The sequence below is a fragment of the Agelaius phoeniceus genome, chromosome 9 (genome assembly GCF_051311805.1).
Source record: "Agelaius phoeniceus isolate bAgePho1 chromosome 9, bAgePho1.hap1, whole genome shotgun sequence".
In the NCBI taxonomy this organism is placed as follows: domain Eukaryota; kingdom Metazoa; phylum Chordata; class Aves; order Passeriformes; family Icteridae; genus Agelaius; species Agelaius phoeniceus.
Window position 1 is genome coordinate 14,170,294 of NC_135273.1, and position 216,502 is coordinate 14,386,795.

General features: G+C 53.2%; 9 protein-coding genes and 1 long non-coding RNA gene across 14 annotated transcripts; 4 read left to right on the forward strand and 6 right to left on the reverse strand.

Annotated features, from left to right (window-relative positions):
- The first annotated feature begins 6,957 nt into the window (after nt 1–6,957).
- On the forward strand, nt 6,958–20,082 carry R3HCC1L (R3H domain and coiled-coil containing 1 like). Its single transcript, XM_077183566.1, has 9 exons — nt 6,958–6,970; nt 7,561–7,903; nt 8,017–8,568; nt 13,575–15,012; nt 18,656–18,831; nt 18,943–19,013; nt 19,127–19,222; nt 19,372–19,512; nt 19,671–20,082. The coding sequence occupies exons 1-9, from the start codon at nt 6,958–6,960 to the stop codon at nt 19,724–19,726; spliced, it is 2,886 nt and encodes a 961-aa protein (XP_077039681.1). The 3' UTR covers nt 19,727–20,082.
- Nucleotides 20,083–21,206: 1,124 nt separating this feature from the next.
- LOXL4 (lysyl oxidase like 4) lies at nt 21,207–27,070 on the reverse strand. The gene is given in 17 exon segments (XM_077183575.1): nt 21,207–22,073; nt 22,198–22,309; nt 22,500–22,636; nt 22,722–22,837; nt 23,094–23,337; nt 23,458–23,620; nt 23,814–23,981; nt 24,299–24,453; nt 24,719–24,902; nt 25,030–25,246; nt 25,369–25,407; nt 25,933–26,144; nt 26,292–26,470; nt 26,614–26,922; nt 26,925–26,982; nt 26,985–27,028; nt 27,031–27,070. Coding segments are annotated over 17 exon segments (2,448 nt in total). The 3' UTR covers nt 21,207–22,002.
- Nucleotides 27,071–29,791: 2,721 nt separating this feature from the next.
- On the reverse strand, nt 29,792–35,655 carry PYROXD2 (pyridine nucleotide-disulphide oxidoreductase domain 2). Of its 2 annotated transcripts, XM_054637551.2 has the most exons (16): nt 34,182–35,387; nt 33,749–33,768; nt 33,429–33,522; nt 33,282–33,355; nt 33,016–33,162; nt 32,719–32,872; nt 32,442–32,503; nt 32,234–32,331; nt 31,676–31,817; nt 31,449–31,583; nt 31,276–31,348; nt 31,018–31,174; nt 30,733–30,887; nt 30,506–30,612; nt 30,280–30,400; nt 29,792–30,176 (listed from the first exon to the last, which is right to left on the reverse strand). In XM_054637551.2, exons 1-16 carry the CDS (start codon nt 34,342–34,344, stop codon nt 30,106–30,108), a joined length of 1,773 nt encoding a protein of 590 aa, XP_054493526.2. In that variant the 5' UTR covers nt 34,345–35,387; the 3' UTR covers nt 29,792–30,105. The 2 variants fall into 2 exon arrangements, with proteins under 2 accessions (XP_054493526.2, XP_077039117.1); XM_077183002.1 differs by lacking the exon at nt 34,182–35,387 and adding an exon at nt 35,544–35,655 and having other exon boundaries at nt 33,429–33,768.
- Nucleotides 35,521–38,344, reverse strand: HPS1 (HPS1 biogenesis of lysosomal organelles complex 3 subunit 1). Its single transcript, XM_054637346.2, has 10 exons — nt 38,280–38,344; nt 37,563–37,730; nt 37,312–37,488; nt 37,176–37,243; nt 36,923–37,045; nt 36,757–36,822; nt 36,425–36,569; nt 36,215–36,328; nt 35,976–36,058; nt 35,521–35,739 (listed from the first exon to the last, which is right to left on the reverse strand). The coding sequence occupies exons 1-10, from the start codon at nt 38,316–38,318 to the stop codon at nt 35,577–35,579; spliced, it is 1,146 nt and encodes a 381-aa protein (XP_054493321.2). The 5' UTR covers nt 38,319–38,344; the 3' UTR covers nt 35,521–35,576.
- Nucleotides 38,280–40,374, reverse strand: LOC143694767 (BLOC-3 complex member HPS1-like). Its single transcript, XM_077183003.1, has 9 exons — nt 40,171–40,374; nt 39,944–40,081; nt 39,720–39,862; nt 39,351–39,459; nt 39,000–39,160; nt 38,821–38,923; nt 38,614–38,711; nt 38,452–38,521; nt 38,280–38,347 (listed from the first exon to the last, which is right to left on the reverse strand). The coding sequence occupies exons 1-7, from the start codon at nt 40,267–40,269 to the stop codon at nt 38,661–38,663; spliced, it is 804 nt and encodes a 267-aa protein (XP_077039118.1). The 5' UTR covers nt 40,270–40,374; the 3' UTR covers nt 38,280–38,347; nt 38,452–38,521; nt 38,614–38,660.
- A 425-nt stretch (nt 40,375–40,799) lies between these two features.
- Nucleotides 40,800–145,529, reverse strand: HPSE2 (heparanase 2 (inactive)). 3 transcript variants are annotated; one of them, XM_054637525.2, is made up of 12 exons: nt 145,270–145,529; nt 144,110–144,267; nt 132,521–132,682; nt 74,513–74,686; nt 73,781–73,952; nt 63,191–63,238; nt 55,108–55,201; nt 52,609–52,715; nt 51,699–51,813; nt 42,846–42,991; nt 41,783–41,929; nt 40,800–41,700 (listed from the first exon to the last, which is right to left on the reverse strand). In XM_054637525.2, the coding sequence occupies exons 1-12, from the start codon at nt 145,527–145,529 to the stop codon at nt 41,535–41,537; spliced, it is 1,749 nt and encodes a 582-aa protein (XP_054493500.1). In that variant the 3' UTR covers nt 40,800–41,534. The 3 variants fall into 3 exon arrangements, with proteins under 3 accessions (XP_054493500.1, XP_077039123.1, XP_077039122.1); XM_077183008.1 differs by lacking the exon at nt 132,521–132,682; XM_077183007.1 differs by lacking the exon at nt 132,521–132,682 and having other exon boundaries at nt 74,513–74,682; nt 144,747–145,299.
- A 341-nt stretch (nt 145,530–145,870) lies between these two features.
- LOC143694768 (uncharacterized) lies at nt 145,871–150,590 on the forward strand. The gene is made up of 2 exons (XR_013183452.1): nt 145,871–145,998; nt 149,187–150,590. It is a non-coding gene; the product is annotated as an uncharacterized LOC143694768 (long non-coding RNA).
- Nucleotides 150,591–156,281: 5,691 nt separating this feature from the next.
- Nucleotides 156,282–176,213, forward strand: CNNM1 (cyclin and CBS domain divalent metal cation transport mediator 1). Of its 2 annotated transcripts, XM_077183005.1 has the most exons (13): nt 156,286–157,992; nt 167,842–167,985; nt 168,531–168,671; nt 168,970–169,139; nt 169,328–169,427; nt 169,595–169,642; nt 172,495–172,557; nt 173,513–173,670; nt 173,880–174,057; nt 174,372–174,485; nt 174,577–174,693; nt 174,973–175,100; nt 175,448–176,213. In XM_077183005.1, exons 1-12 carry the CDS (start codon nt 156,483–156,485, stop codon nt 175,050–175,052), a joined length of 2,823 nt encoding a protein of 940 aa, XP_077039120.1. In that variant the 5' UTR covers nt 156,286–156,482; the 3' UTR covers nt 175,053–175,100; nt 175,448–176,213. The 2 variants fall into 2 exon arrangements, with proteins under 2 accessions (XP_077039121.1, XP_077039120.1); XM_077183006.1 differs by lacking the exon at nt 175,448–176,213 and having other exon boundaries at nt 156,282–157,992; nt 174,581–174,693; nt 174,973–175,102.
- Nucleotides 176,214–177,872: 1,659 nt separating this feature from the next.
- GOT1 (glutamic-oxaloacetic transaminase 1) lies at nt 177,873–182,141 on the reverse strand. The gene is made up of 9 exons (XM_054637253.2): nt 181,917–182,141; nt 181,435–181,616; nt 180,752–180,875; nt 180,455–180,567; nt 180,145–180,249; nt 179,427–179,577; nt 179,126–179,291; nt 178,855–178,997; nt 177,873–178,573 (listed from the first exon to the last, which is right to left on the reverse strand). The coding sequence occupies exons 1-9, from the start codon at nt 182,029–182,031 to the stop codon at nt 178,434–178,436; spliced, it is 1,239 nt and encodes a 412-aa protein (XP_054493228.1). The 5' UTR covers nt 182,032–182,141; the 3' UTR covers nt 177,873–178,433.
- A 24,080-nt stretch (nt 182,142–206,221) lies between these two features.
- On the forward strand, nt 206,222–208,034 carry NKX2-3 (NK2 homeobox 3). The gene is made up of 2 exons (XM_054637620.2): nt 206,222–206,741; nt 207,398–208,034. The coding sequence occupies exons 1-2, from the start codon at nt 206,389–206,391 to the stop codon at nt 208,032–208,034; spliced, it is 990 nt and encodes a 329-aa protein (XP_054493595.1). The 5' UTR covers nt 206,222–206,388.
- Nucleotides 208,035–216,502: the final 8,468 nt, after the last annotated feature.

Here is a 216,502-nt window from a genome sequence, read left to right on the forward strand (position 1 = left end):
AGCAGAGACATGTTGGAAGACAGCAGGAACTCATGCCACTCTGGCTGCTTCAAGTGGCTAATCACCTCCTCTGGTAAAGCTCTTATTTCTCATTGAACATGTCTGGCTACAGCTTCTGCCTGTTGCTCCTCGTTCTTCTCTCCCTGCTAGATTTGAGAGCTCTCCAGTCACAGTGATTGTTTCCCACAAAGGTGCTTCCATACAGCCATCAAATATCCCTTTATTTCATTGCTGACGACTCCCTCTTGCAGGGTGCCTGGCTGAGCACCAGGCTTGCTGCGTGGCTGCCTGCTGCAGGGTCCTCACAGACAGAATGTTGGCAACCAGGCACAGGGAGCCTGCTACAGGGCACTGCCATGGGGCAGGAACCACACCAGCTCTCTGCATTTGCCATGCTGAGCCATAATGCCAAGCAAACCCACCAGACTGGGATGTCAGTGTGAGCACCATACATGTGCAATGCCGTGCTTGTGTGCCCCCGTGCACCCCAGTGCTGTGGGTGTGCTCTGCCCGCCAGTGTCCACAGCCCCACGCCCGGCTGCAACCTTGCATGAGTGCGTGTGCGCTCAGGGTGAGCACTCCTGCTGCCGAGCTGCTCGCTCATCCCAGCTTTGGTAACACCCGGGTAATTATTTGTACAAACTGCAAAGCTGGCTCCCACTGCCCTCCCCGTGACTGGCAGGTACAGCAAACACACATGCCAGCAGGCAGCCAGCTCGAGCATGCCAGGACCGTGAATGGCACCGGGCACAGCAGCTCCCTGGGGTTCTAAACCCAGCATGGCAGCACAGTGGGGCTTGGCGCTGGCCACGAGCACATGCACACACAGGCAGGGCTGCCGGTGTGCCAGCGCAGCGCACATGCAGCCATGCAGCTGTGCAGCCGTGCAGCCGTGTGTGTGCATCGGTGTGTGCATGGCACAGGGCATGGCTGGGCACGTGGTGCCATGCACGCACATGTGCGGCCCCGCAGGTGCACACGCCGTGTCCCTGGGGTGTGCTCACCCCACAGCTCCCCGTAGCACACGCGTGCTGAGTGCCAGCAGGACACATGAGCCGAGAGCACCTTGCATGCTGCAGCCCCCAGGCACTGCTGCTGGCACCCAGTGGGGTGGTTTTCCACTCCTGGGGCTGCAGGGTGTTCCTCAATAGCTGCTTTTGGAGCAGTGCCCTTCCCATGGATGCTGCCACCTTGCCAGGATATTTCTTTGCAGCCAGCAGATGCCTTGGTGCAAACAACAGCCACGGCCATAAGAAACATCCTTGCACCAGTCCCTGGGCCCTGTGCTGGCCTAGATGTCTCCATCCCACCCCTCTGGATGCAACCACACTGGGGACATAATGGGGCAGGCACCTTGGGGTGTGACAGAGCTCTCTGCAAGAGGCTGCAGAGGGAAGCACAGAGCATCAGTGGAAGGAGCTGGGATGCATGAGAACAGTGGCAGGGACGTTTGCAGAGCAGTGAGGTAGGGCGCAGGCGTTGGGGCACAGGGAGCCTGGCAGTGTGGTGCACAGAGGGGGTGGGATGTGCAGGGAATGGTGGCACGGTGATGGGGACAATGCACAGGAAATTAGAGTGAGCAGCAGCCAGACACGCTGCGGGGGGAAGGGAGATGCTGCGCTCCACTGAGGGCTGTGTGAAGGAGGGGGAAGGCTCTTCTGCTGAGCTGGGGCCAGCATGAGTACCAGCCACCTCTTTGTACATCTGGGGCCTCCCTTTCCCATCCCCAGGACTAATATGTCCCCGTTTCCCCTGGCCCTTGCTCCTGGGGCCCCATCCATGCCAACCCAGCTCCCAGGGAATGGGAACTGTCTTAAAACCAGCAGCCCTGATGCTTGGTGACCCTCTGCCTGGTTGCTCATCTGCCACCCCAGGCTCTCCCTGGGGAGAAGGCAGCAGGAAGGTGGGAAGCAGTCTGCCCCGTGCTTGCATTGCAGTGGGCAGAGGGGTGGCACAGGGCACTGCCAAGCAGAGTAAGCCTGTGTGGTGGCAGTGCCAGATGACCCCTGTGGCTCTTGCAGGGATAGTACTGCTCTGGGAGCAGGATAGGAATCCACCTAAGATCAGAGACAGGAATCCACCCAGGATCAGCTGGATTCATAGAGCACTCATCCAGCAAATGTCCTCCAGCAAATTTCAGAGGTTCAATACAAACAGGGTGCAGGTGAGCACAGGAATGCTGACTGAAGGCACAAACCTCCAGGATACTTCACTGGAGCCATCATTCCCCTTTCTAGAGCATTATGAGGGCCAGACACCTGCACACAGCCTGGTGGGTGCACAGCACACACACACACACACACACACACACACACACACACTGCCAGCACACTCGCAAGCACTTACATGCACACACACAACAGTCTGTGAGCAGCCATCCCCTCTGCCTGTGTGAGCACTCAGTGTGCCACCCAAATGTGCGTGCAGACCATGCACACACACACCTGCACTCACACGTGCATGCAGTGATGTGCAAACATCCCATCATATACCCCTGCTGCTTTTTGACACAAGGAGAGGGCTCACACTGCCACCACAACACGCTGCGGATTCCTCGGCTGCCCAGCCAATCTGGCTCTCGCCTGGCACTGCTTTTTTCTCTGGAGGGGCTGTGCTGGGACATCCCTGCTCCGAGGGTCTAATTTCCACTGTAAATGTATTCATGGATAATTTATCCCCAGTTGTTCCTGTGCTAATGTTGTCTTTTAGCTGAAATAGCTCTCCTCCTCCCTGGCGTTTACCCTGCTGATGTATTTATAGTGAGCACTCCGTTTCCCCACAGCCTGCGCTGTGCTGGGCACGAGTCGCTGTCCTCCCTTCACAGGTCTCCTGGGCTCTGCCTCCCTGGCAGCCCCACAATACCTCTGCTCCTCTTCCAGGCTGATTCCAGCACAGGCAGGTCCCTTGGGGCCCAGGCAGGCATGAAAGCAAGTGCCCAGTCCTGCCAGAAATGCCTTCCTGGTTCCTCCTAGGATTGCTTTACCTCTCCCATGTCTGCGTGCCCATTGTGTGGTGGCTCACAGTGATGGACTCCCATGTTCAGATGGCTCCTTACTTGATCCCTCTTCTCCATGCTGTCCCCTCCCTGCCATTGTCCCACAGTGTCTGATCTCCTGTCTTGCCCACAGACCTCCTCTCTCTCTGCACCCCAGATCACACTGCTCCCGTGTCTGCTGGACACCTTTCAGCATGGGGTCTCTTTGTGCTGCGGCTGGCAGTGACCTGGCGCCTGTCACCCATCCCAGCGGCTCCCTGTGAGCTTTTTCCCCCAGCACCCTTCCCCAGTCCCCTCCTGCTGCCAGCAGGAGTCCCTCTCAGGTGCTCGCTGGGCACGGCAAACCCTGGGAAGGAATTACCATCACCAAAGTCAGGTTAACCCCCAAATTTGTTTAATCTAGTCTCCTTCCAGTTTAATCCAGTCCTCTTCCTCCCAGGTTTCCCACATCCTTGGCAGCAGCAGGGTGTGAATGCTGGATCCCAGGCACTGCTCACCCAGGGGTGCCCAGCCCCTGCCCTGGGACCCCCAGCCCTGCAGCTCTCTCACAGCCCAGCCCCTGTCTCTGCACAGCCTCCCTGGACCCCGCACGGTCCCCAGCCTCTCCTGTCACCGTGCACAGTGCCCCCGGGTCCCCGCTTGGACTCTTCCTGTCGCCGGGACATCATTAGAAATGTTAATTATTTATTATCACTAAAAGCCCTTTTTGCTGCATTGCTGTTCTCTGCCTATCTCTCTGCCCCGTGCTGCCTGTAACCGGATCCGCCTGTGCTTGCCTCCTGCCTCGCAGTCCCTGTCCCTGCTTTCCCTCCTACCTGCTGGGACACAGGGTGGGGGAGCGAGAGCCTTCCACCACCCCCTGCAGGACGTGGCCCTATGGGATGAGCTGGACTTGTCCCACTGGGATCCCAGAGCCATGTCTGGTGTGGAGATGCACCAGTAGCAGTGCCCAACCTGGGGACTGCCCTGTCCCATGCCAGGAGAGGGGACAGGAAGACAGAGGAAGGACCTGGCTGGTGCTGTGATGGAGCAAGGAACCATTAGCTCTTCTCAGCCAAGGACAATTTTGTCCCTCCCCAGAAGCAGTGGGCTGGGGCTCCCTGGCCAAGGGATATCAGCAGGGTGGGGGCATCAGGCTGTGCTGCAGCCCTCTCAGACAGCATCCCTGACTGGGAAAGGGCAAACAGGCTGAGGGGGAACCTGTGGTGGTGCTTGCAGCCAGCTGGGGCTGGCAGGACATGCTTGGGGCAGCCAGCTGCTTCAGAGAAGCCATGCAGCTGCAAGGAGGCAGGGGAATGCCCAGCCTGCACAGCTCAGCCTCCTCTGCCAGGGCTCCTGAAAGATTTATCAGCTCCAAGTGGATCCCATTGATGAATCAATTAAAGCTTATCAAAAGCAGTGGAGTTCCTTCCCATGGGGTAGGGCTGGCAGTGGATGCAGCAGCTCTGCCACAGCCAGCGCTGGGTGAGATTGGGAACTGCTTCAGGTTGCAACATCCCTGAACACTGCTGGGCAGAAATCACCTCCTGGCAGCCTCTGTGCCTACTAGAGCCAGCCAGAGCACCCTGGTACCTTCTAGGCACTGTGGCAGAGCGGGCTGTGACAGCGCCGATGGGACCTAACTGGAGTCGACATAAAACCTGGATCCCTCCCAAGAGGCCTCTCCTTCGTATTCCCCCATCTCCAAAAGGAGCCAGGCTATGCAGGTTAGCAAGCTCCCCAGCCCTGGTGCTGTCACCCCTGTGCTGCAGGGTCCTGCTCAGTGCTGGAGAGCCAGGCAGCAGCGGGAAGGAGGCTGCAGCGACAGCTGTGGGAGAGACGCTGGGGATGGCTCCCACGGGAGCGCAGGGAGGAGCACCCAGGCCGCTCCTGGAGCAGTATTGATTCCTGCAGCACAAGCACTGCCTCCTGTGCCTATTCATTGTCGATGTGCAGGAGAACAAGGAGCAGGAGAGCCCGGCTCCCCCCTGCACAGCAGCCCACACTGCTCGGGGCCGCGCCACTTCCCTGCCCGCCGGCCGCCGGCAGCAGCGGCGTCTGCCCGCACCGCCGCCCGCTGCCCTGCATTGCACAGCGCCGTCACGAACCGCCGGGTCCCCAGGTGCTTTGTGCAATAATGCAAAGCAGATCTAATCCAACCCAGCCCCGAGCTCTCTGCAGTCCCCTCCCCACAGGCTGAGCGTGTTCCCTGGCCAGGCACGGGAGAGGGACCCAGGGCTGCGGGTGCTCTGCCTGCCCCTGGAGCTGACAGCCGATTCCCCTGCTGTTCCTGCACACCCCTTGCGGTTCCCCAGAGCTTTTTCTCTGCACTCTGTAAGCATTTGCTCTGCAGCAATAAATCAGAGGGATGCTCACACAAGCACGGGCCAGCCCTGTGCTCCCTGGGACCAGGGTGCAGCAAGGTGCTTGAGGCAATGCTCAGCCCCAGAAGGTGGTTCATTCATTTCCTGTCTGCCCACAGCTTGGTGGGGCTCCAGATGGCAGTTCTCTGAACTCCTTGGGTTGTCTGGGTCCTTTAGGACTAGAGCAGAGCAACCAGGGACCCCTCTGCACCCATGTGTGGTCCCAGAGGGTCCCCAGGACTGGCTGGGGTCTGACATGGATGCAACAGCCTTGGTTATGGACAAGGTGGTTCCCTGTCCCTGTACCATGCCTGGTTGTCCATGTTCCTCCCACTCAAACTCTGGCAAGGAGCCAGGGAGGAGCAGCCCTGCCCTGCCCTCTCTGACACCCCCATGAGCATGTTGAGCCTGCAAGTTCTCAGCTCCCTGAGAGCTCCGGGAGTCACAGGAATTGGCAGGCTCTCTGCGGGCTGGGAAGAGACTCCAGGGCTCACAGAGAAAAGGCTGGTCAGGGAGAGCTGAGGTTGCCCCATGCTGTCCTTTCCATTTCAAGGGCCAGGGCTCAAGCCAGTGGATGCTGGGCAAGCAGGAGCTGTATGCACAGCCCACTTGAGATCAGTCCCAGATCTGGGGCTGCCAACAGCTCCTTTCTCTCCTGCACTGCTCCTTTCAGCCTGTGCCTCCCCATGGCCCCAGCTGATGCAGCTGCAGATAAATAGACAAGGAGAGGCAGGCAGCAGCTCCCGGCTTGCTGTGCTGTCCCCTGGGAGGCACAGACATGGCAGCTTTAGATCAAGACTCTTCAGAAGCAAGAACAATCCCAGCTATCAGCAGAGAGCGGCTGCTGGCTCCCGGCATTCACTCCGCTGGGTACGCGACATGGGCAGTGGGTTTTGGACCAAGGTACTGGGACCACTGATGGGATACTGGAGCTCCCACCAGCATGGCCAGGCTGGGGGCAGAGCAGCCAGCAACAGGTGATCCCCTGTCCCAAAACTGGGAGCAGTGGGAGCCCAGTGCCACCCTGCTCTATGCAGAACTAGAGTTAGCCTTTAGGGAGTGGGACCTCCATGCCTGGGAAGACTCCCAGGACCTCTCAGACCACTCTAGTCCAGGAGAAGCTGAGCCATGGTCAAGCCAAACCCTACAATACTATTCTGGGGTACCTCAGGGACCAGTTCAGGTGGGATGCCCTGACCCATTTGCCCTTTCCTGGGGAGCATAGGGGTGTTAGTGCACAGTGGGTCTCTGTCCCCATGGGTGGCAATCTGGGGGGTACCACCGTGTCCTTTGAGGGAAGCAGGAGCACAGACACAGTGGCTGAGGCTGGAGAGGACACGAGATTATGTTTCTAGTGGACAAAAAGAAGGGGGTCCTTCTGCAGCCTACACCTTGCAGTGCTTGGACTGTTTTACTGCTGCCATGGAAACTGCTGTGGAGCATCATTCTGTTGCACTGGCCAGGGTGACCGGGCCATGGCAGTTCCCAACCTTCCTCGTGCTCTTACACCTGGATTTACAGAGTGGGAGAGGCTGGATGCTGCCTGCCAGTCACCATCCTTGGGTCACCCTGTGACAGGATGGGGGCATCCCTGGGTAGAGCACCCAAAGAGCAGAAGGGATGGAGAAACCAGGTAAGTGCTGGCAGGGGCTGTCTGGTGCCATTCCCAGACAAACTCAGCTCCCACGCGGCCAGGGGCTCCACGCTGCTTGGCCTCCCACAAACATAAATCATTTTCTAATTTATAACATGAATAATTGATTTTGCCTCCATAGCTGGCGATAAATCTCCTGTGCGCACATGCATAAGAAAATAATAATAATGAAAGCGATCAGGATCTGCTGCCATCGATTACCTGTGAGAGGGAACATGGTCCCCTGTGTGCCACATGAGGCTGGGAGAGGGGCTGCTCCCAGGGGATGCTGTGTGGCCCTGCCTGATGTGAGCTTTCCTTGTCCTGAGCAGGGGCACCTGTCTGAGGTGGGATGACTGGACCTATCCTAGTCTGAGCCCCCGGGGCTGTACTGGGACCCACACTGGGCACTCAGGAAGGTCGGAGTATTTCAGGGTATCCCAGACCTCAGGCATGTGCGGTCCCAGCCTCATAACTGCACCTAAGGAGGGATAAGGTGCTTGGCACAGCCCCATTCAGGGATGCCGCGTGCGATGCCTCAGTGGCACCTTGCCAGGGTGGCCCGTGACCAGTCCCCTGTCCCTCGGCAGCTTCAGTCCAGGCGGAGCTGCAGAAGCCGTTCTGGCTCCCGGCTGCCCGGTCCCGGCACGGGCAGGCAGCGTGCACGCCATGGGACATTGCCCGGGTCACCTCCGGTACCCACCCCATGAAGCTGGCTGGGATACAGCCGGACGGTAATCGCATCGGAGAGCTTCGGCTCGGTAGGGAGGAGGTCCTGGAGCGGGGAGTGGGCAGAGACCCGCTGCCCATCGGCCAAACTAACCAGGGCGGCCGCACCGGCTGGCCCGAAGCCTTCCTAGTGCGGTGTCCCCACGTCTGCCCGCCCGGTCACAGCGAGCACCACGGCTCCCGCCCGCTGTGTGACACTGAACGGTGACGGGACACCGACGGCTCCCGCGGGCGGGAGCGGGGGTCGCTCTCCCTGTGTCCACCACCATCCCAGCCACGGAGCCTCCTTCCGGTGGCTGCCGGTCGCTGCCGGGCAGGACGGCCCGCCGCGGCACCGTGGCCGCCCGTGGTGCCGGGCAGAGCACGGTGCGCCCCGGCGGCGGCAGCGGTACCGACCCGTGTGCCCAGGGCCGCGGGGAGGAGGGCGGCGGTACTGGCCCGTGTGCCCAGGGCCGCGGGGAGGAGGGCGGTGGCACCGGCCCGTGTGCCCAGGGCCGCGGGGAGGAGGGCGGTGGCACCGGCCCGTGTGCCCAGGGCCGCGGGGGGGAGCGGCGGTACCGGCCCGTGTGCCCAGGGGCGCGGGGAGGAGGGCGGCGGCACCGGCCCGTGTGCCCAGGGCCGCGGGGTGGAGCAGCGGTGGCACCGGCCCGTGTGCCCAGGGCCGCGGGGTGGAGCAGCGGTGGCACCGGCCCGTGTGCCCAGGGCCGCGGGGTGGAGCAGCGGCCGGGGCGGGCGCGGGGCGGGGCGGGCGCGGGGCCGCGCTGCCGGTCCCGCACTACAGGTCCCGGCGCTCCCCACGGCGGGGCGGGCTCGGCGCGGCGGAAGCGGCGGCGCGGCGCGGAGCGACGGGGGACCCGGCGCGGCCACGGGTAACGGCGGCGGCCTGGCGGGCCGCACGGCCCGGCCCGGCCCGGCCCGGCACGGCACGGAGGGGCGCTCGGTACCGGGGCACAGCGGGCCGGGGTGCGCCCCCTGCCCGCTCTCGGCGCTGTCCCGCTCTCCCTCACCCTGGTGTCCCAGCCCTGATCCTTATCCCCTGTCCCTTTCCTGTCCCCAGCCGTGCTCCCCTCGCCCCGTCCAAGCGCTGATCCCCACGTGAAGCCCGCCGTCCCCAATGGGCTGGCAGGCAGCCCCCGGGATGCCCGGATAAGGGCACGCTGCAGACCCCATAGCTCTCCCAGTACAGAGTCACGGGGCCGTGTGTCAGCCCTTGAGTGCAGGGGAGCTGTACGGCTTCCTGGGTGCTCGGTGCGCCACTCTGCCATGCCTTGTAAAACAGGTGTCTGCTGCTCACAAGTGCTGGACACTGCTTTTCATGGCTGCCTGCAGGCCCCTGCATCCTCGTGTATCCTTCACACCACCTGCGAGGTTCTGTGTGCTGCCTGCTGTGGCCCATGGCACGATGCTGGTGACCAGATACGCCTCTTGCACATTTTAGGGTGGTCATCCCAGTCACTTGCTTCCTGGTGTAAATGCACTGTAGGGCTCTGGCCCTTGCTTTTTAGGCTGCTCTTGCTCCCAGGGTAACTACTTTGGGTTATTTTAACTTCATTTTCCCAGTCTAGGTCTTGCTTTGTTTCCTGCTTTCATTCCTTGGATCCTTTCAACAGTGTCTTCTCTGGATAGTGTTTACAACAGCTCACTGCTCAGTATCATCTAATGACAATTCATTATTCAAGTAGAAGTTTGAGAGATGCTGTAAAACAAGACCCTGAAGTTCAGCTAAGTTGGCTCTTGCTTGCTTCATCAAAAAACTTTGCCCAGTGATTCTTCTGAAATAACTCTGGGCAAGCCAGTGTCCATCATTCATTGTGCAGGTATGCTGGCTCCTTTAACTGCCAGTTTTGTTCTGCACTGGGGATAGGAACAGGGTTTGTCCTGTTCTCAGCTCTGGTTGTGTTGTCCTTTCTTGCAGAGAAAATCAATGCCTTGTTTGCTGTACCCGTCGCTCGGGCCCTGGTTTCTCCTTGGCACTATGTGTCAGCAGGTTAATAGGTTCATCTCTGCACTGGCCAGGCTGGCCAGGTGACTGTGTCTGTGTGGACATGCTGTTTTTGCTTTTGCTGCAGCTGTTTTTGCAAGGCCTCTGCCTCATTTGCATTTTTCTGTTTAAAAACAGTGAGTTTTCCCTTTTGAGTCATCTTTATTTTTGAGACATCATTAATTTTCTCTCCCTCCTTGTTTATTAATAGACCTTTTCACTTTTGTGCTGATTCTGCCTGGTTATATTTGTAAAGTCCTTTGTATTCCCCTTAGCATTCTGGCTGTTAACTCCTTCTGCTGGTTTGTTGTCCCTTCCCTCTTCTGTGCCCCCCTGCAGCTGCGAGGGGACACTATTGACTTTCAAATCATCTTCCTGTCTGGAATGTTCCCGTTCTCTTGTTCCAGGTATCTTCTAAGAGCATCTATTCCAGGTGTCTCCTAAGAGTATTGCAAGTGAAAGGCACGATTGAAATCTCAGTGCCTTTGACGTTTTTGCCACCTCCTCACACAGCCAGTGTTGTGTGGCTGCTGGAGAGCTCTTTCTGCTAGCAGCAGGGGACAGGACGCCTTAAAGAGCCGTAGATGCAGCTCTTTGCTCCCTGAATGCTTTGCTTTGCCCTGTACCAGTGGCTGTGTTCATGCCTTTGCTCTGTCTCCACCAGGTATCCAGGTCCTTTCCTGGCCCCGTTGCCTGCTGTTGAGCCAGGTGGCCTGGGCTGGAGCTCTGCTGAGAGCAGGAGAGGTGCAGGGTAGCCAAAACCTCTGACAGTCCTTGCCCGGGCTGCCAGCGGCTGCTGTTGTGCAGTTGGTAAGTGTGCCATGGCACGTGCCTGGCATGGGATGAGTCCTGCAAGTGGCAGGTTCCCCAGTGGAGCTGTTTAGAATCTCCTTGTACCTGCCTTTTTATTAATCTTGTTATTGTAGTTATTTTTTTCCCCTTCAAAGAGCCCAATCTGCTGCAGGCTGTAAAGAGTGACATTGTGGTGTGCGAGCTGCATGCCAAGGCTGCGTGAGGTCCCCCAAGGCTCCTGGTACCCCAGTATTGCCATCCCTGTTCACTGCCAAGGCTTTAAGGTTATCTGCTCTATTGATGGGAATATGGATTGAGTGGAATTAGAAACCTCGAAGGCTAAAAATACAGCTGCCTGCCAGGAAATGCAGCAGCCTGCTGAGAGGGTGCTGTGTGGCACTGGGACTTCTCCAGGAGCTGCCATGTTCCACATGAGCACCACAGCCCAGCATCCCTGCCTGTTCCCAGGTTCTCTGAGCAGGACTGTGGCTGGCTTGCTCTTGTTTGTGGGGTCCTTCACTTGACAGGACAGGGAGAGAAGACAGGGAGAGAATGCTGCCCATGTGTGCTGCGGATGGTTGCTAGAGGAGAAGCACAGGCTGGCACCTGAGCGGGCAGCTCCCTGAGACCTCACCAATGCATACCATGAGCACAAGCTCCCTGTGAGCAGGGTGTTCCTGGGAATGGTGTGAGAGAAGCCTGTGCCTTCAGGGAGCTCTGGCTGCCTCCTGGCTGATGATCCAGCACCCTCCTGGCCATGGTGGGCTATGTTGTGCTGGGCTGGTGGGCTTTATGTGGCAGACAGCTGGGCAGCACTCCCATCACCACTTTTGCCATGGTGTCATGGCCTTTCCTGTTTTGTGTCAGAGCACTGAATTGTTTTGCTAGGCAGGTCCATGAAACAAGACAGCATCTGGGGCCGCATAGGCTTTTTTGGGGATGCACTGCTCATTGCTGCCTGTCTTTGTGGGGCAAGCTTGGTCCCAGACTCTGGAAGTGGTAGGGTTGCCCTGCCTAGTGTAGTGTGAATGAGACCCAAAGCCAGGGCCATTGCTCTGGCTCCCAGAGCATGAAATTAGTTGGTGCTGACCCGTGGCTGTGGCATCGATGAAGTGTTTGATAGGCTGGGGGCAGGGGCTGTGCTGCCCTGTGGGGAAAAAACAAAGCGCTGCAGCATCCCTGCCAGTGTGGGTCACCTACCACCCTGCCATGCTTCTTCCCAGGCTGCAGGAAGCAGCTCTTCCCCAGCAGTGTGTGGCAGGCAGAGGCAAAGCTGTGTAGGGAGAGGATGCTCCCAGCACCAGCCGTCTGGCTAATGCTGCACCATCTGCTTTGGAGGGTGAGGCAAGGTGAATGGCAGGTTTTTGAGGAGCCCATAAATCCTATGTGCAAAGGCTCTTGGAGGTGACATGGGATCTGCATGGAGAAATGCTGCTTCTGGTTGCTCCTCGTGCTGGGAACTGTCCGGAAGGAGAGCCTGGGGAGATCACTGACCCTCACAAGACATTCAGCAATGAGCCATGGCCTGGGACTCTTGGGTTTGGCTAGGAAGAGTCCTTCAGCAGAACACGCTTCTGTGCAGTTGGAAGCTATCTGTGGTTGGAAATGGTGGTGCCAGGGGGGCTTGCAGTGCCCCCTCCCCTCTGGCACTCGGGCTGCCACTCGCTGAGAAAATGTATAATGCCTCAGTGTTGAAAAATGACTAATCCAGTCCTTGGAAGGTTTGTAGGATACATTCCTTTCTTGCGGTCGATAAAGATAAAGGGGATCGTTCTGCCAGCAAAATTAGTGTATCAAAGAGGGGGGGAAAAATGACAAGAGCTACGGAGACAGAAAAATGGTTGGGGCAGCCCTGGGATGATGCTCAGCATCACCACAGCACCCGTGCCTGCACCTCCTGTTCCTGCCCACCTTCGCAGCATGAGGTGCAGGCACAGGCACCGCGGTCACGCTAGGGGTACTGCCCTGCTGGGCTTTTCCAGTGGTTTCCAGAGAGCCATGAGAGACTCATCTGTCATGCCAAGGCAAGGGTCTGTCCATCCATCACAGAGGGGATGATGCTGTGTGGCATGGGCAGCCCCAGCCACTTTCCAGCCAGCGGTTGGCCTCCCCTCGCCTTGCTGGCACCACTGCTGCTGTTGGTGAGGGGCCACGGGGAGCGTTCGCGCCTCGGTCAGGGGCTGTGTGCAGGGGAGCCTAATGTACCGGAGGTGCCTCGGAAATGAGAGCCTTGGATGGGTTCCTGGCCCTATTGATCTGCCGGCAGTTTATGCATCCTGACATTCATAATCTCGGTCGGCGCTGATGGTCCAGATTAATGGGCCCAGGGGCTGTCCATCCGTCACTTCACATTAATTACTGAAGAGGTGTTTTTCCAGTGATTTACCTGACAGCGGCCTGTGATGAATCCCCCTAAACGGAGTGGGCAGTGATTAATCATGGGGCCCCAGCCCAGCCCCACTCTGCCTTCCCCTCAACCACAGTGCAGCCCCCCGCACCATCCGTCTCCATAAACCCTGTCTGATGCATATTTATAGGGGCAGGGGGGCCTGGCCGCTTGTGGTGTGCCTGCTTCTGCCAAAGATGATGAAAAATAAATCTCTGTTGGGATGGGGCAGCAGGTGAGCAGGGCTGCATCATGCCATGGTCCTGCGCCAGGGTATCCCTGTGCCGGGGTTTGCTTTCTGTTGTTCTGTGGCTGCCTCAGGCTTCTCTGTGGTTTTTGATGGCTGAGTAGTGCATGGTCTCGGTGTTCTGCTTCACCTGCAGACACTGGGCTCGAGGGTCCCAGGTAGCAGCTGCCGGAGTGGGGCAGGTGCCCCAGTGGTTCTGTCAGGATTTCCCTGCTTCCCCCAAGTTGGATGTGCCCCACCAAAGGCTGTAGGGCTTTGGGGTGCTCTGGGCCCCAAACCCTGTCTGCAGATACGCTGCTGTGGGGCCGTGTTGGGGCTGCACAATCCATCACCGTGTGCCAGTTGCTGAGGGAGCAGGGTGAGCACTGGGACCCCGAGCCAGTGACCTGGGCAGGGGCTGCTCCCTGTGCTCTCGGCCGTGGGTATGTTGGGCTGTGGGCAGGGCAGTGACGCTGTTCTCTCTTGGCAGGCAGGGTGGCACCATGCAGCAGGAGGCGGAGGGCGGCCGGGCGCGCCGCAGGAAGCCCGACATGGCCCTCTACGTGCCCAAAGCGCGGCGGGAGAGAGAGGCACGAGCGGCAGGGGACACCCGGGGGGCCGGGCACTGCCGGGAGCCTGAGAACCACCGGCTGCTGCAGGACCCAGCCTGGGCCAGGGGCGAGGGACAGAGGCCAAGCCCCCGAGCCAGAACACAGGCAGGCAGAGCGGCAAGGAGGGAGGACAAGGTGGATGCCGGCCCAAAGGAGCTGCGGACAGCCTCTGCCAGGCACAGCCATAGGACAAGAGGGAGCTGCCCTATTGCACTGGAAAGCCTAGAGGCATCACCCAGTGTGTGTGAGCCATGCCCAGATCCAGCTGTTGCTCAGCACTGGGACAGGCAGGACAAAGCGTCTCACAAAGAACCCGGAGAGCTCAGCCACAACCACAGGGTGATAAGGACTGAGCCTGACCCTCCATCCCCACAGAATGCCCAGGCTGGGGCTGTGAAGGCTACCCCTGAGTCTGGGGATGATCCCACTAGCCCAACACCCGCTGCTAGCCCAACACTGGTTTGTCAGACAGGCCTGAGTGGCATGTTGGAGCACTTGGGGGACAGCACCCTAGATCCAGCTGAGGACCTCTCCCAAAGCCTGGGAGAGGCTGTCCTGCAGTCAGCAGGGGTGGGCAACCGTGGCAGGGTGCCCCAGTTGGTGGAGGAGACAGTGGGTCTGAAAGCCTGGGAGGAGGAGAGGGAGGAGGAGAGGGAGGAGGAGAGGTCTCTCCTGGCAGAGCAGAGTGAGGGTTGTGCCAGTGGGGTGCCAGAGGAAGAGGAGACGGGAGGCAGAGCTGAGGTTCCTGGGGAGAGCACCTTGTATGCACCAGGAGCCAGCTGTGAACCTGTGTTCCTGGGGGGCAGCATGGGCGATGTTCCAGGGCTCCCAGGGGGGAGCACTCCACAGCAGGGCACGGGCAGCCCATCCCAGCTCCCGCCTGCCATGGAGGAGAGCACTGCTGGTGCTGGGGATCCCAGAGGGGAGGGTGACCTGGTGCCTGCTGTAGTGGAAGCAGGCAGCACTTCTGCCTGCACAGATAGCAGTGCTGGATCTGAGAGCAGCCCGTGGGAGGGAGCACCTCTGGAAAGCTGTGAGCCCCCAGTGCTCCTAGAGCAGCTGTGCCATGGCATAGAGGGGATCTCGCCTGCATCCTGGGACAAGGAGCTGGCAAAGCCAGATGAGGATGTGGGCTCACTGCAGAAGCACCAGGAGGCTGAGAAAGAAGAGAGAGGTCTCCACAGCAGCTCCCCTACGGAAGGACAGACCAGTGCCAGTGCTGAAACCCTGAGCCAGACCAGCCCAGGTGCTGAGGAGAGCTGGGATGTGCTGTTCAACGATGATGGGGACTGCTTGGACCCACGCCTGCTGGAGGAGGTACTTCTGCAAGCCAGTGTTTGTGGGGATTGGCAGGGCTGGTGGCTGGTGCCTGCTGGGATGTGGGGGATGTGTTCCTGTGTTCTCTGGGGTGAGTGCACGGGGTGGGTAGGCTGCATCCAGGGCATGACCAGCCTAGCTGCCTGTGCTGCCTGCTCTTAGAGCCAGCCTTCCCCTGGGATCTCCATCTTCCCCCTCTGTCCCATCCCATCTGGTGTTGCTGGGGAAGGCTGGGGTGATTGCCCCTATGTAGTACATAAAGTGTGCCCAGTAAAACCTGCTGAAGTGCTGTAAACTGCAACTGCACCCTCATGAAACCAGGGCTGGTGATAAAGAAACGGGCTGAGATGTATGGGATCCCATTGAAACAGCAACGGGATATTTCCTCGAAACTATGGCTTCTTAATCAGCTGTGGCTCATTGCCATTCCCTCCTGCACACATGCTGCTGAATTTACTACACTTGGCTGCTTAGTGCCAGGATCCACACCATTTTGCTGCCATTCACGAGGAAAGCTCAGTTCCTGCAGCAAGGCTGGATATCCCTTATTGCATTTTAAATCAGTAGCGTCAAACTGGTAATTTTCCTGAAGAAACAAACAACATTAATATTGTTACATCCAGTGTCTGCCTACCCCTGACTGGAAGCAGGGTGTGAAGTGATGGGTGGTGCCTTGATAACAGCATCTATTAGATTAACTCAAGAGCACCTTACTGAGGGGCACAGATCCCACCTTGTCTGCAAGGCCTTGCTTGGGCTGATGTGTCCTCTTGGAGCCTGGCACAGTGCTGAGACAGTGGGACACAGAGGGCTCACATTTGGGGGATGTGGAAGGGTGTTGGGTATTCCCATCATTGCATGGCTGTGCTCTCCTGAGCCACTGTCCCTCACCCTCTAGACTGGAGATTGTGGTGAGTGTTGGTGTGAGGAGGACAGCACTGCTGCTCTGAGACAGCTGGTGCAGGTGGCACTGGCTTTCTGTGGGCTGATGCCACGGGCATGGCTTTGTCCTCAGGGGAGGAAGGTCAGGGAAGGTGCAGCCACAGGATGCTGTGAGCAAGGCTGTGCTGTGCAGTGCAGGTTCTCACTCCAAGGAGTATCTGTATTGGCTCCCCTATGCACAAGCTCTGAGACAAGTTTGAGCTTTCCAGGGAGCTTCCCAAAATGGGTGAAAAAGAACCTGAAATAGGGATTTATCAAAAGTTGCCTTCTTTGTCCCCTGCAGATTCCTACATGGCGCCTCGTGCTTCCTGAGCCCTCTGAGCTCCCTGCAGGTGGATGTAGCTGCTTGGGGAGGGCACAGGCTCTTGGGAAGAGGGAGCCTGTTGTTAATTAACATGAAGAACAAGAAAATTAGTAGCATCTTCCTCGAAACCGAATCCTTATGCAATGCAGATAGCTGGCAGAGAGCAAGATTTATGACGTTCTGTGCGGAGGAGAGATTTCTGATAGCGGATGGCTCTTTAATCTAGCAGGAAAAAAACACCGTAGTGAGCACCATTGGCTGGCAGCTGAAACCAGACAAATTCAGAGTAGAAATCAGTTTGAACACAGAGTAATTAAGCACTGTGCCTGTTTCCTTGTGGGCTCTGTGGACTCTCCATCAGGCGGTGCGGCATGGCAGGGGCCGCGATGTGTGCGTGCCCAGGGCTGTGGTGTCAGCCAGCAGCCACATACCCCTCTGACCTGCTGTGGCAGGACTGTGTCTTCAGAGACCAGCGAGATGTGATGGACAGGCTTCATTTTTGCTGTTGTCTGTCTGTCCATCCATCAGTGAACCCTCCCCAGGATGCCTGGCAGGGCTGGGGACCGCACTGTGGCTCCCACTGGCTGCTGTGCCCCACAGCTGGGGAGATGCTGGCACGCTGTGTGCTGGGCTGGGCTGGGCTGGGCTGTGCTGGGCTGGCAGTGCTGGGCTGGGCAGGGCTGTGCTGTGCTGGGCTGTTCTGGGCTGGGCAGTGCTGGGCAGTGCTGGGCAGGGCTGTGCTGGGCTGGGCTTGCAGTGCTGGGCTGGCAGTGCTGGGGGACCTGTTGAGCCATGCCTGCCGCGTGGCTGAGCCCTGCTCCCAGACGGCTCCTGTCCTTCCTGCCCCGCCACACTTGGTGATTTGTGAAGGTCAAGGGCTGCTCCGGCACTCTGTGCTCCTGCTCTCTAATCATCCTCCCGCTGCCTGGCACTACCTGAGTGCTCTGCTCCCTCAAGCAGCACTGCAGGGCTTTATCCTGCCTGGGAATGGCTCCCTTGCTTCCCCGAGCAGGCGCAGGGTGCCTGATGAGTGTGCTGCCCTGCACGGGGGTGATGGCAGGGCAGGAGGCTCTGCTGGCAGCTCTGCTCATTCCATGAGCTCCATAACTCAGCTCTACCCTCCACCGGCATCCAGCCGCTATGGCAGCACCCCCTTACCTGCCGTGAATCCATCTTCCCCATAAAATTGTCGGAATGAGCACTTTTTATCGACTGAGCTGGCTGGGATTTATGGACTCTAACCTTGCAGTCGTGGTGTGCTCTGCTATGATCGCTTAGGGGATCGGGGTGGGAACCTGCCTGAGTTATGTACCCATTTCTTGGCATCACACCAGCCCCACGCTCCAGGGGAACAGGAGCTGTCAGTGCCTTTGGACTGCACCTGGCCTGGGGTCTCAGCTGAAGGAGGGCAGTGAATCCCCTTGGCCAGTGGCACAGTGTGGTTTGGAAAGCAAGGATTCAACAAGGGATGCCAGGAGGCCCACTGGGCAGAACAGGGTGCAGGGTGACCAGCTGGCACTGGCAGTGCTGTGGGACACAGGGAAACAGGGGCTGGATGCACCCTTGTGCTGTGGCAGCAGGAGGCTGCTGCCTGTTTTTTAAATAAAGGCTGTAAAGTGTGCATGGTAGAAAAGCTCTACAGCCATCATCTTTTAGGGCTGGAGAAAGTGCCCCACTGTGAGGTACTAAAGCTGCACAACCCATTTTATCAATAGGAAGATTGAGAAGGGACTTGATTAACATTAGTAAGTGCTGTGATGGGGAGGAGACCAGGGACTGAGGGTTCTTTAATCTGGCGGAGAGGCAGAACAAGAACTGCCAGCTGGAAAGTGAAGTCAGACAAATTCAAATGAGAAATAAAACATTAATTTCTAGGTGCACAGGTGATTAACCAGCAGAACTTGCTCCTCAGTGGAGCACTGTCTTTTTCATCTTGGCTTCTGGGGTGCTGATTGGCTGCTCCAGTGCATGTGCTGCAGCCGGGGCGTGCTGAGCCTGGTGTTTCCATGTAGCAGAGAGACATCAATCTTTCCTCTTGGCCTTACTATCCTGCTCCTTGTTCTTCCCCTAAGGTATTTCAGGTCACCACATCACTGTGGAAGGGGGGGTGTGCTTGGAGATGCATGTTCTGTTTCATCCCTGCCATTCCTACCATGTCCCTGACTTGGCCACCGAGCATGGCAAGTGAAGGGATGCTGGTAATGGGAAAAGCAGGTGCCTGGTGTAAGAACCCTGGCTGGTAACTCCTAATTCTCAAAGCCATGAATCCATTTGCAGTGCTGGGGTGGGGTGCAGGGGCCTGGACAACTTTCTGGGGAGCAGTTGCCACGGGTTGGGAACTGCTGTGAGGCAGGTGGGCATGGGTTGCTCAGTGCTGTGCCTCTCCTACTGCTGCAGCTCTCAGGGGGTGAGAAGCACCAGGAGAGCCAGCAGTCACCCCGCTTCAACTACTATCGGGCCGAACCTGCTGCTCCAGACATCAGCGACGATGAGCTGCCGCACGTCATCGAGATCTACGACTTCCCCGCGGATTTCCGCACCGAGGATCTGATGCGTGTCTTCTGCAGCTATCAGTGAGTCTGCCAGCACGCTGTCCCTGGTGCTGGGGTTCCCTGCCTGGGCTCTGCTCCACATGCCTGCCCATCAGGTGCCTGTGCCTCGCTGACCTTCCCTCTCTTTGGCAGGAAAAAAGGCTTTGATATTAAATGGGTGGATGATACGCACGCCCTGGGCATCTTCTCCAGCCCCATAACAGGTACTGCTCCTGGTTCAGCTGGGGATGGGCAGAGAGGAGGCATCCCTCTCCCACAGCCAGATGCTGGGCGTGGGGCTGTCCCTGCACGTGGACATGCTGCTCTCTTCCTGCAGCACGCGATGCCCTCAGCACCAAGCACCTGATGGTGAAGACGCGCCCACTGTCCCAAGGCACCCGCGCCTCTAAAGCCAAAGCCAGGGCATTTGCTGGTGAGTGGTGCTGCCCTGTGCCAGCTTGTGCCATCCTGCTTGTGCTGCAACATCATCCTGATAACTGGGGAGGGCTGGGGCAGCCAGCATGGCTCCACAGCTGCCCTGTCCCTCACAGAATGCCCCAGTAATGTCCCCCATCTTCACAGAGTACCTGCAGCCAGCCAAGGAGCGCCCTGAAACATCAGCTGTCCTGGCCAGGCGGCTGGTGATCGGTGCCCTGGGGGTACGGAGCAAGCAGACACCAGCCCAGCGAGATGCAGAGAGGAGGAAGCTGCAAGAGGCTCAAGGTGAGTTTGGAGGGGCTGCAGTTTAGGGGGCCCTTCCTCCTGTATGCTCTGTCTCTCAGGGTGCTGGGTGAGAGGGGGCTGCAGCAGGGTGGGCTCCAGCCACTTCCACAGGGAGGTGGGGTGGTAGGGATGTGGCATTGACCCCCTTGTCTCTGCAGAGAGGAAGCGCCTGGAGAACAAGCAGCGGGAGGATGCCTGGGAGGGCCGGGACTGAGCCAGGAGGCTGCACTTTCAGCCCATGTCCCTCTCTGCAGGCGGGCAGAGCACTCAGCATCTCAGAGCTGGGACAGATTCTGCACTGTGTCCAAAAGCACTGGGCTGCTTCACCGAGAGGCTGAGCAGCATGCAGGCTGGTTGGTGCTGTGGGGATGCTGTTGCTGTCAGGCAGCACTGCCCACCCTGCCCAGGGCAGAACCCCCAAGGCTGCCAGCCACAGCAGGAGCAGCACCAGGATGCAGGGAGCTCAGCAGAGAGCATGGGGGGCTGTGTGAGGTGGCCCTGGCCACCTGGAAGGGCCTTGTGAGTGAGAGTTTCTGTCCTTTATTTTGCTAATAAATGCCATTTATTTTATTTGCTTGCCTGGGTGGTGGCTCCCCGTTCCCTTCATACCGGGGCAGGGTGTGCGTGCCGGGGGCAGCTGCGCATGGTCCGCGGGCTGTGGGGATGTCCACCCCTCCCAGGTGCTGCTGGTTGTCCCCTGCGGCTGTGGGGGATGTGCAGGCAGGAGGGGTCGGGCAGGACGGCAGGCAGGAATGTGCTGGCAGCAGCCCTGTTTACTTCCGCGGAGCAGCTGCAGCCCTGAACAGCGGGGCCCTTGTCGGAGCATGGGCAGGGCCGTGTTCCCGGCCCCACATGGGGCTCTGATGTGGCCATGCTGCCAGCCATGGCAGGCTGGGGGCTTCCTGCCCTGCCCCCGGGTGGAGGCTGGCACCTGGGACCTGCCTTTGGCTCTGCTTTGCATAATCTCTCAGCACCTGAAAAACTGCTCTGTGTGTCCCAGCACTCCCACCCTGTAGCTCTGCAGATTCTGAGGTTTTGGGGCCTTTCACAGGAGGTGAGGATGGGGATGATGCTTTTCTGCCACCACTACCAGCAGTTTGCATGCTTTTGGTCGCTGAAGTGCTCATGTGGCTGCCCCGTGTCCCCTGGCTGTCCCCCAGCTTGGCAGCAGCAGAGCTGGTCATGACCCCGTGGTGGTGGCTGCCTGCCCCTGCGCCATCCGGCAGCGCTGCCAGCTGGGAGCCATCTCGGCTGCCGTTCCCGGATGCTCGTGGCTTGGCCGGTGGAAATTCCAGGGAGCAAAGCTGCTCTCATGTGGAAAACATCTTCCCGGCCATCCGGCATCCCTCAAAGCCCCAGCCTGGCCGGGTGAGCCTCCACCAGCACGTGCCTTGCCACGGTCTCTGGCCTCGGGCCCCTCCAGTGCATCCCCGTGTTCCCAGCAGCAACTCCACGTGCAGGGACCATCACGTGTGGGTGCAGCCTGACTTGTCCTGGGCCGAGGTGGGTGCTGGCAGCCCCCCACCCTGGGCTGGTGCCTGCCAGTGAGGCAGGAATGGACACAGGTATGCAAGGAGAGGGGTGGCACTGCCCCGTGGCTGGTGATCTGGGGAACAGACAGTACAGAGTGTGTTGGTGACATTCCCTTTTATTTCCTGTTATAAGAAAAAAGATAGAGACCACGGGAGGTAAGAACCAGAGAGCAAGAGCACAGTGTTCCTTTGAGGGACAGAGTGGCCCTACCACAGCTCCCATGTCTGGGAAGCTGCCAGGACAGCCTGGGAAAGCCCAGCATGTCAGCTGCATACACTGTGGCTGCTGGGCTGGCTGCCAGCCCATGCTGCCACAGAGCTGGTTGGGTCTTTTTGCATGCACGGGATTAGCCAGTTCAGGGCCATGGGGACCACTGATGGCAAGGCAGAGCTGCTTGATGCCAGCCACGTGCAGACAGCCAGGGAGTTGGTGGCCCTGGGTGTCACAGAGGGAACACTGCCTAGCTGGGGACACATTGCCTAGACCAAATTGTTCCCAGCTGGGGACTGGCTTCATGATCCTAAGAGGAATGAGTGCAGGGAAAAGAGGAGGTGATGGTGGGATTGATAAAGGAGTAGCTCCTCTTCTACAGTACAGTACCCTGCTCCCAACTCACAGAACCTTTATTGAAGACAGGGCTGGTGCATGGGTGGCTGGGTACTGTCCTGAGTCTGCTGGAGCAGGGGGGCTGGGCAGGCTGAGGTAGTTGTCCTGGGGGCCCTGGGGCTGTGGGGGTGAGGCCTGCTGCAGTACTTGGGCCACTCTTTCCAATCCCGCTGGCAGCACGGGCACCCCCAGGCACTCCCCGCCACCCCTGGCGCTCATCTCCCTCCTCTGCAGCAGCATCAATAAATACACAAGTCTGCAAGTCCCTGAGCTCAGTCGGGTGCTGCCAGGGCACAGGGGCCAGGGTGCAGGAGTCGGGCTCTCCCGTGGGACCACGCCAATGGCAGGGGTTCACACGAGGTTGTTGGCCAGGCGCTCCCGTCTCTCCATGTCGCTCACCACGTCGGCACCGTAGGCATCACCTGGGGAGAGCGATGTTGTGGGGGTAGGTGTGCGTGTGGGGGCACAAGAAACCTCTGGCACCCCCAACCTCATCACTTCCCTCAACCTGCCTGCCATAGCCCCTAGGCTCCCATCCCTCCTTACTTGTGTGGCAGCCATGCATCCAGACACGCTGCCCATCATACTTGCACTGGCACCTCATCACGTTGTTGGAGAAGTCCGACTCAGCCACCTCGTGCTTGGGGTTCACGACCACCTGGGGAGGGCAAGGGGCAGGGCTGGAAGCACCTCTGCTGTGCCCTGGCCAGGCAGGGCTGTGGCACGCACAGCAGGGTACAGAGCAGCACCCTGATGTGCAGGGCGAGGGATGCTGTTGTGCTCATGGAGGGGACTCCCCAGCCCTGAGATCTGGTAGGCTGGTGTCCCCCACCCCTCCATCCCCATACCTGGAAGGTGTAGCTGCCTGGTGGCACATCGGTGATGTCGATCCACTGGCAGTCGATGTCATGGCGGTAGGTGTCCCAGCACCCCACACTCACCCCCTGCTCACCAAAGTTGGCACAGGCGAAGCGTCGCTGAAGACCTGCAGCAAGGAGGGAGGTGAGGGAGGCACAGGCTCCCTTGGGGAGCAGAACTGGGCCACTGTCAGCTCTGCAGCTGGCACCTACCTTCGGGGCAGTTGGTGTCTTCCAGGCAAAAGCTGGCCTTGTGCCCCTCGGCCACCTTGGAGCCATTGAGCGTCAGCAGATCATAGTGGGTAAAGACCTCGATGCTGTGGAAGTGTCTGTGGGGACAGGGGCTCAGCACAGGACCAGTGCCCGGCCAGGGAGCACGTGGCTGTCCCAGGCAACCCCGGCAGAACTTCCGGCAGGGCAGCACCCAGGGACTCAGCAAATTACAGCCCTGAAGCCAAATAAAGCCGTAATGACAGTGCTGGCTCAGACGCTGTTAATTACCCCGGGTGGGACGGGTGCCACCATGCCCTGCCTGGCCCAAGGAGAGGACAGCTCCCTGCCAGCCCCTGCCTATGGGACACTCACCGGTGGCACTGGTGCCAAGTCCAGGCATGACGCCCCATCCTCGGTCGGAAATCGGCTCTTCCCAGGTTGTGGATCTGGGAGGAGAAGCGAAGAAGGCGGCGGTGGCCGTAGGGCCACTGCATGTTGTCAGCAGAGCGGGAGAGGCAGCGCTCCTCATGGGCACAGTACAGCAGCCCCAGGGGCCGGTCCTCCAGGTAGGCTGTCTCCTGCACCAGCTGGGCGTTCATCACCAGGTCTGGGGCATCTGGAGGGCATCAGCAGGGATGGAGAAGGTGATCCCCACCCTGCATAGCACCCCCTACTCTCCTCCAGGAGAAGGGGGGTGCCCCCTCCCAGCAGTACCCCACGGGCTCCTGCTACTCACGGGCAGTGCAGGTGACCCCTGCTGAGAAGCGTCCCCCGCCGCTGGGGCAGTGGACAGGGCCATGGCGCTGGCACTGCTGGAGGGCCAGCTCGGTGCCGGCACAGCGCACGCCGCTCATCACAACCTGGCTGGCACCGGGGCTGCCTGCCCAGTACCACGTCTCCTGAACAGAGGAGGAGCACAGTGCTTGGGCCAGTCCTTGCAGCCCTTGCCAGTACCCACCTGCCTCCTCTCCTGCCCTAACACTGCCACCACTGCCCCCACTGTCCCATCCCAGAGTCCCTGGCCACGCCACGCCCACGCTGTCCATCCTGCAGGACCCCTGCAGTCTGGCCCCAGGCTGGTACCCCACTCACCTGGAGGGCATGGCTGGCAAAGCCCAGCCCCAGCTGCCTGCAGACCACCATGGCCTCGTTCAGGCCCCACTGTGCACCACACACTGCACCCCACTGCAGCTGCCCCTGCACTGGCACCAGCACCTCCACCACGCCTTCCTCGGGGTTGCGGCCCCCAGCCAGTTGCACCTGTTGGCAGAGAGGGGCAGAACTGGAATGTGGCACAGACCAGCAGCTCTCCCACCCCATGCTGCAATGGGACAAGCAGCCCTGCACATCCAGCTGAACATCTCCCTCATCTTTCTCTTCCTCCTTTCCTCCCTACAAGACCAATTTTGCCACCAGATCACCCTGCAGGGCCCCATCAGGATGCTTCTCTGTGTCCCCATCCCCTGGGTCACCCCAGGGCTGCTCTGAGCACCCACACTGGGCATAGAGCCTGGGGAGCAGGGATTGTGCAATGGGGCTGGGGTTCAACAGGTCCTGGGAAGGAGGCAGGGACTCACCTGGCTCTTGAAGTCCATGTGGGGCATGTGGCAGCGGACAGCAGCGTCAGCCTCGTGCCGACACCCATTCTGCTCAGCGTCCTGGAAGCGACACTCGCCCAGGGAGCGCTCATGGCCAGTGCACTGCACATTGCTCATATGGATGGGCCCCAGACCTAAAGCACAGGAAGGGTCAGTGCTCCCTGCTCCATGACCATCCTGGAACAGGACCTTCATCCTCCTTCCCCTGGGGTGGGCATTCTTTATGGGAATGGGGCTGCCCATGGCAGGAGCAGACAGGGTAGCCTCATCCCAGGGCAGGCTGGAGCTGCGTGAGCATCCCAGGATTCTCCAGCAGGGCACATTACACCAGTTGATTTCCCCATCATACCCCTCCAAGCCCAGAGGTTTCCCAAGCCCATGCTGTAACACCTGCCTCACCTTGTCCCATCCGGGCTCCCACCAGGGCCTGCTTTGCTGTCCCATAGCCCAGCTGCCGGCACACCACACTGGCTGCAGCCAGGTCCCACTGCTTGTCACACACGGTGCCCCACTGCCCGTGGCGCAGCACCTCCACCCGGCCCTCACCAGCGTGGGTGCCCGCTCGCAGCCGCACCGGGAGCACCTGGGCACGGAGAGCAGCCGGTCAGCAACCCCAGGGCACAGCCAGCCCCCCCCTCAAGTGCAAATGGGGTGGCTGAGTGCTGCTCAGCCCTGGGACTCTGAGGCTGTGGAACTCTGCAAGGGCTCACCTTTCCTGGGGCGGTCTTGTTCTTGCCCTTGCCCGTGCCCTTCTGGAAGGCAGGGCCAGGGAGGCAGCTGACGATGGCGTGCATGCCGTGGGGGCAGGCGTGCTGGCGGGGGGCTGGTGGGGCCATCTGCACAGGGCAGCGGGCCAGGTGGGGCTCTGAGCCCTGACACCGCACCCTGTGCACCCAGAAGCTGTTCTTCTGGCTGAGGCTCTTCAGGCTGCCAAGGGAGAGGAGCAGGGCCAGGGTCAGCTCAGGTGCCAGAGACTCTCTCCCACCCAGTGCTCATGCTGGGTGCCCATTCAAGGTGCCCTGCCCACCATGCACAGTGCTGAGTCCTACCTGGAGTTAGGGTCCTTCAGCTTCTTGTTCCAGAGCTTTCTGTGGGTGTACAGAGCCAGGAGATGAGGGAGCATGCTGACACTGCCCAACTCTGAACCCCCTGCCCCATCATTTCTGCCCTCCCCAGCAGGAGATGGAGACCCCAGGGTACGTCATGTACGTCATATTCTCTCCCCACTGGCAATTACTGTGCCAAGCCCGTCTGTACCATGTGTCCCAGCGGGACTGTGCGACTCCTGGCACCCGTAGGGGCTCATTATAGGTTGTATTTATAGTTCCAGGCTGAGACGGGGTGGGAGGGACCAAGGGACACTTGTCTTTCCTCTCTTTTGTCCCACACTTTGCCAGCCATGATGGTGACCATCCCCAAAGACCTCTCTCTGAATGCTGTGAGCCCAACTCTGACCCTTGTCAAAGGCCCAAGAAGGGGATCCAGGCTGCCATACCGGCACCTCGCACACCCACCCACATGTGCAGCCCTCCTCTGACCACTCCTGCAGTCCCCACAGTGTGCCCAGCCTGCCCCCCATGCCCAGGAGCAGCTCGTGTCTCCCTCATCCCTACCGGTAGAAGCTGGTGTTGACGTGCTTCTCCCGGGGGAAGCCCAGCATCCCGCACACCACGCGGCTGTTGTTCCTGGTCCAGTTGGCATCACACACCTGCCTCCAGCGCCCGTTGTGCTTCACCTCCACAGCACCCTCTATCACTGGCATGCTCAGCTTGGCCCGTGCCAGGATGGGCTTGAGCCGCACCTCCTCCAGGGTTAGTCCCAACACCTGCCACAGTGGGCATGGCGTGGGCCTGGGGCTCCCGCATCGAGGGCAGAGCATTCAGAAAAGGGCAGGGGAAGGGTTAGTGGGACGTGCTCCAGTCGCCCTGGTGTACCTGCTGGCCACAGGCACACACCACGGGCCCCCACTCACCTCTCCCAGGTTACCAGCAGTGGTGGCCTGGGGGGAGTTGCCAGGCAGGCGCTGTCCTGAGCACACCACACCAGCATCCTCGCCATGGTGGCAGTCACTGATGCCCCAGCCATTGTGGGCACAGTCTGCCAGGGAGCCTTCACTGCCCCCGCATCGCACGTTGTCCAGCCAGATGGGGCCTAGGGACACAGCACCACAGCCCCATGCAGTGTGTCCTGCAAGCTGTCTGCACCCACGGCCCTGTGGGGAGGCTCCCACAGCCAGTGGGAAGCACGCTGCCCCCGTGGGGACCCCCTGCCCCCATTCCCCACCTGCCCCGTACCTTCCCCTTGGCCGTAGGTGGCACTGTGGGTCCAGGTGATGGCTGCGCTGTAACCCAGCTGTCGGCAGGCCACCGTGGCCGCATGGAAGTCGAAGCCGTCATCGCACACGGTGCCCCAGCGCCCCTGGTACAGCACCTCCAGCCGGCCCTCTCCAGCTGGGCCCCGGGGTCCCCCCAGCCGCAGCTGCACCGGGGCCAGCTCCTGCCTGCTGGGGGCCACCCAGCACAGCACCAGCACCAGCACCAGCAGGACGTGACTTGTGCCAGTTGGCATCACCATCATCGTTCTGTGAGTGGGATGCCTGGGGACAGACCAACAGTGAGTCCTTGGGGACCGTGGCAGAGTAGGGGTGCAGCTGCAGCCCCCCTGTGCCCCAGGAGCTGGGCAATGGTGGAGGGATGTCATGCCCTCTTGCATGGTGGTGACATCTCTGTCCCTGTGCTGTGGGGGATGCATGGGCTGGTCCCTGCCACACACACAGCATACCCCAGCCCTACCCCCTTCACCAGGTAACCCAGCTCTGACACAGCCCTCCCAGGCACTGACAGCCACGGGCAGCCCCACCAACATTGCCCTGTGCTCTTGTTGCTTCCTGTCTGCCCCATGTTTTGGGACATGGGTGAGGGCCCCCTTTCATCCTCCACCTGGATTCTCTACTGAACAGCAGGATTCTCTACTGAACACCAGGATTCCTCCCCATCTTGCACACAGCCCGGTCCCTGTCAACTCACCTCTTCCCCTACATCCTCATTCAGAGCATTGGTGGGATTGCTGACCCCCCTCCAGGTACCCAGACCTCCCCTCCCGGGGCCACCTCTGGCACTCACCCTGGCAAGGGATGGTGGTGCCGGACCGGCAGCGGTGCGGGGCAGGCGGTGGCGAGGGACACGGTGGTGGCGAGGGACACGGCGGTGGCGCTGGCAGCAGTGGATCCCGCAGCTCCTGCCTCCCGCTGGGCACCGCCTGCAGCCGCTTTTATGGTGCGGCGGGGTGGGCCGACCCGAGGGGGCCCCCCGCCCCCCCGCCTCTGGTCTGGAGCCCAGCCCTGCTCCCTGCCCACCCCCGGCCCTACTCTGCCTCACCGCACACGGGGGCAAACCTGTTCCTGTCCCAAACCCCGTCCTTTCCCCAGCCAGGAGGATCTGAGCTGTCCTGGACAGTCCCTGCGTGCCGTGAGGCTGCACCTCCCCCGAGTCCAGATTCCCTCGGTCAGGGATGCTCCCCTCGCTGGGCTGAACCGCAGCCAGGCACAGCACGGGCTTTCCTGAGATGACGAACTGCTGTGCCGGGGACATTCCTTGCAGCTTCCCACCCACGCACTGGTTCGAGTGGGTGCATGGGCACAGGACGCCTGGAGGTGCTGCAGTGGGGCCGAGACTCGGGGGGCACAGGGACCACGGCAGGATATGGGATGGTACCGTGAGCGGGAGCACAGCTCTCCCAGGGCTTGGGGCATCACCTGTGGCATCCATAAAGCAGGCTGGCTGTGAGGGTCCTCAGGCTCAGCCCCCCTCCGTGGGACGTGGGGACCGGTGATGCGCCCCCACCTCCCGCCCGACCTGCCCCGGGAGCAACCTCGGGCTTGGGGTGCCGCCAGTCCCCGGGGCACCCCGCTGCCCACACGCCCGCCGTGCCCCGCCGTGGGATGGGGATAAACAGGAAACCCAGTGCCCCGGCCGTGCCCAGGGACCGGCCAGGAATGTGCCGGTGGCCACCGGACTGTTTGTTTGGAGTCAAAGCAGCCGGATCCTGCCGGGAGGAGCCAGGATCAACACGGCCGGGAATAGCCCGTGAGCTCATCGCCACGTCTCGCAAGGAGCCCCAGCACCTCTGGGTGTGCAGGGATGCACGACTCGGGGTCCCCCTCGCAGGGCGCTCTCATCCCAGCCCTCTGCCTCGGCCGGGATCGGGGCAATGTCCTGAAGCTGCGATGTGAATCGCTGGCCAGCCCCAGAATGGAGGCCACGGAAAGCCCTGGGGAAGGGCAGGGTTGGGGCCAGCAGTGGAGCCCGTGACTCATTCGTCTCGACGTTTTGGAGATCAATTGCTTAAGTGTGAATCCAGGAGCCTCCCCCGAGCTCCTCCCCCGGCAGATGCTGGCAGGGGCGCGGGCAGGCGGGCGCTGGGTCCCGCTCCCAGCTCTGCCTCCGCTCCGGGCACAGCAAGAACAGAGAGGTGCGGGGGCTGGCGGGCTCTGCCCCTCTGGGACCTGCCAGCTCTTCTCGCAGCGGTACGGACACTGTGTCCTGCCGCTCGTGCGACCGCGGCGGGCCGGAGGTGTCCCACTCTGCCCTGAGGTGTCAGCCAATGCCCCTCGTCTCCCTGGGGGCTCACAGGGTGCCAGCACCTGCAGTCCCGGGCAGCCAGCAATGGCAGCAGCTAAAAATACACGGCCGGCAGCAGGGCAGCCCCGTGCGCGGGAAGCTGTGGGCGGCGGGCGGGCGTGCGGGGCTATTCTCAGAGGGCTGCGGGACTATTCCTGGCCGGTCAATATTGATTCAGCCAGCTCAGGTGCAGCAGCTCACCCTGGCAGCACCGTATTTAGGGCCCGGCAGGAGGCGAGGCGGGCGGCTGAATCGGGAGCATTGTCTGGTGGAGGAAGAGGGCAGGGAGAGGATGTGAGCTCTGTAATCTGCAGCCAGCGGCTCCCGGCAGCAGCCCGGGTGAGGGGCACACCCCGGGCCTGCTGCGGCTGAGGAGCGGCCAGCACGGAACATCTGCCCTGGGGACGCGGGGACGGGCCAGGACACGTGCAGGCAGCTTCCGTCGGGAATAGGAGCATGTGTGAGGCACGAGGGGCAGCTGCAGCCCTGGCTCCTGCGGTTTCTGAGCTGCTGGGCACGTGTCTGCTGTACACACAGCCACCAAGAGCCGGGGACTGAGGACAGCTGGGGACTTCAGGCACCAAAGCAGCATCCAGGCAGCTCCCTGCTTGTTCTAAGTACTTAGGATGGTCCGGACCTGCCCGGAGTTGGGGAACTCCATACAAACAGTCCTGCATGCATCTGAGTCTGCATCAATGAGCAGAGGAGAGGGTGAGGGGCTGTTTGTCCCTGTTCACTACTCTGAAATGTGCCTGTGCTCTCTGGCAACTCCCCTAAGGCTGCCTTACTAGCAAGTGTGGATAGTGCACTAGGAGCTGCATGAGTTGCTCAAAAAACACAGTGAGAGTGCTCATGACAGAGCCTGGGCCAGGGTTTATTTCCATGGGCACAGGCAGGGGCTGAGTAAGGCTTGCCATGGTCATGCAGGGTCCAGGAGCCACTGGGGCAAGGCTGGGTAGTGGCAGGCTGGGAGCAGCCATCTGTTCAAGGTGACGGTAGCAGCTGGGAGCACAGGGGACCCTGCCAGCCTACACCCAGCTCTTAGGAGATGCTGCTGCCCTGAGGTGCTGGGGAATCAAGTTGGGGATGGGCAGGGCTCTGCATGGCATCAGTAGGGCATGCTGCTGTCACAACCCTGCGTTGGTGAAGTCAGTTTCACCAATCTCATCAGAGGTGCCTGAAATCCTTGATAGCCACCTGGGCGGCATTGCGTCCTGCTGCTCCCATCACTCCTCCTCCTGCAAGAAAGGAGAAATGGGGAATGCTGCTTCATCTCTTCCACATGCCCCTTTCTTCCTTCTGCAGGTCTCCATGAGGGTCCTGGCTCCCAGCTCTGCTCACCAGGGTGGGCTCCACTTCCACACAGGTACAGGCCAGGAATTGGGGACCGGTAGCCAGAGTAGGATGGTACTGGCCGGGCGAAGTACAGCTGGTCCAGAGACATCCCTCCATGGAAGATGTTCTGCCAACAGAGCTCTGTGTGAGCTAGCTGTGCCTGGCCCAGGCCCGTGTGCCCCCTAGCACTGGCACCAGAGCGATGCTCAGAGCTGACACGCATGGTACCCACTCCACCAGGCAGCCCAAAGATCCTCTCCAGGTCTGGTGGCGTCAGGATGTCCCTGCCAATGACAGATGCCTTGAAGCCTGGGGCATAGTCTTCAATGCAGTCAAACACTAGAGAAAGATGAAGGGACTCCTGCTGGGCAGCCCAGGGGGGACATGGTAGCAAACTCCTGTGCAGCCCAGGGCAGCTCTGCCCATGGGTGTCACTGGGTCTGTGTGTGCATCACGTACCCGTGTCTGCATACGCGTTTCTGGCCTGCTCATCCCAGGAGCGCCCGCCTGCCAGCACGGACGGGGTGTACTGCGTGAACAGGGACACGACATGGCAGCCTGGAGGGGCCAGCCCTGGGTCCAGCACTGAGGGAATGCAGAGCTCGATCATGGGCCTGGGGGAGCAGTACACCAGCTGGGCAGGCAGAGGGGCACCCAGCCACTCCACACCTCCTTCCCCAGCATCCACAGCCTTGGCTGTCCTGTCCCTTCCCCAGTGCAAGGTGTGCCAGTACAGGCTCCTACCTGCTGGAGGGGTGCCCATGGGCGGCCTCAGTGAATGCCTGGTGCAAGAGCTGGGTGCCCTCACAGTTGAGGTGTATGGAGCACTGGTGGTGGGGCAGGGGCTGGCCGTCACGGGCATTGGGGGCAGCCAGGAAGCTGGGAAGCCGATCCACTGCCACTGGGCATGGGGAGATGAAGTGGGGTGCAGCCTCTTGCTGAGCCTGGCACCAGTGTTCCTCCAGCAGGGATGGCAGCTGAAGTGTCCCTGCTGGTACCTACCATTGATCTTGGTGACAGGGGAGCGTGTGTCAAGCTGCCGGATCCGCTGGACAAAATCCTTGGGCAGCTGCTCCTAGGGTGGGATACACCGGTGCAGAGGCTGGCTGTGAGAGGCAGTGAGAATGGGGCTATTCCAACAGGCCAAGCCCCCACCAGCCCCATGCACTCCATACCTGAGGAATGAGGTCCAGAAAGGTGATTTGGGGGGAGGCATTGGACAGCACCAGTTTGCTCCTCACCTCTGTCCCATCCTGCAGCACGACACCCTGCGCCTCTCCGGCCCTGCCCAGCAGCACGTGGCACACTGCCTGGGCACAGGTAGGGGACAGGACTTTACCAAGAGCATCCCTGCTGCCTGTGGGGATGGCCAAGCAGCTCCCCTCTCCCAGACACCCCCTACCTTCTCAGCAAAGATGTGGGCTCCCTGGGCAGTGGCTGCCTGGGCGATGGCGTGGGACAGGGCTCCCATCCCGCCTGCCACGTAGCCCCAGGCCCCCCGCCGTCCCTCCAGCTCACCCATGACATGGTGCAACAGCACATACCTGTGGTAGTAGGACCTTGAGTTAGCTGCTGGCTGAGGGGATGGATCTGTCTCCTGCATGGGTAGTGAGGATGGTGCCAGAGCCCCCACAGTCCCCCCCCCGGGACCATGCCACCTCATGGGATGTAAATTCAGTCACTGGGAGCACGCACCAGCCAGGACTCAGCCCAGCCCAGGGACAGAGGTGCCCAAACAGTGAAGGGATAATTGGGGGCCACTCAGGAGAGCCATATGGCAGGGTTGGGGGCAGCCCCTTGCCCAGCACCAACCCCTGAGGCACTGTGGCAAAGTGGAGCAGGCAGTGGGAGGGAGGGGCAGGGGGGCAGTGCATGGGGTACTGGTGTGCAGCAGAGCCAAGCACAGAGCATGGCAAGGGGGGACAGTGCAGGCATGAGCCCAGGGGGAAGGATCCCTCACCCACTGCCAGGGGTGTGTGGGCTGGCCATGGCTCCAATCACAGCATCAGTAGCCAGAGTTGCCTTCAGGGGTTCTGACTCAAACCAGTGATCCAGGATCTGGCCCAGGAGAAAGACAGCATGCCAGGCTTGGGGTGGGGAGCTGCTGCAGCATCCTGGCAGGCAGGAGAGGCACTGGGTGTTTTCACACCAGCACTGCCAGCACGCACCTTGGAGATGGGAGCTGTGAGCACCTCGTAATAGTGGGGCAGCTGTTGCCCCAGTGCCAGCCCTGGGGGTGGAGAGGTGGTGTGAGACCTGCATGGCTGTGCCAGGGCTGGCTGCTGGTGCCCAGCTGGCTTTGGAGGTCACTCAGCAGGACCAAGGTGAGCAAGCCTACCGGAGCCTGCCAGCCCAGACTGGGCTCCTGAGGAGGCTCTGCATTGCCCATCCCAGGTACTGGCAAACACCCCTTGCTGTCAGGGCTCCCTGGCATCCCAGATGTACCTGCCTGCAGCAAGGGCTTCAGGGTTTGCAGGTTCCTGAGCTGCTGGAGCAGGGAACCCTTCCCGAGGGCAGCTGTATCCACTGGAGGGGCATCCAGCAGTGGGTCAAGGGCCAACACCATGCGCCCCATGAACGCCTCATACTCTGGGTAGGCCTGGAAGGGGACAGAGGGTGGACAGCAAGGGCTGCACCATGGTGGGTGCAATGGATACCTCACCCAGGAGCATCCCTGCCACTCCAGGGGCAGGGCAGCCCCTCGTGGGTTTTGCTGTGCCAGGTGCATGCCCCTGCTGGTACCTGGGCATCCTTCTGGGAGAACTGAGCAATCTGCTGCTGAGTCTGGGCCATGTCATGTCCCAGCAGAAGGGAGCGAGGAGAGCTCCTGTCCTCCAGCAGTGGGGTGAAGGAGTAGGGGTCCCGTGGGAGCACCCTCAGACCGTGCCGCTGCAAGACAGGGATGTCCCCACTGCAGAACCCACCCTGCAGGGACAGCCTGGCAGCAGGGTCCCCTTGCTTGCACACTGGGAGTTGCCAGCAGCCCAGCAAAGGGCAGGTGCCAGTACCTTCAGCTCCAGATCAGCATAGATTTGTGGTCGCAGCAGGCTGAGCAGATATGATGCCCGGGAGAACTTGAACCCTGGAACATGTGGGATGGTGGGGAATGTCCACCACCAGGGCTGGCCAGGGGGACAAGGGGCACGCAGGGGTACCTGGCACGATCTCCTCGGTGACGGCGGCGCCGCCCAGCACGTGGCGCTTCTCCAGCACAGCCGTGCGCAGCCCTGCCCGCTGCAGGTAGGCAGCCTGTGGGGAGCACGGGGCACACTGCATCCCTCCAGCCGGGATTGCCTCTGCCAGCATCAGCACCCTCCTGCACACAGTGCCCCCCTCACTAGGGAGGGCCTGTGGGAGCCCCAGCCCCATGGACACCGCCATCAAAGCGCTCCCTTGCTCTCAGCGCAGACCCTTCCCAGTGCCTTGCTGTCCCCTGGGGATGGAGGAGAGGCAGCACGCCACTCTAGGTACTCACTGCCACCAGCCCGTTGTGCCCTGCAAGAAGAGAGGGAGATGAGCAGAGCCCAGTGCTGGTGATGGGCGCACAGCACAGGGCACCCTGCCGTGCCTGGGGCATGGGGCTGTCACAGCCACCCCAATAACAGGCTCTAGACACAGGGATACAGGTGACAAGGAGAATCGTCCCCCAGCCCTACAGCCCTGGCCCTAATGGTGCAGCAAAGGACAGAAGTGCTCAAGGCAGATGCTCCTACAGTGCTCTGATGCTGGGGGGCTGCAATTTGTGCCAGACCCCTGTGTCGTCCGAGGCATGGGAAGCAGTTTGGGGGTTTGCAATGTGTCCAGCACTACTGCGGTCCCCACCTAGCTGCTCCTCTGCGACCTGCCCTGGGGGTCTGCAGATGTGGGTCCCCGCTCGCAGCTCGACTCTCGCTCCCTGGCTCTGTTACCTGCTCCGATCACCACCGCGTCGTATTCCTGCTGCAGCCGGGCTGCAGCCCCGGCATGGGCCAAACGCGCTCCTGGCGGCCGCAGGGACGGATGCCAGCCCTGCGGCCAGCGGGACGAGCAGAGCGGACCCAGCGCTCCCCGGAGCCCGCAGCGCCCGGCCATGGCTGCTCTGTCCGGCCGCCTGGACTTTGCTTCCACGGCGGAACTTTTCCCAGGGCTTCCGGGCACGGGGAGGGACGGGGGGCCAGGGCGGGGAACGCCTTGAGGAGGCGGGGAGGCTGCTCAGGACAGGGGCAGCGGCCGCTGCTGTCCCAGCGAGGCGCGGACCCGGCGCAGTTCAGCTGCGGGGCCGGAGACGAGCCCCAGGGCAGAGAAAGGGCCACATCCTGCCTGGGGCTCAGCAGGGCGCCAGGAGCTCCCCAGGCTGTACCCCAGGACGGTGCTGAGCAGGCAGGCGGGGGCCTGAGAGCACCCTGCCCCAGCTCCTGTTGTGCTCCAGGGATGATCCAGAGGCACATGGCTGGGATGAGGGGCCAAGCACGGCAGGACAGACGGAGTTTGGCACCCCCACAGCCCCAAGCACAGCCCTGAAAGCAGCAGGAGAAGGGGCATGGCTTTGGGAATGAGCATGGCTTTGAATCCAGAACTGTTGCTCAGCAGGGCAAATTCCAGCTCAGCAGGATGGGGCAAAGGCCTTGTCATGGTCCAGTGCTCCTTGAATTGCTGTCCCCAGCTCCAGCGAGTGGCATGGGAGCAACAAGGGGCAGTGGCTACGTGAGTCCCTTGGGGCTGGCCCCATTCCCAGCTGTACTTGAGGTCTGGAGTGCACTGAGCCCAGACGTGCCTGGGAAACACATAAGCTGCATCAGGATTTACTCACTGTTCCCTGCTAAGCTCAGAGCTGTGGCTAACTGGTGCCTGGGTGTGGAGAAGGCAGTGCAGGATGGGCTGCACTTCCCCAGAGCCTGCCAAACCTCTGAGGGCCCTGCACCCCATATTTGGGGTGAGGGGGAAGGGGGATGCACCTTAGACCATTGCTCCACTCAGGTTTGGCTACATTATCTTGATCTCTGGCCAAAGCCTGGCAGCACTGCCAAGCTAACATTATAAATCCTGCTCTGGAAATGCACTTTTCGGCAAGACAGTGATTTGCCAGCAACCTCTTGGCCCCACTCTCTGTCTGTCCCCAGAGGCTGCTGGATGGCAGTGAAAAGCATGGGGAGCAGGAAAAGGGACAGTGCCAGCCCTGGCCAGGCTGAAGGATGAGAAGCTTGCCTGTCCCTGCCTATAGGCACAATCCATGGCATGGCACACACACACTGAGAAAGCAACCCAGGCTCTGGGAGCACCCACACACCCACTTTAATCCCAGCCCCAAGGCGGCTCGAGGCAGCTCAGAGCAGAGGGATGCGGGATGGCTCCCAGAGGCGCCGGGCCAAGTCGTAGGCCTGCTGCACCACCAGCTCGGAGGGGATGATGCCCAGGTGCAAGGTCAGCAGCTCATAGCACTTCACTACCTCTGCCTGGTGGTTCTTGCTGTAATAACGCAGCAACTTCCTGTGGAAGAGAAGACAGGGGCTTGGCAGGTACAGTGCACACAGGCAACCCCTCTCCAACGACCTTCTCTCTGTAAAGCACTTTGCAAAGACACAGCAAAACCATGGCACCAGGCTGGGACATGGGCTGGTGCAAGTCCAGTGACACCACTGGTATCCTGGCATCACCCACAGGGATCCATGTGCCATCACATCTTTGAGCCCTGGTGCCAAACCACAGGGCTGGCAACTGCTCACCTGTAGTAGTCCCCTGCAAGCATCCCAATGGGAGCAGAATCATCAGACAGGACTGGTATCTCCATCACCTCCAGCTTGTAGCCCTGGGAGAAATGACAGCAGAGGGCAGGAGCTGGGATGGGACCACCGAGCAGTCAGAGCTGGCTAGGCCCAAGCTGGCTAGGCCCAAGCTGGCTAGGCCCAAGCCCTGCTCCCTGGCCCAGGGAAAGAGGGCTCAGCCCCTTCCTGGGCCCACATACCATCTCATTCTCAAACCAGAGGAAGTAGGAGCAGCAGTAGTCGCCATCCTGCAGCATCAGTGTTGTATAGCCCTTCTGCAGGTATCGACGGGCCAGTGTGATCAGGGACCAGACCTGGGGGACAAGGGACACCTGAAGCCTGAGCAGAAACCCCTCCAATTTCTACCCTCTTCTGTGGTTCCTGTCCCACACCTACCCCACGAGCAGTACCTTTTTCTTGATGAAGGCGGCCAGGGGTCCCTTGCCCAGCTCTGAGCTGGACTTCTCTGTCACACTGAGTGATGGTGCCATCATTTGTCCGGCCGTGCGGTCCACATAGATGAAGTGCACCAATCCAGGGAAGTCCTCCAGGTACGTGGGATGGGTTAAGGGTGTCCAACAACTTTGGTGCCCTTCCAGGACAGCCCCTGAGCCTCGGGAAACCACCTTTGTCCACTACATTCCTCCCCTTGATCCCGGTGCCAGGGTCCCACTCCCACGTCTGCTCCCCCCTTAGGGACACCCCGTTGGCAGGTTGGGTCCCCAGCTGCAGGGATGGGTATGACACCATGGTGATATTGCGCCTGCTCTTCACCAGCAGGAAGTCCCGCCAGTCCAGCAGCTTCTCCCTGCCGAGAAGAGGCACGGTGAGAGGCCAGGACCCACAAGCCCCAGCAGAGCTGCGTGTGGGGCAGGCCCTGGCGATGCTGACCATCCCCCTGCACTCACCGCATCAGTTTCTGAGCACGGTCCCGCAGCCCTTGGGACAGGCTGTGGCCAGCAGAGGTCAGGAAGAGCTGGCGGTACACGGAGCAGAGCTGCCGCTTCACATTGGCCACTGACTGCAGCAGCCTGAGCCAGGGGACACAGACAGCTGAGTTTGGACACGGACCCCAGCACTGCAGGGACAGCTGTGCTGGTCCCCAGGCTGGGAAAGGTCCCTGCCTGTCCTGGAGATTTTGCCTGGGTTCCCCTTACTCACTCTAGGGAGCTCCCAGGCTCACTCCGAGAAAATATCTTGTTCTTAAAGTCCAACCAGGTGTTCTGCAACTAGAAAGAGACAGGACTGTGTCAGGCTGTGGAGAAAACAGGACAGGGTCCTCATGTCCCATGCCCACCTGGATGTCCTGTCCACTCAGCTTCTTCACAAATTTGTCCATGCGCTGCCGCAGCTCAGCGAGGAATGGGTAGGAGCGTGCGACTCCCACCTCTGGTCCCTCTTCCAGCTTCTTCTCCAGCACCAAGAAACCATCCAGCAGTTGGTACAAGGTGATGGCCACCTGGGTCATGGGGCCCTGCCAGGGAAAGGAGAGGTGGGTCAGGCAGGACCCAGTCCCACACAGCTTCCCTCATCTCAGAGGCAGCTCACCTTGGTCAGCAGCACAAGGGAGATGCCTGGCCAGAGCGGGAGGCAGTGCATGGTGTGTGGCAGCAAGGGGCAGTAACCTTCCCGCAGGCTGGCATCCAGAAAGATCCTTCTGGGGTTTGAAGCTTCAGGGACCAGAGGCCCCAAGGTCTGGAGCAAGTCCTCTGCCATCTGGGAAGACAGGGGAGATACTCAGTCCCCTGTGGGGATGAGAGAGCTCGCACAAAGAGTGCTCTGTAAGGATGCAGCATTGCCTTGAAAGCTTCAACCAGGCAAGACAGAACCAAAAGAGCTGGAGGGGCCATGAAGCAAAAGATCAGCAGTGAGGAAAGTGCCCAGGGACCCCAATGGAGCGGCAGAGAAGAAGACTGTTGCAAAGACAAAGGTTGCAAATGCCTTAAACGAAGGGCAGTGTTTGCTTGCAGTGTGTGAGGTGTTGCAGCATCCATCAGGGAAGCAGCCCAGAAAGCCCAATGGCAGCAGAGGGAGACACTGGACTGCTCTGAAGCAGCCCCGCTCCCTCTCTGCAGACAGCTCGTTGTAAGCAATGCCTCAGAGAAGGAGATCAGAGCTGTCACAAATATGCACAACATGGGGGACACGGGGTACCCACAGCTGCAGCACAGCAAGAGAGGGTGATGAGGACCAGAATCTGCGAAAGGCACTGGGGCAGGCTGGTGAGGTGTGGAGCTGGGAGGTGTTGCAGGACTCTGCGCTCACCTGGACGTCTGCAGCATCCACCTCCCCGATGCTCAGCATCTCAGCGCCCTCTGACCAGCTCTCACTGCCTGCAGAGAACATGGCAGGGCATCCTTCCAGCCCCCACCAGAGCCCTGGGGCCTCTGCAGGGCTGGGGGTGTGGGGCACGGCTGCTGCCCAGCTGGGCACTCACCTGTACTGTGCCCGCCTGGCGAGGGCTCGGGTGTGTAGTACACCTCAGGCGCAGAGAGATCATCTGTGTCCTGCCAGCAGAAACGAATGGGTCAGCGATAGCAGCGATACAGGCAGCCCTCCCAGCAATCCCACCCTGCAACTCCTGATCTCAAGGACTCACTTGGTCATCTGAGTCCTTCTCTGCAGCTCCATGGGAGCCAGGGCCACTCACAGGGATGCTCTCACTTCTCTTGGGTCCCTGAGGGAGAACATTCCCTGCTGTGGGCTTTCAAAAAGAGAGAAAAACCCCTAAGCCCCAGCTGTCAAGGCATCACCCCATGATGGGAGCACCCTGCCTTGCTGCACCCCCAGTCCTGCTCTGAAGCACCTGTGGGCCAAGCTCCTCCTCAGCACTCTGGCTGGGGTACAGGTCCTGAACCAGGAGGATGAGGACGAGCAGGTCGGCAGGGCGGATGGAGCTGGCGTTGCGGCTGCAGGCCAGAGAAGGACAAGGTCAGCTGGGAGGACAAATGGCTGCCCTGGGGAGGGTGGTGGGACTGGGCACACCTGGAGTAGAAGGCCAGCAGCTTGGTGTGTACCAGGAGGAAGGCATGGCCCACTTCATCCCCGCCACGCTCAGGGCTGGCGTTGATGTGCTGCACCACTTGTCGCTGCAGGAACTCGATGCACTGCTCACACAGCTGAGGATGGATCAGCCGCTCCACGGCCTGGGGTGCAGGAGGAGGGGAGGCTGCTGAGCTTCCTCAGCCCCAGCCTTGTAGTCCTAGGGGCAGGTCTGAGCTTCCATTGCTCAGGGATCTGCCCTAAAGTCCCCAGCCTACTGCCTTTTCCCACATCCTGGGACTCCATGCAGCCTCCCTCCCTGGAACAGTGAGGGACAGCCCAGATCACTGGTACCTCCACTGCAAAGCTCTGGTCCTCCTCCCGCAGGTGGCTGTAGGTCTCCAGCAGGCCCCGCAGCAGGCTCCACACGCGCTCCCGCTGCTCTGAATCAGCTGGCCGCAACCTGCAGCATCACAAAGGGTAAACAGACAGCTGCCTGTCCCCTCCCTGCGTGACACTGACACACCAAAACCCAGCTCCCTGCATGGGATGTGGACACACCAAAATCCAGCTGCAGCCCAGCAGGCAGGAGGTCCTGCTGCAAAGGGGGGGGTCCTACCCCCCGGGGGGGGTCCCACCCCCCGGTGCTGCATGAAGGCAGCTCAGGGCAGCCCCCCCAGCAACCCGACATGCCACCCTGCGCCGGTGGCTGTGCCTGCTCACTCCTTGCGGATGAGGTGCGAGTCGAGCGTGACGAGGCCACAGTGAGCCTCCACCAAGCGCCGCAGCACGAAGAGCGTCCGGCGCAGGTCGTCCTCGCTCTGCGTCCCGTCGCCGTTCACTGCGATGTACAGGCAGTCCCCAAACTGCAAACGCCAGCGGGGTCAAGCGGGGTCAAGAGGTCCCCGGTCCCCGGTGCCGCTCAGGGGTCCCGGTGCCGATCCTACCATGTGCAGGACGTGGAGTTGCCGCCCGCCCTCGGTGGCGAAGCAGGTATAGGTGTCGGAGAGCTTCTCCAGCAGCGCGGCGCAGGAAATGATCAGGGGGGCGAAGAGAGTGTTGAGGCTGTCCTCCAGCGCCGGGCCCTGTGCCACACTCTCCCGGTCAGCGCCCACGCGCGACCGCGCACCCCGCGCTCCCTTCCCCGCACCCGCGCCGCCCCGTCCCGCCCCACCTGCCCGGCGTGGGACGACCGCAGCCGGCGGAGGAAGGCGGCATCGGCCCAGTAGAAGAGCAGCTCGGCCGCGGTGCTGGCGATCAGGACGCAGCGCATGGCCCGCGGCCGGGGGGAACACCGGCACCGGAGCACCGGGACAGGGCGGCTCCACCGGCACCGGCACCGGCACCGGGCGGCTCCACCCGCGCCGCGCCGCTTCCTGCTCCGCCGCGCGTGACCGCCGCGCCCACGCGCGCAGCGCCCCCGGCGGCCCGGAGCGGCACCGCACCGTGTGACCCTGGCACCGTGTGACAGCGGCACCGTGTGACCCTGGCACCGTGTCACCCCGGCACCGTGTGACCCCGGCACCGCACCGTGTGAAGCCGGCACCGTGTGAAGCCGGCACCGTGTGACAGCGGCACCGCACCGTGTGACTCCGGCACCGTGTGGCCCCGGCACCGCACCGTGTGACCCTGGCACCGTGTGACCCCGGCACCGCACCGTGTGACAGCGGCACCGTGTGACCGCCGCACCGCACCGTGTGATAGCGGCGCCTCACCGTGCGACCGCGGCGCTGCACCGTGTGACAGCGGCACCGCTCCCACCCGCCCGGCCCGGCCCGGTCCGCGGCGGACAGAAGACGCCGGCGAGGTTGAGAGCCCAACTTTATTACACCTCCGGTAGCGCCTGGGCGCGTCGCAGCTGCTCCTGCCTGCGACACCGCCACTCTCCCGGGCAGGACACGCTCTCGGCCCGCTGCTCTGAGATGTATAATTTAATTATCAGCATTTCCGGCCGTGGAGCCCCAGCTCGCCCGCCCGGGGCGGCCCCCGGCGCTCCCTCCCCTGCCCTGCCCCGCCCCGCCCCGCCCGGTGCATCCCGCGGCGGGCCAGGCCGGCTGGCGGCATCCCGGCGGCAGCAGAGGGAGCTGCTTCCATGCTCTTGCTGCACGGGAGCACTGCCCGCCTCCGGGGAGGGGGTCCGGCTGCTGCAGGGGTCGTCCCGAGGGGCAGCAGGACCCGCGGGTCGGGGAGGGTGTTCGTCCCGGGATATACCGGGGCTCAGCACCCCAACCTTCTCTGCAGCCAGTGGGCACCAGGGCCCGGGTGCTTCTCGCAGCTCACAGGACGGAGGATGGCAGGCCCTGCAAATTGGCTGTCGCACTGCTCTGGCGGGATGGTGGCCAGGGCACGTGGAGCTCTGCGGTCACAGGGCAGGATGGTCCCAAGGGGGAGGACATCCTGGGGGTGAGGATGAGGGCACGGCGTGGAGCTGCCAACACGGCCCCACGGCGAGGCTGCGTGGGCTGCCGAGGAGGCAGCGTGGCCTGGGCAGTGCACAGGGGCAGGAGCGGGGCTGGCGAGTCCCTGCTGGGCCGCAGGCTATCGGTACCGACAGGCCAGCGCGTTCACATTCTTCACCACGTAGAAGCTCATAGTCAGCGGGGGGATGACCAGGGTGCGGCCGGCCCGCAGGGGGCGAGGCTTCAGCTCGGGGAGGGTCCCGTCATCCACCATGGCCAGCGGCTGCCCGTTGAGCTGGACCGACCTGTGGGAGCAGGAGAGGGTCAGCGCAGTGGCACTGAGGCCGCGACAGTGGTGGCAGTCCCAGCCACCAGCATCAAACTTACTTGGAGTGGAGCCCGTCCTTGCCATAGGGCTGCAGCAGGTACTGGTGGACAATCTTATCCCGCAGCGTCCCTGCCAGCTTGATTTTCTTCCGGGAGCGGTGCAGGTTGATGATGTAAAGGGTGATGGATCCCCGGACATAGTTGTGACTGCAAGGGGGAGAGTAGGAGATGAGGGCTGCACTGCCATGTCCTCAGGGAGCATCGCCTCCAAGAAGGGGCTTGGGGGTCTCTGTAAGAACTGGCCTCATGCAGGCATCCAAATTCACTATCCTGCTGCCCCTTCATGAAGCCTAGTTCTGAGGTGACACCTTTCTTCAGCCAGCAGTGACACGGCACAAGAGGCCGCTGCCACGGTGTCCAGAGGGGGGGTGGCCAAGGACAGAGTGTTAGTCCCAGGACGGCCCCCGCCCGCCCCCTCCCCAAAAACCTTGCAAGGAGGAGGCTGAGAACGGAGGGGAGCTCTATGCGTCTGCCCCCGCCACCCCAGGCACCTGACAGACAGGTCCAGACACTGATCCTCTGTCCCTGCCTAATCGGGCAGCCCCAAACAAAGGCTATAAAGCACTTTGCACCTGTCAGTTACTAGACAAGGTTTCCTACCGAGCTGGAGGCATGTTGAAAGCATCTGGACTGTGTAAAGAAACAGTCTCTCCTCCTCTACAATAGCAACTTGTGTCCGCGGAGGAGGTGGCCGCCCCCCCGGCTCGCTGAGGTGCTTTCAAAGACCTTATCAGAGAAACAATAACCAGGCCAGGCTCCCCGGCAGCGCGGCCCGGGTAACCCGAGCGAGCGAGCGGGGCCCCTCGTGTGAAATCCACTCCCTTGATCTCCGCTGCCCGGCCCCACCGGCCCCACCGGCCCCGTTCCCAGGCCCGGGCTCGCCCCGACTTTCATCGGAGGCATCGCCATTCCCGCACTCCCCTTCACTGTGACAGCGGCCAGAGCAGGACCCGAGTGAGCATCCTGGGAAGCCGACCTGCACCAGCGTGTCCTTGTTGCCCCCACCTCCTGTGGGTGCCACTGATCCCACCCTGTGACCCTGAGCCTTCCTCGCTCCGCTCACTTGTGGTAGCTGGTGCAGTGGGCGTAGATCCGGAGCTTGTCGCGGATGACTCTGCCGGGCCGGGGTTTCCTCTGCAGACCGGCCACGTGGATCGCCAGCACCTTGGGACCAATGAGGCGCTTGTAAAGCAGGGACAGCCAGTAGTCCTGGGGGGCAGAGGGGACAGTCAGCAGCACAACAGCCCCCCCTACTCACAGAGGGCCTGAGCAGGAAAGGCTGGCTCCCCTGCTTGCAGCCTGGCAAAATTTTGGCGGTTGGGGGTGAAAATGTTGTGTGCCAGATGTCTGCATTGGGATGAGCTCTTTTTGTGCACTCCAAGCCATAATGGCATGGATGTTTCCAGGAAAGAGATTCAGGGAGGAATTCATTGTCCATGCTGAGAGACACGGGTACCCTCTAAAGGAGCTCAGATCATGGCTGGGTTGCAGAGCATGGGGAGCAGCATGAGCACCCTCGCACGTACCCATGGACCAACACACAGCCGTGCTGTGGACCTGCACACCAGCTCCAGCTGATGCTCACAGGCTGGTGATGTCTCTGGAGCAGGCTCTTCCCCCATTCTCTACACAGAGCTGGAGCACATCAGAACTCTCCCCTGCTCTTTGTCTCTATTTGTGGCACACTGCCTTTTGGGACTGCTGAGGGTGCTCAGCTTCCCAGAGGTATTTCTCCCATTTTAAAGCCTCCTGTGGAGCATGGGGAAGCTCAAGAGAGAGGAAATGCTTAGACCCTACACACATGCATAAGTGATGCAGCCTTAATTACGTCACCACACACTGCTTTTTCCCGCAGGGCACGGCCTCGCACGGCACACAGGATGGGCCCCAGGCCCCGGGGAGGGAGCTGAGGCTGTGTGGGCCCCCCTCTCATCCGCTGCAGGAGCTGGGAGGTGTGTGGTAAATGAAGCAGGGTTGTGGGAAGGGAAAGGGCAGGCCCAGACCCTCGCCTGCTGTTCTGCAGGATGGGGCTCTGGCCCCGCTGCTGCTCCAGGCACGGCAGGTGATGCTGGGAAGATGGAGCCTCTGGCTCAGCTAAGGATACACAGCAGGTGCCATGGGATGGGTAAGACAGTCAGCATGATTTAGGGTGAGTGTGCAGTATTTCAGCACAGTCAGTGCCTCCAAGGCAGTGCAGGAACCACTGTGTCCCTCCAACATCTGCAGGAGGTGAGGGGAGAGCAGTGCTTTTAGCTCGCCTTGCTGGCAAAGCTAGCTCTAAAGTCTCAGTTTCAAGAAGGATGTGAAAGTACCAGAGAGAGTTCAAAGGAGGGCCAGAAAAATGACCCAGAGTTGAAAAAGGAGTCGTCAGCACTGGCCTCAAGGCACTTGAGCTCTTCAGCTCACTGCAGGGAAGCACTGAGGACAGCTGCAGCTTTTCGCATCATCACAAATCCGCTTGTGTGAGGGGCCCAAATCGTGGTATTTGCAATGAATTACCAGGGCCTGGTGACACCAAGCACTTGGATGATGAATTACACACACACACCTAGCATGACTGAAACAAACCTGCTGAGGGCAGACACTCCCTAGCTGGGCTGGTGCTCCAGGGCTGCTCCTTCCACTGGCATGAGTGAAGCCCAGCCAAAACCACGCCAGGGCTGCTGGGCTCCTGCAGCTACCAGCTCCTGTTCAAGTGGGACCAGCTTGGGAAATAGTTGCTCATGAAACCCAGCTGCAACCAGGGTGGCTTTTCCACTGACCAGTGACCTCTTCCTCAGCCCTGACAGCTGCTGGCACCCACTGCCATGTGGCACACCCTGTGCAAGCAAGTTCCCCGGGCTGGCAGTGCCCACATACCCCTTGCAAAGACGTGCAGTGTGGTGCTGGACATCCTGTCAGGGGCAGCCTCAGCCAGGCCCAGGGAGACAGGTTGCTCCAACCAGTGCAACTGCAGAAAGGATTTGTCTTTTAGAGTCACAGAAGACTCTAGTTGTGAGGGCTGAGCAATACAGCTGTAGCAGTAGAGGAGGGATAGCAGGGAGGAATCTGGTTTGTTATTAGTCCCATGAGAATCGAGGGATCTTTCTTGGTTTAAATACTTTGCAGAGCCATCAAGCAGTAGTGCAGGTGAGGAGCACCTGAAGGCAGAGCCTTCCTGTGCCTCAGGTGGTCTCCTGTCCGGGACCCCTGATTTGTGGGCAGGAGGGGAGCTTGTGTTGAGTGAGCTGATGTGCAGAGCTCAGGGAGCCTCACCTTCTGAGCCCCATGGGGCCAGTGAAGACATACAAGCTTTCCACTAGAGAGGGAAAGCCCAGAGGGTCCTACTTGATCTCTTGGCACAGTTTACTTCATTACAGAAGTTTTAGAGACTTCAGCTTTTGGAAACAAGGTTGATTAGGCAGGCCCTGGGGCAAAACTGTTTGCCAGACCCTCCTGTCTGCAGAGCCATCAGGAGAAGGGCAGGAGTTATCCCCAGGCTCTCTCCTAGAGGCAGCAAAGCAGCTCTGCTGCCCACCTGAATTTGTTCAGCTCTGTGCTCCCCACATGTGAGATGTTTCCATAACCAGAAAATCAGAGTAAAAGAGCCATAGCCCTTCAGTGTCCTGGGAACTGTAACCAACAAAGGCAGCTGAATTTCAAAGAAGTAGGCTGTGAGCCTGTGGTGCACAACCTCCTCTGGCTGGGGCTGCCAGGGCATGGCTTTCTGTTCCCAAGTCACCAGCAGCATCAGCTGGCTGCTGCTCACCCTATTCCACTTTTCATTGCTTCTTCCTGCTTCTGAAGCTGCCCAAGTTCTTCCCCTGTGCTTTATGTGCACTCGAGTTTCAGCAGCCAGTTACAGAGAGCTCCAGTGCTGCACCTTTGTCTGCATTTTTCCACGTCCAAGCAACCTGTGTGGAGATAAGGGCTGGCTGGTCTGAACACCACAGGACAGAGGGCTTTGCTCTTTTATCCCTTTGATGAACCTGATGGCTTCTTTTTGACAAAAGCATACTACAGAAAAGTAGTGATTGTGGTTGTGAAGATCTGGAGGGATGGAGAAGCTGCCACTTCCCAGGGAGCCTGTTCCAGCAGTTACATATCCATACTGTTAACAGTCCCACTCCTTATTTTTGTCCTGAATTTGTCTGGCTTCAGCTTCCAACCAGTGGTTCTTGTTCTTGCTTTTTCCACAAGATTAAAGAGATTCTCAGCATCCAAAGCTTTCTCCCCATGGAGGTCCTTACATCCTGTTCAAGCCATAGCTGCTTGTTCTTCCAGCAAGGCTGGATAATGCTGCTTTTAACATTATCCCTGAGTTTTATGTGCTTCTTAAGTGGGAGTTCAAGGTTTTCTCAGCCAAACCCTTTGCAAGGTCCTGTGACAAGCAGAGTGGGGCAGGGCCTCATCCCGAAGGGAACAACATTTTCTGAAGTCAAAATCGCCAGCTTCAGACACTAATGCTGCCTTCATGAGCTCTCATGCCCCCACCCTCAGGGACATTATCTGTTTGCTGTTTTGTGTGTGCCCCTCTTTGTGTGGAGGTTGTGAAGAACTGAGCAGTCCCTGTAACATTTGCTGCTGTATTGGGGAGTCTGTGAGTGAGCACCACAGGGGACAGTCTATGAATGGGGAACAAGGCTCCTTCTAGCCCCAAACAAGGGAGCTTCAAGTGGACTGACCTGCCAGAGGCACCAGCAGGGGAGGAGGAGGCAGCACACAGAGATGCTGCAGCCAAGGGGCCCCTTGCCTCTTCCCTCTGCTCTGCCCTGCTGGGCAGGACAGACCTTTGATCCAGACACCACCGCCCATGAACGGTCAGCTGATGCTGACCAATCCCTCTTTTGCTGAGGCCACATCCCAGCAGTGCCTCACCACCAGTCCTCTGAAGCTGCTGACGTCTCTGCCTGGGCATCTGTTGCTTTCTCTGTGCTGATCCTCTTCCTTCCTGCTCTAACGGCTGCAAACACTTCATCTCACACCATTCTTTCCTGCATTGCCTTATGCCCTTATGTCTTCCTGCAGCTTCCTCCTCAGGCAAGTGGTCTGCAGCAAAATTCCAACAGTGGGAGTGGCAGCCACAGGAATTGCTGCCAGGCATCAGTGGCACTGAGGGGACAGCCTGCCCAGGAAACAGGAGAGTGCTGGGTAGGACGTGACCCCTGCCTACTGCCCAGCACAGCCTGCCTCCAGCCAGTGGCCTCCCCACCTTCTTGGGATCTGAGCAGATGGAGGAACAGCCAAATCTCTCTTTTGTCATCACCTCTCCCTAACAGGGTCCAGGCGATGCAGGCTACCGGAAGGGAGCAGAGTTGCCAGATCAGAGGGCTTGGAAACCAAATGCAATTCTTCTGTTTCCTGTTCTTCCAGAGCACCAATCCACTCTGGGAATGGTCTTTCTGTCCCATCTCATCCACAGCCCTGGGTTGGCTCTGTGACCAAGCTGGGCAGGTTTAGCACTAGCATGGTGCCTCTGGAGATGTGAGCCATGGCTGTGTCCATCCTTCCAAGACCAAGCTGCTGCTGCCAGTCCCAGATGCATTTTGTTTCTGCCCCAGACTCCTGTGCAGGAGGAACAGTCCAGCTCCAGCTCTGCACATGTCTTGCAGCTCCAGTGGGTGGGTGCCAGAGCTGCTAGCAGGGCCTTGATCCATTTAAGAGTCCATGCATATGCACTTCAGAGTGCACCAAGAGGGAAAGGCCCCTTAACCCACCGTGACAACAAGCAGAGTTTAGCTGCTTTAAATCTGTCTCCTCATTCACGGATACAACGATCCTCAGAGACAGCCTGGAACTCCTGGAAGGAGAAAGGGTGCAGAAAGCAGACAATGCCTCAGTCCCTGAGACATGATAGAAAGGACAGGCAGTGGATTGGATGCTCTGCTCAAACCTGCTCCAGGCAGTTGTGCCAAGGCTCTCTGGAAGACTTCCACAGGGCATCATTTCCACTCTGCCCTTCAGCAGACCATGCTTTAGCTTGACATCTCATGGGAGAGCTTTTCCCCTGTGCACACCTGAACTGCACGGGACTTCACCCCTCCCATCAGTGGCCAGAGCAAACATCCTCTAACAACAGTTCCTGCCAACCCTTGCCCCTCTCACCTCTTCCCTGTCTGCAGGCATCACTCCCACCAGAGTCAGTGCTCTAGCATGCAGGGCAGATGGGGGTGCCAGACGCCCGCGCACAGATTTACAGTCCTCAGGAACAGCTTCCATGTGTGTGTGCAAGCTCCATTGAACCTGCTCCCTCTCCCCACCCTTTGTCACTCCCAGACTTGGGCCCGTGCCTCTGCCTGCATGGCACACGGTCCCAGACAGTGACCCGGAGCCGAGGGTCCCTGCGGGGAGCAGCGGCCGTGCTCCTGCCCCGGTGCTCGGCTCCGCGTGTGTGCAGCGCGGTGACACTGAGAGATGTGCAGAGGAGCGGGTGCAGCAGCAGGGCTGAACCCCGCTGGTGCCGGGATGGGCATGGGCACAGCTGGGCGAGGACCCGGCCCCCGCAGCCCTGGCCAGGGGAGCGCAGGGGCGGGAGAGGGACAGACCGGGGGACGGCTGGGACCTTCCGCTGCAATTAGCGGCGCCTCCTGCCAAAGCAGCTCCGCTAATGAGCGCACCGGGGAGCGAGTACGTGCAGCAGGCGGAGCACGGCCGGGGACCCGCTCCTGCTCCTGGCACCTCACCGAGGGCCCCTTGCCTCCTTGGGCCCGGAAACTGGGGGGGCCCAACCCATCCCCTAATGCGGAGGTGCTCGGGACAGGTCAGACAGACCTGATATGAGCCCAGGGTCCTTCCTCCTCCAGGACAGAGTCATGTTCTTTCCCATTGAGTTCTCCTCAGTGCCTTTGGGCAAAGCCAAGGAGGTGAAAAATCACCAGCAGCATCCAAGCATCTGATCACAGCACCATTGGGCACAGCCCTTCGCACTGCTGTGATGCTTTCTCAAGGACACCATCAATTCACAGGCAATATCATATTGTCTTCTACCACCACAGCTGAGCAGGCAGCCCCTGCTGTCCATTCACCCTTGATCCCTCTGGGACTTTCTCATCCTGCATATGAATCTTATATGCAGAAAAGAACTTAAAGTATCTACTGAACTCAGTATCTCCCTGCCCAGAGTCATTAGAGGAAGGTCCATGAGGAGCCACAGGAAATGGAAGTCTGGTTTCCAGCTTTGGCTTTTCCATGGGGTTTGTGTTCCTCAAGTCCTGCCTAGAAATATGCCCAAGTTTTTTCTCTGCATAGATATAACCTTACAGCATTGTACATTAAAGGAGCAGAAATCAATACCAAGGATGGATAAAAAAGAGGTGAGTACCACGTGGAAGAGCACTGAAAAACGTCTTTAACATTCTGTAAGAATCTGAAGAGAAATCTCATGTCTGCCTGGGGTGAAATAAATGTATTGCTTCCCTCTGGACTGTTTCAGAGAGATATTAAGGAAAGAGAGATAGAGTATGTACGTTGCATGCCTGAAATGATCCTAGAGGTACTGTATGCTGGATCAGCATTTCAAAGGCACTGCCCTGTGACGAGCAAATATTAGTGCTGCTCCTGCCCTCCTTCCCTGCACTCCTCACTCCCACACATGTACAGGTTTAAGTGCAGGCAGGCAGACTGATGTACCTGCATAAGGCTTTATTTGGAGGGCTTCTCTGACTATTATACAGCTGACTGCTCCAATCACTCAGCAAGAAAAAGCACTCCAACCATACATGAAAATGTTATCTCAAAAATAACAAGGCAGTAAAACACTTGAGCTCAGAGGGAGAGTGGACAGGCAATTCTGGCAACCAGAATGGGCACTCAGGCTGCCCTTCCATGGGTGAAGGACCTGGAGGGGCACACAAGGACCACGTCTCTTGCAAAATGTCCCAAAAGGCACAAGATGTCGCTTAGCTCATGAGTCAGCTGAGTATGGGAAGCCCAGCAGAGATATGAGCATCTTCCTAATTTCACTGCAAAGCTTCGGTGCCTGTTGCCACTGAGACCATTCTCTTATTGGACAAGCAGCAGGGGCAGGGAGGAGAAGGAGGTGCAAAGGCGGCTCTGGGGAGCCCGGGCCTGGCTCCCATCTCCCTGAGGAGCTGCCAGCCGGAGCTGTGATTGATGCCGTGGCGGTGCAGCCCTTCTCTCAGCAGGCAGCTGAGAGCTGCCTCACGCCCAGCCGGCGTGCGGAAACCTCTTTGTCATGGCAGCTAATGAGCAGATTGTATTTCACAGCGCCGGCCCCGCACAGGTACAGCCAGCGGCTTTTATCTCCTGACAGCTCCCACGGGAAAAGAGCAGCAGCCGTCCCGCAGAGCGGGTCACCGCCTGGTCTTGCCGGGCTTTACGGCAGCTTTTTAAAACCCTTTGTCGGTTTTCACCTGTCCGTGGCTCTTTTATAGCGCAGGAGTGGAGGGAAAGAGGTTGTGGAAGCACCTGCCTGAGTTTGTGCAGGAGCACAGTGGTGGGATGTGGGATCGGCGCTGAAGAACGTGGGAGAGTGAGGAAACAATCATGACAGCAATTGGCACCTCACTTACTGGGAGACTTATCTTTAAAACAACAGCAAAATCCAAGTTAAAGACTTCCATTGTGTTTATCAGCCTGGGGTTTATTCCTCTAACTCCTTCCCTGGCTCCAATCCCGTTCTGAACTGCATTCCTTCTCCAGCTGATATCTGGGGCTGCTGCCCTGCTGTGCCAGCAGAGCTGGCCGTGGGCACCCTCTGCCCCCTGTGCCAGCAGAGCTGGCCGTGGGCACCCTCTGCCCCCACTGTGCCAGCAGAGCTGGCCGTGGGCACCCTCTGCCCCCGCTGTGCCAGGAGAGCTGGCCACACCCTTGTGCACTCAGCAGGCAGGAGCTGGCCCGCACCCATCCAGCCAGGAGCAATCTGGGGTCCTGAAGCCCTGGGAAAGGGGGTGATGTGGCTTGGTCAGGGAAATCCAGGCTCTTCAGGAGAAATCCATTGAGCTGTAAGCTCAGGTTCATCTCAGACAAAGCTCAAAGCCCCCTAGGCTGGGCCCCCAGAGCTGGCAGGTGAGCTTGCTGGAAGGCTGCATGTGGGAACACACCAAGGTGCCCCAGGAGATACCCAGAGCAGCACGGGCAGGAGGCCATGCTCTCCTGCTCACTGGTTTGTTCTCTGGAGCCAGCCTGATGCTCAGGGATGCTGTTTTCATTGCCTGAGCAGGCAGAGCTGGCTGAGATGCAGCTCCCTCAGACTTTGCTCCCCTGCAGCCACCCCTGAGAGCCCAGCACAGCATCAAGGGCAGGCTCACAGTGTCAGGGTTGTGCACATCTCCAACAGGGATCCCCAGCCTGCTGGCAGTGTCTGCTGGGTCATGGACCAATAAATCCCTTCTAGCAGAGATGCAGAGCACTCAGCTGCTCTGCCAGGCTCTCTGCTTGCAAGGCAGTATATTTACTAACCCCCAGAGGAAAAGGAAACCTGCTACTTTTAACAGGTTCTTTCATATGGTTTCCTTATCAGCACCATGTGTTCTGGGAGTTCCCTCTGCCCAGGTGTTGCTGAGGAGTGAGGGATGTTGTGGGGCACTGATGAGATCACTACTCACTGTGGAGCTTTCGCCTTTGTTTCTAGAAATCTGAAATCAGGTGCTGAAGCTCCAGCCTGGCTTCCCTTGGGCCAGCACCCCATCCACCCCTCCAACTCTCCAGCCTGCCCTGGTACCTCTCAGTGGTACCAGCCTCTCTCCTGTGCCACAACCCTGGGGCATCAGACAAAATTTCAGCTACAGAGGTGTCGCTCTCCCATCTGCCTCCAACATGTCACACTCGACATGAACCAACATCTCCTATTAACACTGTCAGGAACAGATCTGGAAAATTCATTTCCCAGCAGAGTTCAGAGAGGCCACAAGGAGAGAATCCCCCCAAACGTGCAGGGAGAAGCCAGCAGCAGCATGACATCCCTAGGCAGACCTACCGGCAAGGGGTTGAAGTTCTGGTCCACCAGGTGGTTGTGGCCGTGGTCGAGGAAGGAATGGCGCACCACCACGTCGATGCCCTGGCTGGCCAGCAGGCCCAGCGTGTTCAGCCACCTGGGGACAGAGGGAACAGAGCCAGGGCACCATGGAGGGGCAGGGGCACCACGGGGGAACACTGGGGGGGACTGCCTGGTCCCAGTGGCACAGCTGCTCTCATGCATACGACCTGGTCCCTGCTCCAGCACCTGAGCTGAAGCCTCCTGATGGTTTTATGAACTGGCTCCCACTATTCCTGTCCCAGCAAGTCTGCATGTCTCTCCCCTTGCCCCAGCTGTGCACAGCTTGCACGTCCCAAACCTGTGCCTGAGCCCCTGTGTGCACCCCAATATCTCAGCCCTCTGCCCAGAGGTGCTCCCCCAGCCTGCCAGCACTCTGCTCCCTCTGTCTGAGCAGGGCAGAGCAGACCTTTGCACTGGCCCATCTTCTCACATTCCATGGGCAAGATCTTCAATTCTCACAGCCTGCTACAGCCCTGATAGCCCAGGCATGTCCCTGTGCTTCCCTGCAAAGCTCAGTTAATCTTCCTCCATCTTTCATGATCACAGCCAGCTATGAAGGTCTGGACTGGGGCTTTGCAGCAGATGTCCAGGCCATGGGGCTGTGCCAGTGGACAAGCCCCAGGAGCCAGGAATGGTTGTAGCTTCAAAGGAGAGAAAATGGAAAGCAGAGCTGAGGAGGGGTACTAGGTACGAAATGGAGAAATTAACAACACTCAGGCTGCCAGGGAGTACTGAAGGGGTCTCTGGGCCTGGAGTTTGCCCTCTTCCAGCTGCAGTGCCTTTGCAGCACCTCAGCCTGCAGAGCCCACGGGGGGCAGTGCCCTGGGGGTGCCAAGCCAGTGTCACTCACAGGAACCCGGCTGCGTATGAGTCGGAGAGGTTGTTCATGCCTCCAGCTGAGGTCATGCCAACACCTTCCAGCCAGATCTTCTTCCCTGGCGTGTACGTGTTCACTACCTGCAAGAGAGACAAAAGCAACCAAAATTACTCTGGTGCACCTGTGATTTAAAGCCAAGGCAGACATCTCCTGTCTCATGGAAGACTTGTGCAGACCTTTGGTGATGGTGCTGGTAGACAGTCAGTGCCTGCCTGCCCATGGCGTGTCCCTCTGTGTCCTTACCTTGGCTGGGTGGGGGGGACACTATTCCTCACTCTTTCCTTCCATTGCCAACATGTCCACTTGCATCTTCTGGAGCTGCTCCCAAACATACTCTCATGTTTCCAGTCCCAGATCCTGCTCTTCCCCTGTGGTGTTCCCATGCACTCTGTCCCACACACTGCCCTCTCATGTCACCTTAGCTCGCCATACCCCAGTCAAGGTGGCTGCCAGCCGTGGGTAGCCCCCGAGCCCCAATGGGACAGTCAGTCCCACAGCTGAGCAGGGGCTGCTTTGGCCACCTGAGGGGTCCATGGCACAGGTGGGACATGCAGGTCTGAGCATGCTGGCCCACCCCTCAGCAGGCTTCAGCCAGTAGTGCAGACACCTGTGGGATCTCAGTTGGCCAGAGCTGCCCTCTCCCAGCCCGAGCAACCTTCGGCACCACACCCTGTCCCTTCTCCTGCAGTCCCACTTCTCCAGGCTGGGTGACAAGCTCCCAAGACCAGATGTCTGCAAACCCAGGAATGCTCTGAGCAGCCTGATGGATCCTGCCCCATTAGTGAGGAGCGCTGGAATGTGCTGGATGGACTGGGATCCCTCAAAGATGTTAAATAGGCCAGCTCTGGGCTGCCTCCCACTCACAGCCTGTGAGAGCCGACAGCCCTGCCTGAAGCCCCAGAGGTGTTGGCATCCTGCCTGTAATTATCTAAGCCCGCCACCTTCCCGGCCGGAGAGGAAGCAATAAAACAGGCAAGTGGACAAGTCCAGCTGCTCTAATCAGCCCCGGCAGGATGCAGGGACTCAGAGCCAAGCTGGAGGCCATTAGCACCCAGTGCTGTGCTTTTGCTCAGCCACACTGGCATTCCCAGGAGAGCCTTCCCCAGCCCTACCCCGTGCACATCAAATTCTGGCCCATGGGTGTGAGGGTTCCCCTAAACTGCACCAAGGGCAGCTCCTGGCCGCTTCTGGTCTGGGAGTGGATGGAGTCCAACTCCATTCCCAGCAGGTTCCAACCTGCAGCAGAGGTGGGATACATGTCACCACTTTTGGCAGGGCATTGTACCTGAGGGCTGGGTCAGCTGGTGCCTCTCGCTTGCCCCACTGTGATTCCATTGTGGCATGCCTCCCCACAGCAGGAGTATCATCCACACACAGGGATGACTCCCAGCTTGTGCCAGAGGGTTCAGCAAGGAGCTTCTCTCCTCCAGCTTTGCTGCACTGACCCTCTCATCCCCTTTCCCAGGGCCTCTTTGAGTTGTTTACTCATTCTATGGTTTCTCCCTGCAGGAATTGCAAGTGAGACATTGTGGTGAGTGGTAAGATTTGAAAACCTAGACAAGACAGATGGACGGACATCTCCTCTGGTCCCTAAGGCCTTTTTCACTCACTAGGTGTTCCTTATTTCTTCCAGGACTGACAGCTGAGTGTGTCAGTCTCAGCCCTGGCCCCTCTATCAGCCAAGCAGGGGAACCCTGCTGAGCCCCTGCCATGTATCCCATTGGTAGAGATGTGAGCTGGGTCCCCTGGACAGGGAGGGAAGGAGCACTCACGAGCCAGCCATGGACTCTGACACCACAGGCCAGCAACAGCTGGGTTTTTTGTCGCAGTCAAAGCATGATTATCAGGGAAAAAGGACACTAGTTCATAATGGTCACAATTCTCCACCAGTGAGAATCACTCTGGGAATGCAACTGCCACTACTTTGCAAGCAACATTTCCAGCCACACTGTGAGCAAGTGGGGCAAGATGTGGTGGTAGGAGCCCCTCCTGAGCACACATAGCACTGGCTATGGGAGGTTTGGTACCACCTGGCTGCTCTCTCCTCTCCTTCTTCTGGGGAGCAGGCTCAGTTTCACCCTCATTACATGCTGCTGCCTTCAAGGACAGACAGATGGGAGCCTCAGGCCAGTAGCTGCCTTAGCAGGGCCTTGCATTGCATGGTGTTTTCTGCTGCCCCGTGTCCTAGCACACCTGCACAACCCATGCTGTGCTGCAGCCTGTGGCCATTTCCCTCACAACCCAGCACACACCCCACCCTGGGGCCAGGCTTTGTGCTGCCTGGTGTCTCAGCCCTGCCCTGAACAGGCCTGGCTGCACTTTCCCCGAGAGCACAGGGCCCACTCTCCCTCCCTGCCCAGCCCAGCTGCCTTGGGAGCTGTGGGTGCTGTGCCCTGGCCATGAGCTGTGCCCCAGCCAGGCACTGCAGCCGCGGTGTCCCCTCAGCCCTGCAGACCCTCTGCACCTGCTCACCTTCTGGATTTTCCTGATCTGGTCTGACAGTGTGTCTAACAGCCGTGTTTTCAGGAAGTCTGTCACCTTGGCCACTCGACCATCAATGTAGTAACTGGAAGGGAAATAAGAAGACAAGCTCAGAAGCTGGAAGTGTCTCTGTCCCCAGACCACATCCTCTTGTCCTGCTGCTGCCCCATACCAAGATGTTCCTTTGCTCTGGGGAATCCCTGCTTGCACCCTGTCCTGTCCTGGCCCTCTGGCCATGCCTGTCTGGCAGATGCTCAGTCTGGCAGATTTCAGTCTCCAAAACAGGATGTAAGGTGGACACACCCTAAACACTGAGCATCCTGCACTTCAGGAGCAATGGGAAGTTTTGCAATTTCTTAACTTTTGCGGGTGAAACTCTGGGGGTAGTATTCTAAAGGCTGGGAGCAAAATGCCACCTGCAAAGGCTTTGCAGCCCTCTTGCACAACCTACACCTTCCTTGCTTGCTCTTCCAGAAAAATCCTCAGCTGAATCCCCCTGACAAGAGAGTTGTGGCTGTTACCAGCAGAGGAAGTCCTGCTCTCACAGAAATACCTTCTGGCCTAGGAATGCCAGGGAGTGTTTCCCATACAGGGGGCTGATTCCTGCTCTCCATGTGCTTGATTTTATGAAGTACAGCTACAGTGCTGCCCATAACATTGTGAATCATCTGTCTCTAAGTGTGAGAGGAAAGCTCTGAAATGTCTCACTGCTGTTTGCTGGCTCCAGGACATAAGGTGAAGCATTCTGTCCTGACTGCACATACCCTGTGTCAAGAGGGAATCCCAGCCTGCTCCTCCTGAGGGAGAGCCTTGGGCTGTCACCTCTCCTCCATGCAAAGAGAAATGGCAGCCCTTGTACATCTCCCAGAGGCTCCTGCCAGTCTTGCAGGGAACAGGATACCTGCTGCAGCATGCACTGGCATACCCCTGGGCCAGCCCTTTTTCTGATAAATAGGTTTCGAAGAGAAACTTTATGAACCTTCTCCTCCCAAATCTGCATTGTGTATCAGCCACTCACCCCAGCAAGCCCCAGAGAATGTCAGAGCCACGTTGGGGGGATGGAGGTTCCCAGGAACAGCAGCAGCTCTGGCTGGGGCTGGTGAGGCTGAGTCATTGCCTCTGATCCCTCACTGGATCTACATGCACTCGGATTTCACCAGAGTTGCACAGAGCCCTCTCCCTCCCTGCAGACCTCGGTGCAGCTGTGGGTGCTGGGATGCACAATGAGCTAAAGACCTGGGCTCTGAGGAAAGGTGGATTCACCTTTCCAGGGCTGCTTTCTCCCTGACATGCATCTCATCTGCAGCAGTGAGCACCTACAGCAGTTGTAGTGGCTGATTCACTTGGGTGCTGGAATGCAGGAGCATCCCCAAAGGATGCCGTGGGCTAACTCAGCCTCAGACAGAGCACCTGGCACATGTGCAACATGCATGAGTGCTTGGAGAGGATTTTGTGTCTCACTGCTCCAAGTCCCTAACTGTCCCAGAGCAGAATTCTATTACTTGCAAATGCATTCAACGAGAAGAACCTCCTGTGTCAGCCCCCCTGAGGCGTGCAGCCCCAGCTGTGTCCCCAGCCAAGCACGGGAACGTGCCAGGCACCCCAACATTGTGTGACTGGGTAAGGAGGCACGAGGCATTTCTGCACACCCATGGTGACTGGAAGGTGCTAAGGGCAGAGATAATCTCCAGGGAGAGTTTAGGAGGTGTTCAAAATCACTCAGATCACTTACACACTATGCAACCACTGGCTGCTGGGAGGAGAGCAGATCTGTGAGCAGCAGGCAGTGGTGGGGTTTACACAGATTACTTTTTAAGACAAAATTACAAAGCAGTGTTCTCTGGGGATGGCAGATGTTTGGAGTTTAGCACTGCACTTAAAAACTGAGCAGAAATGACTTTTTCAGACTGCTGTGGACTAAAAACCCCATCACCTAGGCTGAAAACCGGCTGAAAGACATAAAAAAGGTTGTATTCACAGGGAAAAGATGGAGTTAGATGGACCTCAGTCTGTGTATGACCCCTCCAATGCATCAGGCTTTCTGCAGGGTCTGGCTCCTTGGCCAGTATGGTCCCAGAGCCAGGATGAATCCCTTGGAGAGCAAAGACAAGCTTGCACCTCCGCATCACCTCATCCAAGCAGAGGTGTGCTCTGACATGCAGCTCCCCTGCCAGAGCAGCAGCAGAGCCAGAGGAGGCTCCGTCCCCCAGAAATCACCTGGGGAGGTGCTGATGCACCCAGCACAGCCCAGACCCTACAGGGAAGAGAAATACTCTGGAATATGTGCCATGGTGACTTTTTTTTTTTTGACACCTTCATTACCAGCCCAAAGAAACAGACACTGGTAGAGGCACAAAGGACAGAAATAAAGTATCAGTATTCCTGCCTCGGTATCAAGAAATCTTGGTAGCATATTTCCTGGCAGCATGAGGAGGGGAACACTTCAGCTTTGGGTGTGTAAACAGAGCATGATGACAATTACAGGCTTCAATAAAACGGGCAAGGACCTCTAGCAAATCTGCCTGGGAAGTCCTCAGTTGCCAACACGTAGTTTCATCCTCCTCAGACTAGGAAAAAGGGAAAATGGCTCCAGTGTCACAAGGCTTGTGAGGAAGAGAGAGGAACTGAGGTCTGTGCTGATACCTGGCTACTCAGGAATGGGTTGCCAGCTGTAGTGTTCATCTCATTGAGTTAAGGCACTTCCTTTTGGTAACTTTAACTGTCAGTATAGGCAGTATAGAAATCCACAAAATGCAAACAACTGTCAGGCCTTTAAAGCAAGAGAAGAGCTCATTAGGCGTGGATTATTCCTTGGAGTAAAGGCTGCAGCTTTGCTGATATTTACAATGACTCAGTGCACTTGACTTTAAAAAAAACAAACAAAACCAACAACCAAAAACAGTCACAACTCTTCAACCTCCAAAAAAGCCAGCAGCAGCTGCAGAGAAATCCAGCACTGACAAATACCTCCCCAGGCCAGCCCTGGGGTCCATGGCACTCTCATCCTGCTCTCCTAAGTCCAGCAAGGAGATGAATGGACAGCCCCTCCCCAGCACGGGCAGGGGTCTCTGTCAGCCACGACTCTGCAGAGGCAGAGCACACCCAGCTCTTGGACAAGCTGTTTGTGTCCAGCACAGGCTGACAGGTCCTTCAGTGGGCTCTGGGGAACACCACAGCAACAGCAGTGGCCCTGAAGCCTGGGAGACATCAGCATGCACACCATGAGCACTGACCATGCTGCTTCTCATAATTCAGGAGAGAATAGATATGGCCAATTACATACAGAGCTGGGCCATCGTGTCCCCCTGTTTGATGCCACTATCACTATGAACAGGCAGTCTGCAAGAAGATGAGAAGAGTCAGCCAAGAAAAAGATGGATCTAGCTACTAAATCCCAGATGAGACATACATCTTGAAGGAAAGGCCATGTACCTGTACTTTTGGGTGTCCTATTATACTCTGGATGCCTATTATACAAAGCTGAGACAAATTCTCCCCCCTCTGCTTACATTGCCCCATTTCTAAAACTGTCATTTGACTGTGCCATGGAAAGCCAGGATGAGATCACACACTTTGCAAAGGGAGGTATGACTGGGCCACTCTGGGATGGCCAGACCAGAGCGTGGTGCAGGGGAAGGACTCAGCCAAGGGCTGGGCAAGAATTTACGCCAGTGCTAGGAAATGAACCACCCCAATTCCTGGCCTCCATCCTTTGATGGATCTGTAGCATGGCACAAAGATGAGCTGAGAGCAGTAGTGAGGCAGGGCTGAACACAGCTGCCAGTGAGAAATGCCCTTGTTCTTGAGCAGGCTGCCAGGCCAGGCTGCACACAGCTCCCCACTGCCTCCCAGAGAGGGACAGTGCCAGGCACCAGAGCACTTGGGCAATTCAGGGGCTGGCTACATGTCTCTGTCCTCTCACCTCCAGCTCTGGCGTTGCATTTAAAACTGTTTTCTGGCAAGATCCATGATCGGCTGCACGGGACCATAAGCATTATACCATGTTTAATGAAGGCAGTGCACTGACTCCTGGGCAGCTGGTTTCATTTACATCTTCCTTCATTTTAAAGAGAAACCTTTGCCCCTATTATCTGACCTCTTCTTCTGTTGCAGTTAATTACATTAAAGCCCACTTCCCAAAGCTCAGGAATTTCCGGATCTACTTTGTTGCCTGCGCTGCAGGGAGAGTCTGCTTGGAATTAGGGACCTGCCTGCCAGGACACCGAGCAGGGCAGATCCTCACAGCCAGCATGACACCCTGCTGCCACTGCAGCTGTGAGACTGACACACCTCTGCTGACAGGTGCCCCTGAGCATCATCCCCAGGTGAGGGTGTCTGCAGTGCAAGATGTGGGCAGCCACCCTGCCCTGCTTCTCATGGAGGAGAGGCAGGATGAGACCTGCTCCTTCCAAACCCCTGCAGGCACGTGAGAGGTTCTGCCCACCTCCAGTCAGCTAATGAAGGCTTGGATGAAGAGTGCCTGGGGGCTGTTCTGTGGCCCCAAAGGCACAGCTCACACCCATGCCTTTCTCTACCCCACACCAGATGGGTTTGCCCATCTCACCACCGGTGCCATCCCTGGCCTGTGCCATCTCCCCAGCCTTGCCCTGGCACTGCCTGGAAATGTGCAGGTGGCCAGGCCATGGTGCTGCCAGGAACTGTTCCCTCCATCAGACAGTGAAGAGGATTGCAAGCCAGTGGGCAAAGCTGTGCCCTGACCAGGTTTATTTATTTACAGGTTGTAGTGGGTTTGATTTAAAGCCATCACACAGGTGCAAATTGGTCAGAGACTCTTTTCTGCAGCCCCTTCCTCCAGGCACAGCCTGTGAAGACACAGCACTCTGAGCGCTCTGAGGCTGATGTGAGCCCAAATATACACCCTGGGTACATACACTGGTGGGTCTGCTCATGCTGGGCAACTGTCTCCTGGCACCTTTGGCAAATCTGCCCTGTGCTACTGCCTGTGAGCATTTCCCCCTGCACACTCACCATGACTAGGCCAGAAGAGATGTCACCCAAACCAAGCCAGGCAAAAGCATTCTAAGCAACATCTCACACATGCCTGTGTGTCTGGCACCTCTGTCTGGCACCCTGATTTGCCACATAGGACAAGTGTCTTTGTATCTTGGAAGAGGAGCTGGCATTCTCCAAGAAGCCACAGGGACAGATGTCCACTGGTTTTGAAGATGTAAATGTTTACTTTCCCCATAAGTAATAGGGATTTGTGTTTCAGAGGCAGCATTGCATGAGGATTTGCACATTAAACATGACAAACTTGGAGCTGTGTGAGAGACTTCGAATGGAAAAGCAGTTGTGCAGACTGAGCTGGGGGATGGAACTGGGCACAGCTGCAGGCTTAAGCAGACAATGAATCTTCCCTATGTGTGAGGACACCAGCACAGAGCAAAGAGATGGCTGTGGGGAGGATTCTGAGCAGTGAGAACCCACATCCAAAGGCTGATGGGGTCTGCGTTCACTCATACCCAAACAGTCTAAATCATCACGGAAATGCCAAATCTCTTGGAGCCACTGTCACACCCTCCTTTGGAGGAAACTGCCTGAGCACTTTGAAGCCATTCACACATCTCTCTCCAGCAACCCTTTACTTCTGAAGAGGGAGGCACAGTGATGTGTGCTGAGTGATATTAAGTATGTAACTGAAACCATACTCAGTTGAGTGAGTGAGGCTCACTGGTGAGCTGCTCATTTCTACCCTGTGTCATTTTTCTATCAATTATATTTCAGATATATTCTGTTTTCACACAGAGAACAGGGCTCCTTGCACTATATTCCCTTCTCAATTCCCCTTCTGGATTGAGCACAGACTTTTCAAAGGAATAACAGATTTGACAAATTTATAACCAATATCCCAGGAGAACTTTAGGGTTTGGAACCAAAATACTCATACTTGAAATTAGACAGCAGTTTAGTTTCCTGCTAATAATTTTCTTCTTGGATACAAAGGAACTTGTTTTGTTTTGTTTTGCTGTTTGGAGCAGAGGGATGAGACACTGTTTTGACATTTATTCATAAACAGTACAGAAGCCCAGCTCAGAGCTGCGGCCATTGCCAGTCCTCACAATCACATACGAGTGCTATCTCCAGAGCTGCAAACCCTGGCTGGGGGAGAAGCAGGAGCACTGCAGTGGAAATGGGTCAGCAGGCAGCAGCTCAGCTCTGCTGACCCTTCTGGGGAGCTGCACCAGCCCTCCCAGCCACAAGCTGCTGCTTCAGCACCAGAGCTGACAGGCACTTCAGACTGACCCTATAAGAACCGGTTTCAAAGCAGCCATGCAGGCAGATTCCCTGCACACCAGATGAAACTCCACATCTGAAGCCTGGAAGATTGTTCCTTCAACTCATCCAAGGGCTTGGCCCAGCCATCAAGCCCTGTTGCAGAAAGCAAATTCCTGGACTAAGTAAATGCGATCAGCACATCGTGTAATCATGAAAAGCAAATTCCCAGATGAGACATAGATCATCATTGCACAGCATGAGCCTGTAAGTAACACAAATCCTGCTCCAATTGCTCTGCTACCCCACTGTCCCCCTTGCAGCAAGCTGCTGCTGCCTGGCAGGGAAACCCAAGGAGCTGAACACCCAGGCAAGCACACTGAGACCAGCCAAGCTCCAGGAATGGGACCTACAGGTTGCTGCTCATGTCTGGTGCTACAAACCCCTCTAGGATGCCAACAGTTGCTTCTGCAGAAGCCTTCACGGTCAACACTGACACATGGCTGTGCTTGCAGGAAAACCTGGTGTGTTAAACCCCACTGAGCTCTGCCTCAGAGCAGGGCTCCAAAGGGCCTTTACAGGTGATGGATTTACAAACCCCACAACTGCACCTCAGCAAAGCAGCTCCAGCACCCCATGAATGGTCATGGTGAAGAATCACCTTGGGAACAAGACCTGTGGGCACTACACTCAAGCACACTTTGGAGCTGAGACCCTGGCTCCATGCTCAGGCCAGTGTCCTGCATGGGAAGTACAACCCAGCATGACAGCAAATCCAGTTTTTCTGAGAGCAGAATGGTCTCACCATAGTTTGTTTTTTTTTTCTCCAGTGAATACTCGTCTCTGAAATGTGTCCTTTCTGTGGCAGGAGAGAGTCCTGCCTGCCCCACAAACCCTCTTGCTGTCAATTTTGGTGGTCACTGCTGTGCTTGTACGGTGCCTCACCTTGGCACTGGTGTTTGCACTCCCACTGCAGAGAGCCTGCTGGGGAGCCTACCTCTGGCCACAGCATGCAAACTGGGGCAGGTGGAAATAAGAGGAAAAAAGATGTTTTTGGATTTTCCCTCAAATAAGAAAACCTCTCCCTCCATAGGGTGTTTGTAACACTCAGTGCTACAGCTCAGAGCTTCCTTTGCTCTTCTGAGATGCAGCATTTTTAGGACCAGGGGGAAAAACAGGCAACAGCACCTCTCTCAGCCTCAGCTGGGCCAGGATCTTGGATGTTCGTCCCCCTTTAACTGATATCTGCTCCTGGGGCTCCACCTGCATGCAGGACACAGTGGTGTGTCTGTGGACACCCTTACAAAGCAGAGTGGGGTCTGGGGCATTTTGTGTTTACCATTGGACTAAGATGCTTCTCCCTTGTCTGGATGAACCAGTTTAGATTCAGGCCAGTGGGCATGAGGAGACAGTGATTGGGGTGAAAGGAAAAGGGCTTTCAGATACTCCCATACATCTGTCACACGTGGGTTTTGGCTCCTTGCTGTCCCTACCCAAGCCACCCCTGGAGCTGCCTGTCCTCCCAGCTGCCTCTGGAGACTCAGCAGTCCAGTTCAGGGCTCTGTTTCCAGCAATCTGTCAGGCCAGGCACGCAGGCAGTGGTATTTTTGTCCTGTGTCTCAGCTGCAGAGGTAAAGGTTATTACATCCACTCCTGTAATTGTTTGAGAGGCTCAAGAAAGAAGGGCAGAGCCTCCTTCACTTGTTTAAATTCAGCAGGGCAGAGGAGGTGGCTGTAGCACATCTGCCCCTTGACACCCAGAGAGCACATCAGCTCTGTTCCCAGCATCTGTGATCACTGCACTGAGTGTTGGAAAGTAGCAGGAATGGTGAATACCTACTGTTGCCAGGTAACAGCATCCACTGTGCCACCAGCCACTTTCATGAACCTGTGGGAAACAGAGGAAGAAAGCAGGTAAGACCAGTGTGGTCACAGGGAAATCCTAAACAACCAGTGCTCATCCTACACCACGAGATAACAAAGGTGGCCACTGTACTCACAAATACTTTCCAATGAAGCCTCTGTGTCCTTCAATAGAAGGAATAAATTCTGCTCAATCCAAGTGCTTGTAGCAAGCACAGCTCAGAACAATGAAGTGAGACCCAACTGGCAGCAGAGCTCTGGCATAATTTCAGAGCAGGTAAGGAGAGCTTTTGAAACACAACAGATTTCAGGAACAAGATCTTGAGGTATGTATTAAGTTCTGTGACTTTAACAACCCTCAATAGCAATTAAAGAACATGTTTTAAATGTCCATCTTAAAAGGAGATCCTTCTTAGCCCCCAATATGTATTTAATCTGAGGAACTCTTTGCCTGGATTCAAGCAAGGACTGGGAAATGGAAGAAAACGGAAATAAAACCCAGCAAAGCTATTAGGTGCAAAAATGCCACCTCCTGCTCAGGAAGCTCGTGAGGAAGGGAGGAAAAGCTGGACTAACACTGCTAAGTGCTTTCCTTTTTTTGCCTCTTTCTTTGGCATTGGCTATTAGCAAACTGTGGGATTCTGACCTGGGTGCACTTCTGGTTTATTCCATTCCCACACCCAACCACAGCACTTCCATGGACAAGGTTAAAGTCAGTGATATATGGGTATTATTCTCCTGATGGCTTCTGCCCTGACTAAGAATATATCTGCTCCAGACAGCTCCTGTTTGAGTCGGACTTGAGGCTACACAGGTCCACCTGCTCACACTGCCAGCCCCCAAACCAAAGCAATTCCCAATCCTGGGCACCATGTGCAACCACCACAGGAGGAGATGGTAACTGCAGGGGTCTCTCCCTGCTTCCCCAGCCCAGCAATCCAAACAGCACCTTGGAAAACTGCAGCTCCCACGAGGAAGTTCTTATATTCTTATGTTTAGGAGCATGGATATGGAACCACAGCAAGGCACAGTCTGCCTGCACAGGCACGTTGTCTGTGCGGGAGCGCAACGTGCACTGCGTGGCTGATGCATTTGGGAAGTGATAATGCACACACATGACAGGAGACATGTGCATGAGCTCATGAATATGCTGAGAAAGGAAACGATGCTGTATTTTCTTGGGCTGCTTTAGATGCACAAGGATTCCAGGAACACAGCAGCAATGTCACAGCTGTCCCAGCTCCACACAGGGGTGAGCGGTGCTGGGTCCAGTGACCCCAAGGAGAGCCCCATGACCGAGGGCAGGGAAGGGGAAGGTTTGAGAGGAGAGACCATCAGACTGTTTGTCATGGCAGGGATGAGCAGCAGCTTTCTGGCACACGAGCCTCTAATCAGGTCTGAAACAAGAGCAGCAAGCTTCAGGCTAAATATAGCTCGGAAATGATCATTCTGACTTTAAATTAATGACCATGGTCAATTATAGACTGGGACAAAAGGGCAGCTGGACCCTGTGGAGCATAAGAGGATGCTGGCAAAGGCAGCAATAATAAATCCCTGCAGACAGAGAGGGAAGAGATACAATTAGAAATGGAAAAACAATAACATGCTGTAAACTCCTATAGCACTGATGCATCCCCAATTCTGCTGCCCAGCAGTGCTGAGAGCTCAGCTCCCAGGCTCTGTAAAAGAAGCAAATGCCTTTCTGAAATGCTTTTACATCTCTCTTGAGGGTCAGGCCTGGAAGACAGGTGGCAATGGAATGGCTGGGGACAGTTCCTCCCCAGCTGAGCTGGGCCAGACCTAGTGCAGCCTTAGGGAGAGGTGTGAGCTCCCCACAACTCACACTGGTCATCTGGAAAAAAGAAAATTATGCAAACATTGCTGAGGAGGCATTGCTGTTGTATAAAACTAAGTGTGCAGAAATGTGCCAAAAGTGTCAAAATCCCCAGCTGCCAGGTTTTAAATTCTCTGTACAGGGGCTGATGCATAAAATGTAATGCACAAAGTCTATAAGAGTAAACTAATGAGCTCTAAACTGAAAGTATGAGTACAATCTGTATTGGATTTGAAGATCAATATGTTGCAATTGGATTTGAAGATTAGCCCAACTTGTTTTCTAACCTCAAATGCTTTACATTCTGGCTGAAAGTAAACCAGCCTGGACTTTACTGAATCACCTCTTCAGGCTCAGTTTGGCACTCTCCCCTCACAGACCAAAACCGTGAGCAGACCAAGCTTAAAGGAAGAAACTCTCTGGTTTTTCCTGCCATTTTCATAGGGCCTATAGCCCTGTTGAAGACACACCTTGTACAGTGGTCTTTGAGCAGGGACTGAAAAGCAAAGCAAATCCTCATTATAACCTCCTGGAGCAGCAAAAACAGGCCATCCTTATGCCCCATCTCCCACATCTCTAGGAAGCTACTTGGCCTCCTGATAAAAAGTTCCCAAGAAACTGTTATAGGGCACAGGCGTCACTCAGGCAGCACAGTGCAGACCAAAAACAGGACAGAAAGGTCCTGGCTTGCTTAGGGCTCCTCTTCTGCCTCTGTAATACCAAGATAAATCAGTTACTTCTGTTAATATCAAAATCTTATGATAAAACATACATATCTAGCTCGAATTTTCTTTTGCATGTTTGTTTTCCTTTCTTTCCGTTTTCTTCCTTTTTCCTTTTGTTGAGATTTTTTGCAAGATGAAGTTCCTGGTAATTGTTCAAGTCCCGCCTTTAGAGCTGGAGTTGTTCCTGGAACACCCCAGATATCTTGGGCAGTGGTCTCTACTCTCCAGAGGGAACCTAGAGCAGCCCAGCAGCCAGCAAGGGGTACTGCAGGAGCAAGAGATGAAAGCCTAGGGGACGTGGAGATGCAGTAATGCACAGGTATCCAAATCTCTTCATTTTAGGAATAGGGATTTAACTAATCCCTTTATTCATTCCTTTAGCACCTGTGCTGTTCCATCCACAGGTTTTGAGGCCAGGGAAGATCCATACAGTGAGAATGCCCAGCGGTGACACAATTCCTGTTGGGATTTCCTGGCTGTGTGATTTCCACAGTGCAGGCACGGTGAGCCAGACATTTCCGCAGAGCTCAGACCCTGCACATGTGCTGCACAGATGGGCTGGGCTGGCACAGTAAATCTGCCATTCTCCTGCACACCAGGCTCTCTCTGGGAACACCAACTGACCCTGCAGCACATGTGCACTAAATCCCTCCCTAAGAGGAGCAGTGGGACAAGCTCAGCCCCAAATGCTGCAGCACTGCCCCATAGTTCAGAAGGGTGGCACCCCAGTGCCTGCCCCTGTAATACCCTTGGCTGGATTTCCATGTATCAGAAACCTGGGCCCATGTTAAAATCCTCAAGAAAAGTCTTTGAAATCTTCTGGGACAGCATTTCTAGGTGGGAAAGCAGAACACATCAGAGACATGTAGAGGAATTGGAATCTTGGGTAGGGAGTTCCTGATTGTGAGAATGAAACTAAGTCACTGAGCTTGATGTGGACACCCCTACGTGACAGGGGGTAGGTCTGGATCAGGTATTAGAAGAAGAAGTTCTTCACTGTGAGGGTGATAAGGCACAGGAGCAGGCTGACCAAAGAAGCTGTGGATGCCCCATCTGTGGAAGTGTTCAAGGCCAGGCTGGATGGGGTCCTGGGTAACCTGGCCTGCTGAAAGGTGTCCCTGCCCATGGCAAGGCAGATGGAACTAGATGATCCCCAAGTTCCTTTTCAGTTCAACCCACCCCATTACTCTGTGATATATTCATTTTCTTACCCTTGCAGCTGGCTCTGTGCCAGCATCCCATGCCACCACTGCTATTGGTGGGGCCCTGCATTGAGCTAGAGCTGAGAATAATGTAATTCAGCATTGCTCAGTGGCTCAAACAGTTCACAGCTCTGTCCCACAAATGGTGGGGCTCACCTCACAGGACATGTGAGCTGTGGGGGCAAGGAGCAGGAGGGCTGCAACACCTCAAGATGGTACTGACACCCAAAGTCTGTACTGGCACACCATGGGTCAAATCTGACTTCTTCCAGAGTATCTCCCATAACCACATCTCCCAGGACCACAACTTTCACTTTAGTGTTGGCAGATACCTGCAACACATCTCCTGCTTTGATTCAATACTTGTCAGTCATGGAGCACCTACTGCAACCTCAAGTAAATTGCTCCCATGGTTAATTAGCCTCCAGGTGTGTTATTTCTCATGTGAATGTGTTTGCATTCAGCTGCCAGCCTTTGGAACTTCACAGGCTTATTCCTGATACATTAAAGAGACATCCACATTTGGAAATCTCTTTCCCATGCAGGTAATTGCATATTTTCATCCTTTAAATTATTAAAAGAAGAAGAAAAAAAAAAAAGCAATGCTGTAACAAAGAATGCAGCTGCACAAGGAGAAAAGTTGTTATTGCTAAAGTGGTTTAGCATCTGAATGACCCCTGAGTGCTGGACTCTACAAACATGGGTTATTTCATCTGCAACTCCCTGAAGAACTACAAAACAGAGTCCCTACCCTGCACAAGCCCCAAATGTAGGAGCAGGACTGGCCTGCCTGTGGTTGTGGTGGTGCCCTGGTGGACCCCTAGAGCAGGGTGGCAGATCTCTGCCCTTTGAGCCAACAGTAATGGGTAAAAACCCTTCACCTTATGTCTCAGCTGGCTGTGAGGGTCACTAAGGCCCAGGCTTCACTTAGTGACCTCTTCAGGTTCCAGCAGAACAGCTGAATACCTGCAGCAGAAAGAGGTACTAGACCCCACTAAAGCTACATGCTGCAAAGCCTTTGTCCTGCAGTGGATATTCATGAATTTCATTCTGGGGAGCAGAGGTTGGTGTGAACTAGGTATAAATCTGGTGATATGTTGTATTGTCTGTCTGCTCAGCATCACCTTCCTTCAGCCAGCCTGATCTGTGGTAGGGCTGCACAAGCCTCCCAGCTAAGAGGGCTCTTTGTCCTTGGAGGGAGCTCAAGGAGTTAGGAGACAGGGACTCAGCTCCCTCTAGCCTCCACAGCACCCTGTGACAATTCCTTACTCAATGCCACTGTGTACCATGTGAATAACCTTCCTCCTTCTATACAAAGCTTCCTTCCAAGCTACTTTCTGCACCATGAACAAACCACCCCATTCACAGGCTCTTGGGCCTCAGTAACACTCCCTCTGAGCTGTCTCTCTTCTGAGCTGGAGGCATGGCCTGTGTAATCTCTTCTCATGTGAAGAAATAACACACTATGCACATCCTCAGCTTCTCTCTGTAACCTCCTGGTTCTATTACATCTTTTCTGAGATGAAATGACTAAGATTGTAGATAGTAATCAGAATGAAGGTACAATGTGTACTTGCACAGTGCTGTAATCTCATCTGTGTTTTCTTATCCATTTTGTTCTTCCTATACAGGTGACAGTGAATCTGGCATTCCAGAAATCAAATTAAGTTTCAGAAGAAACAACTGTATTAACTCTTTCCTCCTACAAGAGCGGTAGCTAAATCTTTTGCTTATATCTCAGCTTCTTGACCCTGCTATATAACCAACTGCAAAATGAGTCATCACATCCTTCACACCTCATTTCAACGTATTTATGAATTGAGTCACTCATAAGTTCAATGCTACCAGAGCTTGAGTTCGCACTGCAGTGACCTCCTCCTCCCTTTGTACCATTAATTTAAAGTTCCTTGTCTTGTGGCTTTAATTTTTGCACAAAATTCTTGCTCTGGATCCCTTGAGTGTCCTTGTACAGTCTGTGCCACCAGCCTTGTGGTAGCTTTTGTAATACAATACAGCAAGGATATACTTTTTTTTAAAAGAAAGTCAAACAGCCAAAGCAACTTCTAAAAATCCAGTGTTTACAAGTCCCTTGTGTCAAATATGGCAGAAGTCCTTCTCAGCAAGAGGATGGGAAAAATGCCTACATTCATTCCTAAAATTCATCCAGAGTCCTTCCATTTGCCAGATACCACCTACTCCAGTTCCTTATTTCTCGCTCTTACTTGAATTTAAACAAACAAGCTCTGTCCATACACTGTCTTTGGCTGCTATTGGGATAAAAACTGATGTCTGAGCTGACTGAGGCGTGCTGTCCTGCACACACAGGCACAGCCCTCTTCATCCTCATGATGGCAGAGACATAAGGCAAGGGCAGTTATCATCAAAACACTACCAAGTCTCTCCCATTTTTAGCACTTTGATTTTGCTTTGGTGGAACCCCATTGTACCATTTCATGAACTGTAAGCTAACAGTTCTCTCTACCAGGTAAATGTTAGAAACCTTGGCTTGGGGTTGATTTGTGGGTGAAAGGGGCAGGGCTGAAGACTGAGTCAGGTATTAACCTGACCCCAACTTGGCTGCCCACAAATAACTGAGACATGCCCCCTCCCAGTCCTGGCATATCCACAGCTTAACCACCACTGACAAAAGTGCTTCCTCAGCTTTGTGGGCTCCTGTCAGACCACTGTGGAATGACATTACCAACAGGAGACACAAGGAACCAGATGGGTGGTTAAGTCTCCACAGGCATTACAAACCAGGAGCAGGAGTCAGTAAAAGGATGAAGGATGAGGAATTTTTGTGCCTTACGAGGGAAGACTGAAAACTGGGAGCCTTGTCACCTACTTCTGTCACCTGGCTGGAGGTGCTGTGTCCCTGTGACCAGAGGGTGGATGCACAATGGTGACTGCAGCAGGAAAAGGGGCTAAGGAGGCTGGAAAGAGGGCAGAGAAAAGCCAAGGAGCCACAACATCTGGTGACTTTGAGATCTGTGAGATGAGGAATAGGGAAAGAGTGTAGCTCCAGACAAGAAAGATTTTCACTTCTCTGGTGACACAGCTGTCTCAGAACCTAAACTGGCCACAGAGCATCAAGAGCCAGTCTAGGATGGGCAAAAGTGCCTGCCAGCCCTTACCCTGCTGACATTGCTGCACCTCCTGCCATGGTGGAGGTAACACACTGAAACTTGTGAGTTACCAGTGGCAAAAACTGGGCTACACCAGCTGAGGAGCAATAGGTCATGAGAGCCCAGAGTCGAATCCACCCAGACATGCCAGTCCAAGTTTTGTACCACGTTCTGAGCTTTAATGCATTTTAACATCTCTCCTTCCTGATCGCTTTTCCTCATGTTTCTTCTCTTCCAGCACCAAATGGGCTATCCAGCCATGCATTAACCTTTGTGTCTGATTCCTGATCTGCTGTTAAAATCTATGCTAATTCCTTAGAATCCCATATTTTTTTCCGCAAGCCAATTCTGAGCAGTTCTGGGATTCCTGTACCCGCAGACGCAGTAGGTAGCTAACATGCCGTGCTCTGCAACAGCTCAGGCTGCATGAATGGTCTAATTAACACCTCATCAAACTCAACTGTTGGTTGTGTCTGGAGAAATTCCCTCTTGCACCTGTGCATCCACAAGACACCATTTCTAGCCTCCTGCATAGTAGGCCCAGCCACTGCAGTGCCTGTCCTTACAGCATCAGCTCCAGGCTCCAGGACCTGCCAGCCCAGGGTGACACGGATGGCTGTGGCTGCTCTGAGCCATTGCTCCCTGCAGGCTGCTGCAGGAGCTCAGGGACAATACCTCAGCACTGAAGGGTGTGCAAAGCCCAAGCTTTTGTGCCTCAAGCTCTCCTCCCCTCACTATATCCCACCTCCACCATTGGGAAGTGCACAGCGGTCACCCAGCACAGCTCAGTGTCACCTGCCTAAGGACAGCCTCTGCAGTGGGCAGCATGCACACCCTCCTATATGCTGCAAATTTTGGGTGCCCAAACCGTCAATTATTGTAGCAGACCCCAGAGAAAGGTGGCACCTCAGGAGGGGTTCAGTCCCAGCCTGTTCTGGAGGACAGGCATAAGAATTTAGTCAGAAGAGCCCTGGAGGTGTTCAGCAGATGCAGATGCCCAACTCATGTTGACACTGCCATTATTTCAGGACAAAATTTAAGCACAAAAATAAGTTTAGTTCGATTGCTTGAGATAACAGCTAAAAAAGGACTAAAACCTTTGGAACACAGAGCATGGAACAGGAAAATGTTATTCTAGTTAATACTTTACAGTGACACTTTTCTCTGAGTGTTTTGGGACATCAGGTATCTCCAGAGGCTTTCCCTGGAGAACATCTAATGCCAGCTTCTACTGCTGGAGAAGACTCCCCTACTGCTTGTCTGAGGTCTCCTGTCCCATTTCAGCTCAGTTCCATTACTTCCCCTCACTTTGTGTAACACGGCAATGCTTGCCTGGCAGACAAATCCACCCATCCCATCTTCACATCGAGGGGGTCATCTCACCCCTCCAGCCTTAGTTAACTCTTGATGCATCATCCTCCACTTGACATATCTCCTCCTACATGGTTGACTACTGCTGTTCGTTACAATTTTTTTAAAAGAAGAGAAAAACTACAAATTTCACATCATCAGGACTCTGAGCTGCACACACTTCACTCAGGAGCCTTCAACCTACCATGAGAACTACACAGATCACTCATGGTGGTCTAGCAGGGCAGGTGGCAGATTTGCCTTCGAGAGAACCTTCCTAAATTCCCTCTCCTCTCTCCTGCTTGCTGAGTGTGTGTGGCTCGTTCAGGACCCTGAGAGGCATGTCCTGGCTGTGACAGCACCAGGCACATGCTGAGCCACATCCTGCAGACCAGTTCTGGATGCTGCTGCAGAAGACAGAGCTCTCGGTAGCACTAACCCACATATTGAAGAGACCTTGGGGAGCTACTGGGAGTAAAGCTCACGCTGTCAAAGAGCTTAGGCACTGGGGTTTGTATGTTTATCCTTTTGCAACTCCATGTCCAAATACTGCAACTGAGTGTTTAGCCCTTTGTGTAATCAGACTTGTCCCTTCTCTTTATGCCCTGCCTGGTAATAATGGGCTCTTTATGTGGAAAGACCAGCAGCTCTTTTTCCAGAGGACCCTGCAGGCTGTAACACCATGCAGGCGTGTGCCGCTTGCTGTGAGCTGCCGACACCAGGATTTGGAGTGCAGGACACAAGGTTTCTCCAAGGGAGACACAAAACTCTTTGAGCACCCATGGAACAGAGTCATCCTGGAAGGCAGGGATGGGCAGCAGAGAAAAGAACATATAGCTTGGAGAGCAGGCATGTCATCAGAGCCTTTCCACACCAGCTGGGGCGTTTATGAAGAGCCCCACTATCCCATCACCAGGGCTGCAGCTCTTACATATCTTCCCTTTCATTTGAGATGGGGTATCTGCCATTATCTCCACCAGACTGAGGAGATAATGTATCTCCACTACAGCCCTGCTCCCAGGGCTGCCGTCAGTCAAAGCACAGCAACATTCAGCTGCTGGACCACCCTGGCCGTGCGACTTGGCTCTTCCGACCCCTCTTCCCTGGGACCCGGCTGCGGCGCACGAAGGGCAAACACAGCAGTAGGACTTCCCTTTCTCTAATAGCTTCTTGGCTCTCATCCCCATTGTTTTCCTTACTCAGCCTGCTCCTCCTGGCGCTAATAGATTTCCTGCTGATCAAGGCTACTACAGCATTTTGTAGCTCCCCGTGTGCCGCTCGGGCGCGGTACCAGGCGCGGGGCTCCGTGGGCGTCGCTCTGGCGTGGCACGGCCGAGGTGGGGCACAGGGGCTGTTCCCCCTCTCTCAGCGGGAGGGATGCTGGCGTCGCAGCTGGTTCAACCAGCTTTATGGTCTCTTTGTGATGCTGCAGCAGAGCTGAGAATCTGGCCCTGGCTCCCTCCCCGCCTCGCTGGGGACTGCATCAGTGTGCTGTTTATTGTTTCTGCCAGATCATTCCTGCAGATGTTAATGAATGCTAGACCCAGCTTTGCTCCCAGAAGAGTCCCTTCCACACCTCCCCCTGCCCAGCCTTCTGCACTGGAGTTTCTGTTTACAGTCCTGCAGGGAATTTCCCTTCTGCTGCATGGTCTTTGAGCCACGCAGACCCAACTCCTGCTGCCAGCAGTCTCCCACACCTCCCTGATTCCTGTAGCTGTCTAGTGTCACCTCCAGATGTCTGCGTCCCTCTCTGTCACCGTTCCTTCTCCACCTCTGGCTTTCCCAAACTAGAGACGTGCCAATCCCCCTAGGAGGGAGAAGAGAGCTTGGCCAGTGAAGAAAGTTGCAACAGGTTCTTCCTCTGCACAGATGGAGAAAGCACAGGGAGAAGAAATCATCAAATGGGAAGAGCAAAGCAATTTGTCCAGGAGGACTCAGAAATAATGTGCACATTGGTAAGTGGTGCCAGGACACACATCCTCACCCTGCAGCTCTTGGGCTTGCAACAGCCAGCATCCACACCCCTGCACTACCTTAACATCCCAACAAGGTGGGCACCTCAGTCTGCCTATAACGGGAAACACTGGAAATGCTTGGGAGAGTGTAAATCAGTCCATCCCAAGATCCCACCAGGCACCTCTGCAGAACTTTAGCCATACACACGACTGTGTTCCAAAGCCTCTGGTACTGTGATGGCTCAGCCACACAGAGCCTCACTATCCTGGAGGCTGTTGGACATTGGGAAGCCAAGGAGCAAGCCTTCCTGCTGCCAAGGACATTGGTCTCAGGAGGGGTTTCTGAGCCCTTTTTGATCAACCCAACACCACTTACCCTTCCAGGAAAGCAACAACATTCTTTCTGGGCCTTCCAATGTTGGGTCCATAGAGGTGTGCTCTGGAATAGGTGCGGATGAGCTGCAGCAGGCTTCTCAGCTGGGTGTAGTCCTTGCCCAGCTGGCTGCCATTCACCGAGCGGCCCATCAGGGTCCGATAGTTATTGGGCTCTGAGAAAATAAAAATTGACAAGCAAAACTTGTCAGCTCTGCCTCCTCCTCTGTGTTTCCAGAGAGACACACAGCTCACCCTGTCACAGAGATTGAGCTCCACAGAGGATGCAGGCAGCTCTGCAGAGCAGCAGGAGGAGCCTTTGAGGAGTGGACAACAGCCACTGCCTGCTCTCCTGTGCCCCTTTTGCTGTGCTCTGGGTGGAGGAGCTGTACCTTGGTGTCATGCTCCTGTCCCCATAGGGTTGCCCATTTCCCCTGGCACTGCAGCCACCATACAAGTCCCTGCAGTAGATGGCCTGGCCCCCCAGCACCAGCTGGGCCAAGCAGCCAGGACAGAAACATTTCATGTGCTTAATACCAGCTGAGAGAAAGTCCAGCTAAGAGACTGTCTCACACCAAGTCTTAGAGGTGGTGCTGCCTTATAGCAGAGGCCTTTAAATCCCTCTGAAAGTACACTGGTAAAGCATCCTATGAGCTACAAGTATCCTCTTCCAAAACTGAGCACCTTTCAGCTACAGCAAGCTCCATTCCTGTGGCTCTCCTGTTCCCACACTCACCGTTGCCCAGCTCCCAGGAGATGTTGTACTTCTTGCTGGCACTGTACTTCAGCAGGCTGAGGGCATTGGAGCTGTTCCAGGAGTTGTTGGGATTTCGGCGCAAAGCATTCAGTGCAAAGATCAGGTGAAGGCCAGAGCAGTCAGCAAAGTTATAGAGTTTGTCTAGAGACCTGGCTGGGAAGAAACAAAAAACAGTTTGTAATTCAAAGGAAAGCTAGTTCCAGGAGGGTTCAAATGATCCTGCTGTCCATCATACCTTGCCTTCTATGTAGGATGAGCCAGGGTCAAATGCCATCCCCACGACATCTGTAACCACAGAAAGGCACCTGACCTTTGAAACCCAGATAGGATTCCAGGTGTGGGTTCATCTCCTTCCAGCAGGAAACTTGGATGCCCTCCACCTCTGTGTCAGAGCTGGGGCCATGTTACCAGAGACAAGTGACTTTATAACATCGCTTTTCATCTGCTGTTGGCAAGGAAAGTTTGTCCTTTCCTGTGCTTATTCTGCCTTGCATCTCTTTCAGAGCAGATCCCTGCAGTGTCTGGGGAGAGGACAAGGAAGTCACCACCCTAAAGCTGCCATCTCTCCTGCACCCCACAGCAGCCTGGTCTTTGCTCCCTAGGCTCCCTGCCTAGTGACAGCCTGGCCAAACCCTGCTGCCAGCAGGCCCTCCCAGGGTGCTGGGGGCTTTGTGGAATCTGTGTCCTATCTGCTGGCCCCAAAACTGCCTGGTTGGCATCTCCCTGTACTGCGGCCTCAATGAGCAATGGAGACACCAGCCAGCAGCAACAGAGAGACAAAAGAAAGAGCTGACCCACTCTTTAGGGAGCTGCAACATTAGCACAGGGCAGAGAGACAAAACACTTAATGCCCTTTTTTTAATGAAAACTTCCCTAAAAACTCAACAGCAATCAAATTGCTGATGAAGCTAATGCCAGTGTTAGCAGGACACAAACTCACGTGACAGCGAGGTTTGGTTAGAGAGCAATTAGATAACTGTGGTGTTTTCAATCATCCCTGCCTGTTGAACTGCATCCCAGGACACTCAACAAGCTTCCTGAAGCAGCCTTGGAGATGCAACCACTTAACTGTGAAGAGCCACCAGGGATAGGGAGGTTCCAGGGGGCCAGGGAGGGCAGACCATAGGCTCCCCTTTCAGAAGAGGGGAAGGAGGCGCTCGGGAATTATGGAGTAGGCAGGCTGGCTTCAGGTCCCAGAAAAACACTTGGACAAATAACCAAGTTGCTTGTCAGCACTTTAAAAATATAAGGAGATGATCAACAGCCACAGGAGAGTGCCAAGAACAAATCACACTGAAGCAATCTACTGACAGGAGAGCAGGACTGGCGGGCAGCAAAGCAGCCATTTAGGCCTTACACCTTGATGGGTCTGAGGCTTTGTACACAAAGAATTGCACATGGAATTCTCTCCAGAAACTGAGGTAACCCTTATCTAGGCTGGACTGCTGTGAGAAATACTCACAGCTAGGTCAGCTTCCAGTAATTTGTTGTTACAGTGAAGGGTCGAGGCAGCCTGCTCTGGGTCTATTTGCACATTTCCAAAAAAAGTGGGGCATAAAGGAGCAGAGGATACATCAGGCTTGCCACGGCACCAGGGTGATTGCATGCACCACCTTTGCCAAGGGAAATGAAGGGGATATAGGGAAGGCCACCACATACTCAAGGAATTGCTCTAAGCCCAGCAGTGATGCTCCAAGATTTCCTGTAGCCATGCTGCCCACCTGAGGTGCAAGTGGAAGAGTAATAAGAGGGAGCTGCTTGCTCCAGGTGGGATAAGCTGTTCACCGCATGTCTGTGTTTATTCTGTTGCCTTTCCTGGCCACTGAAAGTCTCAGTGAATACAGACTCAGTCCTGAGATGAATAAACTTATCTTTTAAAGTAAAGTTTTAAGGAGGGTCCAGGAAATAAGCTAACTGAATAGCTAACATTTAATGCAACACAGGAAAGTTATGGAAAGAAGAAGAAGAATGCAAAAATGTGGAAGAGAAATTCTCACTCCCTTCCACAACCTTTTTCAAAACGCTACTGGTTGTCTGACTGAAAAGTAGCTGAATTAGATTAATCTAATGTATTCATCCCAGAGGTTCAGGCACATTAGCTGTTTTTCTGGATGTTTAGTGAATTAGAGACAGATACAGTTACTTATTACTGATTTACTTCAGACCCCCAGGCAAAAAGCTGCAGTTGAAATGAGATTCCTATAAAGAGGAGAAGATAGACACCCAAATGACAAAACAGAATAGCAAAAAGAGGTGTTACCTGCAGTTCCCTTGCTGGAAATGAAACCTTTTCACTGGCACAAAACAACTGTACTACAAAAGCGAATTTGATTCACGTTTAGGAGACACTGCAGAAGACTGGGAATTGATTTTCCATGCATCCATGAGAGGAAACAAGACGTCTGTTTATCCCAACACAGGGCCTGCCACTGTGAAATTATATTTTCCCCATGACACTTATTTTGTTTCCGTGCGCCTGGATGCAGAGATGCCACGTGTATTTCATGTTCTGCCACGGCTTTCCAAGCTGGAAACCTCAGCAATCAGGGGAGTGAGCTAGGAGAAACACACAGATGTCTGGGGTTCGGTCCTGCACGTTTCCAGTGGTCCCCCAGGACAGATGGACCTATAACCTGCACTGAAGCTACAAAGAACAGAAAAGTACTAAAAAACCCATCTCTGCATCACACCAGATTGTTAAAATGGCCACTCTTGATATCAAGACTAGCAGGTACTGAATCCACCTCCCTCCTTCATTCTTGCCAACTGTCTTGGGATAGTGCAAACCTGGAAGCACCAGTGCAGTGATCCTGGCAGAGTTTTGATGATCAGTTTGCACAAGCTAGCTAACCATTAGTGGTTAAAGGGATGTCTCTCACCTCTGAGATGATTGCCTCAAAAGCCCTCATTGCAGACAGCTGCAGTTAGATGACAAGAATACTGTTGTGCAGTGTATGACAGCAGCGTGCTGAAGTGGCCAAGGAGCCCAGGGGCATCCTGGCTTGTATCAGCAGCAGTGTGGCCAGCAGGACAAGGGCAGTGACTGACCCCCTGTACTCAGCACTGGTGATGCTGAACCTTGAGTGCTGTGCTCAGTTTCGGGCCCCTCACTACAAGAAAGGTGTTGAGGTGCTGGAGCATTTCCAGAGAGAGAAAAAAAAAAAGAAAAAAAAAAGTTGGTGAAAGGTCTGGGCACAAGTCTTGTAAGGAGCATATGAAGGAGCTGGGGATATCCAGCCTGCAGAAGAGGAGGCTCAGGGGAGACCTCATCACTCCATGACCTACCTGAGAGGAGCTTGTAGCAGGTGGGGGTTGGCTTCCTCTCCCAAGCAACAAAGGATAGGACAAGAGGAAAGAGCCTCAAGTTGTGCCAGGGGACATTTGGATTGGATACAAGAAAAAATTTCTTCACTGAAAGCATTATCAAGCATTGGAACAGCCTGTCCAGGGAAGTGGTTGAATCACTACCCCTGGAGATATTAAAAGATGTGTAGGTATGGCACTTAGGGATATAGCTTAGTGATGGAGTTGGCAACATTAGGATAATGGTTGGACTGAATGATCTTAGAAGTGTTTTTCAAACCAAATTATTCTATGGATGGCTAAAGCACAAAAAGAAGCCTATTTAGAAGACTCTGAGTAATGTCCAGTCCTCCATATGTACAAATAAGGCCATAAGAAAATGCTATAAATATTTTACTGCCATGACTAGGGATGGCAACATTACTTTTGAGTAATGAGAACATGAGGAATCACAGTATTATTAACAGCTGGCTAAAACTCACTTTGAATTCTGGATAATTGCACTGTTTTTTCTTCATCAAACAAAGAAAATCATACAGGAATTTAACCTTTCCCCAGCTAACAGATCATTAAGCAAGGCTTTCACAAAGCACTTCAATAGAAAAAGCCATTGTCATACCAGAATGAATCTTAATAGAGCAGAACTAGATTTATAAGATGTTCTCCTTGCTCCTTCTTCCCCTCTGCCCAGTGCAGAGATGCACATGCTCAGCACTCATGTGCCACTTCAGCTCAGCAAGAACGAATAACAAAAAAAAAAAAAAAAAAAAAAAAAAAAAAAAAAAAAAAAAAAAAAAAAAAAAAAAAGAAAAAGAAATGTGTTGGGCGGGTCTCACTGGGGTGGTGCCTTGGTGGGTTTGGGACAAACAGACAAACAGCAGCCAGTAGTCAGAGACAGAGACCACTTAGGCCTGGCACAAAAATTAAATCAGAAGATATTTGTGATTTCTCAGACTTTTACATCATTGGTTGCAGAGGCTTCAACTCATCTAGGGAGTGAATACAGCCTGACAATGCATGGCTGGGTGGCCACCAGTGGAGATCTGCTCCCAGTCCTGCCCTCAGATGAAGCTCTGCACAGAAATTAAAGCTTTTAACTGCTTGCATTGATCTCAAACCCTGCACAGAGAGAGACAAACAATTTCAAAATGCAGAAGGTGTCTGTGAAACCACAAGTGATGGTGGGGTTCAAGGGACAAGTACGTCCTTTGGGACTCTTTCCCATTATTCTTCTTTTTATACAAGGCTAAATTTTAATGTTCTCTGAAAGATGGATGGCACTTAACTCTGTAGCATGCCAACACAAAATCTGAGGCACATTAAAATATCTCTGGCAGTTTAAAATAATTGGAAAGACTTTCCAATTGTAGTTACTGAATTAAACATTATACTAGAGCCTTTATAAAAAGACCACAGTATTGACCACTGTTTGGTAAATTCAAGCATCTCTGGGTTTGAAAGCCTTCCACATTTTTTATTCTGCTTCAGGAATTTTGCTTTGGCAGAGTTTAGCATGAAGAGTGGAAATTCATGTGCATGCTGAGACGGAAGCTGGGATCAGTCAGTGGGCTGAGGGGTGGCAGGACATGGCACCCATGGTGTGCCAGGGGCTTTTGTAACTCTGGGAAGGCAACCAGAAGGATGGGGAAGAAGAGCCTGTTCCCCCTCTATCCCCACCATTCACCACATCCATGTCTTGCACAGAGTATGCAAGCACTGAGGAGGGTGAGATGAGAGCTGAGCATGGGGTGAGCAGCTCACAGCACAATTCCCAAACCCACAGCTTAGCTGAGAGACCAATCCAGTGAACAAGAGATGAACCCTTCTGTGGATAGAGCAAAAAAAAAGTAGCTCTAGAAATAATGATTTCAACTAGTCACACATATTGCTCAACTCTGCCTTTTCCATAAATTCTGGGCAAGCCTGGAGCATCCCTGCACACAGCTCCTGTGCCAGCATGAAGCCAGCAGCATCCCCTGCCCCTGAGCACCCCGGAGGAGACAGCAGAGTGATGGCACTGGGAAAGACCTGGCAAAGAGAAGCCCAAAGAGAACTTTACAGGGAGGGGACAGAAAGGGCAGTACAGGCTGTTCAGACTAGAGATGAGTAAGATGGCTGGTCAGAGCAATGAATGGAAAAATAAAGATATTCCCACTTACAGAAAAACAAGTGGGTACATGGAAAATTTATTTACAAACAAATTTGCACCACAGTCATCTGAATCCCATTTGCTCTGTCTCTCTTGCATTAAAAATCCTCATAAAACCACTTGTGTGTGGCAAGGACTTGATGTTTTCTTAGCAAATAAATATGAATCAGAAGATAGGCAACAGACAATTAGAGTAACTCCAGACCCATGGGACAGGTCTGCAACACTGGCTTGAAATCTTTCAAAGGATTGCATCCCCAGTCACAACAGGGTGTCAGACAAGGTGACCAGAACCACCCCCCATCCACAATCTGCACAGTTAGAGCTCCAAAGATCAGCCTTCACCATCGCTGCAAGTTCAGAGGCAAAGCAACAGCCCACACTGTCCATGTGCACTGTAACATCCCACCAGATCATGGGAAGATTTTCCTGTTGTAGCTGCATGCTAAGCCATTCCTTCAAAGTTGTTGCTTAATGAGAATTTTAGAGATTTCAAGGCTACCCAGAAACCCACACAGTTGCTGGAAACTGCATTTTAATGATGACCATCCCAGCTGGGAAATTGTTTGGTTTTGATTTGGTTTTCTGAAGCATTTTGCCATGCAGTAAAACCACACTGTATAAAGATGCTGAAGAATTCCTGAGCAAAATTGCTGGCTGGAGGGAAAAATTTACTTGCCTCAGATACACATTTCACCTGAAATGATCTCTCAGCCTGGTCAGGCTCCTAATGCCTTCCAAAGAGGACTGAGGTTTTCAGAACTGTCCCTTGCTCTCCTTGACCTGCCAGGCTCTCCTGCTGCTCCAAGGCAAGGTGCAACGTTGGAGGTCTGTTCTGAGTGACAAGAAGTGCTTTGGCAGAGCCTAATGGTGCTATAGAAAAGGGATCTAGTTTAATCCCATCTGAAGAATACCTGAAAGCTGGAGGAACTGGCTTTAATACTGCCAGCCAGCAAAGAAATGCTGCACACTGTGTTAATGAGAACCTGGATTTTATATCCAGCTGGAGGACAGATGGGGGATCTGGGGCTATTCCCTTTGGAGTATCAAGGGGGCCTTTTTCCAAGGGAATTGTCATCATCCCTGGTCTTTAAGCAGCTGAACATTGACCCTCAATATTCATTCAAGTCTTTAACTAGATTTTTCATTTCACTGCCAGCGCAGAGGTGATTATGCTGACCACGTGAGCAAGGTTTAGTCCTTAACACCGCCGCACAGAAATAGCAGTCTGGGGGCTTGGTGTCAATCTCTCGCCAATAAGGAGCTTGGCCAGCAGCCATGGATTGTGGGCTGAGTTCCCAGCTGGCATATAACTTGGAAGACAACCACGAGGTCTGGGTTCAATATCCAATTGCTAAGGAGTCTGGCTGACAGCCTCATTTTGTGGAATGAATCCCAAATTAATATAATTCTTTTGATACCAGACAAGGGGCATGGCCTGTTTCCAAATGCTCTAAGGGCTCAGATAAAAGCCATAGGCATTGGGTTCAGTGTGTAAATGGTATCGAGGTTGGATAACAGTCAGGATTGGGCTTAATCCTCAGATGGTGAGAAAAAGGAATGAGTCCTGAGCTCTGCCTTCGTGCAAAAAAAGAGAGCTCAAATGAGCAGAATAGCTCTGTTTTCAATCCTCGTGTGGTAAAGAGCTCACAGGACAGTAATGGTTTCTAGGAACAAGTGTAAATTGACATGGAGCTTCAGAAGAGATGTGGGATCTGGGTTCAATCTCCAAGGGCTGTAAAGCTCAGATAATGGCCAGAGGGGCAATTTCCAAACCCTCTGTTCCAGTCTGATGTCTGGGAAGAAACCAGGATCATGTTACAGCTAAGAAAGCTGTTTTCTCCTGCTGCATAACTAAAGGTATTTTCGCTTTTGGATCGGGATGAATCCAGCATCTTCTAAAGTTTCAGAGGGAAATGGAGGTGAGCAGGGAGAGTGCTACATGTTTGAGTGGAGCAGAAGAACAGAGCAAGGGAAAATAAGACTGTGAGCACCACCTGCTCTTCCACATCTTCTTGGCCACCCCAGACCACTGGATTTGAGCCATGGAAATTACTCCAGGGAAAACGTGGGTACAGCTCATCATCATCCTCAGTGCTCAGCAGTGTCTGCATTGGGTGTCTTTGGGCCCTCTCTGGGAGGCAGCTTGTCCTGTCAAGAGACAGTGACAGCCTGCCTGGCAATTCCATCTCCCTGACACTGCTTGCACAGGGGGCTGGTGGGAAACCGTGTGTGCAGCAGTGAGTCAGGTCAGCAGCTTGCTTGAGTCATGCCATTTTGGATAAAGGAATGCAAATAAAATGAGCAGAAAGTATTCAAATATTATTTTGTCCAGGCATTTAAAGCTGGTCTTTTACATAGGAAAAGGAGCAAAGGGTGAGGTTTTATCAAAAGCTATATATTGATCCTGTGAAAAGCTTCAAATTTGATAGCACTATCTTCCTGCTCTTGAGGAAATTTAAAAAATCTAATTCCAGTCTCTGTGACTCTCAGCTTTAGCTCCAAAGTCCAAATAGCATGGACCACAGCAGACAGGTTCTGATCTGTGAATGCTGCTAGAACAGCTTTGGATTGTGAACCTGACCTGCAGTTAGCCAGACTCCAGAACAGCAACAGCAGGCTTGGGGTAAAACCCTCCAAAACCCATTTCAGTGTGAGAACTACCCATTCCTAATGACCAGGGGTGCTGGAGACAAGCCCTGTCAGCACCATCCCCTGCACAGGTGGCGGGCACAGCCCAGTGTTCTGCTCTTTATCCCGTGCAAAGCTGTGACTCTGGGGACAGGTTACCCCATTGCCACAGAGGTACCTCCCTCCAGGCTTTACCTGTGCATGTGGAGGGAGCAAACCTGCCAGGCTCAGGAGCACGGCTGCAGACATAACCCAGCCCCACTGCCAGACCTTTGCTGACAGAATGACTGTTTTATATGGCTATAAGAACAGCTATAAGCGCAGCTGTCTGAAAAGCAACAAAATCTATGATGTGTGTTTCTAAAGCCAATGACAGCTGGCAGTGCTGCGCTGCAGCTCATTCCTTCTTTTACATGGTTTAGTTAAAACACTTCTCTGCAACCACCGTGATTTATCAACAAAGTGCACTTTCTGGAACAATTTAAAAGCATTCCCAAATAGGTCAGAAGTGGTCAGCTCCTCAAGCTCCCAGCAAGCTCCCAAATGTCAGGCAGCTAGAGATGGACAGGGACAGCTGATTCACAGCCCTGTCCTCCCTGTGAGTGGCCAGGGAGGACCAAACGCCCTCCCTGGCCACTCACAGGGAGGACAGGGCTGTGAATCCCATTGGGATGGGGAGTGTTGAGGCAGGGGTACCTGGGCAGCTGCAGAGCATTACCCACGGATGGGAGAATGGTGATTTATTGAGCTTAAAGCTGGCTTCAGGTGCAAACATGAGCCATTTCTGTGCTGCCAGGGGAGGTGACGTGGTCCTTAGCCACATGGAGGGGGACCTCCAGTGACCCCCTGTGACAGAGTCTGACCTCTCAGACATGGGAAATCCTGCGCAGCCCAAACCACAGAGGTACATAGAGGATAATGCCATAGCTCCCTGGCTATGGCTCTCTGGTTCAGCTGGAAGTGGTGACATAAGGCAGAGTGAGAAGGCAAGTACTGCACCATCCCTGTCCCCACACTCACCTCCTCCTGCCAGCTGTAGGGCAGATGACAACAGCCATGAGGGGAACCCTGTGCATCACTTGCTGCTCAGGTAAAATGCATCCATGCTTTTCTTTCAATCTGCCACAGTTGCAAAGCAGAGGTTTTTCTTTAGAAATACTTTTTCTAGCAGCACCTGAAGCACTAACTGCAGCAAGAGGGTAGATGTTTTCAGCACTTCCCTGCAAAAACCAAGCTGGGCAGCACAGGCTGAGCAACACCTTGTGCAGATGCTGCATGGCTAAACAGGGATGAAAGATGCACAGGTACAAAGCATGCTTTTAACATGTTCCTTTAATCTCAGTAAAATGCTTGGCCCAGGTAGGCTGTGCATCTAGCTCACCAATCCCCTTCAGCAGCTCCCATACTCCATTTTTTGCTGCCTAAGCTGCTGTCATGTGGCAGACACACAGCTTGATTCAGAAGAGCCTCATGCAAGCCAGACCCAACCCAAAACATCCCTGGAACCACAGAAGGAGCAGAGCCTTGTACCAGGCCCTCTGCCTCCCACCCCCCAGATCTGGCTGCTCCAGAGCAGAGTGACATTGATCAGTCATGAGAGGAGCCTGAACTACCACATCGGGAACAAATTCAAACTGAGGACTTCAGTGTTGCCAAACCCCAACATTCAAAAATCATGAGTCAAACTCACAAAAATCATGGGACTGGCTCAAGAAACCTGGTTTTAACATAACTTTCATTGCCTGATGTTTTAAAAAATTTAGGGTGCCTTTATAAGATGTTTTTGAACTCTTCTACTACCAGGAGAGTTAAAATCTGGCTTGTTTTTATTATTCCTTTTAGGCAGTTGATGTGCCGCAGAACAATCAGTTTACTTTACAAGTTGTTTGACTGCCTTTCCCATGGGTGGGGACTGCAGCTGGTGGCTGCAGGGGATGGCAGGGGCATGCCTGCAGTCCCTCAGTGTTGGGTGCTGCAGCAGGAACGCTCTGCTGCTAAACAGGGATCTGGCCAGCTCCTCTTGCTATTGGGAAGCAAACCCAGAACCCACAAGAATCAGGTGCTGTGTTTTGTGGGTCTGAGTCAGTGTTTCCTATGGTGCAAGGGGCTGCAGGCATGGTGTGGTGCTAGAATCCCCTGCCCCAGTGCCAGAGCATCCTCCCCTGCCCGCTGACCCCGCTCTCGCCATCGCCCAACCCTGGCTACTCCCACTCAGCCAGGGAGCAGCTGACTTCCCTTGGAGCAAGAGGGAGTGACTACGGCTCTTCACACACTTTGTGAGCTGGGCATCTGGTATTTTTCAAAACTCTGAAACATTTTAACTGAAAACTGTCTTTAAAAAAAAAAAAAAAAAAAAAAGAACACCCAAAACCCCAACCAAAAAAACAACACATAAAACCGGAAATGTTTCAATCTGAAATCCTTAATTAAAACCACACTCTTTAGTACATAAAGAAGGAAGTTAAAACAGAAATGTACTTTTGCACATTACAGACAGCATTATAATAAACACAGAGCTCTGCCAAGAAAGAGGCATTTTCAAGGCCAAAATAGATGCCTCCAGCTGCACTCGGATAATGTCAGAGGGCTCGTCTGCAGTGCGAGTGTGGCTGCGTTTGAACGCAGCAGCGAGCGGGCGAGCCTGGCGGGTGAGGAGCGCGGCAATCACCGGGGCAGACTGCGAGCGCTGCACAAGGACCGCAGCCCACCGGGCCAGAGCTCCACCGGTTCCCACAGACCCCAGAGCCGGGCCCTAATCTGTAAAATATTTGAAGGAACTGGCCCTGGCTCTCTCTGCTCCTCTGGGCCCTCAGATATGGCTCAGCTGGAGGGACCCGGCTTGGCAGGAGCTCTCCCCGGCTGATCTTTGGGGGAATCTTGTACCAAAGCACACAGGGTGGAGTCTGAACCTGATTTTGGAGGCACAGATGAATGGCTGGAAAAGACCAGCATCATTAGCATGATGTCCTGCACCAGGCAGCCTGGGACACACATGTGGAGTGTACAAGTCAAACCCAGTCCCTTAGCAGGACACTTCAGCTATTTTATAAAGGTACCCACTGAGAGCTTAAAATCTGCTGCAATTATGAAAATCAGTCTACCCCATGGGAGATTTTGGAGTTATTTAGCATCCGTGGTCAAAATAGGCACCTGGCTTTGAGTCCAAACTTACCTGTTTTGGTTTTCTAGTGATTGGATCTTGCTATACTCTTGCCCTGCTAGATTTTTGTTTCTTGTGGATAGCTCAAGATTAAGGTCAAGCCTCCTCTAACATTAAGCTGTATTTGTTGAAGGTCTTCAGCATCTTCACAATAATGCAAGATGTTCCAAGCTTCCAATCAATTCTTTGGCTCTTTGCTGTCCTACAAGCCTTACCAAGCTCTGTGAACAAACCACTGCTATGTGGGGCATTTAGGATCTCATGAACCAACTGATTTGTTCTGAGAGCACAGGTCTGCCCAGATTCCTTCTTCTCCTCACCAGCTGCAGAGTCAAAGCAGCCTGGTCTGCACTTAAGTGCCAGGAGAACAAACAAGACACATTTAAACAACTACAGCAATTAGCCTCACACATGCTTCATGGAAAGGTTGTTGGAAGGGAATGCTGATGTGGAAGGATGTCACCTGCTTAGGAAACAGAAGAAGGAAATAGAAGGGTTGATTGGGTTTTTTTGTATGAAGAATATATTGGGGTTCAAAAAGAGGTGAGAAACAGACTCTGTGCGTGTCTCCAGGCACCAAGAAAAATAAAAGGAGCACAGAAAATATCCCACAGAACTTCATTAATAACAAACAGAACACAGAGGACATCTATTTGAGTGTCTGACTAAAGCAGCTAAAATAACTGGAGTTGGTAGGAACTAGTAATTTTAATTACCATGTTATCTGCTAAAGACAGAGCAGAGCAGGTCCCAGACACAAGTTGTTGGACTGTGTGAGGAAAAGTTGCTCTGGAGAAGGGAAAGTAACAGGGGAGGGGATGTTTATTACTTGAACATTATTGATATAGAAAGTTGACTAATAGTCCAAAAATGGAAGTAAATTTGAGTGCAAGTGGTTACAAAACCAGAAAGCCCAGCAATTTAAGGCAGTGGAAGGAATAAGAAAAACGGATTAAAGATAATGTATTTCAAAAAAAGCAAATTTGAACAAATTCAGGGCACAGGTCAAGAGGATCTCTGGGGAAGGGAGTTTAAGACAGCATTTCCCAACCAGTGAGACATGGAGAGGCAACAGCTGTGCTGTGGGTCAGGGGAGAGAGCAGCAGAAAGAACAGCAGGAAAATACCCTGCAAATATGTACAAATTAGAGGAAGAAAGAGGAAAATATCAATTGGTAACTGGTGCAAAAGAGTAAGCAACATATTGACATGGAAACAGCTCTTTTCTTTAGTTTTCATTGAGACAATTAACTGTGACGTGTCTGTTAGTTACATTAATCTGAACTGTGAAAGAGCAGCAGACCTGAAGAAGGACAGAACAAATGAAAGACCACTTAGGAAACCTAAACCACAGAAGTGCTTAAAAATCACTATGAAGTCTGTGTCAAATTGTTTTGCCAAATACAGAAGATTCATATGTATTCAATAAATACCTTTTCTGCATTTTTCACCCAGAATTTTGCCACTATCAGCCCGCCCTCTTACAATAATTCTGTATTTTACTGAAGTGGTTTTACTCCTGGTAAATATACTGGAAGTATATTTATTGCTTTAACCCCCTAGCCCCCAATACTCTCAGCCTGTGCAATGGAGGCATCACCTGAGCAGGTTCATTCTTTGAAGGTGAGCAGGGAGGGACAGGCATGACCCATAGTGATATAAACATCCAAAGAGCCTTGGGTGAACTCCCTTTAAGTTCCATGCCTCTTTATACTCCTGGAAAATAACCCAAAGCCAGCCCAGTCCTGTGGATCAACGCTGCAGGTATATGGACTTGGATGGGATGGATGTTAAATTTCACAGCAGCCACCTTGCAGGCACTGCTGCCACACAGCTCCTCTGCACTGGCTGGCACATCCTTGGTCTCTGCAGTGATGGGGAGGGTGCTACACAGCCTGCCAGGACAGCAGCTCCAAATATCACCATTAGTGGTGTCATGCCTAGACGTGTCAAAACCAGAGGGAGCCACGTAGGCAGAAGAGGCAGAGGAGAGCACGACTCACTCGTGGTATGTGGGACTCAGCTAAACACACAGCAAAAGGCTGTGCTGTGAGTTACTCCACTCTTGGAAGGGATTTACATGTCAGATGTTGGCTCTTTTCATGAGCAGATCCTCTGCTTGGCTTTTAATATGTATGTGTACCCAACTGCTGAGCGACCTACAGCACTGCCCTCCCTCCTGCTCCCCTCTCACTACTGAAACACAAATCCTTCAACTGAAAATACATCAAACTCTGGAGCTAAAGAGTCATATTAAAATCGAGCATATGAGGTGCTGGTTTAAGCTAATGGTGTCATTGGCTTGCCTTCTGGGACAGGGATCTGAGGTTTTTGCAATATACTTGTCAGACTTTTCAACTTATTCAGCTAAACAAATAACCACTGTTAAACCTCTGAAAGGGATCCTGCCCAAGCCAGAGGAGACAGCCTTCTGAGACAACTCTTGGGGATAAAGGTTGATCTAAAAAAAGCATAATTTCTCAGGGTTTAACTGACTATCTCACTAGTTAAGTAAATGGTTTTATTTCTGGATATAGCATAATCTCTGATGAAAAATAAATTAATGGAAAATATTAAAATCAACTTATTAAAATAAATCCCCCCATACTTCTTGGCAGTCTCTAATTAAATAATTCTACCTGAAAATCCCATGACTCAGATTACTTATGGGATATGCCCAGTGGCTCCCACCTTTGGTAAATTGGAACCATGTGGGCAGCATTAGGAGAGGGAAGTGCAAGAAAAGGCGAGCCCAGTGAAAGGCAGATGGACACACCATGGCATTCTGTGGGAGATTAAAGGGAGACACCAAAGGAGGGATGAAAGCTTCTAACAGTGGAGAACAGGAAATTTTCTGTGTCTGAGGAAGGTTATGCTTGCTCTGAGCAGGAAGGAAGGTGTTAGCAGCTGGAAGAAAAGACTAAGTCTTGTCCTGAGAGGAAATGCTTCAAAAGCATTTACTTTCCAGATTAGCAATGACCTTGCTCCATATACTGCTGAGACTGTGCATGTTGGAAGCCTCATTCTGCAAAATGTGGCTTGTTGTGCATTACTGCACAGCTGACAAATGCTCCACGTTCTGAACTGAGAAATATGCTCATAGCACTCAGAAATGACTCAACAGATTCTCACTCAGATTTCAAGTCATCTCTTCAAACCCTCAGTCTGAAAATTTAGCATAAGGAATTCCTATTTAAAGAGAGGCAATAGCATAAAATTATAAAAGCTCAAACCACAGACCAAGGGTTCCACATGATCTTGTGCTATGTCAGCACCAGTGGGACAAACAGGGCAAGCATCTGGACACCAGGAGGACAAGTCAGCCACCAGGATCACCTCCTGGAGAGAAAACAGAGAGACAGAGGGTGCCCAGGATGAAAGCAGCAAACTCGGGCAGCCTCGGTCTCTTCCCAGCAGCACTGACCAGATCTGGGGGTGATGTGCTGCTGTGCAACACAACAGCTTTGATCACAAAGACTGATGGCAATGAAGAAGCAGATATCTCTAGTGATTAAGGAAGGAATGTGAAGTATTTTATGCACATGTGTGTAGAAACAGGCTCTATCTTTCTAGAGCACTTTTGGCCATTCAATCAAGAAAGGCACAAAGGCAGCGCTTGTGTTAGAAGAGGTGGCAGCATCAGGGAGAAATATATTGAGCTGGTCTGTCAGGTCCTAGTTAATAGTAATTTCTTTCAGGTGAATTTTTTTGGTCCTCCAGTGCTGACAAGTCCTGGGGATGCAAAGACAACAAGAGCCCACAACTATCAGAGAATCAGGAAAACCTAATTAGCTTTCTGATGGCTCTTCACTGAAATACAATCTAAGCACCACAAAGAGAGAGCAGAAGGGCAACCTGGCCTCCACAGTGCCCTGGAGGAGTTTTGGAAATGGTGTTGATGACCATGCTCCAGGAAGGCAGTGCCTGGGACATTGCATGGGTGCTGGGCTTTAACCACTGTGTTTCCTGTGTATTCCATTCCCTGACACAAGAGATGCTGCAAGTCCTATCAGTGGTGATTTCCCACTTCTCAAAGGATGGAGATCTGCAGAGTTTCCTTAGCCTCTAATGGCTCCTTCCCAAGGACAGACTCACTAGGAGGTGCAAGCTGTTGGCAGCTCAAGGGCCCAGAGGAGCTGTTGACCGTGTTTAGGCCGCGATCCAGAAGACTTGATTTCATCCAGCATAAGTGGAGCTGTTTTATTTATTCTAATGGTCTGATGGTGAGGGAGGAGTGCTCCCTGGCTGCCCAGGCCAGCCCTGTTCCAGGCAAGAGGTCCAACACACAGCCCTTCTCCAGAAAACACTGCTCACAGGGACAAGGCACCCATCCCCATGTGCTCCCTGGAAGCAAAGTTTCAGCAGACTCATGCTGTCTCCCAAGAGACATTTAATCTTAGACCTGTTGTCTGACACTCTATGTCTTTGCCAGCCAGGTGAGTCTGGGTGATTGCTCCACGTCATGCTGGAGGACTGTTTGAGCATCCCTTCTCCAGCAATGGCCAAAAGGAGATAGCTGGAGAAGAGCACAGGATGGACAACCACACCATGGTTGGCCTCCAAGAATTAGTGGCACAGGGCAGCCAGGATAGAAGGCATCAGGAGCCTTACTTCCCAAATAAAAGCAATAGTAGGAGCCAGGATACAATGACAGCCCCAGGACATCACATGCACCATGAATATGATGAAGCTCAGCTCAGAGTAACCTGTTGTGTCACCCAAAGATCTGAAAGCAAGATGTCCTAGCTCACATAAAACAGTGAGAGTCTGCTGAACCCTCAGAACAGACTCACGCCAAATTATAAATAAAGATCCAAGAAGACTTGACACAATACTGAGGCAATGACTAGAGAAATGACTTATGAAGTGCACAGTGAAAGCCTGCAGGGCTGACCAAATGGAGGAGAAGCTTTTAAGAGCTGCAGAAGCTTTCCAAAGGAACAGAATCTGAGGAGTGCCAATTTGTGTCAAAGATTTTCCATCTGCACACAAATAAATAAATAAGGAAGATGGAAGCAGACAGGGAGAAATCTTTGTTGTCCATCTCAGAGCCCTGTGTGGGTGTAGCTCCTCCAGTGCAGTCTGAGCTGAACTCCAGCGAGACTGAAGTGTTGCAGATGGCCAGCAGTAGTCATCTGCATGGGGCTGAGTTACACTTCATAGGTCCAATTCTGCCTCTGAAATGAATACTGTGTCCTCTACACAGCCAAGGTGCTCTCCAGACCTGCACAGCATTGATCTGCCAGAGAGGGAACATCCATGTCCCTCAGGCAGAGAGTGGTTTGGGAGTCCAGCAAGAAAAAAGGAGCAAGGCAGGAAGATGTGAGACAATAAGCAGAAGGGGAAAATAAATAAATTTCCATGGCCAAGCCATGATATCCCAGCTCCCATTAACACACACTCCTGTCTCCTCAGCACCTCAGCATGAGGACACCAGCCTTGCCACCCACCAACAAATCCATGGAGGGAGCAGGGAGGGAGGCATGGCAGGCAAAGAGGGGACAAAGGCAAGCCAAAGAGTGCAGGAGGGAAAAAATATTTTGGGGTTTATTTTTCACACAGGATTCACAACATTCCTCAGAAAATTTAATTTTGCTGTCCTGTTCTTGTTTGCTAACCAGAACCAATTTAATTTTAAAACAACACACAGAGCCAACAGGGGAAAAAACATTTTGCAATGGCTCTTCGCTCCCACTTGGAACGGCGAGCACAGCTTAACTCGTTCGGCTCTCGCAGTTGCAGCACCAGCTCGTGGGGAGCTGGCCCAAGAAGTCTCTGCTCAGGAGGAAGAGGGAACTCACTGGTGCCCATAAATAATAGAATAAAAATGGTTTTTTTGAGCAACTTGACAGGTCCCACTCCTCACATCTGTGGGGGCTGGAGGTGGTGGGAGCAGGGAGCAATTTGTCGCATGGAACATCTTCCTGTAGCCCTGTCTCTCCACTCGACAGCTCACTCCAAGGTTTGTAGAAGAAAAATGAATTGTTGTTGCATTTAACAGAGAGCAGAAAGCTCCTATTCCTCTTCCACTACCAAGAACTTGCACATTTCTCATATCAGCATGTTAGTCTTCTGTGGTTTTATGCCTTGTTGTGACAGTTTGGTAAACAAGCAGATAAAAATCAAGAGCTTTTCAAAGGCAAGGTTAACACACTCATGTGCGACCTGGCTTGTCAGAGTACTCCAGAAACTCCAAACACGTTGCTTCTGCTTACCATCTGCATGAGCTTATTCAGACTAAAATAACAAAGTGTGTTTCCTGATCTCCATCAACGTAAATAGAGCCATTAAACTGCAAGGCTGTTTACATTCTGGGGAATAGTCATTGCATTCATCCTGATTGCTCCTCATCGTGCAGCCCCAGCATCCCCACACTGTGCTAGCCGTGGCTCTGCTGCAGCCCACAACCCCACTGACCACCAGCTAACACCAGGCATCGTCTGTGCCACAAAACCAACAGAAACCCCTTTGCAAATATTGTATGCTGGTGTCCAAATTTGGTTTTATAACTAGAAACAAGGACACACTTGAAGGATCCAGCTCTCCCAGTTGTAATATCTGGCAGGCGTAGAAGTGGGAACATTCACATTTTATAAAAGGAGATCTTTTGCTAGGTAAAATTATAAACATTAGAGCAGAAAAAAACCCTGGAGCTTGCCAGTGGTGTGCTTACAATAGCTCTGTCTTCTGCGTCATGCGAGGACCAACACTCCAACACAAGCACGTAGAGATAGCCCGGCCTCCCTCCCAGAGGATTTGTGTCCTGGAGGAGAGGGGATGGTGCCATCTGTAAGCTGTTGCATCCCAGAACATCAGAGCCAGACACTGCACTCTTTTGGCCCAGGCACCCCATCTGCTCATAGGGGAGGGCTGAGAGCAAACACTGCCAGCCCTGTGGGGTCCGACCACGCCAGTCAGCACCTCTGCACCCATATGGGCATGGGGCTCCTGGGTGCTGACAGGGACATTTGCACAGCTCCTGGGAACATGGGACATTCTGGATGCTGGCCTGCACTGCTGCACTCCTTACAGCCCTCATAGGTGCTCCCTGTAATTGTGGGAGACCGTTGTTTTTTGTTGGCCTAGCTTCACCTGCAGCATTGTCAGGAATGAGAATTCCACATTTGGAAATAATAACAAAAGGATAAAACTGGGCAAATAATGATGCAGGCCAGGTCACACATTCCCATTTTATTAGACTCAAACCCTCCTGAAAGAATTTCCTTGTATCTGCGTGTAATAGCTAAGTGCAAATATTTTCTAGAGGACATTCTGTTTCACAAAATGGAGTGGCTCTGTTTCTATGCGGGTTACATCATAAATTATCCATTATAAGTGTGGCAGATTTTGCCTTTATGCTCTCTGCATAACAGCTCTGGACCTGCCCTTGTGGCTCTGCTTGGTGAGCCAGCTCGGCAGCTCCACAGATCCATCACAAGCACTCTCCTCTGCAGGGCCAGAGTCTCTGTACTACCACTCTTCACAGCTCCTGTCCTTGTCTCAGTCCCAGATGAAAATATCCTCTCCTCTTTTGCACATGGCTCTTCCCTACCCACTTCCTCTGCTAGCAATTAACCCACTGGAGCATTTGTGAACCCGAATGGAAGACAACATGGAAGATAAAAGGTTAGTCCCATTCCCCACTGTTCTGGTGGGGACAATGCCACTCTGCCCAACCTTGTGCCAACTGGCAGTGTGCAGCAGGAAGCCCACGGAGTATGGACAAGGCTAAGGAAGAAAAGGAGTGCAGCACATTTGCTTTGGCTGCTGCTGTTCTGCCAGTCGTGTCACGTGTAACCATTTAACAACGGGGCTCGTGAAACCCAGCCCATTAGCATCTGCTTTTACCTTGGCTTTCAAGGCATCTGTGCCATGCAGGCACTGTTCTTAAAGGAGTGAAGCAAGTATGGATTTGCACTTGCATTCGAGCACCAGTGGGGTGGGATACGCTGTGGGAATGGCATCGCCCCAGGCAGAGCCAGTGCGTCCAAGGGAGCAATCCTGCCTTGGTTCAGAGCTGTTAATCACATCCCAGGAACCACTGCAGGTTCTAGAGTTACACACCCACTGGGAGACAGGCTTTCATCACAGACCTGTAATTAAAGGGAGATGTCAATGTAGCATGTTAACAACTTGGAACATCAGTTATCCTTGGAACATTAGTTATCCTGGGAGTCCAGCGAATTTAAAAGACAAGTATTTAGATAGAGCTCATCAGTTAACATACCAACTTTAACTCCAAATAAATCAAGAAGGTTTGATGATTTTATGCCAAGGTATTTCTGCAGAAATAGAAAGTAACTCAGTGTAAGCATAGAAAGTCTCAGCCACAACCCAGGCAGGCACAGCATGTCAGCACGGAGCACCTTACATCTGTCTCTCTGCATCTAAAACAGTTAAAGAATTACTCGGTACTTTGCATTATAAACTCTAAATATCATTACAACCCCTCAGGTTTGCTTCGTGGAGAAGACAGAGTGAAAAAAAGATGCCTGTGGCTGGATGGCGTGTTTTAATCATGTGCAGCCCTTTCCATCTGAGGTGTAGGTATCAAGTGTCTGTCCAAACAGGAAGGGCGCACACAGGATAGTCAGAACAGCTCGAACTCACGCACTTAAGAAGGAAAACATCTCCCAGTTGTGCGTGGGTTGGCTCTGAGGATCAGGAAATACACAGAAGACAATGCCCAGGGACAGGGCGGTCTCAGCCCCGGGACGTGCTTGGGCGCGCTGCAGGGGTGTCACTGAGGAGCAGGCCACTGTGGGTCAGGCATGGAGAGAACCATCCTGTGCACGGGCTCAGACCTGCTCTGAGGACACCTAACCCACATGGGAGAGGTGAAAGCAGCAGCCATGTGCTGCTCTCAAGTGCGTGGCAATGTTTTATTGTCAAAAAGGCTGCGCTGGCCAGAAATGTTACTACATTATTCAGCATTAAAAAACATTTTCCACTTAAGAACAGACACAAGTTTGAAGCCAGTGTAAAAGCACCCTCTCAATCAGTACTAACAATGGCATCATTCAGTTCTGCTGATGCTTCAGGAGAGATCAGTACTTCTGCCTGTATGGTTTTAATAAAAGCAGGCAAACAATCTCAGTATGGGCTCTCTAGAAAGCCCTGTGGAGGGTTTGTGCACTTGAAAAAGGAGTGTGGGATCCATGGCAGTTGAGGTGGTACTTGTGTGAAGGCAGCTGCCCTGGGATAAAGATGTTCCCTGCATAAACTGAAGCAGAACAGAGCTGTAGACAGACAAGCCCCTGGGGAGACAGAAGAGAATTATGGAGTGTTGAGCTAATTAGGTTCACAGCCTTAATTATTGGAGCACTACAGCTGATAATGCAAAACCAGCCTTGTAAACAAGCTTCTATTTTCAGCCACTCATGCCAACAACTTTCTTCTGAAAGCATCTGCTGCACAACTCAGACTTGTCACATCCCAAGGGCAAATTCTGGAGAGCACAAAGAGCTGCTCTGAAGCCCTATAATATCAGGTAATTAGAGCAAAAGAGATCTTGACAATTGCCATTTTTAAACAAATAATGAAAACATGATGGAACATTTCAAACTCATATGTGTGCTGGAACATCATGGCTTTAGTGCTGGCTGAAAAAACCCAAAAACATGGGAATTCAGTTTTATAGATGGCTTGCAAACCTTCAGCTTCTCTTCAGAGCATCCTCCCCAAGATCAGAGGAACAGGAGACAGGGTTGCACACAGATGTCTGCTAATCCCAGGACAATGTGGATGGAGTCACAGCACCACACCTTAACTGGTCTCACCCTTCTGCCCACAGTAAAACTTTGTAGAGGCTCTGCAGGAGGAGGAACCATCAGATCACCTTGTCTGACCTCCTGTGCATCACACACTATAGTATTTCACCACTTATACATGTGCTGAGCCAAATAACTCAAATTTGGCTGAACCGTAGTTTCTATAAAGGCAGCCAGACTTAATATAAAGCATTACAAGACGAAGAGAAAACACCTTTTTTTTTTCCTTAGGTAGTTTATGTAGCTGGCTAAATATTTGTGTCCCAGTTCTAATTGGAATTCTTTGGGTTTGGCTTCCAGACCCTGACTCTTGTTCTACCTCAAGTCATTAGATCAAGAAACCTTGCAGTAGATTATGTGTTTTTTTTTTTTTTCATGAGACCACACAAATGAATCCACATTTTAGTTGTTTTTTTGATACACTGAACTGCCCAAGTTTGTGAAGGCTCCTTCACAAAAAGGACCCAACACCTCTTGGTACCCAGTGGAGTTTCTTCCTCTCCACCACCTTCACTCATCCAGGTGAAACAGCAAGTTGAATCAGTTCAATATCAGACTCAAAGATGCATGGAGAGCCCAGGGAAGAAGAAGTAAAGAGTAAAGACAACTCTCAGTGATGAGGGAAAAGCAGAGGAGCTTGGAGATTGCACCAAACTCTGTCCTGTAGAGGGTCTAAACTTCCAGTTAGAGCAACACCCAAAGAGCCATTCCTGTTCTCACGAGAGTCACACATCAGTGCAGAGAAAATGGTCCTTGGAAAAAACCTCAATCCATATAAAGCTCAGAAAAGGTCATCACATCATCAAGGCTGTTGTCCCACAAAGCCAAATGTACCTCCTAGAGCCACCTTCACTGAACTCAGTAATTTGAATTTACTCAATAGCAAAAAACATTAGATTTTAAATGTTTTTTCTTAAATGGAAAACAAATGATCCACTTTTATATTGCTGTCCACTCAGTGAAGCATTAAATGTTTCCTGGGATAGGGTGAAAGCAATGATGTAAGGTTTTGGGAGCCTCAGACATGGGGCAGCTGGAATAACTGGATTATCACGAGCTGTCAACATGTGAACAAAGATATCAACTATGAGATGAGATTCTTGGGCATTTAAATACACACTTCACAATTCCCAGAGCAGACAGTGATTTATGACTCACCCAATTATCTCTGTCTCATGATGGTGTAGAGCAGAAACATTAATGAGGGAACCAGAGCTAAGAGGAGACAAAAATGGACAGATTTCCACATGGACAGCCATGATATGATATGGCACTCATGATATTCCAGTGCCCACCCAGGGCAACGTGGGCTGGGTAAATGGGGCACAAAAGGTAGAAGAGGCCCAGGTCATGTATTTCTGCTGTGAGTAGCAGTTTGAAGAACAGGAGAAGCCAAGAAGCTGCACTTCAGTCCTGGGAGAGTGTCAGTGACTGACAAATCAAGCTCAGATCCCCAAGATACTGCAAACTTCAGGACAAACCTGATTTTTAAATGATGATGCATTTTGTAATTTCATACCATCACCCTACCATTGTAAACACATAAGGTTAGGCAGGTTAATGAAATAACTTGTCACTTAAGCCCTGCTTAGTGCTAAACCTGAGCTCAAGGCTCTTCACCACTAACCTCACTCACCCTACATCCCAGAGAAGTCCTGTCAGATGAGCTGCAACCACACTGCTCTGTCCATCCTGCTCAGAAACTGGGGGGGCTGTCCCTGCCAAGGGACCCCAGGTAATGATATCTGTGTCATTATCATTTCTGTGCATCTTTTATCTGACAGCACTTTCCAACTTAACTCTGGCCAACCCCCCCCACTTAATTGCAAGGACTTAGTCATTAAGAAAGTAACACGAATTGGCAGATTATGAGAAACATCTTTCCTGGAAAAGATTAGCCTGAGTTGCTTAATAAATAGCATGATAGCAGAGAGGGTATTTCAGATTCAGAGGTTGCCAGGCACTCATTACCATCACCAAAGGTTTTATAGGTTCTTTTGGACCTCCTAAAGAAGCCACTTAAGAAACAGGTATGAAATCAGTAAGTCACAAAATAGCAGAGCTGTGTCTTCCTCATTTTGAAACAGAGGCACTAATGTTACCATGAAATAAAAAGAGACTCAGGGCTGGTTTTATGTGCATTTCTTATGCAGAGTGGATGTGAGGATCATGGATGGAGCAGACCCTGGGGTCCCTGGCACAGTTCTTCCTCAGCAGCACAGGGAGGCACTTGAGACACAAAAAAAGTGATTTCAAGATCATCAGTGTCAGCAGGGAAAGAACAGCGATTTTAATTTCAATCATGACTTTTAATTAAAGGAACACTAATATTACAATGAAAACATAGAGCCAAAGCACGGAAGGTGTCTGCCTCCACGCTGCTTGAACAGAAACTTCCTTCAGACACCAGGAGGCACCAGCATCCTGATAGGGATGAACTTCTGTGGGTGATGCTTGCAGTGCACTAACAGTACCTAGAAATTAGCTTTCTCCAGCTGAGCAAGCACAGCTTTTTCCTAAGCATGAGGTTTCTATTTGCATCTAGCCTCCCATATCCCTTCATTTTCTCCCAGGCTTTCTGGTGTATGAATAGCTCCACTAGCTGTCATCTTTTTGCCCTCTATAATGCTGCCAAAGACTTGTACCTGTCTGTCACTCATTAAGTTACTTGAAGTAAAACCTTGCTTTTTTTCCTCAGAATATGATACCCACCCACCCCACCCCCGAGTCCCACACCATGTGTGTATCATAATCCAGGGGAACTGGAGCAGCTCCCATGTGCCCAAGCAGCCTCCAGCCACCACTGCAACCACCAGCCCCAAGACTCCTCTTCCTATCAGTATTATCCCAAATACCCGAACTGCCCTGGCAGGAACACTCTTTTGCATACAATGCCCAGCTTATTTCTGAGCATACAAAATTTCCTGCCTGTCTCTAGTTAGCTGCACACTGAGACACTTGGACGCTGAGCAAGCTGAAGCCTGCACATCTGCTGGGATGAGAGATGCACTGTGGCAGCTAAATCCCCGGGGTGCACACAGTCCATTTGTCTTTTCTTGCAGCAAGCTGAAGTGAGGACATGCCATAACACCTAGTGCTATTCTCCTCCTCATCTCTTCCACCACCCTGTTCATCCAGTGAGAGAAACCCCTCCCAAGGACAGAAACCCATGGGAGCTCAGGTACCAGCCCTAGCACAGGCTGAGTTTCACATTCTGTTCATGGATAGAGTAGAACTCCCTCAGTGCCTGAGGAGGGGCTACCAGAGAACTGTGCTCCCATGTCAAGAGTCCATAATCCAAACAGCATGAAAACAAACGGTACTGGAGTGGCTGGCACTGAATTACGGTGTTGGAGGCTCTCTTCCCTCAGAAGTCACTTCAGGGAACATGTGCCATGGAGGGGTCCCCATCCCCAGGCACTTCCAAGCTCCACAGCCATGCAGACAGGCAGGAGGCAGCACTAATGCCACTGTGTGCCAAAGCACATGGCGCTGCTCCAAGCCTGCAACAGCCACCAGCATGGATCTGCTCTCCAAGGTCTCAGTAAGCATTTCTGCAAAGCATACACTCCTTAAACCTCATGTTTCTGGAACTTAAATCTGCCATTTTAAAGCAGCTTAAATGTGATGCAAGCACTAATAAAAAGGCCATCCACCAGCTCTGCTGCTGCAAAACAGCTGGCTTTGAAGCTGGCTAATTCACTTAGCAGAAGCTCAGCCTTGCTGTGCTCTTGAACAAGGACAGAGGGACTGCAGGAGCACCACTAACAGCAAAACCTGTCTAGGTTGTTTCTGTAAACTGCTCAGAGCACTAACAAACTCAACAAGGAGAAAAGCACGTGTACTTTCCTGCTACAAAGGCAATGTGAGCAGCCCAAATGCATGAGGTAACTCACACATGAGCTTTTTAAAGCAGTGGCTGTGACCATTTCTGGGGTTTGGGACGTGATTGCCCCAAGGGAACATATGGCTGCGTGACACACAGCCCTTTGCTGGGCTTCACACTCTCTAGAATTCACTGAAGCTACAGCTTTCATTGTATTTTCACTGTGTTTCAGGGTGGGTAATTTTATGAATGCTAATAACACTTAGAGTTAAGTAAGATACGCCTATGAAAAGGTAATCAAATGTCATGCATGAATCAAGAAACCACCAGTGGCTCATTCAAAGAAGGCTGAGAAAATGGCAAAATAATTATCTTTGGAAGAAAAGAGGATGTGAACTTAAATATTAGCAATTACCAATATGTAATTACACATCAAGATACCTTACATCAGCAAATTAAACAAGGGCTGGTGCCTGGGGAGGTGGGCACAGCTAGCTCAGAGGTGGGCTTCTGCTGGGACTAAGATAAACTGTGTCCAGATCAGAGGCCAGAAATGCAAGAGGGGATGGATATGACCTAAATTAGGCATCACCACCTTGGTGATGGAGGCATTCCTGTGTTGATACAGCACAGGATTAAATTCTGCAGCTACACAGTCCTGGGCTGAGGAGAGAAAATCACATCAAGGAGGAGATTGGAGGCCAGGAGTGAGGAGGAGACACCCTGCTGAAGGCTGGCTGGGCTGTGCTCACTGGAAGTTCCTGCTGATCTTCTGCCACAGCACCGGGTGGCTGTGGTGGGTGTGGGGGTGACAGCAGCACTGCTTGCTCTCAGCCAGGAGCCTGTCTGCCCCTGCCCTGCTGTAGGGTCAGCAGGATGCTGTGGGACACAGCCACCAAACACCCTCTGGCTGCACGGGATTGGTGTGCACAACGCCCACCACGTGGGGTGTACTGAAGAGTTTTCCTGCAAGGTTAGTGAGCCTCCAGCACCACCAGAGGAACACACCACTGCTCTGCCCAGCCCAAAGAAACAATGACTGAGGGTTTGCCTGTGGAGTAACCTCCACACCCTGGTGCTGCACTAAATCACCCTCCTTGTGAGGGAGAAAGCAGGCTGAGGATGTGGCTGTGGCAGGGTGTGTTACTGCAGCCAGGATGCATTTCTGCACCCCATGTGGTGACACTGGGGTCCTCTTGTAATTGCACATTTTTCTGCACTGCACTGGCCCCTTGGGATCCTGGGCTGGGAGTGGAAGAGATGCTACAGCACTTGTCAGAAAAGATTTCCGGATACAGACTTTGATCACAGGGAAGAAAGGGCAGGTTGGGACATTTATGCATGAAACAAATCCCCAAGAGCCACTTCAATGCAGTGTAAGGAACAGTCTTTTTTCCCCTCTGTACTCCACACAGATTGCCAGGGAAAAAGACCCAAAAAGTAACCCCCAGAAAAAGCACAAACTCTGGCAAATTAAATGTAAGAGCATAATAAAGCAAATCAAAAAGATTTTAAGAAACAACTTACTAAAGCCTTTAAAACTAATAAAAGCTTTTTCAAACACATCAAAAGGAGGAAGGCTGCCAGAGAGTCTGCAGAGCCAGAAGATGGCTGAGGCAAAAAGATAAGACGACAGCAGAAAAGTTAAATTAATTCTTGGCATGTGTAGGAAACAGCCTGAGAAGGTTCCCACAGCAGAGCCTTGCTTTATGTGGGATGAGCCAGAGGAATATCTCCAGCAGCAGCACCAGCCACAGAGGTGCAGAGACAGGGCCTTTGGAGCTGAGCAGGACAGGGGAGCTTTGGTCCTCGCAGCAAAGGGAACACCAGGGCCAGGAAATCACAAGGTGGAAATATCAACTCATGCAGCCAGGGCAGCTTCCCTCCCACCATCTGTAATTAAGTAGAAGAGCTCATTACCAAAAGGGCTCTGAGGGTGGTACCAGGCTGGATGGATTCCCTGGACTCTGAGATGAATGAGGAGGAAGAAATGCACTGTCAGCTTTAGGTGATACTCTGGCAATGCCACAATTCTGCCCAGGCTCTCTGTTTAAGGCAAGAGATGTGGGACATCCATCTGAGGGACAGAGAAGCAGTCTCTAGAAGGAGAGAAGGCTGAAAGTGGACACCCAAATGAAACTTGCCATCCCTTATTATTGCTTTAAGGCTGTTTTTTTGGAAAATGTCCCAGTAATTAGGATTTAGAGTGCAACTTCTAAGTAAAGGTCAGCGGTGGAGAGAGAGTGGTGCTGCAAAATAGGCCAGTCTTTTGGGAGTTCATAAAAATTTTGCTTGTGGATGCTAGAGAGGTCAAGGTCTGTGCCTAAACTACACTGGAAATGCTTGGTCATAATCAACCCTGAACCAGCAGGAGCTGGACAATGCATTGATTCCAGCTCCTGGCTGCTTCCAGCACAAATTCATGTGATTTGGTACCAAGCATACTCTGTCATCATCACTCACATGGCTGTGAAGGCAAATCACAGTACCCCAGATAATGAAATTAGGACCAGGGTGCTTATCCTGAGCAACACTTTCTTGGCCTCCCAGGAGAGCCTGCTGCAATGCTGTCTGTGACAGGGCTGTATTATTGAGGTCAATATTGCTTTCATGGAGAGAAAAAGAACACAAATACAAGAGTATTGTGTTGGGGTCAGTTGGGAAAATTAGAGGTCAGAGGTGGAAATGTATAGGCTAAGGAAAGGTGTAATTTTATAACTGGATTTATTTTTTTTTTAATATGTAGACTGCTCTGAGCACTGCACAAGCCCCTTCCTCTCAGCACCTCCTTGCCCCGCTGCATTTTCCAATATCAGTTTTTTCACCCCTGAACCTTCCTGATGCGTCAGAGGCAAGTCCTGATCCATTTCTCAAACTTACAAAAATGGATTTAGCCTACCATGGCATTGGAGCCTCCTGGATGAGAGGGTTCTGCACAGCCACCATGGTCCCCTGACACCTGCAAGACACCTGGCACCTAGGGAAACTCTGTAGGCAAAAACCCAGGCAAAAACCCTGGAGGTTGATATCTTCTATATTTGAGCCTAATTGCCACACACAGTGCACTGGAAAATGTCACCAAAATAAAGAGGTTACAGATTATATGTTCACATATTTAGTTTGAAAAAATAATTAAGTCTCACTTTCTTATTCACTTTGATTTCCTTGGGACAGGAAATGCAGGCTTTCAATCTGGCTATAGCAAGGGGAAATTTGCAGATGAATGGAAGATGGCTTTGCTCCTAGAAATGCTGGCATAATGACTCTGCAGAAAGATACCAAAGAACTTCAATTTATTCAATTTATTCTAGTGACAGATAGCATGCCAATCAACTCTTAAGCACCGGAATACGTTAAAAAGACTTTTTTTTTTTAATTATACATTGCATTTTAATTTATCAAAGCCAGAGCAGTTTTTAGAGACAGAATGAAGCAAGACAAATGTATGCACTAGAAATAAGCCTCCCTTTTATACATACATATACTGAAGGCAGTTAATCATTGGAACAATTTATCTGCATTGTGGATGATTCTCCATCACATGTTATCTTTTTAAGGCAAGAATAGAAAATTTTATTAAAATCTGCTCTGGTTCAACCAGAAGCTGTGAGTTTAAAGTAGAAATTTCTAAATAAGATTTTTTGTCCAATGTTACTATGCAAAACAGACAAGATTATTGTATTAGTGCATACTGACTTTAACAGTCAAGATTGATTGTAATGAGAGAGGTTTCCCATTAAAATAAATTATATTAAGGGCATTAAATTGTATTTCTTTGAACCGCTCTGAAAATTTTTGCTTTGATATAGATATTCTTATTCAGTCAGTGTTTATTTAGATATCAAAAGGTACTAAAACTAATCATGGAACTTTCCGTTAACATATATTTAATATAGCACAATAGACTTACTGAAGCACGTAAAATATCTGAAGTATATTAGAAGTTGAAAACCTTGTAAAACTATGGATTACTAACCCAGTGCTATGAATGCATTTGGGGATTTAATGGGATGTTGCAGGATATTAATTTCCACCCCCTCTCCATCCCAGCAGCAGGGTGAAGGGAAAGCTCCTCCAGTCCCTCTAGCAACAGAGACAACATACTAGAGCACAATAATGAATTTCTGCTGGACTTGCTGAGGTCTGGATGCATGAAGGTCCTTCTTCTCTGCTTCACACATGTCCTCCACTAACACAAACAACCGCTGACAAGAAGGAACACTGAACTTTGAGTCAGAACTAAAATAGGTAGAATAGTCAAATATTAAATTAAACAGAACTCCAGATCAAACTTTTCCACATTAGATTGAGCTCCAGCCTGCGCACACCACTCAACCTCTTTTAGACAACACAGACACAATCAGATCTGATTCATATTCCAGCGAGGATCAGCTCTTAATTCCTTTAAACGAAATCCAGACACGAGGTGCCACATGTTCCTAGGCTTTGTGGATTCTTAAATATTTTCCTTCTCCATGTACACGCTCGGGACACCTGAGCATGCACCACCCCAGAGCAGGCAGACACAGAGGGGGCTTTGGGCCAGGTGTGCTCCTCTGCAGCACAACGCTGCAAGGCTCTGCCTAGCTCTTGCTCAGCTGAAAGGTGCTGCTGTTAGAACTGGCCATGACCAGCCCAAAAGGACAGTGGAAGATCAGGCATTTCTCACAGAAGCCAAACTCATAGTGGACTCTCATGCCCCCAGGTGTGCCTCTACCCCAGCCGTGCTGTAACACCTTACATCTATGCATGGCCACTGCTTTGGTAACATAAAACTGCCCATCCAAGGGAAATACATATTTTTTTCAACCAATCAATCTACAGTTAAATTTTCCAGTGTTTCAGTCCAGCTGTGTTATATTCAAAGCTTTTTGTCTTTGAATATGTAAAGCAATAGAGCTGGCTGGTGAAGAGCTATCAGCTTATGCTGGTTTTTTAATTTCCAAGCTCTTTCAGTAGTTTGTTTCTGTGTTGGGCAAGGAAGGAGGAGTAAAACCTGGACTAGTCCAGATCAGTAACTTCAGTTTTTCACATCACACTCACCCTAATGGTGGGGAGGGCAGCACAGCCTCACCCACTGATTTCTCTTCTTCTCAGCTGTCTTCATTAACAAACACTTACATGCCACAGGGAATCAACAATGGATATGTGCTTGTTTGCAAACCCTCTAAATTAAATCAGAATGAAAGGAATGAAATAAGTTAATGAAACTATTGAACAACACTGGACTTGGCCCTTGAGGCTTTCTGCATGATTTCTCTTCCCAGTTTGACAGAGAACTAGATGTACTTATTTCTTTCAATATAATTTTTTCACCTATTTTGTAATTATTTTATCCAAACCAATCAAACCAATGTCCTTGGTTTGCTTTAGAGACAAGTACTACCTCACAGTCAAAATATATCAGAGCTACTATTACCTTCCCAAATCAATGGCTGTCAAAAAAGGAAAACAAATTTGTCCTTGACTGGTCTAGGTTAAACCAATGTTTCTTGTCATCTTATCATCCTGGAAGTGTTTTTAAATTGGTTCATAATTTGTTCTAGTATGTTCCTCATTATCAAAGTGAAAATGACTGGTTTATAGTCACCCATGTCTCCCATCTTAGAGAAGAAGGATTATGCTTGTGGTGCTCTTTTTGCCAGGGCACAACCTGTCCTCTGTGGCTTAATTGTCTACATACTCTTCAAAACTGACCCTTTGATATCAAGGGCACAGGAGACCTGTGGAAGCAGTTTCTGGATAAGCAATTTCACTGTCACCATCGGGTGCCACCATGAGCAGAGCCAGATCAGTGCCAGCAATGACAGTGTGGCTTCAGGCTAAGGGTCTGCAAGTGTGGGCTCACCAGCAGTTGTTTACATGTGTTTGTCTGAAGTTAGGAAAAAAAATAAAATAAGGAAAAAGGAAAGAACAAGAGAAAATGAGCATTTTAATTTCCCAATAAAATCTATGCCACAGTATGAGTCATTGTTTGCTTTTTTATGCTAGTTGGGAAAGTCCTTCTGGTTTTAATAACTAATACTGCTGAGTTCAATAAAAAGCACTTAATTTAATTTAATCCAAATCCTGATTAATGCCAGCATCCCCTGGAATTTTATCTTTGTTTTAATTTGAGTCACTATGTTAAGGAGAAAAAAAGACAGAAGGGGTAGGAGTCAATTAGTTTCTGCGCCTGTTTCTGGGCAAAACACTGGAAAATAGAAGATTGACAGGTATGGTCTGAAAGTCTATTTTCCTCCATTCCTTGGGCTGACTTTCCCCTAAGAATGTAATGTTTGCTTAGTCTTAAAAAAGGAAGCTTAACAGCTCACAGTTCAGTTTGGAAAATAAAATATTCCAGGGCCAATTAGGATCAGATTTCTTTGCTGGAAGTATATTGCTTTTAATGTGTTAATATTCAAGAGATATGCTACTGTTTAATTGGACACAGAGAGCCCTTAAAGCTTGAGAGCTCTAACATGAAAACAGCCAGCCTCAGTCATGGGCCCTGGAGTGGCTACAGAAGGAAATAATCTAGGATAAAACCTCTGATAAGAGGTTTTCATCCTTTCCCTACAATTGTCTGCACGTATGTTTATTCAGATTCATATCTTATACAAATAACCAGTGCTAACAGATTTTTTTAGGCTGGAAAGTTGAACATTCAAAAACCCAGGGTAGCCGAGCTGCTGATACTGGAGTTCAACACCCTCTGTGGCTGAGGGGGATTGGCTCTGCCCAGCATCACACAGGAATCCTGTGACAGCGCCAGGGTTAGGATCCAGTTCTCCCACATCCCTCACCCGTGCCTTAACTACAAGTAAACATTCCCTCTCTTTTGCAGTTCTCTATCTTATTCTGCACAAGGAGTAAGCCAAGGTCCTGCCAAGCCAATAGTTTTTAATTACATGATCACATACTCTTGTAATGTATATATACAAGGGAGCTGAATTAAGGGTGCATGGGCCTGGGTATTTTCTAACTTTTGTATGACTAATTTCTGCAGCTTTACAGGGGAGGTTCTGGGTATGCTGTCTGTGATTACCTTTCATTACAGTAACAAGAGAAACAGAAATGAAATTATGCAAACATACTTGCAAAAGTCTGCAGCAGAACTGTAACTCAGAATCTTAAAGGAGCAACATTGGCCTCCATCTCTTTAGCAAACAGAGCAAATTCTGGGAGCAGATGGCTGGAGCATTAATTACATAACAGGCCCTTCACTACATATGGGCTTTAGGTGCTTTTTCCCCTTCCAGTAGCCAGGGATGCTGGAAATTAGCAAGTCTGAGCTCTTTGTTGTGCTGGAAGCATTGGGCAGCGGTCTGGCACTGGCAGGCACTGCACGCTCATTCTCACATGCTGCTTGAACAGGAACTAATTCTTTGTGTGTGAGAGACCAGCAAAAGTATGAGCAAATGTTGCACAGAGAGAGGGGAAACACTTCTGGATTTACTTGCTCCCATCTTATCCCATCTTCCCAAGTTGCCAAGACAAAGAAAGGGGCACAGACATCATCCCCTTCTCCCTTTGGAGTCCCAGTTCCAGCCCTCATCCTCCTCCTGCTAAGGTGAACACAAAGGAAAACAGACAAGATACACCAGCAAAGAAAAGGGTCAAAAAATGGATGAAGGAATTAAAGTCTCAATAATTATCTTTTAAAGAAAAAAAAATTTCAAAGGAAAAATGAAAACTATGTCAGTAGAGAAGTATATACAGGGCTTTGAGCCCTAAGCTGAGCACAGAGTATTTCACCAAGCTCATTACCCAAAGGGGGGACTCATGGGATGGGGGCTACCACCACCATCAGCCTGGCTACACAAAACCCAGAAGGAACCATCTGCACCCTGCAGATCCCTAGAGTGACTTGGGCTTTCCTGCTCACACCAGCAACAATGGGAAAGGGATTCCAGGCACTGCCCCTGTACCTTCTAGGAAATTCCTTCTCTGTGGTCGTTGGGTAACTCTTCTCTAATAAAAATTAAACAAACAAATGTAATAAAGAGTTTTATTCAGAATAGAGGCCAATTTACTAGTAATGGCAGCATTAAGGTCCTAAAAGGGTATTGAATTACAGTGCAGTAAAGCCACAGAAAACAGCCTCTAGTTCTAAAATAGCTACAGGTGCCAAAATTAAAGAGGACCAAATTACCAGCCTGTTTCCAGTGTTGGCCTGCAAATACTCAACACAACATGAAAAATGAATAGCAAATGATTGGCTTTATATTAAGAAAAAGTTGTTTGAATATATTAAATGTGTTTCACTGCGCAATTTCTATATTTGCTCTGTTCCCCAAACCAGAATTATTCACCTAATGGATAGATTAATGAGATGACACTAAGCAGAGGGAGAAGGTCGTCTATAATCAGAACAGTTGCAGACAGTGTTTATAAAAGCTATTTAACAACACCAAGGGTGAGTACACTGCACTTACAGCTAAAATGCTTCTAGGAGGGGCTGAACACCTGCACTGCTCAGCACACACAAGGGCTTTAAACCAAACCAAATCTGCCTTCGTGTGAAAGATGGCAATTCTGGATGACAGAGAATGAGATTTCCTGTCAACTGACCTCCCACCTCCCAGGCGAAGGGAAGTCAAGCCAGCCATTGGTAGCATCATTGTTCAATTTGAAAGAGCACATGTTCCTTGCCTGGAAATGTAAAATTTGGATTCAATGTGCTAGCTGCCTGTGCAGCCATGTGAGGCAGTATAATGGCACATGAAAGAAAAGGTCAAATTTACTAAGTGTTGAGGAGGTGTCATCAAGAGTCACATATTACTTCAAGATGTGTTTTCAGCAGCAGAGCCTGCATGAGCCCCTCTAACACAGAAATCTCTTCTGCCCACTGGGAGTTGGAGAATTCCTCCCAGCTTGGGTGGAAGTTGTTGATCTCCACAGGCTTGCAGAAGATCTGTCTTTTTCCTGCTCCATTTTTTCCATTTTTCTCCACTGCTACAAAATGCAACCAAACTGATGGGAACGGGCTTCTGGCAAACCCCTGTGCTTCTTTCTTTCCCATTTGCAGAACTGTGCATGTTACCTACAGCAATTAAGCTTTTTCAGAGCAGTGATTGTACCCCACATGATCCAAGGAGCTCCTTTCACCTCTTGCAACTTTCCTTTTCTTCAACTTGAGTTATCAGTTTCCTTTCACCAGTGGTAGCAGCCAGGGATGGGGGAGGCAGATTTTTACCTCTCTCCAGCCCCTGCAGAAATGCTCCAAACATTTTTCAACCTGTTTGGTTCCTGACCCATGGACACGCCTCTCTGTCTCTGCATTTCCCATCGAGGAGCACAGCGCCGGTGGGAATTCCCTGCGAGTTTAGGAAGCCTGGCCAGCAGCACCGGCTCCACACAGCACCACAGCTCTTCCTCAGGGCTGTCTTCCTCACTGCCATCCCCCCTTCATTCCAGATAAAACCTCCACCAGCACAACTGTCAGCAGCAAGAGCAATGTACTAAGGCAAGCAGCAAGGCAAACAGAGAAGCCATAAGGCTCTCTGCAGGGTAAACATGAGCTGAAATCCAGAGTCACATAAATCACGTGGATACATGCAGTTCTGAGGAGAGAGGAGAAAAAGGAGGGACTAATTTTTCTTGCACCAGTCCTGGAGGCCCCTTCCTGAGATCAGAGCAACTCAGCCAGAGGCACCAGTGAGGCACTGCCTGGTTTGACCAAGGGCAAGGAGCTGGTTAGGAGGATGACTGAGAGATATTTGTGCAGGTATCTGCTCCTGGGCTCCTTCCCAGAGTTTTCATCCTCATAACCAGTTAAATCTACTCCTCTGCAGTGGGAGAGCTGAAGCCAAAATGCAAAGCCTCTCTGTTTGACCCACCTCTTACAGAAGGTGGCTTTTGCTTCTCATCCAGATTGGACATCACAGGCCACTTCTCAGACCACAGTGCTGAGATTCAGGAGAGATGAGGGGGTCACCTGAAGAGGTCTGGCTGACTCTTCACAGGACATGAGTGCCCTAAAGATTTCATGACAGGGCAGTTGGAGCTAGATGCTCTTTAAGGTCCCTTCCTACCACAACCACTCTGTGATTCTATGATACATGGGCTAAATATCACAACATACAAACTAACTTAATGGTAACAGCTCTTTTCATAAATGGAAGGACAGGGAAACAGGAGCTAGACACAGGGTAGTACATCTGTACACAGGACAGCTTGTGGGAGTCCCACATGAGCATGGCAAGGATGTGAAAAAAACTGGGGTAAAGTATTGGTATTGAATTCTAAAAGCACAAGCATTTTCACGCACAGAAGTGAAACCAGCATTTTCAGAAGACTAAATTCATTAGTCATATCAGATGAAGCATCCAACTCAGAATATTCTGTGATTCTGTGAAATGTTCACTGGGAGCTGTGGAAACGGGTTGGCAGGGCACATAAAAGAACAGCTCCTGTGCCCAAGTTTCCAGTAAGTTAATGTGCTTTGCATTACGTATTCTCAAGTTCAGCTTGAGAATTTTGCATTATTTGGGTGTTGAAGGAACTTTGAGTTTTGCACAAACAGTAGCACAGATATTTCAGTATTAAACTCACTTTCAATTTTCTGATAATCTCTGCCTGGCAAAAAATAGCTGATAAAATAAAAATATAATTGCAGCAAGATGCAGAAACAGTGAACAGCAGTTATTTCTTAATTCAGTAGCCTCACATTTTATGTGCATATCTGAACTTAACATCCATGAGTACTGTGTGTTAGTTTAACCTATTTTGCAAAGCTCAGGAGAAAAGATTAATTTGGCTCTTTTACAAGTCTCTCCAGTGGTTGAATATGCTTCGTTTCAACAAAGACATAGCAGGAAATCCAGGAAATTGCAAGAAGAAAGGACATTAAGGCAGTGCCATGTGTGATGTTTCTGATACCTACAGAGATAAGGTGACTTACCTCTGATGGATAAACTTTCCCATCATGAAACAAATATAGAAAGAAAAGATTTTTTTTGTTATCTAGGAAGCAAAGAACTGAAAGTATTGTTCCTAAATGCTCTGAAACAGTAAAGGTGGAATATTTATTTTAAATTAGCAGTATACTTGCACTTACTTTTTTTACTTCATTTACATTGTTAGTACAAGACCAGGGAAGTTTTGAAAATCTTCCTAAATAGCATTTGAGAGTGGGTTTGTTCAAACCCAGTAATGTATTTGAATCCCAATATAAAAATCTGTGTTACCTCTCTGCAAGGACTTATTGGACCACCAGTCAAACCAGCCCTGGTATTCAGCTGTGCTGAAGGTATAGGACATTTGCTTCCAGAGACTTTTCAGAGCTCTCCTGGCTCTTCTGGGTTTTCTTATGTCCACCTGTAAGCTTGGAAAATTAGTTTTCCCCTCTCTTTATTTGAAACCAAACTGTGCATATTTACACCCATGATCGCTTTGCTAGGACACTGTGCAAGTGGAAGTGGCACCCATCTTGGGACTCGAGGATGGGGTTATCCAGGTGCCTGAGGACAGACACAAGGCTCCCAGTCCAGCCTCCCCCTGCTTCTCCCCAAGCTGCACCCGGGCAACACAGGCTGGGCAGCAACACAACTGCCAGTGGCAAGGGCTGGAAGAACAAGAGCCACCCTCCCATCAAAACTGGGAATGCTGATGCACCCAGTGCACTTTGAGGAGTACTGTCTGTCTGTACACACAGGATGGCATAAATCCCCCAAGCTGCTCCAGACAGATGACCAGGTGCACAAGAAACCATATCATCCCACCATGTCATCCTAGATAGCCAGACACGGTTGAAAAGGGAGTATCCCACATCCCTCATTTCTTCCCAAGAAGTCAAGAGACTTTGAATTAGAGGACAGGCATAGAAGATGCTCAAAGTACATATGGATAGCACATTTTGTAGAATTTGGTGCTGGTACATAACCTAATTTTTTTCTCTTGCTTTATGTAGATACACATTGATGGAGTAGTGAAACTTCAGACCTCCCTTCCAGGGACTGCCACACCCCAGAGAATAACTCTGGAGACTTTGCAAGGGCAAAGCCCAGAGGGCTGCTGTGCCAAGTGCTGTATCATGCCTGGAAAAATGATACAACAGACCAGCTCTTGGCAAAGACATGAAAGGCCCTCTAGGCTACTCAGCAGAACACAGAGACAAATGTTTCTCAGAGACACCACTGGATACCTGAGCACTGGACATCACATGGAATGACAACCACCCATTGAGGCTTGGAGTCCTCACAATGAGTCCTGACACAGCTCTTCCTTCCATGCAGCACCCCTGCTGCTCACACTGAGGGACCTGGGAAGCCTTGCCATGGAGGCAAAGAAGGGAAGGTGTTTCCCAAATGTTATTTTATGTAAATATGATAAAGGTTTCCCCAGAGAGTACAGGAGGGGTAGAAAGTGGCTCATTGCACACACAATACAGCGATGCTGCAAACAAACAGCAACTCTGATGCACCAGATGTGCTCTGTGCATATCCAGATGTGCTCCTGTTAATTCTCTAGTATTCCCCAGCTGCATTTATAACTCATCAGCTCACATGCCAGAGCAGCTCCCAAGCTGTGAGATCCCCATGGCACACTTGGGTGACACATGCTGAGGGATTTCTCAGGCACCTATGGAGTGATTCTGTCCTCCCAGGGAGCAGAGCACCCTTCCTGCTGATGCACAAAGGCACCACATTTCTCATGGGGCAGCATTTGAGGGCAAGAATTGCTCTGCTTTATCCTATCAAGCTCAAAGCGAAAAGCAGTGTATCACAGTATGGAGAGTTACATGGAAGTAGCATAAGGGATGCACAGATAAAAACTGCCTGAAACTGAGATCCATGATTTGCTGTTAGGTGATTTCTTCCCCATGGTATCACCCAGTCATTCAGGTTGAGAATGGGTTGTGGCCAAAAATCCTTTGCCAGAACATGCTCTGAAGAAATAACCTCAGTTTGGCATACAGCCTGTGAATATCTGCTTGCTCAGTTCCAGCAAAACACTGAAGGGAAGTGAATCTTCAAATAATTTCTGGTCCCTCCTACTCTTTTTCCAGTTGCTCAGTTTGGAGATGGTAACACACAAATTCCACTATTTCTCTCCTCCTCTGTCATCTGCTCAGGAGCCTACTCTCTGCTTGCTCACAGCAACACTGATGCTCACACTTCTGTCCATAAAGCCTGGTGTTCACATCTCCATGTGCAAGAGGAAAGATTGCTTGTTTCAGTCCAAAAGTTTTTGCTGTGTGTTTCTGTTTTTCCTGATTTACCTTTCCAGATCAGACAACTCCACTGATGTATTAAGCTTCCCATCAATTTCCATAGGATTCAAGACACAGTTACCCTCTAGCAACCCATACATCTTCAACTGTGTGCTGAGGTCAGGCACCAGGCCAGCAGAACAAACACATTAGGGAGGGGGAGCAGAACCATGCCCACATCCAGAAGGCACCCCAGCAGGGTTTTGGGATGGGTTTTGGGTTTCCATTCTATGCTTGGGCCAGCCATGGAAGGTCAACTGGGAGGTGATGCCCCTCAACAAGCTAGGGAGTGAAGAAAAAAAGCCAGGTGCCCACTGTCATCCAGCAAGCAGGGTGACATGAGGCACCTATGCCTTTCTTTCATTATGCCAGTACTCAGCTCCTGGCAGGACCTTGGAGGGATTTTACCATTTGGCCAAGCACAAAGCCAGGAGGACAGGAGCAAGCAGGAGGATGTGTGAGTGAGGAACACCCCTGCTTGTCCCACAGTCTGCAGTGAGTCATCAGTCATGACTTGTGCCAGATTTCCTAGTGACAATTCTGCTGGTGAAATGCTCCTGGCTCTGGAAGCCTTAGCACAGGTCTCATGGCACGTTAATCCATGACCACATAGATCTGAGTAGCATATAAACACCATCATCTTCACCACTGCTTGGCACATCATAAATACAACTGCTTGAAGCTGGCTGTTGGACACTCACCCAAGCAATGGTGCTGTAAATTCAGAGGGCAGGAGAGTCTGCACAGGAACAGCTCAGGAGAGAGCAGGAGACAGCTGTTTCATTTCTACTTCTTACGGAAAAATATTTCCATGAAGTGTAATGTTTGGAAAATGTCTAACAACCCAGTTCATGCTTTCTACAGATTATGTGGACTTAGCATTTCTGTTGTCTATACTGGGATAGATGAATAGAGAGATAAAAGGAGGCATGAAAATATAAGACAGTTGGAATGCAGGAGAATCCACAGAATGTGCAAAAAATGTAGGAAAAACTAAATAAAAGAGGAAAAGACAAATGAGATATTGTCAAGGCAGCCAGTGAAGCAGCAGGGTCCCAGTTCAGAGGTGGAATCATTAAACGACAAGTGAGGCAGCTCTTACGAAAAGCCCACGTGATTTTTTAACCCTGGAATTCACTAGGGGGAGTGTGTGGTCAAGGGTGAATGCCAGAATAAATCTGTTTTCCAGAAGAAAAAGGGAATGTATTGGGAGTTCAGTCACCCCAGAACAGGGGCTCAGGGAATGGGGTGGCTTCTGCACCAGCCACACCCAGGACATGTGCCCCAGCATCTGGGAAGGAAAGGTGGGAGGCATCCACCCTGCTTTGCACCCAGCAGCAGCTCTGGGAGAGCTCACTCACTTCCAGAGTCAGGACCAAACACCATGGCCCTGTAAGTGAGAAGCAGTAAAAATGCCACAGACTAAAATCTGGTTAATTTGCTTGTGTTTTACCTGGGGAAAACTATTAAACCTTCCTCCCTTTCTTTCTCCATCTTGTCACAAAATTCTGGGATCCTGATCCAGAAAAGCCACTGTGCCAACGCAGCAGCTTCCACACCAGTTCAGTCCTTCCACATCCCAAGTGCAAGTGAGCAGCAAACAGACAAATGTCAGAGCAACCCTGTCCCACCCTCCGCTCTTCTCTGCTGCAAAGAGGGATGGGAGGATACAGATCCCCATGGAGACTTGTGCTGAAAGGGGATGGAGGAGCCCAGCAAGGAAGCACAAAGATCAAGCAGAAAAAGGAATTGCCTGTGAGCAAGATCACAACACAAAGGGCCTTCCTACTGATCCTGATGGAAAATAGTCCCACGTAGGAAGGCAATGTAAAGGACTGGGACAGTCTGACAGGGATTTCCAAAGTATGCATGCTTATACAGAGCAACCTGTGCATGTGCAACAATCCTAATCCTAAACCTCTGTGGACATACCAGGACACACACACCAACTCCTCCTTGACATCCTGCATTTCCTTCAAGTGCACTAAAAGCAATTGCAGCAGACATGCACAGTTGTCCATCCAAAATTCGCAGAGTGTCCAATCCCTTGCACATAAAGTATCAGTGATTTCCAGGCAAGGAACAACTCAAGGCTCCTATGCATGGGGGCATATCCTACATTTCCAGACATTTGGCAGCCCCTCAGGATTCCTGCATCTGTGGACACATCTGGGCTTCCCAGACACGGGGCAGTAGAGAGTTTCTGTGCACGCACAGCAGCATGCAAGGCCAGGAGACACATGAATTCCCCCAAGTCTGGCTAGACAGTGACAGACAAGAGAACACATGTGGGGAAACCTGGGCAGTTGGTCATGTGAAGAGCAGACTCGCCCAGAGCAGCCAGCAGAGGAAGCTGGTGGCATCAGGGGTGAAAGACAGGCATGGCAGCTTGGGTTCTTTTCCTCACGCCTTCTACCTGAGGGCAAGCTGGCACTTGTATCTCTTGGGGACAGGAATGCAAAACTTGTGCTGCTTCTGGACTGTCCTGTCCTCAGAAAGAGAAACGCGAGGCATGGAGCTACTCCCAGTCCCCGTGGGGCTGCCAGAAATAACACAAACCTAACGTCTCGCACCAGCTGGCGAAGAGGACTAATCTGGCTTCAGGAACTGCTTGAAAGAGAGCCAAGCCTCCCATCCAGTTCTCATGGCCCCCTCCACCTCCCTCCAGACCCAGTTCCTTTTCTGGCATGCTGGTATCCTCAGTGCTCAGCTGACAGCAAGCTGCTCCTCGCCTGCTGCTCTGCTGCCCCGCCCTGCCGCGTATTCCTTGGTGGGGCTCCTCCACTTCTCCCATCCCACACACAGAACAACAGCCTTGCTGCCATGGGGCTTCCAAGATGGGGCTTCCTGCCATGTCCCCTACCCCAGCAGGCTCTGGTGTGGTGGCCACACCAGAGCCTGCTGGGGTAGGGGACATGGCAGGAAGCCCCATCTGTCCCTCCATGCTGGTCCCTGTCATTGCTGCTGCACGCCTTCCCTTGAATTAGGCATCTCAAGAGATTCCCTGCCGTGAACCTGCATTTCTCTCCCTTCTATCAACAACCTGTGTCTCTTTTGAGCCTCCAGCTGGAAGGTCTGCACTCCTCTGTAGAAGAGGAGCTTGGTCATATTTTTAAGTATTTTTTAAAATTTCTTTTTAAAATGCAATATAATGACCAGAGCAGATACATCAACAACATAATAACTAGATTTGTCTGCATTTACAATGAGGGTGCTGAGACAATGGCACAGTTTGCCCAGAGAAATTGTGGATGCCGCATCCCTAAAAGTAATCATGATTAGGTTGGGTGGGGCTCTGAGCAACCTGGTTTAGTGGAAAGTATCCCTGCCCATAACAGGTAGATTGGACAAGATGACCTTTAAAAGGTCCCTTCCAGCCTAAAGCATTCCATGATTCCATGATTCTTGATTAATTTCAACCAGCAGCTTGAAAGATAAAGAGTGGTTTTGACCGTCACATAACTAATTGCAACTAACCCAACCCTTTTTCAGTGACATTGCATAGCCCAAACCAACAGCTGTGAAGCACAGTTTAAATTAGATGCTGGCTCAAACATAAGGGTTTATTTTCGTGAATGCCATACACCTTGACTCCGTTCCTGCCACCACATCCCTCCCTGCAGCACTGCCTCACTGCGGTTTCTGCATTAGAAAAGCTGTGTTAAAAATATGTGAGAAAGCAATTTTTTTCGTGACTCAAGACAAAAGAAGGAGGCTGGCACACTCAAGAGGCTGCACGTAAATGAGTCCAAAGGCTATGTGTTTCAGAAAGGGGAAGTCCAAAAATTTAATTTTAGAAGGGCAAGACACTGATGGAAAGATACCCTGTGTTACAAGTGGACAGAGCTGGGCAGAGCTAAACTCAAAGCATTCCAAGCCTGATTTGGTCTGCAAGGTTCCTATCTCCTGTCACACATTATTAAACATAGATCAAAAACAGGATCTAGGATTACAGAACACACTGGACTCGGGACATCAGAAGACACCTGTCCTATAAATAGGAATCATTTACCAATTCAGAGCAACACACACATGTTTTGGCAACCTCTCAGCCAATAAACGCAGAAGCCACAACTTCAGAATTATCCAAGTGCTATTATTTAAATGAGAAACAATGGTTTACATCATCATGGCTTAACTTCTTATTTCCCAAATTCTCATTATGCATGTCTGTGCTGAATCACACCAAAAATTAACCCTTCCCAACATTAGTCCATTATCAGTTTGGAAAATTACCTTTTTTTTTTTTAGAATAGAGCAGAAACAACAACAAAAAGCAGAACTTTAGGTTTGAAACTGTTGATTTGGTGCTTTTGATTTCTTCAATAGATTTTTGCCTGCATCACAACACCCGAGGATTTCAACTTCAAATCTTCAAAGTCGATTCAGTCACTTAGATCACACCTACTTTGCACGGCAAAATGCTCAGAAACACCACTTTGGGATTTTGAACAGAGTTACAATGCTGGCCTCCAATTTGTTGACACTTGGGTTTCTAGGAAAAATTAGCAGGAACACGTGCAAGGGTGTGTGTAAGGGAACAACGTGGAGCGCTGCTTCCAAACAGGTGCAGCCGATTATCTCAGGCAACGCTGGGCAGGAAAAGAAACGCTGTTTTCTTCACAAATTTTAAGAGCACTAAAAACTTCCAGATAATGGGAAGTCCCTGAAGCTTTTAGAAAGTGTTTTCTCATACTCCATACCTGGTATGACAGCTGCTTCTTTGCAGCTATGGGGAGTTGTGGTTTTCCATTTGTGAAAATTCAAGTGAAATCTATCATTTTTTGGAAAGAGCCTAAGTCCTGGTGTTCTCAAATATCTTTACAGGTTGAACATTTGGAAAGGATCCAAGACTCCAATCAGAGCCTGAATATGTGGAAATATTTAACTCTCTAAGAAACAGTATATAAAATAAGCTGTTTCTCTGCTTGATGACTATTTCAGGATTGACTAATTACTTGTCATGATGCCAAACACCACAGAGATGGCTCAAGAGGATAATTTCTGAAACTTGAATTTGTTACATTCTATCAAAGGAAGACTATTTCTGCGTCAAAACCCTATATCTGGAAATTTATATACAGCAAGATCATAAATGAACTTTTGGACACCCAAGGTCAAGTTATTCAATGAAATACCAGCTAAATCTTTTTTTGGGAGGTGGAATGAACAAGCTTTAAAATAAAGAAGGAAACCAAAGACTACTGTATCAAACACAGGTTTCTACTGGGGAAGCACTCACATTTCAGATAATTGGTCTCTGGATCTTGTTTCAGGGAAGGATTTGGTGGCAGGGAGCAAAGACTCCCTGCTGTCCTGGTCAGCACATCAGCTCCTCCCGGGGGTGGTTGTAGCAAGGAGATGTAGCTGAGGTTTCCTAAATTCAGTCACCTCTGTCCAAAAAACCCTGACCTAAACTTGATCTTTCTTCTTATACCAAAGCACATCACATCAAGGCCAGACAGGTTCTGGCACAGGCAGGGGCTAAATTCACCCCCTGTTTTAATGGGAAGAGAACCAGAGCCCATAGTCCAAGATCAGCTTTGCTTCCAGCTGGGTGACATTTATCAGCAAAGGCTAACAAATTCAGTTTGGTTTCAGGAATATTTAATTCCTGCCATCACCTATTCTCTAGGAGGCACAACACTCATGTTGCACATTTATACAAGTTATAAGGATAGAAAGGACCATTCTCAGCATTATAAATCTGCACATTATTTCTCCAAGGTTGCCCTGCACTAGGTTCTAGATCATAGTTTCCTTTTTTGCCTTTCTTTTCTAATGTTTCAAAATATTTCCCTTTAACTTTTTCTTCCTCTTGTTGATACTTGCACATTATGATTAAGTTTCTTTTTCATTTTTCTTAAGTAGATGAGTATTAGTGAAATCTTATCTATAACACCCTATTTCCAGGATTTGGTCATGTTTACTGCTCTTTTATCAATCTTTCCCAACCATATAGCATTTTGGCTAAAATGGGCATGAGAATTGGACATGGTGCCCAGCACTGCTTCCCAATACCATTTCCAATGTCAGAGCATCCCTTTGGCCCTTAGAGGGCTCTGGGTGTACCTGTCCTCCCAGCTGCTGCTCTGCCCATGTGGCTTATGCTCACCAAGCTATTTGCAACACCCCAAACTCCTTTTTATTTATCTGCTTCCACCTCAAATTTAACATTTTCTTTTTAGTCCTGTGAAGTCCAAATCTATACTGAGTATCAAAGTGCATGAACTTTAGTTCACCTGTAAAACAATCAGGTGCCAGTCCCAAGCTCAGAGCTGTACAGAGCTCTCTGTCACAGGACTTGCCAAAGGCAAGCAGCAGATTTTAGACCAGTGCCCTGACACACCATGTGGGATAACCAAAGGCTTTGGCACAAAGAGGACAAAGATGCAGCAGCTGCTAGAGAGAGCAGCTTTATCTGTTTAATATCTTACCATTGAAAAATGGAATTTTATTTGTCACTAGTGTTACAAGGGATCTGCACCAGGTGGAGGTGGGTTTGGGGAGCTTTCACCAGTGCCTGTGATGGCTGGAGCAGAGCTCAGTAACAGCTGGGCAGTGAACTGAGCAGAGGAAAGAAAAGGGGGCTCAAGGCCCTGTTAGCACCATGGGAGGGAGAATGAGAAGGATTTTGGAAGAGGAAGGAGCCAAGCAGAAGGGCACAAGGCTGCGATGAGGGTGGATAACCATCGGAACAGGCTGAGCTCCAGCGTGGCGGGAGGGGACAGCAGCACAGCCAGTGTGTGGGAGAGGGAGAGCAGGAGCAGCATGAGCGTGTTATGAGGCCACAGGGAAGACACAGCTGTCAACCACAGCCCTGCAGAAAGGCATGAGAGGGATCAGCAGGGGAGACACACATGGAGTTTGGTTTTGGCCAGCCTGAGAAAAGCAGGCAGCCATCCACCATGGAGCTTATGTGGGATGAGCAAGGCTGGCTGGCAGAGGGAGGAAAGAGGTCCCTTCTGGGGCATTCTCACCTCAGGTGGGTGAGCTGGGTCCAGACCAACACAGCAATCCATGACTCTGAGGAAGGGAGACTGGAGAGGAGGGTCTCACATTTGGGCAGCAAAGGGGCAGGGGAAGTCAGCAAATCCAGGAAAGAGGGAGACCTGAATGACAGGGCTTTGAGTGACCTGGTCTAGAGGAAGATGTCCCTGCCCACAGCAAGGGGGTTGGAACTAGGTCATCTTTAAGGCCCCTTCCAACCCAAACCATCCTACAACTGTATGTGGAACACCATCAATCATTAGCAGCTCTAGAACTTCATTCCTGTATGCCAGCCTTGCAAGGCACAGAAAGCAGCTGTGGCAATTCCTGACACCACCTGCAAACAACAAAGTCTCCTCCTCCTTCTTCCATATTCACGTGCTGAGGGGCTCAGAGGCTGGCAGTGTGCCTGCCTGGCAGGCAAGGTACACAGCACCACAGGAAGCCTTCTGGAGGTGCAACTCCTTCCCACCCAGCTCACCCAAAGCAGCATCCTCCTTTCTGTGCTCCCAAACGCCTTCCCTGCAGACTTGCTCCTTGTTCCTGTCAGCTCAGCACAGCTGGCAGAGCATCTTACTCCACAGCCCACCCCAGCCACATGAACTAAGAGTCCCAAGCCTGCCTGGCTGCTTGTACAGCCTTCCCATACCACTGCAAGGCCCCACATTCACCCAAACTCTCCTGTCACGCCCCATGGCAGGCACAACGGAGCCCCAGCATCCTGCTCTTGCACCCCTGTCACCTTGGGGTGACAGAGCCAGTTCCCCCCACACATGCACTCACAGATAGCAATGCCCTCGTCCAGCAAGGAGACAGAGACATAGGTTGAGTGCTGTATGTGTGAGGAAAAGCAGACAGCTCAGCAAGGCACTAGCACTGAGTGGGTTGGAAGAGATGCTGTTCATGCCAGCAGGCTCAGACAGCAAGCCCTGGTGGCATAATCACCTACATTAGGTGCATAAATTTAGGGGCATAGCCACCTAAATGCAAGGGCTCCAGAGCTACACACTTTTTCTTCTCTGTGTGTACACCCCTATGGTTACAGTCTGCTACTAATCCAAGGACTGTCACTGTTCCCATGTTTCTGTTCTGTGTATTATCTGTAGTAGATAATACATAATGGTTTAGAACCACAGTTTTCCTGTGCAAGTACGTGTTGGGAAGCACCTAGAAACTGTTATACAACGTCAAAATATTTCCAGAAGGACCCTCTGCACTTGGTATGACTGCTACTTTGTCAGACATCTAAGCAATTTCTTGGCCTGTGCCCCCCAACCTCCCCAAAAAGCCTCCAAACAAATCCCAGAGCTGAATCAGTTTCCTCTCCTTAGAGGCTCCACTAAGTTTTTTCCTAGGATTCCCATTTTCTCTCCTTCTTTTTCTTTAAAAATATATAAATAGTCACATCGTCATATGAGACAAGTAGAGACTGACTCTTATGGGTAAAAAACAGATGTTTCCCAATCTTCCCTAACAAAGTAATATTTTATATATGGCTCTTCAATGGATTTATAGCCAATGAAGGGATGTTACAACATTAGCTCATGGAGGGGGTGGGTGATAAAAACTGGAAAGGAAGAGCCAGACAAGGAAAAAAGAAGCTATCCAGAGCGCTGCAATTGGAGAAGCATGACAAATGGGCAGCACAGTTTTAGAGGGCTTCGACAGCAAGGCAGATTGCCTGGCTGGGAGTGATTGTCCACAGCTGGAGCATCGCAGAGACCATCTGGTATTTCTTAAACATGCTTTCCCCAGGTGATCCAATTCTTGGAGTGCCCCAGCAAAGAGAGGAAAAAAAGGCCTGCGAGTCTCAGTCCCATTTCCAGAGTTCCCCTAATTAGTTAATAGAATTATATTTGAATGGTTTCAGTTTCTCCTACAAAACCTTTGTTTTTGCCACCTTTTCATCAGAGGAAAAAAAAGAAAATTTAAACTCATGGAGGTTTTCATTTGTTTAAGAAAGTCAATGATTGTGTCTCTTGGCACAGCAATCCAATATAAAACTTAATGAAGTAAAGAGAGATCCAAAATTTCTTTTGAACACCTTGTAACCTCACTTTTCCCCCACCACTTTTAGCTGCACAAAGCATGCATATCCAGAGCTTCTCACGTTACTCTCCAACCCCCGTGTATCCATCCCCAGTATGAGCCTCTGAAAAAGCAGTTCATGGACTGCATGGGGGACTCCAGGACTCAAGGGGCTCTTACTTACAGGATTTTGACCCTTTTCTTAACTTGGAAAAAGTGTTAAAGAGTTTAATTAACTGTGCGTGCCGCACAGTCCCATCCATGGAACAAGGAGGGCTGGCAGAGAAGCAGTGCAACAATATTTGCTGCTGTCCTTGTGTTCCCCATAAGAGAGCCCTTTCCAGATCCAGGAGCACTGGGAACCAGCTAACGAAGAAAAGAGCAAGGAGTAAATAATAAATGAAGGGACAGATGGAAAAAGGGTTAGAGCGAGCAACCGGAGAAGCAGCGCTGGGAAGCAAACTGCGTTCCCAGCAGCAGGCAGTGCCCCCTCGGAGCAGCCTGGGGCAGCAGCCAGGGGCCAGCCACGGAGATCATCCTGCTGCTCCCCGCCAAGCCAGGCTCACCAGACACGCCTTTCCCCTCTCCTCCTGCTCTCCCCAGCAGCTAGCTCAGCCACAAAGCTTTGGTCCGTCAGATGGATCCTGCACACCACTGTCCCACATCCCGATCCCGGGCCGCAAGCTCCTCAGCAGCTTGCAAATACCACCCCTGCAAACACACAGGAATGGGGGCTGGAGGGATGAAACCAGCGATACTCCTACAAACGATACTCCTGCAGCAAAATGTCACCATTTGTCAGAGAAGTTTTTAAAATGCTGAGAACTCACCAAGCACAGATTTTCCTGCTCTGTCCACACAGGCATCTACTTTCCCCGAGTCTGTACTTGAGCCAAGCTAGTGGGATCGTAACCCCAGTCAAAAATACATACACAAGATGCTTCAACATCTCCAGGCTGAAAAATAATCTAATTAAGTTATTGGGAAGAAAATACTGGACAAAAGAAACCAAAGGAATATTTGAAGGGGATTTTGGTTGGGGTTATTTTGTTTTGCTTTTAGGTGATGGCTAAAGTCAGCATATTCCACCACCATGCTGGAAGGGGATTTTGGCAGGAAACCCATCCTTATGCAGTGGTATAGATAGCAATAACAGAAGATAATATAACTCATGATTGTAATGCAAAAGAAATAGCAACCAACTGCAAATTACAAAGTATAGAAAATTAATACAGTATTTAAAAATCATGATGAAAAAATTCATGCCTTGCTGAGTTATGAGTGGAAATTTAAATATAGAGAAAAGAAGGGAAATGAGAGACATAGCTGTGCTATTTTGTGCACATGGTAAAATTATCAGTGTAACTATGAAAATATACATATAGGCACTCTGTATTTATGAAAAAATATGATGATGAATTAATCATAAGAGGATTATATAGATCACCATTTACTGATGACCAAGACATGAATTAGATAACATCTGCTTTAGATAAACACTATTAAATCACCCACCCTGGATAATTTGCACCTCCAAGTGCACTAAGGAGATCTCTGACCCGTTGATGCTAATTTTTAATAAATCTTGGAATGCCAAGTAATTCTAGAAGGGTAGGTGAGCCCTAACCCCATGCTGGTGCTTTGGCAGGACTTGCTGAGCTAAGGACCAACAACCAGTCAGGCTGACAGCAGAACTTGACAGAGTAATTAAAAGATAATATGAGAATCTACCAATAATTCATTATATTCATGTCTCAGCTAATTACCAGCCAGCATATGTTGTACAGAATCAAGTCCTTTCTAACTGATGTTACAACTTGATTTAAGAACTCGCATTAATAGAAGTAATTTGCCATAAGTAGATGGACAGAAGTAGCTAATGAGACAAAAACCTACCCATTGTTTGCTTCCCATCCCACAGGACGCAGATTTTACTAATCATTCAGATAAATACAAGATCCTTAGAGGCAGCTTGCAGATAGCACAAATGAAGGTTAGTAAATAATGAACAAAACAGCCTTCATTTATCCTGTGATCCAATTTGTATGGCTAAATGGCCACCATCCAACCAAGCGTGCTTTAATTCAGCCAAGCACAAGATAATACACGAACAGAAAAACAATATAGGGCTTGTATCTCCAGGATGGAAAAGTCTGTCCTGCATGGCCACAGGACCAAGGAGGAGGTATGACAGGACTTGCAAAATGAAGCTTGAGGAGCCAAATCTATTCAGCTTTTGAAAGAAAAATCCACAAGGTCTGACTCTGCATGTAGGCATTACATTAGTGTGGGAGGCGAAGGGGTTTCTAACCTGGTGGTCAGAGGCAAAGCAAGCTCCAAAGTTGCTTTGGAGTTTAAAAGTCAGAGTTAAGCGTGGTGCTGGCAAAGAGAAAAGGTAATATTAGCCCAGCTGAGGATGAGAAACATCACACAAGAAGGTCTAGATGATCTTGAGGCCCAGCATAAAAGCAGGGGGTGAAAGTCAGTAGTACAAAAGGCAGGTATAGAGACCGCCGTGTAATGTAAGACTGGAAGGAGCCCAGACACTGGCACACCGGGGGTCTGCTTCAGGCTACAAAATCAGGGAGATCGGAAGCACGGGCTTATTGGGAGCATCTGAAACACAGAACCTGCTGGCAATTAGGGACCTTTAACTGCCCATACATTTGCTGGGAAAGGAAGACATCAGACACTGCCTTTCTTCAAGTTCCTGGAATGCACAGACAAAAAAAAATTGAGAAAGAAGCGACAGGAACAAAACTAGCAAGGAGTCTCCTTGAGGTTTGATTCTCACCACCAGAGAAAAACTGGGGAAAGCCATGAAGGTGGAGAACACCACAGGCAGGGAAGCCCAAAATGAGTGTTTGTACTTGTTTGAAAAAGAACGGAAAATAGTGGCAGAATAAAAATAGTGCTTTGTAAGGACAGAGGCTTCAGTAATCTGAGAGGGCTGGCAAGTGAGATTTTGCTCCAAATGAAAAGGGAGTTTGGGAAAGACAGTGTTTTGTAAACACACAGCAAGATAAGGGAACAGATGTAAATTATCTTAAGGCAGGGGTACAATTAGGGTAATTCACAGACTCCTCCATGGCTTGAAGCTTGCAAAGGAGAAACGGCAACTCCATCAGGCTGATGTGGATGAGCACAAAGGAACAGCACCAGCAGAGAGGGACAGAGCGAGGGAGCCGAGTGCTCCACGGAAACTGCTCCCAGCAGTGACTGCCAGTGCTCACCAGGAGACATTTGATAACTACATCGGTGGGAAGAGACAGACCAAAGAGTTCAGCACCTCCTGAGGAGGGAGAAAAGGTTAATAGATTGCTTTATGACACTGAACAAGCCACAAGCCCTTCCAAAGCTATTAGTGCGTGTCAGCCCTCCCCCTCTTCCACCAAAATCTGTTTTCTGTTAGGTTTATGTGTTTTCTTTATTCTCTACACAGCACCCAGAACTGGCTGGTTCTGGTAATGACATTACATATTATAATGCATGTATAACTGCTAATTTTAAGATTCGCAATTTATAAAATATCTTCTCTTGTGCAGCTAGTTAAATTGGACAGCAAATTGAATTTAATAAATCCTGAACACGTCACAAGAAGCCATATTTCCCACAGTTACAAAAACAATAACCAAATCAGATAATGAGAAAGCCAAAGTGTGGCTTAACAGACTAGAGGGTGTCACCTGAAAAAGAGATTCACCTTCATGACCTCTCTCACACACACACATGCTGTCAGCACAAAACGAGTTGTGAAACTACTAATTAGGGTAAGAGAAGGCAGGGGATCCCAGGGGTTTGGCTCACAGCTGTCTCAGGAAGCAAAGAGGATAAATTGGACAGAATTTCACAATAGCCAACAACTCACAGAGTTAAAGCAGGAACGCTTAATGCTTTTTTTGGTTCAGACTTCATGAAAAGAAGGATAACATGAGGACCACAAAGTTAATGCAATTAAAAGAATCAGAGTAGAAGGGTAATGTATAGCAGCACCTTAGCAGAACAAAAACTACAGAAGTCTGATCTTTTAAAATAGGTGGAGGTCCGTCAGCAACTATCTGCAGGAATTCCTGGAAGATGAATGAGGTTCTAAAAGATCAGAAAAGGGCAAACATAGTGGCTATGTTCAACAGGCTGAAAAACCAAGGAAATTGCAGGCCAGCCAACATAACTTCAATTCCTGGAAAAATTTTGAAAGAAATCATCAAACAATCCATCTGCAAGGAAGGGCTGGAAGTAATAGCCCTGCCATGTGAAGGCAACCTGGCTTCTCTTTGATGGAGCAACAAGGTCTCGTGAGTGAGATAGAGGCAACAGATGTTCTGTACCTTTACTTTCTCAAGGCTTTACCTTCAGTTCTGTGCAACATTTTAATTAGAAAATTAGGAAAATAGAGTCAAGATTAAATTCCATGTGGGAAATGCACAGCTGGTTGGGAAATGGTACACAAAATTGCAGGCATGAACAAACAATATTGTAGAAAAAAAGTCCATGATTATACAGACAGAAGTGTCACGCACCAGGTACATGAAATAACCCTGCGGCTTTTCTCAGTCAAGAAAGGCCTCAGCTACAATATTGGTCTCTTTTCAAGGCAATGCACTTAAAAAACATCCCAGACCCAGTGGAGAGAGCCCAAGGGACCCCAACAAAACCCAGAGCCACAAAAAAATTGTAGACAGTTGAAAAGGATCTCAAGATGCAGAATCAGCTATGCATGTGTCATTCAACTTGAAAATAAAATGGACATGAGAAAAGAGCAAATGAAAGGCAGTTGTTCAGTGCAGAGAGCAAAAGTCTTCAGGGAAACATGATAACAAGCCTCAAATATGTAAAAGATTTCTGCAGAGAGAAAAGGAGTGCTGTTAAGCTGTTCTCCATGTCCATGGGGAGAGGACATGCCATCATGGGCTTAAACTGAAGCAAGAGATTTTAAAAATACCATCTCCATGATGACACAGCTAATTACACCCCAGAACAAACTGCTGAGGGAGGTACATCCCTGCCATCACAGAAGGTTTGAAAATAAGGATAAAGCCACCTCATTTGAATCAGTCAACAGTGATGTCCCCACAGCCTGGGCAACGCTGGAGCCTGGCAGCTGAGCCCCAAGAGGCTGCAGGCTTTACATGGACATGCCCAGGAACACAATATATTTCAGCTACAGCAAACACCCTCAGAAGGCTGTGTAGTAAAAACAAACAGCCACTTTGTTTCAGAATGAGCTCATATAAACAACTGATAATGGCACAAAAACACTCAGTTACCCGAGATTGTTTTCCAAGATTTATTTTTCCCAGCACTATTCCATTGGATCTGATCCCAAGATCTCAGAAGACACCTGCAAACTATCCTCAAAAGGTTGGCACCTCTGCTGTCATTCACTGTGGGCTTGGTGCAGACAGTGATTTAATGACATGACAGTTTTCCTGGCCCCTTCCTCGCAGGAAAGCCTCCAGTGTTTCACAGCAGCTCTGTCCCCCTCTTTCCCTCAGGAGCTGATGACATTATTGTGTTCCCTTTGCTGACGGGAGTTCCCCACCAGTACCCAGTTCTGCTATTCAAGGTGACAAGTGCTGGGTAACTATTTTCACTGTGGTTTTAGCTTTGAATGACACTTTTTTTTCTTTGAAGGGTTCAAGCCCCCCAGAGTTTGACTGACTTTCCAAGTGTACCAGCTGGTCACACAAAAGATATTGCCTCTTCCCAGACACCTTTCCCCAAGCAGAGACCAGGTACAGCTTTGCCATGGAAAAGGCTACAAGATGCCCTCTTGAGGTCCTTTCTAGATCTATTTTGTACAATGCTCTGGATAATGTGTGCGATGTAAGGGTCTGTGATGCACAGAAGGGCAGAAAGCTTGATCCCAAAGACACTCCCAGGCCTGCTAGACAGCCCCAGGGCACACTCTCCTTGAAGGAAAGCTGGAGAGCCAGTGCAGTCCAGACCACCCCTGTGCAGCACTCAGTAAAACAGCTATGATACATATCACTGCTGTGCAGACCACAGAACACTGAGGTTTCTGATCTCAAACAAGATGCCAAAAAGGCAAAGAAGCTGTACTTACCTTTGCCACACCCCTGTCAGGTACCATCTCACAAGGTGGGCCACCCTCCAGTCCCATGCAGGTAGGTGTAGCTGGGGGATAAAACCCATCTGAGGAAAATTCCAGCAAAAATAACCACAGGCACCAAAAGCACACCCCACCCCATGCCCTGCTTCCTACACACACCCTCTTGCAAGGGGCAGCCTCTGAGCCACGGTTCTCTCTGACCCGGCACTCCATGGGATGAGCCTCAGGCCCTACAAACATGTCCTGCTCAAGGACCACTGTCTCCCAGAGCCACAGCATTCAGCAGGAATCACAAAACCACCAGGGGAGGCTCACAAGTGCAGGAAACCCACATGCCACTGGTGCTCAACCTGAGCCCTGTGATTCCCTGCCAAAGGACAAGTCCAACTGGGTTCTCACTGCCTTTGGGGAGAAGCAAAAAAACCTATTTCTGTGGGATAGTATCTCAGTAGCAAGCTCTTCACACAGACACTCTGCCCCTGTCTCTGCTCTGTGCCTCCCACACAAGTGTATTCTGCAGTAGCCTCACATAAACTCTGCTGCCCTACCCTGCTTTGTTCCACTCATCCCACAATACACATCCTGCTTGTGAAAAGTGGGAGTGCACTCTGTCACCACCAGCACACACCCCAAACCACTTACCTTGGGCAAAGAGGGTCTCTGTATGGCTGATAACCTCTCCAAAAGTAAACTTTTTCAAGGAGAAGCCTCCCAGAGAGATCACAACTGCTGTTATGGCAGTTTCAGCTATCCAATTAGTGATGGGGCAGTGGGATGCCAGTGTAAAACACCTGATTGCAGTGTTGGACATAGACAGTGAAATGCACTCTCCAGCAGCTCTCAGCTCTGTTCCTCCCAGTTCCATCTGAGTTTAGTCCCTTCAAGTCTCTCTCAGTGCAGTGGGGAGTGACACTGATAAGACCCTCAGCAGGGTGTGACCACAGAGGGTCACCTGGGAGCATTACAAGCTGTGTGAGGAGGGTCTGCCCCCTTAATCACCACTTTTAGAGGCTGTGCTCTATGATGTTACAGGATGGAGAGCTCCCAGCACACACCTTCCAGTATCTTCACTGGCTTCTCAGTGCAGATGTGGTATGGCAGGACAGGCCAGAGAGCTCTCATCATCAGTCTCTTGATGCAGTGAGGCAACCTGTGTCACAGTTTCAGGCAGGAGGCACAGCAGAAGGCTGTTTCTCCATGCTTTCAAGTGAGTAGTGGGGCACTATTTTGTTTCCTCTGGATGGGGAATCCTAAAGGGAAATTTATAGTCCATGCTTGTTTCTTGGGAAGCCACAGTTACAAAGGGGCCCGTTTTTCACATGCATCTATGGACCTGAACAGTTCCCTCTTCCACAGACTTAACAGGCTTCACCTGGGAACAGTGCAGAAACCTGTGGATGTCCAGTCCCTTAAACTACAAAGACAGCACACTGCCCCTGCCCAAACTGGCACCACAGGTCGAAGAATGTGGATTTAGTCTATTGGAGCCTGATGCTGCCCCACTCCCCACCAGCTCACTCTAAATCTGCATGCACACTGTGTCTCACTGCCCAGGGCAGCTCCTCAGACCTCACCTGCTGCCAGACCAAGTTTGTGCTTTCCAGCCCTCCTCCACCTCCACCCGGTTCCAGGGCTCCAAAATGACCCTCCTGTCACCTGAACATTTCTTCTGAGGGCTGCAAAGGATGGGAGCCTGCTGTGACAATTGCAGCTTCTAGCCCAGCTGATACAAAACATAACAAGAATCGCTGCTTTCTCTGTGAACAGTGAAGGAGCTAAGGAGTGTTTCTAGGGAAAGAATCCTTCTCCTGCCTTGTCCCAGGGCAGGCTGAGCTCAGGATTCCCAGAGCAGAGCAGGCAGTGCTGTGCACTCCCCTCACTGTACCACAGACTGACCCGGGAGCACGAGAGATGCTGATCTGTGAAACGAGATACCCATCCCTGAGCATGGTGGGGAAACAGCAAAGATTAATAAACCTCAAAATATTTTACAGCATTTAAATAGCATGGTCACAGATCAAAGGCAATTGCTCATGTCAGGGAGGCAGGCTCAGTAAGCCTGGAAAGATCACATACAGAAAGCAGAGGCAAGATGCAAGAGAAAGCCTGCAGACAGGAGCCGAGGAAGGCTCGACAAGAGAAACCAAAGTGGTCTAAGCCAGAGTCTCACATGTGTTCCTGGAGGAGTGGGAGCCAGAAAGACTGCCTGGTTTCACTCAGTCTCAGTTGTGTCTTAGCACAAAAACACACATTTCATTTTAAGACACCCTCTTACCTTGGAAGTACCTGCTGCTGTGAGCAGCTTAAATCCCAGTATAACACAGCCCTGCCTGATGCCTGAAATAAGGAGCACACTGGGAATTATGTGCAACTGATAAATAGATTTGGAAAAGCCCTCAACTTACATTGATGCCACAGAGACTGCATGCCCTGCACTCTAAGAGCTTTCATTCCTAAACCCATGAGGGTACTGCTTGAAAGTTTGTTGGCAGAATCCATTGCCCACACTTGCAGGCAGAGTGGGAGGCCTGAAAGTCTTTCAAATTGTTCATGTAACTATATTACCTGTGAGGAGGAGGAGGAGGAAGGGAATGGGACTTTTTATCCAGATCACTACAGTGGTAGTGGTAGTGATATGGGCATAAAAATGCCACACAGTAGTATTTCTACTCTCAAGCTCTCCTAGAGGAGCTATCCCATCATAAAGCACCTTTATTCTCATATGACTTTGGGCAAGATAGTCCATTTACATTTTTTGGGTACAGTTGAAGAACTAGCAGTAGTAGGAGCCCTCTCACCCAGAGGTGTGGGGTTCAATATTGCTCCAGTCTGGCTTGGACACTGGAGGTCATCCACAGCATGTGCAGTGCATGAGGCCAAGTGACTCCTCAGTACAGACCCCTGGGGGAAACCCTGTTCTCAAGGATCCCATGGATACTCCATGGATATTCCATGGATACTCCATGGGAGAAACCCTGTTCTCATGGGTACTCCATCCCTGCACACTCAGTCCTTCACTAGGGACTCCCTAAGCCACACCTGCATTCTTGCTCCTGCACCTTGCCTCATGACCTGGACACTCCCTATAGCACTGTACAAACCCACTGTGCAGAACAAAAAGTCCTCAAGCAAACTCTGTCTGATTGAATTTTGAAGGTAAGAAATGTCCTTCTGCAACAGATGTACAACCCCCTCTACCCACCCCAAACACCAGATCCATCACAGAGAAGGGAAATATTTACACAAGTTAGTAGAGTTCCAGTTAAATATTATGCTTAGCTGTCTAGAGACCATGTTCTCAGACTATGTCTATGAAATAAAAGATTAAACTTCATAACAATTATGAAGTTGTTCTGCTCACATTCAAAGGGAGTTAAAGAACATTAAAATAGTTCTTTGGGTAATATTCTGGTGAAATTGCTCTCTCCACCCTGGAGAGTTAGAGCTAAAACCTTCTGAACTATCCTGTAAACACACTTGGAAAGGCTAAGAGCTAAGCTGATAACCAGGTAGCACCTCTGCTCTGCAGGTTCTGTAAAAAATGTGAGCAATGCCAGAGAGCTTTTGAAGCAGCAAGGGAAGGAGGATAGGGGAGAGCAGCTTCACTTCTCGAGGGAAGTTTGTTTAGTGGAAAGTAAGCAAGTTGTCAGGGGAAAAGCTGACAATGTTGATTCCAGCAGTTGTACTGGGAATAAACAGCCAAGTGGATTACGTTACAGAGAATGAGAAACGGCTCTGAGGATCCCATTTAAATGCTGGGCCTTCAGGAATGATGCGACTCAGCTACACTCAGGGCCCCGATATCCAGTGACCCCCTGGCTGAGCCTTTCCACAGTGCTGGTGTCACCATCCCACCTCCGTGGGGTCCCCGAGAGCTCCGGCACAGCCAATGTCCCCAGGAGAGGCAGAGCTCACTGCTGAGGATGCAGACCCATGCTGGCTTCAAGGCAGGGGCTGGGCACTGAAACAGGGGTGGCAGCAGAGTGGGGGAGGTTGTGCAGGACTGGTTTGCCTCTCCCAGTCCAGCAGCAGGGGAGGACCACCATGGGTTTTGCCATCTCCTCCCCAGACAGAGCACAGGGCCCTCTCTCCTGTAAAAATAAGATGCCTGCCTGCCTTTCACAGGAAAGGGACCTGTCAAGAGGAGAAGGGGGTCTAGTTTGATTTATTAGTCTCTTCCTCCTTCCCATCGTCTGTGGCTCATCCAGCTGTAGTGATAACGAGAAGAGATATGAGAGGACCCTCTTGGCTGCTGGGATACCATCCTTCTGCCCACTCACTGCCTGAAGACATCAGTCCTTTACAAGCACCATTAAATGTGTATCCAAAATGTGGCAGTCTCCTCCATCGAGATTCTATTCCCTGGATAATACAAACAGTTGCCAGAAAAAGAGTATCCTCTCATCTCTGTCTAGGCCATTATCCCTTTATATTTGCTCTTTAATATTTACTGGGTTCACACAAAGTGCATGCTCTGGAAAGAAAAAAAATCAGCTGCAGCTTAAAGGACTCCAAATTTAGTAATTGCTGCAGCCCCATCGACGTGAACAGTTAGCAGGGAGATTTCTCCAGCACTTCACATGCCGTGGTATTCTGCTTAGGTCAGACTGTAGAAAATGTTCTGTTCAGGGGCACCAAATCTGGAGTGTTTGCATAGGTGCCAGCTGCAGAGGCCTTATGAGTCCACCTCCAGTTCCTGCTGGTCCTTTCCCTCCCAATACCCAGTAACCCTGGTAGGAAACAGAGGCAGCCAGAGAGATGCTGATTCATATAGAGGCGAGGAACCCGAGGGTTTTAACACACCTGTGAGTTAGCAAGAACCAGACCCAGCTCCTGGCTCCAGAGCTGGTCTTGCAGCCTTACCTGTTAGTGTGAGGTTGCTGTATGTGTTTGAAAACTGCTCCTTTAACAAAACCAAGTGCATCTGAGCTGCCTTTTCCCTCTGTAGCTCCAACATTATGTCAGGATGCTGGGCGATCTTACAGCCTTTCTGCTTATCCAGGGCAATGTCGCTGCGAACAATGTCTACAGCAAAAGGGAAAGAAAAGAGGGAGATGGCCAAACCTCAGCTTTCATTTTCGCCAGATGCTTGGATCAGCTCCAGCCCATATGACAGTCACACAATCATCACTCAGCAAGAGCAACCCAACAAAGGGATCCAAACCCCCTGGATCCACCTATCAAATGACCCTCCCCAGCCCAAGTCTCCTTTTCTCCCACACAAAGCTCAAGTTATATGCTCACAGAACCTACAGACCCTTCCATCCTTCACCTGCCTTGCTGCTGGTCTCTTACAATGCTGACCCCTCCCTTGCAGGAGAGTGCAAAAGTCTCCCAACATTTATATTGCAACCCTGTTACATGTGTATTTGACACTAAATAATGAGAAAATACTAAATCCCATTCCAGTAACCCCTGGCTTCCACTTAACCTTGCCTGTCAAAGAGGTGATGAAGAAGGCTTGTTCTCACCTTGTTTATCCTCACTGCAGCTATCACAGGTCAGCATGGCTTATGACTCTGAACAAGTGTCTGTATCCTTCTAATGCCTGACATTCAGGAGGCAGAAGGATTATTCAACAATTGTTTTCTCTTCATACAAGCATTTTCTAAGCCATATTGCGAGACAAGAATATTATAGTCCCTACCCTAGAACTACTCACCTGCTGGGGAAAGGGAATGATGGAGTAGCAAGGCAGAACAAAAATCAAGTAAGATCTGGAAGTCTAAGCAGAAGGTGAGTGGTGCAAACTAGTCCTTGCTAGGTCCCTTATGAGTTTAATAAACTCTGTAACATGTTCAGATCCACAGGCACCAGATGCTGTCTATTTCTTACAAAACCTCAGGTGGCCAGCTCTGATAAGCAATGACTGAAGCTGGAATTCTTCCACCACATTGCATAAGGACACTTTGCCTCACAAGGCTGATCTTTGCTTGGTTCAATTCCCATCTAGCTAGAAGCTGCTGAAGAAGCTTGTTGTCAGAAGAGAGTCACATCTTACTCCACACACACTGTCCAGCTCCTTTTTTTGTTACACACATTGAGAAACACCAAAGTTGCTTCCAAAAGTCATGGTCTTGTTTCTCAGGTTCAGCAAACTTAGGTTCAAAGCTCTGCTATATCTTGGGCTGGCAGGGAACTGCCTCCAAACGTGTGGTGGAGGATTGGAAGCCACATTATCTTCCTGTCTCTGAGCCTCATCCTGGAGTCACAACACGTTTTTGTCCAGGTTGTGTTCCACCCCTTTTCTGTGTAGTTTGGGATGAGTAGAGCTTCTCTAAAGGCTGTCTGAAACAGACTGCTCAGAATGTCAATGTCCTTAAAGTACCCATGGTCTGTAGTTAGCCATGTGAGTTCTCTCCTCCATCCACAGCTAGCATACTCAGGAGTGGATACTGGGCAGCATCCAGATACCATGAAAATATGGTTCAATATTTCCACACCCAGCACAAGGGCATCAGTGAGATGGAGCAAGAGGAAGGACTAATGCTCCTCTGCAGCTAATGAGCATGGACCCTCAACTGTGTGCTTTAGTGCATGTTCTCTTGGGTAGGCACTGAGTGAAACTTGGGCCTACCCAACCTTTGCCCAGCTAATGAATGATAAAATCCTGAACTCCTGTTGCGTGAAATATTTGGAAACTGAAGACTGAGAAACAACCCAACATCTGTCCCACACGAGAAAGACTATTGCTACCATTGCTGGAGCAACCTAGAGCCCATGACCTCCCTGGGTGATAGATTTCCCTTCCTACAGAACTGAAGAGTTGTACATCCCCCATCCCCAAGGGAAAATGAAGATAAGCACATCAACAAGGCCCTGAAGGAGGAGAAGACTGAGAGGCAGACAGGCTTTAGATGGTCAACATACTGTCCACAATTCTCTTTAAACTGCTGTAAGGGTGTCCGGGCTGGGTCAAAACAAGTTTGTTTTCTAAAAGGAATGGATGACTTCTAAAACCCAAACCAGGGCAAATGTGGACCCATGTGGAGGATCCACTGGCCCAGGACCAGGGTCAGGGGCCAGCACGTTGGAGGGAGCAGGGGACCATGGCAGTGGGTCCTATGTGACATCCATCTTTGGGGACCACAGGGGTGGCTCTGCATGCACTGTCAGCAGGGCCTGGGGACAGAGGGCAGGCCCAGGAATGAAGAGCAGGAGCAGTGTTTTGATAAAGCTGCTGTGACAGAGATTACCACCAGGATGTCAAGTCACATGCAGACAGATCTCTGGAAGAGTGTGGGGAAGGCATGCAGGGCACAGAAGTTAGAGCAGTCTGATAGTTATCTTCATGGGGTTCTGAGAGCCGCCACTGCAGACTCAGGAAGCAGAGGCAAGACATGCAAGGTCCTGTCTTCTCAGACTGGTGAGGGACCCAAGAAACTTGCCCAAGACCTAAAGATGAAGGTGGACCCCACAGTCATTATAACTCCAGCTTAAACTGTGGGCAGATGTCTGGGATATGGAGCTCACCAAGGAACTCAGTGCCTGGTCCTTCCTACTCCACCGGGCTGTGCTCAGTGCAGGGGAGGAGGCAAAGGCACCTCTGCAGCACTCTGCTGAACCAGCAGCACTGAGGGAACAGGGGTGGCAGACCACAGCTCCGGAAGGCCTAGGGGAATTCTCAGCAAGAACAACCCAAGGGACAAGGACAGTAAGGAGCTCACAGCTTTCAAATCTTAAAAGGAAAAACAGAAAAAAGACAGATGTGTGGAAGCCAAGAAGGAGGACGGTACCCCGGAGGCTCTGGCCAGGGCAGCTCCGAGTGGGCAGAAGAAGGGCACTCACTGCCTTCCTGAGACTCGAGTAAAAAAAGAAAAAAAGAAAAAAAAGAAAAGCGATAAACTGCTCAGCAGAGCACGGGACCGAGCAGCTCCTGCCAGGAGTGCGAAAGAAGAACTCCAGATGTGAGAGCCCCAGAGGATGCCAAATGTTTCCCGAGGCCGGCCGGCCGGAGCCGTGCCCGGCCGGGCCGGGTCAGTACCCTGGCCAGCTCAGGCTGCCCCGCGGCCGCACGGCCGGGCCCCGGCGGGCGCGGCGCTCGGGGCGGCGGGCGCGGGCCCCGCGGTGGCGGCGGCGGCAGCAGCGCGGAGCCGGGCCCGGCCGCGCCGAGCGGAAGGAATGGCGGGAGCACACCCGTGTGGCGGCCAGGTGAGCTGCGGCTGCCGGGCCGCACCGACCGCCATCCCGGCCCCGGAGCGCCCGCCTCGGGCCGGCCCCGGGCCCCGCGCCGCTCACAGCCCGCCGGAGCGAGGCTCTCCCCGCGGCAGGCTGCGGGGCCGGGCCGCTGCTTTGCGGAGGCTGCTCTGTCCCGAGTGCCCGCACACATCCCCGGCCCGCCTCGGGATATCTCCTGCGATTTCGTGCGCACTGCCCGCGGAGGTCACCGAAACTGCGATGGAAATGTTGAAGAACAAGTTAGAAAACACCCTTCGGGAGTGGCACAATCGCGGCGGGCATCCCAGGACTAGTTCAGCTGTACCAGTCCCTTTCTGTGAGTCACCGGCACCAGGGGGTTCAGTAACCATTTCCCACAGGGCAGGGAAGTTCCAAGCTGAGAGACCTCGAGGATGGCACACAGCACGCAGAGACAGCTCCCAGCCAAAGCCGGGTTTCCCTTGCACAGAGTGAAGGAGCTTCTCTAGCCGAGAATTTACACATTGTCAGTGTGGCCTGTGCAGGTGACATTCCCATGGCTCATGCCACCATGTGCCCACAGGCAATTCCATTCCAGGAGCTGCTAGAGTCATGGAGCAGACACAGACTGCAGCAGCTGAGCTCCTGGAAGATGGGAGGAGGAAGGACAGGGCAGAGGGATGTGGTTATTGCCAGAGGAAGGTGTGACAGAAGGGTAAAGAGAAGTAACTCATCTTTCCGTGTCTGTGTGTGAAAGTGAGCACTGCCCACAGCGACCACCACTCCAGCAAAAGCACGAGTCACCACTGCCATGGCACCAGAACAAGCTGAGCTTAGCCATCCTACTCAGGAGACTTCCAGTCTTGAAAAGTGAATTCAAAAGGGGAAAAAAACCCCTCGATTTCATTCTAACTAAACCTGAACACTTTTTCTAGAAAATGGAATATTAGAAAATAATGTTAGTAGCAAAATTAAATAGATGTTTAATGAGTGACCAGGCAAAAGTCTTACGATTTTCACATTGCTAAACTTGTAAAGTACCTACTTTTTAAATTAACAAATTTTAAAAGCTTTTAAAAACAGGTTTGTCTGCTGGAATTATTATAAAATGCCCAGTGATTGCGAAATTGGGAACACAACTTTTTTTTAGAAAGACAGAAGATTTCTCAAGCCACAAACTGCATCCTCCTCATGTCTGTCTTTAATGGGCAAATTTTTGACACATTAGTATCATTCCTTTATTTTAGCTGGGAAAAATTCCCTGTCAATGAGTTCCAGAAGTTATTTCCCACCATATTAAAAAAAAAAGTCATATTTGTTCATTTTATATGTAATAATTCCACTGGATGCTCCCTATTTCTTGTGTCATGAAAACAAGGAAATAATCATTCCCAAATTGTCTTCTCTGTGTGACACCGAGCTCGTGGCATTTGTCACAATCTCTGTCATTTTTTCCAAGATGAAAAATCTCTATGACTGAAAGATATGACTTTGATCACTTCCATCTTCCTACCCCTCACATATATATCCTTTACACTGATTAGTGTGTCAGCTCCTAGTTTATTTATAGCATAAGAATGCTCCCAGTGATTGTTTCCAATTATTTTCTAATATCCCTATCATTAGATCCACTTTTTATTCACCTAAATGTATTCAGAGACCAATCCATAATAAATTCAGAACATTTTCCCTGAATGCCAACTGCTAATTTAGAATGGATAGTTGTACAAAAAGTCACATCTTTCCCTGTGCATGTAATTTTGCATGAATCACTTTTAATTCATACAAAGTAGATGTAGCATGGAAAGAACTGTGAAACTAACAAAAATATGCAATTTAAAAATAGAATTTAGGATACTTATTATAAACAATTAAATACATAACTACAGAAATCTTTTTATCTCACCAATACACAAGCAAATAGCTAACAAATCAGAAGTTAACTGTTTGATTGCACCATTTCCTGCAGTTATTAAAGCTCTTTTCATGCATGATTATAGCAGAACAGTTTTTATTTTAAAAAGAAAAAGTGGAGATAAACAGGCAAGTTGGAAGTATCTCCTGCTCAGGCTCCCTTATCTTGTGTAATGTGCTTTCTACAGCCTGGGGTTTTTTATTTTTAATTTCTAAGGAAACAGCTAAGCCCTGTGACTCTTTATAGAGGCAGAGCAGGTTGTAGCTCCTTCCCTGCAGTTGTGGTGCCTGGGAACTTGGGAGCAGGAGGCTGAGGCACAGAGCAGCCCCAGGTCTGGCAAATCCCAGAAGTCCAAAGGACACCAGAGGATCTTCCCATCTTGGGGACTGAACTCTTGCTATGCCTGAAATGCTACAGCCCTCTCTAAAGGGCTGTGTTTGAAACACTTGGAGGGTGAAAAAAACAACTATTTCCTCTTCAAGCTCTGAAAGGACAGATGTCTAAACTGTTGAGGGACACAAAGCAGACAGAAAAGGGGCCCTGGGTAACCAGAAACAGAAGATGATTCCCTGAATAAAGGAGAATTCGTTTGTTTGTTTTTACCAGGACAACAGGATGGTTCTCCATTCAGAAACATCTAGTGCAGTTTTATGAGCTGGCAGAGCCAAAGGCACACTCCCAGACACATGGCAACAACATTCCCTTTCTCTGGCTCAGGTATCCTCATACCCCATGATCATCCTCATAATCCTAAATCACTAAATTCACAGTAAATCTGTTGCCTTTATTTTTTTTGTAACTTGAAATAATTTTCTGCTGGCTCGGCAGAGGGTCAGAAACGTGCCAGAGCCAGCACAAGGGAAGCAGCAGAACAGTGCACAGATCATAAAGCAAGCATGGGGACCAGCCCTTCTGATGGCAAAGAAACACGAGGTGAGATTTCCTGCCTTCGGGACATAGATTTGAAGGATTTAATCTGACCAAGACTGAGACTGCTGCAGTCCCACCTGCCTTCAATGCAGGCTTTCCTTTGCCAGCACTGTCCTCTACACCTCTGCCTGGTCACAGAGCATTGATCAATTTGGCAGCTGAGCAAGCTGAAGTGCAATCACATCTTTACCATCAAGTTTTGGTCAGCTGAGATCCCTGAACTAATTTACCACACCACACAAACTCAGGCTCCAGGCAGGGAGGAGGAGAGGAACATGCCAGACAGGGCAGGAGGGTGGGAACAGCAGCCCTAGCTGGGGTCAGCTCCAACCCCTGTGTAACCACATAAACAAAATCTCAGGTCATTTAACATATCCTCAGGTCATTATTATCTTCCTTTCCACTCACACATGTTCTAACAGCATGGCATCCTAAAAGACACTTGTGCAGTATGGATTGAGCAAGGGTGAAAATAAGTTCCCACAGCCAGACGAATTTTGAGGCTTAGATGCAGTGTTGGGTACCTGAGGATGCCTGAAGGAATGGATGCAACGCTGAAAGAATACACAGAATGCCAGCATTACAGAGAATGATGTGAAATTTCCCACACTATACTGCCAAATCCCCTGACTAGTATGGAAGGCTTAAGAAACATGAATTTATAATTTTCTTTGTTGTAATTGGACATTTTTCAAATGGTATCCCCTTTAAAAAAGTGATAAAACAGAAGGAAGCAACTTACCAGCAATTAAAAGAGTATTTTTGAAATGTGTTGTCCATACACACTTCAGCTCAGAAACTTCTTTGATGCACTACCTATAGCATGCAAATGTTGTCCCCTTCCCCTCTCCCTCCCATGGCCACACAGGGACACACAAAGTGTCCTTTGGTCTCTTCTCAGCCATGAGAAGGCTACAGAAGTCTACACAAGGCTGAGGTGCCAGAGTGAGAAGCTGTGCACTTGAGTCAGCCCATCTTTGAGAACTCCAGCTGTGAGTAACTCCTCCTTTTCTGCTTTCCCTTCCCTGACAGCACGTTTGCCCAGGGGAAGCTATCCCAGTGTCTGTGCCACCCAGGCTGTCCAAAGCTGGCTCTGTGGCTTTAGGTGAGAGGCAGTTTGGGATCACCCTGAAGATGAGGAGGCTCCACATTAGCCCACTAAACTCATACTGGAGCACCAGCAAGGAGCTTCCAAAATGGGAAGCATTGAGGGTTCAGGCACTGAGACAGCACCTGCAGCACCTCTTGCTGAAACAAGACCAGGACTCCACACACATGTAACACTCCAACACCAGGCTCCAGGACAGCAGGCAAGCCAGGTTTTAACAAACTCAGCTTCAGGAGAGGTTTTGTACCAACAAAAACCCATGCCTTTGCTCCAAAGAGGAGCTGCTCAAGCCTGTTTTCCTGGAAACCAGTGTTTCCTGTTGTCCCATTCCTCAGACCCAGCTGGTCCCTGGCACATGTGAGGCAGTTGAAAGGACAGGCTGAATAGATTGCTTGTTAGGAAACCCAGCAGCAAAAGGAGAAGCAGGTCTACTACATAGACTGAGCATGAAACCTTACATCTTGGTACCTGCCCTGGAATCAGACATGTGCAGAGAAACACATCTCCAGATAACAAAACACAACGCTGAGCACAGCTGGGGAAGAAAAACGAACTCAGCAGGGCACATGCAGAGAAACACCATTTAAGGGAGGGAAAAGTCTCTCAGGCTAAAAATGTTACACCTCTTGATCATAAAATGTCAAAAAGTCTCTGGCACAGCCCCACCTCCTGGTGCCACAGAGCCTGACATACATCAAACTGGGTTTCTGTTTCCAGCAAACCTCAGGCTGGCCAATGCCTTACCCAAATAGGGTGGGCTCCAGGACTGACCATCCAAAGTTGGGGCTGCATGAGATGGAAGCCACCAGGTGTGCAACATAGGTGGGGTGTTAATGTAGCACATTGGATTACCTATTGTTTAGCAAAGTCCAGGAGGTACCTGCAGCCATGCTACCATAGCAGAGACTGCACACCCTGTGGCTCACCAAGAGCATCTACCATAGGCATCCACTTTTAGGAGTTGCCCTGTCAGGTACTGACAAATCTGCCAGCAAGTGATGAAATTGCTGTGCCAGTTTCATACACTGTGCTGCAGTAAATTGCCACATGCACCCTCTTCGTGGGCATCCCAGGCAGTAACAGAGCATGCATCACTTTGTTACCCTTGCTGCCCAAACATGACCAGTTTAGACTGAGGTGAGGCTGTTCACACATACAAAGGAAAGCTATCATACACCCCTGATAACACACAATACTTCCAGGTCTGTGTTTCCAGGAATAATCTGAATAAGAAATGAGTTACCCTGGAACCTAAAGGAGACACCTTATTTCAGGAAAACAAAGTACATTTTAGATACAAGATGAAAGCAACTACTACTACCCTCAAAGAGTACCCACACTCTCTGTGAAAGAAGTGAGAAAAAATGGGTTGGTGAACCCAAAGGCTGTGAAAGGTAAAAGCGATTTCCAGAAGGTGGAGGTGTGCATAGTTGGGACCATTTGAAAGGGAATCAAATACAATTTTAAGTGCAGGGGAAGAGCAAGGCAAATCCTGAGGAGGTCTGATGGTCAGGAAAGCAGAGCACCACAGAGACAGAAAAAACATGGAAGGGAACAGCGAGGAATACCCTGGTCTGAAGAGCACCAGCGGGGCAGAGGGGGTTTACAGGATGAAGATCCCTGTCCAGAGATTCATTCCAACTCCAACCAGCATGGTCACAGGGTCCATGAAGGATGACACAAAGCAGTCCTGGTGCTGCCTCCCATCTGAATGCCTGAGAGAGCCACACGGGTGTGGGCTGTGAGCACACAGTGGGGTGCAGCTGCCTGGGATGTGAACACCACTCACAGTCACTCACTTGTAACTGCAGTTCTCTGAGCAATCGTGCACACGTGCACTTCACCTCTCAGTCCTGCACTCTGGGAGCTGCTGCAGCCTAGAGGAACATAACAAGTGCCCTTCCCTCCCCCTCTGAACACAAGGCATGGGAGCAGCTGTGGGGGCTGCAAAGAGAGCCCAGACTCTGTGGGCACAGGCCTGGAGTCTGTCTGCACCCACAGGCAGAAGTGGCAAAAAGACAAACACTCAAAGCAGAAAACAACCAAACAGTCACTTATCCCTAAAAATCTCTAGGGTGCTGCATAAGACTTTAAAATTCACTGATTTCTCTGTTAAATGTTTTCTGACTTTTTTAACTAATCAAGCCCCCCAGCATCTTCCCCGCTCCCATGCCATTATAAGAAATTTCAGAAAATAAGTACTGGACATATAAAAGCCCATGGACATGGAAAACAACTCCAACCACCCCAGACAGCTTGGGGAGAAGGAAGGGTACCTAGCAAGATGCTTGTTGGCTTCCCCCATGTTCAGGTGCTGATTGCCATCAGTTTTCTGTGCTGTCTGTTGAAGCTGTAAGTCCTCAGCAGCAAGAGCAAACTGCATGTCCTGATTCCAAGCAGGTCCTGGGTGAGCCACAGATGAGGGAACAAAAATGGAGCCAGGGCTCCAAATGGAGACGGTGGCTGCTCATACCCGGACAGCAGGGCAAAGAGCTGTGGTGGCATCAGGATTTCATTTTGGAGAACTGGATCCCTCTAGTGAAGTACTTAGTGCAGCCTCAGCACAAAAGGATGTGAGCTACTAGCAACTCCAGCCCTTATCCAAATAGGGTGAAACTCCCTGACCCTGGAGTTTGCACACAGATCTTAAGAACAAATACGAGAGCTTTGCTTCCAGGCAGGAAATCCCTTTTACCACACCTTTCTGATTTACACCAATGCTTGATACACACCACATGTGTCTTCCCCTTCCTTCACCCACATTCACAATGGTTCTGTTCCATATTTAAGTGATGAAAAGTTAAGACCTGTGGTTACAACTTCTATGAAAAGCTTCATTTTGAAGGCTGCTACATTTCAATTTTATTGCCATGAGGAAAACTGAAAAAAAAAAAAGCCAAAATATTTCACTCCTTCCTTAACATGAAAGCTGTTGTGAAGACATTTAATAAGTAAGTTCTCTCCTGCAAGTTGTTGAAATATGGAAGGTGGGAAAATTTATTCTTACAAATGTTTTGTATGAGTCCCATCCACAATTTTATGCATGACACTTAATTTCTACTGTACAAGGTGTCTGTGGCAAGTTTGGTCAGCTTTTTTTCCTGAAGTGCATCTCAGCCGGCAAAGCTTACAACAAACCCTTCCACTGAGATTTGTTACAAGGAGAAAAACAAGGAATAACATCGGGGCTGCCCCAGCGAGGAGAGCGAGTGAAAGATGGAGCACAAAAACTTACCCACCTGCCTGCGTGTGGGAATAGAAGGACATTCATCTCAGAGATGTTATGTAGGGAAACAGCAGGAGTGAGAGCCATCAGAAAACTGGCAAATGCATCTGCTTTTTCCATTCAGGACTGCTGCTGACTAGATCTCTGCAAAATTTCCTCTGTTCCACAGACCTGCCCAGTGGGATCTGTCTGGCATTAATTGGCCTTCAAAATTACTTATGGAAAAATCTTAAGCTAATTTTTGTAAGTCGTTGAGTAAAGGGGGGGGAAAAAAAAGCTTGTTTCTTTAAAAAAAGAAACAAACTAAGCAAGAGAGAAAAATCAATAAATTCTTGCATGTGGACATCGTATTCTTCTTCTTAATAGAAATGCCTCAGGACGGAGATATGGCCCTAAATTTCCTACTCAGTTTCTTTGTGTGAATTATGGGCCGCGAAAGGTGAAAGCCTTTTGTGTACTGAGGTCCGACGGGGAGAAGGGCAGAGGGGGAAGAGGGGAACAGCGGGAAGGCGGGGGTCAGGCGGTGACTTTGGAAAGAGCTCGGATGGCCGAGGGGTTCGGAGGGGGAGCAGCCCCGACCGGGCACCAGCAGGCGGGGACCGACGGTCACCGAGCCCGGAGGGACCGCGGGGAGCCCAGGGGGCTGCGGCGGGCACAGAGAGGCGCACAACGGCGAGGTCCGTGAGGAAAGGCAGGGCTCCGAGAGCCGCGGCAAAGAGAAGCGCGGGACGGGGCATCCCGGGCTCCGATGCCCGGCCCCGCCCGGAGCCGCGGCAAAGCCTCCCCTGCCCGCCGGGGCTGCCCGCCGAGGCTCGGGGGCAAAGGGAGGCAAAGGACGCAGCGGGGCGGGGGAATGTGAAAAGTCCCGCTCCCCAGTGCTGGTCTTTTGTTCCCGGGGGCCGACACCCGCCGAATCCCCCGGCAATGGGGGGAGCGAGCTCCGCCGAGCTGCTCGGCTCCCCTCTCTCGGGAAAGAAAGGGAACGGGAATCTTCCCCTGCCCGGTGCCCGGCGACAGCGTGCCCGGGAGCGACACGGCCCCGCCGGGCGCGGGGAGAGTGGGGCAGGCGGAGCGGGACCGCCCGGCTCCCGCAGCCCCCGCTGCAGCGCCCGCCCCCGCCCCGGCCCCGGGGCTCACCGTCCTCGTAGTTCTTGAGGTAGTAGTCGGGGCCGGGCCCGCCGCGGCTCTTGGCCGGGTTCTTCACATTGTGGAACTGCAAAAAGTCCGTCCTCTTGCCCGCGAAGCGCAGGAAGGCGGGGGCCAGGCCCCGCGCCAGGGTCACCAGCCGCCGGGAGCTGGGGAGAGGAGAGAGAGGGCTGAGGAAGCCGCGGGCTGGGCCCTCGCTTCCCCAATACCGCCAGCGACCGGGGAGCACGGGGCTCGAGGACCCGCCGTTGTCCCGCCCGGGGCAGTGCGAGCGGTACCAGCGGCTGCGGGCTCTGCGCGGGCCGAGCGGCGCGGCCCTGGAGCGGGAGCCGCCCCGCCCGCCGGTGGCGGCCCGGAGGCCGGCGGGCCCGGCTCCCCCCGTCCTGCCGGCGCCCTCCGGACAAGTGCAGCGGCGTCCAGGAGGCAGAGGCGCTCAGCACCACGCGGGACCGTGCCGCGGGCCGAGCCGCTGGGAGGGGAGAGGAGCGGGGAGGGGAGAAGAGCGGGAGCCGTCCCGGCTCCGCTTCTCTCGCGCCTTCCCGCATCCTCGCCCTGCTCCTTCCCCGGCTGCCGAAAAGACCCTCGCAGCGGGCGTGCGGAGGAGACCCGCTCTCCCTCCCCGACTTACCCAGCAGGGAGAAGGCTCTCTGGCCGTCCCAGCGCCTCCAGGCCGCGGCCGCTCCGCACCGCCGGTGGAACCCAGCGCAGCTGCAGCCCGGCTCTGCCCCCCGCGCAGGGCTGGAAGTCCGGGGAGCGGAGGGCTCGGAAGACCTGGCCGACACCCGCTCTCTACCCGTCGGGACCCGGGGAAGGCTCGGCTCGGCTCGGCAGGCGGCCCCGTTCCTGCTGCTGTTTTTTGTTCCATTTTGATTTTTTTTTTCCCCTGTGCTGCCTCGGCCCCGTGTTGTGCTTTTTTGCAGAGGAGCGGTTGCTGGAGCGAGGGGAGCACGACATTTTTGCAGTCATAACTGATAAGTCTCCGAAATGCTTTCTCCATTGCAAACATGTGCATCTTAATGGAAACCATGGCCTCGCTCCCTCCGTCACAACAAGCGCCGCCAGCAGCGCGGAGCCCGGCAGGGCTGGGCGGCGGGGCCGCCGGGGCGCCCCGCGGGCGGCGTGGGGAGGGCGCCGGGGGGCTCCTGCCTTACCTTAAGAAATCGAGCCAGCCATCATGAATGATGGAGGGGTCCAGCTGCAGGGAGAGGAAATTCTCACTGATTATCCTGACAGGGCTCTTGGTGTTGACATCAAGGAGAATGAGAGTTCTTCCCTTCACACCTGGAGGTTTCTCCACCGGCAGTGCTCTCCTGTCCCCAGCCTGGGAAGGCAGCGAGAAGGTGGCCATGAGGGCCAGCCCAGGTGCCATCAGGGCTAAGAGCCCTGGGGGGCAGGAGCTGGGACAGGGCATGCCGGAGAGCAGGAAACCCCTAATTAACTCGCTGTCTGCAGGGGCTCGCTGGTGGCTAATTGTCCTTATCTAAAGTGTGGGGCGCTCTGCCTTTTTTTGCAATGTTTTGGTGTTGGTGGAGGGGAACTCACGCCCCTGACCAGCCTTTCTCGCAGCCGGTGCCAAGACTCCTTGCAGCCAGCACCGCCCCTTTAAGAGATGCAGGCTCCAGACATTTTTAACTTTTTGAAGGTAAGGGGAGGCTCCTGGTTTAACCCCCTCGGCTCGGGGCCCGCCGCCCTGCCGCAGCCCCGCCAGCCCCGAGCTTTCGCTTTGCGCCGGCTCCGGCGGACGTTTTCGCTCCCGCACCACGCGAAACAGGGACGGAGTCGGGACACCGAGACACCGGAGAGCTCGGGACGGGGACCGGCGCGCGGGGGCCGGCCAGCACGGTCCGAGATGGTCGTCGGCTGCAGGAACGACAGAGCCGGTAAGGCAGCGAGGACGGCCCTGGATGGGGAGGGGGGTAGGGGGGATGGTAATCACCCCGGAAAAAGCCCCAAGCGCCACCTGAGGGAAGAATTACCTCCACACTGCGCCGGGACCCGCTACGCTGGGCGAGGCCCTCGGGGCTGAGCGCTGGAGGCTCGGACGGGCGCAGGGGGGCTGGGGGCCGGCAGCGCCCCGGAGCCCGGGCGCGGCCGCTCGGTGCGCCCTGCCCGAAGCACAGGGCCGGTCTTCGCACGAGGGCCATCGGCACTGCGGGGAACCGGGGCACGGGGAATCGAGCCGCCGGTCGCCTTTTCCCGCCTGCCTCCGAGCCCATCGGTGTCCGACCAGCGGCAGGGAAAGGAGAGGGGCGGCAGCAGCAGTGCCTGCTGTGGAAACGTCCGCGTCGGGGGCGGAAAGGACAGCACGGTTTGATGGCACCGACGAGGAGCCCTGTGCTGGGGCCGTCGCTGCCTCCAGGACGGACCGGGCTCGGCGCACTGCAGAAGTGCCCGCGGCTGCGGTTGCCAGCTCTGGGCGCAAGGTCATGGCACCGGGCCGGGGATCGGTGGCGGCTGCTGACGATGCCGGGAGCCTCAAGGAATGCCCATCCGACTTGGACATTGTGTCCGTCAGCAGCCGCTCCCCGGGAAAGCCCCGAACTCCCACAAGCAGTCTGCTGCCTCCGGGACACGTAACGCGCCCGCACCTGGGCTCTCGGCCGCCGTGGCCCGCCCCGGTTCCCGCGTCGCCCAAGCCATGCGGGACGGAGGGCGGGCGGCGGGAGGGCTGAGGCGGGCCAGGTGCGGTCCGTCGGGGCCCCGCAGCCCCGGGGATGGGGCGGCCGCAGCACCATCTGCTGGTGAGGGGCCCGGCGCGGCGGGGGAGCCGGCACCCACCTGCGGACACCCTCCGCGCCGCGGCCGGGAGGTGCCGGGGCTGCGGGCAGCAGCGCGGCTTCGGCATGGAGCCATAAATCTCACCGCAAGCGTGGCCGAGCCCCGGGGACCCGCCAGCCGCCCTCGGGGAAGCCGCAGGGGCGGATTCGAGCGGCCCGGGCAGCCGGATCAGGGGCACCCCGAGTGCACGGGCAGCTCCCTGTCCCGGCAGGGCTGCCCGCCCCTGGGAACCCTCTCTAGCTTCTCCCGGTGTCCGTGCGGAGCTACCTGCGGCCCCCGACCGCCCCAGTCAGGGCCCGAGGGGCGGCGGGAGCGGCCCCGGTGAGCCGGCGGCAAATCCCGGAGCCCGGTGCGCTCGGCGGAGCCCCGCAGAGAGGAGAAGCGCTCGGCCTGGCCCCGGTGAAGCCCGGCGGAAATCTCCACTCGCCCCGTCTCTCTGCCCTTGAAACGCCCCAAGAGAAGAGGGGCAGCCACCCCTGCCAGCCCCGGCTCACTCGGGCAGCGGCTTCGGGGTACGGAGCCGCGGCGGTGACGCGTGGGGAAGGATGAAACGTACCTGTGGCTCTGCTGGGGCTGAGCAGGGAACACTCGAACTGGGATCTGCCGTGAAACATCCCGGCAAAGCGGAGACGGGAGCAGGCTCCAGCCGCGCCTGGGGAGAGGCTGCCGAGCGCAGGCTGACCCAGAGCAGCAAAAGGGTGCCCGGGGCAGCGGGCTCTGAGCGCTGGAAAAAGTAAGAGGATCCGGGAAAAAGAGCTGTGCAATTTCAGCTGTGCAAAGCCCTGGCATCCCGGCACAGGAAGAAGGCAATTTAAGCCTGGAAATTTGTGTTCGGCTGCAAACATTTCTGCCGAGGTTTGCAATAGCACTCAAAACTGACCCAGGACCTAAAGCCTCTGCTTCAGAAGCTGCACAGTTTTTTGGGTCATCTCCAAATGAGGAACGCGAGTTTCAAAATTATCTCGTTATTTTTTAATAATTTTTTCTATGCTTACAGAGGATGAGAAAAACGCTTCAGGGGTATTTGTTGTGATTGCAGGCCGAAATTTTGTACCGTGCCTCCCTCCAAGGATGGTTCTATTTTCAAACGAAATTCCAGAGTGTTCTGTAGTAAAAGGGGGGGGAAAAGCCACAAACAAAAACTAAACAAATTATCCCGTTTAACCTCCTTTTTATATATTTTTTTTCCTTACAAACACATTACTTCGAAAGAGAAATGTGTTTATTCTGAAAAGTTCCCCACAATTTGTCTCTGCTTTGAACGCAAACTCCGGATGCTTATCTGCAGAGATATCACCAACAACATTAAACAGCGGGGAAAGAGGCAAAAAAAAACCCCAAATGCCGGAGTCACCTTCCAGATTCTGGGAAGACGACGTTGAAGGAAATACTCATTTACCTCTCTGAGCTTTCCAGACCAACACCGGGAGCTTGCCCCAATCCTGTGCCCTCGGAAATGCAGTTGCACCCCACTTTGCATCTGACCCCAGCAGCTGCAAGTTAAATCTAAAAATACAGTGCTTTGGGCTTTTTTGTTTGTTGGCCTGTTTTTCAATAAATTGTAGGCTTTCTATAGAAAACATTTAAACGCTAAAAATTCCCCGGTTATCCGCGAGCGCCGGGGCAGCAGCGGAGGTGCGGGAGCCCCCAGCGCCGCCAGTCCCGGGAGCCGCCGCCGCCGCTCCGGGACGGCCCCGGCATCCAAAAAGAGGGGCCAGGGCCACCTCCTCCCCAGGCAGGCACGCCAGATAGGAGCTATCTCAATTTACACCAGCTGCGACCCTGGCTGGCCGTCCGCAGGGGCGGCGAAGCGATGATCCTTTCTTATATTACGATAATTACTTTCGAAAGCCTAACTCACATAAAAAGTATCTATAAAGATTTACTCGCGGTTTTGTCAATTTCGAAATAGGTTTCTCCGTTTTCCATCTACTCTAAACTTGCTGGTTTCAATCTCCAAAACAGTCATTGGAAAAGAAAACTGGGGGTGGAGAAGCATTTCTATAAAGAGCTTAACCAAAGCACATTAAATATTTTCCCAACATCACCAAATAAACAACAATTCTCCAGCTCCCTATAAACTATTTAAAGCATGTCATATCATCTCTTCTGCTCTTGCCAATGTACTTTTCTTTTAATTTACAAGCTGATTAGAGCAGGGGCCTGTCTTTTTGTATATATTTGCAAAATATTTGGCACCCTTTCAGTCAGTTGCAGTTCACAAACACTTAAAACTGCATTTAACTTCATTATTATAGGTAGTCACTTCGATTTTTCCTCTCTTTTGTAGAGCTACTGCCTGTGAAAGTGCTTCTTGTAAATGGTCTGAGCAGTTGTTGAAGGTTTTCAGCAGAGGAAACCTCTTCAGATGGGAAAAAAAAAATAAAAAAAAGAAAAAAAAAGAGAAGAAAAAGCACAACGGGAATCTAAACTCAGATCTCAGGCTATACAAATTGGCCCAAAAGAAAATGGGGGAAATCTCCTTCGGAGGAACATTTTTAGTACTCTAAAGAATAAACTTTGCTCATAAATGATGAAAGTTATTATCATCAGAGGATGTCCTGTACCAAACAAACCTCCATTAGGCTGGGAAGGATAAAACAGGCTAGACAGCCCTTAAAAAAAAAAAATCATCATGTCTTTGATTCCCAAGATATCAACCATGTCTGTTTCTTTAGTGCTGTCAAGTAAATCTGAGTTATGGATGCTCTAAAAGAAGCCAGCAAGGAGAAAATTCAGCAAGTGAAAATTAAGAGTTATCCATACTTCACAAAAATACACTTTCTTTTCAAGCTCTTAAGCTTCTGCCCTGTAGAATGGTATGGCAATTTCTTAGAAGAGCAAGACCAGTGAATGTGGTAAAGCTGTGATCATCAGAGCATACAATTGCATGACCGATTCTTTTTACTGAGCTTTTTGCTCTTTCTGCAATGCAGTGTCCATCATTTTCACCACAAGAGCTTTAACGTCTGGAATGCAACCTCCTAAAACTGCCAGTGCCTCAAGGTGGGTGTCACAGCCTGAGCTCCACTGCTGAAACCATTTTGTAGCCTGTTTATGTATCATGTCTAACCTGATCAAACAGACAGAGGACAGTTGCTTGATTTAGTACAGCATCCACATATTGCTCTTTAATGTAGGTGATCTGGGAAGTTGTGTAAAAAGCAAATCCCTCTGTCTGAGCGAGAAGGACTGGCTGGTTAGGGAGCTCAGGCACAGCAGGAGGAAAGCAAGCCTACTGAGAGAGCTTCCTCCCTCCATACATGCCAAAGGCAAGGCATCCATCAAAGCCAGCAGCCTGGTCAGGAAAAGCACAGTTGGTTGGCAGTGTTGTCTTTGCATTTTTGCCAGCGTGAAAGGAGCACAAACTGGTATTTCCAAATCTAGCCATAGGAAAATAGAGCACATTTCTTTGAGAGTCATTCTGTACTCACTAGCTGTGTAATGAAGAAACCTGTAAAAAAAAAAAAAAAGGTGGGGGGGACAGGGGCAAAAAGCACTGGTGCCATAAAGGTTGTGAGGTTGTGAGTGTGGGCTCTCCCTGGGTGGAACACCACAGAATGAAACTGGGAGGATGAAACGGAGTTTTAGGCAGCTATCAATCAATGATTATTTTTTTTTCTTTATTCCAGTTCTGTGAGAAGTTAGATTCCATGTACTCTGTGGGAATAAACAGCATTTATTGTTTCCCTTACCTGCCTTATTGTCTTACTTTATCTGATTTCTGATGCATAGTCTCAGAACTTCTCTTACAATCCCAGGGTACTCTGGTCCTGCAGATTTGTCCATAGGGAGAACTTATGAAATCCCAAAGTGCTGAAGTCCCAACAGGACTTCGAAGTCCTAGAAAGACAGAGATGCACAATTTCCATAAAGCTGTAGGAATTGCTCTGGGGTTCAAACCAGGTGCCATCTCAGCACACAGAAATTCCCTTTCCCCAGTGCCTCTTCTGCAAGCAGAAAAAAATCCACATAATGACTGAGAACATTTCAGTGTACAACAATGCCCTTGGACAGAGAATGCTCTTTGGCTCCATTAACTTCTCTGTACTCATCAATGGCCAGGTCTGATTTCACTTTTGTCTTTCATATCTTGAGAAGCAGCAAATACAGCAGCAATTTGTCACAGTCAAAGAGATACAGAGTGAGAACACAACAGTGAGACTGGAGCTCTGCAGTGCCCTGAAGACCACAATAGCCTTGGAAAACTTTTTCTTCAGACTGAGCCCAGCCCTGAGCAGCAGAGAAATGTGTAGAATTATTCCTGTTTCACATCATCACATGAAAAAGAAAGAGAAGTAAATATGCCAATTTTACAAGCCTGAGAATGAATGCAAGTGAGTATTTGTCCCACCATCTGGGGGAGATGATAGAGGTGAAGGAAGAGGGAATATGAGGGGGATGGTAAAAGTTGACAGAGACCTTCTATTTTTCTGGAGGGATGCTTTACATTCCAGCAGCAAAAATGGAGGAAGCGGACATGAGAATTAGATCAGAGAGGGGAAGTAAGAAGATGGATGAAGTGCAAGACTGGAGGAGCAAACGAGTCAATTATGAAAAAGAGGAAGGAACTGTGTGCCGAAATCAACGAGGAGATGGAGCTCAGGGGAAGGAACAGCAGCCAAAATGCTCTCAAATCTGAGAAGCTGCTGGGGTGAGAGAGACAGAAAAAAATTGGAATATTTCAGGTAATGATAAAATTGTAAGTCCCTGTCTGCTGTATTTATTTGCATAGGGCAAGTAAGCTCTCTGTCACCAGCTCTATCCAGACATCTGAGCATGGCCCTGCTACAGACAAAGACAGACAAATCAGCCATGTCAAAGCTGCAAACTGTTGGTGTGCATTAGAGAAATCAGAAGCAACACATGAAACTCAAGGCTAGAGAGTAAGAGGAGAAAACTATGGGTCATGCCTGAAAAACAGACAAATGGATGAAGCAGAAATAAAGTTAAATGCCCATAAGGAACCACGGAATTTGGAAGCTCAGAAGAGAGCACCACTGAATGAGGGGGAAAGGCCAGCAGTACATCAGTGACCTGTACTCATGGAGGGAGGAGTCTCGGGCTGATGCCAGATGGACTTTAAACCAAATATTCTGCTTCCATTGCCCAGAAAAAGCAATGTTCTTTCTGCATAAATTCCAGAGCCCTTACAGGAACTTATCCTCACCTCAGCATTGCTTAAGGGCTGGCATGTCAGCAGAAGTGAGGGGTGAGGTGCAGAGTCCCTAACCCAGGCACAGAACCTTATTGACCTGTTGTAGGAAAGGTGCATTTATTCATAGCACAGACATTTTTGCCCTTTCTACCACGGGCAACTGGGTATTGCCTTGTATCTTCTCCCTCCACAGTTCCCCTTCTGTTGGTCCTTTAGAACAGCAACAGTTGAGAAAGCTAAAAATAAAGCTATATAAGCAATATAATAGGCATGCAATTGCATGTCTATTTTCTTTGAAAAAATGATGCTTTATTTCCTGTTCAATGGAAAATACAGTTTGATGTTACAACTATTAGGTTTTGACTGAATGCAGAAATTTGACTGAAACAATGACATTTCCCCCTGTATTTACTATTACCATATGTCACTGATTATATATTTAAGTTGCAAAGATGAATTAAATTTCATGGCTTCCTCAAGCTAGATTCTCTTGGAATGGACTGTCTTTTGTTACTAATCAAAATGCTTGGAAAACAGTTTAAATCAAAACAGCAGACTTTTGGTATCATTTCAGGAGAAAACTGGTTATCACAAACCAAGTGCTTAACACATCATCATCGAGAAGGCTGGGTGAAGCCTTGCAAAGCTGCAGCCATCATGGCCAGGATAGGGAAAGAGGGTTAATTGAACACCACAGACTTTGAGATGGAAAAAGGAGAGGAAAAAAAAAAGACACTGTTTGAAGCTCTCTTGCCTGGGGTGTTATTCCTTCTGCTTCTGAAGTTATCATATATCCCACATCACAGTGCTTATTTCACTTACTTAGGCAAAGCATCTTCTCTAAGCTGGCTACAGAGCATTAGTGACAATCAGATTGCACGTATGTTCCAGGAGAAGCCAGCCTTGTCCTTCCTAGATTTCCTCCTGCTTTCTGGGGAGAAAAAAAAAATTCTGGTTTTTCTTTTTTTTTTTTTTTTACTCCTTCTGTTTCCCATCATGATTTGGATTGCTAACATTTCTATCCCCACTAGGAGTCCCTGGTGGCTCCTGGCCCTTTTCTAAAGGACCAGCGGACAGCAGAGCCCCTGGGCTCCCATCAACCAGGAAGGAAGTGAATTGCAACCCACAGCCTCCCAGACTCCGATTTCAGACCTTAAGGTGATGTAAAACGACTTTAGGAAACTCCCCATGTCCAACTTCCCACTTCCTCCAGGTCCTGTCTGGACCTGAACAGCCAGAGCTGGAAGAGGACAGTGGTGACTAGAGAAGTCACCACGGGAAGGTTTGTGGATATTGCAGGCTGTGACACAAGAGGGATCTCAGTGGTGACAGACACAGTGTAAAGCAGAACCTGAACAGAGCTGGTGAGTGGGAATCGGGTTGTCATTCCTAACTGAAGACTTTGGGAAGAATAGGTAAAAGAAGTAGGATTCAGCATAAGAAGGACAGCTATGCTGTGCCTGCTGAAGGACTCAGCAGGCAGGATACAGCCAGGACAGGCCTCAGTGAGAACATTGCATATTCATGTCATACTTTGCCAAAGACTCAATCAATTGAGCATGTGCTAAAGCTGAGTTTGTTTTGTCTTATTTGGAGCTTTGGAAGATATTTCCTATCTTGACTCATTGAACACACTCCAACCACACACCTGCAACTTCTGGAGTGCATCCTCTCAGCAAGAGGCTGGCTAGCACGTCGTCACTTATGCAGGGCAAATCCTACTGAAAGCACATCTGACCACAGCTTTCACACCAGTTTACTTTTACATGTAGCACATGTAAGCTAACATCTGGCAAGAACACAACTATGTCCTGATCGAGATGGAGCTCATAGCAACAGATGGTGTTTGATACTGCAGGGCCAGAGGGGCTCTACCTTAAACTGAGCATTATTTTCTTTCTGAGTTTTTCCCCCCTCTGGCCACATCTTTTCTGGATGTAGCCACTGCCACTATGGCTTTGCAGTCCCCTCAAGACCAAACACACTCTCAGCCTGCAGGTCACTGCCTAGTCCTAACATCCAGGTGATTTTGCTCCCATTGAGGCATGTCAGTGCAACCATTATATTGCACATCAGTACAACACGAGGTTAGCAATGCCCTGAACCAGACAGTGCCTCCAGTGCAGGAGGAAACTTTCTCTCCAAGCACACAGTAGCTCTGCCTGCAGGCACGCAAGCAGCACCGGTAGTTAGCAATCTAACAAGCAACATCTGCTCTCTATTTGGGGGCAAAGGATGAAAAGCCAGCAAAGAGTAGCCTACAGATCCAGCTCCTCGAGACTGAGATTTTCATACTAAAGGGAAAAGCGTTCAGAAGAGAAAATCCAGCATCAAAACCAACGTTGCTGTGACTCTGGAAGATACAAGATGTGACTAACCGCCTCTGCAGCTTTACACAGTTACTGTCCACGGTTTTTGGTTTTTTTTTTTTTTTGGCCAGATCTTTATTTTGCCAGTTAAAGTGCGGCGAGAGATTGCCACCTTGTGGTTCCTTCTCCTGCAATGCCATGTTTTTCTTCCCACATGTTCCAGGCTAGACCAGTGGTTTCCAAACTGCTGTCCGGGGATTTCTAGTGACAAGGGTACTGTGGACAAGAATACCCTCCAAATACTTAATTAACTAGAAAAGCACATCTGTAATTCACAGTCTTCAGTTCCTATACTGAGAAACTTATCACTAGAAAACCTTTCAGGAATCTAACTTGCAAGTTAATAAACACGAGTAACTACTGGCATAGGTACACAGCTCCCAAACAGCAATACAAAGCACAATGGCAGTGATGCACAAAACTCTTTACAATATTCTCAGCACCAAGAAGTCTGTGAGAAATTCAGGGCTGATGACAGCCTGCCATTGCTAAAACATGGGATGGTCTCAGACAGTAGCTCCCACAAGGTCCTAATAAAGAAGGAGCAGCCATGTGCTCATGCCCCCACCTTGCAGACAGGATGGCAGAACAGGAGCAGGCTGTGCTGGTCCTGAGTCACTCTGGGTACTGCTTAGGGCAGCTTGTGAGATCTGTCCCCCAGGCAGCATAACTTGGGGCGAGGTCTGCACAAGTAGGTTACCAGGTGGCTCCTTCATCAATCATGGCCAGGTAGAGCACCAGGTAATATTTCCCCAGTGGTAATAAAGGGGAGTTACAAAGTGGACGATCAGCAAGACCTTGCGAAGCAGCACACAGCCCCTGTGAACACCCAGTGAATTCATCACATTTGAAAAAAAAAAAAAAATAGCTGCCTCCCCCCAGAGAGAGTGAGAGAAGAGTCTCTCATAACATAGAAAGGAGCACAGATCCCCCTGGTAGCTTTTCATGCCTGTCTGCCTGCTGACATACTGACACAGAAAGTGACCTATTTTCATGGGAGCAATAATGAGTGAATAATCAGAATTTTTCGGGCACTTCCTTTGCCTCCATGACATTTTCTAGCTTATTGCTTTGCCACTACTGAGCCTGTTGCAGTTGTAAGCAACTGCTTTCCAGTTCTCCAGCCTCCTTTCAAGTTTGTCGTCAATATTGGTCCAGGGAAGACACAAAAGTTTAAGGAGTCCCTAAGTGCATTCTTGAGCACATACTTCTGAAGCTGATAAACCCTAGCAACATTCCCCATCAGGTCTAGACACGAGAATAAATGTAGCTACAGTGTGGTACATTTGTTTCCTAGAAATACTGCAAATCTAACGACTACCCCCATTAAAAAAACAAAACCAAAACCAACCAACCAAACAAAAACAAAACAAAACAAACCCCAAACAAACAAAAAAATCAAACCACTCCCACGGGAAGAAGGGAAATTAATCTGAACTGAAAAGCTGAAAAGTAGGGCCTCGACAGATAACAGAGGGAGGCTGAATGCAAATTCCAGCTCCAGAGAGTGCCGGCAGAAGCCTCTCAGCAAACTCCGACCGCGCAGCACAGGGGAGGCGCAGACCCCGCTGTGCGGCCCCAGGCAGTGTACCTGGGATGGCAGCGGGAGCCAGCGCGGCCGCGGGTGCTGGGGCAGAGCTCGCTGCTCGGGCCCGCAGCCCACTCTGGCTGCCAGGGCGGGGGGCTGTCCGTGTCACCGCCGGTGTGCTCCGCCGCGGATCCGCCAGCATCTCACCGGGTGCGGAGAGAGCGCGCGGTGCCGCCCGCCGCGGGGATGCTCCCGCTCGGCGCGGGGGGGCGAACTCCTCGGTCCCCTGCGTAGCGTCCCGGTTGGGCGGTCCCCGTTGTCGGTCCTGGTTGGCGGCCCCGCTCCGCCGGCCCCTCCCGCCGGGGCGCCGCAGGCCGGCTCCCGGTCGCACGTGGCGCGGCGGCCGCCCGCCCCCCCGGCCCACGTGTGCCGCCGCGCCGTGCAGTGCCGTGCCGTGCCGTGCCGTGCCGTGCCGGCTCCCCGCTGCAGTCCCGGGGCGGCGGGCGGGCGCTGCGGTGCCGGCACAGCGGCATGGCGGCGGCGGGCCCGGGCCGCGGCGGCAGCGGCGGCGGCTGGGGCCGGAGCCGGGGCGCCGTGCTGCTGCTCTTCTTCTCGCTGTCGCCGCGGCCGCCGGCCGGGGCCGCCTGGCTGCTGGGGCTGCGGCCCGAGGACACGACGCCGGGCCGGGTGTCTCTGGAGGGCGGCGCGGTGCAGGCGGCGGAGGGCAGCCGCTTCCTCCTGCGCCTCTACTTCCAGCCGCCGCCCGAGGGCAACGGCAGCCGCGGGCCGGCGGGGGAGCGGGAGCCGCGGCTGGTCTTCATCGAGGAGGCGGCGGCGGGGAGCACGGCGGCGCGGGGCCCGGCGGAGCGGTGCCGGGAGCGCAGCGCCTGGGCCTCGGACGTGGAGGTGGTGGGGCCGCTGCGCTCGGGCGGCGCGGCGGGCTCGGCGCTGGCCGAGGTGCGGGTGCGGGAGCCGCGCAAGGGCGAGGCGGCGGCGGCGCCGGGCGGGCGGCTCTTCTCGCTGTGCGCCTGGGACGGGCGGGCCTGGGCGCACCACGGCGCGGCCGGCGGCTTCTTGCTGCGGGTGCGGCCGGCCGCCCCGCCGCTGGGCACCTGGCTGCTGCCGCTTCCCGAGGCGGGCTGGCTGCGGGCGCTGGGCGCCCTGCTGCTGCTGGGGCTGTCGGCGCTGTTCAGCGGGCTGCGCCTCTCGCTGCTCTCGCTGGACCCGCTGGAGCTCCGCGTCCTGCGCAACAGCGGCTCGGCCGCCGAGCGGGAGCAGGCGCGGCGGGTGCAGGCGGTGCGCGGCGGTGGCGGCACCTACCTGCTGTGCACGCTGCTGCTCGGGCAGGCGGGGGCCAACGCGGCCCTGGCCGGCTGGCTCTGCGCCTCCCTGCCCGGCAGCGGGACGGCGGCGGCGGCCGGCGGGCCGCGGGGAGCGCCCTGGCTGCCGGTGCTGCTGTGCACCGCCGCCGTCTTCCTGGGCGGCGAGGTGCTGCCCTATTCGGTGTGCTCGCGGCACGGGCTGGCCATCGCCTCCCGCACGCTCTGCCTCACCCGGCTGCTGATGCTGGCCGCCTTCCCCCTCTGCTACCCGCTCAGCCGGTTGCTGGACTGGGCGCTGCGGCAGGAGCTCAGCGTCTTCTCTACGCGGGAGCGGCTGCTGGAGACGCTGCGCGCCGCTGGCCCCCACGGCGACCTGGTGCGGGAGGAGCTGGCCATGGTGCAGGGCGCGCTGGAGCTACGCACCAAGGTGGTGGAGGATGTGCTGACACCGCTGGCCGACTGCTTCATGCTCCGGGCCGATGCTGTGCTGGACTTCGCCACCGTCTCTGAGATCCTCCGATCTGGCTACACCCGCATTCCAGTCTATGAGGGTGACCGGCGCGACAACATTGTCGACCTGCTCTTTGTCAAAGACCTGGCCTTTGTCGACCCTGATGACTGCACTCCCCTGCAGACTGTCACCCGCTTCTACCGCCGCCCGCTCCACTGCGTCTTCAATGACACGCGCCTCGACACGCTGCTTGAGGAGTTCAAGAAGGGTGAGGTCGCCGGGCCACCCTCCGCACCCCCCCGGGCTTCCCCTGCACCCCTCTGCACCCCCAATGATTTCCAGGTCAGCAGCCTCCACGGGCATGGCCTCCTGGCAGGATGTGGCAGGTACCAGGGATGCTGGGGGGAATCGGTCCCTGCATGTGCTGGTGTGTCGATGACCCTGGTGTCGCCTGGTGGAACATCCCCGGGTGCATTGAGGGCCAGCAGACCTTGAGGTACCTGTGATCTTATGAAGACTGTAAGAGCCTTTGGCCTCACAGGTTGCTGGCTCAGCAGGTGAGCCTGTCCCCCAGGGGCTGATGGCAGCAGTGGCCTGGCAGCACGGGCATGGCACCTGCCTTGCACCATTGCCCAGGAAGCATTCACTGCTCTGTTCTGTGCAAAGGAGTTTATGACAGGAAATCGCTTCTCATGACTTAGCTTTCACATTTTCAGCTTGGCAGTGAGAAGGAGGTCTATAAAGTGTTTCTATGCAAATGGTTTAAAGAAAGAAGAAAAGATGAAGCCCTTAGAAAGAGCTGTGCTTCTTTTGCAGCTGTGACAGCATTCATAATGCAGCAGCTGCCAGCAGCCCGAGAGATGCTGAGAGCTGTATTTCATTAAGCATACCTTAAGAATACGCACAGCATGTGTTTTTCTCCCCCCCTGGGAGCTGTGTTTTGCCGCGTGCTACTCACTACGTCATGCTGTGGTGAGCGAGCCCAAGGAATGGCTGCAGCAGTGGCAGCTGCATTATGTAATGCGGGAGGGCAGCGCTGGGCTCCGGGGCTGCCTGGTGCCGCTCTGCCGCAGGCTCAGCTGGTCAGATGAGAAAGGCCAACCTGGCCCACTCCAGATACAGAGAAAGCCTCCCTGTGAGTCATCTCCTGCTCGTTTGTGGAGGTGGGAGGAGGAGAGGGTAGGACATTTCTCAGTGTGCCAGGAATGTGCTCATGCAGGTCAGCATCTTCTCCAGAGATGTTCGGCTGTGTTCCCGCACCACCCAGGATCACAGGCAGAGGAGTTCTGTGTGCCACCACCTGCCCTCTCTGCCCCTCAGCAGGACTGGAGACTCCCAGGGGAGAAAATCAGAAAATTCCTGGGTTTTATACAAGACTGTTAGCAAAAGCATTGAGATTGTTCTCTGGGTTCAGCCTTGGTGAGCTGCAGTAGTCCATGCCCACCCCCTTCCCCCCATGCCAGCTGTCTCTTGTCTTCCTAATGCCTTACGTGCTTCACAGTTCCTTCCTAACTGTGTCTTCCTGCATTAGCACTGAAGTTCACCTGAGGTCTCTTCTACCTCTTCCTTGTCTAGATATGTCAGATGATTTTGGCACCCTCTCCCTTGGTGAGGCTCCCCTGCAATTTATCTGATTTACTTTGATACACTTCCCCTTCCAAATTTCTTCTCCAGCATGGTACCCTATGGGTCAATAGACCTATAAAAATGGGCTTGTGGTTGCTTGGTTCCCTGTCCTTTGCTTGCTGTCCTCTGTGCCCTCCTTAAACAGAGCTGTTTGTGTGTGCTGCTCTATGAGCTCATGACTATGGCAACAAACTTTGCTACCTGCCCTGCACTCTCATATGCTGGTCTTCATCTCAGATGAAGATTATCCATCCTTCTTTAATATTGCTCCTTTAAACTCTTGGCATATCACTTCAGGTTCTTCCTCCTTTGTATCTGTCTGCCACTGTGGCCTTCTGGGGTCCTTTGTTACAGCTCCTAGTTAGAGCTCTCTAAACTCTTTATCTGTTCCTACCTCACCTCTCCTTGTCTTTTCTAAACTACTTTTTCAAGGCTGAAAAGCCTTGCTTTTGGTCTTCATATCTAACTCTGCATGGGGTTTAGCAATTCCAGCTCTTCCCCCAAATGTTCTTCTTCCCAAGAATTGATGTTTTCTTCTGATTCATCTTTCCTCTATTTGTAGGCATTTGGTCACCCCCAGCACCCTGAATTTGCAAACAGTTACCCCCCCCAGCCCAGCCCTGAACCCTCCTAACCTGTATTCTTCCAGTTCCAAATACAGGTTCCAAATGCTGGCTCCCACACTGTGACAGATGTTAGCTCCCAGCTGCCTTCAGCCCCATCCACTGCTGCGTCAGCCTGTTCACTTGACTAGTTAATTTCTAAAATAAAGATTTCCCGTTTGTAATTAAGAATCTTTATCACTGTCTCCTTTTCTGTGTCCATTTGAATTATGTTGAAGTATCTCCAAGTTTGATCCAATCAAGGTTGCTTTCCATGGCCAGGTCTTCTGAGACACCTTCACTAATTAGAAAGTAGGCTGATTGCTTGTTGGCTCAGCGAGTGTTTAATGAAGGAATTCATCACTTCACACATCCAAGGTGCCTGCAGGACAGCAAAGGCTCTCACTGATAAACCCCAGCCTCTTTCTAGGAAATTAAAGTCTCTGGTAAGGATGGGCATTAATAACCACCTCCAGGTCCTTATGTCCCTCACAAGCCTTTAGAAAAGCCAGCTTTGCTTTCATTTTCTCACTTTTTTATTAACTCCAACAATTTTTGTATCTTTTATTTCTTTTTGTTATTATAATGTTTACACAAAATTCCTATAACAATTTTTATCCTTCTTCCTTGGATAGCAATGTGTACTTCTGATCTGTTTCACTAATGATTAATGTTCTGCCACATCCACTATACCCATACTGTCATTTTTTTGCATAATGTATAAGGAACACAATTTCACTGCCAGAGCTCCTTGCCACAGTACACAAACATTTGTTCTTTCTTTCTGAAAATGTCAAGGGATCATTAAATACAGTGCTTTGTGATTCTTGCTCACACCTCTGACAGCACTTTCATTTTCTGTCTCCTACTCACCAATATCTCACTATTATCCTTGTTTACCTGAGGCATTTCTTTTCTCTTGCTGTTCTGTCCCAGCTATGAAGATAATCAGCCTTTTTTCCCCTTTGGTCTTCTGTAGCAGGGTTTGAGGGGAAGCTTTCCTTCATTTGTTTCTAGGTATGCTCACACTAACCTCGTTTGAGTGCAGTTCCATTAAGATGCACTGGTGTTTACCTTGATTTTAATCCACAATTAGATGTGCCACAAACTGCCTGTCCCCCAGCAGGACCTTGTGTGGAAGGGGTTACTCTCCACAGACCTGCAGCATTGGCTTTCCATTTAATTTAACATTTAAATTGTATGAAATAGTAGCACACGCTCAGTGGCACCCAGGGAGCCGCTGGCCCAGTGTGGTTATGGTGCCCAAGAGCTGTGAGCTCCTGGTTAGCAAATCCTGGCCCCTGCTCCATCACAGCAGAACCCTTCAAACTCTTCACCTCTGCCTTTTCACAACCCTGCTGCTGCAGCCATTGCTTGGTTTCTCTTTCAGTGCTGATTCCTGCAGAGAGGTGGTTAAATTGGAGGTCCCAATGGGAACTGGGAAAAACCCAGAGAAGACTCCAAACAGCACCAGAGGGGCAGTCTGGCTTGCAAGAGAATAGTGTAGGCTTCAAACCACAGCCCAAATGAGGAGGGCAGCTGCAAAAACCATGCAGAAAAACAACATTACAGCAGCGTGAGACAGGTTCAGCAGAAGGAGGGAAATACTTGTGCTGCAATATGGTTTTGACTTCATCTTCTCAGCAAAAAGAACACAGAAATAATGAAAGCTGGACATCAAATTTGCCATCTTTTCAGGGAAACTAGACACGGTCTTTTATAGAAGGCATACATTGTTGTGCAGCATTAACTGAGAAGTGCTAAGTGAAGGACCCTAGACAAAATGTGTCCCCTCTTCACTAGAAATAAGAAAATACATACCAGTACAGTAATTTTACCACCTGCAGCCTGGTGAAAGAAGATGAAAATACTGAAGGAGTGAAAAAATTGGGAGACAATCTCTTGGCAATTTGTATTGGTACACCTTGGACTACCTGGCTTTATTCTGGGCTCCCAGGAAAAAATATCTAATACACCAAAAAAATAATTACACCATATTTAGCAAGCTACAGCTATGTCGGGAGGCAGATGAGCTTTCTGTAGGATAAACTTTACCTAGGGAATGTGGAGCTATGAGGAAGGCTTTATGCATTTATTCAGTGTGAAATGTTGTGGGTGATACAATCTGTCTCTCCTCCTTTCTTGAAGATAACCAAGCAATGCATGTTGCAGCTCCAGTCCAGTGATGTAACTCCTCCTGGAAACCTCTTCTGTGAGGTCCACCTCCTTGTTTTGTAGTGCCTCTGGGAAGTCACAGTCTTGTCCCTTCCTCAAGTTGTTTATGGGTTTTGTTGACTGATTTCCTGGAGGGGTCCATATACAGCACTGGCACTTTTCAGCAAGTAACTTTCCTCTGTGAGAGGAACAGCAGAAATTTGCTCTTAATGTTCATTTTCCTGTAGCAGGGCAGAGGCTGAGCTGCAACTCAAATTAGCCTTCTGTGGCTTGGCATCTTTCAAGAGTTACTAAAAATAAATTCTCCAAACCCCAAATTTCAGGCTTAGCAGGGAAAACAGCCTGTCCTGTGGAGGACAGCTCTGCCCTAGGGTCTGTCTTTACATTTCAAAATGCTCCACAGCCTCTATTAGACTTCTGCAAATTGAATGTAGCTGGAGAAGGTGCTTACATCTGCCAGGAATTGGGGTCAGTACCATTTCAGATGCATTTTGTACCGTTCCTCTGATCCTGCAGGCACTGTAAGCACACAGTGTTGCTTCAAATTTAACTCAGCCTTCAAGAGATTTCTGCAAGTGTTCTAGTCACTCTGCTGGGCACCTTGATGAGCTGAAGCAATGCCCTCCCAAGGCAGTTGTATGGGTTAAGGAGCCAGTTTTTCCTGGGAACTATCACCTACATGTGCCCAGGAATGTGATTGCCAGGCTGAGAGCAAGGGAGCTGCTGATAGACAAGAAATGGTCTCAGTGTCTCCTGCTGCAATTCTGCCTGAAACATTACTGTGCTTTTCCCACTAAACTGTGCTAAATCTTGCTGTGTAAACCCTGGACTGCTCTACCCCACCCCAATAATCCCAGGATCAGGCCTGCTCTGGGCAGGCATTCAGCACAGCAAGAAGGGAGCCAAGTCCTTGGGAGAGAGGGCACCCTGCCCCCCATTTCCCTCTTCATAGCTGTCAAAGGTACCTTCATGAGGAGCTGTTGGGTACCCAGGAGGTCAGGATCCTGCTGCACTACAAATAGAAGATGAGGTTCTGTGTCCCCTCTTATCTTCTCCTTACCTTTCTGATCTGCAATAGTAATAGATCAGCTATTCCAAATATTCCATCTTTTTTACAGTTCTCCTTAGGATTAGGAAAAGCACAAAAAAGAGACTATGAGAAAGGCTACAAACAGATGGAAGCAGGTGAAGTTTTTGTCTCTGAGAAAGGTCTGGGTTAGGTTAGGATTTACAGTTTTTCCTTCACATAGCTCTTATTCCTGTAGAGCTGTGGGACCCTGCAGCCCCCTTGGTTAATTCTCCCCTGCTTAGATGTGCATTTTCCCTGTACACAATGTGTGCTTTCACCCATGGTGCAGAGGGATCACACTCACACACAGGATCACACTCACACACATTGGCAGTTCAAGGTGCTCAAATCAGGATCCCCACTTTATTCAGATGCAGGTCAGCAAGAGGGCATGGAGATACTGGCAGCCCCTGTGAAGAGCTGTGAAGAAAAGCACACAGAAAATGGATTTCAGTTACATCATGGCATCATGGTTGTTTCACAAATCAACCTTATTTAAAAATTACTCTTCTTTTTTTTTCTTTTTTTTTTTTCCTTCCATTTTGTAGCAGGTCTGTGCCTGTACCTTTGATCTCCTAAGAACAGCTTCATATCTTACTGTAAAATTTATGAAAATTAATTCCATGCTCAGGATGTTCATCCTGTGGAACAAGAGACAAGGCTAAAACATCTTTAACACTCCTCTGGCAGGGTAGCTATATAAAAAAATGATAAAGAAGTTGTCTGGGCTATAATTGAACCCAACAGCACTTTCTTTCCCAGAAGTCAAGGCATTTCCATGTGTTCACACCCCATTCCCTCATTGGGGAAGATACTTGGAGGTGGATCTATGAGCCCAAGGTCATTTAGGTGCCTATGAAAATCAAGGCTCCTAAAAATGGGCATAAAAGCTTTGGATAGCTGTTCAGATGCTTGTTCCATCTGGAAGCTCTCAGCTGTTTATATTAGCTCTGTAATTTAGCATTTTGAGGCATTAACTTTCCACTGAAGCTGTTGTTTGAAAAGAGCAGATTTCATGTAGCTCATAAAGAATTTAGTGCAGTTGTATCCCATGCTGAGCTGACACTTAATCACCTATAGACTTCCTGTGCCAGAGCAGTCCTGCGGAGGCCGGCAGAGCTGCTCGCACAAGGAAAGTTAATTGCCCATTTGTTCTAGCATTTGCCAAACCAAGGCTTTGATGCTCAAGTGTTCCACTGTGCTTTCCTGCATCAGCCATAGCCCTGTAAAGTTTACATGTGACAGCTTGCTAGTGGGGAAGCAGCTCACCCTTATAATTCATCTCATTTGAGCTATCAAGCGGTGGTTACAATAGCATGGGGTTTGGAATCAGTTTTACAGATCTTAAGCTGTTTTAGGTCAAGTTTGGGGGTTTGTTTAAATTATTTACCTCCCTCTGTTGTGCTCCCACTGAGGCTGACCTGCTGGGTAATGGCAGCAGAGGCAAATGTGACCCCCCTGGTGTCCCCAGGTCTGTCCCTATGCCACCCTCCCTTAGACATTGCTTCCACCTCATTGCCCAGATTCTGCCCTAGTACATGCTCTAAAGGCCACTGCTTTTCCTCCCCTGCAAGCGTAGCAGCTGCCAGGGCTGGGCAGGGGGATCTAGCTGAGCTTGGCAGCACTGCCCAGGAGGGAACAAGCCATGGCCATACAGCCAAGGCACCTGCAAACCCCACACCGAAATTTATGGGGTCTGTTAAAAAGCTGATGGGAGGAGATACAGGACCCAGTCAGGCCAGGAGGGTGGGGCACAACTCCGGGAATGATCTCATGTCCCTCGGGTGGGAAATGGGAGCGTGTCAGCCCTCTCCCAGAGGGGAGCAGCTGTGAGCAGCACTCACTTAAAGGACGGGGACTGGCTGGCATTCAGGGCTTTTTGTGACATGGACACCACTGGCCAGGCATGGACTGGGATCAGCTTTCCTGGAATGGGCAGCAGCAACCGCACTGAACTGCAACAATTTTCCATTGTTGGGTACCTGCTCCATTTCTAGCGTGGTATTAGCCTGGAAACATGAACCTGGGGGCTTGGAGTGTGAATACAAGTGTTTATTTTCTGTGAAAATAAAGAACTCTGGAGTGCTCTAACAGCCCTATTGGCTCTGCCCCCAGTGCAGTGAAGCCATGGGTCTCCTTCCAGGCTAATGGTGCTGGGCTATTTCTAAATAATCTCATTTGCAGCTACGTGAACATGGAGCTTGAATCACATTTCTAGTGTAAATTGCAGTGTCGATGTAGGTGTTTGGCCAAAAAAAGAATTGCCTCCATCACTCTCTGACTGCCTTTAAGTAGCACCTAAGCTTTTTGTAAGGGCTTGGTGGTTTTGGGTTGCATGTAAATGTCATTAACAACAAGCTCTCAGCCAAAAGAAATAACTTTTTCCCCCTCCTCGCTCACCCAAGGACTTGTAGGAGACCAGATGGCCCCAGTGTTTGGGAGCAGAGTTTGGCAAAGGAGACCTTTTCAAAAGCTGGACTTTGCTAAGATGAAATGTAGCTGTCGCTGCTGTCTTGCAGCCAACTCCTCTGCTTTTTTCTTCTTAAGTGCTGTGTTGCTTTATGAACAGAAAAGATGCACAAACCTATGTATGAAAGGAGTGAAATAGCCTGGTCTAAAGAACATGCTGAATTTTCAGTGCCCCAGGGCTATTGATTTGGGCTTTTTTAAAGTAAATCTCAGTGCTACTTGCTGCAATGTTATGTTCTCATTTCTAAATCTGTAGGCGTGGGAGGCAGCGAGCTGCTCTCTGAAATCTTGCAATAAAAGCTTGGTATGAGGAGGAGGGAATTTATACTGTGGAAAGTGCCCAAGATTTGCTGTGAGAAATGTATAGTGCTGATCTTCAGCTGAGAAACGTCGTCTGCTCGTCCCAGATCCAGGGCAGGGTTATTTGAAGGTCACATGATGCCCAGCAAGCCGTGTCTGTGGGGCTGCCAGGCTGCTCTGGGTGTGCTTGTCCCTGCACCTCTGCAGGGGTGAGAGCTGGCAGGGCAAGGAAGGAGCTGTGCACCCGGCAGGAGCCCACCCTGTCACATCTTTATGCATGGATGCTGTTCACATCCCCTGTCAGGAGCAGCAGGAGAGCTTGTTGGGATGGGTTTATGGGACAAGTGGATGCAGAGGCAGCTGCATAGCAGAGAGGACCTTTCCCTGTTTTGGGTGACCATTGCTGCTGAAGGAGCTCAGCTCCGAGCCCAGGGGGAAATAAGGTGTTAGCAGCTTCCCAGAGGTCACTGTAGCTTGGAATTTAGGTGTTAGCAGCTTCCCAGAGGTCACTGCAGCTTGGAATTTAGGTGTTAGCAGCTTCCCAGAGGTCACTGCAGCTTGGAATTTAGGTGTTAGCAGCTTCCCAGAGGTTGCTGCAGGACTGCTGGGCTTGTGCAGGTACTGCAACAGGAGACCCCAGGGATGCAGAGCAGAGGGAGCAGAAGTTTTCGGCTGTGGTGCCAGTGAGGGTGCTTTTAAGTAAAACTAGAGGTTCAGAATCTGTGTGCACTGGTGGGCAGTGTGGGAGCCACACAGGCAGTAAGAAACCCAGTGCTGTTCATTGGCAGGTCCAAGAGCATGTTGGAGCTGGAAACCCAGAAGTTGTTTGGGGCTTGGAAGTTGGGTTCTGGTCAAGATGCTGAGCAGGACCATAAATCAGAGCAGCCACTAAAAGAAGGGAGAGGTTGAAAAAGTCAAAACAGCTTACAGAGAGCTGGACATGCAAAAACAAATAGAAATGTTTCTAGTATGCCAAAACCAAGAAACTTGAGAATGTGTCAGCAGAGCTGCCAGCTTACAAGGGACAAGTGAGGAAGCTGAAACTGTGATCCAGGAGCACTGGAACTTCCAAGCAGGAGTCAACATCATTGCAGCAGAAGGTCCTGGACTCACTCTGTTTGTTTAAGGTAACACAGAGAAGATGCTGCTAAGGGCAGGACTTGGAGAGGTGCAAGTTGATGGGTTGAAAAGTGTTCAGTGTCTGCATCCAGATGGTTCACCCAAGAGTTCTGCAGGAGCTGGGCTGAAAGCTGCAAACAAACATTCATGTTTCTGCATAAAAAGCAGCTGCTGTTTCAAGTAGATGGAGGCTTTGCCCGTATTTTATGAAAAACCTCAGTATTGGTCTACACAGTGATGGATAGAAAGATGAGGGGGAGCTGTTCCTGGCAATTTAATAGGAAAGATAATTAGCAACAGAATAAGAAACACCAGGAGGATATGGGAAATGAGTAGAGCCAAGGACACATTCACATTTCTGTGTTGGAGAACATTGTCTCATTTCTCTGTTAAGAGTTGTTTCATGTCAATGAAGCTGAGGGTAAGGAAGAGATGGTGTAATGTAGACTTCATTCCTGCACAGGAGGCTTTCAAAGAGCTGAACAGAGTGACACACAGCCTGGGTAAAGAGGGAAGGTGGCCCCCAAAAAGAGCCAACATCTACAAACCAGTCTGGACAGCAGCTGTCCTGTTAGGCTGGGCTGCATGTCCAGCCCTTCTCCTTGGGTTAGCACATGTGGGTGGGTTTGGGTGACAGTGTCTGCTGTGATCTGTTCCTCCCACCAAGCCCTGCCCACCTGCCTGCCCATCATGCTGGGCATCCCTCTCAGGATCACCAGGCCAGGTGTCTCAGTGCCACTCTGCTTTTCCCCTGCAGGAAAGTCCCACCTGGCCATTGTGCAGCGGGTGAACAATGAAGGGGAAGGAGACCCATTCTATGAGGTGATGGGCATTGTCACCCTGGAGGATGTCATCGAGGAGATCATCAAGTCCGAGATCCTGGATGAGACAGATCTGTACAGTGAGTGTCCCAGAGCAGCTACTGCGGTTGCAGGAGCCAGGGAGGGAGTCTGCACAGACAGACAGATGTGGGTAGGAAACAGGCCAGAGCAAATTGTGGTTCTTCCCCAGAGTAATTTGCTGTCATGATGGGAAAGACAAGACTGATGGAGAGATGCTGATGAAGTGTCTCTATCTTGGATGCTCAAGATAGAGAAGTACCAGCATCAGCAGCGGGTGGCTGGGCAGGGCCTCACCTAGGAACATCTGTGTTGGGCATGAAATGGGTGGTTCCCAAGCTCATTTGCAACTCTGGGTGATGCATCCAGCCTGGAGAGCCCAGGTTTACAGTCCTGTGTGGTTTACAATCCTGCTCCGTGCCCCAGGAGCTGCTCCAGGGCTGCATGCACAGCAGGTTGTATGTGCCCCACTGCTCCATCTGCTGCTCCGCAGCAGCCCTGCCATAGGGCACAGCCAGACATGCCTGTCCATGTGTGTGCATGTGACATGGGGCCCTGCAGCTGCAGCAGCTTTGTCAGTGCCTGCTCTGCTCTGCTCTGCCTGCAGCTGACAACCGGAAGAAGGAGCGGGTTCCCCACCGGGGACGCAAGCCCCAGGATTTCTCCATCTTCAGGCTGTCAGAGAGTGAGATGAAGGTGAAGATCTCCCCACAGCTCCTCCTGGCCACCCATCGGTTCATGGCAACAGGTACACTTGCCCTTGTGCAGGCCCTGCAGCACCAGCCCCACAGGGCATCCCTAAGCCATTCCTGGGTCGGGCTTAGGGATGGGCATCCCTGGGTCGGGCTCCCCCTCACTGAGCAATTTCCACCCTCTGGACCTACAGCCTGGACATTCCACTGCCCCACCCATGGGTCTGCATTTGGCTCCCCTCTTGGCAGTGGGTGCTTAGGCTGCAGGAGCAGGGCTGTGCAGCTCAGAGATGAGGGGTTCCCGGCAGTCCTGGGCCTGCTGAGCACAACATGTGTGTGTTGCCTCCCCTCTAGAAGTGGAGCCTTTCAAGTCCCCCTACCTCTCTGAGAAGATCCTGCTGAGGCTCCTGAAACACCCCAATGTCATCCAGGAGCTCAAGTACGACCGGAAGAACAAGAAGGCAGCAGAGCATTACCTCTACCAGCGCAACCGCCCTGTCGACTACTTCGTGCTCATCCTGCAGGTGCTGGGGCAGCAGCGAGCAGAGCGTGGCAGGCCTGGCCCTGTTTCCTCCTTGCCACCTTGTTCTGGGCTGCTTCTAATAGCAAAGATGCCCATCCTCTTGTGTGGGACAGCAGGGGTCCCTGCACCTTGCAGGGTGGGTCAGGAGCACGGGGTGCTTGTCTGAGAGGGTTTTCCTCCTCCTTCCAGGGGAAGGTGCAGGTGGAGGTCGGCAAGGAAGGACTGCGCTTTGAGAATGGGGCCTTCACCTACTATGGTGTCCCTGCCATCATGGCTGTTGTCTCCTCAGGTGAGGCCTCTCTGGGCTCCATCTGGCCCTGCCTTTGCTTCAGCAGCATCCATGGAGGCTAAACCAGCTGGTGCCAGGAGAAGGGGCTGGGGTGGGGTGGCCCTGCTTTGAGGCATGGGGCAGGAGCCCTTCCTCTGCATTTCCCACACCTCCAACTGTCGTTTCAGAAAACGATGTGCGAAAAATGGGAAGCCTGGCAGGATCCTCCTTCCTACGTAAGTATTTTGGGACAGGCTGAGGCCCTAAAACCTCTCTGCAGCACTGGCTGGCTGGAGGGGCTATGGCTTTTCTCCCCATGCAAAACAGCTCAGACTGTGCTGAGGTAGACAGAGAAACAACATGCTGAGGGGCTGATGCAGCAAAGACCCCACAGAGTGACTTGGAGGTCCCTTTGAGGTCCCTTTGATGTCTTTTTGAAGTTTCTACCATATGCTGGCTCTCTGCTGGTGAGTCCCAGCACGGCTGGTGCTGCAAGGGGCAGTCCCACAGGTGGGTGTTATACTCATTCTAGGTGTCAGTATAACACCTTTAGACCCATTTGCCTTCCTGAGGCTCAGGGCACAACCTGAACACGGGCCCCACATTGGGCTGCTTGGGAATTGCAGAGATGGCTGATTTACCTGTGAGCTATTTGCATGTGGTGATGGTGGGAAATTAGCCAAGTGCCAATAAATTCCCTGCCTGCAGAGCTGATGGGTTGAGAAGCAGATCCCCTGCTTGCAGGAGGTAAGAGGGAGCTCTGACTGGGGGAGACTGAGAGGAACCCCCTTCTTTGCTATAACCCCTACAAAGGTTTGGTCCTGTGAGGCTCAGGAACAGGTTGAGGTGCTGCCCAGTCCCAGTCCATCACATCCCTCATCAAACCCCAGCTGTTGCAGTCAGATCTGCAGTGCTGATGGTAAGCTGAGATGCTCTACCTGCCTAATCAAAACAGGGGCCTGCTAAATGCAATCTTTAGGGAGATGTAAAGAGGAATGTCATCAAGAGAACAGGGCCAGTCTCTTGGGGCAGGTGGTTCACTCCAGTGGGTCCCAGTCTTTCTGCAGCTCTAGAGTTCACCTATTTCCTGCTGCTTGCTTTGCCTCCTGCAAAAGGCTGGCTCTGGACTGATGGATTAACCCCTCAGTGCACATTCCTGCTTTGCCCTGTGTCCACGGTGCAGTCAGTTGGGACAGAGGAAACCAATGAAACGGCCAGTTCCTGCCAGAGTGCTGCTGGCTGTCCCAGTGTCCTGTGCCCTCGGTGACAGTGCTCCCGGGCCCCCCGGGGCTCAGGCAGTGAGTGCTGCCTTGGGCCCGGCAGGGCAGCAGCCGCAGTGGGAGCGGTGCCAGAGCAGCCGTGCACGTCTGCAGTGCCGCCTGCTGGGACGCTGCTGCTCAGGGCTCCTTGGCTCCCAGCGCTCCCCATGACGCTGCCATGAGGGGTTTTCTGCCGTGCAGCCATTCCTGCCTGCGGGGGGACAGAGCTGTGTCACAGCCCTGGCCAGCAAGGAAGCAGGCTGGGAGGCAGAGGTGACAGGGCATCTCCCTTGTGGGGGAGGCTGGCATCCTCTTTCCTCCTTGAAGGAAAGGACTGTGAGTAGAGTATCACAGCTGAGGATTCAGACAGCAACCTAGAGCATTTAATAAGTTGTTATTAATTAACTGTTATTATGCAATTGTTTTATCTGCAGCTGATCTTTGGCATTAGTGCTATGTGGGAGGGTCAGGCAGTGGGAGCACAGAGTCAATGCTAGTGGTTATCAACTCATCCTTTGCTCCCATCAGGACAAGGTCATTCCAGCAGTGCTTCATGCTGATGTCTTTTTTATTTGCAGAACGTTTTGATTCAGGGGAGGTCATGGAACAGGAATTCCTGGGAGAGCAGCAGGGAGATTAGAAAAGGGGACTGCAGGGCAAATTTCCTGGGGGTTTTACATTTGAAGCAATTTTAAAACATTAATCACATAGGCAGCAGATATTCCTAGAGTGCTGCGGCTGTGCTGTGGAGGCAGGGCAGGAGGGCTGCCAGCTGGGGGAATCATGGCAATGGCTGGAGTAGGGGCTGGCAGCCAGCAGGCTCACATCTCCCACTGCTTCCGAGGTGGGCAATGGCAGTGGTGAAAGCAGAGACTGGCAAGTGTTGAGGAGTGCATCACTGACCCTGTGTGTTGGTGTCTCTGTGCTCCCCCATCCCCTGTGGCATGGCCCAGGAACGCTGTCCAGGGCAGCAGTCGCCGGCAGGGGGAATGGCCTGCCCTAGAAATTGTCATTGCTGCTGTAACCCATGGCAATAAAACATGGAAAGTGAGTGTCTATGATTCACCTTCTCTGTGGCAATGGGTCAGGCAGCCCCAGATGCAGAGTCCTGGCTTCTTGCAGCTCCTGCAAGGATCAGCCCCAGTGGGTAGCTCTTCTCAGCATCACCAAAAGGCTGCTGAGACCCAGGACCTTGCAAGGAACTGCAGGCAGCCTGACATGAATCCCTTTGCTTTGCATCACCGTGAAGAGCTTCTGTCAGCCCCTGCCTGCAGCTGTGGGGCTGGGGCAGCAACTTTTGCAGATCATATTCCTTCTCTGCCACGTGCCTGCACACACAGAAGCATCCCAGATACCAAGTGCAGTGGTTTGGCTTCCACCCATCTCCCAGGTGGCATACACTGACCACAAAGTCCCCTGTCCTGGGGAAGGGCTAGAGCCAAGTGCCAGCACTTAACTCATGGGGGAAAGATGCTTTCTACCCATGCCAGGGCTCCAGGAAGTTGTGTGGCTCTGCAGACAGGCCTGGCAGGAGCAGATCCCCTCTGCCAGCCTCACCTCCCCTTACCTTGTCCCAGAGCAACCTGCTGATAAACAACTTACAAATCTGTGTTCCTGCCTGTGGCCCTGTCCCCCCACTCCAGAGCAGAAGCAGGAGGCTGTAAAAGGGGTGGGAAGGGATGCTGGAGACAGCAATGGGAGCTCAGCCCAGGACTGCTGGCACATGATTTTTATTCTTCTTCTTCCTCTTGGTCTGTATCCCACCCTCACCTCCATCCCTCACCCTTCCCCTGGGTCCCCTCCTTCCCTCTCCCTCCGTGTCTCTGCAGTGCCTGTCTCAGTGTCCCGTACTTTCGCCTTCAGCAGAGGGGACTCCCTGGCTGGCTCTCCAGGTAACAGGGCATGGCTTTGGCCAGGGGCCTCTGCATGTGACAGGCTCTTTCAAGCACCTGTCCACAGTGCCCAAGCCCGCTCCTCCCTGCATGCTGGGCAGTACCCACGGCACCCCTGGGCAACCCCTCACAAGCTGGAGCATTGGTGGCACACTGGGGCCAGCAGTCCTGCCACAGCCTCCCCAGTGTGATGCAAATCCCTGGAAGAATGGGATGGGGACAAGGGGAAGCCATGGGCTTGGGCTCTCTTTGGTGTGCACTTCCTGTAATTTCCTGCACTTAGCTCTTGGGGTTTTGGCTTGCTGCTCTTGGTGACAGTGACCTGCAGCCCTGCATGCCTGCTGCCCTGCCCCCTTGCTTTCTGCTGATCCAGGTAATAAAAAGGCATTCTAGCACCAGAGCAAAGTCAGCACGACGTCACCTATGCACGGAACAAGCTGCCTTTGTTCCCTAATAAATCACTGAATAGACAAAATCCATCATGCTGTGTGTCAGAGGCCACGCTGTGTGTCAGAGGCCATCAGTCAATGTGAGTGACAGACCAGCTTGCCATGGCAGCCTCTCCTCCTGATCTGTCATAGTTGGGGTGAGCAGGAGCATGCCCTTGAGACAGGTTAAGCAAATACTCACAGCCTGCCAGCTGCAACCAGGAGAAGTTGTGCCAAATGTGGTGCAGAAGGCTGGCATTAACAGGAGAGCTGTCAGCGACAGGCAGGGAGCAGCCCTAACCTCTGCTGCTGCTGGCCCCGGGTCAGAGTCCTGCCCAGTGCCTCTGGTTTGTGTGGGGCTGGCATGGCACAGTCTCACACCAGCCTGCAGTGAGGAGGACAGGCTGCAGGGCCCCTGCCAGCCCCGTGTCTGGAGGCCCACCTTGGCTCTACACCGGCACAGGGAAGCCAAGCAGCAGCACGAGTGAGAGTGAGTGTGTGCCTGTCCCTGCTGTCCCCTCCTGCAGTGAACAGGTCACCGTCGCGCTGCAGCGGCCTCAACCGCTCCGAGTCCCCCAACCGGGAGGACTATGGAGGCAGCAGCACGCAGCTCCACAGCAGCAGCAACAACATCTACACGCCCGACTACTCCGTGCACATCCTCTGCGACGTGCAGTTCGTCAAGGTATGGCCAGGGCTGGCAGGGACTGTCCCACCCTGGCCACCCCTGTCCAGGCGCCCTCTTGCCCCACTGTGCCCCAGGAGCCTGGTGGGTGCCCGGTGGGTGCTGAGGAGTCTTGCACTTACTCCTGCTGGAGGTTTGGAGCCACCAAGTCTCCGAGAGGTGCCGGTGGGCCCGGTGCCCACTGAGCTGGGTGCACGTGTGTGTGCCAGGTGACCCGGCAGCAGTACCACAACGCGCTGGTGGCCAGCCGCATGGACAGCTCGCCGCAGTCCCCGGACATGGAGGCCTTCGACAGGGATTCAACCAAGGCCTCGACTGCACGGGGAACCCCACAGACACCCAAGGAGGACCCTGCCATCCTCCTGAATGAGAGGAACAGCATCATGTGTGAGTCACCCAACAGCATTCCTCCCCTGCCACAGGCCAGCGCTGCATGTCCCCTGGTGGGGTCTGTGCTGGGGCCCTCTGGCATGATGCACACACCACCCCTGGGATGCAGTTGCACATGGAGTGGGGCTCGCATACAGTGCAGGCATTTGGATGCCTGTATGTCCACACAGCTGCCAATGTGCAGCGTGTAATTCCCCATTGCCTTGTGCTCATGTCCCCCGGGGTCCCTGGCGGTTGGACCTGCTGCCATGGCTGGCATCCTGCCCCATCCTGCCCCAGGGCACAGCAGCTCTGTGCCCGTGTCCCTGCAGGCAGCCGCTCGGAGGGGCTGCGCAGTCCCAGCGAGTCGGTGTTCCTGCGCATGGAGGGCATCCCCTTCATCCAGGAGGAGCTGGCTGACAACGAGGAGAACAGCAAGCGGCAGAGTGAGTCTGGCCGGGGGGCATACACACCTGAGCCTGGGGTTGGTGAGGCCACGGTGCCCTGAGGTGCTGCAGCCGTGCTGGGCTTTTGCAGACAGTGAGTGCTGCGGGACCGTCCTGGAAGCAGAGTCCCCAGGTCGAGAGGCCAGGACCAGCTCATCACCGAGCAGCTCTGAGGAGGCGCTGGGCAAGAGGCTGCTGAGATCCCTCAGTGAGTGACTGACCCAGGCACAGCACACCCAGGGGACAGCTCTGCCTCGGCACCCCGCTGCCTGTGTCAGCTCTTCCTGTCCTGGGGACACCCTGCATGGGGCTGGTGTGGAACAGGGGACAACCTAGTTCCCTGTCAGTACCTCAGCAGAAGGCAAAACGGCACCTAGGGCTAGCTCAGGCAGAGCCAGCCACTAGGTCCTGGCCCGGCCCTATGCACCCCTGCCCCGAGCACCCTTGGCTCCCGGCACCCCAGCCCTAAGCACCCTTGCTGCTGCAGGTGGGCGCAAGCAGCGGACATCGTCAGAAGGTGAGAAGTCGCCAGAGGAAAGCTCCAATCTTGCCCCATTGATCACCTGAGCAGTAGCGTGGCCAGAGCACAGTGCTGGAGGCCCGTGCAGACTGGAGGTAGGATCCTGCCTCTTGGTGCGACATTCCTTTCCCAGCAAGTGGGAGGTCACTCAGTTTAAATAGTGTAAAATAAGTTTCAGGCAGCAAAGCCAAATGGGGTGGTTTTGAGCCCATGGAGGTGTGCGTGTTGATGGGGGCTGGAGTAGGATCAAGGGATATGGAGCAGGATCTGCTCTTAGCAGCAGACTGAATGTCAGAGATGAGTGAGAGCTTGGCTCATGTTTTCACTGTCGGCACCAGCATACACCTGAGCTTGGCTAGGAAAGGGGCTGCAGGCTGGAGCAGCAGCAGTCAGAGAGGGCAGGCTCTGGCCACCTGCACCAGGCTGTGCTTGTGTCTTGCAGGTCTGCAGCATGGGGGTCTCCTGCCGTGAGGCTCACGTCCAACAGCAGGAGGTCTGCACTCGCTCGCTGCCTGCCCGCCCGCTCGTGCCGCCCCTCCCTGCAGGATCTGTGCAGAGCCCCATCCCCAGGCGAGAAAGGATGAACCCCGGCAGGGCTGAACCATGCAGGCAGCCTGGACCAGCTAGCTGGAGTCCGAGGGCCCTTGCCCTTGCGAGCCGCTCCCTGGTAGCATCTGGTCTCAAGGAAGAGGTGGAAAAAGGAAAGGTGAAAAAGTGTCTGTCACGGCATCCCTGCAAGCAGTGCAGGGAGGGGCAGCCCAACCCAGAACTGCCCTTTAACATAATTTACCATCCCCATCCCAGCGAGGCCTGGAGCCCCGCAGTGCCGGTGCTGCAAGATGTGGTCTCCAGCAGGAGGAGAATGTGCTATTTGGGGGTGCCACAGCAGCTCAGGGCCCCAGCACACGTTTGTGCCGTGCCTGGTGACATGCCCGCTTGCAGCGCCTCGCTCACGCTGACCATGGACACGGCCCAGCCCTCCCAACGCCCTGCCAGGCTCAGGGCAAGGAGCCCCGCTCACCCCCAGTGCAGCCCCCTCGCTGGGGAGGGGGCTCTCCATGCTACATTGGACCATCCTCCTCTCCACACACGCCTGCCGCTGTGAGGGAGGCTCGCACCAAGACTTGGGGGTGGGACAGACCAGTCAGTAGTTTTTGTAGAGGCTCAACGCAACGGGGATATCAACATTAAAAGTGATTTTTCCCTGAGTGATGCCCTCTCTGTGTCCATGGGTGAGGGAAAGATGCTCACCCCTCCCAGCAGGCCAGGCTGCCCTCATACCCAGGGCCACGGGTGCCTGGAGTAACAGCACTCAGCCTCACTGAAGGGACCAAGAGAACGGGTCAGCACGTGCTGCCCCATTTCTTGGTCTGAAGCTGGGCTCTCTGTCACTCCTGCTGCCAGGACAGCACTTGGCAAGCCCAGCAGTGCAGACAAGGACTGGGGAAAACCAGGAGTTAATATCAGGCCATTGCAAACACAATAGTGGGATACACGTGCTGGAGTACGGCCTGACAGATAACGACAGAAATCTCATAGTCCACCCATGCTGATAAAACTTCAGCTGGAATAACTGCAGCCCTGTCTGGGCACTGCCCTTCTGAGGAAACACACAGCAATTGAAAAGTGGACAGAGGAAAGCAAGGGCTGGAAAACAACCTACCCCATAGGCTGAAGGAAATAGAGTCACTTAATCTTTACTGGTGAAGGATGTGAAGGGGAGAGAGGAAGTTTTCAAATACAAAAAAAGCTGTTGTACAGAGGAAAGGAATAATCTGTTCTCTGTTGCCATGGTAAATGGGATAATTGGTAATGAGCTTACACCACAGAAAAGGAAAAATTTAGGTCACTTGCTAGGAAAAACAAGGTTGGTAAGACTAGCAAAACACCAATATAGATCACATGGGGTGGGCCAGCCTTCATACCAGGAGGTCTGTAAGGGCAGAAGTGTAAGCAAATATCATAAATAAAACAATCAACTCCTCCTGAGATGACCCCTAGAAGTCATCTTTTAACCACTTCCTCACCATCCCTGTTGTGAATGGACACCAAGAGGAAAAAAAGATCCTCACCTGCAGAGAGGAGGAAAAGCTGCCTCTGTCTCACTCTTATATGATATGAATACTGATTAAGAACAAACAAGTGACCCCATGCACTCTGTGCAAACACAACAAGGCAATAAGGCACTATTTTTGCCTTTTCTGTCTAAGCTGCAGCACAAGCAAATCCATCAGGATAACAGCAGCTACTGCTACCTGACACAAAGAAAGGAGCTGATCCCTTTCTTCACACGATCCTGTCAGGAGGCCGCTCTCTCAGCTCACAAATAGATCTGCAGTGACTGCAGAGAGCAGAAGCAGATGGTCCCAGCTCTTTTTCAGTGCCAGAAGCACAGGCTGTTGCTGGCAGACCCCGCTGAAGTTGAGTAGATGGGGTTTCACTAGGAGCCTGCTGAAAAGGATGAACAGAAGAGATCTGCTTTTTGACACCTGAGGGGCAGGCCAGGAGCCCTGGGCCAGGGAGGGATGGCCAAATGGAAACAATCATCCAGAAAGCAACCACAGACAGACAGACAGACAGGCAGGATGAGCTGGGCATCACGGGGCAGTAGGGCAGAAAGAAAACAAGATGAGCACAGGAGGAACTGGTTGGCTTCATGTAGTCACAGGGAGCTCTCAACAACACCCTCCCAGTAAGACTCCCCCTTTAGTAGAGGCTGTGATCATCAGAGATGAACATACCCTGAGAGAGAAAGGGACAGCCTTAAAACAAACTGAGTAAGTGGACAAACAAGGGTGTTGAGGCTTTAACCTCAGCCTGGGAGAGGTTTGTGTGGTTTGAAGGCATGACACCACACAAGGCAGAGGTAGCATTCAGAGACAAAGGTTTAATTTCATGTCAGCAACACAAAGAAGCAATTATCACAATTACAAATATTTGCTCGTATAAGGCTCAGAAATTAGGAAGGGGTGGGACGGGTGGAGAGAAGAAGCTAACAACAGCTTTACCCCTCCCCAAAATACTACTGAGTGACATTAGTTCACAAGCCATGTGAGATCCCAACCTCTGTGCTGTTATCACACAGTGCATTGCACTGGCACCGGACTTTGCCATGATCAAAATGATCAGTTATGTGGAGTTGATTTGGATGTGCTAAAGATGCAGCTCTAAGGGCCTGGAGACCAGGCTGTTGTTGTGAAACAAGAGCCAAAGTGGCTCATGCTGCACCCACCTCCTGGGGCACTGGCTTACCATATTGCAAGGATCACTTAAAAAATGTCAGAAGACGATTATCCCTGATTGAGCTACTGCTCCCATCTTTATTAAACCCCAAGAGGTGTGGGAAAAGGCAAGCCATGAGCAGAGAAAGACATGGACTACACACTATAGCTTTGGTGACTTCATGTAAGTTTGGTTGTTCATGTGCTTCATTGGATTTTTGTGACAGCTTCATGGATGGACTTGGCCACATAGTCCAGGTTCTTGGTAGTTAGACCACACATGTTGATGCGCCCACTAGCCATCAGGTAGATGTGTTTTTCCTTGACCATGTACTCCACCTGCTTAGCTGGGGAAACAATTGGACATCAGGTCAGAGCAGTGACCCACAGCTCAGAAAAGCCCAAAGAACTAGTCAGAGATGCTTGAATGTTTCACAACGAGCAGAAAAGTTCAAGCACTGGCCACTAAAATACTGTATGATGCTTCATCCCTTCCCAGCCACAGATGCAGGGATGCCAAAACTCCAGTGAGACCAAGAGATTCCTGCTTGGACTGCTTCAGCCCAGTCCACCCATAGCAAAACTGCCCCCACCCAATTCTCCCTTCAACAGCCCACTGGATACTCACGGTTCAGGCCTGTGAAGCTGAACATGCCAATCTGCTCTGTGATGTGGTTCCAGGTGCCTGGGGTCCCGAGGGCCTCCAGTCGAGAGCGGAGCTCTGAGCGCATCAGCAAGACCCGATCTGCCATTGTCTTCACGTTCCCCTTCCTGCAGCAGGCACGAAGCACAGCATGACGGTGGGCACCCATCTGGTTTGAAGCCATCTGGCCAAGCCTGACATTCAGGGAGACAGCTTCCCTCCCATGCCCTCTCCCACCAGCCCTGGCATCACGTACCACTCATCAAAGAGCTGCGGGGAAGCAAGTGTAGTGGCCACAATGCGCGCTCCCTGGGAGGGAGGGTTGGACCAAGTGGTGCGCACAATCTTCTCTATCTGGGACAGCACACGCTGCACGTTGTCTGCATCCTTCCCCACCACGGTCAAGTTCCCCACCCGTTCATCTGTGGACAAGCCAAGAGATGTGAGCCATTGGTTCCAGACGTCGTGGCAAAGCAGAGAATTCCCCACCCCTCAGCATGCCATCCCCATCTGTCTGGGTATGATGCTACTGGGCCAGCTTACTGCCAGACACTCACTGTAGAGCCCAAAGTTCTTGGAAAACGACTGTGCACAGAAGAGCTCAAAGCCCTCGGAGACAAAGTATCGCACAGCCCAGGCATCCTTGTCCAGGCTGCCAGAGGCAAACCCTTGGTACGCTGAGTCGAAGAATGGAAACAGGCTCCGGCGCTGCAAGGAGGAACAGTGTTAGAGGGAAATCCCCTCCCCACAAGCTCTCTTTTACCCCCCACAGTACCCGTAGGAGGGAAAAACGACCACTGAGTTCCTGTGGGAATTCAAAGGAAACATGGTCCAGCAACACCAGACTGAAATATTCTCTTTCTACTGGGGTGAAAGAATAGAAAGACTTAAGTGCTCAATAAAAGTCAATGCAGGAGAAAACTGCATTTGAGGACATAAGAAGTGCACCACTTTATGTGCTACTATCCAGCACCTTCCTGCAGATAATCCTTCCAGCAGGAGAAATCTCACTATAGCCCATTCCATAGAGTGTGAAAACAAGAACTTGGAGGCACAACAAGAACTGCAGTGCATCTCTCCTCTGAGCACAGACAACCAGCATTCCTTTGTCCACCTCTCCCTTCAACACCTGCCTTGGGGGACTCTTTCAGCTTCTGCTACATCTCATGCATCTCATGCCATTCCCTCAAAGCCCATTTCAGATGCAAATGCTCTGGCTGGCTTGAGAGCTATTTGTCCCCTCAGCATCGCTTTCGCCCCAGCAGCAGCCCATACCTTCATGACAGCAGCAATCTGCTTCCACTGCTCAGGAGTAGGGTCTGTGCCTGTTGGGTTGTGCGCACAGGCATGGAGGATGAAAATGGAGAACTCTGGGGCTTGCTGAGGAGAGAACACATCTTGGTCACACACTCACATGGACAGAACTGGGCACCCACAGCACAGGGAGAGGCCTGGAGCTGCTCTGGGCAACAACAGCCTCTTTTGCAGTGATCCACTTCCCAGCACAGCACACCAGAGCCTAGCCAGCTGCAGATGCTGACAGTACAGCATCAAGCTCAGCCCATCCCATGCCAGCTTTACTCACTTCCATGTCGTTCAGCAGCCCCTGGAGATCCAGACCCCTCTTGGCAGCATCCCAGTAGTGGTAAGTTCTAATATCTTTGAAGCCAGCATCCATAAACACAGAATTGTGGTTCTCTGAGGAAAGAAATATCTTCTCAGAAAAGCACACCCTATCTCCAGCAAGCTTCCTTCTCCAGCCCCAGCACCTCCCCTTACACACACGAGAAGGCTGCTCACTCACTGCCCCGGCGCCTGCAAGGAGCAGGGCTGTGCCTCCCTCACTCACTGACCCACAGGGCTCCCTGGGAGCAGCACTCACCCCAGGTTGGAGTGGAGACGTAGACGGGGGTGGCCGTGTTGTTGTTGCCATTGTACCAGCGCCTCAGGAAGTCTGCACCGATCCGCAGAGCGCCCGTCCCACCGAGACACTGAACGCTCCCCACCTGCAACAGAGACACTTGCCAGCACTGCCCACCCAGCCCAGCACCGGGAGCAGTGCATGGAAAGAGAGCAGAGCATTGCAAGAGTGAGACAGGATCCCAAACGTGTCCCCTGGGGTCAGCTCAGTCAGAATGCCATCCCCTTCCCATGGTCTTCAACCTCCTTCAGTGCTCAGGCCCATCCTGACAACTTCTACCATTATAAATAGACTCCAGCCATTCCTGTTACATTTTGGCACAGAGCAGATTCTCAGCTAGTAGTTTATTTCAGGAAACGTGGTGTATTATCTGACTTGGGTTTCCTGTGGGTAAGCTATTAAAAGATGAAGGAAAACACAGATTCCAATCACAGGCCACGTTCGGCTTTTCCCCAAAACCACAACTACCTGCACAAACAGTTTCAACTGCATGAGTTCATCAAGTAAGCTACAGTCAAGAAAGACCATGTCTGAGAAACCCCCAAATCCTGCCAAAATGCAGGACCTCTACACATTTGTGCTCCTCTACTCAGTCTGCTGTAGAGACACCCCAGGGATCCCAGTGCTCTGTGTCTGCCACATACCCGCTTCTCCTTGATGGCAGGGCTGTCATCACCCAGGGCGATCCGGGAGGCGTTGGCCCGGAACTCGGGCAGGCCCAGGATGGGCAGATACTCGTGATTCAAGCTGTTGTCGTTGGCGATCATCTGCTCCACCTTCTTTACCACCGGCAGGACCCATGGCTGCCCCTCGTCCGTGCGGTAGGCTGCGGGAAAGGGAGAGCCGTCCTTACTGCACCGGGGGGACGCTGCGCCGCCCGGCGCCCCGAGCGCCCTGCCGGGGACACCGAGGACGGCGGCCCGGCCGGCCCCGCGACCTTGACGCCCGCTGGACCTCGCTGCCCGCCCACCCCCCCGCGTCCGGCCGGGGCCCGGTGACCTTTGGGGCTCGGGGCCCGCCGCCGCCGCCCGGTCGCTGCAGCAGGTGCGGAAGCCGCCGCAAGGGCACCGACCGGCCCGAGCCGCGGGGAACGGCCCCGCCGAGCGGGACGGGGCCACGGACTCACCGCCCACGCCGAGGTTGACCTTCCGCGAGTCGCTGTCCTCCCGGAAATCCGCCGTGAGCTTGAAGACGGCGACAGGCGGGGAGTGGGGGACGGCGGCGAAGATGGAGGCGGCCATGGCGGCGCAGTCACTGCGTACCGGTCCGCTCCGGTTCGGTACGAGCGGCGCGCGGCGCTGGAGGAGACGCTCACCTTCACCGGCGGGGCGGGGCCGCCGCTGGCCGCGACCAATCCGCGCGCCGCGCCCGACCCCGCCCCCGCCGCCCGCCAACGGGTGCCCCGGCGTGCCACGGGCGCCGCCCGGGCGGCCAATGGCGGCGGGTAGCGCGCCCGGTGACGCGGGGACGCAGGCACCGCCCATGGCCGGCCGTGCCCCCAGGCCGCCGCTCCGCTCTGCCTGGGGCCGGGCGGGCGTGCAGAGCCGCCACCGGCATGTGGCGCCCGTCGCTGGGGGACTCCTGCAGCTGCAGAGATGGGGGGAGTGTCCCGGAGGGCGATGCCCCGTGCAGTACGGGGCGCGGCGGGGGATGCCGTGCCCGAGGCGGCGCTGCGCTGCGGCAGCGCTCGGGGTCACGGCACAGTCCCCATTGGCACCCGGAGCTGCAGATCAACCCTGGAGCGCAAAGGCGGGGTGAAGGCAGCCCCGCGGTACTGTGCCCTGTCCAGGATGGTGCCGGGGTGCAAGGCTCGGGGAGCACGGGAAGGTGTCGGGGCGCCGTGCCCAAGTGTGACGGGTCCGGGCGGGCGGGGGGACCCCAGGGCTGCAGTGACTCGGGTGCGGGACGGGGACCGCTGTGAGGACGGTGGGTGTTTCCAAAGGCGCTTCCCTAATTCACAGCAGGTCAGGCACTATGGGGTTACCCCCGAGAACCTCCCAGCCCCGAGGAAATCCCAGGGTTACCGGTGCGGGTCTCCGCTACCACTGCTTAGCTCGGGACGTGGCACTGATCCGTGGGGTCTTCCTCGCAGCGCCTCTCTGCCAAACTCTCCGCCCTTCGCGCAGCGCTTCCCACGCTGCCCCCGGCCCTCCGCGGCTCTTGCGGGCCGCCCTCCAGCCCGCGGGACCCCCGGGGCTCCTGGGCACGGCCGCCGTCGGGGGCGCGGCGGTGCCGGGCAGTACCGACAGAGGGCAGAGCCGGTCCGCGCATCCCGCCGCTGATCCCGCTGCTGATGCCGCCGCCCATCCCGCTGCCCATCCCGCCCATCCCGCCGCTGATCCCGCCGCCCATCCCTCTGCCCATCCCTCTGCCCATCTCGGCGCCCATCCCTCTGCCCATCCCGCCCATCCCGCTGCTGATCCCGGCGCCCATCCCGCAACCCCCGCGGGGAGCGGCACCCACGGCTCCGGCCCGGTCTGGGACTGCTGGAACCTCCCACCCGAGGCTGGCCCCAAGCCTTCCCGGGGAGAGGGGTCGGTGCCTCCCGGTGCGTGGCCGCCTCCGTTAGGAACCTGCCGCCTATCTCAAGCAGCTTTTGAAGTTTGTGAGAATCTGCCCGCAACCCTGCTACATCTCGGAAAGGTTTTGAGGGAGACGGGAAGGACGTCTCGAATAACAGCTCCGACAGCGTGACACACACCTCACACACCTCCCTTCGTGACATAAAACACGGGGGTACAGGACGGGAAAGGCCATGCTGTCCCTAAATGCTTTTGCAGACAACCGGTGTTGTACACTCCCTTTGTTAAGTCAGCCAAAATCCCTCTGAAAATCAGTTTGGATCCTTGCCCCCTTCAATGCCCAAGGTGGCTCCACAGCCCGGCTGCCCAGGACAGAGCCCAGGGGCACAGCCCGCGCCTCCCCTGGCTCCGGGCAGCACCTGGAAGAACTGCCCAGTGCACTTTCTGCTTAGCGTGAGAGTGGGGAAGAGGCAGAGCTGTCTGTCGGCACAGTAGCGTGCCAGCACTTCTGCCTTCAGAGAAAACAGAATAATGAGAAAGGCAGAGGAGCAAAACAGCAGTGATAGACCAAAGCTTTGGCCCTGGTGATGATTTTAGTCCAACTTGGATAAAATTTCATTCACACCTGGAGAAAAAGCTACATGGAAACCCCAAAAGAGCTTGAGGTCTGCTCTCTGCAATAGCTGTGAACCTCTGTAAACACCTGACCTGGCCAAGCTGCTGTCAGGGCATCCAGACCCTAACCCTAACCCTACCCTTAAATCTAACCCTACCCTTAATTCTAGCCCTAATCTTAGCTCTAATCTCAACTGGATGAAGAATTTTTGGGTTTCTCAAGATCAGTGGATTCTGCTAAATGAGAGATGCTGGGCAAGGAAGCAACTGCTGAAAACAAGGGCATCAGAGGGATCTGAGGGTAGCCCACTGCAGGGTGAGTCATGTTTTCTGCTCAAAGAGTAAAGCACTGCACAAGTGGAATGCTGCAATGGGAAAAACAGACAGATCCTATTTCTGGAGCAGACAGAAGTGCTAGGGAGTCCCCAGACTATCAGGCTCTCACTGCACTTACTGGTTTCTAATCCTACCACTTTCCAAAGAGCACTGGGATACTTGGGGACATGGCCAAGTGCTTTCCCAGTGCAGAACAGGGAAGTCACAAAGACACAGGGGTGCTGCCTGCCAAGCTGGCTGCACCAAGCTGCTGCCTGGGACTGCCAGAGCAGGCTGAGCAGTGCTCGTTGCAGGAAAAAATGCAGTTTCCCCAAATCAGCACCGTTCTGTTTCCCTTCCTCAGGAGCTCCTGGGCAGTGTGAGCTCAGTGCTGCCAGTCTGGTGCGAACCGTCTGTGCCGCTGCCTGTGCCTGCGAGGCCGGGGTCGCTGACCCAGCAGGAGTTACCTGCCAGAGCGCTTGGTGCCTCTGGCTCAGCCGGCGTCCCGTGCCCTTGACGGCACGGAGTGGGACTCCGCTGGGAAGAGATGCAAGAATGAGACAATAAGAGACAAAGCAGCAGGCTGTCGGGCCCCCGAGCTGGGTGGCTTTGCGTTAGCAAGATCCCTCTGGCCCTGAGCTTTCATCTCCTCAGCCTACACAAAGGGTGCCACCAACACGTATGTAAAAGCAGGAGGAACATGGGAGCCAGCCCTGAGGCATCCCTCCCTTCATCTCCTGCCTTGGACTGACAGCCAGCAATGACCTGCCACTCAGTGGGAAAGCTTGCACACCTTACAGAGAGCGAAGAAGCCCCCGGGCACGCACGGCCATGCAGACAGGGCCCCCCGCACTCAGCTCCTCTGGGAGCCAGAGGCAGGGGGGCTCACAGCCAGCCTGGCTCCTGCAGAGCTCAGCCTGCTGTGGGGATACAGCCACCACTGGGGACCAGGTGATGGCCTCTCGACACCAGTAAGCCTCATGTGGTCTTGGAAAAAAGTGCTTTTTATGAGGGTGAGCTCCACTGACCCCATCTCATTCACTCCCTCCCACAAGATTCACCCTCACACCCCTTTGGCCTCTGCCTCATCCTCTCCAGAGTGCCCTGCCCAGTGCTGGGACACTGTCGATCTTGGCATCACAGCGAGGGTTTAGCAGCCTGCCCGTCCCAGTCCGAGGCTGGGTGCAAGCAGTGTGTGGCACGGAGCAGAGCTGAGGCTGTCCCCAGTGGGTGCCGTGCGGGGGCTGTTTTCCCAGCATCCTCCAAATACAGATGTTTTCTCAGTGCAGGATCCAGACAGAGGAGGGTAAAATGTTTTCATTCCAAGCTCTGGAGGTCAGGTCATGGTTTGTCTAAATGGCTTTTGTTGCTGTAATTATCAGATTAGCTGATCTCTGGCGGTGCATTTAGGGGCAGCTACATTAACTGTGGATCCTGACCCTTCCACTGCCACCCTGCCCAGCTGGGACGGTGAGTTTGCAATGGAGCAGTAAGGATTGGGGATGTCATGAGAGCCAAGTGAAATGCTCAGGATTAGTTTTGAGCTGGTACCCAACTGGACCCAGGCTCAGGCAGTATATTTGAGGAAGACAGCAGCAAGGCTCCTTGACCTCACAGCACACTGAGCTGGGCCTGATCCTTCCCTCCCACTCCAACCTGCAGTGCACTCCAGCCATGGAGCCCTGTCCCAGGCACCTGCTTGCCACTGTGGCTGATGCTCAGCATGCAGACACGGGATGGGGGCATCTGTGGTGCCTTCCCTCGCTCAGAGCTGGTGGTGCTTGCAGGCACCAAGCCCAGCAGGTTCTAGGGGAGGGTGGTCCAGAACCTCACCCGGTGCCTGGCCTGCGGGAGCCTGGGGCTGTGCCTGGCCGCAGGGCGCTGTGAGGCTGGGCAGCCCCAGCAGGAGCGTGAGATACCAGGCGAGACACAGAGCATGACGAGGAGAGGAGAGAGCAGGCTGAGGGACAGATAAAAAGGGATCAGGAGTTTCCCGCCCCCGCCAGCCCCTTGCCGGGTCCGTGGGTCCATCTGTCAGCGCCTGCGAGTGCTGATGGCATCGGGCCCTGGTGGCAGCCGCGGCTGTAGGTCCTGCCGAGGGGCACCGTCAGGGGCGAGACGGGCCCTGCCGCGGCTCCAGGGCCGGACAGCAGCTGGAATGGGCCCTGCCCGCGGCTCCAGGGCCGGACAGCAGCCGGGACGGGCCCTGCCCGCGGCTCCAGGGCCGGACAGCAGCTGGAATGGGCCCTGCCGCGGCTCCAGGGCCGGACAGCAGCTGGAATGGGCCCTGCCCGCGGCTCCAGGGCCGGACAGCAGCCGGGACGGGCCCTGCTCCCGCCTTCCCGCGGCTCCAGGGCCGGACAGCAGCTGGAATGGGCCCTGCCCGCGGCTCCAGGGCCGGACAGCAGCTGGAACGGGCCCTGCTCCCGCCTTCCCGCGGCTCCAGGGCCGGACAGCAGCCGGGAAGAGTCTGGCACTGCCCTGCAGGTGCCCCCCAGCCTGGGCTCCCGGCCACGCTGCAGCACCCACCTCCTGCCCTCCTGCCCCGCCAGCCCCACTGCACACACAGACAGGGAGTGCCAGGGCCTGCACACCCTGGCACAAAAATAATCGGATCCCACTCTGCTGAGCTGCAGATCCACACCTGGGTGCTCAGAGCCTGTCTGCTTGGGCACCGTGCCTGTGGCAGCCCCCTGACACATCATCACACCTCCCCTCTCACCTGTGGGTGGGAGAAACAGGAGATTCCCTTGAGCAAAGCAGGAGCTCTATAATGAAAGAAATCAAAATCAGAAAAGATGTTATTGTTTCTCCATAAAACAACTTATTTAAAATGTGGGTTCGCTGCATTTCAGTTTCTGAAATTTTATAATGCCAGAGCATAACATCTCACTGAATGAATGCTTCTGGAGCAGAATATCTACATCTTGTCTTTCAAAGAATATTTCAATCCCTTCAAATGCTGCAGGAACTTTCAACAGGAAAATTTTTCCTTTAAATATCATGTTCCTACAGGAAGTTTTGGCTTCAGCAAAACACATATTAAAAAAAATAGTGAAAGCTATGTTCCTGGTATTTTGTTAGTTTTCCTAATTGCCACCATGACAGAACTTGGTTAGCTCGAAGTCCATCTTTGCTTCCAGCTCAAAGCCAGAGAACAATACAGGGCAGCAAGGACAAAGTCTGTGCACCCCAAAAAGGAGTTTATCCACCCATCTAATCAGGCTCAAACCTTTCCTGCCACTGCAGTTTCTTGGGCACAGCCAGAGGTTTGCTATTTCTCTAAAACCATTTTGCACATTAGTTCTGGGGTCCCAGGAATCCTAGCTTGGCTTATGGACCACTCATGGCCATGCTTACCTAGTCTGTGTCTACTCATTCCCATGGGCACTCAGGAGTTTCCCCTAATTTTTCCTTTTGCATCAGCACCTGCTGGCAGATGTCAGGGGACTGACCCATGCACTGTGACCTGCTCAGGCACTGACACCTGGTACCCTGGTGCATTGAAGGTGGTTTCCTAAGGGTGTGGAAGACCAGAGGGGGAAAGGACAGGCACTTCTATGTTAAGGCATGGACTTCTGCACAGCCAAGGAAATGAGTTTTGGGACATCTGACATGAGGAGATAGCTGCCATTCCCAAAGGCAGCAAACCTCCTGGCCAAGCCTCTGCCCCCTCCCCAGTGAGCCTGGCTCAAGTGTTGGGATGGAGACACTGGATGAGTCGCAGGGAGCTGCTCTGCCATGGTGTACCCAGGCTGCCAGGCAGCTCTGGGAGCTGTGCCCATGGGGCTGAGGCAACTGCAGCACAGCTGGTCCCAGCTGGACCCCTCTGGACAGGGTGTGTCCCCCAGCACAGGCAGGACAAGGCCAAGGAAAGGGAGTCCAGCTCTCTTGCAGGGAGCCCAGTGCTGCGGGTAGCTTCTGGACCTTGGTGCAGGAGCAGATTTACTGAAAACAATTTATTTAATATCAAAAATAATTTCTTGCAGCGTTTCAGCTGGCGTCAGCCAAGCGCTTACTCACCCGGGAATTCAAACAAAGGCAGGGCTGGCGCCCAGCCAGGGGGTCGGGCGCTGGGTGGTCGTGTCCATCCCGGCCTTGGACACGCCTCTGGGTCACTTGCAGGCTTGTGGCATGATGTCTCCATTTATTTATTGGAAATGTTTGAACAGGAAATGCTAATGGTTTGGGTTTGTGGAGACAGCTGGAGGGGTCCGGACGGAGCTGCTGAGAAAGGGAGGGTGCACTGGGACAGGGCAGGCCAGCAGAGAAGGGGGAATCAGTGCTGCCACTGGGGATTTGTCCCTTGTGTTTGTGGTGAAGAGCCCAGCGGGAGGTGAGGCCAGGGAGGGTCCTGCCAGCTCTGCTGCCTCCTCCTTCGCTGCTGCCTGCATCCCACAGGACAGGGGTGCACGGCAATGGCACTGGCAAGGTGGTGAAGGAGGAACAGCAACCACAGGGCATGGCACATCTGATCCCACTGCTGGCCAGCTGGGTGTCCATTATCGTGGGAGAGATGTGAAAGTGCTGCCTCCCCCCACAAGGGGGTCGAGAGGTTCCTATGCAGCCCAGCTCTGGAGCGGGCAGTTCCGGCATTTGCTGATAACAGCGGAGGTAAAGCCTGACCCAGGAAAGCAGGCAAGATCCGCAGAGATAAACTCCCCGCAGCAAGACAAAGGCACTGACCTCCCCACTGCACCAGCTGCCGCATTCCCACAAGCACAGCAACAATTGCCCAGGAGCAGCCCTGAGACCTGCACCCAGCCCCACTGGCCAGCCACCAGGAAAGGCCCCCGTGGCAGCCAGGAATGCCTCTTGTTAGGATCACAGCACAGAAACCACAGCTTGGGGTTTTTAACCAAATCTGCTGTCCATAGCATTCTTCTGAGCAGTGAGAGTGAAGAGCTTGCTGCCATTGCTTGCTCCTCATTCAGCATCTTGGCCCTGCTGCATTGCACAGCCGGAGGGATGCTGTTCAAGCACTCCTTTGTATTTCCCACCTCACTTCTATCTGCACATTTGCAGTACAAACAGGCTTTAAGTTTCATTCCCAAACACAGCCAGAGCTGTGCTATGCACTCACTGATGCAATTCAGGTGTGAGTGCCTGGAGCCCCACACACCCAGAGCACACCCAGGGTACTGAACGGCAGGCAGCTCAGCTTTGTCTCCCCCTGCCCTGCCTGGGACCCACCCATGGACCAGGAGGCTGGAGCCTGCGTGGCATTTCCCCATGTCGGGTCTGCCCCAAGAGAGCATCAGCTGAAAAAGGCAGAGGCACTTAATGGGATTTGCAGAACACAGCTCAGTTACACACCATACGGCTGTTGTCTCAGGCATGTTTTTAAAATCTTTATCTCTGCATCATTACACACTGATCTACATTTGAAAAGAATCCCTTCGGTTCCCTACCTCTGAAATGAGGATAACTATCCTTCACCTCATAGCAGGGTTATGAGGATAAACAGATTAAAGACTGTCATATTGTTGCAAAGAAGGTTAAACAAGCCCCTGTGACAGACAGCCCAGGGGCAGGGACCAGCATCAGAGCCATGCACGCCGACCCACGTCTGCACCATGCTAATGACCCCAAAATCCCAGCGACAGGTTTGCACTGTCTGCCTTCCCAGGACACAGCTGCATGCCTGCAGAGGGGCAGTGCCCCAGCCTGGGATGTGCACCTGTACCCTGAGAAAGGAGAGAGCAGGGGTGCAGGGGGAGCAGGGGCTGGGAGGTGCTCACTGGTAGCACAAAGTTTCAAGAGGACATCAGAGGTCCAGGCGCAGCACTGTGGGCAGTGGGATGCAGCAGGGCAGCTGTTCCCTCTGCACATCCCTCCCCACAAACTCAGAACAGGGCAACCCTCTTCCACTGCCCTCAGTCCTGCTCATCCCTGTCCCTCTGGGTGCCCTGGGCTGCCAGGGACAGTGGGGAGATGTGCATTTCTGCAGAAAGAGCTGGTGGGGGAGAGGATGAGCCGGACAATTACTGTCTGGAAAGTCTCACCCGGATCCCTAGTAAAATAATGGCACAAATATTAAGAAAAGGAGCTCTGTAAACATCTAGAGGATAATGAAACCATGAGCTATAAGCAGGATGGGATTTGTAAATAAAGGGCTGTGCCAAAAACAACAAGCCCTCCATAATTGTTTTGGATAGAAGGACAAGATTAGTGCGGGAAGGGGACTTGGCAGATGTCATGAGAGGAGACCTGGAAGCACCGGGTTTGTCCTCCTGCCTGGCCATTAGAGTCTCTGGCATGTTTGGGCAGATTTAAGGAGGCTGACATGTACAAAAGGTGCCACTGATGGCATGGCTGGCACCTGGGAACATACCTGGCCTCTGCAGCTGGACACCTGCACTCCCCCAGCCTGTCACATCAGCACACTGCAGCAGCTGCTCACACTTTGGCCACCTCAGAGCTGCCAGGAGAGAGCAAGGCTAAACCTGAGACCCCATCCTAAATGAGACACAACTCACCACCACATCTCACAGGGCTGGGACCTGTGCAGTGCAGGAATAAGCCAGTTGGACAGTCATGGAGTGGAAGAATGAGAAACAAAACCAAGCAAATCCAGAAGCAGGAAAATAGTGCTGGTACCTTCCATGATGTTTCCCAGGTTTGGACAAAACTCTGTCTTTTGTGAACATCAAAATAGCATGTTCTGCAGGACTGCAGGGTTCCCTGGTGCTCTCAAGTATCAGCTTTTTGGCCAGACATACAGGAAATGTGCATGCACCTCCTTGCAACCAGCTCTTTGAAATGCTACTGTAAAAGCACACGTAAGCACCACCAGTCATCAGCACTGCACAGGACAAACTTGTCCAGTGCAGACATTGCAGGAAGGAAAAGCAGAAGCCTGGCCAAAAGGTACCTGATTTGTGCTGCAGCCCTGGGTCTCTGCAGCAGCCAGTGGTGCTGGGCTGGATAACGCGCGCCTGTGGCATGCAGGGCAACGCTCGCTCGCAAAGCCAAGATGAAATGCACCATATATGGTGAAGGTATTATTAGTCCATGGCTTCTTCCTAGGATCTTCTGAGGATATCCTGCTTGAAAATGGGGAACAAAGAGGTTTGACTATGTCTCAAGCAGGGACTTGAACTGCCCACAGGACCAAAAGCAATGGCTTCAAAGAAACAGGGAGCAGTGAGGTGTCAGAGCCTTGGGTATCTGTGAGGTGCTTAACAATATTCTGGTTTAGTATTTGTCTTAATTAGTACTGACTGCCCACCCATTGCCTACACCCTGACTGGCATCAGGAAGTTGCTCTCAGCAGGGAGATGTTGCTGCAATGGTATCAGCACTGGTCTCCAGGTACCCAGTGCAGGCACAGGCCAGCTCAGAGTTGGCTCCAGTCTGCTGCTGCCAACCCTGGCTGCAGCCCTACAAGTCACAGAAAAGGCGGAGTACCTGGTTGTGGAATGCCAAGCTGGACGTGTTGGCTATCCCTCTGGGTGGCAGGGGCTGACAGATGACTCTGGCTCTGGCAGGGGTTGGTCTGGGGTGCTGAGGGTGAGCAACTGGATGTGAGCTCAGTGCTGGGACCACATGATAAATGCAGTCCTGGGCACCAGAGTTGGGAGTGCAACAAATGGGAGTTGTGAGGCACTGCTCTGTGCAGCAGAGCATGGGATGCTAACCCTGAGATACTGTGAATAGCCTGATGCCCCACTTTAAAAAGATACAGATGAAGTAAGAGATGTGAGTGTGATTCCCACCCCCCCATATTTCCCACAGCATCCTGCAGACAGAGTGGGGAGATATGGGCTGGAAGGGGGAAGACACAAGGTGGCTTGAAAATTGAATGAAGGGATGGAATCTGTGTCTTCAGACATTTCCAAAATTCAGTGGATCAAGGCCCAACCAGTGGGCTGTACTGCCAGAGTCCCTGAGGCCAAAATTATTCTGTGAAATGAGAGAGAGTGCAGAAAACAGGCACAGAAAAGACACAGTTGCAGGAGAATGCACCCCACAGTGACAGAATCAAGCTCAACCTGTTTTCTTTTTAAAAAAGCTCAAGAAATTTGACTGCTATGCACAAGTACTCTCATAGTAAGAAAATACCATGTGCTAACATCTTTTTATTCTAGCCAAAAAAGGCAGAACAAGAATCAATGGTTGGAAATTAAAAGCCAGACAACCCTGCATAAGAAATAAGACATACATTTACTGAGCAATGCTGATTAGCTGGTGGATTAACCGTCAGGGATTAAATAAGACCAAACCATGAACTCCCTTGCTCCTCCAGACCAGATGCTTTTGTGCATTAGTGAAACCCCAGGTTATTTGGATCCAAAAAGGGTAACAAGACAAGGCAGTCGGGTAGATCAGCATAGGTGATCTAATGACTAACTCTGATCTTAAACATCGAGAGTAAAAACACATCGTGTTACTAATACACATAGAAAAACTCCCATTGCACAAGCTCCGTGTAAACACTGGACAGTTGAAATCTGCAAACCCACAGATGGAGGGGGACAACAGTTGTTGCTCCTGTTTTGGAAACACAAAAACACCCAGCCCACAGACGACCTGCAGGGGCCTTGAGACAGGGCTGAGAGCAGGAGTGAGGCACGAGCTTGGAACACCACCAGTCTGTCAGCAGTGAATTCATGAGAGGCTGCCCCAGGATGCTCCTGGATACTGTGTATTACACATGTGGCACATTGGGGTTGGGAAGAAATGGCCTTCCTGTGCAGAGCTTCGGGGAATCACACAAGGCATATTCCAGGAAAAGTAGGGTCAGAGTGATGTACAGAAACAGGGGAAAATTTGGATAGGGAAAAAAATGGTTAGGAGTAAATACCAAAAAAACCCAAACTAATAATACCAAATAAAATAACAAAAAATAAAGTAAAATATCAAAAACCCCAAAACTCAAAAAAAACCCAACCAACCAAAAAAAAAAAAACCCAAACCAAACCAAACCAAACCAAACAAAAAACAAAACAAAACAACAACAACAACAAAACCACAAAAAACCAAGCCACAAAAAAACCCCCACAAACAAACAAAAAAAACCAACCCACACACAAAAAAAACCCCAAAAAAACTCAACAACAACCTAATGGAAACCTTTACAGCTGAAGCAAAACACACCTGGCAAGGACCAGTCCTGAATAGACTGGCCACAGGCAAAATTATCTTCCCTTTTTTTAGTATCTGTATTCACAGAATTATAAAAAATAAGCCTGGAAGGCCCTTGAAAGGTCACCCAGCCTGTCTGCCTGCCCCCAAACAAATCAAACCCTTCCTGGTGGAGCTTTTGTCTAAACTCTTCCTAAAAGAAGCCTCTAGTGGTGATGACGGCTCCCAGGAAAAACAAGTTTTAATCCCTTTTACCGCAATCATTGCCGGGTGAGTCTCTGGCTTCTTCTACCCACCTGAAAACAAGCAATAGCCCATTATCTCATACTTTGTAGCAGGGCTTTATGCATTTGAAGACTTTTATCTTATTTCCCTGTAGTCTTTGTGTTGTGATACTAAGCTACCCTTCAGCCTTCTCCAGTATGTCATGTTTTCTGAATTTCTGATCTTGTTCTTCCCTGGGCTTTCTCCAAGAACAGCAACTTGAAACGCTGAGCCCCAAGTGGGATTCAGTGCTGAGTCTGACACTCTTTAAATGCAGCAGGATCAGATCAGGCATCTTACAAACACCTTGTTCATATGTCCTGGTCTGATTTTGCTCTTCTCACTTGGGCTGCTGCTGTCTCACGCTCCCTGCAGGACCCACTGTCACCTCCAGCTACTTTCCCACAGAGCAACCTCACTCATTCCCCAGCCAGTGCCTGCAATGTTGATTTTTCTCAAATCACAGAAGAGCCTTATATTTGTTCTTATCAGCAGGTTTATTTCAGGTTCTTCACCTTCTCAAGAAAATCATTCTTGCAGACTTGTGCTGCAGGTGAAAATCACTGATGAAAGCACTGACTACCCCTAAACCAAGACCAGGCCCTGTCTGAGGGTTGAGCATGGGAAACTTTCAGTACCTTTTCCCAGCCAGCTGTGTCCTCATGTAGCCACACACTCACCTAGACCACATTTCTCCACTACTCACAAGAATTCAAGAATTTCATGTGGAAATGGGACTAAACTCCTGTGAAAGTCAAGATTTAGCACATCTTGTCTTTCCTATGTCAGGCAGCACGGAAATCCTCAGGTAGAAAATTTGGTTGATTCAGCTCTTAGCTGATGGCCGAAGCTGTCACTTACTGGCTCATTATCCCTGCTCTTGTGTTGTGTCACTTAATGATGTATTTGCCTGTCTTCAGTCTGTTTATGATCTGTTTATGTCAAAGGTCCCTTTTTCCTTTACTTCTGCACCCCTAGTCTTGAGTAAAACTCAGGAACTTGGAAAGCCACAAAGATTCATTTGGGAAAAAAAAAAAAAAAAAGGGAGGGAAAAGAAATACTCAACAACTACATCCTCAGAACTCGCATGTTTATCCAAATTCATCTGAACCTTCTGGGGACAGTGACTTTTTAGGGTAAAATGAAAACAAGTTCAAGTGACTTTTCCATCCCTGCAACAGTACAGTAATTCCAGCCAATCTGAGACAATTTTCCAAGAAGATTTCCTGCAACCTCACAGTGATTAAAGGAAATAACATTGTGAATAAAGGGACATTCTTCAAAGTCAATGAAGGAGCCACAAACTGTACATTCTCACAGAGGGCCGGAAAGCGCCGGCGCGAGGTGGATTTTGCGGAGCGTGGCCCCCCAGAAGGAAGAGGGTGGGCTGCCACTCCATCCCTCTTCCCCAGGCAGGGGTTGTGACCGGGCTTCTCCCGGAGCAGAGATGAGGGAAGAGGGTCCCCAGGCCCTCCATGCTTGAGGCCAAAAGGCTTGGCCCCACAAGCTCTGGCTTCCCACCCCCAGGTGAGAATTCAACAGGTTTGGGGTCAGGTGGCAAGGGACAAGAGGCCACGGACCCTCTCAAACCCCAGGGTGACTACGCAAAGAGAGTGTGCCACCACGGCTGTTTCATGCCACAACCCTCCTCCTAGGACCCTCCCCATGCCTCGCTTTGCCTCCATCAGTCCCTCAGTGCCTTTGCCTGGGGAAGGTGAACGGGCCCAAAGAGCCGCTTGGGCCGAGGCGAGAGCGGTTGGCTGCCATGGGGAGTGGGGTCCTGCCCGGAGCCACCCCTGTCCCTGCAGGTGCCCCGACACTGGCACCAGCCAGGCAGGGAGGAGCCTGCGCTCCAAACAGCGCAGCAAGGGCACTCTTAAAAGCCCACCTTGTTAGCTGAAACAAAGGGAAGGGGGTAACGAGGAAGGGAGAGGAGAAAGGTGAGAGGGGCTCCCGGCAGCCTAAACACACAGGCTTCAGTTGATGCTGCGTAATAAGGGAATTAGCTAATGAGCTTACTGCGGCACAGGGACAAGTCCTTTAGAAATATCATGGCCACCTGGGGAGGCTTGCAGAGGAGCCAGGCGGCCTTAATCTGCAGTGCTGGAAAGACAAGCCCCCTCTGCCCCTCCCCAGCACCGCTCCCTCCCTGGACAGAGCGTGTCCCGGGGTGCCACAGAGGCTGACACAAATCCAACAAGAACTGGGCATGAAAAGGATAGTAAAGAGTGGTTTAAAAAAAAAACAACAGCCTGTGCTCACGGCGGATCTTAGATGTCCGTGCAGTGGGGATGGGGCTGCTCAGGGACCAGTGGGATCCAACTGCCCCTGGACAGACAGCACTGCCGCAGAGAGACAGCAGAAGGGATTCCAGAAGCATGGATTGCCTTTCCCTGCACTGGCAGCTGTGACGGATATGTCAGACAAAACCAAAATACGGATTGGGTGGTTTTTTGCAAATCGTCCAAACACAGCATTATAAATCTGAGGCAAACGCAAATTCATATAAAAGTGCCTGTAAATGTGCTAATTTGAAGGGAAAGTGGGTGAGAGAATCTGATGTTGAAAGTCACTTAGAACAATGCAAACACTAAATATACAAATACTCATCAAATACTTATTTAGAAAGTCGCTTTAGACAGTGAACAGGCTGGGTTGAAAAAAAAATTATTTACTGATAAATATTGAACTCATTGAGGAATTTGGGCATGTGGCAGTATTTGCATGAATTAGAGTGGGGGAAGTATGAAAGCATCAAAGACAGAACACTTCTCCAGTCAAAAAGGGACAAGTAAAAACTTCAGCCGAAAATAAGACTCCACTTAAAAATTACTTTCACACTAGTGAAGACATGACCAAACCCATGTATTCACTGGAAAAATGTAAATTGATTATTTTTATTATCATATTGAGGCAGAATTATTATTAATGATGTAGAAAATAAATTATAAAACTTACACTTATTCTGTAAAAAAATTGTTTAAAGTTTTCTAGCTCAAAAATAATTAGATTGACAACTACTCTATGGAAACCAATTTAATTTAACTTTTCAATGGGATATTTTTAACTGATTTTTTAATTTCAGTTTTCTAAAGCAGAAATCTGTTTGAAATTTTAAGGCATTGTGTTTCCAGGTTTTCCTTGTCCTCTTTTTGTCCGCTGCCCTGAAGCTGCTTTATGATGGTTGACGATCGTGCTGGATTTCCTCCTCTTTTCTGATCCTTTATTCCCTACTCCAAGCTTTACAAAATTTTAGCATTCTTGTAAAAGAAAAAAAGAAAAACCTTAAATGCAATTATCTCTTCCTCAGCCACTGAAGAGTTGTAACAATAAAAGTAAAAGAAGAAAGAAAAAAGATTTGTCAACATCTAAATAGTTTTTCAGCTGTAGCAGAAACAATTATGCCTACTCAGAAAATGGTGGGACCTATAGCAAAATTATCCTCTTTTTTTTTCTGTTTTCTTTTGTGGGAAGATTTTTTTCTGAAATACTTTAGTTGGGTTTTTTTGGTTTTGTTTTTGTGTTTTTGATTTTTTTTTTTTGTTTTGTTTGTTTGTTGCTTTGGTTTGGTTTGGTTTTCAGTGTTTTGGAGTGTTTTTTGTGGTAAGGAAAAATCAGGGTCTGTTTTCAGGGCTGCTGCTTTCTGATTAGTCTTGACGATTAAGGCCCCGGGGTCCCAACCACCTTGGGGATTCAGCTCCCACACTGCTGGCTGGGGAGGGAAATCTCTTGTCTGCTGCACCAGGAGCAGCAGCTTCTCCTGCAGCCAGACCATCCAGCAGAAGGGGTGACATTAGGGGGGCATGGCTGCTGGGTTCAGAGGTGACACGAGCCACGGGGATGACCCCTCCACTGTGGCAGCAGCAGCAGGTGTGTGGGGCTGCAGACACCCTGGCTCCACACTGGGGGAGATGCCAGTGTGGGCACAAGAGCCTCACACACCTGCAGTGTGGCTAAAGGGAGCACAAGTGCCACAGCTGGCATTTGGGAAGGAGGGTGGGACATTCCCTTGCCTTTCCAGTTTGTCACTCAGAGCTGCCCCAGCTCCGAGTGCAGCACAATGAGCACAGTGAGTGATGCCCCAGGTGCCCGCCCATGCAGGGACCATGCCCCAGGAATCGCCCCTTCCTGGGCATGGCGAGGTGGGGGCTGATGGAAGCAGTGACCTCAGCCCCTCTCTCTGAACAACAGGGTCCTTCCACAGCTCCTCGAGTGTCCACTGTGGGGTAGGGCACAGCCCCACACTGAGGGCGGGGGACTGTCACTCCACAGACACAAAACAATAGTCAGTGTCAATTATTTATTTTCCAAATAAATCAGCGGGTCCTGCAGGAGAAGGGCTGGAAATCAGCGAGTTTAGATTAGACCCTCCCCAAACCCCGGCCGGGCCTTGAGCCGCTGTCAGGGCTGCAGAGAAACAGCAGCGAACTCTCACGCAAATGGCCTATAAAAAAGGCCCCTGTCAAAGGCACCTTGACCTGGAGGCTCTCTGTGGTGCTGAGCTCCCCGTGGCCCTCCCCTCCCCGGGCCGCGCTCCCCTCGCATGATGTATTTCCCCTGCCTTTTTTAGAGCTGCATTATGTTAGCTCCAGGAAACAGCCTCTTCCTTCTTATAAACACAGCCCTGGGTTACTGACCAGCGGCCCTGCCACTCCACAGCCACTCTCTGTCCATCCATCACACCTCGCTGTCACCCTGGCAACATATCTCTTGGACCGGTCCGGCTCCAGGGATGGGAGAGGCAGGAGGGGGGGATAAGGGGGGGTCACATACACAGAGCACAATTCCAGCCTGCTGACTAATTCCCTGGAAACCCTGGGGCTGCACAATGAGAAAACCTTTCCGAGGGTTTCTCGAGCGTTACTGGAAGGTCAGATGAAGGTCAGCGCAAGGACACGGCTCCTACTTTCCCCACCGTCAGCAAGGGCGGGTGCGTGGGGCGGACGTGGGTGAGCCGCGGGGGTACCACGGGTGCACGGTGGGAGGGATGTTTGGAGAAGGGAGCCTGGGCTCAGGCGGCCCTGGGATGCGGCACAGAGCCCGCTCGCCACTGCTGGGCGCAGGAAATGTGCCTGGGACAGAGCTGGCGGGGTGTCCTGGCAGCCAGACAGGCGTCAGTGCTTCCAGCGGGACAGGGCATGGCCAGTGGTGTGGCCTTTTGCCACCCAGCAAGGGAAGGGAAGAATTACTTTGGCCCCATGTGAACTCCCCACCACCTTTGCTATGGCCCCAGTGCCTTCAAACTGCTGGCCTGACACAGCATCCCTGCATAGGTCATGCACAGTGCAGGATGGATCCTGGGGGAGAGCACCAGGATGGGTCTTGGGGAGAGTATCCCAGACATGCTTGGATACCCATGGTCTCCAGTGTGCTGGGATATCAACAGCACAGGGACAAGACAGGAACCATATACAGAGATCCAGGTTGTCCTGTCAGTGCTGGCACAGGGACATATTTTGGCTGAGCCTTTGAGCCATCCAGCCTCTTGTATGCATGGCTGAAGCACAGCAAGCACAGCACAAGGGGTCCAGCCGCGTCCTGCTCCTGGAACACCACCCTTGTCCATCCCCACCTGCTTGTCCTTCATGTTAAGCCATTGTCTCCAAGAGGAAATGCCATTTAAAGGCAGGTATTTCAAAAGAAATGGGAGATCTCTGCTCTCTGAACAACACAGCACTTCACTTTTGCCTGTTCCCTGCGTAAAGCTGGGAGTCAGGTTTACACAGGGATAGAACAAAAAAGGCAATGCTTTTAAGGACAGATCTTCACAAACCCAAACTAAAGCCCCATGAGGGCAAATCCTTTCTAATCCATGCTCTTCCTCAGAGGTGTAAGTGGAGTGGAAGGCTAGAGGGGAGGGATTTAAAGCTGGAAAACAGTTCCCCATCTCGTTGGTCTGGCAAAGGGCCCACTGATAGACTAAAAACAAGTTTGCAAAGAAGCCTGTGTGGGATAATCCAGCTATGGCCCCGGAGGGGATGAGAACAATTAGGAGTCTTCTCTCAAGTCTCCACTCCAAGATAGAAAAACAGTTTATAGTTTGGTCCAGAGTTGTTGTTAGAAAGTTCTGAATCATCAGGATACACTAACAATTTCTGCACAGTAATTGCCAGGATAATTCATTAGGCGGACTCAGAGATAAACTATTAACAGAAGCTTTCAAATCTTCTACCTGCCTTCCCGTGTGCAGGACACAGGGGCTGCCCTATTTATACAGCGGTTGTCAGTGAGGATCTGGGCTCAGGAGGGAACCACATAAGCAGCCATGGCTAAATACGAAAAGTATTTCAAAGGAAAACAAAAGAATGGGTATTTATTAGACATGTGCAGGCCAAGCACATGCTCTGCCTTTAACCTTTCCAGGCATGGTAATCAGACAGCGAGCAGTTGGCCTTCACTGCCACTGAACATGCCGCAGTCTCCAGCCACAGCAACCTTTCTACTTCCAGAGAGAACCCACCACAGCATTGGAAGCTGGCCTGCTGTGGCCTCTGGAAGGATAGTGCAAAATGTCTTTGGGCTGAGTCTGTCAGGGTTTTGACTCATATTTACCCAGAAGAGACAGAAATTACAAGCTTTCCCAGCCTCATCTTCCCCCCCAGCCCCCAAGTGCAGGTTGTTGCATGACAGAGGATATTTGTGTCCAATCCTCCCAAGCTAGTCAGCCTCAAATCACATTTGGGAAGATGAAACAGTGCAACAGCCACTGGCTGTGGGTGCCCCTCAGAGCAAATGTCAGCCTCACAGACAAATGCCAGCAGAGTTGAGGAATGCCACATACAGAGGCCAGTGCACCTCCCTATGTATGCACTCAGCCAAGGTTGCAGCATAATTTCTACCAAAGCTGATTCCTGTGTCCTTTTTCAGCTCAATTTCCCTGAAACCACTCTGGCAAAGCCAGAGCTGTGTACCATTTCTTTCACAGCTTTGCAAGCTCTGGGGTAGCCATGGCCAGGATGGCTTCATCTGCATGGGAACAGCCGGAGGAATCTTGATTAAGCAGGGAGAGAAGTGGGGACTGGCTGCCAGGCAGATGCCCTAAACAAGAGTAACTTATCAGCTCCGTTTCCAAGATGAGACATCTGTCACCACCTTGCACAGAGCCAGCCCAGCCACTTGCTCCTCACCAGCACGTCTGTACAGAAGCATGAGGGCTTCCCTCTCCTTGAAGGAAGCCACAGAAATAGCCACCATATAATTTGCAAAATTTCTTCTAGAAAATGCTTTGCTTGGGCTCAGAAAAGCATTACACCCAGAATGCTTTGGGGGACAGTGCTGGACAGGAGCAGGAAGCAGCATGCAGCTGCATTCCCAGCCCCTGTGTTTGCCAGCGAGCCAGCAGCAGTGCAGGGAGGTCTCCAGCCCGGAGGAACACCAAGTGCTGCGGACAGCAAGGAACCTCTCCACCAGCACACACACAGCAAAGCCCGACACGGTTAATCCCTCCAGTTTATTATGTAATAAAACGCTTTCCAGACCTGTTAAAATTTAATTGGTTTAATCTTAATTGTTCCATTTTCTGTGGCACACGCAAACACAGAGCCTGACCCTGCCAGTCTCGTGTGAACTGTCCCGCGGGCTGTGGTGGGAGCAGGATGAAACCCGCTGACCTCAGCGGGATTACATGCATGAATCAGAGCAGCAGGCCTGGGCTTGGAGCTGAAATCCAGCACTGGGCAGGTCGCCAGCACAAGGCCCAGGGTCCACTTAGGTTCCACTTAAGCGCTATGGGATGCAAGTGGTACGCAGGCCTGTGGATGCGAGCGGTGAGCAAGCCTCGTGCTGGGCCTCTGCTGAAGGATGAATTTCAGCTCAGCTACTCAACCTCACGGACACAAACACACAGCAATGGCTTCTGAGACACGGAGCAAAGGTACTCCCAGAAAGGCTGTGGGGTGTGCTCCACCAACAGGGTGGTGTACGTGTGCCTGCAGCGGTGTCCTCCTTCAGCTGCACGGGGGACCCTCTCATCGCACGGTCAGTAACTGTGATTTATGACAGCTTCTAATCCAGAGGAAGAGGTGCTTTGCTACCCTCTGCACGTCCACAGTCATGGGGCTGTGTTGTGCAGCAGGGTACCTTTGTGAAGCCTGGATATCCTTTGTGCACAAGAGATGCCAAATAAAAGCAGGCAGGAGGGGGTCCTTAGCACTGGCATTTCCTATCCTGCATTGCCTTAGATGAAGGATGACCTTTACCTGCTCCTGCAAGGTGGCTCTCACCAAGCTTAGCATGTCAGCCTCAGTTTCAGAGGCCCATCTGGCACTGAAACCAAGTGCAACCTCCCCTTTGGTGTCCAAGCGTACCAAGCTCCCCTTGCTGCAATGGGCAGCACCCTTGCATTTGCTGTTCCTATCCCTCAAAGTGCTGAACACTGAATGTTTCACACAGCTACTGGTATCCCTCAAACCAACGTCCCACCTTAAAACTGTATGTGTAGGACGCTAGAGTCTGGTTCTGACCTTTAGAAAACAAATTTATTTTCTACTGAGGCTTTGTTTCAGGATGTATTTCCAAGCCATGCATCCCCGCAAGAACTGTGAAGCAAAAGTAAATCAGCCAATGTCAATGGAGGAAAAAAATACTGAAGAAAAGCAGATATTTGCAATGATGTATTTCTTAATAAAATGGGCATTAGTTGGGTGGTTCTTGGCCAAACCAAGCCAGCTGTTCTGAGGATTCAGAGAGATGCAGGCTGGTGTCAAGTGGCAGACCTGAGTGAACAGGATGGTGCAGGCACTGCCCGGGCACAGATGGGACACAGCAGTGGGACATGGAGCCAGCCTGTTGCTGGGTGAGCATGCTGCACTCCCTTGTCTGGACCTGGCTCCGCTGCCTGCAGAAGCCCTCTCCTGAGGAATACAGAAAATGTTTATTTTCAAAGTTGTGGAAAAGAGCCATCCCTGTGCAAGTGGCAGGGCAGGGATAAACGCCATCCTTTTCCCCGGGTGCCGTGACCAGGTGGGCGCACTCAGGGAGTGAGGCCGGGCTGGGAGCTGCGGCGGAGCCGCCCCGTGTGCGCTCCTCATGGAGCCCCTCAGGGCGCGCCCGCTGGGCACCGAGAGGGGCGCCGAGGCTGCGTGCGGAGAGAGCCGGACCCCGGAGACAGCGGAGCGCCGTGCCGGACAGGACCGGACCGCGGGGCCCGCTGCCGGCAGGTGACCGAGCCGTGAGGAGCCGGTGCGGGCTGCACGGGACGCGGCCCCAGCGGCAGCCCCGGCGGCGGGTCGTTGTCCCGGGACCCGCCGCCTCTGCGCGTCGCGTCGCCGGCCCCGCCGTGCGGGGGCGTCCCCGGCGCGCTGCGGTTCTCACATAAATCAGGACCGAACTCCTGGGAAAGGGCCATCCTTCACCGGGCGCTGCTGACAGAGAACGAGAACCAGACGGGCCCTGAGATAAACCACGGCGCGCAGCGTTTACACAAGGGCAGGCTCTGTGTAAATAGAGCCGGGCGCGGGGGGCAGCTCCCGGCGGCGCGGGTCCGCTCCGGCTACGGCCCCAGCCCGCGGGCCGCCGGGCTCCCGGGGCGGCGGGCAGGTGGGTGCCGCCCGCCCAGCGCCTCCCGCCGCCGTGCCCCGCTGGCTCCCCGAGCACGGGGGCTGGAGACAGGGCCGGATTAGCGTGTTTGTTTGTTTACGGCCATTAGCGCGGGGCCGGCTCCAGCACTCCGCACCCGCAAGACTAATGGAGCAATTAGCAGCCCCGGTGCTGATAGCATCGCCCCGAGCGAGACCCCCGGCCGCGGCCGCTGCTACCGGGCTGCCTGCGGCCGGGGCCCTCGGGCGGGAGCGGGCTGCTCGCTCCCGCGCCCGCCCGCCGCGGTGTGCGCGGCCGCAGCGGGGCTGCTGTTCGCTCCCCGGGCCTGGGGGGGAGGCTCTTGGCTCTCTTGGCTCCGCTGCAGCATCCGCACGGCGAGCTCCATCCATTACAATAATCCCCTGTCTAAACAGAGCGCAGGAGCGGCCGGGACAACAAGGCCCTGCTGTAAACAGAGCTCAGGCGACGCCGCTAATGATATAAATAAAATAACCATTAATAGCCCGGTGACCCCAGCCCAGACAGCTTGGGAAAGCCCTGCAGCCGCAACCTGGGCTGAGACCCGCCGGCAGGTACCGGGCTGCCCTGCTCCTTCCTCCCCCTGGATTCTGTAACTCCGCACCGCTCGCCCCGGTCCGGCCGTGCTCCTCGGCGCCAGCTGCTTCGGTACGGGCACGGTCGGGCCCGACCATCTCCCAGCTTGCCCGGCTTTTCCAGCCGGGAACTCACCACCGATCCGCCTACACTAAAGGGGGCATGGGGGGAAAGCGTGGGCCCAGTTACCGCACTGGGAGACTGGCGGAGGGTGAGGCGACCCAGAGAAGGCCGGGCCGCGGCTTGCTCCCTCCGTCGGGCGTGGGCTCCCCGAACATTACGCGTGGCCGGCAGCAGCACAAATAAGTGGGTCCCAGCGGGAGAACCACTCGTACCACCGGGGAGAAATCCCGATGTGCCCTTTTCGGTCCGACCCAGGTTCCCAGAGCCCGCAGGCCGCGCCCGGCGATCGGCCCGTCCGGGATCCCTGAGCGCGATGGCGCCATACGAGTCAGACGGTGCCGGGGTGCGGCCCCGGCCCTCGGCACGGCGGCTGCTGCTCCCGCACACGGACGGGCAGGCGGACATCGGCAGTGGCCCAGCAGTTCTTATTCCCGCCACCACCGAGGGCAGCGGCCCTCGACACTGCTCTCCCCGCCGGGAAGCTCGGCCGCAGGGGAGCTCCCGGGGAGCGCGGCGCTGTGCAGAGCCCGGCCGCTCGCCGCGCTGCCACCGGGCCCCGGGAAGGTCGGGGCCCCGAGGCGGGCGGGAGTGGCCCGGGACGGTGGCGGATGTGTAACACGGATAAGGAGCTAATTGTTACTAATTATTTTCGGAGTCCCGGCAGCGACGCAGTGCCGAGCTTCTCTGCACACCGGCGGCACAGGGCAGAGTCGGGCCCCGGTAAGGCCTGCTTACTGCGGCCGCCCTTCCCCGGCCACCGTCAGGACCGCAGGAAGGCGTCTCCCACGGGGAGCGGCGAGAAGAGACCGAATCGTCATATTTTTATGGCGAGGGGTTTGAAGCTGCGTGGTGGTGGCGGTCCGGTGCGCCGGGGGAACGGGAACCGGCCCCGCCGCGGGACCGGCAGCACATGAGCTGCGGCGAAGTGCGCGGGACTCGGGCTCCTGTCCCGGGCTGCGCCCTAGTAAATACGTCTCTGGGACGTGCAGAAAGATGTAGATACGAGGGCACTGACAGAGCCGCTAAACGGTGGAGCCGCCGAACGCTAACAACACGAGAGAAACTCCCGGCAAGGCCCCGCCAAGCCCCGGCGCCGGGACACTCACCTGCCCGGCGTACGCGCCCGGCTCCGGTGGCCTCCCCTCGTCGCCGATCCAAGCCCTGCAGGGCAGCAGGATTTTAATCACAACGAAAAATCTCATCAAAGACCCCCTGCCCCTCCCTCGGTGCGCCCGCTCCCCGTGCCGCGGCAGCCCGGAGCCCGTGCAAAAGTCCGGGAGCCGCGGGAAGCGCCGAGGGGCCGCGGCTCCCCCCGCATCACCGCGGCGCTCGGCCGGTGCCCGGCGAAGTCCTGTGCCCGGGGACTTCTCAGTGCGGAAGAGCTCGGCAGGCTCATTCGGTGCGTCACCCTCCGGCACGGCGGAGAGGTGGCTCCGCGGAGCTGCTGGCCGCCCGTTACCAGCGGGAGAAACGAAAGAAAACGAAACGAAACGAAAGAAAACGAAAAACAACGAAAGGAAACACAGACGATCGCGGTATCGCACTCCCCACCTAGCACCGCGTTACCGCGGTCCCGGGCTGCCCACCCGGCCCGGCCCGGTCCGCCCCGACTGGGCCCGGCGGTCGGGGGCTGCGGGGCCCGATCCGGCGGGGCAAAGCCCTGTGCGAACGAGTGCCGCACCGGCAGCGGCGAGCTGGGCCGGCCTGCAGACCGGCCGATCGCGGGGGTATTTGCGGGGACACCGGCGAAGGGACCGGAGGTGCAGGGCAGGGGGTGAGGAGTGGGTCGGCTACGTGTACGTCGCATGGCTACGGCCCGTCCGGGACAGCGGGATCTCCGTCGGCTGCGGGAGGGGTGCGGGGTGGCGGAGGCGCCTGAACCTCCCCTCCTCTACGCGCCCTGGGCCGCGGGAGGCACTTGCGGGCCGTGCTGGTGGGGCGGGAGGCCGGGCTGGCGGGGCCGCACATGTCGGCCCCTGCCGGGGCCGGACCGAGCCGTGTGCGGGCGGGCAGGGGCCAGCGGGGCGCGCCCGGGCGGGGGTCCCTACCTACCTACACGTGCTTAGCACTGGGGGGCGCGGCGGCGGCCGCCGCGGCTCTCTGCGGGCACCCCGACCCCGGCGCACCGTCCCCGCGCCCGCCGGGCGGGTGCCGGGCCGGCGGGGCGCTCTGCGGGAAAGCAGCCTCCCCGAGTGCAGCCTTAATACATTGCTATTTCTGGCCGGGCGGCCGGAGCCGGGCAGGGGGCCGGCTCTGCCTCCCCCTCTCTCCAATGGCGAGGCCGCCCCCGGCCCCTCCTTGCCGTGACGTGCCGGCCCGGGGCAGAGGAGGCTCCCGAGCCTTTGGCTGTCCCTGCAGAAGCTGTAACAAAACGCAGACCCCCAGCGCCGAGCTAATGGAGGCAACTTAGACAGAAGCAGGCTCGGCCCCTCGTCTCTCGGCGCTGCCTGCTCCCCCCGCACCGGGTGCGGCGCTCCCCGCCGAGCAGCCGCCCGAGCGCCGCCGGGCCTGCGGGACTGCCTGGCCGCTTGCGCTGCCCCGATGATGTTACCGAGCCCCGTCACCTCCACACCCTTCTCTGTCAAAGACATCCTCAACCTGGAGCAGCAGCAGGACCCGCACTATGGGGCTCAGCTCCCGCACCACCTGGAGCACCACTTCCACCCCGCTGCCTGCCTGCTGGCGGCTGCCGACGGCGCCCGCTTCTCCGACGGCGAGGAGGAAGAGGAGGAGGAAAAGCTCTCCTACCTGAGCCCCATGGCAGCGCCCGGCAGCCAGGCGGACGCGCGGATCTCCGCCGACAGCTACGTTCACGCCGTGCTGCGTAGCTCCTGCGAGGCTCCCGGCCCGGGAGAAGAGCTGGACCCGGCGGTCCGAGACCCAAGTGAGTATCGGCTCCGCCGCGCTCCCCGCACTGCACCGCCCCGCCGGGACGGGCCAGGCGCTGGCTTCCCGTGGTGCGTTCCCAGCCCTCGGGCATCGCCACGCGAAGCCCAGGTCCCTGTAGTCTGCCCCACGTCCCTTGGCCATGTCGAGCTGGGACAGGCACGTCGCGGGGCTGCCACCGCCCTCCTCTGCGCCTCGCTCGCCTCCTCCCTGGGTAGTGCCTCCGCATGGCCCCAGTCCGGAGGTGCCGGATCAGGCCCAGGCTCTGCAATTTCGGTAGCGGAGGGGGAGGAACGGGTCGGGTTAGGCCCAATCCGCACCCGCTGCGGCGGAGCCCGGCGGCGGAGCAGGTGCCCGGCGCTGTGCGCAGCGCGGCCCGGAGCTCTCCTCGCGGTGCCGCAGCGGTAACGCCGCAGCCGGCCCGCAGGTGCGGAAACATGCCCGGCCCCGCCGCCCGAATAGGGCCCTCGCAAACGCAGGCGGTGCCGGAGACGGCCGGTCCCAGCGCTGCCTCCCCGCCCGCACCGCGGTGCCCCGACGGGCGCGTAGCGGCGCGGGGCCGGCCGGGCGCGGAGCTCTCGTCCGCCGGTGGGGCCCGCCGGGAACAGCGAGCGCCCGGCGTCGGCCAGGCGCACCCGTGACCTGTGTTCCCCCGTACAGAGAGCTGCGTCCTGAAGAAGCCGCTGGACGCAGCGGAGAAGGCGGAGGAGACGGAGAGGCCGAAGCAGCGGAGCCGGAGGAAGCCCCGCGTACTCTTCTCCCAGGCGCAGGTCTTCGAGCTGGAGCGTCGGTTCAAGCAGCAGCGTTACCTGTCGGCGCCCGAGCGGGAGCACCTGGCCAGCAGCCTCAAGCTCACCTCCACGCAGGTGAAGATCTGGTTCCAGAACCGGCGCTACAAGTGCAAGCGGCAGCGGCAGGACAAGTCGCTGGAGCTGGGCGGCCCCGCGGCCCCGCCGCCGCCGCGCAGGGTGGCCGTGCCCGTGCTGGTCCGTGACGGCAAGCCGTGCCTCGGCGGGTCGCAGGGCTACAGCTCGGCGTACAACGGGCCCTACTCCTACAATGGCTTCCCCGCCTACGGCTACGGCAACGCAGCCTCCTACAACCCCGGCTACGGCTGCACCTACCCGGCGGGCACCGGCGGCGCGTCCATGCAAGCCGCCTGCAGCCCGGCGGCGGCCGCCAGCCCCTTCGTGAACGTGGGCGGCCTCGGGGGTTTCAGCGGCGGCGGCCAGCCGCTGCACCAGCCGGCGGCGGGGCCTTCCTGCGGCCAGGGCGCACTGCAGGGCATTCGGGCCTGGTAGCCCGCACGCACTGAGGGTCGGGAGCGGACCGACAGGACGGCCCGGCGGCTCCGCGGCCCCGTTAGCACCCGCACCGCAGCCCGGCTGCGCGCCACGCGCCCTGGACCGGAGGCGGCGGCGGGACGGCGCGGCGGGACCCCGGCGCTCCCGCGAGCATCGGTGCGGGGCCGGCGACGGACGGAGCGGAGCGGCGGCAGGACGGGGCCGCGCGAACCCGCAGCGAAGCGCCGCCGCCCCGCGGAGCCGCCGCGACGGCCGGGCGGGCCGGGCGGGCCGGAGCCGATCGCGCCGCGCCAGCGGAGCAGCTTTGCTTGTAAAAAGCCGACGGCGGGGCCCGCTAGTGCCGCGGCCCCTCTATCTACTCTGTATCGGTCACTGCCAGCGCCAGCTCGCCCAGTCAGTCAATAAACCAGGTGCAATACTCGCCGCCCGATCGTCCTTCGTCCAGCGGCCGGTGCCCGGCGGAGGGGCCGGGGCCCGTGCCCGGCGGCGGGGCGGTCGCCGCGTCGTGCCCGCGGGGCAGGGCGGCCCGGCCGGCTTGTGAGCGTGCCAAGGGCGCTGAATGGGGCCGCGTAGCTCAGAGCCGGGCCCATTGTGGCCGACGGGCCGGCGCTGAAAGGAGCCGCCGAGGAAGGTAGCGGGAATAGGCGCTTATTGGATTCGGGAACAAAAGGTGTGGCAGGGAGGCGAGGGACAAAGGGGCCCCGGCGCCGAGATTGACGGGCCGCTTTGCCCCCCACTGAGGCCCAGGCCCGGCGCTTTATGCGCGGGGGCTGCAGAAACGTGCTGGGTTTTGTTCCCCATTCTGGGAGCGCAGGGGAAGAGGAGGGGGGTCCGCGGGCCGCTGATTAGGGCCGGCCGGGCCGGGCAGCCTGAATGCCGGGTCATTATTGCTACATGTTCAGCCATTTCTCTCGATCGCAGGGGGAGGGGGCGGCCGAGGCCCCCGAGCCCCACGGGACCGGCCGCGGCGTCGCCTGCCGCCTGCCCCGTCCCGGGCCGTCCGGTCCCGCTGTCGCCACCGAGGCGCTCTCGGGGCGGTGGCGGCCGCGCTGCCGCTGCCGTGCGGGTCCCGCCGAGCCCCGCCGCCGGGGCCGGAGCCGCGCCGGGGAGGGCCGGACACCCGCGGAGCAGCGCGGCAGCAGCGGCCGTCCGGGGCACCGCGGGCGGCAGGGGGACCAAAGGCGCCGGGAGCTCTCCCGTGCCATCCCGCACATCTGCCCGGCCGCGACCCTGGCTCTCCGATGTTGTTTCCAGCGGAGCCTTCTTGGAGCCGGCGCGACGGACGCAGACCAGGGGCTGGCTGTGCCACCCCCCTGACCCAGCGCTGCCCACCGTGTCCTCCCCATGAGCTCCCCATGTGTGTTGCGTGACAGTCCCTGTGTCCCGAGCGGAGGACCAGGCTCTGCCCTCGCAGAACCAGCAGGTAACACCGCTGACGTTACTAACCCCGGGTTTAAGCTGCACATTCCCACCATTCAAGCTGAACGTGCACCTTCGGGGTTTGCTGTTTGAAAGGAACCGGAGAAATTCTTTCCACTGCGGAGACAGAGTGGGAACCCGCAGGCCCCGGCTGCCAGCCTGGCTCGGCACGGTACCCCGCTGTCCCGCGAGCCGCCCGAGGCCAGCAGGCTTCACGGGGCCGGCGCTGGGAGAGGATGCGGCACGCCCCGCTGATTGTTTGCTGGATGGCAGTAAGGTGTCGCAGGAGAGGAAGCCCAGGCCTTGCTCTTGGCTTTCAGAGATGAGTGGTTAAGGCCCTGTGGTCTCGTGGGTAGAAACAGGATAGCCAAGAACAAAGGTAATGCGCTTTCTTCACAGCAGCAGTCAGGCTGGAGAGATTTGTCCTTGCCATAGGAAGGAGTTGTATTTTCCTCCATGTTCTGCCAGACTGTTGTCTGCAAAAATAGGGGACTCGTGTGAGTTCATACTTCAGCATGCAAGCCAGAGGAACCGTAACCACAATAGAAGCTCCTCCAAAATCAGGGTGTGTGAGAGGAGTTCCCAGCTTAACACATCCCTTCAAAGTACGTGGCAGTTGATGAGAAATCCACTGCATCTCAGCAGCACCCAGAGCCTCTGGCTGAGGCCAGAGCCCCAGCATGGGACATGCTGCCCAGGTCTATAGTCACAGTCTCTGGAGCACAGACTGTTCTGTAAAGCAAAAGGACACGCAGGGACCTCACAGCTGTGTTGCAGGAGGTGAGGCAGTACCAGCATGATCCAGTACCCAGCCACAGCAGAGCACTCTCCGCTTGTGCCTGGTCACAGCCCTGACCCCTCTGTCCCTGCACGGAGCTGGAACAGCTCCCAGTCGGGGGATTCCGAGAGGCCTGACCGCAGGCTGATGTCTCATGGCGCTGGAAGGTTCTAGATGTCCACCATAGCAAGCCCCATTCCTGGGACAGATCCCAGCTGTCCCACCAGCTCAGCCTGGAGGAAGGGCAAGGGGTTAGTGGGAGGGACCCCTCTTCAGAGCCTCGCCCAAAGCTCCTGAGCTGATGGGGAGGACAGAGCAGTACAAAGAGACGGCGGTAATGGAGGGCCCAGAGCAGGGTGGCGGAAGTGGAACGCTCCAAAGAGGAGGAACAGCCGGCCGAGGCCAGTGGGAGGGAGATGGTGGGAGATTGCAGATTGGACCGGCTGCCCAGGGAGGGGAGACACAATGGAGGGAAGTTGCTGCGTGGCTGTGCTGGAGGCAGCACCCGCCCCTGATGCACCCTGTCCCCCAGAGCCCAGGCTGGAGCAGGGTGCCTCCAGCAGGGTGAGAGGCACGGGGAAATCTCTGGAGGGAATTCCTGTGGCGTGGTCCTGCTGCACCATGGTGGTGCCATGGCCAGAGGGACATCAGGGAGGGAGGGACAAGAATGGCCATGGACAAGGGGCAGAGGGCGTGTGTTTTTCTTCCTGGTTGAGTGAGGGATTTACTGCTATTTGGGAATCAAGCTGTGGAGGTGCTGATTGATTTCAAACAGGAATGAGATGAGATTCTCTAAGTGCACTGATTTAAAGGAAAGGAGGGACTTTTGGGGCAGCTAGATTTTAACCTCCAGGCCTCAGACCCATTCTGTGTGCAGGCTCCAGCTGTGTTTTTTATTCAAGTTTCCTGTTCAAGGAGGAGCTCATCAGCAGAACTTGTCTCATGCAGTGGCTCCTAGGGAGGCTCCATCCAAAGCCCAGTTATTGCTGGTTTTCTGTGGCCTTTCCATTATGCTCAGGATCACACAGAAGCAGTGCTGTTCCTTCTGCAGCACCACAGACATGCTCTGGTTTCCTCTCTTTCCTGACATCTTTTTTCTCTTCCTCTCTCCCCCCCTATTGCTGAGGTCATCCCTCCCCCTCTTATCCCTCATCCTTCTGTCTCCACCATCTACCTGCAGCCATCAGCAAGGAGCTCACCTGGGTGAAGAGGGAGATGCCTGCTCCCAGTGAGGCTGCTCAGGCTGCTTGTGGATCTGGGCAGGCATCACTGAGTCCTGGTCCCATCTACTCCAACCTGGTCAGAGCCACCTCCTGCTGCCTGCGTTGGGAGCCTGGGGACCCAGCTGTTTGCTAGTGTGGTGCCCAGCTCTTGCTCCTCTATTTGAGTGTCAGCTCCTGCTCTGCTGAGCTTCCCACCGCAGCCACCCCAGCCCGAGCTGGGAGCTGCTGAGGCTGCTTGGCCACTGGGGCTCTGTGGAGCCCTCAGGTGCTGGAGATGCTGGAAGCTCCTCCGGGCAACGGCATTATGGGGTTGTCACATAAGAACTCTCCAGTGCCAAGAAAACTGTTGCCAGCCACGGAACAGGTAATTAAAACATTGTTAGTTGTGCTCTGGAGCCTCCAGAAAGGGAGGCTTTCTCCCACCACATGCCTGCAGCACGAGGGGCAGGGACCCGCCTCCCCTGCGTGCATGAGTCACTGCATCACAAGATGACTACACCTGGCTGAGCAGGGCGACTGGCACCTGCATGTTTCAGCTGATTCCTCTTCCTGCAGTGGTGACATCAGGCACAGTGCTGCCAACAGGGATCCAGCTGACCCGCGAAGGATTCACTCTGATTCAACCAAGGATCCAGCTGACCTGTCCACAGAGGGGGCTGAATCTTTGTCCCCTCCAGAACAGAGTGCTGCTGGAGGTCAAAGCTGCCTCTGTGTCCTGCCAGAGCCCTTCCCGGTGACATCATGCCACTGTCTCCCGCCTAGGCAATAAATAAAACCCACAGACGCTTCCCCGGGACGAGCTTTCTCCGCGCCCGGCGCTGCTGCAGGCGGGCAGTGCCGGGGCCAGCGGGGTCCCGGGTGCTGCCCGGGATGCTCCGGTCCCCCCGGGCTGCCAGGAGGGCCAGGGACACTTGCTCCCGGGGCCTGTCCCCAAGCGAGATACGCCACCGCCATCTATCGGCCAGCGCCCGGGGACAGGCAGTGACAGACCCCGTCCTGTCCCCGCCGTCCCGCGGAGCTCCTGCAGCGGGGCTGGGCTCGCTTTGGGCTGCCCGGGTTCCCCTACAAGGCTCGGAGAGCCTCGGGGCGGGGGCAGCGGGACACAGCGGACAAGGGAAGGCTGGGCCGGGTTCGTGGGCTCCGGGCAGGCGGTGTGTGCCCACGGCACGGCCCTGCGGGAGCTGCGGGATCCCGAGCGCCGCGGGAGCCTTGCTGCACCGGGCAGCATCACCTGCAAGGGCACCCACCCGTGCCCGCCGCGAGGGGAGCTGGGGACAAGGCCGGTGTCCCTTCCCTTCTCTAGGCACCGTGCGGCTCCCTTGCTAGTGAGCAATGCTTTGCTGTATTCTTTAGGTGAGCAGGAGCACCCAGTCTCTGTGAGACCCAGCAGATTTTCAGCTCTGATATTTTTTTTTTTTTTGCCCCAAAATAATGCAATTCACCTAATTACAGGAGCCCCCCTAAAATTCCTGATGCCCCGACACTGCTTGGCGACTCCTCCCAGCACGTTCCTGCCCAAGGACGCAGGATGACTGGAGGTGTCCAGCGCCCGGTGCCTGTCGCAGCTGCATCCTCACCAGAGGGAGCTGTGTCCCACACTGAGGCACAGCCCAGTTTTGGCCCAGTTCCCCACCTTTTTTATAGCCCTTGGCAATGCTCCAGGTGACACTGCTCAGGTCTACGCACATCCAAAGGTGCTTGGATTTCCATTCCTCCTGGCACCCACCTAGCCGTGCCAGGAGTTTCCTACGTCAGTCCCAAAGCTGTATTGCCCCGGGGGGCATTGCAGGCTTTCTCTGGGGCTGACTCTGGCTGCCAGTGCAATATCTGCAGACATGCTGGGCCAGGGAGATTAGGGCTGAAGCCTCCAGCAATCCCCTGGAACAGCCATTGCTTCAGCTGCTTTTGAGGATGATCTCAGACCAAGCTCCAGTGTCACAGCGTGGCTGAGCTGACCTCACCCATGTGAGGATGCTTGCAAGAGTGACTCCTGCTGCCACCTCTGTGCCACTCCCATCCAGCCCAGGAACAGTTCCTTCCCCACTTCTGTCACCTCCCCAGTGCAACAGGCCATCTGCCCACACCCCAGTTCCAGCCAGGATGCCACGTTGCTGTCCCTTGTTGGGGGAATGTGATGCAGAAGCCTGCACCAAGTATGGGTGTTCACCCAGAATCTTCCCATCAGAGCAAACATGCCCAGAACTGTCCCAGCCCAGCCTAGGGGATTGCTTCTTCTAGTGGTTCTCTGTAGACAGGAAAGAAGGTTTCCAGCCTCAGCTCTGCCTTTCAGGGTATATTCCCTGCCTAGAAAGGGAGATAGCCTTTCAGGCTATTCCCTGTCCATGCTTGGACAGAGCCAGGCAGGCTGGGACCAGCCCAGCCCGGAGATGCCTCTGCCAGGCAGTGATGTGGGTCAGGAGGGGCTTTCCCAGCCCACCAGAGGCAATGTCTGCTCTGTGTCCAGGAGCCCCAGTGCTTGTGTTCAGCACTGCTGCGAGGCCGGGAGGTCATGAGAACTCGTACAGCTTTATTGGGGTCTGACACAGCCCTGAGGAATCCCAGAGCCAGGGTAGGCTGGGGCTGCAGGGAGGCTGGGAGCCCATCTCTGTGCTCCCCATGGGCTCCAGCCACCTCCTCCCACCGGGCAGGGCTGTCAGGCACCCACTGCAGAGGGGCTGTGGGGCAGGAAAGCCCAGGGGCAGCCCAGGGTGCTGGCAGAGCACAGGGATGTGGTTTCCAGGGCAGTGCTCCTGCCCCCCTGCCTGCCCCTGAGCTGGGCTGACAAAACCCTCTGAGCACTGGGACCCCGGTGCCTGTGTGGGGTCACCAAGGCAGGAGCAGCTCAGGAGCCCACTGACCCCAGCTGAAGGTACAGGACAGACACTGGAGAGATCTCCCCCCTTCTTTCTCTGAGTAAGATGAACCCTCAGCCCCCAGCTTCCCTCACGCCAGCCCTGCCCTTAACCTGCAGGGGTGCAGCCATCTCCAGTTACCCCAGGAAGGCAGCTGGGGGCTCCTGAGCTGCTCCTGGCACAGCAACCTCAAGGCTGCCTGAAATAGTTTGGGCTTGTGCCATAGCACAGCCCCAGACCTGTCACCTGGAGTAGGGCCAGGCCAGTGGTGCTTGGTCTGCCTGGTCAGGGGCTGCAGGGCTCTCCCCACACAGAACACACCAGGACAGGGCTCAAGGGGCAGCTGGACACAGGAAGGCAAGGCAGCAAACCCCTGCCCGTGCTGGATGTGGCTGGGGATCCTGCACGGAGGGAAAGGAAAAGGGATTGTCTCCAAAACTCTGCTGGGCTGAGCATTGCTTCCTTGCTGGAAAGCCAAAAATAGTCTCTTTACTCAGAAGAGGCTGTAGGAGGAGAGATCTCCCTCGAAGCACAGCCAAATACCTAGGAGGCCATAGGACAGACCCAGAGCAGTGTGGCTACACTGAAAGGCATTATCAGACCTTGGAAAGACAGCAGCTGAACCAGCCAATAACTCCATTGCCTCCAGGCACCTCATCATGCCAAAGGTGCCAGAGGAACCAGTCTGTCTGGCAAGAGAACACCCCCACCCTGGCAGAGCTGGGCAGCAAACTGCCACGGCCAGCCCTTAGCTTGTGTCAGGCATTCAGCTCAGACATGGCAGCAGGAGGACATTTCTCCTGTCCACTGTGGCCTGGCCCAAGGGATATCTGGGAATCCCCACGGCAGCTCTACTGTCCCTGCAGTGCCAAGCCCAGAGCAGGCAGTGCCATTCCCTGCAGGGCTGCTGCTGCCTGCCCTGTGAAACACCCAGCTGCTGCTGGGCAGGCTGGCACAGCGCCTGTGTGAGAGCAGAAAGGCTGTGCCCTTGCCAGGGGAATGCTTTAGGCCAAGTGCTCACACAGCAGCACTTCTGGGCTGTGCTGACTTATCATCTCCCTGTTCCTGGGGGTCTCACTCCCTCCCCAGCACTTCTGTGGGTTGTTATTCCTGGAAAACATCCTAGAGACACTTTCAATCATGCCTTCATCCACTGACATTTATAGAGCTTCTTCCAGCAGCTGATGGATTTAACAGTGTGAATCTTCCCCCAGCCCCAGTCTGTTTATGCCTTTCCCTCCACAGGCTTTGTCATTACCCCAGTGCATGGCTAAAGGCAAAGCTGCAGCTCTGCTGCCAACAGCTTTCAGCTCCTGGGCACAGACCGGTCCTGGCAAAGCCCAGTTGTACCCATCTTCTGCACACTCCTTTCTAATGCCCTGCCCTCCAACCCAATCCTGCTCTGGTCTCTCCCAGCCATCTCTGCTTCTCCCCCTTGGGTGGAGGAGCTGCAGGGCTGCCAAATCTTGCAATACTCAGACTATTTCTTAAAGTCTCACCTCCTGAAATAGTGGGAAAACTTCAATTTCCTGACCTCCTGCAGCTTTTTTGTCTTTAAGGAGTTCCTCATCCTTCTGCTTGTGCAGAAAAAGCAGGGACCAGGAGCTTGCAGCCCATGCCAGGGAGCAGAGGATGGGCACAGCACACAACCAGGAGGACCCAGGCTGCAGAGCAGTGGCTGTGGCTGCTCTGTGCCAGGGACACCCAGACCTGCCAGGCAGACATCAAAAATCCCACAGGTGGTCATTCAGCTTCCCTCACCACCTCGAGGAACCAGGGCAAGAGAGATGTGTAAGGGAAAGGTGGATGCAGGGCTGGGCAGGGGCTTGGGCAGGGTGTCAAGCACCCAGCCCTGGAGTGCAGGCGTCCCTTTCATCAAGCTCTGGTGGAGCCCAAAGCCACTGAGGGCAGCACATCCTCCCTGCTCACCCAGCAGCTTTTCCAGCCACAGGAAATCCCCTCTGCCCTCACCACAGCCCACTCCAGCAGTCTTCTGGGCAGGTCAGGCCAGCAGATCCTCTGGAGCAGCTCTGATCTGACCCAGATACCCACTGGCAGCACATACCACAGCAGTGAATGCATTTCCTCCAGGGAATTATTTTTTGGGCATGCCTCCGTGGGACACATGCCACACCTGAAAGCACTGGGAGAGTTCAGGCATCACCCATGAGCACCTTGTTCAAGAAACCCAGA

Coding starts and splice junctions, on each gene's coding strand:
- R3HCC1L (XM_077183566.1), top strand. Junction 18,832..18,942: donor CGTGTCTTCTGCAGCTATCA/GTGAGTCTGCCA, acceptor TCTCTTTGGCAG/GAAAAAAGGCTTTGATATTA. Junction 19,513..19,670: donor GAAGCTGCAAGAGGCTCAAG/GTGAGTTTGGAG, acceptor TTGTCTCTGCAG/AGAGGAAGCGCCTGGAGAAC.
- PYROXD2 (XM_054637551.2), bottom strand. CDS start 34,344: ATGGCCGGGCGCTGCGGGCTCCGGGGAGCGCTGGGTCCGCTCTGCTCG. Junction 33,163..33,281: donor ATGCTGATCTGGAGCTGAAG/GTACTGGCACCT, acceptor CCTGTCTTGCAG/CGGCACGGTCTGAGGGTGCT. Junction 32,504..32,718: donor GAAGCCCTTGCTGCAGGCAG/GTACATCTGGGA, acceptor CTCCACCCCCAG/GGCTGGCACTGGGGCAACAG.
- HPS1 (XM_054637346.2), bottom strand. CDS start 38,318: ATGCTGAGCATCGGGGAGGTGGATGCTGCAGACGTCCAG. Junction 36,329..36,424: donor CCGCCTTCATCAAGAAAAAG/GTACTGCTCGTG, acceptor CTTGTCCCCCAG/GTCTGGTCCCTGATCACACT. Junction 36,059..36,214: donor TCTGGTTTGAGAATGAGATG/GTATGTGGGCCC, acceptor CATTTCTCCCAG/GGCTACAAGCTGGAGGTGAT.
- LOC143694767 (XM_077183003.1), bottom strand. CDS start 40,269: ATGCGCTGCGTCCTGATCGCCAGCACCGCGGCCGAGCTGCTCTTCTAC. Junction 39,863..39,943: donor AACTCCACGTCCTGCACATG/GTAGGATCGGCA, acceptor TGGCGTTTGCAG/TTTGGGGACTGCCTGTACAT. Junction 39,161..39,350: donor ACCAGAGCTTTGCAGTGGAG/GTACCAGTGATC, acceptor CCTGCACCCCAG/GCCGTGGAGCGGCTGATCCA.
- HPSE2 (XM_054637525.2), bottom strand. CDS start 145,529: ATGCCCTGTCCCAGCTCCTGCCCCCCAGGGCTCTTAGCCCTGATGGCA. Junction 144,268..145,269: donor GGCTGGCTCGATTTCTTAAG/GTAAGGCAGGAG, acceptor TCCTCTCCCCAG/CTCCCGGCGGCTGGTGACCC. Junction 52,716..55,107: donor AGATCAGGAAAATCCAGAAG/GTGAGCAGGTGC, acceptor TCTCTCTTGCAG/GTAGTGAACACGTACACGCC.
- CNNM1 (XM_077183005.1), top strand. CDS start 156,483: ATGGCGGCGGCGGGCCCGGGCCGCGGCGGCAGCGGCGGCGGCTGGGGC. Junction 169,643..172,494: donor GGCAGGATCCTCCTTCCTAC/GTAAGTATTTTG, acceptor GTGTCTCTGCAG/TGCCTGTCTCAGTGTCCCGT. Junction 172,558..173,512: donor CTCCCTGGCTGGCTCTCCAG/GTAACAGGGCAT, acceptor CCCCTCCTGCAG/TGAACAGGTCACCGTCGCGC.
- GOT1 (XM_054637253.2), bottom strand. CDS start 182,031: ATGGCCGCCTCCATCTTCGCCGCCGTCCCCCACTCCCCGCCTGTCGCC. Junction 181,617..181,916: donor GGTCAACCTCGGCGTGGGCG/GTGAGTCCGTGG, acceptor CCTTTCCCGCAG/CCTACCGCACGGACGAGGGG. Junction 178,574..178,854: donor CAGCTTCACAGGCCTGAACC/GTGAGTATCCAG, acceptor TTGTTTCCCCAG/CTAAGCAGGTGGAGTACATG.
- NKX2-3 (XM_054637620.2), top strand. CDS start 206,389: ATGATGTTACCGAGCCCCGTCACCTCCACACCCTTCTCTGTCAAAGAC. Junction 206,742..207,397: donor CGAGACCCAAGTGAGTATCG/GCTCCGCCGCGC, acceptor CCGTACAGAGAG/CTGCGTCCTGAAGAAGCCGC.